General features: G+C 47.8%; 1 long non-coding RNA gene and 1 other non-coding gene across 4 annotated transcripts; both read right to left on the minus strand.

The window, feature by feature from the left end:
• Window positions 1-5882: 5882 nt before the first annotated feature.
• On the minus strand, window positions 5883-212129 carry LOC119969558. Of its 3 annotated transcripts, none has more exons than XR_005461411.1 (4): window positions 212051-212129; window positions 16834-16932; window positions 8967-9106; window positions 5883-6422 (listed from the first exon to the last, which is right to left on the minus strand). It is a non-coding gene; the product is annotated as an uncharacterized LOC119969558 (long non-coding RNA). The 3 variants fall into 3 exon arrangements; XR_005461410.1 differs by lacking the exon at window positions 212051-212129 and adding an exon at window positions 40064-40453; XR_005461409.1 differs by lacking the exon at window positions 212051-212129 and having other exon boundaries at window positions 16834-17034.
• Window positions 173129-173291, minus strand: LOC119969783. Its single transcript, XR_005461463.1, has one exon. It is a non-coding gene; the product is annotated as a U1 spliceosomal RNA (small nuclear RNA).
• Window positions 212130-288358: the final 76229 nt, after the last annotated feature.

The following is a 288358-nucleotide window of genomic DNA, read 5'->3' on the forward strand; positions in this document are numbered from 1 at the left end:
ATCGCCGAGGGCATCAACATCATGGTGCAGACATTGGTGAGCCTCCAGGGCTGGCATAGCCATATGGAGTTCAATCCAGCCATCTCTCCGACCCAAGGTGACCCCCCCCCCCCCCCCCCCCCCCCGGCACTACAGGCACCGACCAGGAGGATGGAGTGCTGGAGTCCGACATGGAGCCTCTCTACAGGGAGACGACAGTGATCGCCAGCTCGCCCGAGTCCACCCCACCCCCTCCCGACAATGGCGTGTCTCGGGGTCAGAGTGCAGAACAGGGTGGCACGGCCTGGCATGTGCCACCACCAAGTTGGCAAGGGCTCTCTGGTCCCAGGCCGGTCTGTGGATGTCCGCCAGGTGCATCAAAGACCATGGGACGCAGTAAGTAGCAGCCTGCCCCCAACTCTGATGAGTATCCTGGGAACACGCCTAGACTTAACGGTAGAGCACGGGGGCTAAGCAGATTGAGGATCACTGATAGGCCATTGGGGAAGTGGGGAGGAGGGGTGGCACCATCAGATGCTAGGGACAGTGGGGGTCACTATTGTACTTGTACGCCATTAAAACACATTACACCCGACACATTTGAAGGCTCCCTGCTACTGAATCAGGCCCCCCCCACAAGTCACACTTGGTCCCACACGTGGGGAGCTATCCCACAGACTGACATAGTCATACCTTATGATGTCCCAGAATTCAATGACCTTCCCTCCATCATAAGGCCAGAAGTGGGGATGTTCACAGATGATATTCCAATATTCAGTGAACATTTGCAACTCCTCAGGCACAAGCAGTCCATTCCATATGCAGCAAGACCTGGACAGGACAAAGGCTAGGCTGATGAGTGGCAGGTAACATTCGTGCCACATATGTGCCCGGCAACGACAATTTCCAACAAGAGAGTATCAAAACATTTCCCCTTGACATTCAATAGCATCACCATTGTTGAATCCCCCCACGAGCAACATCCTGAGGGTTATTAACCAGAAACTGAACTGGGCGAGCCATATAAATACTGCGGCTGCTAGTACAGTTCAGGGACTGGGAATCTTGCGGCAAGTAACTCACTTCCTGACTCCCCAAAGCTTGTCCACCATTACAAGGGACCACTTTGACAGGTGATGGAATACTCGCCACTTGCCTTGATGAGCACATCTCCATTAAAACTCAAGAAGCCATCCAGGACAAAGCAGCCCGCTCAACTGGCACCCCTTCAACATTCACTCTTTCCACCACATAAATACTATGGCAGCAGTGTGTACCAGCTACGAGATGCACTGCAGCAACTCACCAAGGCTCCTTTAACAGCATCTTCTACGCATGTGACCTCTACCACATCGAAGGACAAGGGAAGCAGATACATGGGAACAACACCACCTCCAGGTTCCCCTCCAAGTCACTCCATTCTAACATGGAAATATGTCACTGCTCTTTCACTGTCGCTGGGTCAAAATCCTGGAAATCCCTTCCTAACAGTTCTGTGGGTATACCTACACAATATGGACCACAGCGGTTCAAGGCAGCAGGCAGCTCACCACCATCTTCTTAAGGGCAATTAAGGATGGGTACTAAATGATGGTCTGGGCAGCCACATCCACATCTCATGAACAAATAAAAGAAACTGGACACTTATGGTCCATTGCAGCAAAAATTCATTTTTGAACTGTGTCTATTTTACTTGAACTTTTATTCTAATACAGAGTCAAAATGTTGAAATTCTGGGAACAATTCGGACTTTGGATGTATACACAACGCCTGATTTTTATTTAAACAGTTCATCAGAAACTCAATGTTTGCCAATCAAAGTTATTATTTAAGATGAGAAAGTACTTATTGAGTTACAGCTAGGAGGCTCCCAAATTCCTGACTGGTGGATCTACCTGCATTGCATGAGTGCAATTCAATTACATTTTTGAGCAGTAAGTGTCATCTTCTCACAGAAATACGATACGTTAGAGATTGCAAATAAAGACCTTAATTAAAATATGAAATTATTGTGTAAACTGAAAAAAACATGTATCTTGAAGATAGTCCAGTGGATCACCAGGAAGGATCCAGTGTCTAGCTCAGAGAATACTAAGGGAGAGTTTGGTAACATTCTCATCTCTGGTCGGTCTGCCTTTCAGCCCCAGTCCAGGATATCAGCACATAAAGCAGACTGATTAGTTGGTGAAATTGACAGCCGTCTCTTTAGTTACAAGGTGCTAAAGCTTTGGAAACCCCTCCATACACCTGTGTACATCTCTCTACTCTTTCCTCCTTTATAATGCTTCTTAAAATCTACCTTTTTTGTTCGTCTGCCCCAACATCTCCTTGTCTAACTCAGTGTGAATCTTTTGGGTCAAGCTCTCCTGTGAAGCACATTGGGACATCTTACAATATTTGAGACGGAGGTCTTGTGGCACAGTGGGTAGTGTCCCTGCCTCTAGGCCACGAGCTCGAGGTTTGAGTCCCACCCCAGGACCTGATGGCCAAGGAAGATGGGTTCATAATGTGGCCAAACAAGTTGAGTATCAACCTGCAACGCTCCCAGCACATGCCAATGACAGGCAGTAAAAGCAGGAAATTTCTTGATCAGTATATGATGGAAATGCCACTTTTGGATGAGATGTTAAAGCCTCAGGGCGGCACTGTGGCACTGTGCCTCACAGAACCAGGGATCCGGGTTCGATTCTGGCCTTGGTTGACTGTATGTGGAGTTTATATGTTCTCCTCATGTCTGCGTGGTGCTCCAGTTTCCTCCCACAGTCCAAAGCTGTGCAGGTTAGGTGGATTGACCTTGCTAAGTTGCCCATTTGTGTCCAGGAAGGTGCAGGTTAGGTTATGGAGTTACCGGAATATGAGGGAGTGGGCATGGGTAGAGTGCTCATTCCAAGGGTTGGTGCAGACCACGATGGACAAAATGGCCTCCTTTTGCACTGCAAGGATTCTATTCTATACAAAGCCTACCCTTCTGTTCAAGAGATCGCAAACGATCCCATTCTGTTCTTGGAAGAAGAGCAGCCATTGTCCAAGTGAGCCAACCAACACTCTTCTTTTAACAAGAAGTCGTCATTCATCTCATTCGTTGGTTGGGGGAATCTTGCTATGTGGAATTAGCAGCTTTATTTGCCTACATAACAATAGTAACTCTGCATGACAAGGTTAAGTTACTGATTATGAAGGACTGTGGAGCATCACAGAAACCTGATTTGATGCCATCGGAACTCAAATTTTTTCTTCTTTTTGAAGTGTACGTTAGTGTATTTCTGGGGGCCGGTTAGCTCAGTCGTCTAGACGGCTAGCATGTGAATCATATTAACACCACATCATGGGGCTTGATCTCCACTCTAGCTGGGGCTTGGCTCTGAACTACCCATTGGAAAAAGACATGGCCTTTGCCAATCATTTGGTGAATAATCGCCAGGGACCTGCCTTTGGACATAGAACTAAAGGAGAAGGTTAGTGTATTCTAAAGCTGAGCAACCTGCTACCAGTCTTCACAACGTGCTGCTCAGAAACTGGCAGCCAGGGAATGACTATCCCTATGATTGTTCCTGCCCCCCCCCCCCCCCCCCCCCCAACCCACCTATGCCATGGCCTCTGCATATTTCCACCGCCCTGTGGTGATGATTGATGGGCTACCCACCAAGTGTGAATTCAGGCTGGAAGCTCATTGTTTTGTGGCACCAAGTTCTGGTCACAGCAGTGCCATATAAATAGAAATGCTGTTGGATTCCCATACTGGCTTGGACACAAGAGCTAATCGAAGTTAACACAGATCTACAACACACTTGTTATTAGCAACACTCCCTGCTGACAGTGCAACATTCCGAACATCACCCTTAATTTTTTTTGTTGGAGTGTTTTAGTTACTTTTAGTGAATGGTCATCACTCATCGCAGTAGATTTTCTTGTTGTTAAGGTATTGATCCAGAGAATACCTACAGCGCAGAAGGAGGCCATTCAGCCCATCGAGTCTGCACTGACCCTCCAAAGGAACACTCTACCCAGGCCCACTCGCCCGCCCTATCCCCATAACCCCTGGGCACTGATCATGGCCAATCCACCTAACCTGCACATCTTTGGACTGTAGGAGGAAACTGGAGCACCCGGAGGAAACCCTCGCAGATACGGGGAGAATGTGCAAACTCCAAACAGACAATCGCCCAAGGCTGGAATCGAATCCGGGCCCCTGGCTCTGTGAGGCAGCAGTGTTAGCCATTGTGCAGTTGTGCTGCCCTTTGCCACCGAGCCAGATGAAATAAATCTTGTATATCGGGCACTATGATATTCAATAGGAAGTGGAGACTTTCCCAAACAGGTGACTGAGCCACAACATCTGTTTTAAATGCAGGCTGCAAGTTGAAAATTTATCGTACTGTGTTTATTTTAATAAAACTAGCCTGATTTAAACTAAAAATGATGTTGACTATTTGTACATAAAGTCAAATGGGCCTAATTTTGATTATCTTGCTGTATAATTCAGCTATATAAAATATTTGAAAATCCATTTCTTGGCTTTTGTAATTCAATTGTTTCAAATGATAAACATGAGGCAGAATCTTCCGGTCCTGCCAGGGGCAGCAAGCTTGGTGGGCAGGGGAACTTAATTTTGCGGGAGGCCAGCAAACTAGACTTCAAAAGTGGGTTTAAGGCGAGTCAGGTTTCCTGACGAACAATGTTGGGAAGTCTTTTTGCATGTATTGGCATGTCATGCACGCTCATTAAAAATCCACCTTGCCACAATTAGTTTCCCCTCCAAATTAAGTTCCCAGCCAATGAGAAATTGGAACATTCACATTTACGACTTCACCTGCCGCGTTTGGCTTCTTTTTTTTTTGGGACTTTGAAGTGAATAGATGCTGCTTTGGCCTTCATCGGGATCGCTCCCAAGTCTCAGCCTCTTGACTCAGATTGGGTGCCGATTGGCCAATCTATGTGAAGGCTGACACAGGAGGCAGGCGAAGGATGGGAGGGTGGAGCGGAGGCTGGCAGAGAAGGAAGGCAGATTATCTGGGGCAGTGATGGAGGCCGTGAGGGTGCAGGGACATGGGATAGAGGGAAAGGCCTTGGTTGTTGTATCTGGATGACCTATGGCTGGGGGATTTCAGGGCAGGGATGATGGGGGCGAGATGGTCCGAGGGAATTTGGATTTGTTTATTGTCATGTGTACTGAGGTACAGTGAAAAATATTGTTCTGCGTACAGTCCAGACAGATCATTCCATACATGAGACAAAAACATAGGGCAAACATAAATGTAAATACATAGACATAGGCAGCGGGTGAAGCATACAGGAGTGTAGTACTACTCAGAAGAGTGAAGGAGCACCGTCTTATGGTCTGATTTCCCATACAGTCAGGGGATGGATTGGCAGGCGCCCTTGATTTTTGTGACACAGTGGTCGAGAGTGTTGGTGCCCCTGGTGGGACAGGAGATTTATTGGTGGAATTTTGGCAGTACACTCTTGAGATTGGCCTGGTTGAAGTCCCCGACCACAATAAACAAAGCCTCCAGGTGTTCTGTTTCATTGTTATTTATAGCGGTGTACAATTCGTTAAATGCCTTCTTCACTTCCACCTGGTTAAGTTCGTGCAGCTTGTTTTCGATTGCTTGGACATTTGCCAGGAATATACTGGGGAGAGGAGACTTGAAACCGTGCTGTCTCAGTCTCAACTACAGACCACCGTGTTGCCCTCACTTCCTCGGTTGGCGACTGCTCCTGGATGGTTCCGGGATCTGGTAGGAGAAGTCTGACCTTGTGGAAGGTAGTTAGTTGCATCTGGTGGGGGCCAAGGCACTGGTTTCGTTTTCAGGGTCGTGTCTGGCAGGGTCCCGGGCGCTGGTTGCAATTTTGGGGTTGCTGGGGGGGGGGGGGGGGGGGGGGGGGGGACATGTTTGCGATTCGGTTGGGCCCCGGGGATCTGCAAATACAGGTCTACCTTTTGGAGTGTTTGGGTCCTCGCGTGGGTTCTCTGGTGTTTCAGGGGTCTTTAATCCGGGTTTGGGTCGCAGACAGAGGCTTCCTGGGTCAGGATGGGCCAGGTCCCATGTTCGGTCTAGCGTTGGTGGTATGGTCGGGCGCTCCTGGAGTCGAGCCTTGGAGTAGGTTTGGTCGGGCCTCCATGTGGATTCTTCTTCCTTCCATGCTCCGGTAAGTCGGGTCGCTGGGCGGGCTCTCAAGGTCGGATCGGGCTGGGTCTCTTGGTTGTGGGCAGGGTCGGGCGTTCCAGTGGCTGGATCGGGCGGTCCGAGGGCTGGCGCTCTTCTCAAGCTGCATCTGGTGCTCCGAGGGCTGGGTCGGGTCCTACGTGAGGTCGGGGTTGAAATTCCGGGTTGGGCCTCATCCACTTCAAGGTCGAGGCCAGGTTCGGGTCATTGGAGGAGTCCTGCCAGGTCGGGTCGGGTCAACTGGGACTGTCCACGGATGTCTGAGGATCTTCAGGCCTGCAAGAGAACATAAAAAAGGAAGATTAGAGCTAGCATTAGTGTTAGAATTAAGTTTTAAGACATTAGCACGGTTATAAGAGATGTAGGAAGAGGATCTGGGTGAGAGAGCTCGCAGAGAGTCGCCACGTTCCGGGGCCATCTTGCATTTGGATTGTGCTGAGCCCTGGGGGTTGAACTGAGTGTACTGGGCAGTGGGGAGAACAGCCACAGTGAGAGGGGGGACAGGGATGTGGTAGAGTGGCAGGTCAGGGTGATTAGTCAGGTAGCTGAAGGTTTCAATATTGGAGGGGGGTAGGGTGGGGGGTTTGGTTCATGGAAATCAATGAAACGTGGTTGGGATAACTAATGTGGTCAAGGTGGATATGGGGGCGATAATGGATGTAGGCTTAGAGGGGAGAGAATGCATGTGGAAAGTGATTGTTATAGGTGCAAGGATAACCAGGGAAGATTCAACAGTGAGTGGGAAGGGAGGAATCGTTATATTGGGTGCGTCAAGAACATGTGGGGAAGTTGGTGGGTGAAAGGGGGAGAGTAGAAGGGGAGGCATTGCGTAGTGGTATTGTCATTAGTAATGCAGAGACCCAGAGTAATACTCTGAGGTGTCAGGTTCTAATCCTACCACCGCAGATGGTGAAATTTGAATTGTATAAAAATCTGGAATTAAAAGTCAAATGATGAACATGAAACTTGTCGATTGTCATAAAAACCCATCTGATTCACTAATGTCCTTTAGGGAAGGAAATCTGCCATCCTTACCTGGTCTGGCTACATGTGACTCCAGAGCCACAGCAATGTGGTAATTAAGGAGTTCGAGGTCAGCACAATTGGCCAACTAAAGGGACATCCCAACGATCATGAGGCAAATGGATGGGAACCATGCTCAGTTGTGTTCTCCTGTCCATGGGGAAGTTCAAATGCCAGTAGGTTTCTCCCTGACCTTTGGTCTCCTAACATCGAGACCCCAACAAGGTGTGGAGCTGCCATTCATTCTGTGCCATTTGCCATTGCCTGCTGTCAGAGGCAGTGATGAAGGGAGCGAGGAGGATGAATGCCTCCAAGGGACTCAGCTGGTGGGCAGCAGCAAACTCCTGACTCCAAACCCCAGATGAACGGTCATGGCTGACAAGGGCTCATGCTTACTCTTTCTATGCCCCAAGACAATAGTCTGTCTATAGAGTCTCGAGTGTGATGGAAACATGCTGATTAGTGTCTGAAGGAAGGGTTTTTGCACATGCATAGTCATGTATGAACAGGAGAAATACCTATCTCCGGTACTCCAGGATGTCATTTATCTGGAACGGGTGGGATGGGGCGCTATGTCTACACTGAAACGAGGCACAGGGCTTAGCATTGGCTTGGTGGCTGTGAGACGGAGGAGAACCTGAATGGACTATGCTCAATAGATTGATTACTGCTAGTGATTTAATCCTTTGCATGCGCCAAACACTGCTGATTACAGAGCCCTGATGCTAAATGGGTGTATTAGAATCTGAAAATCTCTCTATTCTTGGCAACACCCAAAGATCTCAGTGCCAATCTGGAAGAACTCCTCAGGAGGTTCCAAAAAGCAGGTACCCACCTGAAGGGCGGGAAATGCAGGTTTCAGGCCGATAAGGTCACGGTTTAGGTTTCAAAGCCGATGCAGAAGGCTTACATCCACTCTAGGATGAGATAAAGGTGATAAAAGCAGTGCTGGCACCAAGGAGTGTGACCGAGTTGAAGTTCTTTTTAGGGATCGTCAACTATTATGGTTGTTTTGTTTTACCCAACTTGTATACAATTTTGGCACACCTGCACCAACTGTTGAAGTAGCACCAACGTTGGAAGTGGGAAAATTCCCAGAGAAAATCTTATGACCAAGTGAAACAATCGTCGACTTTAGTTGTCCACTTTAACCCAGACAAACCCATAATAGTCACATATGTTGCGTCGCCTTATGGCATAGGGGTGGTACTTTTGCATAAGACGGGGTGAAGAGGCCTGTCGCCTTTGTATCTAGAACATTGTTGGATGCCAGATTGATAGAGAAAGTTTGGCAGTCATTTATGTCATAAAGAGATCCCACCAGTATGTTTATGGCCACCACTTCATCATCTTGGACCATAAATGGGGGCAGCATTGTAGCACAAGTGGCTAGCACTGTGGCTACATAGCGCCAGGGTCCCAGGTTTGATTCCCCACTGGGTCACTGTCTGTGAGGAGTCTGAACGTTCTCCCCGTGTCTGCGTGGGTTTCCTCCAGGTGCTCCGGTTTCCTCCCACAGTCCAAAGACGTGCAGGTTAGGTGGATTGGTCATGCTAAATTGCCCTTAGTCTCCAAAACGGTTAGGTGGGGTTATTGGGTTATGGGGATAGGGTGGAAGTGAGGGCTTAGGTGGGTCAGTGCAGACCTGATGGGGCGACTGGCCTCCTTCTGCACTGTATGTTCTATAGCTATAGCTAAACCGTTACTTGGCCTTTTACACGAGGATAAATCGGTTCCACCAATTGCATTGGCCAGAGTGAAAGCATAGGCATTGCTATTGGCTGTGAATTCTCATACTTTTCACCACAGACCAGGTACGCAGATCTCAAATGTTGATGCTTTAAGCCGGCGTCCACTTCCACAGATCATATCGGAGACTCCCATTCCACAGGAGATTGTCCTAGCTCTGAATTTTTCCAACATTCAGCCCATTTTGTCTGAAAAGAGAAAAAGGATGGTTCTCACTGGCTTGCATTAGACAAGTCAGAGCAAATCAATTCCTACTTGTAGGTCAGGGATGAAATTACCGGTGAAGGTGGGGTTCTTTTGTGGGGCTGCAGAGTGAAAGTGCCACCCCCCCGGGGCAACAACCACTTCTCCAGGAGTTGCCCAGTGTGCATCCTGGCCAAACCAAGATTAAGATGTTGGCTAGGAGCTACATTTAGTAGATAAGGAGGCAGAGAATGTAGTCAGCCGCTGTGTATATTGCTAAATGCAGCAGACCCTTCCACCCACAGCTAAACTACATCCTTGGGAGGGGCCGGGCTGTCTGTGGACGAGCTCATTCATTTTGCAGCCCCTTTTATGGGAATGATGCTTTTAGTTGCCATGGAAACGCACTCAAAATGTTTGGATGTCCAACTCAGATGTTCAATAACTGCGCCAATCATGCCACAGCTTTTCACAGTAATGGCTTACCATGGGTGATTGTTTCACATGCTGGCACCGCTTTCACAGCCAAGGAGTTTCAACTATTCATCAAGACTAAAGGGATCCTGCATGTACATTGAGCCCCCTATCAACCAGTTTCAAATGGGTTGGCGGAATGAGCAGTCCAGACCTTTTAAAGCATTAATAAGGAAACAGTCCAGCTGACTGCTGTTTCTCCGTTTAACAGAGATTTTACTCTCCAACACGTCACCATTGGAGTTAGTCTGACAGAGTTGTTGATGGGGGGATGGTTGATGACCCACTTTGACTTTGTTTTTCTGAATTTGTCGGGGAGGGCGGAGGCTAAACAAGCCTCACAGGAGGAGTACCACGGGAGGCAGGTTGTTTGAAGTGGAGGATTTAGTTTATGCCCAAAGTTTCGGAGCTTGGATACCCAGGAGTGTTATTGCAAGGACTGGCCCAGTGTCTAATGTCACCGACCTACAAGGTTGCCAACTGCAGAAGCATGTAGATCAAATGAGAAGGCTGGAAGCTTCCATCCCCACAACTGGGCATGTGGAACCAAGGTTTTTCCCAAAGGAAATCTCATGTGACAGCGGAAGGAGGGTGTTGGTACTATCTCATCTTCGGGATCTGTAAATTTGCCTGCCTCTGATGTGGACTCTGATGCTTTAAATTTGGAGAAACTGGTTGCAGAGTTGTAGCGCTCAGCAAAAGTCTGAAAGTTCCCGATAGACTGATCTTCTGAACCTTGCTAATTGGCTCCCTTACTGAAAAGTCCCTTTCACTGGACATAGTTGTACACAAGAGTTTTTTTTGTGGAATTGCAAGGGAACTTAAAGGGTGGTGGGAGGAATGTGGTAGCATAGCCCCTTTGAGAGCGATCTTTCGCGGGCCACGTTACCTGCCCAGAGCCTATGGGGACGGAGCACCCAAATGCCAAGGTGCAGACCCGGGTCATGGAGTATCATCAGAGTAAGCCTGGGAGTTGAGGGAACTAGTCCGGTGTTGGAGTTGTGTTGATGTGTAATATAGAGTTCTTCCTCTGTTAATAAATCACAGATGACTTGTCATATTACCGCCATTACAACATCTACAATGTTCCTTGTCACTCACATAACATGTTTAACCACCCTTGAATAATCCTTGCATCCACTCACATTGCACATAGGGCAACAGCAGCTGGAGATGCAATGATCACGCTGAACATATTTTCAGCAGTAAAAACATGGTGAGCTGCACATCATGGCCTGCATGATGCATGGCCAGGCTGCACACTCACAAATTACCATCTGAGTTTCTCAGTCTCCCATGAAGAGAAGGAGGTCAGGAGCTGGTGTGCGTTCATATCCAGAGAGCGATCATCCCCTCTGGGCCCTTCAATGATACCTTTGCATTGAGCTGCCTCCGAGATGGGATACCCTGGCAATATACGGGTTCACCTGTCCCTGATCAGGAGTGAATTAAAAGCCCACCAGAGTTTCAAGCGTATCATGGAGCATTAATTTATAGGCTCAGTTGGAGTGGAGCAGGAAATACTGCCCCTCAACTTTAACTGTATCCTGGTCCTTTCCCAACAATCAGTCAGTTAAAATCACCTTGCAAGTGTCCATTAATTATCATTAAAAATTCAGACAACAATGAGAGATCTCTGCTTTTCCTCCTTCCACATAGAGCATCAAGATGGAAATTGGGCAGAGTGATGCCGTTATTGAAGGATTAATGATTCTAACTTAACTGAAAGTAAGAAATGGCAGTCTATTGCCAGAAAATAATAGCACTCTATTTTATATACAAGTAATCTTTCAACTTGCAATATGAAGTACATCATTTACATTAGATCAAATGATGGAGATTCAGAACAAAGCTGATAGTATTTAATGTTTCGAGTCCGTATGACTCTTCTTCCATACGGATTTGACTTATTGGGCACAGTTTAGCCACCCCGTTTTGCCTGGTGTGGATCCGGGTACAACAGGTGAATCCCGCTAGAGCCCCAAATTGGGCAAAGCAGTGAGCACTGGGACGATCACGAGTCACCCAAGTCGCTCCGTCAGGATAAGCCCATTAGGTTCATTTAAATATCTGAACTCCATGTGCGCCTGGAGGCTGGGAGTTGATGGCCACGCCTGCACGATCTCTCAAGGGCGCCATTTAGCTCTGGTTTTCATAAACGTGGACTAGGCGTGACGGCACCTTAGGGGTCTTGCAGACAATTAGAGACCCGTTGGTGGTCGGAGACAGGGCAGAATGATACCCTGACACTCCCTGTGGCACCATGACACTGCTCGCCTGGCACCCTGGCAGTACCACATGGGGACCCTGGCATGCCAGCCTGGACCGGGTAGGCTGCCCAGGTGGCACTGCTGAGGTGCCAGACTGTCAGTGTCAAGGTGCACGGGTGCCAGGGGTTGGACCCAGGGGGCCTCGCCCAAAAGAGCATGGGTGAGACCGAGTTCGAGGGCCAAGGAAAGGTTGAGGCGGGTGAAGGGATGGGCGTCTTGAAAGCCAGGGAGGGCTTGAAAGGGGGCATCTAGGGATTGGGGCAGCCTTTCAAAATGGCATCCCGATTTGCGAGAGGAGTTCCTGCTGGTGAGCTCAGCTTACCAGTGTAGGGCGGCTGCCTAAGTGTGGCCTCGGCAGGGAGAAACTCCCAATGCCAAAAAGAACCGGCAAAGTGCCGTTGAATAGCAGGGTGACTCTTGGAGCTGCAGCCACCGAGAAACACCCTGCCAAATGTGTCCAAAAGCGGACATTAACTTTTGACCGCTGAATCGCACCCTTTGACTCTTTTTCTCTCTCCACAGATGCTGCCACACCTGCTGCGTTTTCCAGCATTTTCTGTTTTTGTTTGAGTTTGAACAAAACGTTGTGAGAATGAACTTCTCAAAATGGAAGCAATTTTGGTTCTAATTTGTGACTGAGTTACAGATTGCATCCAAAGTGGAAACTCTATCTCATTAAGTTAGAAAGTTTGTTTTTTACTTGGGGCTGGTTAGCTCAGTTGCTTGGATGGCTAACCTGTGGTTCTGAATAACACCGAGACTGTGGCTCCAGCGGAGGTGCACTTTGGGACCTGCGTCCTTGCCATACCCCGGAGACTAGAAAGCAATAAAAAAACCACCATGGGCAAAACCTGCCAAGAGAACAATGCAGGATGAAGCATCAGCGGACAATGAGCCCAGAACCTGCCTATGGGCAGACCACACATGAATGAACATTCTATTTATAAAGTGCAAATATTAATTCAGAAGCTGAAATATTTATATTAATGGGGTTAATTTTTGATAAGCAAACTAGGCTAATTTGGAAATAATTTCCACCAAAACTCAAACGTCATGTCGGCTGAAAGTAATTTGCATATATGGAATTGGCAAAATTATGCATGAAAAGCCCTTTCTTGTAACCTATATCTTAAAAAAAACACGAGAAGAATGCAAGTAAAAATGGCAAAAAATACAGTGTTTAATGCTTAGCCTGAATATAATTCGGCAGAGCTTAACTCTGACAAAATAATCCTGGTTAGTGGCAGGCTACCCTGGTATAGTGGAATACAAAAGTTGCACTTCCTTTAAATGATTCACGATTGGATTTTCTTGTTACTACCTTCGAATGAAGCAATTGCCCAGGATGTTTCCCACTGCATTCTGTGAATAGGCCAGCGAGAAAGAAAACGACCACGGAATCTGTTCCATCTTACCATGTGATGGATGAAGGTAAACAGACATAAAGTGTTCACTGCTAATTTCATTTGATCACAATCACCTTGTGTTTGGTTAATAAAACAAGCAATATTCTGAAAACACTTAATGAATATTTGCAAATGAAAATAAAGCAAAACAAAGGACAGGAAACAAAATGGTCTCTCGTGCTTTATCCGATGACTTTGGAACCAAATCAAGCCCAGTGCAACACAAAAGATTTAATTAAAAGCACTGATAAAAATATACAATAATTCATTTAAATATATTGTATGGATACAAACATTCTTTATCATTTTTTCTAATTAAAGGAGATTGCAACTTTGATGTTAATTCCAATATCACAGATTCAAAATAGAATAACAAGGATTGTGGCATCTTTTGAGGGAATGCCATTCTGATGAACTGTTAAATTTCAGTTTCATCTGCACATTCAGGTAATTGGAATAGTAAATATTTTAATGGTACTATTGAAAGAGCAGCGGTGTGCTCCCTGGCATTCTGGACAGTACCCCCAAAACAGAGTAACGGGTAATTTGTCTTATTGCTGGACCTTGTGACACTGGCATCCCAACTCACAACACTTCAAAAAATACCTATGGGTATTGTTGGGACATGACAAAGGTGCTGTATAAATGCACATTTTTTTTTATTAAGCATGTCAGTAAATGAACAATAACGACAAAAAAAATAGGGTTTTCCTATTTCTTATTGAATGATCTTCATTTAGATAAAAGGTGGGGGGGGGGGAATGGCAATGATGCCATTTAAAAATAACACTATAACTAGACATCACTTTGTAGTTGTGAAAAAGAAGGAAATATTACGCACGCGATTGACCCTGGCACATCCTGCCAGAATCGGGATGGGAGGCAGCTGATAGATCCCTGGAGAGGTCTCTTCCAGGATTCCCGACAGTCATTACGACTCCCAAGATCTAACGAGATCTTGCGAAACGTTGCGATCTAAATCCCGCCCATGACGGGTGGGACCCAGACAGCAGAGTTAAGTGAGCTTAAAAGCCTACTTAACTCTACCGACGCCAGATTGCACCGCCTCCTGGGATCTAGCAGCCTCACTGAGGAGACCACAACCCGGCGCTGTTTAGTACTGCTTCCCACAAGCAGGGACAAGGCAGAATGGTATCTGAGGGTGAGGGATCTCCCAGGCAATCGGAGGTCTCTGGGTGGTTGGCCTCTGGGTCGGGTGGCACCCTACTGGGCACCTTGGCACTGCCAGCCTGGCAGTGCCACGGTGTCTAGGTGGCATTTTGCCCATACCAGGGATCGGACCTGGGTGCGCCCTGCCTGTGTGAGGTGGTGTGTGGGTGTCGAAGATCCCCTAACAGGTGAGCCGGAGCGTCAGGAGGTTCCAGGGTTTGCGTCGGGGGGGGGGGGGGGGGGGGGGGGGGGGATGTTTCAAGGCATCGAGGTATCGGGGCGCCATTTTTTAAATGGGCCTCCAACTCGTCCTACACTGAGGAGCGGCTCCTCAGTGCAGGAAATGCGACTGAGTGTGGCCTAGGCGGGGTGTTCCCAGTTGATGCCCGAACAGAAAAGCAGAATCCGTTAGATAGCGGGGATGTTCCTGGTGCCAGAAGCATCAGGGATGACCCCTCTAATCTCGGCCAGAACAGAGTTTTTTCTGGTTAAATTGTGCCTTATATCTCACCCACTGAATAATTTTTGTGTGAATTTCAATATCCCTTTGATCTGCAGACTACATTTTTTCTTCCAAAATTATTTGGAAGTGTAGGTCAATTACCACCATCGTTACCAATTGCCATTTTGGAAGTCCCAAATATCAAAACTAGTCGGTGACCCCCATGATTATAAAGACCTTACGAATTAGTTACCGATGATAATTGCTTTTTTCCCCTCACAGGGGCCAGGGCTAGTGCTAACTCATTAAATCTGCACTGTCTTAAACAGCCAAGCAATAACCATATTATTTCTGTTACATTTATTTTTTTTAATCATTTATTTTTATTTAATAAAATGCATTAGCACCAGTTAATGAGTGTACAGGCATCTAACAATGCACAAATTGCACCAGCATCAATCATTTGGTATTAGAATGAAGATAATTTATTTTACAAACCTTGAAATGTCTGCTCTCAAAAGGTATTTTCCCACCTCTCAGTGTGTTATTGTTGTAAATAATTATAAAAATTCAAACAGAGAAAATGCATTGCAAATGCCTTCCAAATCTTTTTTTTTTGTTCTTTAGCATCAAATTTGGTTTCAGCGTAGAATTTATATTTTATCTTTTGCTATAAAAAAGTTTTGGCATTAAACTAGTTCAACGAGAGCTGGCTTTTTTTTATTGTCTAATGTTTAAAATATAAATAAGATTTATTTCATCATGACAGCACAAGGAGAATTGTGATGTTTTACTGTGACCTCATTATTTGGATGCAGGCTAAAAAATGATAAATCTCATAGTTCCACCTATAACTTGTAAAATGGATTATGAAAAATTGTTTTTTTTTGTGGCAGAATAATCATAGGGAAATGAGCATTGCACATCACTTACATTGGTTTAAATGCTCACATTGATTGCTATGACCTTTTTTGTCAGCTCAAACCTAGTTAAAGCTGCAGTATGCTGGCATGCTGGCCATTACAGCTCCATACAACAGCCGGCAGAGATGTTTGCAAATGTGACTACACCAGCAATTCACTACCATTTTAATGCTTGTAAGATGTCTTCTTACGTTAATAATTAATCTCTCAACTAGCCCGCCACTGCTTTCCTTTCAACCGCAAGGTTTGTTCGCTGGAAATTTGCATTTGATTTTGCTGCCCATTTAAAATTGATAATTGTTTATATTTTGTAAAAGTATACCAGTTTTTATTTTACATTCTCTTAATCCGCAGGATATTGAAATTAGCTTTAATAGACAAAAGGTGGAGATATTATTGTAGATGTTTATATATATCTATATATAAAAACTCGTGTTGTTAGAAGATAATAGGCCAACGCTGCTCAGTTTAGAATGTGTCAGTGTAAGCATTAGGGGACATTACAGAATTTTGCTGAACACATACTGTACAATAATGAAAAGTCAGAAAAATCGGAAATACACTGAGCTTGTGAAAATAAGCAGGCAGGCTGTTGCCTACTGGGGTCCTCTCACACAATTGTAATACATCTTCCTCGTTATACTATGAGGACAAATAACACTGCCGCTGTTCCTGTGGATCTGTACTTTGTAGAAACACATTTTAGATTTAAAAAAATATGTCAGAGAGATGCTATTTTCATTCCACATTCTGATGATTTAAAAAAAAATCTTGCCAATTTCATTAATTCTAACACAGAAAACAGTGCCGCATTTAGATTCACTTACCCAATCACAAAATAATCCATTGTTCTATTATTACAAAAATCCGCACACTGTGCCATTCTAATATTAACACAGTAAAAGTAGAAAAATCATTCTGAAAACATATTTTTTAATTTGTGGTTTTCTCAGAGCTGACTGTTAAATTTTTGGAATTTCAAAGGAAAATGACTTTGATCTTGAAAATGCTCTGTATCTAATTTATATACATCTCCCACATACTTACCATATTTTATATTGCTGAGAACCTCATTATGTTCATGGATCATCTTTAGTGCATTCAGCGTTCGATCAACTTGTACACAGATTACGTTAAAAGCCTGAGCTAGATGAAACAAGAAAGACATAAAAACTGATATTTATTTAGCGCAGTCTTCTTGACGAACAAAGTGATTCCATATTATGTATTTGAGAAATCATTCATGGATTCATGGTATTTTGCAACCTCAGGAGCTAAACCCCATCTTCTCACTCCCCACCCATAAAAATGCATTTTTTCTGAGCAACAACGATTTTCAAGAAGCAACATAACAAAGTATCTGGAATGCGCAGTGGCAAAGTAAAAAAGAAACTGCTATAACATCAAAATTCAGTGGTATTTTGCTATTTTAAATTTTGCTGATGTCAGCTGCTATTCTCCATGCACTAGGCAATGAATGTCACCTGCTCATGTTCACTGCCAAGCAGATTTTCGTTATCCTGTGAAAGGCTTCTCTTAACCCTAAGCTACCAGTGTATTCCATAGCTTGAAAAACGTTCATTCTTTGCCGCAACATGAAAAACATTCTGATGCATGTAAATGGTGAAACTTAGAGGTGGAAATGAAAATAAATTCATAGAATCCCTACAGTGCAGAAGGAGGCCATTCGGCCCATCAAGTCTGCACCGACCCTCTGAAAGGGCACCTTATCCATGGACAATCCCCCGTCCACCCTGCCCTCTCCCCTAACTTAACCTGCACAGCCTTGGACACTAAGGGGCAATTTAGCGTCGCCAATCCACCTAACCCGCACATCTTTGGCATAAATAAAATGAAAAAATTCTGCGAAGGAAGTGATAAATGTTACTGTGTTTACAACAATGGTTAGATAATTGGGTGTAATTGTGTTGATCTTTCACGAAGGAGGTGGGCCCAGAAAATGCAGTGAGCCGCTCAAAGGTCCGTTGACTTCAGAGGGACCGAAAATTTCCACTGGTGACAGGGGCCTTAAAATCCTGTCCATGGTGTAAATATGCAATGAGGCCCAAACTGTTTGATTATTTAAAAAATCCACAAACTGGAACTGTATAAATCCAAACAACGCTTTTTTAAAAAAGGTGGAATTCTCCCATTTTGAGTCCAAGTGAAGGGAACATTGAGCGAGGCCAGGGGGGAAAACAGGCCAAATCAACCGGCCCCAATCTCATTAATTATGCACCCAGGTTTTCTACAGTGTATTTTTACGGGCAGGCCTGGATGGCGTGTAGTCCGTCATTGTGGCCGGGTGCCATATTGAAAAAGCGCCCTACATCACTGACCCACCGTTGAAGGAACAAAGTGGGCCACCTAAAAATGAAGATGGATCTCTGGGAGCACTTTGAGAGCAGAAGGAGAACCTCCCGAGGAAGAAGATGGATCTCCAGGAACATTCTGAGGCTGGAAGATAGACCCCCTCAGGACACCGAATCAGAAAGGTCCACCTGCAGATGTTCCCCTGACCACTGCTGTGGGTCCAGGGTCCACATCCAGTGTCCAGGGATGTGGGCGGCCTCCATCTCTGGAAGTCCAAGGCATCGTTCAGGTGAGTCTCAACATCTGCATGCCACATTGTTCCAGACAAGACACGGCATGTTTTCATGCCGGCATCATGGAGAATCTGGCGTGGGGGATGGTTGGGTCTTCACCTACATCCCATTAACAGAATGCAAAAGACGTGCACACCGGCCTCTGGCAGGTTTTCTAACCCACCATGGTGAGCACCAGCGGACGGTCCCGCTGCAAATTCATTTCAGCATTACTGATTTCTGGGCCTCCCGTCACATTCTCCCCCACTGCCCACCATCGAGCACACCAGCGGGGCTTGGGAGAATTCCACCCAAAGTTACAGCAATCTTTAAAAATTCGGATCATTTAAATTTAGATCCCTATCAGACAGAAACAATCTGGAGCTACTTGGATGGGTTAATTTCATAATACTTCCTTTTCACACCATATGAGTATCACTTCAGTGAAGTTCAAACCAGTTAACAAACGCTGAGGTATCCCTTGGATCTCCTGGACAACTTCCTCCTTGGAGTTAATTTAAATGTTTAAAAATACAAATGTTCCCACTGCTTCATGCAAAGGCTTAAAGTGTAACATCCAGGAGCAGAGCTCTATGTATAACATCTAGGAGCAGAGCCCTCTGTATGATTGTAGCTGCCTGATGAACAAAACTCTCCCCGACCAAAAGAATCAGACTTCCAGACAATGTAAAAATTAACCCTTGCACTGGAGCTAACACTGGCTACCGATCTGAGACTGATAGTTGTGTTGTAAGCACTCTGTCTGTGGTATCTAAGGAACAACTTGCAGCCTTCCCCAAGACTTCTTTAAGTGAACTGTGTCTATATGTAAAAGGGGAAAAAGTGGATGAAACCATTCTGAAAGAGGGTAAGAAATCTTCGTAAATACCTCTTGGTTTAGAAGTGCAAGCCAACAAGATTGCGGCAATCTCCTAACATACTAAATTTTGAAAGAGAAATATTGTTTATTAGTTTTAAAATGCATCAGATGGTTTTTAATCATTAGTTTGATGATTATTAAAATTAAAAAATATATTCTGTCAGCGCAACTAAATATAACCTTACACAGCTAACTACTCTCACCATAGACTGTTTTCCCAGATCTAATTAACTACTTAAAGAGAACTGATACATAATCGGCAACACAAAGCCCCTCTGTGTCATAATGTAACACACACATTATACACAACACTTTGAAATATTTCTGATTCATGCCAGTTGTGCGTGGTTTTAAATGTAATTTTTAAAAATGCTTGGTGTATGTTTTTAGAATCAAAGAATAAACAAATCTTTGCAGATTAAACAAATTACATCAATTTGAAAAAGCCATTTTAAAAATTATTGTCGACTGCCTCAATTTATTTTACAGCAGCTGATGGCACAACTGAAAAACACAATAAAAAGGCTTCAGTACCATCGCACAAATGCTGAAAATACTGGGAAGCATGGGTGTGAATGCGCACAGAGGATGAGCAATAAATGAGCCAGCAAATGTGAAAGAAGTATTCGATAAAAGATCCGTCCACCGAAACAAACAACAAGGCTGGGAATGGTCGGTGTTGGAAAGACATGATAAGATTTCACTTAAAATTCAATGCCTGACAATTGTACTTTCCATTTATCGAATTTGGATGCAGACAAGTTTGTTTATTTGTGCCACAGTGCTAATATGGCAGCACGTTTCAACGTTTAACACAAGATATTGGATCTTCCTTCGTAGTTTAATGCAGCTTTTATTAAAAACACCATCACATTTGAAGTGCGATGCTGATGCAACCGTTGCTGCTTTGAGCATGCATACACCTCTTGAACCTCTTTCCCCATTTTTTTTTGCAAGATATTTAGGGAAATCTGCCTTATGTTTCAATTTTAATATTTCAGTGGACAAATAATGAAGTGAATGCAGCATGAAAGCCACGCTCCAAATAAATTATTAACTCTCTGCTGATAGGGCCTTTCATGTATACCACCACCAGCACCTACGATCACATTGCATTACTCTCCAAAGAAATGTGGACTTATAACCGGGAAATTAAAAAATGTCAACACTGAACACGTCCCAGGTTTAAACATACTGCACTACATCAAGGCTACTGCGGCACTTTCAGCAATGACTTAACCACACTGCATTGCAACACAACTGGCCTAGAAGTGCTGTAGTTAGCTTATTTGTGCATTTCAGTTGGGGCTTGCTGATCTGAAGGATTTTTTTTAAAGACACAAATTTCTTCCAACTGAGAGGCTTTATGGCCCACTCTAATGAAAGCTCTCATGCACGTAACATCTAGAATCTTTGGCAAAAATCTATTTTCTTCTGTGTTTAAAGTGGTAAATTATAAATTATTTAAAGGCAAGATATTCTAATTGCAAATAATAAGTTTGGATAGATTTGATAACATAGCCATATGTAATAACATCTACAACTTCCACCTTATTTCTGCAACATTGCACTTAATACTTTGGGGGATATTTTGACAAAGAAAATCAATATTTCTTTTAATATGGTGGATTACTCCTCAGCCTGCAGATTTAAAATTTAAAAAGCTTCCTCTAACGCAACATTATAACATTGTCTAACTGCAAATGGGAAAAACCGCACATTCCATTCCAAAACAAATCTATCAGTTGCAAGTCAGCTTCATAAATTCCCAATAATTCTAGTTTGCTGAATTGAGAAGAATATTTTTTTTTACGTATATGTAATTAGAAAGGTAATCAGGCCTTATCATATTTGTGATCCCGTTCAAAAGATTGCTAAATTGAAGAGAAGCAAAGGAGAGTAATGTATAACTTTAGTTCCAATTGAAATATGTCTGAAGCTAGGCCACCCTTTTGAGTCCTAACCTCCAGCTCACTTGCAAATGGAAAATGTCATTTTAAATAGAAAGGCAAGGGTGAAAAAAAATAGGAAAAATAGGCCATCACAATTCATCTCAAGTATCATAGAGGATAATTAGACACAATGGCAAGCTGTGGTGGGCCTACTTTACAGTGTGGTTTGGAGAGCTGTAGTTGTAATTACACAGCCATCATGCTGAATGGAACAATCAGTGCTTGACTGCACCATGGCAGCCCATCAAACCACCAGTAACAAAATAGCTTGTGATACGATCCCAGTTGATGTTATAACTGGACGGGAGGATCCCAGAATGGAACCTAATGGAGCTCAAAAGACTGTAACACTTAATTTTTTTAACAAAAAAATGGAGGAACAGAGTCACAGGACTACTAATTAGTTATAACAATAAGAAAAAAACATGTGTAAGCATGAAAACATTTTATTATGATACAATACTCCTTTACCTACCCTTTATCTTAAAAATTTCATGCAGGTTTTAAGATTAACAAGGATTACAAAGTATATCTTAAGCTACAGTGGTCTCATTAACACACAAAGTCACTTTTAAACACACAAGATGACTGTGGGAAGACACACTCTCTCTCTGAACCCAAGTGAATATCTCCTGAAAATCCCCATCAACATTCTTGTACCGTGAGCCACCTTGTCTCACTGAACTTTGGTTTCCACGAGTGACTTCAAATTCCGCTTTAAATAGTCACACTTTCAAATCCTCATTTAAATTATACTTTCCCCCTGCTGCTTCCATTGAGGTTTTGCTTTCAGGTTTTACACCTCTCCTGTCTGGTTTCCTTTGTCTTAAAGGCTTTTACACAAATCCGCAGTCCAGCGCCAATTCCCATAATTATTTCAAATATCTCCCATACTGAAGCAATTTCTCACAACCCTTACCGCTACTGTAGATAGTCTTATGGCCTCTCATGATCCAATGTATTTTCAACTCTCTGTGACTTTATTGGCTAGTAATCGGTTTTGGTTCTCAGTTTCCTCTATTCCATTAACTCCAGACTTCTTGGAAACTTCACTCAATTTCTCTAGTTTCCCTAACTAGTTGGACTTTAATTTTATGGCATCTATTTTCTTTAGCATTACTCCATAATATGGCTTTTCTTCCAGCAAAGCTGAGAGAGATGTTTCCTCTTTAGCCTTCAAAAACCAACAGCTTTTAGCAAGCTATGACAGCTGCCTTTTCTCTCACTACCTATCTTCAACTTCAATCAAATTAGCTAAACTAAAACTGAAAAGCATCTCTACCTTACAAAGTCTAAGTTGCTAAGCAACTACTGCTGGTTTATTCACTCTTCACGCCGTAGCCCTCTCTAAGCACAACAGAATCACAGTTGGAATTGAAACCAATACCCACATATACAAACATATTTGTCCAGTATGAATCTAGGTTTTAACTTTACAGGTAAAGACACATCAAATTAAAGCCACTTAAAACTATATCTTATTTCTAATGTTCACCAATACAAATATAAATCCCGTAAAACTACCTTTATTTTTCTAACACTTGAATCTGTATAGAATCATAGAATCATAGAATTTACAGTGCAGAAGGAGGTAATTTGGCCCATTGGGTCTGCACTGGCCCTCGGAAAGAGCACCCTGCCCAAGCCCATGCCTCCACCCTATCCCCATAACCCCAACTGAGAGGTTAAGGTCAATGAGTTAGGCAAAGTATTTATGTTGAATTTGATTTGCTTGCAGGAACAATGAGCAGAATGTTGCCCCAAAATGGCAAAGGGTGGGATTTAGCAGGCCCGAATCCCATTATGGCTGCTAAATCTCATGACAGGGCCATGACGGGATTTGTGCCAGTGAGATCTCAATTTGAGATCTCCCCCATCCCGACCACTAGTGATGTGATCAGGTTCATGCTCAGAAAGGGCGTGAACTGATGTCCATACATTATGATATTTTAACATCTAATACCGGGCCTGACGTCGTGACGCCCGTTCACACCTTATCCTCACACCCAGTCAATATGATGTCATGCCAGTGTCAATCGCTACTGGTTTTCAAAAACGAAAGCTAGTCGTGATGACCACACCGGGGGTGCGGAGGTGGGTATAGGCCCCAAGTGGTGAAGGACATGGCCGGCCAGTGCTCTAACATTTCTTAATTGCAACAATTCCACCCGGTATGGCCTAACAACTATTTCTCGTTTTTGAAAACCAGTAGTGATTTGTGCTGGTCTGCTGTCACACCAACTGGGCGTGAGGACAAGGCGTGGACAGACACTATGATGTCAAGCCTGGTAAATATATGTTAAAATATCATAATAGATGGACATCAGGTTTGCGTCCTTTCTGGGTGTGACCCTGATCACTTGCGGGGGGCGGGGAAGATCATAAAGTGAGATCTCACGGTGCAAATCCCGTTATGACCCTCTCATGAGATTTAGCAGCCATTTTTTAAAAATGTATTTTATTACAAACATGTATCAAAACAGGTTACAACAAATAAACACCCGGGAAACATACATCCCAGCAATCAACTATACAGTCTGTACAAATTTTTTCCCCCTTTTACACCCCCCCCTTCCCCCCCCCCCCCCCCCCCCCCCCCCCCCCGCGCCGAACAGCTCCTCAAACACGATCACAAACATCCCCCCACCTTTTCTCAAACCCCTCTGCCGAGCCTCTTAACTCATACTTTATCTTCTCCAACTGCAGGAAGAGATTTCCTGCAGTAACGGGATTTGCATTTGCAGCCGATGGGTCTGCTAAATCCTGTCCCATGTCTTTTTGATCAACTATCATTAGTAGATAAGTGTGACCACAATAAACAGTGCTTGAAATATTGCCGCGTATATTTTACAACTGCCAATACTGCACTTGTTTTCTAATATTTATTTTTTTCCTTTCCAAACCCATTTTATTTTCTGTTCCTTGCTGACCAGGATGTAAATTGGGCCTTACATGAAAATAAATGCGTTGCAAATATTTGAGGATACAAAATTGAAAATGTGTCAGAAATCTCAGTGCAAGCTAACCACCGGTTAAATGAAATGCCTTTCAGGCAGTTCAGAGAAGATTTACCATGTTGATTCCTGGGGTGAAGGGAAATGTTGAAAGTTTCCTAAGAGGAAGATTGAGTTGGTTGGACTTGTACTAATTAAAGTTTACAAAGAATGTGAGGTGATCTTATTGGAACATCGAAGATTCTGAGGGATCTTAACGGGGATTTTTCCCTCATGGGGAAATCTAGATCGAGGAAGAAAAGTTTAAAAATACTGGGCTGGATTCACCGTTTTTGAGCCTAAGTGAGGAGGTTCTGTGGCGTTTCACTTCAAAAAAATTGTTGCCAGCCACTCACCGATCCTGCAATCGGTGAAGGGCTAGCAGCTCCCCGCACAAAACGTCCCTCTCCAACGATAAAACGGCTGGAGAATTGCCGGGTCTGTGGCCGTGCATGCAGCACAGCCTCTGCCCGACTGCTGGACACAATCCGCAGCCGCCAATCTGGATTCCTGACCGCTGAGACCACACGCCAACGCCGTGGTCGGGAACGTGGCCCATCGTGGGCGGAGCATCAGGGAGGACCTTCCGGTGACGCGCTAACATCGTCCCAACGGCGGGCGCCTCGCATTGCAATGACGCCATTTTGGAGGAGGCGGAGGATACAAAGCCTGCATCAAACAGGCGCCACCCCCCCCCCCCCCCCCCCCCCCCGATTTCGGTGTCAGAAGGGATTCTCCGCCCGATCGCCAATTACAAAGTTGACGTCGTGGAACGATAAATCCCGCCCAAGGGATTTCCCATTAACTATGGAAATGAGGAGGAATTTCCTTTCTCAGGGGGTTGTTAATCTTTGGAATTCTCTATTCTAGACAGCAGTGGAGGCTGGGTCATTGAATATAGCCTGTTAAGTAATGGGTTAAGAGACATTGCAATTAGTTGTCTCATTTATGTTAAGTGTTCAATGATTGACACTGGTATGTAAAGGGGCTTCAAGTGGACTCTGGAGCTTGTGATGATCTGTAGAGTTCTGTGCAGAGTGAGTTTGAACCATTAAAGGTGTGTTGGTGAAAAAGAAGCCGAACTCTTGCCTCTTCATACCACAGCATCTAGTACATGTTAACATAGCCAAAGCTGAGTTAGACTGATTTTTGATCCATAAGGGTGTCAAGGGTTATGGGGGGGGGGGGGGGGGGGGGGGGGGGGATCATGGAGTTACGGCCATAATCAAATTAGTCAGGATTTATTGAATGATAGAGAAGGCTCAGGGCCCCAAGTGGCCTACTGCTGCTCCCATTTCTTATGTGCAGAATTGCCCAATGAATTTCCATATCGGTTAATGTTTTGTGATATTTGATTTGCGCTCAGTTATATATTCAACCATATATTGAGGGCTGAAAATGTGAACCAGCATAATAGGTTTTGAAGAAAAAACCTAGATCTTGGCTGGCAACTCTTAGGGGTTGAAAAGGAATTTCCCCAGTCTATCTTTCTTAAATTGGTACAAGGTTTTCTGTTTTTTAGCCTCTTCCAGGTGATTGCATGGTTGCATGGGGAGTAGAAGGGAAGCAGGTATGTTGTTCTGCATGCCAAAATGGGAAGGGCTTAATTATCCAGACATTATCTATCCTTCATTATCATATGTAACATATAGAATATCGATGATAAACTACTGAAAAAAATTTGAAATTTATTGAAGGTTTGTAGGTACATTTACAGTGGTTGGATGATTTCCCGTCATCTTTAAGATGACTGATGGAGTTGTGAAATAGGATAGTGTGTACAGATTCCTTCATCTATGTCACTCAGATGATACCATAGTAACCTGCATCTTTCTGCTTCAGAAAATGCAGGTTATCTTCCTCTAGTTTTATACATTCCTAGTGTGATGAATGTAGACATGGTTATATATTATGTTTCAGTAATGTTATTAAAACCCTGTTTTAAAATACATACAGGGAGTGAGTGTACTAAAACTGTAATTAAGGAGTCATAAAAGGTGAGGTAATTATTAATTTTAATGATTTACATGTTTACAGACAGTGGCTAATAGGAAACTTTTGATTGCTGGAGATTCGCTAAAGAGTAGATCATTTATGAGGGATTGTATTTAGTCTGAGCTAAGCAGGTGATGGGACACCTTGCTGGTATACAGATGATGTAATTAATGGAAGGAGCCAGGTATATCTTTAGTTTTTCCAAATGTTGTTAGGTTGAGCAGGAGGTCTGGCAAGACAGACATGTACCATATCTGCTCTTTAAAAGGAATTATCTCTCCAACTGTCTGCACAGATAAGCAAGTAACCTGTTTTGCTAACTTTTGTCATTTGAACTGTATTGGGTTGCTTAATTGGAATCAGTGGCTGGTGTAGATAATAAATTGAAGTCGTTCCTTTTTTTAAGGACTGTTTAACTGTTAGTCATAAAGCTATTTTTTGAAGCTAATGTGGTCAAATCTGTGTTTAAATTTAAGTTTGTTTCAACATAAAATATACCTATTGGTCAGGGTCATCAATCCTGGAGTGAAGTATCCTTTCCTCACAGTTTTACAAATTGAAAAAAGTATCCTAACAAAAGTTGTTCGAACACTGGCCCGATTTCCACTGTAATGCTGCATCTCTGCGATTGCACCAATGTTTTTCTTTATTATCAGTATCCCCCTTTCCTTTGCAATCGAGTCCTCATGGATGCTGACTACACTTTTGTGAAGAAGTACAAAAAGTGAAAGACAGGAATTAGCAGATGCAGTGGTATATTATACAGAATAATGAATAAATTGGGATGACTTTGTGCATGTTGAATGAAAGCCAGCTTAGATTTGCATACATCTTTAATCCATGCTGACTAATTACTATTCTCTGCATTATCTATATGTGAATTTGTATATCATTTTGTTTTGGTACGTAAAGGCAAGTCTTCACTTTGTAATGGTGCTGGCACAACTTGAATTGTTGTGACGTTTTTACTCACAAATTTGCTGACAGTAAGCCTAAGGTACCTACCATAGTACAAACCCAGGAATGATCAGTGTGTACACAAGTCAACTAGTTACTGTCTAAACAAAGTCTGTTACAGTGCCTCGGCAGCAATCCTGACAGTGAAATGCAAAAGTCTTATTGAGATAAAGGGACAAATTTTTAACTTGCGCCTAAAATGGGAAACCATGCCACTTACTCCTTGTCACCTGCATATGTTTCATTTAAATTTGCCATCAGCATGAATCATGCTGCTAATTGGGCATATTATTATGAAGGCAGACATCAGTTCCTGGGACAGAAACAGAAAATGGTGGAAATACGCAGCTTGTCAGGCAGCATCCATGGACAGGGAAACACAGTTATGGGTAGAATTTGCCACTCCAGCCAGTGGAGGGAATCATGGTGCGTAGGGCACACTAAATTTGCCATAATGGAGCATGCCAGCTTCACACAGGCAGGATATTGGTTTGAAATGTTGTCCTCCTGACTTTGATGGCTGGTTGAAGGTGGCTCAAGTTGCCTGTGGTTCCTGTTGGGAACTTCATTTGCATGTATTTGCATCTCATGAATACTTATTAAATACCAATCATCAGAATTATATTCCTCCCCCCCCCTCCCAATTTAAGTGCCCTGCCAGCATATAATTAGAATGATCCGTCTCCCCATTGTATACACATGCGTGCAACTAGCAAGCTTCAGTTCATCAATGACTTCAAAGGTCAGTAAATGCTGCTTTTGCCTCCTGCTTGTCTCACAATGGTGCCAAGGCTGGGCAAGGGAGGCAACGGAAAGCTCCGCCAACATATCAAGTCAATGAACATTCCTCAGGCCCTGAAATGGGTTTTTTTGTGTGGATATTTTCCCTTTTATTGGCTTTTCTCATATTTATAAACAGTTGTTGCTTACGTACATAACGTTTTTCTTGCCCGCGCTAATTTGCTTTAATTTGCAGAGAGGTTTGTTTGTCCTTTATTTGACTAACTGTATGTACATTTTGCTGCCCTATGATATCCCCCCCTTCCTCCCCCCCCCCCCCCCCACCCCTCTTGGTTTCAGCCTCTTCTCTTGTGGTTTCCCCATTTTTCTCCCCTCCACCCCCCCCCCCCCCCCCCCCCCCCCCCCCGGGTTGCGCAGTCCTTTGGTTCTTCATTTTTTTTTTCCCCTGGCTTACTCCTCGTTGATCGCCTCGAACAAGTTTTGGAACAGGCCAACAAACTGCCCCCAAGTATCCAGGAAGCCTTCCTCTGACCCTCGGGTGGCGTACTTAATCTTCTCCAGGTGGAGTAATTCCGAGAGGTCAGCGAGGCAGTCTGCAGCTTTGGGTGGTGCTGCCGATCGCCAGCCGAGCCGGATTCTCTGGCGTGCGATAAGGGAAGCGAATGCAAGGGCGTTGGCCCCCTTGCCCATGTGTAGCTCTGGCTGCTCTGAAACCTTGAAGATTGCCACTATTGGGCATGGCTTCACCCTCACAACTTTGGACATTGTCTCAGAGAAGGCTGTCCAGAACCCAGCAAGCTTGGGGCAAGCCCAAAACATGTGAGTGTGGTTGGCCGGGCCCCTCTGGCACCGTTCACATAATTGTCCTCTACCTCCGGGAACAACTTGCTCATTCGGGTTCTGGTCAGGTGCGCTCTGTGCACCACTTTCAGCTGCATTAGGCTTAGCCTTTCGCAGGAGGAGGTGGAGCTCACCCTGCTCAGTGCTTCGCTCCAGAGTCCCCATCCTACCTCTGTCCCCTGTTCGTCCTCCCATTTTTGTCTGATCCCGTCCAGTGGTGTTCGGGCTCTGTCCAGTAGCTGTCTGTATATTTTCCCACATAGCCCCCCTTCTCACTGCTTGTGCCTATCAGGTCCTCTAGTAGTATGCTTTCTGGGGCCCTGGGGTACCCTACTGTCTCTTTGCAGAGGGAGTGCTTTATTTGGAGGAGTCTCAATTCCTGTCCTTTTGCTAGTTTCCACTTCCTCGTCAGTTTGTCCAGTGTCACCAGTCTGCACCCTACGTAAAAGTCCCCAACCATCAGTGTGCCCCATCCTTTGAAGGTGGTATCTAGCATGGCTGGGGGGAATCTGTGATTGCCGCAGATGGGGGCCATAGGGGACATTTTGATTATCCCAAAGTGCTGTCTCAACTGGGTCCACGTTCTGAGTGTGGACGCTACCACTGGGCTCATTGTGTACCTTGTTGAGGAGGATGGGAGTGCTTCTGTCGCCAGGGCCCAGAGGGTCGTTCCTTTACAGGATGCCTCCTCCATTTGTACCCAATCTGTGTCGGGTTCTTGTACCCATCCCCTCACTTTTTCTGCTGTTGCTGCCCAGTGGTAGTATTGTAGGTTTGGTAGTGCCAGGCCCCCTCTGACTCCCCCCCCCCCCCCCCCCCCCACACACACACAAATGCCATGATTAGACTGTCTACGTTTTGGAAAAAGGCCTTGGGGATGAAGATCGGGATGGATCTAAACAGAAAGAGGAACCTTGGCAAAACGTTCATCTTGATCGTCTGCACTCTTAGGCCCTGAAATGTTAATACAAATACTGCCTAACTGGTAATATTTCCAACAACCTCTAGGATGTGAAATCAGACCACAGAGTTCAATGACCTGATCTAGACTATAAAGACAAGATTCAGAGTCTGCTCTCATTCCTGGTAGAGTCCTGCACCACTTTATTGCAGCTGCATCAAACAAAATATTAACCTCCCCACATATTCTGCACATTTGATTGCCATACCCATAAGTGGTCTTCCTTCTGTTGCCACATGCAAACTCTGCTGCTCGCACTGGTAATACCCACTCTTGCGCAGGGCTGATACTGCTTCAAAACACCTGACAAGCAATTCTATCCTGACACACACATTTTTGTGATAATTACCTCAGTGTGGGAACTTGTGGAATGTCTCTGCCCTCAGAACTGGAAGTTGTAGCGGGGCACAGATTTGTTGCCCCGAGCTCACTTGCAGCATGCAGATTAGGGCTGGGCCTCTAAATAGGTTTTTTGAGTCTCAATGACGAGAGTGGGTTTGCTCCATCTGACACTCTCTACTATCAATTATTAGTTCTATGTTATCCAATTTTATAATAAATACCTCTTTGACACATCCACCAGTAGTGGATGTCCTGGAGTCAGTAGGAATCAAGGGAAAACCCTCCGTTGGTTGGAGTCATGCATAGCACAAAGGAACATGTTTGTGGTGGTTGGAGTTCTAGGACACCACTGCAGGAGATCCTCGTGGTAGTAACCGAGGCCTAACCACCTTCAGCTGCTTCATCAATGACCTTCCTTCCATCGTAAGGTCAGAAGTGGAATTTTTGCTGATGACTGGGAACGCCACCTCCTGAAGGTTCCCCACCAAGTCACTCACCATCTTGACTTGGAAATATATCACCATGCCTTCACTGTCGCTGGGTCAAAATCTTGGAACTTCCTCCCTAACAGCACCTTGGGTGTACCTACATCTCAGAGAATGCAGTGGTTCAAAAAGGCACATCACCACCACCTTCTCAAGGACAACTAGGGATGGACAATAAATGCTGGCCTAGCCAGCAAAACCCCCTTTCCGTAAGATGATTTTTTTTTAAGTACTAAAAGAATGCTTTATTTAGCATGCCTTCCTTAACATTACACGGAGCTGGTATCAGGCTGAAGACTGGCAGATAAATGGTTATTCTTTTATCTTTAACCCCTTTCAAGATGGTTATGTGCAATCCTGGGGCTGGTTTAGCTCACCAGGCTAAATTGCTGGCTTTTAAAGCAGACCAAGCAGGCCAGCAGCACGGTTCGATTCCCGTACCAGCCTCCCCGGACAGGCGCCGGAATGTGGCGACTAGGGGCTTTTCACAGTAACTTCATTGAAGCCTACTCGTGTCAATAAGCGATTTTCTTTTTTCATCCGGATTTTTTGTTCATTAATAACCAGTAGGCCCCAGTCTTAGAACTCTGACTCACAGCTTCTCAACCCTTTATCCGTTACCAGACCAGCATCATGGATGCCCCAATGCCACTTTAATGTTTTAGACTGGACATTGCGGTGTCAGGGCATAAAGAAGAGAAGGAAAATCTGCGGGTAAACTTTGATGGGTTCAATGGCCTCTCTTATCATTGTGGTAATTAATGAACAGTATCTCAAAATCTTTTTCCACGCATTAGCATGTCATGCATGCTTATTAAAAGGCCGGCTCACAGAGTTAATTTCCCCTCCAAATTAAGATCCCGACCAATGATAAATTAGAATGTTCACTTTTACGACTGTACGTACGTGGCATGCACCTGGCGGATTAGCCGGGTAAAAGTCAGAGGGATAGTGCAGGCTGTCTGGATGTCTTTAAATCTGGTGCCTGGACCTTCAACCCCAAGAGGTAATGGTGAGGATGGGGCCTTCCTGCCTGCCCCACCACAAGAATTGGTGAACAGCTCGTGGATGCATATTTAATGAGCTGAACAGCACACCTGGTGAGTGGTCTCCCCTACCCCCACCACTGCTGAAGTCATTTCCACTTCCATGCCCACCCTCAAACCTAATATTCCAGAACAGAAGATTCCGGCCTTTGTCTCTTTCCTCAGGTAATTATTTGTAGATTTGCCACAAGTACATATGACTGTGGTGTTAAAGATCCTTTGCATTGACAATGGAAGCAGAAGGCCAGAGAGCATTTAAAGCTGCCTCAAAATAAAGGGCACAATTTAATGGCAATGAAACAGGTGCCCGTTTTGGGTGCATTTACCCAGGTGGCACTGCCAGGATGCCATTGAGGGTGGGATCCAGAACGCGATGCCTCATGAGGTCTTGTTAGATCTTGCGAGACATAACGAGGCCGGTAAATCTCGCAGAAGGCCTCTCTCTCTCTCGATTTCCGGATTAGCCGCGTACCGAGTCGGGAGCAACGAGGCTGATAGATCGCGCCGAAAATATTTTCGTGTCCTATCGAGAAGTTACCTGCATTTGAAATGAGTTAGATATAGTTTATCACAAAATTGTGTTGCTCATGCAAATTACAATCTCTCAGAATAGATTATTGTTGTATTAAAATGAGTAGACAAATAATTAAATTTTAACAGAATGAAATGAAAGAACATGGGCGGGATTCTCCGCCGGCGGATTCTCCGTTTTGCTGGTGCCCAGGGGTTTCCCGACAGCGTGAGGCTTCCCCACAATGGGAAACCCCATTGGCCGGCCGGCGTAACAGAGAATCCCGGCGGCAGGTCGAGGCAGAAATGTGGGGCACGATTCTCCGCACTCACGCCGGTTCGGAGAATAGCAGGCCGCGCAAATTTTCACGGCGACGCTGGTCCGACGCCCTCCCGCTATTCTCTGAACCCCGCACAAACTACACGTCGGCATCCTCGAACGCGCCCCTACATGACCAGAATCGCTACTTATTGGCCCCCCGCTATTCTCCAGCCCGGATGGGCCGAAGTCCCGACGTCATCACGCACTGTTTTCACGCCGGCCAACGCACCTGCTTTTCAAGTTCGTCAACCAGTCGTGCTGGCTGACGAGAGCTTCGATTAGGTGAGCGCACAGCTCAGCGCACTGCTGGAGTCTGGCCACAACGGGGAAGGCATACCCAAGAACAGGAGGGTGGTCCAGAGCGGTGGGGAGTGGGGGAGACGGAGGGGGGGAGTGGGGGAGACGGAGGGGGGTGTGGGGAGACGGGAGGGCGGGAGTGGGGGAGACGGAGGGGGAGAGTGAGGGAGACGGAGGGGGAGTGGGGGAGAAGTAGGGGGTTAGTCTGATGGGGGGATGTGGGGGAGATGGGGGGCGTCTGAGGGGGGGGAGAGTGTGGGGATGGAAGGGGGGGTAGTGGGGGAGGACGGAGGGGGGAGTGGGGGCGACGGAGGGTGGGAGTGGGGGAGACAGCGCGGGGGGACGTGGGGGAGGACGGAGGGGGGGGAGGTGGGAGTTGGGGGGGGTAGGGAAGAGGAGTTCTCTCGACGTGACACGTCCAACCCCGGTTACAAAATGTCTTGCCACCATGACCATGGAGTGCCGGGTCACAAGTACACGGCGCTGGTTGCCCTGTGGCTTACGGACACAGGCCACTGACGCACCGTGTGAAGAGGACGTCGTTAATGCCCGTTGGATGCAGAAAGTGATCAGGTTTAGGGCCTGCCCACGTAGTCAGCAGCGCGACCAGGCCACCGGGACACACAGGTATCCCGTGGCAGGCGGCTGCCGAGGTGTCGACTAACCTCCGTCTAACATGTCCCGTTTCTCTGCCCCCCACCACCCTTCTGTAGGTTAGCACAATGTCTGCGAACAGAACGGCTGTGTTCTGCGCAGTGGTTGGGGCCGCTGTACTGCATTTGGAGATGCTGCAGCATCCACAGCCACAACCCGCAGTGGATGCAGGGCCAGCTGCAGCAGCAGAGGGACGGGCCGAGGAGTTGCCAGTCGTCGAGCAGCATGGGGGGGAGGAGGAGGAGGAGGCGGGAGGAGGAGAGAGTGAGGGTGTAACCACGGCACCAGAGGCGACGACCAAGGCCGAGAGTGTACCGTGCCCGGATCTCTTTCCTAACAATGACGGACATCACCTGCAGGAGGAGACTCCGGCTGCGTAGGCGGACGGTGATACATATCTGTCACCTCATGGCGCACCTCGCCCCACGTGGAACGGGGGGAGGACACGCGATCCCGGTTGCCATCAAGGTGATGGTCGCTCTTAACTTCTATGCGACCGGCTCCTTCCAGTCTCTGAGTGGGGACCTCTCCGGAATCTCCCAGTCATCGGTCCACAGGTGTATCTGGGATGTGACCGACGCCCTCTATGCCATCGCGGACCGCTACATCACCTTTCCCGAGGACCGAGCAACTCAAGACTCACGAGCTCGTGGATTTGCCAGCGTGGCCGGGATACCGATGGTGCAGGGGGCAATCGATTGTGTTCACGTCCCCATGCGCCCGCCTGCAGGTGACAGGGAGGTGTTCACAAACAGGAGGGGGACATACTCCATGAATATCCAGGTGGTATGCGACCCCCACATGAGGATCATGAACGTCTGTGCAAGGTTCCCAGGGAGTGTGCACGACTCCTACATACTGGCGCAGTTGTACATCCCTGCGATGTTTGAGGGGCGTCCCCCCCGGCTGAGGGGCTGGTTGCTAGGCGACAGGGGTTATCCGCTGAGGTCTTGGCTGATGACGCCTATACGGAGGCCTCAGACCAATGTGGAAACACGATACAACGAGGCCCATGCAGCAACCAGGGGTGTGGTGGAGCGCTGCCTTGGCCTCCTGAAGATGTGATTCAGGTGCCTGGACCGCTCTGGAGGGGCCCTGCAGTACCTGCCCGACAGGGTCGCTCGCATTGTTGTGGTCTGCTGTGCGCTGCACAACATCGCGATGCAGAGGGGAGATGACCTGCTGCAGGAGGCGGAGGGAGAAGCCAGTGGCAGTGGTGCCAGCACAGAGGAGGAGGAGGAGTAGGAGGAGGAGAGGGAGGAGGAGGAGGAGGAGGAGGAAGCTGGCGGAGTGGCGGGCGCAGCACGCAGACACGACCCAGGTGCTGGTGATGTCCAGGAGGCGGCACGACGGACCCGGCGAGGACGGCGGGCACGCGACACCTTGGTGGCAGCACGGTTCACGCGTCGCATGCGACGTCCCCGCTGAACACCAAACCACCACCTGCATCGCTAGTCGTGTAGAGGGTCAACACACAACTGCCACCACCACAGGGCCCCCCCCCCCCCCCCGCCACCCCCCCCCCCCCCCCCCCCCCCCCCCCCCCCCCCACCCCCTCTCAGTGTGCACTGCTCCACTTCGACATCACCCTTACCACTGGGTCCAGACGGTATGGCACAACATTGATGGCTGTGTCAGCGGGTGTGATCAGTGCCATGTGGAATGATGACAGCCCGCTCTGCGAAGAGCTGTGAGCTCAGAATCGTTAGAGAGAGTCTGACCCATGGCAATAGCTGAACCATCCACCTTGGTGGCCGCTGAGATCGTCACAGACACTCTATCACGTGCCCGCGTGGTCTAGCTGTGGGAGGGGGTGGGGGGACTGCACACCCGGCACCGAAATTTCACCGCTCGTCAACCCCAGCGACACTCGGTCACCATCACGAATCCTGTGGCTGTGGAACAATCACACGGTATTACAAGTAAGGTGGAACAGTGCGTTTAATGTGAACAAACATTTACAGGTGCCCTAGCCCCTACAACTAAACTGTGCCCTTCACCCGTGCCAACTTACTCAGTGTCTATCTTTGTTGCCTTACGGGCCCTACCACTATGTCTAAGTGATTCCCCAGATGATACAGCAGGAGTGGAGGAGGACTGCTGCAAATCGCCCCCTTCGACTAGTTTCTCCTTCGGCAAGCGTTTCCTGGGGCGACCCGGCCTTGATGGGCCACCCTGCTCTGCCTGCTGCCCACCCGATGCACCAGGGATGGGACGGGGGGAGGCCGAGAATTCCGGGACGTCCCGTGATGGAGTTAATGGGACGGGCCCCGAAACCTCCTCTCTCCTCGGGGAGCCCGGTGGCCCCCGGGCCTCACTTTGGGACAGAGGTGCGAGCGGAGAGGTGCCCGGTCGCGTCACTGACACCTGGCGCTGCCAGTCCTGGAGGCCTGCAACGGTATCCACCAGGATCCAAAGGTTTGCAGAGACGGAGTCCAGGGAGTTAGACATTCCCGCCAGGGACTATGCGAACTCAACCTGTGAGTGCACGACGCCATCCAGCACGTGTGTCAGGCGGTTGATGCTCTCCGCGACTGACTGCTGCGACTGGGCAATGGCCTACTGAGACTCGGCCAAGGCCTGCAGCGCGCCGGCAATGTCGCTTTGGCTCTGGCGCATTGCTGCCTGTGAGAGGGCAACCCTGTCCAGGGCCGAGGATGACGCGTGCACGTGAAGCCCAACGTCTTGCATAACCTGACCCATGGCCAAAACCGTTTCACCCATTGCCTCCACCGCGGATGCCACCCGTGCGGTGTCGGCCTGGGTTTCTGACATGAGCGGCACCACTCCCTGCTCGTGGACGCGGTTCGACTCCTCTAACAGCGTCTGCAGAGTCTGGAAGACAGCCCTCATCCCGTCATTGTGTCCCTGGGTTTCGTGATGCATCGGCTGTGCGGGTGGGTTGAGAAAGTCCAGGAACTCTGAAAACGTCTGGGAGCCAGCTGCATGCTGGGCCTGGCCTGGCCTCCGCAAGTCTGGGCCCTCGGCTGCTCCGACCTCCACCTGCTGTACCTGCTCAGCTGTGATGTGCGACCCAGACTGTGACCCAGGAGCCTCATCACTAAATAGGCCAGCCGGGGTCTGTGTCTCTGGGATGGTGGATGGTGTGGGAGATAGCTGTGCCGCAAGCTCGAGGTCATCTTGGGTGGACGCCTCCTCGATGTCATCGGCCCGCTGAGAGGCCGCAGTGCGTTCGCAGGCCATTACTTTATCTAGCGGTGTCGCCGCCCTCTGGGCGTCCTGCTCCACAGATTCTGTTGGGGAGGATGGGACTCCCCGCTGATCAGGCACCCTCTGTCGTGCGGCCCCGGCTGAGGTGGGGGCAGATGCCTGTGTCCGTCTGGAGCCAGACGGCCCTGGTCATTCGGCATCACGTCCTAGGGAAGAGAATGAAACGGGTTATTTAGAGACGCTCGGCCGGGTGCTGGACGGTCCCAGTGGGCAGAATGTGAAGGGACAGAGGATGGGGGAGGTATCCCAGTGGGCAGGGTGTATGAAGGGACAGAGAATGGGGGAGGTGTCCAAGTGGGCAGGGTGTGTGAAGGAACAGAGGATGGGGGAGGGGGGGTGTTTGTCATGCAGGGTTGTCTCACTTGTTGCAGCTCCGCCAACCTCGCATTGCGCGATCTCCCGAGTAGCAGATCTGCCAACAAGGTCCAGGGCCATCTGCTCAAAAGTGGTGAGGGGCCGCAGGATGGGCGAACCCCCTCCCGTCTTGTTCCGCTCACGGGTGTTGTGAGCGGTCTTGTCCTGTTGGGGGAGGGGGCATAGGTAGATCATTACAATACGGCAGGTATCAGCAGTCCGTTCAGATACTGGTACAGTTTGGGGGGTCAAGTTGTAATAAGACGATTGCATCTCTCCACGGGGGCCAGAGCGCTGGGTCTGTGACAACTTTGTGAACCACCCTCAACTCACTCTGCCACAATCCCCCTCTACCCCCCGTGCCAGGGGGGGAGGTGGGTGATTAAGTAAAGGGGGGGGAGGGATGGTTGTGACCCGGGGGCACCCTCTTGGCACTTACCCTGGCAGCCCTGGTGAGGTCGTGCATCTTCTTCCGACACTGGTCAGCTGAATGAGGGGTCTTCCCCACAGCACTGACGGCAGCAGCAACCTCACGCAAGGCCTGGCGCACCGCGCTGGCAGGGTGGCAATGCCCTCTACACGGGCAGATGATGCCCCTCCTCTGCTCGATGGAATCGAGCAGCATCTCCACATCAGCCTCCACAAATCGGGAGGCTGCTCTCCTCAGCTCCGACATCTTGGCCTACAGTTTCTGTGCTCGCCCGCGCCTTTTTACGGCGTCGGGTGGCGTCACGTGGGCGTGTTCGTAGCGTCGCTGCGTTCTGGCGTCATCGCGCACGTGATTGACGCGGCCCCGTTCCTAGCCCATTTCCCGGACGTGAATATCTCGGGAAATGGGTCGTGTCGGGCCGTCGCAGAACTCGGCCGTTTTCACGGCCAACTTCGCAATTTTCCGCGGGTGCGGAGAATCGCGCCCGTGGTGCGGCGGGGTGGAGAATCCAGCCCCATATATTTTATGTAATGCAAAGCAACATCGCCTTACTTGTGCTTTTTGTAATTATAAGCATGATATTTTCAAATACTTTAGTTCAAATTATCCTTGACTTTCAAAAATTACTTCTAAAAGTAAAAAATATCAGCATCTAGCGCTAGAATATTTTATTTTATGTTTGAATATACAAATCAGGCAAATAAATAAGGAGAAACTAATCAGGAAATTGTAACCACACATACAGTAAATTAACTTTCTTGATGGGCTAGTGCATCTGATTACTACTTAAAATACCTTAAACTCAAGAGGGCAGAGAATTTCTTTTCAAATAATATGGAATGTGGAACCAAACCCATCAATTTTCAGTGCTTATCCACCAGGTAGAATTAACAATGTAAAGCAACTTGTTCCTTTCATCAAAAACTAATAATATTACTTATATTGTTTATTCATAAAATATGCAGGCTGATGAAGAATAATCTTAGGAGAGTTAATTTTTTTTAAACATCCACATAATCACAACATTTTCCTGAGTACAAACCATGCATAGACGTGGAACAAGAATGCAAAATAATAATCTGGAACAAATTATCAGTTATGTGAAAATTAACCACCATAGACGATCCATAATATAATAGCAGAATGCCGGGTAAAGGACAAAATCAATTATATAATACTTATTGGTAATTTATTCAGTCATTTACGATAAAAATAGCTTTTGCTTTTTATGAAGAAAGAATTAATTAAAATTTATGTTTGAATAGTGCCAGATAGTATTTAGGAAAATTTATAGTGCTTCTTAAGTAAGGCACACAATTAACATGGGTAGAATCCCAGAGCCAATAAATAAAATATTTAACATTTTATTGTTCCAAATGAATATAGCGCAATAAATCAGACGTGTTAAGTATTGCCTACACTAAAATTATTTAATTAGCACAAGCCACATATACTGCCTTTTTGTAGAAAAGGGAAGGTGTTACACCAACTAGCAGTATCAAGTCAAGCAGCAGCAAAGCTCTGTTAGTTGGAAAATTAAAATATATTTTCTTCCCTTATGCAAAGTACAGGTAGTTTACAGGAGCACCTTCAAAATACAATTCAGGCGGATACCATTTCCATTGTAAGCATAAGATTGCAGCTCATTTCAAAAGTATGCATCTAGAGTCATTTTCCTCTCTTACCTTCCTTCAGCCAAGAGAATCATGTCTCCAAGTCATACAGTTGTTGTGCAGCATCCCAGATCACGTTTACAGTATTTGCACAATATCTTATAAACTATTACTCAAAGGATTTTTGCAATGGAAAACAGTAATAAATCTTTGAGATTTATTAGCTAGTGTCTTACATATTAAATAATGATAAACAATTACCCCTGCATTGTATGTTTTTTTTTGCAAACTGGTCCTCAACGTAGTGGCCCTAGTTTATTTTTTTTTAAATTGCCAGTGCTTATGTTAACATTTGAAACTTGTGTCTGATTCATAAAGATGCATGTATGTAATAAATAAAGAGCATCCTCTCTGTAGAATTGAAGCGGGTGTACTTATTCACTGTCAGGAACTGTGTCTGTACAATATCACCTTGAACTTTAAGAATCCTTAACACATTTAAAATATCCTCATCCCCACACAAAATAATTGTGTTATCTCTGCACTAGCCTTCCCAACCTACCATAGTATTAGTACTCTTTTTCCTTCTATGATATCTGCTCACAAAAACTAATAATTAATGTTAGAATTAGACAAAATGCAGAATAAATTACAGTAATTCATCAGAAATGATAAGTGTAGTCGTCAGTATTTTGAATCTTCTTTTGAAAAAAGTATCAGTAAAGGATAATAGTTTTGCCCCATATCATACAAAAGAAAGATTTTAATTTGTACATTTTCAGTGAATATTAAAAGAAAGTTGTTTGCGTCATATTGTTCACTGTCATCACCTTTTCTCATATCTGCATCACAATCTAATAGGACATCATTATTGCAGCTACTAGATTATGAAAAGCAATCATGTTATAAGTTGCAATATATTCAAGAATCGTTGCAATATATTCATTACAAAAATTATCGAACTATACCCAGCATTTATGTATTTATCATCAATTAAAAGACAAAAATAGCTATTTAGACATTTGATATTTCTTATCATACTGTATCTGATTTTTCGATCAACAATATATAAGTAAAATAAATCATTACCTCAGCAACAAAATGAGTGATTCTTTTTTAAGTACCCAGAGAACATTCAAGGTCATTTCCGCCAGTGTATCAAAATTATTTGTGACCGACTCTCTCAGATTAAGTTGGTGGGTTTAGGTGGTTGTGATCTTCTGTTACATGAAAGTTATTGTTTTTGGAAAGGCATCAGTAGACAGAGTGGTAAGTGAGTCAATGACTGCGTTTATGAAGCTGGAGGCAGCAAGACTGGTAGCACAACTGAATAAATTGTTTGCTGGTTGCCCTTTAGGGAAGAAAAGGGACTGTTTGGCTCTCTGGCTGATTTGTCAACAGAGAAAATACATCTGGGTCACTTTAACTGCCCTCTTTTTCTTATCATAAGGCAAACTAAAAATGGCAGCTTTTATTTGTTGCTATCGTATGATTAATTTGAAACGTATGTTTGGATTGTGTTCTGCATGGCACTTCTTCATCCCCAGAATCCATGTCAAAATTGTGCTCTATATTTCACTGAATCCCTTCATCCCCAGAATTAATGTCCAGGTTGTGATGAAATAACCTCCAAGAATCTGTGCCTAGTTTGTGTTTGACATTACATCCCTTCTTCCCAATATATCTGAGTTGAGTTTCGCACAACTCCTTTCTCATGAAAGATCATGAACATTTTATTATTCTTTCCTCTGGAAGCTGAGTAAATTCTTTTATTTTTTTATTTTTTCCTTATAAATTTAGAGTACCCAATAATTTTTTCAAATTAAGGGGCAATTTAGCGTGGCCAATCCACCTAACCTGCATATCTTTGGGGGCGAAACCCACGCAGACACGGGGAGAAAGTGCAAACTCCACACGGACTATGACCCAGGGCCGGGATTCGAACTCGGGTCCTCAGCGCCGTAGGCAGCAATGCTAACCACTGCTCCCCCGTGCTGCCCAGTAAATTCTTTTGTAATATGCCATAAATTAGTGTACAAAATTGGTACCAAGATTTCAGTAGGTTAGGACCTAGGTCTCTGTTCATGGACCCTCTCGCATGATATCCACATTAAGTGTGAAGTTGGTAGGCTGGGTTTTCAGAATTAGGGAGTCTCCATGGAGGGTTCAAAACAGCGGGCAGGACCTGGATCCGGAAGACCTACCCCATTCTTGTTGTATCCGATATTCAAAGATGCATGAAAGATGCCAGGACATTTCCAAATCAGCCGGGCCATTTGACGAGATAAGAGCGAACAGAAACTTTCACTGTGGACCGGTGTAAAATGTGCTGTGTATATTCCACCACTTGGTACTGAGAAAAAGCAAAGTCACATTTGCGTGGCCTCCTCTTCATTATCCTTTGCCTTGTAACCCAAGAGGGCAACATTTCAGACTGCCAATCTCGCTGGGTGCACACAGAATTGTCCGTGCAGGAAGGAATGTTACAAAAATGGGTGCAGGACCCTCAGACAAGAACACACACAATAGGAGCATATCCTATATTGTTTAATTCTCTGAGGGATCAAAAATCTGTCTATTCCAGCCTTAAATGTATTCACCAATGAAGCATCTACAACACTCAAGGCTGGAGAATTCCAAATATTCAACAACCTTTGAGTGAAGTAAGCTCAGTCCGAAATGATTAGTCCCAAATCCTGACACTGCAGCCCCATTAGATTCTCCGACCAACAGAAACAATCACGTCCACCCTATCTCAGCCCTTCAGAATTCTATAGGTTTCAATGAGATCACTTCTCTTTCTTCTAAACTCCAGACAATATAAGTCCAATTTACTCAGCCTTTCATCAAAGGACAACCCCCGCATCCCAGGCACCAATCTAGTGTACTTCTGTTGAACTGCCTCCAATACGTACATCCTTTCTGAAATGTGGAGACCAAAACTGAACACAGTATTGCAGATGCGATCTCATCAAAACCCTTTCCAAGTGATGCAAGACTTCCTTATTCGTGTGCTTTAAACCCCTTGCATTAAAGACCAACATGCCATTCCCCTTCCTAATTGCTTGCTGCATCTACATGTTTACTGTCTACATTCCTCGTAGAAGCACACCCAAGTCTCTTTGAACGTCAACACTTTCGCATCTTTTAAAAAATATTCTGCTTTTCTATTCTTGCGACCAAAGTGAATCATTTCACACGCCTGTACATTATACCCCATCTTCCACCTTGTTTCCTACTCACTTAACCTATATATACTACTTCGCAGCCACTCTTTATCATCCCCACATCTTGCATTCCCACCTAGCTTGGTATTGTCAGCAAATTTTGATGCATTACTCTCTGTCTGTTCATCCAAGTCATTAATATAGATTGTAAATGGCTGAGGTCTCAGCATTGATCCTTGCGGCATTAACTATTTATTGCCTGCCAACTTGAAAAAGCCCTGTTTATGCCCTCTCTCTGATTCCTATCCATTATACATGCAGCATGGAGAGGAAAGGCAGAAATGCAACTCAAGACTGGGCAGCATAAAGTATCTTTACCACCACACAAGTGCCAGGCAATGACCATCTCCAACATGAGAGAATCCAACCATCTACCTTTGACATTCAATGACATCACCATCGCTGAATTCCCCACTATCAACATCCTGGGAATTACCATTGACCAGAAACTGAACTGGACTATCCTTACAATACTGTAGCTACAAGAGCAGATCAGAGGCTGGGAATCCTGCAGCTTGAAACCCACCTCCTCATTCCCCAAAGCCTGTACACAATCTACAAGGCACAAGTTGGGATTATGATGGGACACTCTCCCCTTTCCTGGATGTGTGCAGCTCCAAAAACACTCAAGAATCTCAACACAATGCAGGACAAAGTAGCCCATTTGATTGGGAACCCTAAACATTTCCATCACCAATGCACTGTAGCAGCAATGTGTTTCATCCTCAAGGTGAATGGCAGCAACCCAACCAGGCTCCTTTAGCAACACCTTCCAAACCCACAACCTCTACCAGCTGAAAGGACAAGGTCAGCAGATACATGGAAACACCACCACCTGCAAAGTCACCTCCAGTCTGCACACCAACCAGTCTTAGACCCATATTGCCATTCCTTAACTGTCGCTGGCTCAATATCCCACAACTCCCTCCCTAAGAGCACTGTGATCTTTAGGTTAAAGTGGAATGCAGCCTATGGTCATCTGGGATTCTTTAGGTGACTTTATCTTTACCAGCAGTGGCTATTTCACAGAGCAGCTGATTTGACTATGATTGCTTCACCTTTCACAACTGACAAGTGACTGAGCATTGGCTTTTGGCCGTAATCTTTAGTAACATTGGTAAGATCATGCAATAGTAGGTCTACCTGGTTAATATATACACCACTGAGCAAGTATAGATTAATACAGCCATCCCTTTAATGTATATAGTGTATTTACAGGAAATGAGAATGTATATTTAACAATGCGAGACATAACACCTTCTGTGAATGCATCAGCGTAGAGACGCTGTGGTGTCTTTTGAGCTCGAACACTCCAAGGCGGTGCCTAAGACAAGGTTCAACTCATCGTCGCGATGAACTCCTGCATGAATGTGCATTGCCTGAAGGAATTCCACGAGCTGTCCACATATTTGTTGCTACTGATCCAAGTACTGTGCCCCAGAAGGTGACTCCTAAGGTCCCACCTCTATACCAGCTGTAGCATAATTGTCACTGCTCTCTGTCCTCCCAGGGGGACTCTTCACAGATGTGTCCGATCTCCTCTTGCACACTCATGCTGTGACCTTCACCATGTGCAACCAGTTCTACATGGGCACTACTCCCCCTTCAGCACTGTGTTAATGGACTGTGGACTGGTGAGGTGGGACAGTTCTTTCTTGGCCACCTCTCCACCTTCCTTTGTTCAAGAGATGTTCCGACTTGGGGGCTATGGACGTACAGCAATGGGATCTGTGTCAGAAATAACTTGAGATAATGAGTGTAATCCCTTCTCAATGTGAGCACAATGCAGTTACAGGTCATTATCAAAAATTATGTGAGCAGAAGCTTTGGCCAGAATCCTTCTTTTTTGCTCTCACATGAGCCAAACGGCCATCATGCTGGATCCACTTCCTCATGCTGAACAATCATTACCGCCACCAATGAAACCATGATGGAAGGTGCATTTAACACCGCCTTTGGCACCCATGATCGGCAATTTGTCATCTCCTTCACTAGCTAAGGAAGGCTACACATGCCATCTGCATGACCCTCTGCTCCACTGGATGAATGACTTTGAGGTTTGAATACTTTCTGTCATCTGAGACTGAAACCAGAGACAAGTGTATGCTCCAGTCAAACAGCTCACCTTGCCCGAGTGCACCAGGTCATGGAACTGCATGTGGCACCAAATCCATGTTTAGATATATTCACATGATCCGCTCACTGATGGAAACATAGAACATAGGAGCTGAAGTAGGCCAATCAGCCCTTCAAACCTACTCTGCCATTTAGTATGATCATATCTGATCCTCAATCTTAATGCCATAGTCCCATTTCTTCCCCATACCGCTTGACCATTAAAATCTAAAAATTATCTATCTTTTTCTTGAGTACATTTTGGTGACTTGGCCTCCACAACCTCTGTAGCAGAGAATTCCACAAGTTCGCAACCTTTTAGTGAAGAGATTTTTCTTCATCTCAGTCCTAAATGGTCTACCCCCTATCCTTGTGGTGTTGTGCGAAGCAAATAATGGCATGATGGGAAAACTAGTCAAGTTTCTTGGTACAATGAAATTTAAACTGACTTCGCATAACCTAAGGCACAAATACAAGCAGAAAAGGTCAACTTGACCCGAAAACTGGCTGACTCTAAGCTCGGATAAAACTCAGTCGTCATAACCCAGAGCAGTCTAAATACACAAGATAAGCTAGAACTCGTCTCTTTGGATACTTAAACAAGTTTGCTCCGTTTCTTAAACATGCGATCAAAAGACAAGATAATGATATGAGACCCCGAGTCCTCATAAGGTCAGCAAGGTGACGCCAGTTTTATGATATTGCTTATGTTTTACTTTTGATCAAATTCCTGACCAAGCTGTATTCATGTTATCTTGATTCTATAACGTATAAATATCGTCCTATTTGTCTGTAATAGCGCAGACTTGGGACGGACCCGACTCCAAGTTTCAGCCATTTCTGCATGCAGACAGTTGTAATTCGTAAATAAAGCTTAGTTTCGTTTTCTTAATGAGCGTTGTTGAATCTTTCTATCACAGTCCAGATGTGGGAAAAATATTAACTGCAACATCCTGAGACTGTGTCCCCTGGTTCTAGATTCCCCAACCAGGGAAAACATCCTCCCTGTGTCTAGTCTGTCCCTGTTAGAATTTTATATGTTTCAGTCAGTGCTCCTCTCTTCCTTCTAATCTCTAGTGAATTGCAGGCACAGTCAAATCAATTTGTCCTCACAGAACAGTCCGACCCCCAACCCCAGTATCAGCCTACCAAGCCTCTGCTGCACTCCCTCCGGGGCAGCACGGTAGCCTTGTGGATAGCACAATCGCTTCACAGCTCCAGGGTCCCAGGTTCGATTCCGGCTTGGGTCACTGTCTGTGCGGAGTCTGCACATCCTCCCCGTGTGTGCGTGGGTTTCCTCCGGGTGCTCCGGTTTCCTCCCACAGTCCAAAGATGTGCGGGTTAGGTGGATTGGCCATGATAAATTGCCCTTAGTGTCCAAAATTGCCCTTAGTGTTGGGTGGGGTTACTGGGTAATGGGGATAGGGTGGAGGTGTTGACCTTGGATAGGGGGCAGGGTGCTCTTTCCAAGAGCCGGTGCAGACTCGATGGGCCGAATGGCCTCCTTCTGCACTGTAAATTCTATGTATATTCTATGTATCCTTTCTTAGGTAAGGAGACCAAACTGCACCCAACACTCCAGGAGTGGTCTCACCAAACTCCGGTATAATTGCAGTAAGACATCTCTACATCAGAATTCAAATCCTCTTGCAATGAACACAGTAAGAAGTCTTACAACACCAGGTTAATGTCCAACATGTTTGTTTCAAACACTAGCTTTCGGAGCACTGCTCCTTCCTCAGGTGAATTCGTGCTCCGAAAGCTAGTGTTTGAAACAAACATGTTGGACTTTAACCTGGTGTTGTAAGACTTCTTACTGTGCTCACCCCAGTCCAACACTGGCATCTCCACATCTTCCAATGAAGACCAACAGACCATTTGTCTTCCTAATTGCATGCTGCACCAGCCTCTCCACTTTCATTGACAAGGACACCCAGATCACAAGTAGCGCGCATACTTATATTGTTAGGAGGGTCTGTTCATGGGTTGCATGAACTGTGCTTGTGTGCAAGCCACTTTAAAGTGCCATGGTGTGGCCTGTAGCTTACAGGACCTTGCTGGAATACTCCCTTGGTATTACACATGCCTGCAAGGACAGTGTGTTCATATCACAGTTATGGCCAAGGCACCTTTGAGTACCCACACTTCGGTACCTGTTCAGATACACTGAGGAAGAGTTCAGAATGTCCAATTCACCGAACAAGCACATCTTTTGGTACTTGTGGGAGGAAACCGGAGCACCTTGAGGAAGCCCACGCAGACACGGGGAGAATGTGCAGACTCCGCACAGACAGTGACCCAAGCCTCAGATGGGCTCTACCAGTGCATAGCCCTGATGTAGTTGACCTCACGGTGGGTGGGCCTAGTGAGCCCCTTGGACCACTGCAAGGTCCACCTCATCAAGTTCACAATTGCTGAGACCACGTGATCCACGCCCACATAATTCCCAGCCACGGGGACCAGAGAATGATGGGAGGTTGGAGCATTGGGTGCTGGGCCTGACTAATAGATGCAAATGAATCATTCAGAACCATTTGCATTTATTTACATTACCCCGTCGGAGTGCATCATAGACCCTGTTCACAGCGCCGGGGGTGGGGGGGGGGGGGTGATCGCGTTCCTAATTCTCCCCCCGACATCCGATTCTCCGTCCCATCGTGGAACACATTCCGGGCGTCCCGGGACAGAGGATTCCGCTCTGCACCTCCGGAGCCACTTTTTCCCCCGAAGTGGGAATGCGGAGCCAGGAACATTTCAAATTCCCGCTACCCGGATGGAAATTTAGACCTCTGGGACTATAACTGTGATTTCAACCAGATTGAAGACAGGCAGTCGACATTTACAGCCCATTGACAAATATTTCAGCAAAGTGGATAGAGAAAGAAAAAGCAAGACTTGTATTCGTATTGCACCTTTCACAACTTCTAGAGAGCCCAGAATGCGTTACAGTCAATTAAGTATGTTTAGTGTGCTGGCACTGTTGTAACTGCATGGTAGCGTAGCGGTAATGTTACTGGGCTAGTAATCCAGAGGCCCAGATTCTGCTCCAGCGATATTAATTCAAATCCCACCATAGAAGCGATTGAATTCTGATTCAATTTAAAAATCTGGAATAAAATGAATTAATGATGATTACAAAACTAAATTACAGTTACTTTGAAAAAAAAATAAGTCTGAATTTTCAATTAGGCGGTTTGACTTGGGAGCCCTTTGAAATTGGAAAGCGGCTCCTGATTCTGGAATCCCAACCCCATTCCCTCAGGCTGTCTAATTTTCGTGCCATTAAAGGGTACTGGGAGACCACATCCGACACTCTTGACCTGGCAGGTTCCATTGCAGAGATAGGGATGTCCTATTCCTCCACAATGTTTATGGAGTCTGGCCAGGGTTTTAAAGAGTCATGATTCACAACCCCTTAGAGACGTAAGTTGAAAAAGGTCCCCCTCATGCCTAGCTCTGGCATTTTCATGTCCAATGACCCACTGATACACTTTCTGGACCCAATCAACACCATAGTGCAGTGGATCTGGAATCACATGTAGGCCAGACCAGGTAAGTGTGATGTCCCCCTTTTGTCTGTGGACTCCAAGATGCCGACACCCAGAGGAAACTTCTTACAGAGGCCCGCTTAACCTCCAACAGGTCGTAGACGTCGCCATTTCCCAGGAGAGCAAAGAACATGGGGTCCAAGAGCTCCAAGGCCTGGCAATCCTGAACCTCGGTAGTCAGAACAAACGCCAACAAGCTACAACGAGGCACAAGAGATGTGAGCCTCCGCAAAGCAGGACCAGCTGCGGAACTGAGGCCGTCACCATGATGCACCTGGGAGCAACCTGGGCAACTCCGCTGAGCAGGAGCACAAAGATAGCGGCCGTAGGCAGCAGGCCAGATGCCATGACTGGGGACGGGATGCCAGATGGCTCATGAAGGTGCCATTCCCTGCCAACCCCCCAGCCGTTACTGCCCCCCTAGGGGCCAAACATATTATATCGAGGAACAGGAAGACATGTACCAGCATTTGCTTGGCATTACAGCCCCCAGAGTTGCACCAATCTGAATTGCAGTGAAGGTAAATGAACACTCCATTGACATGGAAGTCAACGCAGGAGCAGAGGTCTCAGTCATAAGCCGCTGAACGTTTGCCATGATTCAGGTCGGTCTTGAGACCTTGGATCTTTGGGACATGGATGCCCAGGTGGCTACACACAGAGGAGAACCCTTGGTCATTGACCACATCAACCACGTGACCCTGTCGTATAGAGACCAGTCGTCGAGCTTGCCTTTGGTGGTAGTCCGCAGTGGAGGACCCAGCTTACAGGGCCTCGACTAGCTGCGCCGTTTAAAGTTGGATTGGCAACACGTTTGCCGTATGTACCCCCACGATCCGGAAGGAGAGCAGTCAAAATTTCCTGGAGTTTTCGCCGAAAGCCTTGGCACAATAAAAGGCGCAGTGGCAAAAATCAGTGTAGAGGAAAATGCACAACCCCATTATTTCCATGCCCGCCCAGTACCATAATCACAATGGCACAAGGTTGATGCAGGGTTGGATCGCTTGGAGCACTTGGGTATTATCGCCGATTGGACTGCGCCAGTGGTTCCGGTGTTAAAACTTGACGGATCCGTGCGTCTGTGCGCGACCAAAAGATCACAGTGAACCGGGTTTTTCGCCTTGACCATTAACCGGTTCCTCGAATCTCAGCGCCAAAACCACTGGGGGGGGGGGGGGGGAATGTTCACAAAGCTCACCATAAGCAATGCGTATTTGCAGCTGGCTGTAGATCCCGGCTACTGGAGGTTCGTCACCGTCAACACCCACAGAGGGTTGTACAAATACACCCGATTGCCATTTGGAGTTTCATCATCCTGTGCGATTTTCCAGTGAATGATGGAAAACAACCTGTGGGCGTACCCAGGGTGGCCGTATATCCGGATGATGTAATCATCACTGGGGCCTCAGAAAAGGAACATTTGGAGAACCTGGCAGAAGCGATTTGAACAGGCCGGTGTTCACCTCCACAGGGAGAAGTGCATTTTTAACGCCCCCGAGGTCACCTATTTAGGGTATCGGGTAGACAGGCACGGCTTTCACCCAGTGGGAGAAAAGGTGCGGACCATGCAACAGGCTACCATCCCTAAAGGTCAGACCGAACTCCTTTCTTTCTCAGGGCTCATCGATTACTACGGGAAATTCATCACCAACCTAGCCACGTTGCTCAGCCCGCTCCACCAATTATTGAATAAAGGACACCAGTGGGAATGGGGCCCCGTGCACCAGGAGGCGTTCCAAGAGGTTAAGCGGCGGTGGCCCTCCTAGAAGCTGCTTACACACTTCGACCCTGCAAAACCACTTCTCCTCACGTGCGACGCTTCTCCTTATGACGGGGAGAGCCGTTCTCGCACACCGAATGTCCAACGGGTCAGAGCGGCCAATCGCCTTGGTGTCTCACACACTTGCCAATGCTGAGTGTAACTATGCCCAGATCGAAAAGGAGAGTCTGGCTGTCGTATTTGGCATGCGGAGGTTCCACCAGTATGTCAATGCCACGCGTTCACGGTCTAAAAGGACCACATGCCACCTCTTGGGCTGTTCAGGGAGGATCAGATGATTCACCTGATCGCGTCTGCCAGGGTCCAGCGGTGGGCGTTACTCCTGGCAGTACACTCAAACACCACCCGGCACATGGTTTCTGCATGCCGCTGCATTGAGCTACCTGCCCCCTCTCCTGCCTGCCGGCACCCATCTTCACTGCAGAAATAACAGCGCCCCTCCACTTCTTGGACTCTTTGCTGGGATGCTCACATCAAAGAGCGGATCCAGACGGATCCATAGTTATCCCAGGTCCGTCACATGGTCCAATACAGAGCCCAATACAGAACGCAGCACGTTGACCTGCAAGCTAAGACGACAAAGCTCCTGGAGCTAAGCGTGGAGGATGGGGCTTTGTTATGGGGGGCACGGGTGAACATCCCGGAACACGGTCACGCACCTTTGCTACAAAACATCCACAATTAACACCTGGGGGTAACCAAGAACAGATGTTTGGCCACAACTATATTTGGTGGCCCAGGATAGACTCCGAAATCGCAAAAGTGACCCAGCGTGTGGCCCTTGCCAGCAGAACCAGAAGACCCCACCTGCTGCTCCAATGCACTTTTGGGAGTAGCCAGGAAAACGTAGCCCTGCATCCACATAGACATGGCCGGCCCATTGCAGGGGCCAGCTTTCCTTGTCATGGTGGGCACCCACTCAAAGTGACTTGAAGTCCACAAGGTGCAGACTGTAACCACAAAGGCAACCATAGACAGGCTGAGGCACATGTTTAGTACCCATGGCATCCCTGAAGTGTTGGTGTCCGATAACGGTGTGGCCTTCACCAGCAGGGAGTTTGTGTCATTCGCGGCCTCAAATGGAATTCGACACTTACGGGTTGCCTCATATCACTTAGGTTGGCTAAACCGGCAGTTGGCCAGTGCATGGAGCTCTGCAACTTCAAGCCAGGGTATGCTGTCTACATTCGAAATTTCAGCACCGGTGTCACCTGATTCCCGGGCGTGGTGCTAAGGGCAGCTGGTCCAGTTTCCTATTCGGTCCAGGCACACGGACGTGAAGCCAGCCGCCACTTAGACCACATCTGCCACCGCACGCAGGAACCTCTGGAACAGGCTCAGGATGCACCGGTCTGGGAATGCCCATGTTCTCCATCACTGCATAGATCACCCCCTAGAGCACCACCCAGAGGGCCGTCACCTCCGTCCGCCAAGGCCCAGGAGGCTGGGATGCCCAATGCCTCTCGGAAAACTCTGACATGGATATTTGCCCCCCCCCGATCTAGTCATTCAGCCGCACCACTCCTGTTTCGGCACTCCACATGGAAATGGCCATCACCAGCGCATTACACACCTCCCGGCCTGCCCCATCGATGTTGGACCATCGACCTCTCCCTAAGCGAATAAGAGGGCCTCCACCTCGGCCAACGGGCATGGACATTTCTCTGGACTTGGGGGGTGGGTAGCGGTGTTACAACCCCCTCGGGAGCCACAGATTATGCTCAATCAGATTCCCCACCTTTATCATAGAGTATAAACTCCCCAGGCAACTGGGGCGGGTCTCAGTATAAAAACTTTGCGAAAAGGAGTTTGCTTTGTAATTATTGTGTGTACCAAAATAAACCTTAGTTCATCCTATCATACATTCCTGTATCTATTCTGTTGGATTCTACAGTAAGGACAACAAATTTCCTTCCCTAAAGGATATTAGTGAACCAGATGGCTTATTTATGACAATCGCAATGGTTTTGTTGTGGGATGTGCACCCCAGTCCACCTGGATTACTAGTCCAGTAATACCATCTCCCCTAATAAAAGAGTCAATCATCCAGGACTTTCGAAGTTTCAAAAACCACAAACCACAAATCCTTGAAACTATTTAACTTGTATCAACAAACATTTTGAAATTGACTGCAGAGATCAGGGGCTGGATTCTCCCCTACCCGGTGGGGCGGGGGGTCCCAGCAGGATGGAGTGGCGTGTGAACCACTCCGGTGCCGGGCCGCTCCAAAGGTGCGGAATGGTTGGTGCGCCAGCGGCTGGTGGGAAAGGCCTTTGGTGCCACGCCAGCCGGGGCCGAAGAGACTCCACCGCCGGCGGAAGTCCACACATGCGCGGGAGCGTCAGAGGCTGCTGATGTCATCCCCGCACATGCGCGGGGGGGGGGGGGGGGGGGGGTGTCACCTCCACGTCGGCCATCACGGAGGCTGATGCCCAACGGGGAAGGAAAAGAGTGCCCCCACGGCACAGGCCCGCCCGTGGATCGGTGGGCCCCGATGGCCGGCAGGGGCGGGATTCACGCCGGCCCCCGGTGATTCTCCGACCCGGCGGGGGGTCGGAGAATCCAGCCCCAGAGAACATGAAAATTCAATCAATCAATGCTTCCTCTGGAATGCAAATGTTCTCGTTTTATAATTGCTGTCTGGGCAGCACAGAAGCACAGTGGGTAGCACTGTTACTTTACAGCTCTGATGCGACCAGCAATTCACTCAACGACACCAGTAGAAGCAAACCGAGATTTTAATCAGCTTAGAACAGTGCTTGCCTGCAACTGGTACAATACTGTGAACCTCCTACAGGTCAACTGCTCTTTATACTTCCTTTCAAGGGGAGGAGCCATGGGCGGAGCCCATACATGCCCCAACATATCCCCCTGTGGGTGAAGCCACACAATGGCCCATAGGTAGAGCCCACAAGGTTAACAACATAACATAGCTGTAACACAATGGCAGAACATGACACTAATACACTGGTGAATTACTAGTACTATACATTCACCACAAGCTCCAGGGTCCCAAGTTCGATTCCCGGCTTGGGTCGCTGTATGAGTGGATTCTGCACATTCACCCTGTGTTTGTGTGGGTTTTGCCCCCACAACCCAAAGATCTGCAGGGTAGTTGGATTGGCCATGCTAAATTGCCTCTTAATTGGAAATAATGAATAGGGTACTCTAAATTTATTTTTAAAAATAATTGCTATCTGGACTTTCAGCCAAAATGCACTGAAATTCTCCTGACTCCCCCTGTCCACCTGAAGGATGAAAATCTAGGCCACCTTGTTCACTGATGTCCCTCAGTGGAGAAAATCTGCAGTCACTATGCATTCTGCCCTACATGTGACTTCGAACCCGTGGTTGACTATTGACTATGTTATGAAATAGCCAAGCAAGTCATTCAGTTGTATGCAGCTGTCCACCTACTCAAGGGCAATTAGGGGTGCAAAATACACTGACATTCCGAGAGCGATTTTTAAAAAAAATGTTGCGCATGTTAGTTGAGAATCAAGGATGAAAAATTAGGTTAAAAATAGTCTTGTCCCTCATGGATTTGCCATTGATTTTAAAGTGCAAGCAGACTGCATCAAACAATGTTCTGCCAGTAGCATTTTCTACAACAATATGTGTAGGGAGCCACTGTTCTATGTCCCACTCACACTATTGTTGAGAGGAACAAAAACAGAGCTCTGCACAAGCACACTTGGAGACACGTATCCTAGCCTCCAGCTACCTGCTTAAAAAGCAGCATCAGAAAATACAGAACCAACTACTTTTCTTTTCAGTGCATCAAAGCCTTTCCAAAAAAAAACATTTATACCGCATATGTTTTGTTGCTGGAACATAGCTGTTGTGAGAACCCTACACAAGGTATGTAATATAAAGGTCGATCAAGAGATGACACTACCTGGAACCTACACAGAAAAATCAACACACCTCATCCTGTGACCAAACAACAAATCATTTTGGAGAAGTAGGTCTGTTCAGTTGCGTGTAAGCAATGGTGGATGCTTTGTCAGGTTAGTGTTCACTGATTGTTTTATAGAAGGTATCAGCTTGGCCTCACTACTTTTGGAGGCTGGGGGCCGGGTTGAGGGCCGGTTTAGCTCAGTGGGCTAGACAGCTGGTTTGTGAAGCAGAGCAAGGTTCAATCCCCATACTGGCTGAAGTTATTCATGAAGGCCCCACCTTCTCAACCTTGCCCCTCGCTTGAGGTGCGGTGATCCTCAGGCTAAGCCACCATCAGTCAACTCAAAGGGGAAAGCAGCCTATTGTCATCTGGGACTATGTCGACTTTACCTCTTTTACTACTTTTGGAGGATATTTAAAAGACAAATTCCATGCAAAGTGGTTTTGATGAAGACAGAAAATGCTGGAAAAACCCAACTAATCTGACAGTATCTGTGAAGAGGGAAACAGAGTTAATTTTTTGAGTCCAATATGACTCTTCTTTAGAACTGACCTGACCGGGGGGTGAAGATGAGACTTTGACATCAGGCCTTGAATCCAGAATTTGGCCGCATTTACTCTCATGCTTAAGTATGTTGAATGTAACTTTGGATTGAGTACCTACTGGTTACAGGACCATATCCTCACCATTACTGAACATGTAATGTCGAGTGTATTTGCACTAGAACTAAACCATTGGTGCAAAGTGATATTACTCGGTAACTACACAGGTTATGGTGCCAATGTACCATTGCTCAAAGTAACTTGTCTTGTCTTGTGTGATAGGATAGATAGGCAACTGATTTTTAAAAATGTGAATACAGCATCAGAAAACAAAACTAAATGTGCAGCCATGTTTTTCCTGCAGTTAGCACTGATGCATGTTATACTAGTTACAAAGTCACTCTTTACAGCCAATTGCTAGACATCAGTGACATCAACACACACCAAGAAACACAAATCGAAATGTGCACAAAACGGGACTCTATTTTTCCCATTAAATCGCGCCCAACGTATTTGTTTAGTTTCCCTGTCATTTCCTTATTCCCCATTAGAAATTACCCTGCCTCTGCCAGTAGTGGGCCCGCATATTTATTGATGAACATTTTATTTTTACATACCTATAGAATCTTTTAATCAATTTTTATTTTACTCGCTAGTTTACTTTCACATTCCATTTTCTCTTTCTTTACCAGTTTCTTGGACCTCCTTTGCTTAATTCTAAAATACTCTCAACTCTCAAGGCAACTACTGTCATAATATACATCCATGGATATGATGGAGTGCAGACAGGCAGTGATTGACACACAGGATGACCAGTGAGCACACAGAACACAGCAGCCAATCACCAGACAGGACACGACCACTATAAAGCCAGAGGGCACCAGTTTTCCCGCTCTCTCGGGATCCAGCCTCTGAGACAGTCAGAGCTCATGAACAGCAGCCAGTGCAAACACCATGTGGTAGTCAGTTAGTCTGGTCAGGCTAGCCTCAGGTCTCCAGTCAAGTCAGCATAGTGTCAACCCACAGTTAAGCATGTAATATAGTTAGATGTTAAATAAAATTGTGTTGCATCTCATCAAGTATTGGAAGCCTGTCTCTCTCTACACTGCATCAAACGCAGTCCACATAGACCCAGCATACCCAACACATCAACTACATTTATTGGACAATTTTATAATCCTATTCCTTTGATCTAATACAATTTTGTTAGCAATAGTTGGCTCACCTTTCCTGCTAGGTTTTTGTGCCTTAAAGGAATATAAATTTTTTTGTAAATCATGTATTAAATCTTTAAATGCTACTTATTGTCTGTCAACTATCATACCTTTTTTTAAGTAAATTTGGAGTACCCAATTATTTTTTTCCAATTAAAGGGTAATTTAGCGTGGCCAAGCCAACTAGCCTGCACATCTTTTGGGTTCTGGCGGTAAGGCCCACGCAAACATGGGGAGAATGTGCAAACTACATATAGACAGTGACTCAGGGCCAGAATCGAACCCGGGTCCTCAGCGGCCTGAGGTAGCAGTGCTAGCCACTGCACCACCATGTTGCCCCAACTGTCATACCTTTTAACGTAGTTTCCCAATCTGCTACAGCCAACTTGACCCTCATACCTTCATAGTTTCCTTTGTTTATATTTAAGACCCTTGTTTCAGATTGAACAACATCTCTTTCAAACTTAATGGCACATTCTATCAAATTATGCTCACTCTTCCCTAGTGGCTGCTTTATACCATGATTATTAATTACCCCTTTCCTATTGCATTTGCAGACAATGAATAAAATGCAGAGATTCTCTTGGTACAAGAGGTCAGTTAATTTAGTGACAATATGCTAAACAGTTCTCTGAGATTTTTTCCAATAGCACTCTACATCTTTCAAGTATTTCAAGATCATCATTAGTAACTGTCTGTACAATTAAATGTAATAAACATTTGAATGTACATTAAGTAAACATACCTTTCTGATTTAACATGGTAATGAATAATTTATAATTATATGTATAGAATTCTGGATCCCCAGGGTTATCAAAAGGCTGTAGTTTAGTGAAAGGTAACATTATAAAACTGGAAGATTGAACTCAAGTGATTTATAACTGTCACCAGAATGCAGAGGATTAGATTTGAGTTTCAAAATCACATTCTGGTTTCTGTTGCTTTAATGTTCTATGTTTGATTTCAATTCTGTGTGTATTTCATTTTGTGTTTGGTTAGTTTCGTTCCTGGCAGCAGCTGTCAGTCTTGCTGCTCACTGCCAATGCATCCATGTCCTTTATGGTTGACATTTACAGAGGAGGATAAGCAGTCTGTGACATTATTACTGCAGGTTTATTGAGAAATAATCTACAGTTGATAGCTGAAAATTTGTCAGAATACATTATCCCAGTTTACCTTTAGTTTGTGTTAAAGTAACAGCATTTCTAACATCTCCTTAACTTCAGGGCTCCAGCATTTTCCCATCTGTCACATTCTCTGCTGTTTCATGTTCCTGTAGCTCGGATAATCTGTCTGCCCTCACTGTCAGAGGGGAAAAAATATGATGGCATACATTACAGAGGCAGCACACAAGCTTAGAAGGTCTTTCAGGAATTGTTAATGGACCAACGGAACACAGTTTCATGGCATGTCTTTGTCTCCCCTTAATTCATAAAAGTAGTTAAAAGTATGTCAAAATAATGTGATATTAATATATTAAAACACCTGCGATTTCAACATCACCATCTTCAATAGGGAAAAAAAACCAATTTGTTTTCCTCTTTTTAACATTTTTGTTCTCTCCATCTTTGGTTCCCCCATACTGCATACCTTCCCTCAGGCAAGCAAGTGACATTCTCCCAGGCTTCTGTCAAAGTCACTGTTGAGTCAGCTGCTGGGAGGTGTATAAATGTGGACCAGATTGAATCACAGTCTGCCTTTCCCCTCCCTGCCATATGTGAATGCACCTGGTCTCCATTTACCACCTCCCCCATTGTTTAGGTGAAGTAAAGAATTCACCCTGTGATGAACTGCAAGTGTGAACTTTTTAACTCAATGTATCAGCGCTCTAATGTATGACACTACCAAGCTGTCCAAATAAATATCACAACTATACAATTAGAGAAACAAAGAACCACAATAAAATTCATACGGGTTGATCTGTTGAGAGAAATAATATGAACTATTCAATAGTGATATTCTTACTTTGAGACACATTCAAGCATTTCCAGACAGCTTGCACAATGAACAACATTTTCTAAGCAAACATGATTGCCATTCTGTTCAGGGAAGCCTATTGCTCAGATTATCAGGATAACTTTGAGTTATCTTTGAATGGTGCAATAGAACCTTTCACCTTGATCTTAACTGTTCGAACAGGTAGATAGGACCTCAGTTTAACATCCAGTGTGAAGGATACCATGTTCCACCGCTGGGATATCTCCCAGATGTTATGAACCACTTAGGAGCCAAGGACTATGCTCTATACGATTCCCCCCTTTCACCTCAGAGTTTGAACTGCCCCGGTAATTAGGGGCGAGGTTTCCCCATAGCAAGTGGGAACCTCTAGCACAAAAACCCTGACCTTGGTGCAGGTCCAGGAGGGTGGCCTTTCAGGGAGAGGAGTTCACAGCTTTGTGATTTTACGTATACCGTAATAAACCTTTGTTCATTCCTATCCTATCACGCGTTCCTGCGTCTCTTTGGTTGGTTCTACACTGCCGACGATGATGGGATGTAGCTTCCGCAGCCATTGTGAAATATTCCGCCAACCCACTTCGTCCAGGCCCTGATTGGCTCCCTGCTGAACGGTGGGATGCCGCACATCAGGAAACCTGAACAGTTCAATGCTGGTACCGAATACTGGACCCAGTATGTCGAAAGGGTAGTTTTTTCTTATATCTAATGCAAATGTTGGGGACAAACCGTTATGCTACTGACCATAGGTGGGGGTCCCACCTATGCGTTCATCAAAAGTCTTACCCACCCGGACAGGCCAGACTCCATGTCTTTTGCTGGGTTGATGGTGCTGGTAGAGGCACATCTCAACCCATAGCCCCCGATAATGGTCTGCCGGTTCCATTTTCACAAGGCCTCACAGGTCCAAGGGGAATCAAATGGCAACTTTTGGTGCGCTTAAGGATGCTCGCAACCTCATGTGAGTTTGGGGCCGCACTGTCCAAATCTTTATGGGACCATTTGGTCTGCGGACTCCAAGACACCAACAACCAGAGGAAACCCGTTACAGACGCCCACTTAACCCTCCAATGGGCAATAGACATAGCCATTTCCCAGGAGTGCACGGCATCCAATAATTGCAGGGCTTGGCGGTCCTGAGCCTTGGTCACTGAAGCGACCGACTGCACCCAGACCTGAAGGACATGAGTTTTCATGAAGCAGGACTGACTGCAGGACCCAAAGCCATCACTATGGCGCACCCAGATGCACCCCAGACGATTCCCCTGAAACAAAGCACCAAGTTGGCAGCCTCAGGCTGTGGGTTGGGCATCGCACACAGGGCCGGGGCACCAGACAGGCTGGTGAAGGCACCGTACCCCGCCATGACTCATGTGTTACCGCGCCCCCCTAGAGGCCCAACATATTCTGTCAAGGTCCAGGAGGCCGCACACCAGCAGTTACATTGCATTGCAGTCTTCAATGTCACACCCATCCGGAGTACATTGAAGGTGAATGGACACCACATTGATATGGAGCTTGACATGGAGCGGCAATCTCAGGGATTAGCCAGCAGATGTTTGCCATGATCTGGACCAGTCTCCAGATTTGGACCTTTAGGATACGGATGCCCGCTTGGCTATGTACACTGGAGAGCCTTTGGCCATTGAGGGCACCACCCACGTGACCGTGGCATATGGGCACCAATCGGAACGTTTACCCATGGTGGTAGCCCCTGGAGGAGACCCAGTTTACTGGGCCACAATTGGTTGCGCCATTTAAAATTGGATTGGCAACTGTCTGCTGTAAGTACCCCAACGACCCGGAAGGAGTGCTTTCGCAATTTCCTGGAGTCTTCGCTGAAGGCCTCGGTGCGATAAAAGGAGCAGTGGCCAAAATCAATGTGGATGAAAACGCACATCCCCGTTATTTCCGCGCCTGCCCAGAGCCAAATGTGCTATGGCCCAAGATTGACGCAGAGCTGGATCGCTTGGAGCATTTGGGCATCATCCGCCTTATCCATTTCGCCAATTATGCGACTCCAGTGGTCGCGGTGCTAAAACTCGCCGTGTCCGTCTGGCTGTGCGGGGACTACAGGATGATAGTGAACTGGGTTTCTCACCTTGACCGTAATCCAACCCCCTGCCTCGAGGACTTGTATGCCAAACTCAGCAGGGGAACAATGTTCACAAAACATGAGCCATGCATATCTGCAGCTGGTCCAAGATTCAGGCTCTCAGAGATTTGCCACAGTCAACACTAACAGAGGGTTGTACGAATACACCCGACATCCGTTCGGAGTTTCGTTGGAATGGGAGATTTTCCAAAGGGTGATGGAAAACATCCCGCGGGGCCTACCCAGGGTGGCCATGTACCAGAATGGCGTACTCATCACTGGGGTCTCAGACAAAGAACATTTGGAGAACCTTAAGTCCTCCGCTGGTTTGAACAGGTGAGCATCTGCATCTGCAGAGAGAAGTGCATTATTAACGCCCCCGAGGTCACCTATTTAGGTTACCAGGTAGACAGGCAGGGCCTTCACTGAGTGGAAGACAAAAGTGCGGGCCATCCAGCAGGCTCCCATCCCTTAAGGTCAGACCGAACTCCACTCTTTCTTAGGGCTCATCAATTACTATTGGAAATTCATCACCAACTTAGCCACATTGCTTAGCCCGCTCCACCAATTGTTAAAAGAAAAGACACCAGTGTGAATGGAGCCACTCAGCATTCGAAGGCGTTCCGAGAGGTCAAGCGGTGGCTATCATCCGAGAAGCTGCTGACACACTTTGACCCAGAAAAACTACTTCTCTTAACCTGCGCGCTTCCCCGAATGGTGTGGGGACCGTTCTCGTACACCATATTCCCGATGGGTCAGAGGGCCCGATAGCTTTCGCGTCTCGTCGACACACAAATAGAAAAGGAGGGCATGGCTGTCGTGTTTGTCCACCAGTGTATCTCCTGCCAAGCATTCTCGTCGATACAGACCAAAGCCTCTGCTTGGGCTGTTCAAAGAGGATTGAGTAATTCCCCTGATCGCGTCTGGTAGAGTCCAGCGGTGGACTTTACTCCTAGTGGTGTATGACTACACACGTCAACATTTCCCGGTCACGCAGACCCTGTATGCCAACACATTGAGCCACCTGCCCCTCTCCACGAGGGCGCTGGTACCCACCTCAGCCGCGGAGGTAATAGTGGCCCTCCAGTTCATGGACTCTTAGCCGGTTATGTTAAAGAGTGGACACAGATAGATCTGAGACTGACACATGGTCCAGTACTTGCCCACCGATCTGCAGGCCTATGTGACAATGCTCCCAGAGCTGAGTGTGGAGGACAGCATTTTGTTGTGGGGGACATGGGTGGTCATCCCAGAATGCGGTTCTGTGCTTTTACCACAAGACCTCCACAACGGACATCCAGGGGTATCCAAGATGAAGATGCTTACCCATGGTTATGTTTGCTGGCCCGGGACAGACCCAGAAATCAAGAAGGTGGCCCAGCGCTGTGGCCCTTGCCAGGAAATCCTGCTGCTCTGATGCACCCTTGGGAATGGCCTGGAAAACCTTGGCCCCGCGTCCATATAGACTTTGCCGGCCCATTCCAGAGGACAACATTTCTTGTCATGGTGGACACCCAAGCAAAGTGGCTTGAGGAACACAAAGTGCAGACCATGATCACAAAGGCGACTATGGACAGACTGCGGCACAGGTTAAGAAACCATGGAATACCCAAAGTGTCGGTGTCCGATAACGGCGCTGCGTTCACCAGCAGGGAGTTTGAACATTCACGGCCTCGAAAGGAGTTCACCATGTGCGGACTAACCTTCATCACCCGGCCTCAAACGGGTTGGCTGAACGGGTCGTCCAAACCTTCAAGCGAGCCATGAAGAAAGTGACCACTGGAACTAGGCAGACATGATTGGCCCATTTCCTTTTCAGTTAGTGGACAATCCCTCATGCCACCACTGAAGTGGCACCGGTGGAGTTACTGATGGGATGTTGGCTCAGGATACGTGTCAGCCTCATTATTCCAGACATAGGTGCTCGGATCCGCCAGCGACAGGATCACTCCGTGACGGACACTGGTCAGCGCACGCAACTGTGTGATGTTAAGGTGGGAGACACTGTGCACATTCGTACTTTTGATGCCAGTGCCACATGAATCCCGGGCATGGTGCCCCAGGCAACTGGTCTTGTTTCCTATTTGGTCTGGGCACAGGGATGTGAAGCCAGCCACCACCTGAACCACATTCGGCACCATATGAAGCAACCTCCAGAACAGGCTCAGGACGCGCCAGGCAGGTCTACCCGCAGTCACCATCACCACCTAGATCGCCCCTTAGAGTGCTGCCCGGATTGCCACACCGATTGCTCCTCGGAAAATGCCTACATGGACACAGGCCTGCCCAACGTAGTCATCCAGCTGTCTCTGATGCCGGTACTTTTTCCAGCTGCACCACCCCCACCTGGGCGCCCCGCTCGAAAGAGACGGTGTCTGGTGCGTTATATGCCTCCCAGGTCTGTCCCGTCGACGCTGAACCATCGTCCGCGCCCCAAGCGAATAAAAGGACCTTGGCCAGAGGATATGCATGTTTCTAAATCCCATGGGGGCCAGGGACTATGCTCTACATGCTTTCCCCCTTTCCACCTTAGAATATGAACACCCCCTGTTAAGTGGGGGCGGGGTTTTCCCTTAACAAAAGGGATCCTCAGTATTACACCTCTGACCTGGGTGCAGATCAGGGACGGTGTCCCTTTGGGGGAGGAGTTTGTAGCTTTGTGATTTTGTTTATACCATAATAAACCTTTGTACATTCCTATCCTACCGCGCGTTCCTGCGCCTCTTCCATTGGATTCTACAGCGATATTAATATAACCTCAATATTAAACTGCCAATTCAAGTTCAATGGTGATCACACACAATTTACTGGTCATGTTTTATGAAAACATAATTTGATTTTCTCAGAATTATTTACAATGGTTGTTAAGGTCAATTACCTAAGCGATAATGAATTTGTGCCAGAGGAAATTTAGATAAAGCAATTTAGAATTTTTTTTTTCATCTCAGAGAACCTGACTAAGGCCACTTCTGCTTTTATTACACTAATTAAACTATATGTAATGATATTACTTTGAGGGATTCTGACAAATACTGTTAAAAACAAACCCCTCACTGCTGCCTCAGGACCCAGGTTCGATCCCAGCCTTGGGTCACTGTCCTGTGGAATTTGCACATTCTCCCCATGTCTAAGTGTGGCTCACCCCACAAAGATGTGCAAGTCGGCAGAATGGCCACGCTAAATTGCCCCTTAATTGGAAAAGAAATGCATTTGGTACTCTAAACTTAGCAGTGGTCATGGAGAGCAGATAGATTGTGCGTGAGTGGGTGTCACTGTGTAGCTTAGGAAGCATACAGGAAACATTCCTCCTCTTGACCCATAGGTAGTGCCTTACGGATTTAGCTCCTCTCACCTCCTATCAACTGCTGAGAGACCTGGGAACTCAGGTGTTGATATTTTTGCATTCATTCAAGGGTTGTGGGCTTCGCTGGCTAGGTCAGCATTTTTGCCCATCCCGAATTTCCCTTGAGAAGGTGGTGGTGAGCTGCCTTCTTGAACTGTTATAATCCATCTTGTGTAGTTACGCCCACAGTGCTGTTAGGGAGGGGGTTCCAGGATTTTAACCCAGCGACAGTGAAGGAACGGCAATATATTTCCAAGTCAGGATGGTGAGTGGCTTTGAGGAGGACCGCCAGGTGGTGGTGACCCCAGGTATATGCTGCCCTTGCCCTTCTAGGTGGTACTGATTGTGGGTTTCGAAGGTGCTGCCAAGGAGCATGGGTGAGATCCTGCAGTGCATTTTGTGGATGAAACACACTGCTGTTGCTGTGCATCACTGGTGGGGGGAGTGAATGTTTGTGGATGGAATGCCGTTTAAGTGTTGCTGTATCCTGGATAGTGTCAAATTTCTTGAGTTGATGGAGCTGCACTCATCCCGGAAAGTGACAAGTATTCCATTACACTCATGGCTTGTGGCTTGTAGATTGTGAACAGGCTTTGGGAAGTCAGGGGGTAAATTGCTCACTGCAGCATTCCTAGCCTCTGACCTACTCTTGTAGTCACAGTATTATAAAGCTGGTCCAGTTAAATTTCTGGTCAATGTTACCCCTAGGAAGTTGATAATGAGGAATTCATTGATGGCAATGCCATAGAATGTCAAGGGTTGATAGACATATTCTTACTTGTTGGACATGGTCATTTCCTGACACTTGTGTGGTACAAATGTTACTTGTCATCGTCCGTCCAAGCCTGGATATTGTCAGGTCTTGCTGCATTTGGGCATGGACTGAATCAGTATCTGAGGAGTCGCAAATAATGCTGAGGTTTGTGTGGTTATCAGCAAACATCCCCACATCTAATCTTAGGTTGGAAGGACGGTCATTGATGAAGCAGCTGAAGACGGTTGGGCCTGGGACGCTACCTTGAAGAACTCCTGCAGTGATATCCTGGAGCTGAGATGACTGACCTCCAACCACCACAGCCATCTTCCTCCCTGCTAGGTATAATTCCAAACAGTGGAGAGCTTTCCCCCTGATTCCCATTAACTCCAGTTTTGCTGGGCTCCTTGATACCATACTTGGTCAAATGCTGCCTTGATGCCAAGGGCAGTCACCATCACCTCACCGCTGGAGTTCAGTGTTTTTACCCACGTTTGAATCAAGGCTATAATAAGGTCAGATGCTGAGTGACTCTGGCGGAACCTAAACTGAGCATCAATGAGCAGGTCATTGCTAGACAAGTGCCATTTGATGGCACTGTTAATGACCCCTTCCAACATTTTACTGATGATTAAGAGTAGATTGATGAGGCGGTAATTGGGTGGGTTGGATTTGTCCTGATTCTGGTGCCCAGGACATACCTGGGCACATTGCTGGGTTGATGTCAGTGTTGTAATTGTACGAACAGTCCGACTAGGGACGCGGCAGGCTCTGGAGCATAATCCTCAATACTATTGCAGGAATATTGTCAGGGCCCTTCGCCTTTGCAGTATCCATTGCCTTTAGACCTTTCTTGATATCACGTGGAGTAAATTGAACTGGCTGAAGACTGACATCAGTGATGCTGGTGACCTTGGGAGGCGGCTGAGATGAATCATCCACTCGGCACTTCTGGCTGAATATTGTAGGAAGGGCTTCAGCCTCATGTTTTTCACTGATGTGCTGGGAACCCCCATCATTGAGCATGGGAATAGTTGTGGAGCCTCCTCCTCCACTGCGTTGTTTAATCGTCGATCACCATTCACGGGCGGATGTGGCAGGACTGCAGAGTTTGGATGATCTGTTTGTTGTAGAATCGCTTAGCTCTGTCTATCACTTGCTACTTATGCTGTTTGGCACTCGCGTATTGTAGCTTCACCAGGTTGACACCTCATTTTAGGTGCTTCTGCTCCTGGCTTGCCTTCTTGTACTCTTCATTGACCCAGGGCTGATCCCCTGGCTTGGTGGTAATGGTAAAGTGGGGGATATGCCAGGCAATGTGGTTATAAATTGTGGTTGAATACAAGTCTGCTGCTGCTGATGGCCCAAAGTGTCACCTGGTTGCCCAGTCTTGAGTTACTAGGTTTGTTTGAAGTCAATCCAGCATGGTGGTAGTGTCACATAGCACGGTGGATGGCATCCTCAATGTAAAGGTGGGACATCAGCTCCACAAGAACACGAGTTAAAATAGGATGGTTCTTAAAATGAAGGCAGGATGCCTCTTTACGATATTTAAATAGCCGGCTCACTTCCCACAAGCGAGCCAGCCACCCAACAATCATCCCTCTTCTATCGGAGAGTTTGATCCCTGTTTCTGACATGATCCAAAAACACCCATTGTTGGTGTTAAGATTCAGGCCATAGATTCAGCTTTCACATATACACTGGTATCCAACTATACATCGCCACTAACCCTCTTGACCCATCTACTGCCTCTGTACTGCCAGACAGTTTTTCTCACATCAAATATGCATTAACCACAGGTTCAGTTAAACATATATGGCTGAATTTTCCACCGTCGGAATTCTCCTTTTTGCCGGCAGCCTGGGTGTTTCCGACGGAGTGGGGCTGCCGCACAATGGGAAACCCCATTGACCTACCGGCAAAACGGTGAATCCTGACGGCGTGCCGCAGGCGGTGCGGAGAAACACGTCCAGGGTACTTCAAAAGCATCATTTTCAAGTACCCTCAACAAACTTCATATCCTGGTTTCTAATTTCATCCCCTTGTCCAGCCACTATCTCAGATTAAACTACATTGTTTACAGACTCAGATTCCTGTTCAACACCAAGCTGAGCTCTTGGCTTCATACACTACCTTTCACAGAGCACTTACTTCCATCTCCTTAATGTCACGTTCCTACTTTAACCCATCTTCTGCTGAAAATCTCAGTCTTTTTCACTTGGAAACTCAGTTATTCAATTCTTTTTCTGGCCCATCTCCTATCCTGGATGCTTTGCAAGCTTCAGCTCATCCTTAGCTCGGCCTCACATAACCTACCCCATTTTCCCAACTTATTCTTGCCCTTGCTTATTCTTGGTCTTGCAATTTTCCAATTTTAAATTTTCATTCTCATATTTAAATCCCTTCACTGCGTTGTCTGTTCCTACCTCTGCAACCACTTACAGCGCTATAACAACTCCCAGAACTCTCTGATCCTCCAACTCTGGCCTCTTTTGCATAGTTTCCTTCCTTCACCTCATTATTGACAATTGTAATCAGCCGCTTAGGCCCAATTCTGTGGAATTCCCACCCTAAATCCCTCCACCACCTCACCTTCCTCTCCTGCTTGAAGCCCCTCTTTTGAAGCCCGTAATGTTAAACATCGCGTCTATCCCATTTCTCCAAATATCACCTCCTGTAGCTCAGCATTGAATTCTGTCCAGTGACCTTTCTGTGATTCACCTTGAGGCATTTTTCTATGTGTATTTATTACAGGGCTATAATTCAATTTCAGCAGGCACACAAAACAGATGGTAGCAACTGGCTGCCTGATATCCACTCCACTCGATAGGTATACATTTCACATTGTACATCATTACCTTGCTTGAATTTAACCCTCTGCATAAATTCAAGTCGTCATTGCAAACCCCAAAGTTCTCTATTATTTTTATTCTTTTGTGAGATGTCGGCTTCGGTGGCAAGGCATTTGTTGCCCAGCTCTTTGATAGTGCAGTTAAGAGTTAACCACGTTGCTGTGGGTCTGGAGCTGGGGCCACACACAGGCCAGATTGGGTAAGGATGGCAGATTTCCTTCCCTGAAGGACATTAGTGGACCAGATGAGTTTTTACAACAATTGATGATAGCTGAATTGGTCGCCATTACTACAACCTTTATATTACAGATTTATTCATTGAATTTAAATTCCACCAGCTGCTATGATGGGATTTGAACCTATAGCCCCAGGATTACTTTCCCAATGACATTACCATTATACTACCATCTCCCTGGTGTGACACCAACCATATCACCTTATTTCTACTAATTGAGAAATGTATTATTAAGATTTGTAGCCACCGAAGTTGGCCATTCCCTAAATACAAAATGGAGGAACGCAAAGCTTGCAGGTTAAAATGGACAATGTTTGCAGCACAAGCAGGCTGCACCAAGCTAATGTGTATTCTGTCTGCTAAGAGAGCAGACAGCACCGAAACGAACATTCCGCATACTAATGAGGCAATCTCCGGGATAGTTAACATAGCAATGAAACGATCCCAGGGACAATGGACACAAATAGAGAAGTGATGGCAACAGTGTATGGGAAACCAGACACCCCGGCACCAGCGGGGTTCGAAAACAAAGCACCTGAAGGCCCGCCCAGTAGCCGAGAGATAGCCTCAGTATTGGGGGGATTCAAACAAATTGATTGGGAAGAGGCCCAATCGATTCCCAGCAGGAAAGGGGTCCGCCCAAAAGGGCGCGAAGCCCTGGGACCTATAAAAGACAGGTCCCACACATAGTTCGTTCTTCTTAACCAACCCTCCTCTCTGGACCAGCATCTCGACCAGCTTTTGCCAAAGAAGACCTTGAACGAAAGAGAGGAGAGGTTTGGGACAGCAGCCACCAGCAAGTAAGTGTCTCACAACGATCGCTACCAGAGATAGACACTCCTGACCCCTTTTTAACCCGTACCAACCTGAAGTCTGCAGACCAGAGAAGAGCAAGAGGCCTTGTCCCCTGATCCGGCAGTTCCCTTTGAGATAAGTATTGGTTTATTTAGCGGTAGGAATAGTTTAATCCTCTTAGCGTGTGCATGGGTAGTATTATAATTGTATTATAATAAACTCAGTTGTTTGAACTTACTAATTGGTGTATGGTTTTATTGCTATGAACTTGACCTTGAAACTTGTGGCGGTATCTTAACGATACCTGGCGACTCCAGAGCTAAGTAACGAAACAGAGCCAAATTGAGTGTTAAGCACACTCACCCAGAACGAGCAACATATTGATGAACATACTTCCACGAATAAATGCTTGGTTTTCTTGTTCTTAATTGCTTGACTAAAAAGATGCAATTTTCTGTAATCAGATTGTCTCTTTGACATTAGGCTGTGATAAGGTGAAGCTATAGGGCACTGACCACGGAAATCCAACAATCAGTATTTATATATTTATAATTAAATCAAAGACAAGCAGAAAACAATAGTGTTCAGAGTATTGTATGCATTAATTGCTACACAACACATTCTACATTCAGATAGAGGTCGAAGATGGAAATTATGTTAATATCTGGTACATCCCTTGTTTAAACGATCAGCTAAATAATTAGGCAGCAATTGTAACTGCGTGTACTGTAGTCCACGAAAAAGAAGTGGCACTGCAATTAGATCTTACAGTTGTAAACTGTAGAGTGGAATCGCGACACACTGCTACTTATGCTTCCAATTACTTCACATTAGCTGCTATTTGAAGTTGCTTTTTGCTACTCGCACCAGAAAAGTCCACATAGTTTATTTTTAAAATATTTTTATTCTCCTCCTTTTTCACATCTTCTCCCAAATTTACACCCACCAACAATAAACAATAACAAATGTCAATCCCAATATCAATAACAACAATTCCATCCTTCCACCAAATCCCAAACATTAGCCCGCATGTTCACACAAACAAATGACAAAAAGGAATTAGGGATCACCCATAGTTTCCATTAACACACACAGCACCGCCCCGCCCCTCCGCCCAAACTTCCCACCCACACGCCCCAACTAATGTTCGATGTTATCCAGTTCTTGCAAGTGCATAATGAATAATGCCCATGAATTGTAGAACCCCACCATCCTTCCCCTCAGTTCAAACTTAACCTTCTCAAGAGTCAAGAATTCCAACAGGTCCCCCCATCACGCCAGGACACAGAGGTTGCTCTCGAACCTATCAGGATCCACCTTCAAGCGATCAACGAGGCGAAGGCTACAACATCTGCCTCCGCACCCATTTCCAATCCTGGCTGGTCCGACACCCCGAATATGGCTTCCTGGGGGCCCGGGTCCAGTTTCATACGCACCACTTTAGAAATTACCCTAAAAACCTCCTTCCAGCAATCCTCCAGCTTTGGACAGGACCAAAACATATGAACGTGATTAGCGCCCCCCCCCCCCCCCCCCCCGCAACATTCACACACATCTTCTACTCCTTCAAAGAATCGGCTGATCCTCGCCCTTGTGAGGTGTGCTCTGTATACCACCTTCAGCTGTATCAGCCCCAACCTCGCGCACGATATCCTCTCCCAACTCTTCCTCCCGCTTGACTTTGATCCCTTCCAGTGGTGCCTTCTCCTCTTCCAATATAGCTCCATAAACCGCTGACACTACCCCCTTCTCCAGTACCCCTGTCGTCAGCACCTCCTCCAGTAATGTGGAAGCCTGCTCCACCGGGAAGCTCTGTATCTCCTTTCTGGCAAAATCTCGAACCTGCATATATCTAAAAATTTCCCCCTACTCCAGCCCATACTTCGCTTCCAGCTCCTTCAATCCTGCAAACCCCGACATCCAAGAAACACATCTTTTAGTGTCTTAATCCCCTTCTCCTCCCATTTCCGAAAATTTCCATCCCACCTCCCTGGCTCAAATCTGTGGTTCCCTTGACCCTGCCTCCAACCCGAAGTGTTGGCGAAACAGCCTCCAAATTCTCAATGAAGCTATTATTTTTTTTTTATAAATGTTTTTTATTGAGTTTTCATATTTTATATATGACAAATTACAAGTTATTAGAGAGAGAGAAAAACAAAAAAACAAAAAAAACAAAAAAAAACAAAGGAAAACAGAAATTTTTTTTACATGAATATTTACAGGTAAGCATCTTCATAACAATAATTGTGGCCGCCCCCTTTAGCCAGCATACATATTTTACATTCCCCAATATGGCCGAGGCACATGTTTATAGGCATTTATTTATAGTTTGGTTTTGGGCCTTGGCTTGCCATCAAACCCCCATACCGAGCCCGTAGCCCCCCCCCCCCCCCCCCCCCCCGGCTACCTTCCCCCGATTCCCGCCCATTTTCCCCTGGTTCTTGGCCACCCGACTATTCTTCCTCATGTACGTTGGCCACAAACAGGTCCCGGAACAGTTGCATGAATGGCTCCCACGTTCTGTGGAAGCCGTCGTCCGACCCTCGGATGGCGAATTTGATTTTCTCCATTTGGAGAGATTCCGAGAGGTCGGACAGCCAGTCTGCAGCTCTGGGTGGTGCTGCTGACCGCCAGCCAAACAGGATTCTACGGCGGGCAATCAGGGAGGCAAAGGCAAGGGCGTCCGCCCTCCTCCCCAGGAATAGATCTGGCTGGTCTGAAACCCCGAAGACCGCCACTATCGGGCATGGCTCCACCCTCACCCCCACCACTTTGGACATAGCCTCGAAGAAGGCTGTCCAGTACTCCACAAGTCTGGGGCAAGACCAGAACATGTGGGCGTGGTTGGCCGGGCCTCTCTGGCACCGCTCACATTTGTCCTCCACCTCCGGGAAGAACCTACTCATACGGTTTCTCGTTAAGTGGGCTCTATGTACCACTTTTAGTTGCGTCAGGCTGAGCCTTGCGCACGTGGAGGTGGAGTTGACCCTATGCAGTGCTTCGCTCCAGAGTCCCCACCCTATCTCCATCCCCAGGTCGTCCTCCCATTTCCTTCTTGTTGCGTCCAGTACGGTGTCGTCCCTATCTACCAGTCGGTCATACATGTCACTACAGTTCCCTTTCTCTAGGATACTTGCGTCCAGTAGGTCTTCCAATAGTGTCTGTCGTGGCGGTTGTGGGTACGTCCTTGTCTCCTTTCGTAGGAAGTTTTTGAGCTGCAGGTACCGTAGCTCGTTCCCCCCAGCTAGCTGAAATTTCTCTGTCAGTTCGTCCAGTGTTGCGATCCTGTCGTCCGTGTATAGGTCCCTGACTGTCAGTGTCCCCCCGTCCTGCCTCCACCTTTTGAAGGTGGCGTCGGTCAGTGCTGGTTTGAACCTATGGTTGTTGCAGATGGGAGCCTTGTCCGACATTTTGTACAGGCCAAATTGCTGCCGCAGTTGGTTCCAGGATTGGAGGGTGGCTGTCACCACTGGGCTGGTGGAGTGTTTTTTGGGTGGGGATGGGAGTGCTGCCGTGGCGAGGGCCCGGAGGGAGGTTCCCATGCAGGAGGCCTCCTCCGCGCGCACCCACTCGGCTTCTGGCTCCTGGATCCATCCCCTTACTCGCTCGGCTGTTGCCGCCCAGTGGTAGAATTGTAGATTCGGGAGGGCTAGCCCCCCCCTGGATTTTGTTTTTTGTATGACCTTCTTTGGGATCCTAGCAATTATTACCGGACACCCTGAGTATTTCCCCAGGGCTATTGGGAGCGATGCTGTTGCTAGTGCTTTCAATCCCGACCCCCTGCACAAATCTCCTCCATTCTAACCCAGTGGGAATCAACCCCTCTGACCGAGCGCCGCACCTTCTCCACATTCGCCGCCCAGTAGTAATACATCAGGTTCGGAAGACCCAAACCCCCTGCCTGCCTTCCCCTCTGTAGCAGCACTTTTCTAACTCTGGCTACCTTCCCGTCCCATATGAATCTGTGTGAAAAAAGCCTTTGGCAGGAAAATCGGCAGGCATTGAAAAATAAACAGAAATCGCGACAACACGTTCATTTTAACCGCCTGTACCCGACCCGCCAGTGACAGAGGGAGACTATCCCACCTTGCCAGATCAGCTTTCACTCTCCCCACCAAATTAGAAATGTTCTACCTGCGGAGCCCCCCCCCCCCCCCACTCCGGGGCAACCTGCACCCCCAGGTACCTAAAGTGAGTCCCTGCCCTACGAAATAAAAGCCCCCCCAACCCTGCCCCACCCCCGGCCGAGACACCACAAAATAATCACTCTTGTCTAGATTTAGTTTGTACCCCGAGAAAGTCGCAAAAACTCGAAGCATCTCCAATATTCCCCCTATCGACACACTCGGTTCCGACACGTATAACAGCAAGTCAACCGCATATAAGGACATCCTATGCTCTATCCCACCCCGCACTATTCTTTTCCATATCCCCAAACTTCTTCATGCGATGGCCAACTGCTCAATCGCGAGTGCAAACAACAGGGGGGACATAGGACATCCCTGCCTAGTCCCACGGTGGAGTGAAAAGTATCTCGAGCTGATGTTGTTTGTGCGGACAATCGCCCTCGGCACCTTATATAGTAGCTTTACCCAGCTCACAAATCTTGGTCCAATCCCAAACCGCTCCAGAACTGCAATCAAGTACCCCCACTCTACCCAGTCAAACGCCTTCTCAGTGTCCAATGCCACAACCACCTCTGTTTCCTTCCCCTCAGCCGGTGACATAATGACGTTCAATATCTTTCTAACGTTTGAAAAGAGCTGCCTCCCTCTCACAACCCCGTCTGATGTTCACCTATCACCTTCAGGAGGCACTCCTCCAGCCTACCCGCCAGTATCTTCTCCAATACTTTTGCGTCCACATTCAGAAGTGATATGGCCTATACGACCCACACTCCGTCGGATCCTTATTTTTTTTTAGCAACAGGGAAATCGATGCCCGCCTCCATAGTTTGTGGCAACACCCCCTTCCCTATCGCCTCTTCAAACATCCCCACCATCAGGGGTGCCAGCCTATCCTTGAATTTTGTATAATATTCCACTGGAAACCCATCCGGCCCTGCCACCTTCCCCGAATGCATCCTCCCAATAGCATCCTTTATCTCCTGCTCCACTATCGCTCCTTCTAATGTAGCCCTGTCCCCCTCCCCTAACCTTCGGTACTCCAACCCATCTAGAAATTCCTGCATCTCACAGTCTCCCCCAGGTGGCTCTGACCTGCACAACCTCTCATAAAATTCCTCAAAAACCTTGTTAATCAGATCCGGAGCCACCACCAACTTCCATGCCCTATCCCTCACCTGAACAATTTCCCTTACTGTTGCCTCCTTCCGGAGCTGACCTGCTAACATGCCTTATCTCCAAGTTCGGAAACTGCACCTCTTGCTCGTCTCAGTTGATGCACTGCCTTCCTGGTGGATAGTCGGTCAAAGCTCGCCTGTAGTTGCTTACTCTTTTCCAGTTTTGATGGGTCCCCATCTTCTGCATAACTCCTATCTACCTCCAACATCTCATCTATTACCCTCTGCCGCTCCAACCTCTCCTTTTTGACAACCCTGGCCTTAAACAAAATCACCTCACCCCTCACCACCACCTTTAGAGCCTCCCAGACAACTGCCTTCGACACCTCACCCGTACGGTTGAAACCTACATATTCCTCAATTACCTTTTCAATTTTGTCACAGAACACTTGGTCCCCCAAAAGTCCCCATCTAATTTCCACCCTGGCCCCTGCGCTACCCCCTTCTCCAGCACCATATCCACCCAATGCGGAGCATGATCTGACACTACAATTGGCAAGAATTCCGACCCCTTAATCCCAGCCAGCAAAGCCTTCCCCACCACGAAAAAGTCGATCCGCGAGTATACCTTATGGACTGCTGAGAAAAACGAGTACTCCCGTTCCCTCGGGTGCAGAAATCTCCAAGGGTTCACCCCTCCCATTTCCACCATTAGCCCAGCCGACGCCTTCAATGCCCCCCCCACCCCCACCCCCCCCCCCCCCCCCGATGTGGCCAGCGAAAGAAGCCGTGACCTGTCCAACCTTGGCTCCTGCATCAAATTCCAGTTCCCCCCCCCCCCCACTATCAGTTCGTGTGTGTCCAAGTTGGGGGTGGCCCCAAACCCCTTCTTTGTGAATCCCACATCGTCCCAATTGGGACCGTATACACTTAACAGTGCCACTAACCTCCCCTCCAGCACCTCCAAATATCTACCTCCCTGATCTGCCACCACCTTCTCCATCTGGAAACATACTCTTTTGCTGACCATTACCGCTACCCCTCGAGCCCTTCCGTCAAATCCAGAGTGAAACACCTGACTAACCCAGCCCTTTTTAAGTCTCACCTGGTCCTTCACCCTCAAGTGAGTCTCTTGCAGCATTGCTACATCGGCTTTCAAACTTTTAAGATGCGCAAGCACCTTTGACCTTTTGACCGGACCTCCTAACCCCCTCATGTTCCAAATGACTATCCTAACTGGGGGTTTCTCACTCCACCAACCTTCTTATCCATCATCATCATACCATCGGGCCCTGCCCCATGAGCCTGATCCGCCCCTATCCATTATTAACATCAAACGACTTCCCCCCCCCCCTCCCAAAAACACCCCCACATTTCCTCTCGAAAAAATATCTCCCAGCATCAATCACTTCCCCCCCCCCCCCTCGCTCGCCTCGTAGGTCCATCGAAACCTGTTAACCAGGCTCCAATGTCCTCTCACCTCACCTCCGTTCACTAGCCAACTTTAGTTAGCTTTAGTTAGGGGTGACTCCCCCCCCGCCAAGGTATACCGTCCCCTCCCTCCCAGTCCCCGAGAAAGAAAAAACAAAGACAACAGTCCAACCCATACAATTCACTAAAATAAGATATAACCGTTGCAACACAGAATGCCAATCAACCCAACAAATAACTTGAACTCTGGAACAATGTGAAGAGAAGTAAATGACAATACACGTCAGTAAAAATGAAAGTTATAGCAGTTATACGTTTTCCAGCTCCCCAATCACAGTCCACAGTCTCTCTTCCAGCTCCGCTCTTCACGTCTGTCCCAAGCCTTCTGCCCTCACGAACGCCTCAGCCGCCTCTGCTGTCTCAAAATAAAAGTCCTTGGCATCATACGTCACCCTCAGCTTCACTGGGTACACCATACCTAATAGCACCCCCTTTTGTACAGTGCCTCCTTCACTCACTCGAACGCCGCTCAACTTTTTGCCAACTCCACCGTCAAGCCCTGGTAGATCCGAACTCCAGCACCATCCCACTGCACCTCGCGCTTCTCCTTCGCCCAGCTTAACACCTTCTCCTTCATGCAGTACTTATGGAAGCAGATAATTACTGCTCTTGGTGGCTCATTCACTTTGGGCTTTGGCCTTAATGACCGATGAGCTTGGTCCAGCTCGTACCGGGAGGGGTTCTCACCTCCCCCATCAACTCCACCAACTTCTTAGCGAAGTACTCTGTTGGCCTTGGGCCCTCTGTCTCTTCGATCAATCCCACAATTCTCAGATTTTGCCACCTTGAGCGGTTCTCCAAGTCCTCAAGCTTTGCTCGGAGTTCTCTGTTGACCTCCACCACTCTCCGCAGCTTGTCCCCCATCGAGGTGAACTGGTCACAGTGCTGCGACATGGTCTCCTCCACTTCCTTCATAGAACATAGAACATAGAACATTACAGCGCAGTACAGGCCCTTCGGCCCTCAATGTTGCGCCGACCTGTGAAACCACTCTAAAGCCCATCTGCACTATTCCCTTATCATCCATATGATAATCCAATGACCATTTAAATGCCATTACTGTTGGCGAGTCCACTACTGTTGCAGGCAGGACATTCCACGCCCTTACTACTCTCTGAGTAAAGAACCTACTGTCATAAAATATACCAATATATCATGGTGCAGACACACACAGGGACCAATCAACATGTACAAACACCGCAGCCAATCAACAGTTAGAATACACTCACTATAAAGGCAGAGGGCATCATGGTTCCTGCTCATTCTGGGTGCTGCCTCTGAGTGTAACAGGAACTTATTCAGCCCAGCACAGACTCACAACACGTGCTGAGAGAATCAACTGGTTCGGACAAGGCTTAGGTCTCTAGTTCAAGTTAGCATTATTTTCCACAGTCATTGTGTGTTAGTTAGTTAGAAGTAGTTAATAAAATTGAGTTGAACCTTCATCTGTGTTGGAAGTGTCTGTTCATCTCTCCAGCCTACACCTACCTCTGACATCTGTCCTATATCTATCTCCTTTCAATTTAAAACTATGTCCCCTCGTGCTAGCCATCACCATCCGAGGAAAAAGGCTCTCACTGTCCACCCTATCTAATCCTCTGATCATCTTGTATGCCTCAATTAAGTCACCTCTTAACCTCCTTCTCTCTAATGAAAACAGCCTTAAGTCCCTCAGCCTTTCCTCATAAGATCTTCCCTCCATACCAGGCAATATCCTGGTAAATCTCCTCTGCACCCTTTCCAATGCTTCCACATCCTTCCTATAATGTGGCGACAAGAACTGCACGCAATACTCCAAATGCGGCTGCACCAGAATTTTGTACAGCTGCAACATGACCTCATGGCTCCGAAACTCAATCCCTCTACCAATAAAAGCGAACACACCGTACGCTTTCTTAACAACCCTATCAACCTGGGTGGCAACTTTCATCAAACCTAATCAAATTATTCCTTTCTAGATGATTATAAATCCTATCTCTTAGAAACCTTTCCAAGACTTTGCCCACAACAAAAGTAAGGCTCACTGGTCTATAGTTACCGGGGTTGTCTCTACTCCCCTTCTTGAACAAGGGGACAACATTTGCTATCCTCCAGTCTTCTGGCACTATTCGTGTATACAATGACGATATAAAGATCAAAGCCAAAGGCTCAGCAATCTCCTCCCTAGCTTCCCAGCGAATTCTAGGATTCCGGCCCAGGGGACTTATCTATTTTCACACTTTCCACAATTGCTAAAACCTCCTCCTTAAGAACCTCAAGCCCTTCTAGTCTAATAGCCTTTATCTCAGTATTCTCCTTGACAACATTGTCTTTTTCCTGCGTAAATATTGACGAAAAATATTCATTTAGCCCCTCTCCTATCTCCTCGGACTCCACGCACAACTTCCCACTACTGTCCTTGACTGGCCCTACTCTTACCCTAGTCATTCTTTTATTCCTGACATACCTATAGAAAGCTTTAGAGTTATCCTTGATCCTACCTGCCAAAGACTTCTCATGTCCCCTCCTGGCTCTTCTTAGCTCTCTCTTTAGGTCCTTCCTAGCTAACTTGTAACTCTCGAGCGCCCTAACTGAACCTTCTCGTCTCATCTTTACATAAGCCTCCTTCTTCCTCTTGACAAGTGATTCAACTACTTTAGTAAACCACGGTTCCCTCGCTCAACCACTTCCTCCCTGCCTGGCAGGTACATACTTATCAAGGACACGCAGTAGCTGTTCCTTGAACGAGCTCCACATTTCAATTGTGCCCATCCCCTGCAGTTTCCTTCCCCATCCAATGCATCCCAAGTCTTGCCTCATCACATCATAATTGCCTTTCCCCCAGCTATAACTCTTGCCCTGTGGTGTATACCTATCCCTTTCCATCGCTAAGTAAACGTAACTGAATTGTGGTCACTATCACCAAAGTGCTCACCTTCCTCCAAATCTAGAACCTGTCCTGGTTCATTACCCAGTACCAAATCCAATGTGGCCTCGCCTCTTGTTGGCCTATCTACATACTGTGTCAGAAAACCCTCCTGCATACATTGGACAAAAACGGATCCATCTAAAGTACTCGATCTATAGCGTTTCCAGTCAATATTTGGAAAATTAAAGTCCCCCATAACAACTACCCTGTTACTTTCGTTCCGATCCAGAATCATCTTTGCAATACTTTCTGCTACATCTCTGGAACTTTTCGGAGGCCTATAGAAAACTCCCAACAGGGTGACCTCCTTTCCTGTTTCTAACCTCAGCCCATACTACCGCAGTAGACGAGTCCTCATCAAACGTCCTTTCTGCCACCGTAATACTGTCCTTGACTAGCAATACCACTCCTCCCCTCTTTTACCACCTTCCCTGAGCTTACTGAAATATCTAAACCCCGGAACCTGCAACAACCATTCTTGTCCCTGCTCTAGCCATGTCTCCGAAATGGCCACAACATCGAAGTCCCAGGTACCAACCCATGCTGCAAGTTCACCCACCTTATTCCGGATGTTCTTGGCGTTGAAGTAGACACACTTTAAACCACCTTCCTGCCTGCCGGTACACTCCTGCAACCTTGAAACCTTACTCATGACCTCACTACTCTCAACCTCCTGCATACTGGAGCTGCAATTCAGGTTCCCAACCCCCTGCTGAATTAGTTTAAACCCTTTCGAATTGCATTAACAAATTCCCCCCCCCCAGGATATTGGTACCCCTCTGGTCCAGGTGTAGACCATCCTGTTTGTAGAGGTCCCACCCACTCCAGAATGAGCTGCAATTATCCAGGTATCTGAAACCCTCCCTCCTGCACCATCCTGTAGCCACGTGTTCAACTGCTCTCTCTCCCTATTCCTGGTCTCGCTAGCACGTGGTACGGGTAACAACCAAGAGATAATAACTCTGTTTGTTCTCGCTCTAAGTTTCCACCCTAGTTCCCTGAATTCCTGCCTTACATCCCTATCCCTTTTCCTATCTATGCCGTTGGTGCCTTTGTGGACCACGACTAGGGGCTGCTCCCCTCCCCCTTAAGGATGCCGAAAGCACGATCCACGACATTACGGACCCTGGCACCTGAGAAGCAACACACCAACCGGGAGTCTCTCTCATTCCCACAGAATCTCCGATCTATCCCCCTAACTATGGAGTCTCCAATGACTAACGCTCTACTCCTCTCCCCCTTCCCTTCTGAGCAACAGGGACAGACTCTGTGCCAGAGACCTGTACCCCATGGCTTACCCCTGTTAAGTCGTCCCCCCACCAGTATCCAAAGCGGTATACTTGTTACTAAGGGGAACAACCACAGGGGATCCCTGTACTGACTGCTTCCTCCCAGCCCCTCTCACCGTCACCCATCTATTTTCATTCTTCGGAGTAACTACATCCCTGAAGCTTCTATCTATGACCACCTCTGCCTCCCGAATGATCCGAATTTCATCCAACTCCAGCTCCAGTTCCCTAACACGATTTCTGAGGAGCTAGAGATGGGTGCACTTCCCACAGGTGAAATCAGCAGGGACACTGACAGCGTTCCTCACCTCAATCATTCTGCAGGAGGAACATTGCACTGCCTTCCCTGCCACCCCCTCTCGATAAAACAAGAAAAAGAAAGGAACTGCTTACCCGATATTCACTCAACCCCTTAGGTTAGAGGAGGTGGAAGGGTGGGGGACACTACAAGTGTAGTGTCTCGGGTTTAGCAACCGCCCAACTTATATACAGGTACTACACTCCTTCCCAGAAATTCCCACGGCCGACCTCCGGTTTCCTGCTTCTCTGAAACAAAAAAAACTCCCCAAAAAAAAGTTAGTTAAAAAACAAAGGCTGCTTCTCCTGTAAGGTAAGTTTTTAAAACGGGAAACTTACCTTCCCAACAGCCCCCTGGTTACTGCTCTCGCTGAAAAACTGAAGGCCGCTTCTCCTGTAAGGTAAGTTTTTAAAGCGGGAAACTTACCTTCCCGCCAGCCCCCTAGTTACTGCTCTCGCTCCTACCGCTGAACAACTGAACATCTTCTCGCCCTGCTCTCTCACCTCGGCCGATGTCTTTGCCACAGCTACTCTCACCGGGGCGATTGCCTCCTCCACCAATGATTTCAATGCGACCACCATCTCCTTCCTCAAAGCCTCCATGTGCCTCGCAAACTGTTTTTCCAGCTCCACTGCCATCACCTTGGTCAGCTTCTCCACCGTAAGTAGTGCAGCCCCACCATGCGGTCCGGCATCCGCCATCCTGTCAGCACTTTTGCTAGTCCTCTCATTCAACGGCGAGCCCGCGTTTCTTCCCTTCCTCGACGCTGCTTTTCGCATCCTTTAATTACTTATTATTTTTCCTTTTTTTTCCACCCTTCTTTCCTTCTTCAATCTTTTTGGTTATAAAAACAAAAAATTATTTCTTCAAAAAAAAACTTTCACCAAATTTCTTGAAAACTTCTTTCTCTTCTTATTTTTATTCCTCCAGAATTTCCCTGGAACCGGACTTCAGTCTTCTTACAACATTCTAGGCGGGAGCCACCCGATGTGGGACATCTCACCTACTACGCGCCCTGTCTTCAGGCCTGCCGCCTCGACCTCCGTTTGGCTCCGCCCCCTGCTGCTCCGACCTCCGCACGCGCTGGGATCGACGCCTCAGCACCAGCCACCCAACACCCGCGCGGGGTTTCTAGCCGGTTTTCAAACCAGCCCCGCTTGATGCTCGGGACGGCCTCAAAGGCCGACAATAATCGGTGGGGGGGGGGGGGGGAGAGAGCGAAGGATTGGGGAAAACCCTGAAAGCGCTGCAAATAGTGGCCACTGGGGGAGCTCCACTCGATGCGGCCGACCTGCTCGCAAACGCCACCGGAAGTATCAAAAGTCTCAAATTAGTTATCCTAATTTGTATTTGTTATAATAAGTTCTCTGTTCCTATTCAGCCAAGGCCTTATTTTGGTGCAGTTTTTTATGATTTTAAAATCAATGTTGCAACATATTCGATATTACTCAGTATCATTAGTGAACGAAAGTCCAGATTGGAGTATCAGACTTGATCAGGACCATACTTGGTTATTTTAAACTCGCTTTGTTCTTCAATGTCTTAATTCATGGATGCCAAACTGATTCTAAAATAGCAAGAGATGTATTAGAACCATCCTCAAAAAGCATAGGCAAGAACATTCATTGTACATTAGGCTTCATCTAGACTTCACTTCCCACAGCAATCTGGCAAAAATGACCAGAATATCAAATAAGCCAGGCTACTTTGGGTTTCGCTTTCAACAAATTCAGACTGTAACATCTGCTGCAATTATGTTTCCTTTTCCTTTGCAGGTTTTGGTTTCACCTGAATCTGTCTCTTGTTTTAGATTTTGGACGGCAGCTTTTTATCATTCTACCATTCACGCCTCCTCTAGTCAGAGCTTTTGGGCGCGATTCTCTGCAACGGCCGACGCCGGAGTGAAACCCGGAATGTTTCACTCCGCCCTCGGAGGCCGCTCCTCACCCCCTATTCTCCCCCCCCCCCCCCCCCCCCCCCCCCCCCGGGGGCTAGGAGCGGTGTTGCGAGAAACTCGGCCGCGACAAAGCGGCGCGCCGAGAATGACGTGGCCGGCAGCGCCTAAGTGACGTCAGCCGCGCATGTGCAGGTTGGCCGTCTCCAACCCGTGAATGCGCGGTTGCCGTCTTCTCCTCCGCTGCCCCACAAGACGTGGCAGGTTGATCTTGCGGGGCGGCGGAGGGGAAAGAGTTTGTCTCTCAGAGACGCCGGCTCGACGATCGGTGGGCACCGATCGCGGGCCAGTCCTCTCACGAGCACGCCCGTGGTGCTCGATCCTCTCTCCGCCCCCCACAGGTCCCATACTTACCTGTCGCGCGATGTTCACGCCAGCAGCGATCAGGTGTGGTTGCCGCCGGCGTGAACCCGTCGGGGTCGTCAGGCCGCATGGCCCATCCGGACAAAACATGACACGCCATTTTGGGGGGGGTGGGAGAATCACGGGGGTGCCAGAGCGGCCCTCCCGCGATTTTCCCACCCGGCGTGGGGAGCGGAGAATCGCGCCCCTTGTTTCTTCACTTGTCCCATTGCCACTCCCTACAGCCTTCCACCAAGTATTTTGTTACTTAATCTCTCCTCTGCTCCAACAGATCACAAACCTTCCTTTTATTCTTTGGCTAATCACCCCCTGCTTAAAACCTATTCCATTTCCATCTATCCAGTTCTGATCAAAGGACATTGATCTGAAACATAGAGTCACACAGTACAGAAGAGACCCTACAGCCCATCAAGTCTACACCAACAGAAAAAAACTCTTCTAATCTACACCAGTCCCATTTCCCAGCATTTGGCCCATAGCCTTGAAAGTTGTGACATTTCAAGTGGTCATCCGAGCATGTTTTAAAGAGTGTGAGGTTTCCTGCCTCAACTACCCTACCAGGCAGTAGAATCCAGGTTCTCACCACGCTCTGGGTGAAATAAACTTTCCTCAATTCTCCTCTAAACCTCCTGCCTTTCACCTGAAAATGATGCACTTTGTTATTGGCCCTTCAATGAAGGGGAACAGCTGCTTTCTATCCACCCCGTCCAGGCACCGCATAATCTTTTATTCCTCAATCCGGTTTCCACATTAACTGTTTCTCTCTCCCCACAGATGCTGTCAGGTCGTCTGAGTATTTCCAGCATTTTCTGTTTTTATTTCAGATTTTCAGCATCTGGTTTAGTTTGGATTTAAATTGGCCTGTAAAAGTATTCATATGCACATGGACAAACATCCCTTGATATATAACCAACCTTTGCTCTTTACAATCGTTTAATTCCGAGCCAAAGTGAAAACTGTATTGTTATTGTGCATTCTAGTGGTGTTCCGCCAGTGTATTTAAGGGCTGATTTTCTAAATATATGGTACAAGTAGAGATCCTTGGTCATCAGCTGTGTACATCAAGAAATTGCAGATGCACTGCCTCTAATGGCCAAATACCTGTGATTTCTCGTTCAACGTGAGTAGAAGGTGAGAGTCTGTTATAGTCGTGTCGCCTTGGAAAATCTGAGTGTAATCATTTACATGATTTTTTTTGTCCATGATTTTAATGCCCATTAAGATAATTAGTCCGTAAACACCTCCCGGCTTTTCAGAAAATGGCCACGCCTAAATGAAGATTTAGCTAAATCTGATCCATGCTTGACTCAAGAGTCTTCACTGCAGCCACTAAGGAGAGGATTTTATGGGGTCTGTAAGTGCGAGAAACATGCCTGTGGGATGACTTAATTAGGCGGGAGCCAAAATTGTACTTTCCCGATAGGGGGTTTAAAATTTAGAGATTAACTCAGTGGTGTGTTTGTGGCAGGTTGGGCTTTGCACCATTCCATATAGTTTCCTAATTGTAATACATTTCCATATGAATACTCGTTATACTACAGCGGTTTATAATTGCATTCTACCTCCATGATCCAGGCAGCAACGTATGTGAAACCCATGGCACCCAGTTCACATTCTTTTAAAGGTGGCTTGGAACACTGTGCAATTGTGTCTGAGGTCATCGGTTTTCCTTGTTGAAATCTGTGGCGCAAGGGAGGAGAGCAGGACAATGGCAGCTTGAATGACGGCTCAGAATCAACAAGGGCGAGTCAGTGGTGAGGAGGATTTTGTGGAATGGGGTTGGCGCATGCATGAATGAAATGGGAAGGGCCTAGCATCCTGTGTATGGTGGGGGACAGTATGAGCTGTCAGTCAAGGTAAGAAAATGAGGGGCCTAAAGGGTGTTGGCAGTACTGTCCAACACTTCAGGGTGTTGGTTAGTAGAGTTCTTACAGCGGTATGAGCTCAAATGCAACATTTCAATTACCTCCCATGAGAGTGATCTCAGACAATGCTCTCTGCACTGCATAGAAGGTGGCCCAGATGAGCCTATAAGTTCAGCCATGTCCCACAGAATGGCAAGTACAACACTGGATAATAATGTGAACATTCAACAGAGTGAATGCAAAAAACACAACATTGTTTCTTCCACAATAAAAAAATGTCCCTAATTCCCCCTGTAACCATTAGTGTGTGTCAGCCATGAAGCATGACAGCATATTTCACTCTCTGACTAAGTTAATCTCAACAAATAACAATGATGCGCACATGTATAAAATGAAACTAAGGTATGGTGAAATATTCACAAATGAAATTTAAATTTGAAAAATAGCCATGCCACCTTTGTGCTCTCAATGAGCCTTATGTTAAAGGAAATGGAGTTGGCAGGAAAGTTATTGTACTAATCCGACAGGGTGGGAATGATTATCTTCCCTATGGTCCTTGTGGAGTATGAGCCCCATCCCCCCCCCCACCCCCACCCCGCTGCCCCCCCAGGGGTGGGGGATCTCTACTGACCTCTGTGTAAAAGATCAGCCAGTAAAGCACTGACCAGAAAGGAAGCCAAGCTGTATATACATTGTGTTGTAAATAAAGAGTTTGTTTCTTTATTTTTACTTGGTGCAGACTCCCCATGTCCTTGATATGCCCATGATAAAAAGCCTTCATTTTTGTCCAGGGGGCTCTTTTGTAGTTAGCTGACCGTGCGTTTCACCACTGTATACGTTTCCCTGCCACATGATCACACGTGTCTCCCGTGTGCGTCGCTGGCACTTTAAATTCTTATTAGAAGCATGTGGGAGCCAGCAAAAAGCAAGAGACTGGAATCAGCAATCATTTCCTATTCTGCCGCCATGAATTGTGCACCCCAGTTACAATTACACCCTGAGAGTCACAAGTTGTAAAGAGTTCAATTCTGTTCTGCTTCAACATTGTTGGCAACAAAAATGAAAACTTTCCTGTGGACAACATCATCAAAGTTTTTAGTAGGAAATATCTCAAAGTGCTTCCAAGGGTTGTGAGTGAAGTAGTCCCAAAATTAAGAAGGAGAGCCTGGGGCTGATTAAAAACTTGGTTGAATGGGAAAGTTTTAAGAAAAGTCTAAAAATATCACAGCAAGCTGACAGGCATAACCGGCAACAGTGAGACAATTGGTGATGGTGCCTAAGCATCATGAAAATAGGGGTGGGGCAGGAGGAATTACAGGAATAGGAATGGTCAGTGTGGCTCTATTGGTACCACTCTTGCATGTGACTCAGAAGGATGTAGAGTGAATTCCCACTTCAGAGATTTGGGCTGAAATTTTCCAGCCCTTCCCCACAGTGGAATCTTAAAGTCCCACCGATGGCTACCCCTGTGTCATGTTCCCTGGCATGGAGGGTGTGGAGCACACAAAACCCCAGAGATACTGTTGGGATCAGAAGATCCCACCGCCGGCCAATGGTAGCTGTCACCACCGACCAATAGTGGGCTGCCTCGCCCACAGGAAATACACTGCAGGGAACTGGAAAATCCCATCCCTTGAGCTCAATAATATAAATTTTTTTAAATCAATTTACCCAAATTTTTTTTTCCAATTAAGGGGCAATTTAGCCTGGCCAATTATGCTACCCTGCACATCCTTTTGGGTTGTGGGGATGAGACCCATGCAGGCACAGGGAAAATGTGCAAACTCCACACGGACGGTGACCGGGGGCCGGGATTGAACCAGGCTCCTCGGCGCTGTGCGAGAGCAGTGATAACCACTGCGCCCGTGCTGCCCATCTCAAAATTCTAAAGTTATCCCCATGTGGTTCTGCACTGGCAGAGGTGTGGGCGAGATCCTCCAGCTGTTCACGCCGGTGGGATCTTCAGCTCCCGCTGACGACGCACCCCAGCATCATGGGGTGGATTCAATGGGCAATCCCATTGACAGCAGTGGGACCAGATGATTCTGCTGACAGGCCAATTCCTCCTGCCACTGTGAAACACGCCACGGGGAGGCCAGAGAATTTTGCCCACTGTCTATGGGATGAGATTTTAAAATGAGGCCCACCTACTCCCTTGGGTGGACATAAAAGATCCCTTGCCACTATTTCTGAACAACATCTCATGTGTCCTTCCCAATATTCATTCCTCAATCAAGATCACAAAAACAGAATCTCTGGTCATTATCATGTTGCTGTTGGTTCGATCTTGATGTGCACAAATTGACTCCACTTCAAATGTACTTCATTGGACATAAAGTACATTGGGACACACTGAACTCATGTGGAAGGCTTTATATAAATGCAAGTCACTTTTAATGAAGGGATTTATACAAAAGGAATGTTAAATTTTACATGAGACTGGGATGATGGGCAAGGTACCAGCAGCAAAATTTTAATGAGTTGGATTTGGAAGAAAAAGACAGATGTATCAATAAATGACCAAGTGAGCATTCCATGATCACTGATTCCAAAGAGAAAGTTGGATGAGAAATAGAGGGAACAAGAAATGAAGGGTAAGAAGTTTGGAGAAACAGGAAACAAATTCAAATAAGGCTGGCATATGCTAATTAGCCCATCTCCAATGGTTTCAGGGTAAAGAGAAATTGAAACCATGAAGGAAAAAAGGGAATATGGAGGGGAGACAGATCATGAAAGCAGCAGAAAAATAAAAGGGATGCGGCAGAAAATATCCTAGAAAGCGATGAAAGCACATTTGCAGTCGTCTTCTTCACTTCTGTGCCAGAACACAGATCAAACCCCACATTGTTGGCACTAATCTGATCCACGTCAAACCATCCAGCCAACTGAGATAACCAGCCTCCCAAATTTACACAGTACTGTGGGGAAAAAGACACATTTCAACCATTTGGAACAGATCACATTTAAATTTTATGTATAAATGAAATTACTTTCATAACTTTTGCTGCTATTCCTGGACATCATTGCAGGAGTTCCTGAGGGTAGTGTCATAGGCCCAACCATCTTCAGCTGCTTCATCAATGACCTGCCTTCCATCATAAGGTCAGAAGCGTGGATGTTTGTGGATGACTGCACAATGTATAACACTATTCGCGACTCCTCAGATAATGAAGCAGTCCATGTCCTAATGCAGCAGACCTGGACAATATCCAGGCTGACAAGTGGAAAATTACATTCGCGCCACACAAGTGCCAAGCAATAACCAGCTCCTCCAAGAGAGGCTATAACCATCGCCCCTTGACATTCAGTGGTATTACAATCACTAAATCCCCCCACAATCAGAAACTGAACTGGACTAGTCATATTAATATTGTGGCTACCAGGGCAGGTCAAAGGCTAGGAATCCTACGGCGAGTAACTCACTTCCTGACCCCCCAAAGCTTGTCTGCTGTTAAAAGGCACAAGTCAGGAGTGTAATGGAATACCCTCCACTTGTCGGGTTGAGTGCAGCTCCAACAACGCTCAAGAAGCTCAACAGCATCCAGGAAAAAGCAGACCGCTTGATTGTTCTCACTTCCACAAACATTAAAACCCTCCACCACCAGCGAACAGTGGCAACTGTGCACCTACAAGATGCACTGCAGTAACTCACCAAGATTCATCAGACAGCAACTTCCAAACCCACAACACACAACCACTACCATCTAGAAGGACAAGAGCAGCAGATACCTGGGAACCCCACCATTTGGAAGTTCCCCTCCAAGTCATATAACCACCCTGACTTAGAAATATATCACCATTCCTTCACTGTCGCTGGGGCAACATCCTGGAAACCCCTCCCCAACAGCACAGTGGGTATACCTTCACCTCAAGGACTGCAGAGGTCCAAGAGGGCAACTCATCACCACCTTCTGATGACAATACATGCTGGCCTAACCAGCGGTGCCCAGAACCCGTAAATGAATAATTTGAAAAAATTACAATGCACCAGCCTAGAAACAAGTAGATGAATAATTTGAACAAATGTTTATGGCACACCCTCCGAATAACTCTTTTTTTGGCTTGTGCTTTGTTGGCTATATTTTGAGATCCCGACAAGGAGATAACCCATATTGAATGGACTTCAAAAATGGCGTCGGGGCCTAATTCTGTGAGTCCCACCCCCACTACTGTCATGGTAACATGGTAATTTTGAAGGGTGCCGGACAACGGTGCGTGTGCCGAACCTGAATGCAGCTTGTTTTATTAAAATAATGATAATAATCTTCATTAATTAATGTCACAAGTAGGCTTACATTAACAATGCGACAAAGTTACTGTGAAAATCCCCTAATCACCACATTCCGTCGCCTGTTTGAGTACACTGAGGGAAACCCACGCAGATATGGGAAGAACGTGCAGACTCCAGCAGTGAGCGGGGGGGGGGGGGGGGCCTGCGATGGCCAGGCTAGCGACCGGGGACAACGATCTGTGGGCCCGTGCGATCTCGGGGGGGGGGGGGGCTTTATTTTCAGGCCGCTCTGCGGTGTGAGTCCAGCCATGCCGCGCGGGGCAGCTCCTGAAGACTGCCGCCTTGCGCATGCGTGAACACCCGACCAGAATTGCAGGGCTACGTATCGGCAGGCAGAGCTGCATGGAGTACTCCAGGACACTGCTAGCCATCTTCAAGTAGGAGAATCACTCTGGACTTTCTTCTGGAAAGTCCAGAGTGAAACACCCGTGTTTTGACGCGGGAGTGGGGAAATAGCCCCATTATTGGAGAATCCCGCTCAGTGACTCAAAGTGGAAATCGAACCCGGGTCCCTGGCACTGTGAAGCAACAGTGCTATAACACTGTCCTAATGTGCCGCCCATTGTGCTATCGTGCCGCCCTTTTCCTACATTGGTGGCTCCATTTCAGAAGTATTCATTTCAGATCCACTGCAGTCTGGTGTAGTTCACAGCAGCTCAGTGATGTTGCAAACCCTGTTCTGCAATCAGAAACCCTTTGACAGGTAAGTTCAAAAGGAGTTGACAAGACCCTATGTCATAATAGAATGCTATATGATAAGTTGTGTATGTTTTTAATACTGTGGTTGAGGATGGAGCCTCATTCTTTCCGTTGGATTGATCAAATAAATTCTGATATATCTCACAAGCCATTCTAAAGGAATACACAACAATAAATGATCGACTGGCTGCCATATATGTTGAACCGAAAGATGGTTGAAAGTCATGTATCTCTGGATTTCCAGATTGAGATTCTCCAAACCCCTACCAACGGATTCAATGGCAAGCGGGGGAGAATACGGCGGGAGGCCTAAAAGGCAGTTTCAAGCTAGCGTGAATTTCCAATGATATCTTCCACTGGTACCCGCCATAGCGGAGCAGCAACCTGCAGGAGGCTGGCATGAACTTCATTTGCACCCTGCTAATGGGATTCAGATAAAGGCCTGACCACCTATGCCCGATTCTCCACAGGAAAACATGCTGGCATGAGACATGTTTGAAAAACCATGGCGTGCAGATGTTGGGACCCACCTAGATAATGTCTGGGGCTGTGTTATGCGAATGAGTTATTCGGAAATTTGGTCCAGAAATAATATCGAAGGTGTAGCAGGCAATGAAGGGGTTAAATCGACCGAGTGTAAATACTGCTAGCATAGAGTCAGAGAGATACGCCCACACCTGGCCAAATACGTTGGTTAGACTTAAACTCGTTAGTGGGAATGCACAGGATGCCCCCAGATCCATTGATCTTTGGGACACTCCTGTCTGACCAGCTATTAGCCTCTTACAGTGCCTGATGGCCTCTTTGTCCTTCAGTAGGAGGTTAGTTGCATATCAATACCATGGTTCTGTTCTTTTGTATATACAGGAGTGTACCATCAAACAACCAAGATAACAATGATAGATCCAAGTCTGGAAATCCCAGAGAACCTTTGTTTGAGGGGGTGGGCAGAGTGTAAAGAGAGAGAAAAGAATCCTGTTTTGAACAGGTTCAAGAGAAGGTTTTGAAAGGTAGAAAAGGGTTCTGATCAAATTTCCCTAACAGTAGAAAAATTGCTTCCTAAATGCATGTATTGCCTTTGCCTCTCTGTGTAAGTGGAACGAGAGCTGCATGTTTATTTAAATGCTGTTTCATGGGAATGAGTGTGTTAACGTTAAGACACTACATGTAACCTGCTAATGATTGTTAGAGTTGAAGTTTAAAAGTTTACATATTGTTTTCATTTCTTTTGTTTTAATAAAGGATGGAGGCCAACAGCAACCCTAGGCCCCGGACCTAGGGGGGGGCACATCTGCAGGTGGACTTGGTATGTTCCTGGATGTCTACTTTTGTTCTCAGGAGGTCCAAGTTCGCGACTCAGAGTGTTCCCGGAGATCTACCCTCACTTTTAGGAGGTCAGCTTTCTTTCTTCAATAGTGGGTCAGTGATGTTGGGTGCCTTCCCAACAGTGTGTCCATACAGAATAGTGGAATATGCACCATCAGGACTGTCCTGCCACGGAATACAACGCAAACCCCCCCGGTTGCAAAATTAATGAGATTGTGGCCAGAGGATTTGGTATGTTTTCCCGTTGACTTCCACTGTTAAAAAGAACTCCACGTTCCTACTCCCGCCCATGCCACAGGACTTAGTCCCAAAATGGAAAAATTCCATCAAAACATACACGTGAATGACAATGTTAGATGGGAGAAATAATAGGTAAAATAGAAGGAATATTAAAAAGTTTTAAAATGCCTATGTATTACAACCTAACTAGAAATTATGGATGTCCACAACGTACGTTGATTTTTAAAATGCCACAAATAAATGCAGAAAGTAACAAGTAGGCAAATGAAACAATGGACTTTATATCTAGAGGACTGGAGTATAAAGACACAGAAGTTATGCTGTAGCTTTACAAAACATTGGTTAGATCCCACTTGGTGTACCGTGAGCAGATCTGAGCACCACGCCTTAAGGAAGGATATTTTGGCCTTGGAAGGGGTACAACGAAGGTAAAGATAAACTATTTCCACTGGTTGGGGATTCTAGAGCTTGTGGGCATAGTCTAAAAATTAGGGCCATACCATTCAGGAGAGATGTTAGGAAGAACTTCTATACTTAAATGATGGTAGAGGTTTGGAACTCTCTTCCGCAAACGGCAATTTCAAATGGCTAGATCAGTTTTAATTTTAAATCTGACATCGTTAATTTTTTGTCAAGCGGAGGTATTAAGGGATATGGACCAAAGGCAGGTTTATGCAGTTAATCTACAGATCAGCCATGATCTCATTGAATGGAGGGGCAGGCTTGAGTGGCTGAATGGCCTACTCCTGTTCGTATATATCTATGTCATGTGGGTTAACTAGCTAAAAATATATATCTTTAGGTTGCCTCAGGTTTACTGCAAACCTAGAGAGCTTGACTTAAAAAAAAACACAAAGCTGCATTTCCACAGTTCCAAAGCCATGTCCTGGATTTTAGACAGGATGTGAATTCTGTGTACAGTGCAGTGGGCAGAGATAGAGGTGCAGTTTGTGGCTGGGGTAGTTGTGAGAGCAGGAAATCCCGAAAGCCCTACAGAATTTAACTTAAGCGATGCTTTAGCTTTTTCTGCAGGCCTCCCAACCACAGAAACCTGTTTGACAGGTTGTTAAGGCCTTTTGGGCAGGAGGCAAAGGAAAGGTTAGAATATGTGGAGAGTGAATGACTCTGCAGGTCAGGGGTATGAGCGGACCAGTCTCTAATCACAAACCAGGGTGTCCTGATCACAGGAAGTGGGGGGGGGGGGGGGGGGGGGGGGGTCCCAATCATGGGTTGTGGGGAGGAATCAACTGACTCCTCCACTGTCAACTGAACGTTCAAATCACAAGAATGGGGTGTGGTTCGATGGCAGGCGGACTTGGGGGTCGAGCGTAATTTTCATTGCGGGTGTCCACTCTGGGGGTGGTTTTGTGCTTATTGGGTAGCAGCCCAGCTCTTCCTTGCCCAGAAGAAGTGTTGTAAATGCACAGTTACCTGATGGATTCAACCCTTTCAAGTGCCCATTGGTCTTGAAAGCCCAGCCTTCTACGTTTAAAAATAGAATGTCTGCTAAAATGAAGGCACGTAACCGCCTCATAGTAGTTAATGGCAACCCACTTCCAGCAAGCAGATTGGCTGTCTGCCCCTTGTCAACTGCATTAAAGTCAGAATTGGGGACGTCCGGTGACGGGGATTTGCTGAGCAGTCACACATCAGGTGGCTCTCCTCCTTAGAATACCCTCATCTTATCTTAGAACAGCACAACAGACGGTGCCAAGCATCAGTAGCTCCAGAGGCCGTGAAGAAACAAAAAGCGCCAAAAACAATGAGAAACAAGAGGTCGAGAAGGTGGACACACGAGGCAGCAAAGTGCTGATCACACCAGGGCAAGAGGGACTGGCAAATGCACATGGGGCTCTCCCTCGCCGAAGGGTGGATGGAGGAAGTTTCTCTCGATGGAACGAAGGGAGCTCAGCGAAGAGATAAAGACCGACAGTCAAGCAGCAGTCAAGGTTAGCAGTCACGGAGGCCCTGGCCATCATGCAGGTGGCCCTGGACAAGGCAGAGAGGCAAATGGAGGCCCAGAGGATTGCCATTAAGGAATTGGAAAAAACCTAAACAGATCAGAGTGTCTGGATCGCCGCCCCAGAGATGGAAATAGCGAGATTGGTGGTGAAGCAGGGAAGTCGAAAAAGGAAAATAGAGGACCAAGAGAACTAGTCACAGCGCCAGAACGTAAGGATTGTGGGCTTCCCGGAAGGAATCGAAGACAGGGACCCCACGGACTATGTGGCCCAGATGTTGGGAAACCTGGTGGGAAGGGACAGCTTCCCCACCCCGCAAGAAATAGATAGAGTCCACTGGTCACTCCGGCCGAAACCCAAGGCCGGAGAGCAGCCGAGCGCGATAATAACCAAAATTCACTGGGTACCAAGACTCCTCCCCCTGGGACCGATGTATAAAGATCAGTGCCTTAGAGCCAGCCTGTCAGTTCATCTGAAGTTTAACGACGAATAGGCTGGCTCTGTTGTAAGTGTATTAAAGCCTCTGTTCAGATCCAACTACACGTGTTCGCTGAATTGATGGTTCCATCAATTTAATACACTTAAGAAGCTGATGAAGTAAAGCATGGAATCCGTTCTAAATCCAGGACGTCTAGAACTCGATCCGCAGGATGCAGAGGCGAAAGAAACCTTCTGCCACTGGCTGAAATGTTTTAAGGCCTACTTGGCCGAAATCAGCACCGCTGAAACTACGGAGGAACAAAAGCTCAGCCTACTGCATGCGAGGGTAAGCCACAGAAGTTCTACACAACTAAATCCAGCCGGTTCCTACACCGCAGCGCTGGCGATTTTGGACAAAATGTATGTTAGGCCCATGAACGAGGTCTTTGCCCGGCATGTGTTCACGACTCGCCGACAACGGGCTACTGAAACTTTAGCTGAGTTTGCACGCGAGTTGAACAATCTCTCAAATGACTGCAATTACCAGGCCGTAACCGCGGCCGAACATAGGGAGATTGCTGTGCGGAATGTTTTTGTAGCGGGCCTTCGATCTAGCTATGTACGCCAAAGACTATTAGAAAATGGGGCCCAGGGCTTAGAGACTACCGTAGAGGCTGCTATCACGCTGGAAGTTTCCTTCCGCAGCCTCAACTCGTTTCCCGCGGACCCCGCTAACCCCGCATGGGCCCCTGACCTGAGGACCCCCCAAGCCTGTGCCGCAAGGCCCCCCAGCTATCGCGCTGCCACAGCCGGCCGCCCTACTGTCCCAGTCAACTACTCAAACTATCCAGCTGCTCCAGCTAATTACTCAGCTCCCCCAGCCAGCTACTCAGTTTGCCAAACCAGTTATTCAACTGCTCCAGCCTGCCACTATTCAGCTCCCCAAACCAGTTATTCAACTGCTCCAGCCTGCCACTTCTGTGGACAAAGCCAGCACCTGCAGCAGCACTGCTCAGCCCGATCCGCAATGTGCAGCAGCTGCAGGAAGAAAGGCCACTATGCTAAAGTGTGCCTCAGCAGAAGGGCCCCAGCCCTCAACACCCCAACAGTCCAAAAACATCGCCCCCAGCACCAGCAGGCCCGTGGGGCCCGAAACGCTGCGGCCTACACTCCGGCTCCGCCCCCTCCCTCCCCTCCCGCCCCCTCCCGCCAGACAACAGACCCAAAAGGAAAGAGGTGTGCGTAGGGGGGAGAGGGTTAATAGGGGAGAGGAGGGAGGAAGAGAGCAAGGAGGCACAAAACCAACCATACTCCTCACGGTGGGGTAGGGGGGCCCTCAGGACCAAACACTTATGTACAGGAAAAAACGAATAAGAGCAACTAACATGAGGCAATATATGTAGCACTATGATATCCCAATAGGTTCAGGTGTGATGAACCGACGAACAAAGAAGACATACCAGATAGAAAGAAGGGGAGAGGGGCTTGGGAAAGAGGGGGAGTTGGGGTGAGGAGTACAAGTCAAAACTGGGCACCTATTAAAAAATGTGAATTTTAACTGATGTATATCGTTTCTGTGTCTGCTCACTTTCATCTTTGTTCTGTATAAAAAGTAAACCCCTCATAAAAACATTTTTTTAAAATTCAGAACCCAAAACCCAAACTTCTTCATTTTATCATCTGACATGACCTGTTTTGAGGAGTTAAGAATCAGCCCAATGTTTCACAAATGTTTTTATAATTAGCAGCCTGAGTATATGAAAAAATTGCAAATGTTAATTCTCTTAACAAACCCCAAGGGGTAGAATATATCGTGATCAAAATGAATTTAATTTTTGCTTTCTTTATGGTCTAATAATTACAGCATGCAGATTGTCCAAAAACCTCCATTAAAAACATGTCTGTTTTACAGCATAATTTGTTCTGTAATTAGTATGCTCTACCTCAGCATGCATAGAGAAACTGCTTGTGTCTTCAAATTCAACTACAAAATGGACATGGATGTTGCCAGATCATGGATTTTATACCCTGTTGGCTTTTTTTAGTTTAAAAGCTTTCAATGGCTTTTGCAAATCATCCACACCATTGCTCTTCTGAATGGTGCTGGTGTGCTTCCTCACAGCACCTTAAACACTACAAAGAATATATTTAAGTGGTGTGTTCCATAAGAGCAATTACCATATAAAACAACCGCAGCAGGAATGAGGATTGTTAATTCTGTTGTCTCACTCCAATTTTTATTTAGATATTTATTGTAGTTAGGATTTGCTCTAATATCAGACAGAACATTATGCAAATTTGAATTCAACGAAAGAGGAAATCCATGATGAATATTACAACTCAGCCTTGCAGTCCTGTGATAAAATGGTCAGACATTTGCCTCTGGCACTGGAACTCAAGGTTGGAATACACATAAAGGTTTACATGCCAACCTGCTTAGTAGTGTAATGAGTGTTGTCAATTTGATGGAAATGCTCATTCTCAGGATTACTGTTCCCAATAGTCAATTCCTGATGGGAGAAGATAGGGAAATTAGGCAAGAGTATTGTTGGCGTAAACTGTACCATTTCTCCATTTTCCTGTGTAGGAATGAAAGGGCTGTGCATGGAACAACTGGTGTAAATAGGACATCATCGAATTACAATCCTCTCTGACATACTCTAGATCATTGAGCTTCAATGCAATAATTTAAAATCCTCATTCTTATTTTTAAATCCCTGCATCTTCCATTCAATCCTATCTCCACCAATTGTATATGCCCCTCCAGACTTATTTTGACCACTGATCAGCTACTGCCCCTTCCTTCATCTCTTGACTAGTGGCAGAGCCTTCAGACACCTTGGCCCAATCTTTAGAATTTCTTCTCCAACTCGATTTACCTAATTACTTAATTCTAGGTGCTACACTTTTTTAAAGGAAAGAAAACCTTCTCAAAACTCTTCATTCAAGCTTCTGATCATCTCTTCCTTTTTGATTTGTGGTCCTGATGCAGAACAGGAGTTAATTCTTTATTTAATTTGTTAAGGCGATGCAGGTATCGCTGACATGGCCAGCATTTATTGCTCACCTGAAGATGATGGGACGCCTTTTTAAGCTGCTGCATGCCATCTGTTGCTGGTATTCCCACAGTACCTGTTAGGAAGGGAGTTCCGGGATTTTGACCCTGTGGTGGAATGGTGTTTTAATTTAAAAACAAGCAAGTGTGTAACTTGGCAGGGGAACTTGCAGGTGGTGGAGTTTCCAGGCATCTTCCTCCTTTGTACTTCTAATGGTAGAGTTCAAAGGTTTGGAAGGTGTTGTCAAGGGGCCTTGGTGAGTTGCTTGTCGGTGGTAAGCATTGCTGCCACTGTGTACCAGTGGGGGAGAGGGTAAATGTTTAAGGCCATAAATGTGATGTCAATCAAGTGGGCATCTTTGTCCTTGATGATAACAAGTTCCTTGAGAGCAGTTAGACCTGCACTTATCTAGGCAAGTGGAGAGTATTCCCTCACACTCCTGACTTGTGCCCTGTAGATGGTGGAGATATTGGGGAGTCAAGAGGAGAGTTGCTTCCCAAACTCTACACGTTCTCTGTGTCTGCATGAGTTTCCTTCGGGTGCTCTAGTTTCCTCCCACAAGTCCCGAAAGACGTGTTGTTAGATGAATTGGATATTCTGAATTCTCCTTCTATGTACCCGAAAAGGCGACGGGAATGTGGCGACTAGGGCCTTTTCACAGTAACGTCATTGAAGTGTTATTGTAAGTCTACTTGTGACAATAAAGATTATCAGAAAGATTATTATTATCTGAGCAATTTTCCACATCATCAGGAAGGAGCACAGAGTTTAATAGCTCCGATGGAGGTACAACTGTTTCTGGAACAGAAGTCGTCAGAACTACACCTACAACTCTTCCAGGACCACTGCTTAGAAGCCTGATTTGTTTTTGCAACTATCGTCTATCGTTATAACTGACCTTGTAAAAGAAAAAGGCAATCTTAGATACATTGGCAGAAACATTGAGGATCCTAAATGGTCTTCACAGGGTGGGGTATTCGAAATATTGACCAAGGGTGGGATTTTCCAACCTCCATCCACTCTCCATCACTCCGCCCCCCCCCCCCCCCCCCCCCCCCATCGGCAGGATATTCCAGTCCCCGCCAATTCCAACAGCGCTTTGTGTGTGTCTCGCCTCTCCTGCCGCCAGGGAACCTGCCTGCCACGGTGGGGGGGGGGGGGGGGGGGGGGGGGGGGTCACCCGCCAATGGTGCACAAAGCATTTTTTTTTCAGCAAGCATTGTTTCTGCTGTAATTGGCTACCACGAAAGGGAAATAGAAATCCAGCACTTCACAAGAGATTATGGCATTTGTGAACAAGGAAAGAAACAGCGTGACTCTTCAATCAATCAGATTGAAGAATCCTCACAATCACACAAGAGCCTCAACCAGAAATTATCAAGTAGGAAATATGAATTAAATTTAAAACCTGTATAAAAGGCAAAATATAAAGAGGGAAGGAGAGCTAAAAGAGGCTGATAGAAAACATGTGTTCTTTTTAAATCTTCAATGCCAATTAACATTTGAAGAAATGTAACTTCACATTTGTAAAATTGATTTTTCAGGACCAGATAGGTTGGTTGGCAATAACCCTCATGTATCATATTGCTAAAGATGAACAGACTGGAATGCACTAGCCTAACTTTTTATGCCGTTTTCACTACGGACTAATTAAGTACTATAGGTTCACACCATTGCATTGACTTTAATGTTTAGTAAATCAGTGAGGATTGTTACAGTGGAGAGAATTGGGGCATCTCTGACTGCAACTTCTGGATTTCGCCATTTAACTGCATATGTGTGGATGCTAGAAGTTGCTCATTTAGCCCGTAATAATACTGAGCTAGAGCATTATTCCTATCGCAAAATCTGGGTCATCATCTCTACATTGGTTTTTCATGTCTTTTTAAAACAATTTACAAAATTATAAAATGTATTTTTCCAGAAACACAATTCTTACAATTGAAGGTGGCCAATATAGCTGGAACATGGTCACGACCCAAACTATATCACTGGTTCTTGATTTGAAGGTGAACAAAGAAAAGAACTACAACACAGTATTTTGGCATTCTCCCCCCTCACTGCCCACAACCCCAAGTCCCTGCACGTTGCCCCCTCACTTTCCGCTGACACTCCCTCCCCACCTAGAATCCCTACAGTGTAGAAGGAGGCCAATCGGCCCGCTGCATCTGTACCAACCCTCTGAAAGAGTATTCTACCTCGGCCCATTCCCCTGTCCTAACCCTTTAACCTTGTGCATTGATCATCCACCTCACCTGCATATCTTTGAGCTGAGGGAGGAAACCGGAGCACCCGGAGGAAAACCACGCAGACACGGGGAGAGTATGTAAATTCCACACACACACAGTCACCCAAGGCTGGAATCGAACCTGGGCTCCTGGTGCGGTGAGGCAGCAGTGCTAACCACTGGGGCACCGTACTGTCAAGTTCCCCCCTCATTGCCTGCTCTCCCCTCCCGTGCCTGCAAGTTCACCCTCAGTGACCTCATCGCTCTCCCCCGCAGCACACATAATGCAACCTCCCCCCCCCACTCCCGTGTGGCTGCCCAGAAGTGCCAGGTCACTGCCCGGGCGTTTCTTTCACCCGACAGATGCTATACTAACCTTTGCGCCCCTGGAGGGATACTCTTGACTGATCCATATCTTCAAATAGCTGTTGTAAACCTTGCCGCGTAATTTCACGTCAGCGAGGTTTGAATATTTAATGAAGGGGGAATCACGTGTTGGTGGGGGTGGGGGAATGGGTAATTACATGCAGATGTATTCATAATCATTAAAATGAGGTTCTCCCTTTTGTGGATGTGCACCTTGTAATATCACTGGCGAGGGACATGGAAAATCAGGAAACGTGATTGTCTCTGAATTTTCCACCCATGTCAGAGGTCCGCTAGCGTGGGCTCAAAATCGCCCCGATGGTAAAAGTTAAAAATGGGTAGCATAGAGAATGCAGTACACAGTGGTTAGCACTGCTAGCTCATGGCATCGTGGGACCGGGTTCGATCCCTGCCCCAGGTCACTGTCCATGAGGAGTTTGCACATTCTCCCCATGTCCATGTGGGTTTCACCCCCACAACCCAAAGATGTGCAGGGTAGGTAGATTGGCCACACTAAATTTCCCTTTAATTGGAAACAATAATTGGGTATTTTAAATTTAAAAATACCAAAAAAAATCAAAGTATGCAGCAATATTTCACCTTGTACAATTGTATAAATGTTAATAATAAACACTGCACCAGTATCCTCATGATGGACATTAAAGTGGTAAAATAAAAAAAAGGGAATGTTTTCCTAGCCTGCTGGGTAAATACTTGTTGCTATTTTTAAGGGAGTGGGATATGAACCAGGCAAAAAGTCCTGATTTGGAATTGGGAAATCTCTTTAAAGGTTTATATCCGGCTTTGACAGTGGAACTGGGAGCCAGTCGGAATTCCAGGCAGCAGAAGAGAGATGATAGCATTTAGTTACAGGAGCTTAGCGCTTTTCAGAGCACTTCTTGTGGGTCACAAGGAGGAGTTGCGCTCCCTCTATTCTCGATTAAACCTGCTGAGCCTACCCTCTCCTAATTGCTGCAATTGGCAACAACCACCCCCTCCAAATCCATCCCACTGATTTCTGACCACCTCCCAGCAACCCCCCTCCCCGCAATCCCAATCCATGATTTCTTGCTACCTCCCGATATAAGAACATAAGAACATAAGAACTAGGAGCAGGAGTAGGCCATCTGGCCCCTCGAGCCTGCTCCGCCATTCAATGAGATCATGGCTGATCTTTTGTGGACTCAGCTCCACTTTCCGGCCCGAACACCATAACCCTTAATCCCTTTATTCTTCAAAAAACTATCTATCTTTACCTTAAAAACATGTAATGAAGGAGCCTCAACTGCTTCACTGGGCAAGGAATTCCATAGATTCACAACCCTTTGGGTGAAGAAGTTCCTCCTAAACTCAGTTCTAAATCTACTTCCCCTTATTTTGAGGCTATGCCCCCTAGTTCTGCTGTCACCCGCCAGTGGAAACAACCTGCCCGCATCTATCCTATCTATTCCCTTCATAATTTTAAATGTTTCTATAAGATCCCCCCTCATCCTTCTAAATTCCAACGAGTACAGTCCCAGTCTACTCAACCTCTCCTCATAATCCAACCCCTTCAGCTCTGGGATTAACCTAGTGAATCTCCTCTGCACACCCTCCAGCGCCAGTACGTCCTTTCTCAAGTAAGGAGACCAAATCTGAACACAATACTCCAGGTGTGGCCGCACTAACACCTTATACAATTGCAACGTAACCTCCCTAGTCTTAAACTCCATCCCTCTAGCAATGAAGGACAAAATTCCATTTGCCTTCTTAATCACCTGTTGCACTTGTAAACCAACCTTCTGTGACTCATGCACTAGCACACCCAAGTCTCTCTGAACAGCGGCATGCTTTAATATTTTATCGTTTAAATAATAATCCCGTTTGCTGTTATTCATACCAAAATGGATAACCTCACATTTGTCAACATTGTATTCCATCTGCCAGACCCGAGCCCATTCACTTAACCTATCCAAATCCCTCTGCAGACTTCCAGTATCCTCTGCACTTTTCGCTTTACCACTCATCTTAGTGTCATCTGCAAACTTGGACACATTGTCCTTGGTCCCCAACTCCAAATCATCAATGTAAATTGTGAACAATTGTGGGCCCAACACGGATCCCTGAGGGACACCACTAGCTACTGATTGCCAACCAGAGAAACACCCATTTATCCCAACTCTTTGCTTTCTATTAATTAACCAATCCTCTATCCATGCTACTACTTTACCCTTAATGCCATGCATCTTTATCTTATGCAGCAACCTTTTGTGTGGCACCTTGTCAAAGGCTTTCTGGAAATCCAGATATACCACATCCATCGGCTCCCCGTTATCTACTGCACTGGTAATGTCCTCAAAAAATTCCACTAAATTAGTTAGGCACGACCTGCCTTTTACGAACCCATGCTGCGTCTGCCCAATGGGACAATTTCTATCCAGATGCCTCGCAATTTCTTCCTTGATGATAGATTCCAGCATCTTCCCTATTACCGAAGTTAAACTCACTGGCCTATAATTTCCTGCTTTTTGCCTACCTCCTTTTTTAAACAGTGGCGTCACGTTTGCTAATTTCCAATCCACCGGGACCACCCCAGAGTCTAGTGAATTTCGGTAAATTATCACTAGTGCATCTGCAATTTCCCTAGCCATCTCTTTTAGCACTCTGGGATGCATTCCATCAGGGCCAGGAGACTTGTCTACCTTTAGCCCCATTAGCTTGCCCATCACTCCCTCCTTAGTGATAACAATCGTCTCAAGGTCCTCACCTGTCATAGCCTCATTTCTATCAGTCACTGGCATGTTATTTGTGTCTTCCACTGTGAAGACCGACCCAAAAAACCTGTTCAGTTCCTCAGCCATTTCCTCATTTCCCATTATTAAAACTCCCTTCTCATCCTCTAAAGGACCAATATTTACCTTAGCCACTCTTTTTTGTCTTATATATTTGTACAAACTTTTACTGTCTGTTTTTATATTCTGAGCAAGTTTACTCTCATACTCTATCTTACTCTTCTTTATAGCTTTTTTAGTAGCTTTCTGTTGCCACCTAAAGATTTCCCAGTCCTCTAATCTCCCAGCAATCTTTGCCACTTTATATGCTTTTTCCTTCAATTTGATACTCTCCCTTATTTCCTTAGATATCCACGGTCGATTTTCCCTCTTTCTTCCGTCCTTCCTTTTTGTTGGTATAAACCTTTGCTGAGCACTGTGAAAAATCGCTTGGAAGGTTCTCCACTGTTCCTCAACTGTTCCACCATAAAGTCTTAGCTCCCAGTCTACCTTAGCTAGTTCTTCTCTCATCCCCTTGTAATCTCCTTTGTTTAAACACAAAACACTAGTATTTGATTTTACTTTCTCACCCTCCATCTGTATTTTAAATTCCACCATATTGTGATCGCTCCTTCCGAGAGGATCCCTAACTATGAGATCATGAATCAATCCTGTCTCATTACACAGGACAAGATCTAGGACCGCTTGTTCCCTCGTAGGTTCCATTACATACTGTTCTAGGAAACTATCGCGGATACATTCTATAAACTCCTCCTCACGGTTGCCTTGACCGACCTGGTTAAACCAATCGACATGTAGATTAAAATCCCCCATGATAACTGCTGTACCATTTCTACATGCATCAGTTATTTCTTTGTTTATTGCCTGCCCCACCATCTCGTTACTATTTGGTGGCCGATAGACTACTCCTATCAGTGACTTTTTCGCCTTACTATTCCTGATTTCCACCCAAATGGATTCAACCTTATCCTCCATAGCACCGATGTCATCCCTTACTATTGCCCGGATGTCATCCTTAAATAACAGAGCAACACCACCTCCCTTACCATCCACTCTGTCCTTCCGAATAGTTTGATACCCTCGGATATTTAACTCCCAGTCGTGACCATCCTTTAACCATGTTTCAGTAATGGCCACTAAATCATAGTCCTTCACGATGATTTGTGCCACCAACTCATTTACTTTATTCCGAATACTACGAGCATTCAGGTAAAGTACACTTATGTTGGTTTTTTTACCTCTGTTTTGAATCTTAACATCTCCAGTTTTATTCCTTTTGTTATTACTGGGCCTATTCACTGTGCTCCCCTCAGTCACTGTACCTTGTACTGTCGCCCTTATGGATTTCTGACTATGTCTTCTCTGCCTTGCACTTTTCCCCTTACTTCCTTTTGTTTCTGTCCCTGTTTTACTACCTTCCAACTTCCAGCATTGGTTCCCATCCCCCTGCCACATTAGTTTAAACCCTCCCCAACAGCTCTAGAAAACACCCCCCCTAGGACATCGGTTCCAGTCCTGCCCAAGTGCAGACCGTCCGGTTTGTACTGGTCCCACCTCCCCCAGAACCGGTCCCAATGCCCCAGGAATCTGAATCCCTCCCTCTTGCACCATCTCTCGAGCCACGCATTCATCCTATCTATCCTGACATTCCTACTCTGACTAGCTCGTGGCACTGGTAGCAATCCTGAGATTACTACCTTTGAGGTCCTACTTTTTAGTTTAACTCCTAACTCCCTGAATTCCGCTTGTAGGACCTCATCCCGTTTTTTACCTATATCGTTGGTGCCTATGTGCACCACGACAGCTGGCTGTTCACCCTCCCCCCCCCCAGAATGTCCTGCAGCCGCTCCGAGACATCCTTGACCCTTGCACCAGGGAGGCAACATACCATCCTGGAGTCTCGATTGCGTCCACAGAACCGCCTGTCTATTCCCCTTACGATCGAGTCCCCTATCACTATAGCCCTGCCATTTTTCTTCCTGCCCTGCTGTGCAGCAGAGCCAGCCACGGTGCCATGAACCTGGCTGCTGCTGCCTTCCCCTGGTGAGCCATCTCCCTCAACAGTATCCAAAGCGGTATATCTGTTTTGCAGGGAGATGACCGCAGGGGACACCTGCACTGCCTTCCTACTCTTGCTCTTTCTTTTGGTCACCCATTTTCTATCTCCCTCAGTAACCTTCACCTGCGGTGTGACCAACTCGCTAAACGTGCTATCCACGACCTCCTCAGCATCGCGGATGCTCCAAAGTGAGTCCATCCGCAGCTCCAGAGCCGTCAAGCGGTCTAACAAGAGCTGCAACTGAACACACTTCTTGCACGTGAAGGAGCCAGGGACAGTGGCCGTGTCCCTGAGCTCCCACATCGCACACGAGGAGCATGACACGGGTCTGGGATCTCCTGCCATGTCTTAAACCCTTGGTAAACTTAAACTACAATTTCAAAATAAAAATAAGTAAATTAGACAATGAAAAGAAAAAGAGAGACTACTTACCAGTCACTTACCAGGGTTAAAGAGCACCTCCTCACACTCTGCACCGAATTACCTCACTGCACCAAATTACCAAATTTCAATCCTCCACTCTGTACGAGTCTCACTCCGGATGAGTCTCCTGGAAAGTGCTTGAAATATGATTGAAACCAGAGCCAGATATTCAGGAGATAATATTAAAGCAATAGAATTCCACTAGGCCTTGGAGCTGAGGCTGGTAGATGGTGGGACAGGCTCACAGGATTGATTAACGTACTCCTGCTCCTGTCCCTAATTTGAGTATTAAAAACATACACTTGTGTATTAGCATTAAATTGTATATGGTGCTGGCTTAATTTATTTCTAGGTAATCAGTAAATTATATATCGAAAAAATTACATCACTGAGAACTATGGTTCAAAATCTCTGTCCAGCCATAGTTCAATTAAAAAATGTAAGTGACCTCTCAAAACGTTTTACACAATTTTGTTCAGTTTTTAAACTATAAATCCTGTTTCTGACTTTTTCGTCCTGGCCTGTCAATCTGACCAAATGTTAGGCAGAAAATTAGTTTAAGAAAATGACAATGAGGTCCTGTCATTAAATTTGACAGGAGCTCCACACCTCCCAGATTTCTCCTCCACCATCACTACACTTCCCTGCTCCCTCCTGACCTCCCCATAGATATCGGGGCTATGGTGTTACGCAGGCATTAAAACACAGAAGCAGAATATTCAGCCCAACCAATCGTGGAATTCATCCTCCGCAGTTGGTCTAACCTTATGTTTCTGTCCTCTGTCCTCGACCATCTTTCTAACCTAATTTTAGTTATTGCAATGAAATGAAATGAAAATCGCTTATTGTCACGAGTAGGCTTCAATGAAGTTACTGTGAAAAGCCCCTAGTTGCCACATTCCGGCACCTGTCCGGGGAGGCTGGTACGGGAATCGAACCGTGCTGCTGGCCTGCTTGGTCTGCTTCAAAAGCCAGCGATTTAGCCCAGTGAGCTAAACCACCCCCTGTTACGTGCTTCAATAATGCATTAATCCTGTCTTTGTACTTTAAAAAAAGTTTATTCTGTTCTTTGCTTTAAACCTCATGCATTCATTCTGGCTGATTTTTTAATTACGTTTTTAGTTTAGGTCATTCCGGCTAATTATATTGTACCTCTTGTCACTTCAGTTCAGATCATTTACCTCAAGCCAGACTAGTAATGAAATCTGGGATATTTTAGTCCATACAGTGCAGGATTAAGCCATGCAGTTTACTTATCCACCAAACCATTAATGGAGCATAACATTCTGTAACAAACGCCTCACAAACCATGATTTAAACATTTGATACAGAGATGCGAAAAGTTCCTTTTAAATATTGCAAAATTCAAAGTGCAAGAAGGAAAATTAAAAACCTTTGAAAAATAATGAATTAGAGTCCAAATTTAACATGGCGAGAACTGCAAAATATAGATGTTCAGAGATATTTGACTGATCTAAGTTGGCAAAAACAATTGTATTCAGATACACCTCTTCCTTGTAAAAATTGGCACGCACATTGGCAGAGACAGAGTTCAGTGGCTGGTGCCCCTCTGTGTATGTGTGATGATTTTTTTTCTCAGTTCCTGTCTTTGTGATTGGCAACAGTACGGATTGTCTTTGGCTGAAAAGGGGAATATAAATGCCAGTTATTTTTTTGGGTTGTTTTTGTTAAAGTGAACTGCCTGCAAAAGGAAATAGAAATACAAAATCTTGGAAACATTCAGGAGGTCAGGTGGCATCTGCGGGGAGAAAAACAGACTTAACGTTCCAGATCAGTGACCTTTCATCAGAAGCCACAGATGCTGCCTGACCTGTTGAGTGTTTCCAGCAATTTCTTTTACATGTACTTCGGATTTTCAATATCCGCTGATGCCTGTAAAGGGAGGCCTGTTATAGAATTGCTATCTGTTTGCAACAGTGTCTCCAATCTAATTGTTGTTTAAATGCCAGTGAAAGCAAAAAGAAAGTCCCAAGATATAGCAATACATGAAAAGGTCATTATTAGCACATACGTTATGCGATAATTGGTATTCCCAATATTTCCTTTCGAGTAGAACTTTTATCTGTACATTTTTGAGAATCCTCAAGAGGACCAGTAAATCACAACTCCTCTGTCAATGTTATAGAAAATATATTAGTTCGCAGATGAAACTCTGAAAGCAATGCTTGGAGGGACCAGTAACTATGCATTTGATGGATCTGTAGGCAACCGAGTGAGAGCAAGGCAGGGATGTTTGGTGTTGTTTGGAACAATCTAAAAATTGAGAAAAAGTATGGGAGAGAAACAGACACATATGCACAGGGAGAGGGAAACGACGAGGGAGTCAGAGAGAGAGAGAGAGAGAAAGACAGAGGGGGCGAGACAGAGAAAGAGATAGGTAGATGTCGACACAGACAAAAGGAAAACCAGATGGACCAGAGAGAAAGGAAGAGATACATACACGTGCACCAGTAGACATACAGAGGTAAGAGAGTTATAGACACATTTGGAGTAATATTCACTTTGAGCCCAGGCAAAGAGCTGCCAGTTGGCGAGTGACTGCGACTATACACCCCTCATGGTTTTCCTTCCCTTTGAAATCAATTGAAAGGAAAATTATGTGCTCTCAGCCCATACCTAAAGTGAAAATTGCCTCTAAATGTAGAAATAAAAGATGGGCATGTGCAGATAAACACAGACGACTTACTAACTGACCGGTCTACACAGTTGGTTCAGTCTTCAACTATTTCCCTCGTTTGTTGCGAAACTCTGAACAGCAGACTTAAGCAAGCATCTGGTTTCAATGTATCTGATTCCATATAGTCTATTGCTTGATACTTCCACCTTTGGCAACCTTACATCGGGCACATATTCCAATTCTCTGGTGAATTCGTGCAAAATATTCAAGGGGGAATTATATTTGGCAGTGGGTTTTAGGTGAGCAGGGCAAGTTGCATGAACACCAGATGCTAGCATGATAACAGGGAGATTGGCCTGACATCACTGACATTGGCCTCTGCATTTTTGGAAATATTTCAATCTGGAAGATGAGTCAGAAGTAAGTCCCCATGTCTTCCGGTACAACCAAAAAGGTTCTTGTTGAGGAGATGAGGTACAAAGGGGCATCTTCTTTCCATCAGATGGGGAAAAGATGCCAAAGAATAATATTTGAAAGGCCTGGAGAGAGATGGCAGAGGTAGTCAATGCCAGCAGCACCACCCATGTGACCTGGATTCAATGCAAGAAGAATCTCAGTGTCCTGGCAGCAAAGATGAATATAAGTCTTCAAATGCACATGTATACCTGGCAACAGCACTTTCCCAGCCTTCTGACCACTTATTTCCCTTGCGGTATATCCTTCACACTACTTCTTCTCTTTCTCATTCCAGTCACAAAATCTCTGTTGCTTGCAGACTTCACAGCAGGCACTAAAAGCATTCTGTTGTCGCTATAGCAATTCCAAATTGATGAACTTCTGTGTTAACTAATTTCTAACTTCATGGTTCAGCCACTCTACAAGTATTAGCAGCACAGAAAACAGGTAATTGATCCCAACGGATTGATGCTGGTGCGTGCGATCCAAACAAGCCTCCTCCCACCTCGAACCCCATCAGCACATTCTTCTAATCTATTCCCTTATCCTTCCTGTACTTACCTAGCTTCGCCTCAAATGCATTTATTCTATTTATCTAAATTATTTTCTGTGGTCATGTGATCCATATTCTAACCATTCTCGAGGTACATAAGCTTCTCTTAATTTTCCTCGCCGCGATTCAGTGGCCTCAGTATTGATGGCAGCTCCGGGGGGTCTTATCGGGGATGTAGGCTCCCGGGTTATCGGGCACTGGGCAGGTTGGCACCTTGGCACTCCCAGACTGGTACCTTCGCACTGTCACCTGGGCACCTTGACAGTGCCATCTCACACTGCCAGGGTGGCTTGGTGACATTGGCAGGCAGGGGCATTTCCAGGGTGCTAGGCTGGTAGTGCCCAGGGGTTGAGGTGCCAGGTTGCCCATGCCAGGGGCTGGGCCCTGGGGGGCCTTGCCCATAAGAGGTGGGATGAAGGAGGGGGTGGGGGGGTGGGGGGGGGGCTTAATGACACCGGAAGTCGAAAGATCGGGCTGCATTTAGAAATGGCGCCCCGATCCGCATGGAGTCTTCCTGCATGGAGAGCTAAGTAAATGACTGAAGTACTGCCTTTTTCAGGGAGTTCCTCATCGAGGCTAAGAAAACATCAAAGTGCCGTTGAATGGCGTGGTCTTTCTCAGTGCTGCAGGCGCTGGGAAACACCCCTCTAAACGTGATGGTCAGTGGAGTTTAACTCAGGTCCGTTGAATTGAGCGCCCTGTTAATTTTATTGGTGACTATGGGCGCAATTCTCTGGCCTCGATGTGCTCTCACTCAAGTGGAACAAGGTCAGTGAATAGCAGGAGAGGCAGAAAATGAGAACCACGCCAGGCATCAAATTGTTTGCGATTCAACCGGCCCGCTCCGCAGGCAAAATGGGATCTCGACGTAGCTTGGCAAGAAACCAATTATCACCACTGAAGCTCAATTTCCTTACAATTAACGAGGGTGACCCCGTATCAACGCCCTCACTTCATTCAGCGGCCTCCTCAGCAAGTGGTCACGCTGGTGCCGATTGGTACTCCTTTTGAACAACGTGAACAAGGGCTTCTGTGGGGAGCCAAGGAGGTGAGTAGCCATCTTTTCTTTCAGGCAAAGAGCCTGGGGGCATTGGACGTGCCACCCCAGTGCTTGGTGGGAGAGTGGGGGAGCCTTGGCTGGGGGTGGGGAACCCTCCACAGGGGTGAGCCGCCATGGGAAGATGGGGAGAATGCGCTGGGGGGACAACCAGGGGGCAACCATCTGCAGCACTACCATGCCAACCCCTGGATCATGTGCATCTATTCCTTGGTCAACTCTTGTCCCTGCCTATCTACCCCACCGACCACCTATAACCCCCACCGACTGCCGAGGCCTGTGGCCGTGCGTTTGAAGACTATTGCTAATAGGGAATTGGCAATCGTGGTTAAGTGAGTACTTCACAGAACCCAAGTGGATCTCGTGGATGGGCAGGCATGTAGGATGTCGGAGTCATTGCCTAACATCCCAATCACATCTTGATGCCTGGACACTGTGCTTGAACACTGCAAGAGGCAACACCACACATGCAGCAGACAACTTCCAAACACCCAGGGGATGGGACACAGCTCTGGGGACATGTCCATGGCTGGAAGGTGGGTGAGTGCCACAGGGAGGGCAAGATGCCTGGAGAGATGGACCAAGGGTTCGGAGGTTGGCCCGCATTGCAAAAGTGGCAGTCATCTTAGTAGTTGCGCACAAAGGTGTTTATTGTGTTTTACCAATTCCCCACCCTCCCGAAAGTGTTGCCCTCTCCCCGACCCCCAGGCCCCTCACCTCCAACCTAGCCCCCTGCCCCCTCCCCCTACCCATGCCCTCAGTGATCCTCCTAGATCTACCTCTACATTTAGGTGTGTCCCCAGGATGCACATCTGAGGTGGAGACAGCCAGCTGCTAACCTCATCCTGTGCCCTTCGATGCCCCTGTCAGGTGTCCTCTGGGGGCTCTGAGGCCAGAATGCTCACTTGTCGGCGGCACGCTGTCCCGTGTGCTGGTCATGAGGCGCGGCCTCATCAGAGGGGTAGAACTCAGGGGACCTGGTGGCCATAGTCACCACTCCATGCGATGGGTCCGGGTTGGCACCCAGCGCCCCTTCCTCCAGCTCGGTGCCCACAGGGCCCTGCGGTTCACCTTGGGATGGAGGGGCAGCTGGCTGGGCCCCTGTGCCCCTGCATCATCTGGCTCTGCCAGCCCTGGCAGTTCCCCATGATCTGCACCATGGTGTCGACGCTCTCAGCGATGCTCCTCAGTGATTGGGCCAGAAAAACATCCCTCGACTATCACCCTCCGCTTCCTGCATCTCAGCCAATTCTGGATCCAATAATCCAGATTTCCCGGGATCCCATGGGCTCTTACCTTCACTATCAGTCTTCCATGTGGGACCTTATTAAAAGCTTTGCTAAAGTCCAAGTAGACTATGTCAAATGCATTGCCCTCATCTACATACCTGGTCACTTTTTTGAAAAATTGGGAGATAGTTTTTTTCCAGGAGCAGATACAAGTAGTGTTGGAGCATGGAAGGGAGATGCGGATTAAGGGATCCTTGTTGGCCTTATCTGTTATTGATACGATGAGATTAGCAAGGCCAGGTGAGGTGGCAAGTTCAAAGGAGTGGCTAAGAATATAGGACGGGGAGTTTACATGAAGAAAGATGTTTACATGGATGTCATAGTGGTAAGCACTGTTGCCTCATAGCACCAGGGACCTGGATTCGATTCCAACCTTGGGTGACTGTGTGGAATTTGCACATCTCCCTGTTTCTGCGTGGGTTTCCTCCGGGTGCTCCGATTTTCTCTTGTTGTCCAAAGGTGTGCAGGTAAGGTGAGGTTGAGGGGAAAGGGCAGGGGTGTGGCCTAGGTAGGGTGTTCTTTCAGAGGGTTGGTTTAGACTGGCGTCCTTCTGCACTGTATGGATTCTATCAGCTTCTATAAGAGGTCGAGGGAGGATAAAAGGGAAGGGAATTTAGAGGAGAGGGTATGATGAGTTCAGATGGAGGTTGAAATCACCTAGGACAAGAAGTTGATCGGTGCAGAGACTGAGGAAAGGACGCAGTGAGACCATTCTTATTGTACTTAGAGCAGGATAGGGAATGGTAATTTTATATCTAGATTTTTTTTTAATTTTCCAATTAAGGGAAAATTTAGCATGGCCAAACCACCTACCCTGCACATATTTTGGGTTGTGGAGGTGAGACCCACACAGACACGGGGAGAATGTGCAAACTCCACATGGCCAGTGACCCCGGGGCTGGGATCGAACCTGGGTCCTCAGCGCCGTGAGGCAGCAGTGCTAACCACTGCATCGCCATGACACCCTTAATGGAAATTTTGAATGAGATGTGAGGAGTCAAAGAAGGTGAGATGCTCAAAGGAGGAGAAAGTGCCAGAGGAGTAAGAGATCAGGTCAAGGCGAGTATCGACGATAAGTGCCACAGCGATGAACTAGGTGTGGCAAGTGGTGGAAGATATAGCCAGTAGGTAGGTTTTATTAAGGGGAAAGGTGTTACCACCCTTCAGATACGTTTTCATCAAGGCTGTGATGTTGATACAAACATTCACAGTAAGTCCATGGGTGGCAAGGGCCTTGTTCACAAGTGAATATCTCAAGAGATGTATAGAGAGGTAGTGAGAGCAATGAACAGAGAGTCAGCAGTGGGAGAGGTGAGTTTGTCAGGAATGAAGTTGGGAAAGTAACATCTAGCAGTGTACGGGACAGAAAGGTTGATGAGAGAGTGGGATTGGGCAATTGGGACTGCTGAGCTGCTTGTTGAATACCTCAATGTGCCCTTTATTAGGATGCCAAGAGAGATACTGAAGAAAGCTGTAGGCTTGTCTAAGAGGGGTCTTAGTTTTAATTCTTAGCACAGGTGTTAAGATGCCTACCTCTCAATGTTCTTTAATTCTCCAACCCTGACACATCTTGCCCCACCAGCAGGACAGACAGACCAGAGGTGAGGACATGGTGGAATAGTCATTTAGGAACAGCCCAGGGAATCCTCACCAGTGATGCTGGACCCCATGAAATCAATCATGGTCAATGGAAGCTGCTGCTGGTTATCACCTATTGCTCTCTCAGGCAATGAATTATATTTAGCACCACTTGGAAGAACCACTGAGTGTAGAAAGCGGACAAAATATCTTCTGAATGGGGAACTTCAATGTCCATCACGGGCATCAAGGGCAGCACGGTAGCATTGTGGATAGCACAATGGCTTCACAGCTCCAGGGTCCCAGGTTCGATTCCGGCTTGGGTCACTGTCTGTGCGGAGTCTGCACATCCTCCCCGTGTGTGCGTGGGTTTCCTCCGGGTGCTCCGGTTTCCTCCCACAGTCCAAAGATGTGCAGGTTAGGAGGATTGGCCATGATAAATTGCCCTTAGTGTCCAAAATTGCCCTTAGAGTTGGGTGGGGTTACTGGGTTATTGGGATAGGGGGAGGTGTTGACCTTGGGTAGGGTGCTCTTTTCAAGAGCCGGTGCAGACTCGATGGGTCGAATGGCCTCCTTCTGCACTGTAAATTCTATGATATCACCAAGTGACTCAGTTGTAGCACCACTGTCTGAACTGGCCTGTGCTGACAAAACTGGATACCGAACCAGGCTTGTGGCAAATAGTAAGGAAACCAGCATGAGGGAATAAACTACGTGGCCTCATCCTCACCAGCCTGTGCACATATATCTGTTCATGACAGTATTGGTACATGTGACCACGGCACAATCCTGTCTTCACACTTAAGGAAAGCCTCTATTATTTCACTTGACACGATCAAAATGCCAAATGGGAGAGGGTAGGAACAGCTTCCATGGCTGAAAACTGGGGATCCATGAGATGAATGGACCATCAGCAACTGCAGGGCTGTATTCCACCACAATCTGTAATTTCATGGACCAACATATCCTTCAGTCCTTCTGCTCCATGAGGAGCAAGGAAGAGCAATGCCAACTGTAGCACCAAGTGAATCTGAAAATACCAAACTGGTGAAGCTACAACACAGCACTACATGCATGAAAAACAATAGAAGCTGTGTGCTTTAAACAGCGGTGAGTGATCCAGTACCAAAATATCAGATCAAAGCTCTGCAGCCCGGCCACATCCAGTTGCATTTCCTGGCACACTCTGACAGAGTTACAACAGCTGCCTAGAAACCTGAATTATTCTGTGGCACTGATTACTGACCAGCTGCACATTGATGGAATGAAATCTCCTCCTGTTAATGAATGCTCCTGGCTGTTTTCCTGGTGGTTTGATGGTTACATGTGTTCAGTCTATGACCCCAGGCACACACGGGGTGCCAGCCACTGCGACATACCCTAGTGTCTTTTTATTCTGACTGCTGACATTCATTGGGAAGGCAATATAGCTATTGGTTCCGACAAAGTGGGCATTGGTGAGATGCCGATGTACATATGAGCAGCAGACTGAGAAATGCAGGAAATATTTTGCAGAATCTTAACAGCTGTAAAATTAATTATGGGCTCGGACCATTTTCAGACCCTGACTCCACACTTGCTGGCAGCACAACTGTTGGCATCACCTTCTAGAAACAGACCCTCTAAATGGCTGCCTCCATATCCGCCTTCCAATTTAGGATGGCAGTGGGTTCTACTCAGATGGCTTGAGCCTTGGAAGGATAGCAGCTCCCCTGGCCGAGGTGGGGATTGCCACTATGAGGGAGGCCACAGGGCATCTCCATCTTGAGGCATGCTCTGAAGCTACCAAACCACCACTGTGAAGCAGAAACCACTCTGCAGGAGGACCTACATCCTTGTGTTGATCTCAATAGTGGCTGAAATGGGTTGGGGTACATTTAGGAGGCCGACTCAGGGTATCTTCCAGACATTGGCTTCAGCGGCGGGAGCTTGTCTGTCACCTGAAAGATCTTGGAAATGTCCCCAATCTGCCCACAATTGGGGACTCGCATATACAAGTGGGCTGTCAGTAGCTGCCAGGTAGTTAGCCGTTGCTGCTGGTGCCTTGCCGCCGGCACTCTGCCTCCAGCCAGATTGGTCAATGTGGGAAGTCATCTGTCCACCAACCCAACAACCTCCCAGTCTACCAACCTCCTGGTCCCACCATCAATACCTCCTCGGCCAGACTTGGAAGATTCCAACCCTTCCCTGCAACACTTTGAGAGAGCCGGAGGCAAAGAAATTAAGGGCAGTGGTGACTTCCCCTGCCATCAGCAAAACATGGCCATCTGGCCCAGCCTACATCAACACCTATTTAGAGAGCCTGCTGTGGCCTGCAAAGCCAGTCGGAAGTGGCACGGGTTCCTCATGAACTGATAATGAAAATGTTTCAGGAACTTCACTGTGGGTTGTGGGCTGGATAAGGCCTTCATTGAGCAACTCACCCCACCTGCTCATCTGTTGTCTTCCTACAGCCGGGCTGCCTGCTGTTGCTGTTACTATTATTGCTCCTTTTCTTCCTCTTCATGAAAACAAATCAAAGTGGCAGATTTGCAATCTATTCTAAGCTGTGTGTTTACTGAAGGTACACAAGCAGAATTATGTTGAAATAAGAAGTCTGTATGGTGAATTCTCCTGTGAGAATTTAAAGAAAAACTACAATTCACTTGCGCCTCTAATTCTATTCTCTTGAGCATCCTCAATTTTAATAACTTCACCATTGTTGGCCTTATCTTCCGCTGGCCCTAGCTTTGGGATTCTCTTCTTCTTTACCTCGACTTCTTCAGGAAACAGCTGAATCATAGAATCACTACAGTGCAGAAAGAGGTGATTTGTCCCACTGGTCTGCACTGACTCTCCAAAAGAGCACCTCACCAAGGCGAACGATCCACCCTATCCCAGTAACCCAGTAACACCACCTAGCCTTTTAGACACTGAAGGGCAATTTAGCGTGGCCAATCCACCTAACCTGCACATTTTTGGATAGTGGGAGGAAACCGGAGCACCTGGCGGAAACCCATGCAGACCCAGGGAGAATATACAAACTCCACACAGACAGTGACACAAGGCTGGAATTGAACCCCGGTCCCTGGCTCTGTGAGGCTAACCGCTGAAGCACTGGATACCGCAAGGGCCATGGCCCCAGACAATATTACAGTAATAGTCTGAAGATTTGTGCCACAGAACTTGCCGCACCCCTAGCCAAGCTGTTCCAGCACAGCTACAACACTGGCATCTACCAGTGGATGGTAGCACAGTGGCTTGCACTGTGCTTCACAGCACCAAGGACCCTTGTTCGATTCTCAGCTTGGGTCACTGTCTGTGCGGAGTCTGCACAATTTCCCCGTGGGTTTCCTCCGGGTGCTCCGGTTTCTTCCCACAAGTCTCGAACGACGTGCTTGTCAGGTGAATTGGACATTCTGAATTCTCCCTCAGTGTACCCGAACAGACGCTGTAGCGTGGCAACTAAGGGATTTTCACAGTAACTTCATTGCAGTGTTAATGTAAGCCTTCTTGTGACACTAATAAAGATTATTACATTATTTTAACCTGGCAATGTGAAAAATTGCCCACAAAAGTTGGACAAATCCAACCTGACCACTTACAGTCCCATCAATCTACTCTCGGTCGTGAGTAAAGTGATGGAAGGGGTCAGCCACAGTGCTATCAAGTGACACTTGCTTAGCAATAACTTACTCACTGATGCTCAGTTTGGGTTCCGCCAGGGCCACATAGCTCCTGACCTCATTATTACCTTGGTTCAAACATGGACAAAAGAGCTGAAGTCCAGAGGTGGGATTGGTGCCTTTGACATTAAGGCTGCACCAAGGAGCCCTAACAAAACTGGAGTCAATGGGAATCAGGGGGGGAAACTCTCTGCTGGTTGGAGTCATACATGGCCCAAAGGGAAATGGTTGTGGTTGTTGGAGGTTAATCATCTTAGCTCCAGGGCATCACTACAGGTGTTCCTCAGGGTAGTGTTCAAGGGCCCAACCATCTTCAACTGCTTCATCAATGATGGGAGGCACGGTGGCACACTGGTTAGCACTATTGCCTCGCGGCTCCAGGGACCCGGGTTCAATTCCAGCCTCGGGTGACTGTGTGGAGTTTGCACTTTCTCTCTGTGTCTGCATGGGTTTCCTCCGGGTGTTCCGGTTTCCTCCCACAGTTCAAAGATGTGCAGGTTAATTGGATTGGCCACTCTAAATTACCCCTTACTGTCCAAAAGGTAGGGTGGGGTTACTGGGTTGCGGGAATAGGGTGGAGACATGGGCTTAAGTAAGGTGCTCTTTCAAGGGCCTCCTTCTGCACTGTAAATTCTATGATTCTATGATCTTCCTTCCATCATAAGATAAGTGGGGATGTTTGCTGATGATTGCACAGTGTTACAAACCATTCATGACTCATTAGATACTGAAGCAATCCTTGTAAGATCTGGACAATATCCAGGCTAGGGCTGATAAGTGGCAAGTTACATTCTCGCCACATAAATGCCATACAAGGATTATCTCCAAAAAGAGAGACTCTAACCATCACCCCTTGTGATGGCATGGGCTTAGGTAGGGTGCTCTTTCAGGGGCCAGTGTAGTCTCAATTGACCGAATGGCCTCCTTCTGCACTGTAAATTCTATGATTCCATGACATTTAATGGCACTGCCACCAGCAAATCCCCCAAATCAATATCCTAGGGGGTTACCATTGACCTGAAACTGAACTGTATCAGCCATATAAATATTACGACTACAAGAGCAAGTCAAAGGCTAGGAATAACTAGTGACGAGTAACTGACCTCCTGACTCCCGAAGCCTATCCACTAATTACAAGGCACAAGTCAGAAGTGTGATGGAATACTATTCATTTGCCTGGATGAGTGCAGCACCAACAACACTCAAGAAGCTTGACACCATCCAGGACAAAGCTTGATTGGCACCCCATCCACAAGATTCACTCGCTCCACCACCGACGCACAGTAGCAGCAGTGTGTACCATCCACAAGATGCACTGCAGGAACTTACCATGCCTCCAAGGTAGCACCTTCCAAACCCACCAACTGTTGCAATCCAGAAGGATTAATGCAGCAAATGCATGGGAAGACCATTACCTGGAAATTCCTCTCAAAGCCACCCACCAACCTAACTTGGAAATATATCACCGTTCCTTCACTGTCGCTGAGTCCAAATCCTGGAACTCCTTCCCTGGCAGCACTGTGGGTGTACCTACACCACGTGGACTGCAGCAGTTCAATCAAGAAGGCAGCTCACTGATTGCCGTGGTCATTAGAGACCAATCATTTTAGCCCCAGGATATCGCTGCAGGAGTTCCTCAGACAGAGTCCCTTAGGTCCAACCATCTTCGTTTGTTTCATCAATGTCCTTCCCTCCATTATAAGTTCAGAAGTAGGGATGTTCTCCGAAGATTCTGCAATGTCCAGCATAATTTGTGACTACTTAGGTACTGAAGAAATCTGTATCCATATGCAGGAAAACCTGAGGTTTGGACTGATATGTCGCAGGTAACATTCACACCTCACAACCGCCTCCTCCCTCATCTTCTCAAGGGTTCTTAGGGACAGTCAACAAAAAAGTGCCACTCATATCCCAGGAATGAAGAAAAAAACTTCAAAATACTATTCCAAGTTCCAATTACCTGTTCATGTACATTTATTCATGAGGCTCCCCTGTTTCTGGAGAGCGCCTTGAACATCTAATTAAATTAAGATGGTGGTGGGGATCAAAAAGAAATTGGCAGTACGTCTCCTGATATGATTTTTCTCTACTGCCTCCTTGTTCCAGCAAGGTGGGGAAATTAAGATTTTTGGGGCACGGAAATGCTCCAATAATCCGGTGGTGGGTATACTTTAGTTCCCTGAAAGTCTGGTGGCAAGTAAGTTGCTGCTTCTCCAAAGGATGTCCATAAATAAAGACCTTTATAAATTAGAATTTTGATTGGCTTGTAAATGCATGTTAAAATTATTTTCAAAATAATGGGACTCTTTCCAAAAGTAGGACGGTATGAATTCAGAGAGAGTTATTTGTGTCATTACATCAACTATTATTTACTTGTCCATTGAAAAATTAAATTCAATTGATTTAAACAGTATAGATGGTGGGAGACAATTTCCACAGCGTTCACCCAATTCCCTGCCACAATCTTGGTGGAGAATCAGCAGAGACACTAGAAAAATGTTATTAACTCTAATTTTTTTGCCATTTACACTGTTGTTCCACATGTTACGACTACCTCCCATAACAGCATTCCTGCAGGAATTCCAGACGTGTACTCATATAATTGATACAGCAATGATAACAAAGCAATTTTGTTCCAGTAAGGGTTTTTTTAATAAACGGGAATGTGTATTTTTTATAAATGATTTACAAATTGCAATTTATCATAGTTTTGTTTTAACGATTTGAACAAATGGGGTCATGCAGCTAGCTAGCTGTTGCCTTATTCAGAAAGATGTGTGTGCCGTATCCAAACACACGGGCAAATTTGCATGCATAACGCCAGTAAACTGGCAAGACTAAACAGATCTGTTCCTTTGTTTGTCTTTGCAGATTTACTGTAGTGTTTGCGTTAATCAAGGGCCTCCTGAAGCCACTTGCATGTGGCTCAACAATGCCAGGCTTGTGTATGACAACAGTCACTATTTATTACTTGTCAGACTTTAAACGTTTCTGCTTGTGCCACAGATTCCTACCATGGATCCCTGCAGCAGTACTTCAATTCGCTCCACGAGATAAATCAACAGTGAAAGAATGCATGACATGCTAATGTAATGAATAGCATAGATGCCAACAATACAGGTAATATTGATTTCTGGAAGCTGTGAAACCTGAACTCCTTTGATAACATTGAGCAGCTCATGATTTTCAGGAGTGAGACAAAAGCACCTTGAGTTGTCCTAGTTAATGTTAAAGACACTGTGTTGTTGTACACATGCAGAATACAGTCGCTTTTCTGTGGTGTTGCTCAATCTCTAGTTCCTCAGCATCCTTTCTGGTTTTTCCATGGTTTCCATTCTTTCTGTCTCCCTTTCATAACTCTCCCTTCTTTTGTCATCTTTGGATCTGTTTACATCCAATGCTTCCCTCCTTCCTTGAAGTCTGTTTTCCAACAATACATCCTTGACGGAATTCTCAGTTTCTGAGACGAAGGGCTGGATTTACCATTTTTGAGAAGTGTTGACGCCAGCGGAGTATTATGACAAAGAAATCGGCACCTATCCAGCAATATTTAATGGGCTAGCGCCGGAGCCATGTGGAACGCAATCAATTCCAGGAAAAATGGTGCCGGATTCATCGGGTCTGTGATTGGCACTCATAAAGCTCACAAACCGCAGCCGCACTTAAACGGTCCTTCGCCCACACATACACCATCCCAGCCAACAAAATGGCTGGAAGGAGAGCAGCGTCACAGTTCAGGGACGCTGAGCTGGAGACACTCCTGGCTGCCGTGGAGGAGAGAAGGATGACCCTATACCCCAACATGGGAGGAAGGCCGCCAGGCGCTGCCGTCCGCCATACCTGGGCACAGGTGAGAGAGGTGGTCAGCACCGTTGGCAATGTCGCACGGACTGGCATGCAGTGCCGGAAGAAACTCCGTGACCTTCTCAGGACGGCCAGGGCGAGTCAACTGCTCCGTGCCCCTGACACTGACCCCACACCCCCACACACTCATAACCCTGCCCCTCCGACCCCCCCCCCCCCCCCACCCCCCCCCACCCGGGGAACAGCCGAATCTCCACCCTGCTCCACATGCCAGTACCCCCACACTCTACTCACCCCCACACCACCCCCTCAACAATCACCCACCCCCCGGCCACTGTCTAATCATATATGTCGTCTTGTGTCTTGAAGGACCTGCTGGCGATGGGGTCGGCCATCCGGTGTCCCCCACCCCCAGCCAGTGTCAGAGCCGGTGACCCTCAAACATCTGAGCACTGATGGGGAGAGCAGCCCATACACCAGCCCTCCGCCCGAGACTCAGAACACCCCGGAGCTCGGGTAAGAGGATGACACTGACTTTCTGTCAAAGCTGTCTCCTACACCCTCCACCATCCCAGAGATTATCTGGGGCCCCCGGGCTCCGCCCCCCCATTTTGAGCAGGCAGCTCGGCAGTGAGTTCCGCCGGCTGGCCCCCTGCATCCCACCCCCCCACCCACCGCCGGCTGACGAGTAGGGGCATCCTCCCTGCAATCACCATGGGAATTGCTGGGTTACTCCCCCAAAGAAGGCTGCATGAGTGTGACCCGGTTACACCCGCTGATCCCCTGTCAGAGACCTGCACCAGAGACCACCCAATATCAGAGAACCCCGTAACAGAGAACTGTAGCCATCTACGTTTGCATTCTAATTGCCCATTTCCCCAGAACAATAGGACTGCGCTCAAGAAACCGGTACAGGCACAGACTGATCGGCGCCACTCCCTTTACTCAGAGAGCCCAACTGCCAAGGTCAATGACCGCTAAGGACCCGCCCAGACACCAAGGCACCCGCCCCTTTATTGGGAGAAATCGAAGGCAGTGATCGAACCCTGTTGAATTATTGGGTACAAGATTAAGGACCGCCTTAAAGAGCACAAAATCCCAGAGGGATAAAAGGGGACACAGCCATGTATTCTGCCTCTTTTGGATCCGGCCTGTGCCAGCCCAACTGCAGCATAACGACCAGACAACCAAGTTCAAGACCAACGATCTCTAACTGACGGATGAGCCCAGCAGAGACAGAGCCACTTCTTCAAACCAGCCACGTGAGATCAAGATAAAGGCCTTATCCACTTGCACAGTGCCGGTCGCCTGAAGTTAAGTATAGGTTATTGTAGCTGATAGGTGTAGTTTAGCTTGTAGTATATTGTGATTGCATGTCGAATTAACCCTTGTGTGTAAATAAACCATCTTTGAACTTGAACTGACGAACTGGTTGTGTGGTCATTTGACCGATATATGGGAAAGCCTTGTGGTTCAGTAAGAGAAATAGAAACACCAACAGTATTGGCAACACTATTGGAACATAATATCATATCATAAAATGAGCCTCAGTATCATATTGGTGACTCTAAAGAGCAACATTATTGGTGACGCTGGTGGGATAGTATTCCACTAAATTGGCAACAGAACCCACCCACATCAGAGAACACCCTATAGCAGAGAACACCCCCCCTAGCAGAGAAACCCCATAACAGGGAGCCACCCAAACAGGGAACCCTGGCATAGCATAGAACCCCCCCCCCATAACAGAGAATACCTCATACCAGTGAACCCCCCATAACAGAGAACTCCCCCCTAACAGAGAATCCGCCATAGCAGAGAACCCCCATAAAAGAGAATCCCCCACATAACAGAGAACCCCCCCATAACAGAGAACCCCCCATAACAATAACAGAGAACCCCCATAACAGAGAACCCCTCCATAACAGAGGATCCCCACAAAATAGAGAATCCCCAAGTAACAGAGAATCCGCATATAACTGGGAACCCTCTCCCCCCCCCCCCCCCGCCCCATAGCAGAGAATCACCCCCCCCCCCATAACAGGGAACCCCCATTACTGGAAACCCTCTCCAAACACCAGAACCCACAATAGAATAGAATCCTGCATAGCAGAGAAGTGACATGTAACTCCCCCACCCTCCGCTGCCACACCAGAGAATCTCTGTCTGGAAGCTAAAGAGCAGTCCAGGCAGAAACAGTGAAAAAAATCACTGCCTTTTCACTTACCTGTGCCTTACACCTGCTACCTCAGACCGATGCCTAGGAAACAGCAGCTGTAACTTAATAAAAAGCCAAATTCACATCACAAGGTTTGAAACCCACTCAGATTCTTTGATCTGCAAGGCTTCTATTCACTTCAAAGATAAATAACTTTTAGTAACTGTAATTGACAGCTTCCAGAAATCCAGGAGTCTCCCTTCACGCTTGAATGCATCTTTAATAGCCTAACCACAACTTTGATAAACATCTAGGATGTCTTTTTCTCAGCAGATTTTGATATGGTGACAACCTAACAATCAAAGCTAAATGTTTATAAAATGCTATTGGCAGGGGGGTTCTCTGTTATGGGGAGGTTCCCTGTTATGGGGGGAGGTTCTCTGCTATGTGAGGTTCTCTGATATTGCGGGTTCCCTGTTATGGGGGTGAGATTCTCTGCTATGGGAAGGTTCTCTGCTTTGGGGGGTCTTTGCTTTCAGGATTCTCTGCAATGGGTGGGTCTCTGATATGATGGGGGTCTCTGGTGGGGAGGCTGGGCGTCTCTGGTGGGAGTCTCTGGTATGGGGCTGTGGGGCATCTCTGGTATGGGAGCTGTGAATCGGGTCTCTGGTATGGGGGTCTGGGGGGGGTCCCTGGTTGGGATGGCCTCTGGTGGGGGTGGCTGGGGGAGGGGGTGGGCAGGATTTGCATTGTAGGTGCGGAGGGGTCTTCCGGTGAACCTTGGGGCAACTACCTTAAATACTTAACCCCCTGGCCAACTGTGAGATCCACCACATCAGGGCCATGCTGGCAAATACTTGCCCCAATTCATGCCCAGGAGATTCCTGCCCCAGAGAGCTGGGGCATCATGGAGCTGTGGAGAAGCCAGCGCCCAGCCCATTAATAGGATGCAAGTGGGTCATTTTGACCCATTTGATTCCTTCTGCTGGTGCGGGGCATCACCCTTGATGCCGTTGCCAGCTGGGGTCCGGAGCTTCGCAAATCCCGTTTTTCCCCCATATGGGATTCTCTGCTGCATCGGGAACTCCACTGCCGGTGGTGGGCAGTGGAGAATCCAGCCCCAAATCTCCATCGCCAACACTGACTTCTTCTCCCTGAGGCCACCTCCAACCTGATACACACGGCATTACAATTCCTGTCCAAACCCGCAGTGCAGTAACATGCCCTTTCACTTGTAGGCCTCAGCATGACTAGCCTCCTTATGGCACTGGTGTCTATCCTCCTTGGTGCACCTCACCTTCTACCACCCATCCGTCTAAATCATCATCATGTACCACAAGGTCCAGCAATTTCATGGGAGATGAGGGCGACATTCAAATGCAGAATCAATCTTGGAAGTAGCAACCTACAACCAATGATGAAAATACTGGAAAATGAGCTTAATTTTTAAAGGAGCATCCAACTTTAAACTTCACACAACTTCATTATTTTTCCCACCAAATGGTGTTTGGGAATTTTGATCGGGCCCTGACCATTCCAGCATTTGATTGCAAATTCAAGTCTTATCGGAATGGATCTTTGTTGTGGTTGCATAAATCATGATAGTGTTAGTTTGTTTCCCAGAGCATCCATGCATCCATTTAGGACTGGAGATTGAAACAAACATACCACAGTACAAAGAGGTGCAGGTGAGGTGGGGTTACAGGGATAGGGTGGGGTGGGTGGGGGAGGGCGGAGGTGGACCTAAGTAGAGTGCTCTTTCAGGGGGCCGGTGCATACTCGCTGGACTGAATGGCCTCCTTCTGCACTGTAGGGATTCGATGGAAACCTTGCTCTCAGCAGCAGCAGCAGAGCTGAAGGAACAGGTAGGCCAGGACTCAAACTAATTACCATCTGGTTAGGAGACAGAGACTCCCACTACCTGTGTTCCTGAGATACCAACAGATGTGCACACTGAAGGGAAGCTGAACTTCACCAACTAATTAAATTCTACTGACTGAAAATATTCTCAAACATAAGCAGAAGGTAGCAAATTTGACATTAAAATGCCCCAAATACACACTTTACATTCCAAAATAAATATGGTAAAATATCCACAGCAATCTTTCTTTCTTCTTGGGAACTTGGCCATGCTCGTTTTATTCCTTACTCTTCCAAAACAAGTCAAGTGGCGCTTCACAAGTTACGGACACTGCTGTACACCCTCAAATTATACATTGTCTTGAAGATTCTGCCCTAATCTCCATTCACCAAGCAGCTTTTTGAGGCAGAAATGCCAGTTAGGGCTTAATTTCATTCCCACGGCATGGTGTTGGTAGCAGACCCGGAAACAGATGTAGTCACCACATGGAGGAATGCGGACAGTCAATCATAGTCATGCAGCAAGCAGTCAGCTTGCATCACAGAGGTGCAGGGCCCAGCCAATGCTGGAATTAAGGCACCAATATTGATGTCAGCAGACTGAAAGGCAGGTGCTGGAACATGTTGCAATGCCACCTTGGATCATTGCAGCAACAATGCTGAAGACGCCTTTGGCTGTGTTCTGGATCCCTCTATCCCGTGAGTGCAGTGCATAGCTCTCAACTCCAGAGGGTTAAAGTAGGATTCAAGGAGCGAACTGGGAAGCTGCTGCCAATATGCTGGCGGGAAGGAATAGATAGAGCCCTACTTTTTCACAACACCTCAATGCTCAGGAAAGACAGCATCAGAGACATGCCTGTCTGGCCAAGAAAGACTTAATGGAGGTATCAGTGGAAGTTAGCAGCCGATCTTGGGTGCAGTGCTGCAATGACCTCCTCCAGTCCATCTGGGTGTGCCCTACTTAAGGCTCAACATTTTGGGGCTTGAATGAGGCAATGCGGGATGGATCACCACACTGTGGGGGAAGGGGTTATGGGGTGTAGCCACCTGGGTTGGCCACTTCCCGACTCCAAAATGGAAGCCACTAAGAATGCAGGGAAATTCAGCCAAGGGCAGGAAAACAAGCAGGTGCAAAGTTTCCTGTATATTAGAACTTGCAGAACCCAGACAGACTCGAAACCAAAAACCATCTGCATAGTAATGAGCGATCCCCGGGAACAATTGGTAACATTAAGAGTAATCAAGACCAAACCAGACTCCTTGGCGCCAGCGGGAGCCAAGACAAAGGAAGGCCAATGGACACTTAGGAAACGCCTAGCGATCAGGGAACAGACCCAGTATTGAGGAAATCAAATCAATTGATTGGAACATGGTCCAATCAATTGGAACCAGGTACGAGGTCTGCCCAAAAAGGCGCGAAGCCCCTGTGAACTATAAAATAGAGTCCCCAAGTTCAGTTCGATCTTCTTGGCAGCTCTCAAAGAACTCGACCGTGACTCGCAACTCGGAGAGACTTGCCTAGCAGCTGCACCAACCAAGTAAGTGTCCAGTCAACGCACGCTACGAGATAGGTGCTCCTAACCATTAGTCCATACCAACTGGAAGCCTGCGGACTCAGAAGCAAACGAAAGGCCATTTGTTCCCCTGACCTGGTGGGCCAGTTTCCAAAGCTAAGTACTGGCCGTTTAGTGTTAGAAATAGTCTAGTGAGTAGTATTTTATGCATGAGTAGCGATTGACTGTGTATATAATAAATGTGTTTTGATTTGAACCTTACTAACTGGTGTATTGAGTTATTGATCAGTACTTGAACTTGAACCTCATGGTGGTATCATAAAGATACCTGGTGACTCTAGAGCAAGGTTATAAAACAGAGCAATTAAGTGTAAAGCACACTTAGCAACATTTAGCAACAGGGGTGAGGGGTGGTGCAGCTGGGTGTGTGTAGTGGCAAATCATAGAATCATAGAATTTCCAGTGCAGAATGCCAGCAATAGTTCCCATAGGGTACATGGCCGCATCAAGACAACAGCCAACTATCTTTCCTACCCCTCACTATGTCTCATGATAGCCATGATGTGGAGATGCCGGTGTTGGACGGGGGTGAGCACAGTAACCTGGTGTTGTATGACTTCTTAAAGTCCAACAGGTTTGTTTCAAACACGAGCTTTCGGAGGAAGGAGCTGCGCTCCAAAAGCTCGTGTTTGAAACAAACCTGTTGGACTTTTAACCTGGTGTTGTAAGACTTCTTACTATGTCTCATGAGAGTAGAGAGAATGGAAGAGACACTTGAGAGTCCCCCATCATTGGTCAGGGCGAGGGATGTCAGTAGCCGTCAGCTGACGTTTGTGCTGGGAATCACAGTACAGTAGTCCCCCGTTATACCGCGCACCGCAATACCGCGGTTCGCGATATACCGCGGGGGGGGCTGATGGACCCCAACTGTCAGTTGTGTCAATTTCAGCGGCCGGCTGATTGCTTCAGTGAGAGAGCAGCTTCCCTCTCTGGATCAAAGTGAGCCGGCCGCTGAAATTGACACTGCCGGCTGCTCTCTCCCTCCAATCAGAAACATTAAAACTTAAAAGTTGGATTGGAGGGAGAGAGCAGCGGGCAGTGTCAATTTCAGCGGCCGGCTCACTTTGATCCGGAGAGGGAAGCTGCTCTCTCGCTGAAACAATCAGCCGGCCGCTGAAATTGACACTGCCGAGGGGGGGGGGGGGGGTGTTGGGGGGGAGAAGAGGGGGGGCGGGTGTTGGGGGGGGAGAAGAGGGGGGGGCGGGTGTTGGGGGGGGAGAAGAGGGGGGGCGGGTGTTGGGGGGGGGAGAAGAGGGGGGGCGGGTGTTGGGGGGGAGAAGAGGGGGGCGGGTGTTGGGGGGGAGAAGAGGGGGGGCGGGTGTTGGGGGGGAGAAGAGGGGGGGGGCGGGTGTTGGGGGGGAGAAGAGGGGGGGGGCGGGTGGTGGGGGGGAGAAGAGGGGGGGGCGGGTGTTGGGGGGGAGGAGAGGGGGGGCGGGTGTTGGGGGGGAGAAGAGGGGGGGCGGGGGTTGGGGGGGAGAAGAGGGGGGCGGGTGTTGGGGGGAGAGAAGAGGGGGGGCGGGTGTTGGGGGGGAGAAGAGGGGGGGCGGGTGTTGGGGGGAAGAAGAGGGGGGGCGGGTGTTGGGGGGGAGAAGAGGGGGGGGCGGGTGTTGGGGGGGGAGAAGAGGGGGGGGCGGGTGTTGGGGGGGAGAAGAGGGGGGCGGGTGTTGGGGGGGCAGAAGAGGGGGGGCGGGTGTTGGGGGGGAGAAGAGGGGGGCGGGTGTTGGGGGGGGAGAAGAGGGGGGGCGGGTGTTGGGGGGGAGAAGAGGGGGGGGCGGGTGTTGGGGGGAGAGAAGAGAGGGGGCGGGTGTTGGGGGGGAGAAGAGGGGGGGCGGGTGTTGGGGGGGAGAAGAGGGGGGGCGGGTGTTGGGGGGAGAAGAGGGGGGGCGGGTGTTGGGGGGGAGAAGAGGGGGGGCGGGTGTTGGGGGGGAGGAGGGGGCGGGTGTTGGGGGGGAGAGGAGGGGGGCGGGTGTTGGGGGGGAGAGGAGGGGGGCGGGGTGTGGGGGAGACCCCCCCTGGGGGTGTGGGGGAGAGAGGGTGGACCTGCGGGTGTTGGGGAGAGAGGAGGGCCCTGCGGGTGTTGGGGGGAGAGGGGGGCCCTGCGGGTGTTGGGGGAGAGAGGGGGGCCCTGCGTGTGTTGGGGGACGGGGGAGGAGAGGGGGGGGGAGGGGGCGAGCCGGAGGGTGTGGGGAGGGGGGCGAGCCGGAGGGTGTGGGGGGAAGGGGGCGAGCTGGACGCTGTGGGGGAGAGCAGGAGGGTGTGGGGGAGAGGGGGAGAGGGAGCGAGCCGGAGGGTGTGGGGAGGGGGCGAGCCGGAGGATGTGGGGGGAGAGCGGGCGAGCCGGAGGGTGTTGGGGGCGAGCCGGAGGGTGTTGGGGGGGAGAGGGTGCGAGTCGGAGGGTGTGGGGGGAGAGGGGGCGAGCCGGAGGGTGTGGGGGGAGAGGGGGCGAGCCGGAGGGTGTGGGGGGAGAGGGGGGCGAGCCGGGGGGTGTGGGGGGGAGAGGGGGCGAGCCAGAGGGTGTTGGGGGGGAGAGGGGGCGAGTCGGAGGGTGTGGGGGGAGAGGGGGTGAGCCGGAGGGTGTGGGGGGAGAGGGGGAGAGCCGGAGGGTGTGGGGGAGAGGGGGCGAGCTGGAGGGTGTGGGGGGAGAGGGGGCGAGCCGGAGGGTGTTGGGGGGGAGAGGGGGGCGAGTCGGAGGGTGTGGGGGGAGAGGGGTCTAGTTGGAGGATGTGGGGGGAGAGGGGGCGAGCCGGAGGGTGTGGGGGGGAGAGGGGTCTAGTTGGAGGATGTGGGGGGAGAGGGGGCGAGCCGAAGGGTGTTGGGGGAGAGAGGGGGCGAGTCGGAGGGTGTGGGGGGAGAGGGGTCTAGTTGGAGGATGTGGGGGGAGAGGGGGCGAGCCGGAGGGTGTTGGGGGGGAGAGGGGGCGAGTCGGAGGGTGTGGGGGGAGAGGGGTCTAGTTGGAGGATGTGGGGGGAGAGGGGGCAAGCCGGAGGGAAAAAAAAGAAATTGACACTGCCGGCTGCTCTCTCCCTCCAATCAGAAACATTAAAACTTAAAAGTTGGATTGGAGGGAGAGAGCAGCGGACAGTGTCAATTTCAGCGGCCGGCTGATTGTTTCAGTGAGAGCAGCTTCCTTCTCCGGATCAAAGTGAGCCGGCCGCTGAAATTTTAATTGAATCCACGATGGGGGTTTAAAATTTATTTTAAAATCTATGCTAGCGCTTCCCATTGTGAGTCTACGGGGGTCTGACCTCTCCCCCCGCCCCCCGTAGACTCACAATGGGAAGCGCATGCATAGATTTTTAAATAAATTTAAAACCCCCATCATGGATATCCGCGGCTCGGATACAACGCGGGTGGCTGTCTTGGACCCCAACACCCGCGTTATAAAGGGGGACTACTGTATTCCTCCAGGAGAAATGGGTCCATAGCACCAAGCAGAAAGCCAAGATCAGTGGTGGAGTGTCCAACATGAGAACACCGATGCCTGCTCGGGAGATGTCCTCGAACTGCGCCTCGTGTTCTGCTATCTCAGATGGTGAAACTGAAGTCGTGAGGCAAGAGAATGAAGAGGCATCGGCCTCTGGCAGGCAAGGATGGGAGGTGATGTGACGCCCCGACCACTAAATGTTTGGGTTCTCTGCTGCAGGTTTCCACACTCCAGGTATCCACACTCCAGGAGTCAAGGTTGAACTACTCATTTACCTGATCTGGTTGATAAGTGAGGCCAAATGCTCAGTCAGCAACTGATGCAGATCATTTATTTTAATCTGATTGGGTAGTTCTACTTGCATTTCTTTGCTGGAGTTATTGTTAATTGGTGTTAAACAAGCAGTTCGAGCTGTGCGGCTAGAAAGGTAATGCTAAAACATCTCAAAAGGCAAGAAGTATAGATTTGGCCCATTAATGAGTCAATTGTTGCCTCGCCAACAGTTTCTGTGCTCCAGGCTAAAATCTATTGGACTGAATTCCACAATTCTGCGACTATGCCCGCAGGATCCGTCTGGTCTTATGATCAGAAAGTTGGCGGTGCCCTCGCACCGATCCTCCACCCGGTGGGTGGTTGAAGCCGCACCACGTAAAGCCCCCGGCTTTACCCATGGATACGGCCGCAGAATGGCTGGGTAGAAGACTCTGACTGAGCAGGGGTTCAAGGCAACATATCTGCCAGATCATGGCATACCTGGCACCACAGGGGAATGAGGGGGCATCATTCCTGGTGGCCGTCAAGACACCGCGACCTGACCACACACCGCCTGTAACCAATCCGTGAAACATACCTGCCGCAGTACGGGGTGCAGGCCCTGGGTTGGGAGTAACAGCAGGTATGGTCCATGGGATGGAGGATGATAACCACCCGCTCTGCGATGAGTTCTGGTGCTCCACATCGTTCGACAATGTCTGACTCCAGCCCACGGTACAACTTTCCACCATCCACCTGGGTGATTCCTGCATGCGAGCTGGCCATTCCATCACATGGTGTCATGAAATCCCTGGGGTGGCAGAGGTGGAGATGTTGGGGGGGTGTTGGGATGGGGGTGGGTCGCCAGAGCGGAGAGCACTGGATTAATTACGGTCCCTGAGCCAAGCCCACCCCCAAATGTAGGCCTATCAGCCCCCCCAACCGTGCCCCTCTGTGGCAGCCCAGATCACCCCTCACACCCTTCTGACAGATCACCGAGGCAGGTGTAACATTATGCACAGGTATTTAATGAGAAAACATAGAAACAGATCAATGCCCGAGCCCCTATCACTAAACTGTGCCCTGCACCTGTGCCAACTTAACTGCTGTCTACTTTCCTGGCCTTACAGGCCATAACACTACATCTAGGTGGTTCCCCAGATGGCACATCCGGAGTGGAGGCAGGTGCTGTGGTTCCCGCCCTGTCACCTGGGTTCCCAAGGGTGCGATCAGAGCTATCCCCTGAGGCTTCCCCGCCACCTGGCGCTGCCAGTCCTGGTGGCCCGCTACCATTATGACCAGGGTCTGAATGCTAGCGACCATGGAGCACAGGAAGTGGATTACCTCCTTCTGGGACTGCGCCACAACACCCATTGACTGTGCCACCTTCTGGGTCTGTACCACATCAGCCTGTGACTGCGCCATCTTCCTCTGGGACTGGGCAACCTCCCTCTATGTCTGTGCCACATCGGCCAGTGCCTTGGCAATGCTGCCGATGCTCTCAACCATGGCCCGCTGCTGACATCGTCTCCTGTAGATTCAAGCACAATACCTGTCTGGACAACAGCTGGTTCCTGGGATCAAGCAGCCTTCCAGCTATCTGCTCTCTCAGGGGGCCCTACCTCCACCTGATGTGCTGCAGCATGTGTGGCATGCACATCTGAAGGTGACCCAGGAGTCTCTTCATTATAATGCCTCACCCAGGTGATATTATCTGCTTTGGAGGAATGTGTAGGTGAATGCAATGCTGAAATGTCGGTGTCGTCCCAGGACTGTTCCTCCGGGGTGTGCTGGGATTGTGGCAAGGGGTGAGGTACCCAAGAGGGGCTGGCTAGTCTTATGGTGATCCTGCAAGAGAAAAGACAAGACACATGGTGAGATCTTGGGAAGGAGTGGTCTGGGGGAAGAGAAGTGACTCACTTGCTATTGGGCCCTCATTTTGCATTAGTGGGTTCACTTCATTGGCACATGCCAACCCCCACCTCAAAGATAGCCCTCTCCTGCACCTCCCCGGTTAACTCCATCACCCTCTGCTCTGTGGGCTGAGAGCCTGGAGGTCCAAGATTAGAAGATCAGTCTTCTCCCAACCTTTCTGTCATGGGTCGTCGTTCCCTTGGGGACACATAAAGAACATGTTGAGACCCATGGAGGCAAGTTACTTGGGGGTTCTGTAGCTGGTGGCATGTGTGTGCAAAGCACCTGGCCAGAGAGGACAATAAGGTGTTGGGCTTTTGTGTAGAGTGGGATGTGAGAGAGGCAACACGGTAGTGGATAGCACTGTGGCATCACAATGCCAGGGTCCCAGGTTCGATTCCTCACTGGGTCATTGTTTGTGCGGAGTCCGTACGTTCTCTCCGTGTCTGTTTGGGTTTCCTCCGGGTGCTCCGGTTTCCTCCCACAGTCCAAAGATGTGCAGGTTAGGTGGATTGGCCATGACAAATTGCCCTTCGTGACCAAAATGGTTAGGAGGGGTTATTGGGTTACGGGGATAGGGTGGAAGTGAGGGCTTAAGTGGGTCGGTGCAGACTCGATGGGCTAAATGGCCTCCTTCTGCACTGCATGTTCTATGTTCTATGGATGCAGATAGATGGGTTTGGATTGGTTTCTAGGAGGGTAGGGGTGTGATGTGAGTAGTGAGAGGCAGGAGTGATGCCAGGGGAACAGAGGTGGTGAATCACCTGAGCTGCCCTAAGGAGGTCGTTCAACGTCTTGCGGCACTGTGTGCCAGTCTGCCTGGTGAAGCTCACAGCGGGGACCGCCTCTGCCACACCCAACCAAGCCCAGCTAAGGATAACGGGTTGGAACCTCCTGCCCGTCCTGGGGAAAAGGGACTCTCTTCCACTGCATCCAACATTTGGTCAAGCTCCATATCTGCAAATCAGGGGGCAGGTCTTCTCTGGGTCATCTTCTTGGCTGGAATGAGAGTGGGTGGGGAGAGTGAAGCTCACCAGTGCCAATTCCGACCCCAGCGAATCTGATGCCGGCGGGAATGAGAATTGCTCTAGATTCACACAGGCAGAGTGAAAGTCCATTAGCATGGCGGGAAAAAGTGCCCCCAATGGAAACGCAAACTGCACACAATTCAGTCCCGGTGTCACCACTTAGTCTCCCAAATGGAGACTTTCACCCAATGTCTGCAAAAAGAGCCTGAGAATTTTTTTCCCTCGCAGCTGCTAAATGTTGTAGTCGAGATTTTATTTCACAATGTTTTCAATTACCCCATCTAAAACAATTTCATAATTATCATTGCAAGCATTTGGTAGTCTTGTTTTAATTCATTAGCAATGATCAAGCTACATGCGTATAATTTTCATATTTGGACCAAAATGTTACAGGAGCATATAAGATAAGGTCACAAGCAGGATAATTATAGCTAATAAGTGGCATAACTAATTACTGCAAAGTAAAATAATTAGCATTCGTTTTTATAATCCAAATAATAGACAATGGAAATGGTTATGGAAATGAAATAAAAGAAAAATTGATGCTAAAAGTGTGAACGATTGATGCATTCGGAAATTTTGTCCTGTGCAAGCTAATGACAGGTTAGATAGTCCTGAAATTTATCGGGTTCAAATTTAATCACATATGCAAACAATAACAAGGGCGAGGGGGTGGGGGGGGGAGTTGCTTTCCTAGAGTGCCTTAACGTTGAACAAAATTACAAGCTGTTTGCAAAGCAATATTGAATTGACAGAAATCCTTTACCATCCTGTTGCTTTGCTCCTGCACTTAGAAGTACATGGGCTGAATTCTCAGATTCTGCGGCTATGTCCGCATATTCTGTCTGGTCGTACGGCCAAAACGTTGGTGCCACCCCCGCACCAACGCTCCGCCCGGTGGGGGATTAGCAGCCGCGCCACGTAAAGTCCCCAACTTTACCTACGGATACAGAGGCAAAATGGCCAGGTCTGTGGCCGCGCATGTTTACGCACCGGCATGCGGCGGCCACGCCGAATAACATGGCACAGGCTGCTCGCGGACCGGGCCTGCCAAAAACTGCCCCCCTGTTACCCTCTCGCCACCCCCCACCAGTCCCCCCCCCCCAGCCCGTGCCGAAGCTCCCCCCACCGCCCCACCACAAGTGGAATAGCTCCTCCCCGACTATGGCACAGTCCACAGCCACCACGCGAGGTCCCCAAAAGTGAGAGGACATGTGCTCCATCCATGCCATCGGGGACTCGGCCCATCGGTGGGGGAGGGGGCATTCATGGAGGGCCTCAGGTGACGTCCTGAGCCCTTCCCAACGGCGTGTGGCGTACTCCTTGAGTACGCCGTTTTTGAGGGGGCAAAGCATTGGAAAAACTGTGCTGCCCCGATTCCGGTGTAAAAATGGATTCTCCGGCCTATCGCCGAACGCGATGTCGGCGTCAGCAATCAGAGAATCCCACCCATACATTTCATCTGCCAGGATCTGGTGAGGAAGCAGGGCAGCACGGTAGCATTGTGGTTAGCACAATCGCTCCAGGATCCCAGGTTCGATTCCCGGCTTGGGTCACTGTCTGTGCGGAGTCTGCACGTTCTCCCCGTGTGTGCGTGGGTTTCCTCCGGATGCTCCGGTTTCCTCCCACATTCCAAAGATGTTAGGTGGATTGGCCATGATAAATTGCCCTCAGTGTCCAAAATTACCCTTAGTGTTGGGTGGGGTTACTGGGTTATGGGGATAGGGTGGAGGTGTTGACCTTGGGTAGGGTGCTCTTTCCAAGAGCCAGTGCAGACTCAATGGGCCGAATGGCCTCCTTCTGCACTGTAAATTCTATTTTTAAAAAAAAAAATTTTTTAAATAAACAGAGAGAAGCTGTTAGACCTCAGCAGGTCAGGCAGCATCTGTGAGGAGACAAACAGAGTTAACACTTCCAGTTGATGACCTTTCATCAGGGTGATTTGAAACAGTGGGCGGGATCTTCTGGCCATTCAGGCTGGTGGAATCTTGCACCATCAACATCGCACCCCCACCATGGAGTTTGGAGCAGTGAGGGGTGCGTTCAACGGGAAACCTCATTGACAGTGGCTGGACCAGAAGATCCCACTGTCTATCATCGATGAACCATCCACCACCGCTGCAGAACACACAGGTGGAGGGGGAGGAAAATCCCACCCATCAACTCTGTTTCTCTCTCCATGGATGCTGCCTGTTCTGCTGAGGATTTTACAGCTTTTCTGTTTTCCTTTCAAATCTCCAGAATTGACGATAGTTTTGTTTTTTGTACCAGGTGCAAGAGAGCCAGATTTGGGTAGAAGGTGGGGCTGAAATGAATCTGAGCTGAGTGGGATGGATGGCAGGAAGGACCCAACAGAACGGGGGCATAAATCATCAGTCGCAACGCCTCAATAGGACAGGTAATGTAATTCCAACAGGAAATTGAGTCCATACGGTCAGATCGGTGGGGCATGAAATAGCACGATCTCAGGGAGAGGAGCATTGTTCAGCTTATGGGCTTAGAGGAGTGATACTGTGAACAGGGAGGTGGATAGTAAACAAAGCTGTGATAATGACTGAAAAATAGGTAGGAATTTCCTTTCAAAAATATGATTTTCTATGGTTAATATTAAACAGTGCCGCAGTCAGATTGGTCAATGTGAACTAAATGAGTGTCTTTTGCTTGGTTCAACTCTTACCTGTGTCATCATGCCTGAGCATCCAGCAGTAGTTTTACTTTCCACCCTTCAAGATTACTAACAAAATTCTTCAAAGATCCAAAGAAGAGGAATGCAGGACTTGAAATGTTAACTCTGCTTCTTTCTTCACAGACGCTGCCAGACATCTTGAGCTTTTACAACATTGTCTGTTTTATATTTCAGATTTCCAACAACCCACAGTATTTTGTTTTTCCTCAGGATCTACCTTTGACCTCCTACACTTCCTCATCTATAAGCAGTCCCTTGGCAACATCACTCATTGGCATGGAGTTTGTTTCGATGTTTATGCTGGGGACAGCTTCCATCCACTCTCTTGAACCCTCCATTGTCTCCGTGCTGTCAGACATCCAGTTTTGGATGAGCCGCACATTCCTCCAATTAAACATTGGGAGGACCCCAGCTGTTGTCTTCAACTCCCAGTACAAAGCTCATACCCTCACCAGCGATTCCATCCCTCTTTCCCAAACGTGCCAGGCTGAATCAGACTGTTTTCAGCTTGAACACCCAGATGTCGCTGGCTCTGAGCACCTCAGGGGTCCCAACATGAGCAACAGCAGCTAAGGCCATTGGGGAAGCTCTTTGTAGGAGTAGTAAAGTTTGCAGTCCTTTTAGAGTAAGGTACAATTGACATTTGGGTGAGAAATATAATTATTGTCTTTGGCATTAAAGCAATCTTGATCACCTTTGGGCACTTTGAAACGGAGTATCTTTACATGGAAGTTTCTGAGTTGGTATTATCATTCATGAAGATTTCAGAGAGTGAAGAAGAGAATAACAAGGTTTATTAATGCAGAAATGTTTTGTGTAAAGCTTCAGGGCAGTAAAATGAACAGATTATGCCCCATCAACTGATCCCCAATCTCGCCGGCCAGATTTTGGTGGCTCTTTTCTCCTTTACCCTCAGACAATTCTTTCTCATCAGATGACCATTCCTCCTGTTGCTCTGCCTCCTTCATCTGCAATCCTCTGTTTCCCTTTTTTGCAGCATGCAGGCAGACACCTGAACCTTGGCTTCAATCGTGCAATAGTTCCTGGAGGTCCCGTGAATATGATTGCATTTGAGTTGTTCAGCGTGTCAGGGTTCGGTTGGGTATAGTCAGCCACGTATTCAGGGAATAGCATTTATTTTCCAAGCTGCAATCTTGCCATGTTCTGGATAGTGGACTAGTGGAATAAATGTGGGACTGAAACATCTTGGCAGTTGCCTATGTTACTGGCCCAGTTGTGCATGTTCCTTCTGCAATGATCACATACCAGCTAGACATTAGTTGAGTGATAGCCCTTTCTGTTGATAAAAGCTTCTGGTTGGTCCTCTAGTGCCCTGATGTTTAGTTGAGTGCTATCTATAACTCCTTGTACACAAGGGAAGCCAGCCACTGTTGCAAATCTTAGAGTGCTTTCAGTGTTGGTGCCCATAAGGAAGGTAATATTGGTCAGCTCTAGAAAAGATGGCATGGAAGCCTGCTCAATCCAACTATGCCCTGCAGACTTGGAGATGCCTGATGGAAATTAATTAATGGTAGTGGTCATTTTGACAGCTATTGGTGAAGTATGACTACCAGCAATCCAGTTGCTAAAGTCTAGGTGATTAACAATAGCCTGCCTGGTGATGCACAACCTTCTTCGACAATAAGACCATAAGGAAAAGAAACAGGAGAAGGCCCTTCAGCCCCTCGAGCTTGTCCACCATTCAATAGGATCATGGCTGATCTGACATTTCTCACGTCCACGTTCATATCCTTTTCCCATAACCCTTGTTTCCCTTACTCATCAAGAATCTATCTATCTAGCACGGTGGCACAGTGGTTAGCATTGCTGCCTACGGCGCTGAGGACCCGGGTTCGAATCCCGGCCCTGGGTCACTGTCCGTGAGGAGTTTGCACGTTCTCCCCGTGTCTGCGTGGATTTCACCCCCACAACCCAAAGATGTGCAGGATAGGTAGATTGGCCATTCTAAATTGCCCCTTAATTGGAAAAAATAATTGGGTACTCTAAATTAAAAAAAAAAAAGAATCTATCTATCTTAGCCTTAAATATACACAGTGCGGTAGATCCTCCATTCCCTGCTGCCGGTAGCGGGTTTCCCGGTCCTGTGAAGAATGGAACATTGCCCAAAAAACGGGATCGATGCCGGATGCCAATCCCGTTCCGGTGCCCCGTCCCCTGTGGCAGCAAGTTACGCGCCCTGCACTGGTGGGAGGATGTGAATGGGTCATTTGCATCTGATTAACGGGCTGGAAACCTGATTCTCCAGCCCCCTGTGATCCCTCTCAGCCGGGATTCAGCCGGGCCTGAATTGGTGTAAGTATTTACAAGCGTGGCCCTGACCGGGTGGACCCCACGGTGGGTCAAGGAGGTCAGTGCATAACAGAGATGTCCCTCCAAAGTCCATCGGAAGCCCCCCCCCCCACTTCCCCCCACAATGCAAACCCTGCCTTCTCGCACTCCAAACAGATCCCCCCCCCCCCACCCCCAATTAGGCCCCAATCAGCAAGAGGCATTATTGTGTGCATCATGCAATGTTGATCATCAAGGGCAACAGGTACACGAGCCTGTCCGGAAAAGAGTTAACGAAAGGTAGAAACACAATCCTGAAGTAAGGAGAACTGATGTATTTTGGTGAGAACACGGAACAGACCAGTAGAGTCGAGAGAGACAAAAAGAGACTGGCAAGAAACAAAGGTGTGAATTCCCCTCTCCTCATTGATGTGAACACCTCAATGGTTCGGGCCAAACTGAGATGCTGTTATTTGTTGCTGTTACCTAGGTAATTGGAAATAGAATCAACAGAAAAATAAACCCATGCCAGGTACAAGCTTAGATTAAAAAAAACAATGGGCTGGATTCTCTGTTCCTAAGACGCCGGGGCAGGATTTGTGGACTTTCACGACAGCAAAACCGCCACCGAATCTCTAGTGATTTAACGACACGCTAGCACCAGTACCACGTGGAACGCACTCGATTCCAATGAAAACCAGTATGGGATTTGCTGAGAACATGATTGACACTCGGGAAGCTGACAAGCTGCAGCCGCAAATAAACATTACAATCCCCCAACTGGATGGCACTGGTTGTGCTGGAGTGATTCGGCTGGGGCCAGAAGGCACCCAGTGGGGTGGACTGAGAGAAGACCTATACGACCCTTGGCCCTAAGTTCGCAATGGGCAGTCAGCAGCATGCGCAGCTTCATGGCTGCCTTGCAGGCTGTGGCAATGGTGTTCCGTGCCTGTCCACACCGACCCCACAGCCCACCTCATGGCCACCCCTGCTACTCTCCCCGTCCCTGGCAGAAGCCCCCCCCCCCCCCCACCCACCCCCGGCCAGTGGCATAACTGTCAGCAAACAATGGTAATGTTCGATATTTTCCGTACCCCCTCTCTCTCCCTCAGCAGCCACGACTCCGGGTTCATGGTTTTTAAAAGCAAAAGTGAACCGCACCGTCGGGAACTCGGCCGACTGGAGGAGGAGAATCGCGAAGGCCCCGGAGACTACTGAGTCAGGCTTGATAATAATAATAATTGTTTATTGTCACAAGTAGGCTTCAATGAAGTTACTGTGAAAAGCCCCTAGCCGCCACATTCCGGCGCCTGTTCGGGGAGGCCGGTACAGGAATTGAACCCGCGCTGTTGGTCTTGTTGTGCATTACAAGCCAGCTGTTTAGCCCACTGAGCTAAACCAGCCCCGTATAATGATATGCAAACAGTGTTTACTGTATGTGCGTTCCAGACTGGATTGACACCGCTGTCGAGGTGACGGAGAATTGCGACTTGGCGTTAAATTGGCACCCGTCACGAATTTGGCGTCGGAACCTATTCTCCGCCCAATCGCCTTTCAGATTTCGGCGTCAACCAATGGAGAATCCCGTCCAATAAGTTTGTTGAAGAACTTGGGTAATGTAGGCTTCATTGCAAATAACATAATCTTAAATATATCCTATCCTTGTTGAAACATTATCCATTATGTCAAGCAAAGAACTAATGATGCCTTACCTTCCATTCTTGTAGAATTGCAGAGTTTCAAAGGATAAGATCCTTCTACCACCCTTTTGTATTTATAAGAAATGATTCACACCGGCAGAACAAATCAACATCAGTCAGGTATTTAAAAATGTGCGATGGTTTTAGTTTTTTGGAATTTTCCATGCGGTGTGGCATTATAAATAGACATTTCAGAACGGTTTATATCAGGTCGGTTAGGTGGTCATGGCTGCTCATGCAGAGCTGTTGAGGCTACAGTTTGAAGGAAGTCCCCAAAAGATGCCTGTGCAACAAAACAGACCACCAGGTTCTTCATTGCCGTTTGGACAGGGAAGTCTGACTCCACAACCTCCCAGGCAACAAGAAGGGACAATTTATCAGAGTGTGTGTAAGTACAGGCTGCCGTCCCACTTCAAGCACTGATGAGTAATAATAATAATCACTTATTATCACAAGTAGGCTTCAATGAAGTTACTGTGAAAAGCCCCTAGTCACCATATTCCGGCGCCTGTTCGGGGAGGCCATTACAGGAACTGAACCCGCGCTGCTGGCATTCTGCATTGCAAGCCAGCTGTTTAGCCCACTGTACTAAACCACTTTTCACATTATGTGACAAACAGTAATATTATGAAAGAATCCCTTTTCAACAATGAGGGTGGCTTGCTGGGGTCAATCTCGACATGTCAACAGGAGGATCAAGGTTATCGTTTGTGATGCTTTGGAGGGCTATTTCTTTCTCTGGTGTATCACACAATAATCCAGAGATCAAACCGTCAAGCACTGAGATTCTCCTTGTATCTTTCATTCTCCATCCAAGCTTTACTTTAAGGGAACCTCACTGATCAGACTCCACAAACAGATGCTGGGCAGCAGATACATCCCAAGCATGAGTGCTGGGTGCAAGTCTTTCATCTGCATTGTGTTACACGTTGGCCTAAGGTGTCAGCGTTGAAGCTCAAGAGGCCATGTAGCCTCCAAGTAATATTGGTCGTCTGCTTTCCCCATTATTTTGGCTGCATTTGCCTTCCAGTTTTCGCAAGATATGCTTTGTGTGGGAAGCAAAAGCATATTAAAGCCAGGAATGCTGCATGTGGCACGCACATCAGAAACTGGGTTGGAATGGATGGTGTGCAATTCCTTTCAAAGAGCTGCTGCTGCACAGTTATGGGCTCTTCATGCGCGATATCCTTATCTGCATATTTGCTATGACATGCAATACAATTAGTATGTATACGGGTTTTATGTCTGCTGTTGTGTCACCTACGGCACTGTGGCCATAGTTTGATTATGCAATGCCTCACCGCACCAGGGACCTGGCTTCAATTCCTGCCTTGGGTGACTGTCTGTATGCAGTTTGGACCCAGTCAGATTCATATGACTGAAACCCTCACCATCATAACCATGAGCCTCATCATATTGCAAACGCACATGGTAATAAGGCCTCCCACAGTCTGCGAGGGTTTCCTCCCGGTGCTCCGCTTTCCTCCCACAGTTCAAAGATGTGGAGGTTAGGTGGATTAGCCATGATCAATACAGAGGTTAAGGCAAGAGAGCAGGAAGTGGGCCTTGATGAGTGCTATTTCGGAGGGATGGTGCAGACCCGATGGGCCAAATGCCCTCCTTCTGCACTGTAGGGATTGTATGCTTCCATGAATTTGGCAGCATGAGGCCCTCATTTACAGACACTGGTGTATATGTGAGGGGGCCATAAGAGTTTCCAAAACCCACTCCCAAAAAAATGCTTTAAAATCTGCTTTCACAACAATGCTTTCCATGAGCATTTTGCATTCTGAAATCCAATCCAGGTTTTCTAAATGACTCTTTTAAACAAAGCTTCCACTCCACTATTAATGGCAAATCCAGGTTTTAAACCACCCCTTTAGGATTTTGACAGTTGTATAACTGGTTCACAATTGCTTTAACTCTCGATTCCCAGACTATTAAAAGGGCATCGAACTTTTGATTTGCCTCTGAAGTCTGCTTTCCCACTTTAAGTCAGGTTATTGAAATTGTCTCTTTAACTCAGAAAACTTTGTTTACTCTCCCTTGAATTCTTATGAACAATGCCTTGATCTCTGTTCTCTTAACTTCAATTGTCTTAAGACATTCTTTCTGTCCCAATTCCCTGGTTATCTGGAGAGTAAGTGGTTCTTTGGGAAGCCTACCTCTTTGCAGCTCCCGTCCAGTCTTTCCTCTGGCAGAGTTGAGAAATGTTCACTCCATGGTGTCATACTTCAACTGCATATTTCCACTGTAAGTCTAAAAGCTTTCTGCCTTACCAGGCCCCCAAAGTTGCTCAGCAACACTGCTAATTTGTTTACTCTTCACACCATAACCCTTTCTATGCACAAAAGAATTACATTTGGAACTTAACATATACAAACACCATAGTCCAGCATGAAACCAACTATAGCTTTTACCCTTCCAGGCGCAGAAACATTAAATTAAACCCATTTACAACTGTACCGTATTTCTAATGTTTACCAACATAAATGTAAATCCCTTAAAACCATCAGTTTCTTAACAAAATTGCCTTCACAGCCAATGGCAGAGCATATTGGGGAGGGGGGTTGGTGTTGATGGACTGTGACTCAAGTTGCTGCTGGAACATGCTGCAGATGTCTGTCACCACATCATGGCTTAGTTTCAGTCGCCTTTGGCGCTGGGTTTCCATCATATTGAGGTATGGTGGTTTTGGTCTGTACACTTTTCCCACAAGGTTGTCCTGATTCTCCTCCTTGATGAATGTGCGGCAGTCACTTGCTCCTGACTTTCTGTCCACGCTCTGCTCGTGGTGGGGACTGGCTTCCATGGCCTCTATGTACAATCTTACTTCACACATAGTACGCTGTGCCCTTGTCAAGCACAAGGTACTTCCTTGTACCTGGCTGCACGAGTGAGTGGGACAAAATAAATTGTCCTGAGAGATGAGGAGTTCAATCCTGCTACAGCTTTGGGTTAAGGTAAGATGGTTGGAATTGATTTTGTGCCACTTTTGGGGCGGGAAATAAAACTTTTAAAGCAAACCAGGGCACCTGAAGGAAACCCACGTAGACAAGGGGAGAATGTGCAAACTCCACCCAGTCACCCAAAGCCAGAATTGAACCCGGGTGAGGCAGCAATGCTAACCACTGTGCCCCCATGTTGCCCTTGGGGAAGACCATTAAAAAGTGATTTTCCTGGCAGCCTGGGGAGCCCCAACCTTTAAGATTATAAAGAGTTTTACCCACCGAGCTGCACCCGACTCCAAATCATTTGATGAGTTGGTTACACTAGTGGCTGAATGTTATGATTCAAAGCCTCCCATTATAATGCAACATTATAGGTTCAATACGGCTGTGCAGTCTCCGGGTGAGTCGGTAACTGATATTTTGACCCTCCTCAGGTGGCTGGCAGAGCACTGCGTGTTTGGGCTATCTCTTTCGGAAATGTTGAGGGATAGGCTTGTTTGTGGAAGCTGCTGATGGAGCTAGACTTAAAACAGGCCATTGAGTTGTCACTATCCACTGAAATTGCAGAGAAAAGGTTACAGGCGCTTCAGGGGCCCATGGACTATGGGGTCCATAGTTTGACCCGCCCACTGTATCAGATTTCCACAGCATGACAGGGCGGCGCCAGAATGGCCAGATCATCCACCATGGGGCAATTCCACAGTCGAGCCCAATACTCAGGAGCCACTGCCGGCCTGCAGGATACCTCCCCCGAGGATGAAGGGAGGACTCTGTGTGGGCAGAGAATACATGGTGCTCAGGGCCGCCAGGACTGGCGGAGAGAACATTGCCCAGGGCAACTGATGAGGTCACCATGAGCCAGGGCCTTGCACGTGTCCCCACCAGAAGAAAATATGATGCAGCTAAACTGCATCACGACCCCAAAGATGCCACCGATCCAGGTCACCATACAGGTGAACGGACATCCTCTGGTGATGGGAATGGACATGGGAGCTGCCATCTCCATCGTTGTCCAGCAGACCTTCCGCCGGCTGCGTACAGGGATCTTACCACTCACACTGTGAGACACCAAAGCCAGGTTGGCAACCTGTACAGATGAACTGCTGAGCATTGTGGGGACCATCGTAACCCTGGTGACACACGGACAGCAATCAGTCACACTGCCTTTAGTTGTGCTGCAGGGATGGGACCCAATCTGCTGGGGCGTTACTGGTTACGCATCCTCCGTTTTGATTGGCAACAGATTTTCAGGAAGGGTACCGGAAACTTGTATGAAGTCCTGTGCAAGTACCCTTAAATATTCCAGGAGGATCTGGGCAGAATAAAGGTGGCCAAGGCTCGTATCTAAATGGACCCAGAGGCTCAACCCAGATATTTTAGGGCAAGGTTCCTTACATCTTCCCTGCCAAAGTTTATGCAGAACAGCAGCACCTAAAGGATCTGGGAATCATACGCCCAGTACATTGTGCGGATTGGGCGGCACCCATAGCATCGGTTATGAAGCCGGACAAGTCTGTCCGACTCTGTGCAGATTACAAACTCACGGTAAAGATAAAAGATAAAGATAAAGATCCCTTGTTGTCACAAGTAGGCTTACATTAACACAGCAATGAAGTTACTGTGAAAAGCCCCTAGTTGCCATATTCCGGCACCTGTTCGGGTACACAGAGGGAGAATTCAGAATTCTCAGCTGGTACGGGAATTGAACCCATGCTGCTGGCCTTGTTCTACATGACAAACTAGCTGTCTAGCCCACTGAGCTAAACCAGTGAACAGGGCTTCTCACCTGGCCGTTACCCTAAAGACCAGCATGGAAGACTTATATGCAAAATTGGCTGGAGGATGGTCTATTTCCAAAGCTTGATATGAGCTATGCCTAATTGCCAGTGGAACTGGGCTATTCACCCAGGAAATACACAACTATAAACACCTACAGGGGGCTGTGTGAGTACTCACCACCCATTCGGGATCTCGTCAGCTCCGGAAATCTTCCAAAGAGTAATGGAAGGTATTCTGCAAGGTCTCCCAAAAGCAGCTGTGTACTTAGATGAGGTGTTCATCACGGTGCCATTGAAAGGAGCACATGTAAGACCTGGAGGAAGTGCTCAGCCAGCTCTCCCAAGTTGGCGCCTGGCTGAAGAGGAGCAAATGCATGCTCAGAGCAAAGGCAATTACGGTATTCGGGATGAAGGGGCATTTACTTTGCAATTCCTCACCCATATCAATCGCTCGTCCTGATTTGTGATGCCTCCCCCTATGGCATTGGGGTGGTGCTGGCCCACAAATCGAATGATGGCATGGAGCACCTTATTACTTTCGCATCAAGAACTCTGGCAGACATGGAACACTGCGGTGCACAAATAGAAAAGGAAAGCTTGGCGGCGATATTTGGGGTCAAGAAATGTAATCAGCATGTCTAAGGGCGACACTTCATTATTGTTTCCGATCACAAGCTGGAAAAAGGACAAGGGGATTCCCCCATTGCATCGGCCCAGAGTCAGCGTTGGGCATTCTTGCTCACAGCATATGAGTACCCATTCTAACATCATCCAGATACACAGATAACCCACTTGGACACCCTTAATCCTCTCCCGCTGTCCATGATTTCCCCATCCCAACAGTGGTGGATGAAGCTGTGGTGACCCTGAATTTTATGGATACTCTGCCGGTGACAACCGTTCAAGCATGGACACAAGGAGATCCCATGTTGGCAAAGCTCTGTCACAGAATATTATATGTCTGGTTACAGGGGACACCCAGGGGGACCCCCCCCCCCCCCCTCCACCACCCAGCAGCCCTGTACCCGAAACTCCAAGAGCTAAGAGTTGTGGATGGTGGGGGGGGGGGGGGGGCTCACATGGTCTACCCACCACAGGGTCAGGAGTCCCTCCTGAAGGATCTACACAGAGATTACCTGGGTGCCTCGTAAGTGAAGATGCTGGCTTGATGCTGCAACTAGTGGCCTAGCATCAGTGGCGGCGCACAGTGAGTCACTCATAGATGCCTGGCATGTCAGGAGAACCAAAGATTCCCATTGGTGGTCTCCCTTCACCCCTGGGAATGGCCAGGGCATCCCTGGGTGAGACTGCATGTTGATTACACCAGGCCTTTTATGGGGTCCATGTTTCCCATCATTGTGGATGCTGATTCCAAGTGGCTCAATGTCTATAAAATGACTTGGACTGCGTCAAGGGACCCTGTCGAGAAGCTGAGGTGCCTGTTCAGCACTCACCAAGTCCCAAGCAAAGAGTTTACTACGTTCACTAAGCTGAACGGAATCCAACACATCAGAACCACGCCGTACCATCCTTCATCTAATGGCCTGGCTGATAGGGCAGTTCAGATCTTCAAAAGAGGACATAAAAAGGTAGTCGACCAACCGGTGTGCACCACCCGACCCAGACCCGCTGCAGGCAGAAGCTCAGCCTTGGGTGAAGCAGTGCAGAAGGCCTCCTCAGGTGGCGGCAGAGGGGGGAACGTTCGGACATGCTGAGGGAAGGATGTAATAACCCCCACCTGGCCCACAGGGAAACCATTATCAGCCTTCCCATGGGGCTCTCGGAGTAGGAGCTTCCCAGGTAGGGGACAGAGGCCCACCTATGTGGGGCTTGTGAGAACCGGGCATAAAAACCAGCCCCAACAGGCACCCGACTGGGACTGTGATTGTCGATAGTTACTGCCGTGGGAAGATTATTGTTAAAAGTAAAATAAATCTTTTCCTTCCTACCACTGGCTTCCTCAGTCATTAAACCGTGCTTCGGGGCAGGATTTATGATTTTAAGCCACTTCTGCCATTTTCACCTCAAATCTGGGCCGCAGAATGCTGCCCTTTATTTTTCAGCCTACTCAAACCTTTCTTCTTCATGCTACACATGAATAATTTATCGTTTTAAAATAAATGTGCCAATTTGAATCCTCATGAGATGGTCACATTCAGAGCACTCACTGAAGAATAATATACTGCAATATGAAGTTCAATATGTGACAATATTTAACATTTTGTGGAGTTTGCCATTTTTACACAGTTTAATTATCACTACTCAACATCTTGTTTCATGTGCCTGAAGCAAACCCGAGTTGCAAAATAACTGAAAGTTAATGGATGATAACCAGAAACTTTGGATAAGTCCCGGGTTTCCCACGGGAGGCAAAACTTTTGTATTTGGTGGGCAAGATCGCAATTTTTAGCTGTTGTGATTTCTCTTGGCGAATGCATAAGAAATGTGAAACATTCCACATGTCTTCCTGCCCCCCTTGGGATCCAGGGTCAGACAAGCAAAATTTGACAGCTATTATTTATGTAACTGATGAATCAATGGTTCTTTGAAAAGCATGCATTCAGCTTTAATGCAGTTGACAAAAAGGAATATTCGGAAATACTTAACTATATAATGCTGGAGTATACCTTGCCAGTAAAAAGACTGAGTAGATGATTTCAATCTCCAAACCTGGGATTTTCCGGCCCCTCTGTGGAGGGACACGGCAGTGGGAGACGCAACTGCGGACCTGCTAAATGTCCATCGTCACCTTTCCAGAGAAGAGAAATGTTACATTATTGTCACTTTGCTGCACCTCAATGACCATCCAGATCGTGTGCCCACGGATGAAGAGTCAGTATGAGGGTGAATTCTCTGTCGGCGAGACTTTCCATTCCGCCGGCAGTGCGGCCGCGGATTTCCCGGCAGCATGGGGTGGCCACAATGGGAAATCCCATTGGCCATCGGCAGGAACGGAGAATCCCGCTGCCAGTGATGGAGGGCCGCCAAGGGACATGTAGCTGGGGAGGAGGATAATTCACCCCATGGTCTATGTGTAGGTTGGATGCCAGTGTAGGTGCTGGCATCCTGCCACTTCCTACGCTGGAATGTGTGTGCTCGTGGAGTTGACAACCAATGATTAGACCAATTGCTTCTGGGATCATTGTGTGCAGCAACTCGAAGTTTCCATCCCTGGGGCCCATTGCGCTCAAGTGTCACTACAGGAGCTCCCTGTGGTGGCCCCCACACATTTTATGTCATAGACAATGATCGGATGCCAACAGGTCCTCGGTCACTATCTATGGGATCACTGAGACCATGCTGGGGGCCATGGGGTCCATGGGATGCACCATTGGGGGCCCTGTTCTTCCACTGAGTGAGGATTACCGAACTCTGCGCCATTGACCAGCAGACGAAAGACTGTGCGGCACAGTTGGAGCTGAATGTTTATATCCGTTCTGAACTTGCAAACTTCATGCTGTGGAACCAACCTTCCAAACCCACGACCGTTAGCATCGTAAAGGACAAAGACAGCAGACACACAGAAACAACACCTGCTGGAATTTCCCCTCCAAGTTACTCACCATCCTCACTTGGAAACAAATCGCCGTTTCTTCACTGTCACTGAGTCAAATTCCTGGAACTCCCTCCCAAACAGCACTGCAGGTGTACCTACACCACAGGGATTGCAATGGTTCAGGAACCGGGCAGCTCAGCACCACCATCTTCCCTTGGCCTAGCCAATGATGCCACATCCCACAAATTAATTTTTAAAAATCATACCTCAAGTTGAGGAAGCCAATCTGAAATTGCATTTTTACAATTTGTTAATGAAATCATTTCTAAAACTCTCCAGGGGATAATTGTGCCACTTGTCAGACTGGTCTCAATAGCTGTGGCTGCCATTCACCATTGTGGAGGCCAAAACACCTGTACATCAGCTTTTTTTGAAATCCAAGCTTAGGCAGTTTCCAGCTCCATCTCTCGGTTGTTGGTTTACTTGTAAGGGGCAGATGTAAGTTCCTCCCTTTTCAAGATGCTGAGAAAATGCCTGAAAATTAGAGACTTGGGAGGGCAAGGTTTCCATGTTTCTGACACCAGAGTTGTTGGTGAAGACTGGTAAATCCCATTAAATCTGTGTTTGGAATTGTTTCGCAGTTTATAAATCGTATCAGCGAGGAATTTATTTAGTTGGGTTTTCAGGTATGCAGAGCTCGGCATATGTCACCTGATGTCAGCACGACAGAGATTTCTGGAGTTAACGGGCAGCGAGGTCATTCGTAGGACTTTTGAAACTCTTACCGAGACTCGCGCTTAATCAAAATAAAGGCAGCCTTTGTGCATCTGAATTTGTGTTGGACACGCCACCCACAGAGGTGCTGCAATTGAAATGGCCTGCTCCCCGTGGGCACATATCCACATTCTGCAAAGTTACAGAAGAGGAGGAGGAATAGCAGGAACGAGAGGCTCTGCGAATGAGCAGCCACGGCAGAGATGCGCAGAGAGGGGATGCAGGGTTAAGGAAAGGTAAGCAGCCATCTCACAAGACAATTAACAGATTCGACTGGGTTAGCTTGTCATCGAAACTTCCAAGTACTTCACTGAGACTTTAGTGAAAACGAATACAGTGTTTTAATATAGAAAGGACAATTAAAGGCAGAAACCGAGCTTGTCAAAATATGATCTCCTAATGTCACTAATGCCACTGCACCTGAAGTGCACTAAATTCCGCTCGCCTTCATTTTAATGGAGAGTAAGTAATTGTGGGTATCCTTGCACTGCCGCCGTGGGTTTCAGTGAGTGTGCAGCAATAACCATTCCAGAAGATAATTACCTTTTCCTTTCATCTTGGCAGTGAAAAAGATGAAATTCATTTTCAACCGAGAGGATTGAAAATAGTACTCATTACTCAACATCCTGTTACACGGTTATTCTGGTTCCCATAGTTGGTGAGTTATTCTCATTAACTCTGCACAACTTCATTCATTTAAATTTAATGTTTACAGTGAATTGCGTGTAGAATACTCTCTGAAAGGTTAACCAGCTAAAATCCATGAATTGCCTTCAGAGACTTATTTTGCCCTTCCTCCTGCTGAAGTGCCCCTTAATTGAGGAACAAAGGGAACTGGGTACTCTAAATTTATTTTAAGAAAAGATAAGATTCCAACGTCAATGCTTCCAAATTGTAAGGTAATGAACTCGTCATAATTCCAATATCTTGGTGGCGTTCCACTATTTTGTTTGTATTCTGTTGACCTTGCCCCATCTGTTGTTCATTCTGGGTGAGTGTGCTTAACACTCAATTTGTCTCTGTTTCGTTACTTAGCTCTGGAGTCGCCAGGTATCGTTAAGATACCGCCACAAGTTTCAAGGTGAAGTTCAAAGCAATAAAACCATACACCAATCCAGGAGATTGCCTCATTAGTATGCGGAATTTTCGTTTCGGTGCTGTCTGCTCTCTTCGCAGACAGAATCCACATTTGCTTGGTGCAGCCTGCTGGTGCTGCAAACATTGTCCATTTTAACCTGTATGCTTTGCATTCCTCCATTTTGTATTTAGGGAATGGCTAACTTCGGTGGCTACACATCCTACCTCAGCTAGTCTCTACCAGCATCAAGTCTTTGTATATACACTTGAGGGCGTCACGGTGGTTAGGACTGTTGCCTCACAGCGCCAGGGATCTGGGTTCAATTCCGGCCGTCGGTGACTGCATGGAGATTGCACTCCACTCCACTCAAGGGTGAGCCCAGAAATCTACACGCTTATCGAAGACGTGGGTGGTTTTGAGGACACAATGACTTTGTTCAAAGGGCACTACGTCCGCCCTGAAAATCACAAACCCGTCGCCACCAGAAGCAGACGGTACAATGCCCAGGACCGGACCTTCATTAGGTTGGATGTCCAACGGTTACTAAAGGAAGGCTTTATCGAGGCCAGCAACAGCCCCTGGAGAGCTCAAGTGGTGGTTGTAAAGACCGGGGAGAAACATAGACTACAGTCAGACCATCAACAGGTATACACAGCTCGACGCGTACCCTCTCCCCCACATATCTGAAATGGTCATCCAGATAGCGCAATACAAGGTTTTCTCCACAGTAGACCATAAATCAGCATACCACCAGCTCCCCATTCGCCCGGATGACCGCAAGTGCACTGCATTCAAAGCAGATGGGCAGCTCTACCACTTTCTAAGGGTTCCCTTTCGTGTCACAAATGGGGTCTCGGTCTTCCAACGGGAGATGGACCGAATGGTTGACTGGTATGGTCTGCGGGCCACATTCCCGTACCTCGACAATGTCACCATCTGCGGCCATGACCAGCAGGACCATGACACCAACCTCGGCAAATTCCTCCATACCACAAAAATCCTTAACTTAACCTATAACAAGGACAAACGCGTGTTTAGCACCAATTGCCTAGCCATCCTCGGCTACGTAGTGCATGATGGAGTCATAGGCCCAGATGCCGAACACATGCGCCCCCTCATGGAGTTTCCCCTCCACCACTGCCCCAAGGCCCTGAAACGTTGCCTGGGCTTCTTTTCTTATTACGCCCAGTTGGTCCCCAATTATGCGGACAAGGCCCGCCCACTAATCCAGTCCACAGTCTTTCCCCTATCAGCAGAGGCCCGCCAAGCTTTCAGTCGCATCAAAGCAGACATCGCCAGGGCGACGATGCACGCAATCGATGAGTCCCTCCCCTTCCAGGTCGAGAGCGAGACATCAGATGTAGCTCTGTTTGCCACCCTCAATCAGGCGGGCAGACCCGTGGCCTTCTTTTCACGTACCCTCCACACCCCAGAAGTCCCCCATTCCTCCGTCGAGAAGGAGGTCCAAGGCATCGTCGAAGCTGTGCGGCATTGGAGGCATTACCTGGCTGGCAGGAGATTCATTCTCCTCACTGACCAACGGTCGGTAGCCTTCATGTTTTATGATCTTACGGTAGAGGATCGAACTCTCCACCTATAATTACGAGATCTTGTATTGTCCCGGGAAGCTCAACGAGCCTCCTGATGTCCTGTCCCACGGCACTTGTGCCAATGTACAAGTAGACCGACTCCGGACCCTCCACGACAACCTCTGCCACCCAGGGGTCACCCTGTTCTTCCACTTTGTTAAAACCCGCAATCTGCCCTACTCCATCGAGGAGGTCAGGGCCATAACCAGAAACTGCCAAATCTGCGCGGAGTGCAAGCCGCACTTCTACAGGCCAGAGAAAGCGCACCTGGTGAAGGCTTCCCGTCCCTTTGAATGCCTCAGCGTGGATTTCAAGGGCCCCTTCCCTCCACCGACCGCAACACGTATTTCTTAAACGCGATTGAGGAGTACTCCCGGTTCCCTTTCGCCATCCCCTGTCCCGACATGATGGCTGCCACCGTCATTAAAGCCCTCCACAGCATCTTTACACTGTTCGGTTTCCCCGCCTACATCCATAGCGATAGGGGTCCTCTTTCATGAGTGACGAGCTGTGTCAATTCCTGCTCAGCAAGGGCATTGCCTCCAGCAGGACGACCAGTTACAACCCCCGGGGAAATGGGCAGGTAGAGAGGGGGAACGGAACGGTCTGGAAGGCCGTCCTACTGGCCCTACGGTCCAAGAATCCCGATGGCAGGAGGTCCTCCCAGATGCACTTCACTCCATCCGATCACTACTGTGCAGTACTACCAACAAAACACCTCATGAATGTCTCCTTGCCTTCCCTAGGAAGTCCTCCTCAGGGACCTCGCTCCCAACATGGCTGGCAGCCCCGGACCCGTCCTACTCCGCAAACACATACAGGTGCACAAGTCGGACCCACTGGTCGAGAGGGTACATCTCCTTCATGCTAACCCCTAGTACGCCTATGTGACACACCCCAATGGCCGACAAGACATGGTCTCCCTCCGGGATATGGCCCCCGCTAGATCCCCCCCCCCCCCCCCCACCAACCCCAACCATTTTTTCACCGGCGCACACCACCGCAGCCCCATTCCCAAGAGGATCCGTCCTCCCACTGGCACCATCCGGATGCGATGAAGCTTAAGATAACACACTCCCAGAGCCACAGATGCCGAGCCAGCACCAGCATCACCGCCGGGACTGCGACGATCGCAGAGACGACCAGGGCCCCCGACCGGCTGATAGTTTCATTGTAAAATGAACTTGTAAATAATTGTCTGTAATTATGTGTATTGCATGTAAAGGCACTGAAGGGTACCGCTATAACCTCTACCACTGTAAAAGCAAGGCCACCACCCCCCCCCCCCCCCCCCCCGGTGGACTCTTTTTTAAACAGGGGGTGAATGTTGTAGGCTATATTAGGCGTATTGCGGTACCTAGGTGGGATGTACCTTATACTGTAGTATGAGTGGTAGAACCTGCCTGCTGGACGGAACCAGCAGGCAGAGCATAAGAGTCTGTGTTTCACCCCAGCAGTCATTCTGTACCGGAGCTGCTGGGGTAACTTCTTGTTCATTGAAGCGTTCAATTGGACTACAGTCTCGCTTCGGTAGTGATTGATCATGCATCACCCGTAAAAGAAGCAGACACCTTTCTAGAATCGTAGAATTCCTACAGCACAGAAGGAGGCCAGTCAGCACATCGGGTCCCCATCAACCCTCGGAAAGAGCACCATACCCAGGCCCGCTCCCCTGCCCTATCCCCATAACCCCACCTAACCTGCACATCCCTAGACACTAAGGAGCAATTTATCATGGCCAATCCACCTAACCTGCACATCTTTGTGGGAGGAAACCGGAGCACCCAGAGGTGAAAGTGGAGAGAAATGCAAACTCCACAAAAGCAGTCACCCAAGGCCACAACTGAACCCAGGCCCCTAGAGCTGTGAGGCAGCAGTGCTAACTACTGTGCAACAGCAGTGCTAACCACTGTGCCACCGTGCCGCTTCTAGAGGTGAGAAGTGTTACATTGTCACTTGCTGCGATTCAATGATCAGAATGAGAGGAATAATTGACGTCTATAAATATTTTCAAAATTCTTGCAATTCGAAGCTGAGACAGCAATAGAATCCCAACACTATCTTTAGCAATGCTAATATACGCAAGACACAACCGCAGACTCCTTCATACTACGAGCTTCACCTTCTCAACCAGCATCACTAAAAACTCATTATTCAGTCATGTCTCGCATTGCTGTTTTTGGAAACTTGCTCTGCAAATTGATTCTGTTCGCTACATCACAGCAGTGATCGTACTTCAAGGGTTGGATTTTACAGTTCCAAGATTTTTGCAAGAGTGGTGGGCTGCAGATAAAATCGGTTGGGTGGCAAGCCCACCACATTCCTGCCTACCCACAACTGACCCCCCTAAAAAGCTAAATGGGCCAGCACCAAATCTGGCAGCCTGAACATCATATTTAACTATATATGGTAAGAAAGAAGTCAGAAAGGGTGGACTTCTCCCACTCCTCCCTGCAGTATATTGCTGGGAGTTGGGATCAAAGAATCTAGTGGGAGGCAAACCTGTCAGTGTAAAAACACATTGCAGTTCTCCCAATGGTGGGTTAATGGCAGCTCAATTTTCCAGCTGCCTGGTGTGAACGCCATTTGCATTCATTTGCATCTTATGAAGGCGTATTAAAACAGCTGCTCACTGAAATCTTCCCATGTCTTCCAATCTTGCGTCCACCAACAGGAGATTACATCAGCCTCAAAACTATTTGAAAGGGGTTGGTTTAGCACAGTGGGCTAAAAAGCTAGCTTGTAATGCAGAACAATGGCAGCAGCGCGGGTTCAATTCCCGTACCGGCCTCCCCGAAAAGGCGCCGGAATGTGGCGACTAGGGGCTTTTCACAGTAACTTCATTGAAGCCTACTTGCGACAAAAGCGATTATTATTATTATTATTATTATTATTAAAAGGGGTGGCGTGCATCAGTAGGAGCTCAGTTCGCTCGAGACGTTGAGGGAAGTATAACGTACATAGTCTACCTGCCATAGAGCGTCACTGCTGCTGTGCTGAAAAGCTCTGCTGGGAAGACAAATTTGTGTCTTCCAGCTCCATGATGAGCTTGTCCTTATGGACAGCAAATGGCACTCAAGGTTCCTCCTGTTTCACTGACTCTGATCAGTACCAGACTGCTCCTGGTGCCGGACATCGTTGTCTGTCTGGACAGCACTCTGCTGCTGGACACATGCACCATCCACTTCAAATGACCAGAGTTCGAACAGGGATGGGGCTGATGAAGATAAGGGGGGAAATGGAGAAAGAGGGCTGTGCAAGGGGAGGGAGGGGGTGGTGCGCAAAAGGGCATGATGAAAGGCAGAGAGGTAAGGAGGTGGATGAGGATGACAGACAATGGAAGGCAGAGAGACCGAGGGATGAGAACCTGGACCCCGACAAGGCTGCAGGAAACATTGGCAAAACAAAGGGCCAAAGGGATACCATATTATTTACTAAAAGGGGACACACTCAGATTCTAGAATGGGGGGGGGGGGGGGGGGGTGGGAGTGATTAGTGTGGCATATTGGATATGGTTCACAGCAGCACGAGGTTGGGGATGAAGTGGTTTGGGAGGGTCAGTGTTGTCCTCAGTCCTTTTTGGAAGTGGGGACTATGTCAAACCTGCAGACAGGTGTCAGAGAGTCCAGGATTCCTCCAGTGAAGTGGGAAGGAGTCATCAATGACAGGCAATCCAGGGACTTTGTGGACCTCACAGTCAGAGGTCAGAGATAGGAGACAGTGCAGAAGTGCAGAGGACATGCAGCAGGAGCAAGGATTGGAAGCATGGCCTTACACAACTGCAGAGAGATGGTGATGGTGACTGAGGCCATTTGCAGACTGTGGATACACTACAAGGTGGGCAGAGATTCGATATGAAGCTTTCGTGGTGGTGGGGGGGGGGGCATTTCTGTATGTAATGGTGAATACAGCCTCCAGATGAGGTGGATAGAGGTCCAAGTGGAGCATGGGCTCTTTGCAGGTGTTAGGCTCAAGGGTGAGGAATGTCCGCCACAAGATGGAATCCATTATTAGTCTGGGAGGCTGGAGAATAACAGGGGGTAGACAGGATCCAGGTCAATTACGAAGGATTGAAACCTCATTGCTCAGGAAGCACCTGAATGAAAGCCAATCATTTCATTCAGTGCTGTTAAAAGGCTAGCCAGAACATCGTCAGAGGATGAGTTTGGAAAACAGCCTTAGAGAGTGAAGGCAATAGTGAAGAGGGAACAGGTACATCATATCTACCATCCCATCAGTGAAGGACAGACACGGGCTAACAATGATTGCTATTCATCACTAGCAAATGGATTCCATTCATTGACCGTGAGCAACTGAAAGGTCATTTGCTTGCCACTTTAAAGAACGAGATGCAGAGCTACTTTGGTTTCATCATTTAATTCACATCTTATGACCAATCCCCCCTCAGAGAGCTCCAGATGTCATCTCTAGAATGGAATGTTGATCACCTCTGTGTGCACCAACGTTTCAGGAGTAAGGCTGCGTCAGGCACAATGCAATCAAGGCACCCAAAGCTGTACAGCCCCACATCTCCCATAGGTCTCTCGTTCACAGCTTCCCTTTCTGCACCCTTTAACCATGATTGTCCTTGATGCTTAATTTCAGAACTAAGGCACAAGGACTAGTCCATGCAGTGCTCAATGCTACATTTCTCAGAGTCCTCATTCAATAGAGGAGGCGGAGGAGAGAGAGGCATCGCTGTGCACAGCTCCAGCAGGAGGCACTGCCTGGGAGACATGGCCAAAGGGAGCCTGAGCCAGAAAGAGGAGGGTGAGAAGGAGTGACCCAGACAGCGGAGGTGACTTGCCACACCGAGGCTTTATCATCGCAGAGTCTCCTACCTATGAATGAGTGAAGGAAGTGCCTGGCCCCTCTGCGATTGTCCAGAAATCTCGTACATCACATGTGTCACATTCTTCATGAAGACCTGACGTCAAATGGGGCTGGAAGCTCCCCGTGCCAGTGGCTTTAACAGCAGCATTCAATTTCTGATAAAGATTCAAACATATTCTAAAATACAAAATCAAAACACCTTCAGTTGACCTAGAACATTAACATACTCATCCAATGAATTACAATAATTTCAATTTATTTACAGTGATAGCACAGCCGTTAACCAGAAGTGACATCAACATTTTTGAACTTTACTAATTGAGGCAGTCCGCTGACTGCTATGTCTGGATGCTTGTGATGACCTGAGTGGACATCCTCTGGTGGGCCATGGCCTGAAGGCCCCAGCTAGATAAGGGTCTTCTGCTCAGGGGCAGCAGCACCCTCGGGGGCCTGTGCCACTGGAGTGGGTGCGGACCAAAGCAGAGTAGACCTTGAGCAGCTACACACCATTGGAGTGCCTTGAGAGGAAGCCCACAAGGTGTCCAGCTGACACATCCTCCCTGTGCATGCCGGAGAGCCCTACCCTGACTCCTGCAGGAGGTCGATCAGCTGGAAGTAAGTCAAGGTGTGTCATCCCCATGTTGCCTACATCCTGATGGTGCCCACCAGGGTGTGTGGCCATGGAGTGCAGGGCTGAGCGCAAATCCAGCAAAACCTGCTGGACCAAGGTCTCAATGGTGGTTGCCAACCTTCCCATAGTGCCCTTGAGGCACTTGCATGTCAGAGCCATGACAGCAGGCAGAACACGGACAGACTCCTCCACCTCGAATCTCAGGCTGATGCTCCCCTGCTTGCTGTTGCATCTTCACCACTGAGCTGGCAGCTGCTTCCAGAGGCTCATCATCTGACTGGGCCTGAGCAGATAGTTGGTTTCTAGCAAGTCCCTGAGTGCTGGATAACTGGGCTGTCCCTGCCTCCGACCTCTGTGGGGGCGTATCTGCGAGGTGTTCTGCAGAAAGTGACCCCGAGTCTAATCTAGTGCTGCGCCCCACTGAGGCGTGTGTCTCGGCACTGGTGGAGGGTGCGGGTGAACGCTGTGACAGTTCTCCGTGAGCCCCCTTGCCCTCGGACATACTCTGAGGGCTTGGGTTGCTGCTCAGCTGTCTGATGGGCCATAATCTGCTGGTGCCACCAAGGAAGAAAAAGCAGCTTTAGCAGACGGGCTAACGCTATTTCAGAGTACATTTGACTGACTGTGACTGTCAGGATTTGATGAAGTGATGAAGCTGAGATCCGTACAAGGTTGTTGGGATTGGCCAAACTCCCCTTCCTTAGCAAGGTCAACTTCAGCCTCCTTGAATTTGGTCACGGTGAGTATTGCAGCCGTCCCTCCCGAGGTCTGGGCTTGCTCTCTCTTGTGTTGTGCCAGCTTGACCTGTATGAAGACGTGAGAAAGGCACATGATCAGAGAAGGTGGAAGGTCGGGTGAAATTGACGGGGGATCGCCACCCCACCTGAACCAGAGTCAGTCAATCTGCTAGCAGCTGTAGAGGGCGGAACATCCTCCCACTGAGGGGGGAATCCCCAATTTTACCTTGTTATGGCTGTGGGGTGGGCTTCCTCCCGGCTTGTCGTCTACTTTTGGGGGGAGGGGGGCAGGCTGCTAATGCAGCTCCGAAAGTGCTTAACGGGCTATAAAGCATCTTGGAGCAGCCCTGGGGGTTGTGAAAAGTAAGTTCATTTTTTTCATTTCCAGGGCCGTGGGTTGAGAGTGTCACTCTCTCAAATTTACTCATGCCGTTGGTCTTTTTTCCCGAACTGCGAGCACTGTGTGCAGAGAGCTGGTTGCGAATGCAGAGAAACGCTATGTCAAATTTGCCAGCATGGCCGGCAGAAAATTAAATCTGTGGATAAAATGAAGTATGTCGTGACATCACGTGTGCAGTGGTATCATGAAAGCACCTTTTGGATTGTGCTTTTAGCACGCAGAATTAAAACTGTCAGCAAGCACCATGATCCAGTGAAAAATAGGTCTCCCTATCTATCAGCCTAAATCCAGCAGTTTTCCTTTCACCTGATTGCGAGCTGCACAAGACCCAGTCCACAGTAGCCGAGGATGGCTATAAAAGGCGACAAAGAGAGGATCTTAACCTCACCTTACTGTGCAAGGTTTAAACATATTGCAACAAAAATATTTTAACACGTTTCCTTTCTGTAAGTGTAATGTTCTGTTTTGGTATGTTGCCTATTTAAATACGGGGGGCTGAACAAGGACTGTGATAAATTGGTGTCCTCCATCTTTTCAGTCAATTCTTCCTCGGGGGAACACTCAGCTGGCTTTGCTCAGAATTCTGCCCCTGGCGTCTTGTTACGAAACCATCTTTTCCACTCCCCAGACGAAAAAACGCCTGCGATGTATGCTAACCCGTGCATCGCAGGCTGCTCACACAATACAGAAATTAGGACGAGCAACCAAAAAAAAACAATATTATGTCTTTTAGTCTCAGGAGGGGAAGCATGAGCTGGAGAAATAATGTGAAGAGACATAAAATGGCAATTTGCATTGTTGCTTTGGTCCTCAGCTGGATTATAAATATTTCATTCTTCAAAGAATAATGTAAAAGCAGTCCCTTTCATCAGCACCATGCTGAAACTTGGAGGTCCACTTAATGGGTTTAGAAATAGGTCTCCCAGCTTTTAAGGTACTGCAGAATTTCAGTGCTGCGTGGTGCTCAAAATAATGTGTTTGAAATTAAACAGTAAGTAATTAACAAATGGTAACTGAAATCTTTTATTAGTTTGCGAACTATGTGTCTGTGTACAATTCAGTGAAGGCACCAACATCATGGATTCCTTTATTTACTTGCTGAGTCATACCTCACCAGAATCACTAGCACAAGAGCAATTTAGTCTGGAACTGCTGCTTATCAATCAAGAGTTGGGAGAAGCTGAAATGTGTATCTTCGTAGTTGGAGGAATGACTTGTGTCATGGAATACAGCACCCTTTAACTATTACTAGATGTTTAAGTGGTCAAACAGTTTGGCGCAAAATCTGTTGAACATAGATATTTCTGTAATTGTGACATTAAATATTTAAGTGTTTCAGTTGATAGGAGAGGCTGTCATGACTGCAGACTCCATCAGAAGACTAAGCACCTAACCCGGAATATAGTACAAAGCCGCACTGTCAACTGTGAACCAGAGTACTGGGCGAGTGCTGCATTGTCCTTCATTAACCAAAGGTCTGCCTGGACTGGTAACTCAAGTCAATATAAAAGGTTGCAAGAGCAAGACGCTCTCATAATATCCCGACAAACAATGCTTCCTAAAATAAACAGATTAATTAACCATTCTTCTGCAGCCCTATGGACAAAATGCATAACTTCAAAAATAATTCATCGCATGTGAAACAATTTAAGATATTTCTGTGAGATATGATAAGATGCAATCTGAATGCAAGGTTTTCTTTCAAATTGGAATGCATCTCTGTCTAATTTTTATATTTTTGACTCAATTACACAGATAAAATCATAAACTTTCTTCCCACCAAAATGGGTCTGGAAATTTGTTTTTCAAGATCCAGATAAAGCTGTTATTGAATTATGCTTTAATCACAGAATCACAAAAGACTACAGTGCAGAAAAGGCCCTTCGGCCAATTGAGTCTGCACCGACGCATGAAAGGCCCTGACCTGCCCGCCTAATCCCACTTGCCAGCACTTGCCTCATAGCCTTTAATGTTAAGACATGCCAAGTACTCATCCAGATAGATTTTAAAGGATGTGAGGCATCCCGCCTCTATCACCCTCCCAGGCCGTGCATTCCAGACCGTCACCACTCGCTGGGTAAAAAGGATTTTCCTCAAATCCTTCAAATTAAAAAAATATTTTACTTTAGTTCTAACCATTTGCTGTTCCCAAGTTTGAATTAACATATTTGGCTGTTAAATGACTACTTATGTGGTTTAAGGTACTTGAGGCACAGAAATAAGTAATATTGGGAGGAAGGAGAGGACATTATCCAAGCTCCTCATCTAGTGATCCCCTGCCCCACAAAATGCATGTGTGTAGATTCAAGGCAAAGACAGCATTAGGCTTTGCTGCAACGCTCGCCATACTTTATATGCTGCTCACAATCCCCGTGTTCAATCACACATGAAGAATGACCACTGCTGGCTCTGAGGGTACTCATTCGATTCAAGCAGAGTCATTGCCTTCACCTTCACAGGAGGAGAGAGAAGTAAAAGACCTTTTTTTTTAAAAAGGAAGTAGTGGAAGGCACAGGCGTTATTCAACACATGACACGCTGAAAGATAAAAGAGAACATATTAACCCATTTTTCTATTTCAAATACTAACCAGTATGTGACGCACTTCCAGCAATTTGTGTTTGCATCTCAGATTTAAATTAAGGGTACGCAGTATCTGTTTACCTTGATTGCAGCTGCTGAAGATTTATTTTCAAGGTTTTTTTACAAAGACGTAAGATTGATTTGCAGCACAACTTCCTAATGTATGGGCAAATGATCAATAAAAACAACTTACTTCTGAAAATGCCCACCTATTGCCACTTACTCAAATGGATCCAATGCCGAGAAGGAAACCATAGCAATAGTGCAGAATAATCAGACGAATAATCTTTGCTTCTACAGTAACAGTTTGTCTTCTGCCTATAGAATTTCATTTTGCAAAGCTGTGATCGTCAGACTCCCTGCCAGTAATGATCGCCTGTTTGACTTCTCCATAAGACAAAGAGCCAGGATAATTCCCCATTTTAAATATGATCTACAATCCCTACTGTGTGAGATTGATATTATTCTCAACAAGACATTAGCTTTCAATTTATATTGTAGATTGGAATTTACTGTCCGCAACATTTAGCTACTGGAGGTCTCCAATGCAGTTGTTGAGTGGCATTAATAGAATATGCTGCTGTGGCAAATCATTACCTGTGTGGAAGAAATTTTAAAAGACCCAGGGCCTTAATGTTTGCGCTATTGTGTGCATGCGAATGTTAATAGATATAGAAGGTATACATCTATTCATTTCTACTTTTATGATACACTGTTTGGTTTTAAATGTTTGCACGTATAGATATTTAGCTAATCTGTAGTTACAAATAGAGTGCAGGAAAATGTAACATTGCTATGAGAAATGGCAAGTCACCAATATTATAATGAGTACCGATTTCAAGCTGATTTTGGCCATATATCAGAGTTTAAATTTATGAGGAGTCTAAATAGGATTTATCTGTTATTTCATCATAATTCCCGCTGGACATATTATATGCTAAATTGAAGAGCTGGCACAAATAGAGAAAATTATTTAACCTGTAAAATTACCTTAATCACGGCTGCAAAGTACTGTGGACTGTTAAATGGAGAAAGAAGGGAGGCTGAGGTAACTCTTTCAACAGTCTGACTTTTTAAGGGAGGCTTGGATTTTCTCTTGAAACAAGGGCATGATTTAACGGAAGAATTACTGAATGTCATTTTGGTCACGATTGTCGAGGTATTTCTCGACGGTCGCGTTAGCGAGATCGTGGCCCATATTTAACAGCACGGTCTGGGAATGAGCCCCAACGAGCTTCTCCCCATTACGGGCTCCCTCACCGTCCGGTTCACCAGACCTGCGCCTCAGCATTTCACTGCTGAGAAGGGGCAGCTGCTTTCTTTTAATTTAAAGTACCTAATTCTTTTTTTTCTAATTAAAGGGCAATTTAGTGTGGCCAATCCACCCTTTGCACATCTTTGGGTTGTGGGGGGGGAGACTCACCCAGACACGAGGAGAATGTACAAACTCCACACGGAGTTTGGGATCAAATCCGGAGCCTTGGCAGCTGCTTCTAGATGCTCCCTCACCACTCACTCATAGTCAACACACAAGCATGGCAGTGCGGAGAACTGCTCCTCGCTTTGGCGATGCCAATCTCACAAGGCTTCGCGACGCTGAGGGAAAAGGAGGGATAGGAGAGGGGGAGAAGTGGGGAGGGGGTGAGCTGATGGACAAAACCTTATCCTGTGAGAAGCGGGTGAGGATGAGAACCGCTCGGGTCCTCCGGGCATGCCTGGCCCTTGCCGCCTCATGTCCTCCACACTCCGACTCCTCTTGCGAGTACTCCCCGGGCTTGTTCAATATCCTCTCCGGCTCCTCCTCCTCAGACGAGGTTGCATGGCCCTCCTCCTCAGTATGTTGCCCCACCGCTGTGCCAGGTTGTGGAGGGCACAGCCGACCACCACATGCTGGAAACTCTCAGGTACCACCAGAGCAGTCCAGACATCGGAACCATGTTTATAGCAGTCAAGTGCCCCGCTCAAGAAAAGCAGATGGCAACATGTCCGGTTTCCGCATCAGTCTACGGCGTCTGCACTGGCGTCATCAGCCAGAATCTCAGACGGTACCCCTTACTCCCAAGTGCCAACCTGTCATCCTGAGGTGTTCTTCAAAGACACCGAGGATCTCCCAGTGTCCCAGAATGTAGCTGCCTCGCATGCTCCCAGGGAACATGATCCGGAGGTGGTGGTCGTACACGAGTTGAACATTCAGGGAGTGGAACCTCTTCCTGTTAATGTTGGACAGTCCCCGATAACCCAGTGTGCACAAGGTGACATGTGTTCTATCTATTTCCTCCTGGACCTGGGGCATCCCTGCGATGGCGGGTAATCCTGTGCCAGGGCATCTTGGTGGGCTTTGTCCAGCTCAAAGTTAGTATAGTCTGCTGCCCGGGCATACAGAGCATACGTGACCCCACGGTTGAACTTGTGGGCTATAGTTTGGGAAATGCCTCATAAGTCCCCGCTCGAGCCCTGGAATGAACCGGTGGCATCGAAGTTCAGGGTTTTGGTGACCTTCATAGCCACCGGGAGTGGGAGTTCTCCTCATCCACAGGGTGGCAAGTCTGTGAGACGGAGCCTCCTGTGGCATATGTTGTCCGTCAGCTCCTCAAAAGACTAACGATGCCTGTATACCTTGGGCAATTTCTAGCATCCCCCTCTGTGTTCATCCTTGGTCTGATGGCCGGGTCTTCAGGGTGTGCAGCAGCTCCCTGTATATGCAATGCCACCTCCAGGCTGTGTCGACACTGCTGCCGACTTCTCCGGCATCTAGCCATCTTGGCTGTCATCAGCACTGCTTGGGCATCCTCTACAGGATCGACACCACCATCCATTCTAGTCTCTGTAAGGAATTGGAGGAGGAGATAGACCGACAATCAGTTAGGGCTTCCACCCCGGGATACACAAATCCCCCAAGCCTCCACCACCCTTGTGTGTCCCACCTTTTCTCAGAGTGCCATCCAGTGAACCAGTCGCTCTGCACACTCACCCCTGGCCGTGGCAGGAGCCCCCAGACCTTGGACCCATGTCAGGAACATAAAGGAGGCCGTGCTCGGGTGCCTTCCCTGATCATCATGGGGATATCCCCACTTCTGAAGCCCAAATCTTGATTGTTTGATTGTTGGCTGCTGCCTCTGTGGACACTTCTAGAGTTGAGGCAAAGTGTTCAGGCTTCAAAGTTTGATTGAAATGCGATGCAATAATCATTGTCAGAGATATAGGGTGGGATTCCTCCATACCCAGTGGGGCAGAGGGTCCCGGCAGGATGGAGTGGCGTGAATCCTCCGCACCTTAAGGGGCTAGGCTGGTGCCGGCGTGGAAGGCCTTTGGTGCCACGCCAGCCAGGGCCGAAGGGACTCCGCCAGCCGGCGAGAGTTCGCGCCTGCACAGGTGCATCAGTGGCTGCTGATGTCATCCCCGCGCATGCGCAGGGCGGGGGTCACTTACGCGTCGGCCATCGCAGAGGCTGACATGGTCGACGCGTAGTAAAAGAGTTCCCCCACAGGCCCACCTGTGGATCGGTGGGCGCAGATCGCGGGCCAGGCCACCGTGGGGGCACCCCCAGGGGCCAGATCGCTGCATGCCCCCCCCCCCAGGAACCCAGAGCCCGCCCACGCCGCCAGGTCCCGCCAGTAAGGGACCTAGTCTGATCCACGCCAGTGGGACCGGCAAAGAACCAGCGGGACTTCGGCTCATCGCGGGTCGGAGTCTTCGGGCAGCCCTGGGGCCCATTGAGTCGTGCCGGTCCCCGCCATTCTCTGGGGCAGGCGGCGTGATTCACGCCTCGCCGACTTTTGGAGGGCCGGAGAATTCAGCGGCCGACAGGGGTGGGATTCACTCCGGCCCCCGGCGATTCTCCAAGCCGGCGGGGGGGTCGGACAATCCCGCCCATAGTATGTGTACTCACGAGAAGCCACTTGAGGATATTTTGTTTATTAAATGGTCAACAGTGCCAGTACACAAGAAGAGGAAAACCAACTACTTAACAGTCCATATATCTCACCAATCATCATTCAACAAGGAAAAGGAACCATGCAAACACATAAGTACCTGTTCACTGCAGAACATCAGTACAAAAACAAAACTACAATAGTTCACTTGTACAAAGAAAACTAAATACACTATATCACCTACGCAAGTCTTCAACAAAATGGAGGATCCTTCCAGCAAAGGGCTGCAGTAAACAAACACACATCTTCCAGGCACTAAACATTCAACAGTACAATAAAGTCACCAGCAATCTGCAAAAGCATTTATTCAACACCTTCATCAAGTTGCTCATTCAGATCAAGCTGCCTCCTTCTCCTGCTTCCACAGCTCCCAGCAGTAGACTCTCAACAGTGGAAAATCACACCGGAAAGTCACACTGATGCAAAGCATGCCAAAGGAGGGAAAAAAGCACCCCTTTCCCTTCTCCAGCACTGGCAGCTGGTCATCATACATTCTCCCTTTCCTTGCTCCAGGTCACAGAAGGAAAAGAGTTGGCAGCAAACAAACACCCAGCCTCAGGTATTTGAAGCCAACAGCAGGAGCAATCAGCAAACCCAACCTGCAGCATCACTTGAGAATATTTTGTTTACTAAATGGTCAACAGTAACAAAGATTTAAAAGGGGCGGCATGGTGGCACAGTGGTTAGCACTGCTGCCTTATGGCGCTGAGGACCCAAGTTCGATCCCGGTCCCGGGTCACTGTCCATGTGGAGTTTGCACATTTTCCCCATGTCTGTGTGGGTTTCACCCCCACAACCTAAAGATGTGCAGGTTAGGTGGATTGACCATGCTAAATTGCCCCTTAATTGGAAAAAAATAATTGGGTACTCTAAATTCATTTTATTAAAAAAGTTTATGAAACATTCCACATATCACAACAACCATTAAACAACAAGGAAATGCCACGCTTCCATATTAGTACCAATACAAAGCTACATCAGCTCAGTTTCACACAAAACAAACACACACACAGTATCACCCCTCGCAGGTTCCTCAACAGAAATGGAGGATAAGCCTGAGAATTTGTTATCATGTCCGGAACTTTGTCGTTGAAATGACTTGGCATCAATGTGTTATTTATTCCACTTATCAGTGCCATTCTCCATCTAGGGGCCACAGCTGTGCAGGCCCTCCCACAGGACCCAATCTCACTGGGACCAAATCTGGGATCCACATATTCCACTGCGGCTCAAGGTGCAGTTGAACATCCTTGACTTCCTGCGTATTTAACCATGGTGACGTGCCGGTTACATGCAGCACACACCACACCAGCAGCAAAAGCATCAGTAATCTGCAAAAGCGTTTCCTCAACTGGGTCATCAGGTGGCCCATTTGGATCAATATTGTGCATTGGGTTCCGCAGCGTCTCCTTGCTTCAAACCAGATAGCCTTCTGGACTCATACGTCCACTGAGCCCAATGTTCCAGGACCCAGGTATCTTAGAAAATGTTCTCCTTTCCGGCTACCGAAAAGGAAAAATGAAAAAATGACAATCGCTTATTGTCACAAGTAGGCTTAAAATTAAGTTACTGTGAAAAGCCCCGAGTCGCCACATTCCGGCGCCTGTTCGGGGAAGCTGGTACAGGAATTGAACCATGCTGCTGGCCTGCCTTGGTCTGCTTTCAAAGCCAGCAATTTAGCCCTGTGCTAAAAAATAGTAACATCAGCATCCAGGCATTTGCAGCCACCAGCAGGAGCAAGCAGCAAACACAACCTGCAGCTGTGAAGTGCTCTCACAACTAACAATGCCAATTCCTTATTAGCAATAGCCTTCAGCTGTGAAGCTAGAGGCTGCTCACAGTCAAAGGGAGTTAAAGTGACTGTCAGCACATAACCAGGAAGTTTTTCGGAGGACAAACAGGCAGCAGCTATAGTTGCCTCTGTTATGGGTATACACAATATTTAAAGATGGCTTTAAGGCCTCATGGACAACCCCCTGCTCCCCCACCTCAGCCCAGCGGCACCCTTGACCTGAACCGCTTCAGCCCTCTGACCAAGCCCAGCACCCCTGAAGGTTGCCGCTAATGAGATACAAATTAATGCAAATTGGGGTTAATGATACGCTCGTCGCATTTGGACATGATCCAGAACTCGCCATCGGGTTGGGTAGCAAACTGATTCACACCTGGTGCGAATCTTGATTTTACCATTTCTTGATATTTAACCGGCGCGCCCAGATCCACACTGGGCGCAATGCCGAGGTTAAATTGTGCCCTCGGGCCTGAGTTTTCACTCTTGAGTCAGGAGCACATAGCCGGGACAATTTCTGGCTCCAAAAACCTGACCTGGATGGTCAGATTTTCATTCCAGAAAGGGGTAGGCCCATCTCCCCAGATATAATTTGGAATCAGCACAGGGGCTGCTGGGTGGGGATGTAGATGCGGCAAAATAGCCCGCCCAATGCTTCAGCACTCAGAGACAAGAAATAAAAGGAAAAAAAGCCCTCTCCATCACATACTCTCACCTCTACATACTCGCCATGTCCCATTGTCATATTATTGAAGGAAAAACACTGAACTACCTCTGGAAATATTGAACATTTTTAAAAATTGGACACCAAAGCCCAAAGAAGGCAGAGGATGTAAAGTCAGTCGCTGGCTGGTGGCTGTTCCTCTGAGAGATGAGGGAACCCCACCCTGTTTTCAGACAAATATACTTTAAAGCATACAGAACTTAATTGCCATCTCTGGTGGAGACAATGGGACATGAGTATCATTTGATCAAGAGCTACCCTCTGCTTAATGTCCAAATGGATATTTCCAGAAATATCCAAAGAATGAGATAAAAGCCAGCTGAAAAACTTCCCCAAGTGTGAGTATGTGTGTACACACGTATGTGAACCCAAGGTCAAGTGTCAGAATGTCTGTGACACAGAAGCAAAAAGCAGCAGCAGCACCTTTTCACAAGCTTTCAGCAGGTATATTTCTATCTCCCTCTCTAATTGTTGAAGTAAGCCAAGTCAGCAAAGACCACAGCTGAAATGGAAATGAAGAGGCTTTTCCACCTAACTGCAGAACTCTGGAACCTAGGAACGGACTATTCTCCTGCTAAAGTCAGTGCTACTGGAATTACAAAACTGACTATTCGCCTGCCAGATCAGCACTACTGGAATCTCAAAACACAACAGCCGCAGCACTCAATTACCCCTCACAAGCATCCCCAAGTCTGTGAACATGTGGAGGGCTGTGTCCAGGATGGGACTTCCCGATTTGGGCCACCAGAGCCATTTTTGAAAAGACAGAGAGCCTCGCTGTCTGCAGGAAAATTCAGTCCTTGGTGTTTCAAACAGTAGGCTGAATTCTCTGATTGGGAGACCAGTGTTCTCCCGCCGAAGCAGAATTGCACCAGTTTTACGATCCCCTTGTGCATGGCGTGGAATAAGAGGGATTCCCAGGACTGGCAGCCCATTATCGAGGCCTTACGGCCAGCCAACCGACCCCCCCCTCCCCCCAACCACACACACATCGCAAATCAGCCCCGAACGCCCCCCCCCCCCCCCTCCCCCAGACGAATAAGCAAAACTCCCAATTAGCCGATCACTAGTTGCCCATATTCCAGCGCCTGTTCGGGTAGTGCACGATGGGGGAAGCTTGTAATCCTCTCTCTGACAAAAGGAAATGAAATGTATTCAGCTCTCCGAGAGCACAGAACCTCCCTTATGCAACAGTGGACAGCAGGTTTGGAGATATTGTAAATATCATCTTTTTTTTAAGAAAATATTTTATTGAAGCATTTCTAATTTTCATAATTTAACATGTTGACATTTCTAAAACAACCGCGTGGGTCGACGCACAAAATATCCCCTAAAAGAACAACAATAAACCACTGTCCTCTACCTCCTTGAAGAACCTACTCATCCGGGCTACCATCATGTGGGTAAATATCATCCACTAAGATGATATCTTAGCCTGGAATGAGTCAAATGCATGAAGGTTCATGACCACAGTCACCATCACAGCCATTGGCAATGCTGTCCTTATCCTGCTCTGAGACATCAATTGTGACTGCAGCAAGTGGCAGATTTCAGTTAGGACTCTTTAATGAAATGAAGACATCTGACACAATTCCGTTCAAGGGTCAGAAAGGAGTGTTGCTCCCTGAACATTATGGGCAGATACGAGCCTTTCTCCCTTCCTCCTCCTCCTCTGTCTTCCAGCAGCTTGTTCTGCTCTATGCCTCCTCTGCTCACTCTCTCTGTAATTATGTAGTCCAAGGAGAATGCAAACAATTGCATCCCTATTTGGGAGCGAGTAGTTTATGAAGAATCTTTGAAGTCAGGAAGGACAAAGTCCTTCAGCACATGTCACATGCCACGTCGACATTTGCAACTTTAAACAACTCTGAAAGCCACCAAACACTTCTATATCTGCAGTACGAGTCAGTAGAAAGCAATCAATCTACAACAAACCTGAAAGTGGTTGATGATCCCTTAAATAGAGCTGGTGGAAGGAATGGGTCCTTCCTGGTGCTAAATACATGTTTAGTTGTGTGGGGTTAAGAGGGTAGGATATTAGCTGGAACATTGAGTTCCAAGGTAGCATGATCTGCTTGCTCCGCATACAAGTGCAGAAACATACTGCACACATGCTAACAACCTTGCCAAAATGGCATCCAGCATGGCTAGCACATAAACTAAGGCGCACATGGTGCAGGTGACATTTTGGAAGCAAGGCTGTAGTGAGAGCGCTGAACGGGCACAGTCTTCAATAAATGGAGGAATATATTTTGATTTATCAGAGAGGCAAGAATGATTTTAAATTGCAACTCAGCCTGAATCCCTAAAATATGAGAAATTAAATGTAGAAAATTATATTGCATTTACCGACAAAACTGACGGAATTTTGAGTGAGACAGATTGGTGAATAAGGTAAGTGATGAAGTGTAGTTAACCTTTGCAACAGCTTGATTTTTAAAAGGACATCTGGAATTTTTCCTTAAAGATTGAATTTCCCCTATTATCGTCATTTGGACTGTGATGTGCCTGTTAAGATACTTCTTTGCCCCTGTGTTAACATTAGTAAATCAAAACACATCTCGCCATCCATTGAAAGCTATGTGATTGTCATGGGTCACTGGTTCTATTTCAACTTCATTGTAAATGGATTCTTGAAATTCTCATAACACACACAGAAGGAACCACATTTAAAATGCAATTTTGTCTTGCTCTTTGCCCTTGTCAGCCAGACTCTTAACCCACTGGAAATCATTTCCATAACACTCAAGATCTGATACTGAATTATCACTATTGTACGATAAATATGTAATATAGAGATATAAAATAGACCAAGATGTCAACTGTAGTTGCAGCGCTTCCACAGTAATGTCAATACAAAGTTACACAGAATAAACGTTGCTTTGTCAGAGACTCATTGCAGGGTTTGTAAATATTCTGATCCCTATTTCGTATATAAGCAGCTAGCTTTTGATATTACCCATGGTAAATTAAGTGATATACTGTTTATAATGAACAGAGTGTTAAATCAATTCAGGTTACATGTATCAATGCTGTTAAGGAATTTGTCCCTTTAATGCTGCAAAATTCAATTGCTTTAAGGGCTTAAGTTTGTCAACAGACAGATGTTTCTAAATTTCCACAACAGCTTGCATTTATATAACACCTTAAAAGTGGCAAAATATGCAGAGGCACTGACACGGCGGACATCTTCAATAGAGACTTTGAAAAAGTTGAAATCTCTCCAAAGGCAGTGATGTAAACATATTTAGGCAGTTCCTTTTGTATTTCAGTTGACAGCTTTTGCTGTCCATCTGTTCAAGAAATGCTCTTTGTGACAAATGATGCGAGATTTATCAACTTTTTTTAAACATTGCGCCTTATTTGCAAGGGTTTGCTTCCGAATTAAACGTCTCGGTGACAATGCTCAGAAAATTTAAGCAGAAACTGCCAGTAAGATATTTTTCATTCAGATTTTTGTTCAAAATCTTCCTCCAAATTTGAATAATTACGCAGCCCTTCTGTTGCAATCGGTTTATATCAAGAAATCAAAAATATGACACCAAAAAAAGTTGCATTAAGCATTTCAGATTTCATTTTAAAATTTGGTATGGTTTAAAGTGCAGATGAGGACAACCACTTGAAAATATGTAATATCTTTATTCTGGAGAAGGTCTCCTCGCGTAACTTTAAAAAAAATTTTTTTTATCGTACCCAATTATTTGTTTTTCCAATTACCCTGCACATTTTTGGGTTGTGGGGGCGAAACCCACGCAAACACAGGGAGAATTAGCAAACTCCACACGGACAGTGACCCAGAGCTGGGAACGAACCTGGAACCTCGGCACCATGAGGCTGCAGTGCTAACCACTGCACCACCATGCTGCCCCTCATAGCGTAACTTCAATAGGTAGCAGAAACCATGGGGAAATGGTATAAGTGGCAATATTTAGCCATTTATATCGCTCTTCCACTTTAACAGCCACATATAAGGCTGCTTGATTTAACTTGAGAGAGGCCTGTAGATGAATGAGACTGTCCACTTGAAACAGACGGAAAGCTGTTTAAATATGTAAATCCGGGCCCTACATCAGTTCCAAGACCTTGATGGCAAATGGCACAAAACGTTTCAGAATTTCTTTTTTGGTCGGACGCTTATGAGGACTGCCGCTGGTCGTGCCCTTAAAAAACACACAGCAGGGCAGCACGGTGGCAGAGTGGTGAGCACTGCTACTTCCAATCTCCCCATTACAAGGCTGATTGCTGCTTTATTTCTTCCAGTGAGGTTACTGAAGGTCTGGCACTGCATTGCAGTGGAGAATTTACTGGCCTGGCATCATTGTAAAAGCCGGGCAGCACGGTGGCCTAGTGGTTAGCACAGCTGCCTTACAGCGCTGAGGTCCCAGGTTCGATCCCACCTCTGGGTCACTGTCTGTGTGAAGTTTGCACATTCTCCCCGTGTCTGCGTGGGTTTCGCCCCCACAACCCAAAAATGTGCAGAGTAGGTAGATTGGCCACACTAAATTGCTCCTTAATTGGAAAAAATAATTGGGTAATCTAAATTTTTTGTTTTTAATTTAAAAAATAATCATTGTAAAAGCAACCTTTTTCCAAATGGAACACCAATTTCATTCCGTTCCTTGGATTACCAACTGGCTGTTGTACAAAGACTTGAACGTTCTATTCCGATGATCCGGAGAGCAATGATGTTAGGCTCCTGGCTGGGTCACCCATGATGCTAAGGTTGGAGGGGAGGAACCAGACAAAGCGCAATCCAAAACCAATCCTGAACGGCAGATAAGGTGCAGATACCAATATGGTATCAACGGCTGCAAGGGCGGATGAAGGCTACAGCAGTAGACAGATCCCCAGTTATCGAGGTTCCCTTGCCCCTGGAACTGGGCCTACCCACTCAGGACAGTGTGTCTGCTGTGTGCAACAGCACACCCACATCAAAAGATGTCGCACACCAGGCGTCTGCCTAGAAGAAACCAGCACAACCTCTACACAGACAAGATGAGGGGTGATGGGAGATCTGGAAGTCCCTAGCATCTGACCGACATGTAGGGGGTGGAGTTTGATTCAGTTGTCTCACTCTTGGAATAGGAACAAGACAGCATTTCGGTAGCTTCCTTCATCACTGAGCAGCCCTCTTCAGAATCCACTCTGCTCACCCTGCATGGGGAAGGGGCTAGAAAAGGTGCCCTAAAAATAGTCTGTTCCATCCCCAACCTGGCTAGAAAACCCCATCCAGCAACTCATCTCCTGTGGTCAGGAACGCAAAGTTAAACTGAATTTCGGAACCTGGAATGGACAAACCCTCATAGATAATGAGCAAAACAGTCGACCGGAACGTAAAACTGCCTTTGTTGCCATGAACTTAGGCACTTCAACATTGATGTCGCTGCCCAGCAAGAGACCCGTACAGCAGGTGAAGGGCAACTGAGGGAAGATGGAGGTGGTTACACCTTCTTCTGGAGAAGAAAATCTGAGGATCAACCCAAGATGCATGGAATCGGTTTTGCCATCATTAAACAACTCATCATCTGACTCTTGGAGCTTTCTATCAGCATCGATAAGAGCGGTACAGTAGCACAGTGGTTAGCATTGTTGTTTTACAGCACCAGGGACCCGGGTTTGATTCCCGGCTTAGGTCACTATCTGTACAGAGTCTGCATGTTCTCCCCGTGTCTGTGTGGGTTTCCTACAGGTGCCTCCCACAAGTCTCAAAAGACGAGCTTGTTAGGTGAATTGGACATTCTGAATTCTCCCTCAGTGTACCCGAACAGGTGCCGGAGTGTTGCAACTAGGGGATTTTCACAGTAACTTCATTGCAGTATTAATGTAAACCTACTTGTGACACGAATAGAGATTATTATGAATGCCTCTTGACCCTCCATTTACAAATTTCCAAGAACGAGCAGACAATGGATGTGAGGGCCTACACCCACCTTTGATGCCAATGGTGTGTCCAAAGAAGGCTTCTACCCCACCTTGTACGCCGTAATCTCCAACATTCCTAAGGAATGTGAGGTCATCCTCCTTGGGGACTGCAATGCCAGCTTTGGAATGGACTCTCAAATCTGGAAAGGAACCATTGAAAGGAAAGAGTTGGGAATTGCAACTCCAACAGGGTTCTTCAGCTTGCCAAATGTGCGGAACACCAGCTTTTCATAACTAACATACTTTTCCACCAAAAAGACAAGTTTCAAGACTTCCTGGAAACATCTACGATCAAAGCACTGGCACACGATCGACTTAATCATTGTCCGATCCAGAGACCAAAAGGATGCCCTCATCACCAAAGCAGTGACCAGGCTATGGACAGACCACCGGCTCATCCACTCCTCTATGTCCATCAAACTCCACCAGAAACAGCGGAAGACAAAGAAACAGCTCAGAAAAAAGATCCACATTGAGCGGCTTCAAGAGCCAAGCATGCTAGTGAACTTTCAATCATGTCTTCTCCAAAATCTCCAAAGAGTTCATTCAAATGGAGTGGAGGATAAAGTGGAACATGCTGAAAACAGCTATCATCTCAAGCTGAGAAGAAACCATCAGTTTCAAGACCAGGAAACACCACGACTGGTTTGATGAGAATAACCACACCATCCCTGACCTCAGCAATAAGAAGAAGAAAACTCTGTGACCAACAAAACGGCATAACCAGCAAGGCAAAGAGGAGAGCTCATCAATTAGCAAAGGTAGAGGTACAAAGAGAAACAAGGGAAATAAAGAAACAATGGTGGACTCTGAAAGCTAAGGAGCTGCAACCCCTCGCTGACAAGCATGACACCCAGGCCTTCTTCCTTGCCACCAAGGCAATATATGGACTCCATACCCTAGGCCAGAGATGGAATGGTGGGGGGTGGAGGGAAATGGTGGAGGAAAAGCCTTCACTGCTGCAACATTTAAATAGCTGTAGATTAGAGTCAGGATACAAATTTAAAATGTAAAAGACTTCAGTTCGTGCCACAAAAAAGATTGTCAGAGGACCCAGCAGCCCAGGACAAAGTCAAAATCACAAGCTTCTCCAGTAATATTTTGTTATAATAAAGGGAATGAATGAAGTCTTCTACGGCGATCATTCGCTAATGAGTATTATTGTCCACCTAAGAAACTCCTTGTCATTGTTTATGGGTTCTGTGGGTCCTTGTGTGGCTGATGAGACTGGCTAGCACTGTGGCTTCACAGCACCAGGATCCCAGGTTCGATTCCCTGCTTGGTCACTCTGTGCGGAGTCTGCACGTTCTCCCCGTGTCTGCGTGGGTTTCCTCTGGGTGCTCCAGTTTCCTCCCACAGTCCAAAGACGTGCAGGTTAGGTGGATTGGCCATGCTAAATTGCCCTTAGTGTCCAAAAAGGTTAGATGGGGTTATTGGGTTATGGGGATAGGGTGGAAGTGAGTCGGTGCAGACTTGATGGGCCGAATGGCCTCCTTCTGCACTGTATGTTCTATGTATCTATGTATGTATATATCCAGAAATGTAGTCAACCATGCTGAGAGCACTTCATTTTATAAGTGAAACTCATGGTGCTAAATTCAATGTGCTCATATCAATCAGTATAAGTACTCTCCCAGTCCATTTTCAGTAGGAACACTTGACAAATTGGGAAATCCAGTCAGAAATTCATAAATAGATACTTCTTTGTCATCCATAGAATTGAAAGAATCCTCACAGTGCAGGAGGAGGCCATTTAGCCCATCGAGCCTGCACCAATCCTCCGAAAGAGCACCCTACCTAGGCCCACTCCCCCACCCTATACCTGTAACCCTGTGCATTGATCATGGCCAAGCAACCTAACCTGCGCACCTTTGGACTGTGAGAGGAAACCTGAGCACCCGGCGGAATCCCACGCAGATACTGGGAGAATATGCAACCTCCACACAGACAGTCGCCCAAGGTCAGAATCGAACCTGAGTTCCTGGTGCTGTGAGGCAGCAGTGCTAACCACTGTGCCACCATCATATGATTCTGAAACTTCGTTAAGAAATCTCCAATCTGTGGAATCCAGTTAAGGCTTTGTTGCTAGGCAGAAAGTGGGGAATTATCCCCAGAAGACCACATTTGTAAACAAAGTGACATTTGTAAACAGCATTCTGAACCCAGGAGAGGGGAATAAGAAGTAAATCAGCACACTTCAAAATATATTAAATAAATGAGTAGAAATGTGCACGCAAAAGGAGGCTCAATAGGCCAGATTAATTTAAAAGAATCATTGGCCAGGGCAGCACGGTGGCGCAGTAGTTAGCGCTGCTGCCTCACGGCGCCGAGGTCCCAGGTTCAATCCCAGCTCTGGGTAACTGTCCGTGTGGAGTTTGCACGTTCTCCCCGTGTTTCCATGGGTTTCGCCCCCACAACCCAAAGATGTGCAGGGTAGGTGGATTGGCCATGCTAAATTGCGCCTGAATTGGAAAAAATGAATTGGGTACTCTAAATTTATTTTTAAAAAAGAATCATTGGCCCAAATATTTCTTTTTTGGAGGAGGGACAGAGGTAGGAGGAAATTAGGTTGAGTTTAGTGATTACAATTTGTACTTTAGAAGCAATTTGCTCTCATGTCAATATTTTTGCTTTAGGCCTTACTTAATAAAGACTGCTTTGATCACAATGGACATGTTCCCATTAAGTGACTTACACTGAACTTGGAAAATTGCAAGGACAGTTCTCAAAGTTAATGATAAAAAGACTTTACATGCTATCACTAGAATTTGATGAGTTTTTTGCAAACGTGCCTGTACTTAGGAAAAGTTTTAGTGGCCTTCGAAAATCTGCAGATTGGTAGATAGATTAATGGAACATGTGTTTTAGAACAGAGAACATACAGTGCAGAAGGAGGCCATTCGGTCCATCGAGTCTGCACCAACCCACTTAAGCCATCACTTTCACCCTATCGTCGTAACCCAATAACTCCTAACCTTTATGGTCACGAAGGGCAATTTATCTTCGCCAGTCCACCTAACCTGCATGTCTTTGGACTGTGGGGGGAAACCGGAGCACCCGGAGGAAACCCACGCAGACACGGGGAGAACGTGCAGACTCTGCACAGACAGTGACCCTGTGGGGAATCGAACCTGGGGTCCTGCCGCTGTGAAGCCACAGTGCTAGCCACTTGTGCTACTGTGCTGCCTGTGTTGTGAAGGTGAAAGTTTCAAAGTGGGGGTACCAGTGGCATGGTGTAATCACTGGAGTAGTGATCCAGAGGCCTGCTGCGGTAGCTAGTCCCTTTAAAGGGCTGTGCATTGGAAGGACCATGTGGCCTGATTGCCAAATGGGGAACGTCCGTGGGGATCTTGCAGCCAATTGTGATTCTAGTGTTAATTCTATTCTATTTTTGATTTGGAAATCAGGGGAGAGCATTAACGCAGTCCCCCACTACCCCAAGTTTTGCAGTCGAGTATCCCTCATTTGGGGACATCGTAGGTGTCAGCACACCCGAAGTGCAATGGGCTAGCCTATCCTGGGCGAACTACCTTCTTGATCATGGTTTCAACCCTGCCAGGTAAGTATGATCCTTGTGCTGAGAATGCAGACATCGATATAATGCTTTGTATATTGTTTGAATTTGAACCAGGGGCTGGTTTAGCACACTGGGCTAAATAGCTGGCTTTTAAAGCAGACCAAGAGCAGGCCAGTAGGATGGTTCAATTCCCGTACCAGCCTCCCCGAACAGGCGCTGGAATGTGGCGACTAGGGGCTTTTCACAGTAACTTCATTGTAGCCTACTTGTGACAATAAGCGATTTTCAATTTATAATAAACCCGTCATTGTTAGTTAGCTCACTGGTGGTCGGCAATTATTACATTTACTACATTGGCGAAGAGGAAAACAACAGGGTCTCAGATTGCAACAAAGGAAGAATTTTGAAGCAAAGTTCGGTCAAAGTCGCAGAACAAGTCCAATCGAGTCCAGCTTGCAAAAGAGCAAAACGTAGTCATGCCTCACTTCAGAAAACTGGAAGCTTTTGACACCACTACAGAACACTGGGTACAGTATGTGGAGGGTTTGAAATATCTTTGCTGTGCTAATGAAATAGTGAGGGAGGATAAGAAAAACACTATTTTGCTGACTGCATCTGTCTCCATTCGGTGGGTTTGTAATGAATATTGGTGATCAATAAATGGAGGCAGATCACCAATATTCATTATAAACCCACCCGCACTCCCACAGCTACCTCGACGACAGCTCCTCACACCCCACTCTCTGTAAGGACTCCATGCCATTCTCCCAGTTTCTCTGCCTTGGCTGCATCTGTTCCAATGATGCCACCTCACCTTCTGATTAGGTACATTACTGCATTGTAGACTCCCGACTAAGTTCAACGACTTTAGATAGTAACTTCCACTTCCATCTTAACCCTTCCCCCCCCCCCCCCCCCCCCCCCCCCACCCAAAAAAAAAGTTTTTGTAGTGTGTTGTTCATTGGTTTTCATCTGCCATAATACAACCCACCTTCTGATTAGGTACATTACTGCATTGTAGACTCCCGACTAAGTTCAACGACTTTAGATAGTAACTTCCACTTCCATCTTAACCCTTCACCCCCCCCCCCCCCCACCCAAAAAAAAAGTTTTTGTAGTGTGTTGTTCATTGGTTTTCATCTGCCATAATACAACCCACCGCTCGTCCACTTGGCCACCTGTCCCTGGCTGCTCAGTTGCTCCTATTAACACATTCTGCGAGCTCACGTTTTGTCACCATTAGTACTCTTCATCCCTTAACGGCACCATTAACATCCCCCTTTGTCTTATTTCCCCTTTGCCCTGACCTATCCCTGGTTTTCTATTCTGCCCTACATCCTGCCTTCCAACTATATTGCTTATTTTCCCCAGACGAGTCATTTAGATGCGAAACATTAACTCTCTGTCCACAGATGCTGCCAGACCTGCTGACTTTATTCAGCAGTTTCTGTTTTTATTTCAGATTTCCAACATTCGCAGTATTTTGCTTTTAGCTGTTTTGTGCAGAATCCTTGAAGTCAAACAAAAGTCCTTCAGCATGTATCACACCACTCCCTGTAGACTTCAGTATCTTTAAATAGCAGGATAAAGCACCAAACATTTCCACAATCGCAGCAAGAGCCAATAGAAATCATTCAGCAATAAACCAGCAAGTAGTTGATGATGTCTTCAAATAGTGTTGGTGTGGGTCCTTCCTGCTTTTGAACACACTTTGGCTGTGCAAGGTTGAGAGATGGTATCAACTGAAGTGTTGAATTCCAAGGTGACTCCGCTTATGTTAAATCAGCATTACACACTGATTAAAGTCACAATGTGCCTAACCTGCATACTTCAGGTGGATGACTCTTGCACCCGCACTAGTGCCTTGGCCAATAATGTGTGCACAGAATCATTTCAGTGAATTTACAGTGCAGAAGGAGGCCATTAAGCCCATCGACTATGCACCGGTCCTTGGAAAGAGCACTCTACTTAAGCCCACACCCCTACCCTATCCCCATAACCCAGTAGCCTCACCTGACCTTTTGGACATTAAGGGGCAATTTAGCATGGCCAATCCACCTAACCTGCACTTCTTTGGACTGCCGCCTCATTGCCAGTAGATGCCGAGCGTAGACTTGGTTTACTGGGCGGGTATAATGTCCTTTGAGTAGTTCCATTGCAGAATCGTAGTCAGTAGCATCCTCGATGAGCGTGTAGACGTCTGGGCCCACTCTCAAGTGCCAGATCTGTAGTTTCTGCTCCCTCGTAGGTGTACTTTCTGCCGTGCCAAGGTAGCCGTTAAAACATGCTAACCAGTGCTTAAAGGTTGTTACTGCGTTAGCCGCGTGGGGGCTGATCTGTAGACACTCAGGCTTGATGCGGAGCTCCATCCTTTAAAATCTTGTCGATTAAATTGATGCACTATCAATGACCACAGAAATGAGGATGTAGTCCGAATTGAAGGCTTTAATCGACAAGATGTTTCCCCAACAGCTCAAGTACAGAAAAGGAAGCTGCAGGGGAAACACAGGTTCTTATACCCCGCCTCAATGGGCGGAGCTACCTTACATTCTGACCAATGGGTTACAAACCATTGGGCCAATGAGCAACGAGCCTTCTCCACCAATGGTGGCTCAGCACTCCCAGGTACCGTAGTACCTCTAGTCATTCTACCACATAATGTTATGTGGCCCAACTGTTTAAAGTTTCATTTAACTTATCTGCAGCAGTTTGATACAACTGAGTGCCTCACTGGGCCATTTCAAAAGACAGTTAAGAGTCAGCCACATTGCTGTGGGTCTGGAGTTACATGTAGGCATGTAAGGACGGCAGATTTCCTTCCCTAACGCACATTAGAAAGCCCAACAGGTTTTACGCAAATCCAGTAGTTCCATTGCCACCATTACTGACACGAGCTTCAATTCCAGGTTTATTTAATTAGTTGAATTTAAACTCCCCAGGTGCCGTGGTGGAATTTGAACTCATCTCTGAATCATTAATCCAGACCTCTAGACTACTCTCCTGGTGACATAATTACAATGCTACCATAGAAAAGACCATCATTTTGCAACATTATTTTATTAAATATTTTAGGTTCTGTTTTGAACATTCAAAGTAGCATTGTTGTGATTAGTGCTAATGGCATCAAATAAGAAAAGTGCTGAATTATCTGTCATGATGTTATCCAGCATCATAAGACTAAACGGCGAAGTATAATGGTTTCACATTAGGATGTCCTGAACTAATGTCATTCCTGTTGTGTGAAAATCCTTGATACACTACTTGTTAAATTTTGCCTGATTCACATATTTTGTGGTCTCTTTCCACATCACACATGTGCTGAATAAATTTATAATAATTTTTATAATAATCATTATTGTCACAAGTAAGCTTACATTAACACTGCAATGAAGTTATTGTGAAAAGTCCCGACACCTGTTCGGGTACACAGAGGGAAAATTCAGAATGCCCAAATTACCTAACAGCACATCTTTCGTGACTAGTGGGAAGAAACTGGAATACCCGGAGGAAACCCACGCAGACGCGGGGAGAACGTGCAGACTCCACACAGACAGTGACCCAAGCTGGGAATTGAATCTGGGGCCCTGGCGCTGTGAAGCAACAGTACTTTTTTTTAAAATTCAGAGTACCCAATTATTTTTTTTCCAATTAAGGGGAAATTTAGCGTGGCCAATCCACCGACCCTGCACATCTTTGGGTTGTGGGGGTGAAACCCACGCAAATACGGGGAGAATGTGCAAACTCCACACGGACAGTGACCCAGAGCTGGGATCGAACCTGGGATCTCAGCGCCGTGAGGCAGCAGCACTAACCACTGCGCCACAGTGCTGCCCTGAAGCAACAGTACTAACCATTATGCTACCGTGTCACCCATCTACTATTCCCAGGAGGTCTCCCATCCAAGTACTAACCAGGCCTGAGTCTGCTTAGCTTTGGAAATCAGACGGAATTGGGCGTTTTCAGACTAATTGCATGAAGATAGATTCTGAAACAAATGTACCCACATGAATTGAAAGAAAATTGAATTGAGAAGGAAGCATAGTGCTTCAATACTTCAAAAGAGCAAAATTCAGGTGAAAAACATTGGTGGCTTCAAAATGTACACAGGGCAGAACTTCCAAGGAGTGACAATCGCAGTTGGATTGCCACTCCGCTCATTTTTACTTACCTCAGTTAGGAGCTGAACATTTTTCGCCAGGCCCTCTGACGTGGGCCTGTTAAGAAATGTGCAGCATACCAGCTCATGGGACTCTTCAGTGCAGGGCAGCAGAATTGGCTGAAGTGAAGCTGATTTTATACAGCACCAACTGCCGTAAAACAGATCCCAGCCACTTTGAGAAGCCTGCTGGGAAGATAGGTGTACAATGTAAGTGGGTAGGTTGGGTGTGGGGTTGCAGTAGGACCGGTTGGTGGGGGAGGGGGAGGAGGTAGAATGGGTCAGAGGTTAGGATGGAGGAATGATGGATCGGGGGATGGTAGGTGGGGTTGAGGTGCATGAGATGGTTTGAGATGTAGTCAGGGGTGGGGTGTGTGGGGGCTGGTCGGGGTAGTTGAGAGGGTACTGAGGTTTAGTCAGGGGTGGAGGTGTAATTGGGGGGGGTCGAGAGGGTAATCGGGGTGGGGGGTACTCAGGGGAGGAAGGTAGTTGGCATCAGTATCAATGTTACCCAGGAGTTAGAAGTGGTTTTCATCCTTCAAACATTTCCTGAGTAACTATTCTGATAAGACGTCAGAGCCCTCTGAAATCTCTGATTTAAATTGAATGGTTCCCAGTGCAGGGCAATCGCCTGTCGGAAGTTTGAACTTCCTGCACAATTCCCATGCAGTTGTTACAAGGGGCCTCCAGGGCATATTCTGGGATTCCTCCCAGCTGTGACCCCACCCCTGGAACGGAAGTCCTGGATCAGAGTAATCTTTGCATTAGTTTCTTCGCTACAGAATGAATACCACAAATGCATTCACTTTCACAGTCTGCACTGAACAAATAGTTTGTTTCAGACAAATGTCTTCTCCATTAAGATAATAGTTAAGATCAGAATTATTACTGTTCCAGTCTCCTAACCAGTTAAATTCAGTACATTACTATTTGGCACAACTAACTTCCAAAATGAAGCAAAGGCAAAGAGCTGTAAAATTATCTAAGATTCTTTAAATAGAGGTATTATAAATATAACATGACAGAAAGTGGGAAATCTTAGAATACCATCGAGGGTAATGGGTGGGGACGGTTGCACTGTGGATGGCACGAACCTGTGGGTCCCAGGTTCGATTTCCCTGCTGGGTCACTGTCTGTGCAGAGTACTCGATGGGCCGAATGGCCTCCTTCTGCATTGTATGTTATATATTCTAAAAGATGGGAAAATAAAGAAATCATTGGAAGACAAAGACCTGCTGTGGAAGGATTCTCCGTTGGCTGACGGCGAAATCGAGAAAGGCGATTGGGCAGAGAATAGGTTTCAACACCAAAATCGCGGCGGGCGCTGATTTGACACCAAATCACAATTCTCCGTCACCTCGACAACAGCGTCAAGCAATCCGGAACGCACGTAAACACCATTTGCATTTCATTCGCAGGCCTGACCCGATATTCTCCGAGGCCGCCGCGATTCACCGCCTCCAACGGCCCGGTTCACTTGCGCTCTTAAAAATTGTAAAACTGGTGTCATGGCTCATGAGGGAGAGAGAGAGAGGGCGGCACAGTGGCTAGCACTGCTGCACACGGCGCTGAGGACCCGGGATCGAATCCCGGCCCTGAACCAATGCCCATGTGGAGTTTGCACATTCTCCTTGTGTCTGCGTGGATTTCACCCCCACAACGCAGAGATGTGCAGGTTAGGTGGATTGGCCATGCTAAATTGCCCCTTAATTGGAAAAAAAAATAATTGGGTACTCTAAATTTATATTTTTTTAAAATGAGGCAGAGAGAGGATGTAGGACACAGAGAGGTGGGACTGTGGGCTGGCAGGCTGGCAGTGGCCTGGCTGGCCAGGGTGGAGGGGGGTGGGGTTTTCTGTGAAACAGGCCAAGTGGCTGGGGTGGTCCCCCACTAGACCGGGACTGTGCCCAGGCATGAACTGCCATTACCGTGGCCTGCAAGTCAGCCACCTTGCTAAGCACCTTACTGACCACCTACCTAGGTTCCTGGTTTTGCAGAGTGACACCGGCTATAAGAGTGCCTTCAGCCCACCAGCCAAGCACCCCACCCTCCATCTTGCCGCCCCCACCCAGCCACCACCCGTTGGCAGGACATCAGGCAGTCCACCCAGGGCAATGCCCACTGAAGCCCCTTCAGGGGATGCAGGGTGGGGGATGCGGAGCGTACTGCTGGCAAGTGCTGTGCCAGCTGACAGTACCCCTGGCATCAGGGATGGGCACCAGGGCCAGAGGCCCCCCCATGGTTCTGAGCACGATAGGGCCAGGGGTGTGGGGATGGGAGGGGGGGGGGGGGGGGGACGACGACATACAGGGCAGAGCCCACAGTGACAGCCAGGGCCACTATGTAGCCCATTGGATGCCCCCCAGTTGGGGGGTTGGCTCCTGCGCAACAGGGTTATCCACTGCAGTCCTGGCTGATGACACCTATCCGGAGGCCACAGGCTGATGCAGAGACCCGCGACAACGATGCCCATGCAGCAAACAGGAGCATGATCGAGCGGTGCTTCGGCCTTCTGAAGATGCGGTTCAGGTGCCTGGACCGCCCAGGAGGGCCCCTCCAGTATGATGCTGAGAGGGTCGCCCACATCGTGGCAGCCTGCTACATCCTCCACAACATCACACAGCAGAGGGGCGATGTGCTGGGGGAGGAGGAGGAAGGCCAAGCCTTGTCCGACGAGGAGGAGTGGGGGAGGGGGAGTATGGACAGGACATGGGAGCCAGTCAGGCACGACATGTCCACCTGGGATGCTCTGATCACTTCCGGGTTCACGGACTGGGGGTGGACAGATGAGGGGCACAGACACCGCATCCCATCTCTCCCCCCCCACACCCCCGCCTGCAACCCCCTCCCTGATGCATACCTGCCGCACAAAGCGTGTGGGCCCTGTGTTGGCAGTAACACCGGGTCCTGTCCATGGGATGGAGGATGATGACAACCCGTTCTGTTGCTCCGCATCGTTTGGCAACATCTGACTCCAGCCTACGGTAGCACGTTCCACCATCCACCTGGGTGATCCCTGCATGCAAGCTGGCCATTCCATCACACAGTGCCATCAGATCCCTGGGGTGATGGTGGTGGGGAAGGTTGGAGGGTGCAGGGGGGAGGGCCCAGGCCAGCCACAATGCCCACCCATTTCCCCCCCACCCCGCACACACTCTCTGGCCAGCCCAGACAAGCCCAGCCTTCACACCAATCTGAGCACTGATGCAGTTTGACAGGTGTTTGATGTGACAACATATATACAGATTTGTGCCCTAGCTCCTATCACTAAACTATGCACTGCACCAATGCCAACTTAACTGGTGTATAACGTTCTGGCCTTACAGGCCCTAAAGCTCTGTCTTGGTAGATCCCCAGATGGTACATGCCCTGACAGTCTCGGCCTGCTGTGATTTCCACCCTAAAACCTGGCGCAACCAGGGCTGGATGGACCCAGCTGCTGCTCAGGCATCCCAGGTGGCATGGTGCCATCGTGTTCTGCCTGCAGCCCACCAGATGCGGCAAGTACAGGAGGAGGTAGTCTGGGGTGCTGCGGTGTTCCATCACCTCTTGCGGGAGTCACCAGCACGCACCCAATCACCTCCTCACCTCTCAGGGTGCCCAGTGGCTCCCGGTTACTCCATGAGACGGAGTTGCGAGCGGAGCTATTCCCTGAGGCTCCCCCACCACCTGGCGCTGTCAACATGGCGGCCCACTCTGGTCTCGACCAGAGTCTGCACACTGTTGGCCTGGGTGGCACGCATGGTCGGCACCACCTCCTGCTCCTGCACGCGGTTGGACCCCTGCAGGTACTGGATGCTCGCTGACAACCCCTCATGTAGTCACTGGCTCTGCAGCTGCATCTCCAGAATTGAAGGACTGTCCTGTCCAGAAGCCGGAAACCCGTCTGGACGGCAGCTAATCCCTGGGGTCGGCCTGCCCTCCGACCGTCTGCCCCCTTGGGAGTTCCTACCTCCACCTGATGTACTGGATCAGCTGTCTGGTGCGCACCAGAGAGTGTCCCAGGAGTCTCTTCACTAAAGTGCCCAACCAAGGTGAGTGTATCGGATGGAGAAGGGTGTTGGAGATAGCTGTATCAGGAAATCAGTGGCGCCCTCAGACTCGAGCTCCAGAGTGTCCTGAGTCTTGGGTACAGGGCTGCCGTCCAAGCTCCTCTTGCCGTCAGTGCTCGGCTCATAGGGGGCTCCGGCTGTGGCACTGGCTGGGGGCGTGGGACACCAGAAGGCCCCGCCCCACCACCAGCAGGTCCTGCAAGACACAAGACAAGACGCATGATTAGACCGTGGGCCAGGGAGGAGTGGAGATGGTGGGGCTGCTGGTGGTGTGAGGGTGAAAGTGGGGTTAAGGGTGAGGGCGAGGGGGTGGTGAGGGTGGTGTTGGTGTGGGGGAGGGGGTTGGGGATGGGGTGAGAGGGTGGTGAGGGTGAGGGTAATGTGGGGGTGAGGGTGGGAGCAAGGGGTTGGTGAGGGTGAGAGTGAGGGTGTTATGGGGATGCGGTGAGGGTTATGTGGGGGTGAGGGTGAGGTGGGAGTGAGGGTGTGGGTGAGGGGGAGAATGTTATGGGAATGAGAGTGGGAGTGAGGATGAGGGTGAGGGCGGTGTCGGGGTGAGGGTTGTGTGGGTGTGAGGTGGGGGTGGGGGTGAGGTGGGTGTGAGGGTGGTGTGAGGGTGGGGGTGACGGGGTGATGAGAGTGGGTGTTATGAGAGTGAGGGTAGTGTTGGTATGCGGGTGAGGGTGGGTTGGGTACATGCACGGCCACAGACCCGACAATTCATCGGCCGTATCGGCAGGTAAAGCCGGGGGCTTTACGCTGCGTGCCTGCTAGCCGCCAACTAAACGGAGCATCGGTGCAGCTTTTGTGCCCTTTTGATTTGCGTGAAACATCTCTGTTCCCACGCCGGCGTCAGCACCTAGGGCGCGATTCTCCGCTGCCCACGACGGGTTGCAGAATAGCGGGAGGGCGTCCCCGACATTTTTCCCGCCCCTACGGCCGCCCCACGACACGAATCGCTGCTCGCCGTTTTTTACGGCGAACAGCGATTCTCCCCAGGCCGATGGGCTGAGTTCCCAGGCCTTTACACCTGCTTGCTGCCATCGTAAAAACGGCCGCAACATGCCCGTTCTGGGCATCCAGGGCCCCGATTGGCACGGCAGTACCATGGGCCCGCGATCGGTGCCCACCGATCGCGGGCAGTGCGTCCTTAACGGATGCACTCTTTCTCCCTCTGCCGCCCCGCAGGATCAATACGCGGGGCGGCCGAGGGAGATGACGGCCCCGCGCATGCGCGGGTTGGAGCCGTCCAATCCACGCATGTGTGGCTGACATCATCGTGCGCGTCAGCCGGCGTGACGCTTGGCGCGCGGACTTAGCGACGGTCGCTAAGGCCGCGATGCCGTGCTTCACGGGGACCCGCTGCTAGCCCCGCCCGGGGGGGGGGGAGAATCGGGTCCCGGGAAGGGCGCGGAGGCTGCCGTGAAACACGGCCAGTTTCACGGCAGCCTTTACGACTCGCCGCATTTGCGGAGAATCGCGCCCCTAGTCTTAAAATCGGAGAATCCAGCCCATAGCCTCAGGAATGGAGAATCCAGCCGCTCATGTGACAAAATATATGCAGTAGAAATGTTAAATTAACATGAAACTTTTGAAGAGATAAGAAATGGAAGGCATTATCGTACGAGCCCTTCTAAAGGATGCAGAATCTGTCAGGAACAAAGTACAGGATTGTGAGAATAACCAATAATAGAAATCATTATTTTCAGAGAATTGTGTAATTAGATAGGTGTGCAGGATGAATAAGGTAAAAGGCCTATTTCTTTTTGCAGAGATGCAGGGCTCTGGAATAATTTTTGACACAGGAAATCACTAATGTCTTTCAAAAGGAAGCTTGTTAACCTCCCGAATGAAGAGGCCATTTCCAGTTACAGGGTTCACTTGCCAAATACTTGTCATTGTGATCAGCCATGGCAACCATTGCCTCCCTCAATTGCCTTTATGAGTCTGGCAAGAGCTTCCCCAGAGTTTTTACTGAATTGGCCACAGAGGTTTGAGGAATGAAGGATGGTTAGAGATGTGTGGAAGTGTCCAAGGTTGCATCTTAGACTGAATGGAGAAGACTTGTGCACCCTAATTCCATTTTCTTGTCCTGCATTTCGTATGTTTGAATTGTGTAGGTCAACAATGTACTGAAATACCCTGTGCCCTGGCGTGGCGGGGGGACCTGCTGGAATTCTTGATGCTTGAAAAGGTCAAATTTGAATTGAGGGTGTAATGAACTCCAATTGGCTTTATTGGTTGGCCAATTGGAGTATGAGCTCCCTCAATGATAGCTCATTGAGGGGGCCCATATAAGCACCTGTGTAGGCTTTGTGAGCAGTCTTAAGTTGACTGGACTGCTAGCAGCACTGTTTGTAGCTGCTCCTGTAATATCGTTATTGTAAATAAATATTGGTGTGGTGACGGAACTCCTGCCTCCCGTAGATTACTACAACCCTCATACTCGGAACGCTCCCCTCTATAAACATATCCCCCATTGTCTCAATCCCTGCTTTCCGCCATATTGGTGTGGTGACGGAACTCCTGCCTCCCGTGGATGACTACAGAGGGGAAGGATGGAGGGGTTCTATAATTCATGGGTGATATTCATTATACACTTTCGAGGATTGGATTACATCGAACATTGGGGGGGGGGGTCTGGGAGTGTTGGGGGGGGGTCTGGGAGGGTTGGGGGGTCTGGGAGGGTTGGGGGGTCTGGGAGGGTTGTGGGGGGGGGGGGTCTGGGAGGGTTGGGGGTGTCTGAGAGGGTTGGGAGGGTTGGGGGGGGGTCTGGGAGGGTTGGGGGGGGGTCTGGGAGGGTTGGGGGGGGGTCTGGGAGGGTTGGGGGGGGTCTGGGAGGGTGGGGGGGTGGTCTGGGAGGGTTTGGGGGGGTCTGGGAGGGTTTGGGGTGGTCTGGGAGGGTTGGTGGGGGGTCTGGGAGGGTTGGTGGGGGGTCTGGGAGGGTTGGGGGTGTCTGAGAGGGTTGGGGGGGTCTGGGAGGGTTGGGGGGGGGGTGACTGTATGTGTTAATGGTGACTATGGGTGATTCCTGATTCCTTTTTGTCATTTGTTTATGTTAACATGCGGGCTAATGTTTGGGGGTTCGGTGGGAGGGTGGGATTGTTGTTATTGATATGGGGATTGACATTGTATTCATTACTGATTATTGTTTATTGTTGGGTATAAATTTGGGAGAAAATGTGAAAAAGGAGAATAAAAATATTTTTTACAAAAAACAATGTACTGAAATTTGGAGACTGGAATTCGAAGAACTATAATGAAGCTTGTGTTACTAAAATGCTATATGCATGCACATTGGCAGCCTTAAAAAAGAGATATACAAATGGGTAATATATTACTGAATTGCAAAATGAATGCTATCTAAGCTGCTTTCGCTGCAATATCTGACTGCGAGAAGCTGCCTAGCACATTGCTCACAGTTGAGTTGATAGGAATAATTTTGACTTTGCAATCGTGTAAAACTGGACAATACTGAATTGCCTTTTTCACATCCTGTCCGATTTTTATGTCCGCCTACTGTACCCTTTCATCCCAAATTTGGCATTACACTGACTATAACCTACAAAGGTAAATCTATAACTGTGATCCAATATGGGAACAACAGTGAATCAATAATTTAAGGGAGAATCAATCCACTTGTGCTCCACATTCCCTATGGATTTGTGTTTGAACGTGACATAAAACTGCCAGAACAGGAGTGGGGGCAGGGCAGAATTGGGGGGAAAAAAGGCAGGCGTATAGGTGCGAGCAAAGATCTACACATTACAGCCAGGTTGATGTCGGCAGGGAAGCAAGAACGGAGCTGAACTAATGGGCCATCATTTGCTGAAGAAGTGAATTGAACACCCATCTATTGTCAGGTAAACCTGCCCTTACACATTCCGACTTTTAAACTTTTTGTGAGGCAAGTTGCTGAAATTGCGAGTTGGTAACATTGCAGCACAAGAAACTCAAGACATGAAAGGAACAGTGCAAGCAGCTGTGTATCTCCTGAACCAATCAGATTGAAGAATAATGAAATTAATAGTGCAAGGGCTGATAAAAATGTTAGATTGGGTGAATTTCATGTCAAAGCAGGCACAAAAAGGGAAATAAAGAGAGACAAAGCAAGACACAAACAGAAAGTTGATTAATAAATATTTTCTAAAATCTCCAACACAAAAATGAATGAAAATCAGCATTTGTCATTGTTAATTTCCAGTTCTAGAGTGGTTAACTGGTAGGAAATAGCACACGTCACATTGCTAAAAGTTGCTAAGCTGAAATAGACAAAACTTATTTTCTGTTCACACTCCATGCTGTTCCGTGCATTTAAATGGCGAAGCAGTCAATGAGATGCCATTTTCCAAAGCTATTGGCAGAGCGATTCACCTTAGACAGCTATCGTGCTGGAAATCGATATTTAACCCACACATCTGCCCTCATCTGAGTTTTCTGGGGTGTTTGTGCATAAATAATGGTCAGTGCTATTAACCTCACTGTCTTTTGACAGCAAATTGTGGTCCATTGCTTAGGAGTCCAGGTGTAGGGAATGGGACAGAAAGGATTGGATCTCGACTTGAGGGAACCTCTGTAATGTGGGAGGTAGAGAAATGGGCAGGCCAACACAGCAGCAGGAGCTCAAAAGCAGAGTCAACGGGAGGATTGAATGGACGTAGGTACATTCAAAAGAGAGCTGGCTTGGAGGTTGACTGAATTGCGGGGAATTTAATACCCGGAATTTTTCCCGTACCAGCCTCTCCGAACAGGCGCCGGAATGTGGCGACTAGGGGCTTTTCACAGTAACTTCATTTGAAGCCTACTTGTGACAATAAGCGATTTTCATTTCATTTCACAAGAATGATCCACATTGAGCATCCAGTTCCATTGTTAGTTTAGGCAGAGGAATTGGGAATGGCAAAAGTAAATGCTGCAAATACTCACCAGCTCTGGCACATCTGTGAAAAGAGATCTTTTAGGTCAATCACCTTTGGTCAGAACTAGCAAAAGCTAGAGATGTAACTTGTTTCAAACAAGTGTGGAGGCATGGAAAAGGATGAGGGGGGATAAAAAGGGGGAAGACTTGTGGTAGAGAGAAAAGCAAGAAATATTAAATGATGAATGGGACAATAGTGAAAAAGGAGATGCTGATGAAACATGCTGACTGAATGGAGGTGTAATAGAATGATCACCCAATCTGCATTTGGTCTCCTTAATGTAGAGTCTGTTCAATCCGCAAGTGTGACCCCAAGTTTCAAGTTGCCTGCCATTTTGATTCTCCCTCCTAATCCGACGTCGTTGTCCTTGACTTCCTGCACTGTCTGTTCGAATGAAGCTCAATGTAAATTAAAACAGCACCTCTTCTCTCAATTAGGTACTTCACAGCTTTCCAGAATCAGCATTGATTTCAACTGTTTCAAATCATAACCTCTGCCCTCATGTCTTCCAGATCACAACTGTTGGTGCTGAATCTGTGTTTCCCATTTATACCTCCCCCAACCCATCATTTGTTTCTTCAGATGCTTCATTGTTATTTCCTTCTGTAGTGCACCATCATTCCCTTTGACAATTTGGGCATGATTTAACGGGACAAAAACAGAGTCCCATTTTGGGCGTGTTTAGTGGGTTGTTTCTCAGCGCTGACCCCGCTATTTAACGGCACTTTTCTGGGTTTCTTTGGCCTTGGCGGGGAATGTCCTGTTGAGGCTGCACATACATCATTTCCTGCACGAGCTTAGCTCTCCAGTGCAGGAAGGGTATTCACAGATCGAGGCAACATTTTAAAATGCCGAACCGATCTTTCGACCCTGCTCAGCCACCCCACCGTGGCCTCCTGACCCCCTAGCCCCACCGCACCCACCCTACCTCTTTCAGGGTCCTCGAGCCCCACCCCACTCATCCCACCGCTAATGGCCAAGGCATCCCAGGCCCAACCCCCGGCACCTGCAACCTGGCACCTGGGCGCTGCCACACTGCCACCCTAGAAGTGCCCCTGCCAGTTTGGCAGTGCCACCCATGTGGCAGTGCCAAGGTGTCTGGGTGCCAGAGGGGTACCACTCTGCCCAGGGCCCAACCACCTCTAATGGATTGGTAGACCAGCAGGTGCCATTATGCCTGGTCCACATTTGTGGTGCTAAATGTCGCACTGGCGAGGTCTCCTTGTTCCAGGAGAATATAGCGAGGACGAGATCCGAGTCAGGCACGAGGAGGCTGATAAATCGCGCACTTTATCTCCCCTTATCTTCCATCCTCTGCAGGGCTCCCCTTTGGCTCGTTCCCCCTTCCCCACTTTCCTTGCTCTGTGTACGCTTAAAGTCTGTTATGTCTCGAACTTTTTTTAATTCGGATGAAAGGTGATCAACCTTTCCCTCTTCACAGATGCTGCCAGACCATCTGAGAATATCCAGCATTTTTTGTTTCTTTTCTCCAGCATCAGTGGTATTTTCATAGATTCATAGAATCCCTTCAGTTCATAAGGAGGCCTTTAGGCCAAACAAGTCTTCACCAACCCTTAGATAGAGCACTCTACATAGGCCCACTTCCGCACCATATCCCTGTCACTCCACCGAATCTTTGGACACTGTGGGGAAATTTACAATGGCCTATCCACATAGCCTGCACATCTTTGGACTGTGGAAGGAAACCAGAGTACTGGAGGAAACCCACGGAGACACGGGAGAACGCACAAACTTCACACAGACAGTCACCCAAGGCTAGAATTGAATCCGGGTCCCTGCCGCTGAGGCAGCAGTGCTAATCATTGTGCCACTATGCCAACCTAGTTTGTAAAAGAAAATAAGAAATACAGAAGGGAGATATTGCAGCACTGGCAAAGGTTAGCCCTGTAGTTCTGGTGTGATGCATTAGAAATGTTGAAACTTCATTCCAAAATCAGGAGGCAAGAACTAATGGGCAGGTAAGTGAACATGCACAAAAGTCTTAATGTTATAGATAGATGTTGCATACATATACATTATGAATATATGATTTTTATGAGTATATTTATTGTTAAATATGTATTGATTTTTTAAAAATTATTTAAGGACCTAGATGGACGGGAAGGCAAAAAGCATTTTAGATTTTTCCAATGTCAAACCGGGAAATGTCAGTCGGATTTCTGGTCCAACTTCAACTAAAGCAGGAAGTACATCTGAGCCTCAAAGAAATAGCAATGAAGTGAAGTGAAAATAAACTTTAATATTAATAAGGGATCAAATCAGAGGCATTGAAGAGCAGTTAAATATGAGGTCAGAAATATGGCGTACCAGCGTCATAATGTTTTTTTTGCAATGAATCGGATACAACATAATCGCTGGAGTAAATTCAGCTTTTTCTGCTCTTTAAAATTGTTCAGAAGGATTATTCTGGGCTTTTTAGATTGATTATTTTTACAAAATGTGCAAAACATTGCAAATAAAACAAATCCTGGATATATATGAAGTACTTGGGAAATAAATACACATTAGCATAAATTTATGAAGGCAGGGTATAATGAACAAATTGACTGAAATATTTGGACGATGTTACAGCATTCGTATAGGATGAAATACTCCTGAGGATTGGAGAAAAGAAAATACGATGCAAATATGTTAAAAAGGAAAAGGGATAAGCCAGACTGGTTAGCCAGACATGTATTGTAGAAAAAATACAGGAGGGTGTCTTAATAGAAACAAAGGATTAATATAGAAGAATATAGAACCATTAGATTGTGTCTAATAAATCTCTTGGGTGGAATTCTCCGTTCATGAGACTATGGGCTGGATTTTCCGATTTTGGGGATATATTCGGAGGATCCGTGCCATTTTACGTTTGAAAAGTCGTCGCCGTCCCAGCACCGACCCTCCAGCTGGTGAAGGGCGAGCAGCCCCGCCACGTAAAATGACCAGCCTCAACGAAATAAACGGCCAGAGAATTGCCGGATCCATGGCCACGTATGTGCACGGCCACGACCTGCAGTTGTCGCGCCGTACAACATGGCGCCGGCAGTGTGTAGACCCGACCTGCCAGATAGTTCCCCCCTGGACACCCCCATGCCACCACATGGCCACCCCCCCCACCAGTCCCCCCAGCCCTCACCGAAGCCCCTCCCCGGTCAGCAGCACAGCTTCCGCCCCACCGTGGCGGCACTGGAAACAGTCCGCAGCTGACACGCCGGGTTCCCGACCACTGAGACCACACGTCAACCTTGCGGTTGGGAACTCAGCACATCAGGGGCGGAGCATCAGGGGAGGGCCTTCAGGTGATGTCCTGAGGCCGTCCCAACGGCGTGCGGCACGTGCCGCGATGATGCTGTTTTGAAGAGAGTGCAGCATCCAAAAACAGGCCCCAATTCCATCGTAAAAAGGGATTCTCCGCCCTGATCGCCGATTATGAAATCGCCGTTCTGGAACGGAGAATCCCGCACTTTGTGTTGATGCTGGGGCAGAATTCATGGTCTTTTACGACAGCAAAACAGGCGTTGCGCCTAGACCGATTCAGCGAATGTTGAGGGGCTCGCACCGGCGCCACGTGGAACACAATCGATTACAATGAGAAACCGTGTTGACTTTGCTGGGTCCGTGATTGACACTCGGGAGGCCAACAAGCTGCAGCCGCATACGCACACTACACTCCCCATACACGCCATCCCAGCCAACAAGATTGCACTGGAGCGCACCCATCCCACTGATGGGTCTGCTGTGGCCAGAGGGCACCCATATGACCTGTGGTCATAAGTTCACAGTGGGCAGTCAGCAGAGTGCACAACTGCTGAACATTGTGCATTCATCGGCGAACATCTCCATTTATGACCTAATAGTGGAAGGTAGGTGATTGATGAAGCAGCTGAATATGCTCCCCATGAACTTCTGCAGTAATGTCCTGGAACTGAGATGATTGAAATCCAAGCACCACAACCATCTCCTTTTGTGCTAGATATGACGCCAACCAGCAGAGAGTTTTCCCCCAATTCCCATTGACTCCAATTTTGCTAGGGGTCCTTAATGCCTTCTCAGTCAAATACTGTCTTTGTGTCAAGGGCAATCAGTCTAGCCACGTCTGAAATTCTGCTTTATTCTCCATGTTTGAACCAAGGCTGTAATGAGGTCAGAAGTGGGGGTATCCTAGTCGAACCCGAACTGAACATCAGTGAGCAGGTTACTGCTGAGTAAGTGCAACTTGATAGCATTGTTGATGACATCTTCCATCACTTTGCTGTTGATCGAGAGCAAACTAATGGGGTGGTAATTGGCCAAGTTGGATTTGTCCTGCTTTTTGAGTACAGAATATACCTGGGCAATTTTCCACATTGGAGCCCGAGATAAATCATCCACTCGGCTTTCTGGCTGAAGATTGTTACAAATTCTTCGGCCTTGTCTTTTGCACAGATGTGCAATGCTTCTCCATCATTGAGGATGGGGATATTTGTATATCCTCCTCCTCTAGTGAGTTGTTTAATTGTCCAGCACCATTCACGGCTAGATGTGGCTGGACTGTCGGGCTTAGATCTGATCCGTTAGTTGTGGAACTGTTTTGATCTGTCCATCACTAGCTGCTTATATTGTTTGAGACACAAATAGTCCTGTGTTGTAGGTGGGTGAGAGGAAAAGAGGAAGTTTGTATCAAAAAATGGTGCTTTGCAAAGTATGCAATTTACTTATGTATGAACAACAGCAGAGGTAAATTCCTACATAGGCATTTACTGTAGTAAGCGCACCTAACATTCCTTTAATTACTTTGACAACATTAGAACTCGTAAAGGAGTAGAGCTAGTAAAGCTTTGATAATATTAAACTGTTGCTCTTTTCAGAGACTTTTTCCACTATAAAGTCAAAGTCATTTGGTTCAACAATGCAAATGATGCAAAGGGAAACAATGGGTCATAAAGAAATACTAAGGGGGGGATTTTCCACACACGCCCCCACACGTGTATTTCTCTGCAGCAGGTATTGGCCCACCGTCGGACGGAATGGTATCTTTTGGTCCTGCCACTGCCCATGGGATCCACCCCCGGTGGGGGTTCACCATTGGCAGGACTGGGATCTTGCTGGCAAGAATGGCTGGAACAACCCCCACCAAATGGTCTGCTCATGAAAATAAATTTTGAGGTGATAAGTGTCTTTATTTTATACAAATTATACCAATATAGACTGGTAAATTAGTATAATGCCTGTGATGAAGGTGCTAAATAGTAGACTCATAACTAATGTCAGAGTACATGAAGTCAAGGGACGAGTAGAAGAATCAGTCGCAAACTGGCTACCAAATAGGTTAAAGTCAAAGGTACTCTGACTGTGAAAGCTGTGAAGAGGTGTTCTACTGGGATCTGTGCTGAATCCACTGTTGTTCACCATTTATAGCAATGATTTGGGCTCGGGAATTGGAACTGCAGAATCAAAATTTGCAAAGACACCAAACTAGGCTTATAATTAATACTGAGGGAGACCAGAAGAACACAAGATACCATGAACAAATTTGCAGAATGGATATATAAATGGGAAATGAATTTCAATGTAGACAAGTGTGAGGCAAGCATGCCATTTGAAAACAGACTCTGGATGGTAGAGTTGAGAAGAGATTCTCGACTCATTAACAGTAGCAACACAGGTTGAAAAAAGCCTAAACAATCACATCATTGGGCTCCACTTGTAGAGGAATAAAATTCAAAAGCAAAGAAGTTATGTTAAACTTATATACAGGACCTTGGTTAGACCACAATTTAGAGTATTCGGCACAGCTTTGTTCTCTTTACATCATTTAAAGGATATGGAAGCACTAGAGAAAGTAAACAGATTGACAAAGATGATATGAGAACAACAGGAGAACAATTAGCAGGAAAGACCGGGCAGGCTTGAACTCACTTCTACAGAAAAGAGAATAATGAGTGACCTGTTGGAGGGCTTTAAAATGTTGAAATGTTTAAATAGGGTAGACACCGAGAGGATGTTTCAACTTCAAGGGAGAGTCTGAAATTGAGGCCATCGATATAGGATATTAACTAATAATTCCAAAAAGAAATTCAGGCAGAATTTCCTTATCGTGAGTGATGAGAATGTGGAACTTGTTTCCAGTTGGGTAAGGTTGAGGCAAATAATTACGATAATTTAGCAGGAAACTAGACAAGCACATAAGGAAGCAAGGAGTCATGTTTGATAGGATTAGTTGAAGGAATGTGGGAGGAGGCGCATGCAAAGCATAAACAGTGCCTTAGGCTTGTGAGGCCAAATGACTCATTTCTGTCCTGTCCAATTCTCTGTAAATCTAATCCATGTCAATCTCTATTTGTGAATTCTTTCACATGTTCTGTGATTGTTATAAATTTTGATTCTCTCAGTTTCAACGATGCTGGTTATTCCAGTGGCCACTGAATTTATACTCAGAATAGCAACTATGTTACTGAATATCTAATCATATGGTAGCACAATCCAAAAACATTGCAGTATTAAGCATCAGTCTTGGTCCAGTGATAGAAATCTTACCACTTGAGTCAGAAGGCTATGGTTCATGTCCCATTCCAGTGACTTAAGCACATAAGCCATGCAGTTTTTCAGTGCAGCATTGAGGGACTGCTGCACTGTCAAAGGTGCAATCCTTTGGCTGAGATGTTAAAATGAGTTCCCATCTGTCCTCTCAGGCGGCATAAAAAGTTTCATGTAACTATTCAAATTTGAGTAGGCGAGATCTCATCGGCAGTAATTATCACTGAACAAACTCCAAAAAAAAATGTGCTGGTCATTTATTTAGTTGTTGTTTGAGAGATCTTGTATGCAAATCGTTTGACCTGTTTTGTGCATTACTGTATCATGGTTGCATTTTGGTTATTTACTTGATTGGCTGTGAAGCACTTTGGGATATATTGAGTTCTTGAAGGCAAACTGCGTGTCTCCATTTTAGCTCAATACTTGCACACATAAACACTGGATGAATTCACATTTTAACCTATGTAGTTTTATTCTTCAAATTAGGAATAATTATTATTTGTAAAGTAACAAGCCTGAAAGAAGCTGAGCAGTTTATTCGGAAATAATTCATTAGAAATGCTCTCATATTTCGACCTCCGATCAATAGCCTAGCGGACGCTGGTATTGCTATGTAATTAAGGTTTCTGTGTCACTAGTCTGTTTAGAAATCATTTCTCTCGCTATAAAAATAACCTTTTTGCTTGCGGTTTGACTGCAGCTTAGTTTAAGCTTTGACCATCAAATTAATCTGGATTTAAGGCAACGCAGACAAATCATCATTGCTGAAAACATTTTGGCTTTGCCAGTATTCAGGGATTAGAAATAAACATGTTCCTATACACTGTTACTGCAAACCAGATGTCTCAGAAGATAGAGAGGGTGCTTTAGCATGGACAGTTGTATCATGTGGGCTCTCAGAGCCGAGAGGTGCTTTAATTTGATATTGGTGTGCAATTTTTTTCAAATGCAGGGGATATGTTGGGTGTATTTAATTAACATGAAAAGTGAAGCAATTAGTTACTGCACGGTATGTATTTGAAGGATTGGAATACTATTTATGGAGAAAAATAATCACATATCAAAATACAACTGAGAAAAATTTAAAACACCTACTGATAACCAGGTTCATTTGCTTCCAACAGGACATATAATTTGAAATGGGTGCAGATGTCCAACTGACATCTAACTCTCTAAAATTAATGTATTTATTATAAATGAATATATTTATTGTAAATTTTTATGGTGGGAAAATAGTCAAGTGAATTGTCATTTTAAGGAATGTTGAATCTTTACCAAACTACGTTGAGATTTTCAGATGAATGCATAATTTAACTACATGGTCACATGTCCTTTATTACTTGCATTATTTTCAAATGATGTATTATACTCCATCCTGTCTCCCTCAGTGTAACCTATCTCTTGCATTTAGCTTACATCCATACCTGATTGTGGCCAGGTCTGGAGCAGGACTGAATTATGGAACATCAAGTAGGTTATTAGTGAACGCCTGGGACTTGGTGACACTCCTTTCAGCACTTCACTGATGACTAGAAGGAGGCTGATAGGTGGATTATTAGCTTGGTCACAGTCATTCTTACATTTGTTTACAAGATGTCATCTCAGCATTGTTCCACATTGATTGTGACACTGAAATTTATAAGCCTAGTAGAATAGCTCGGCTGCTTCTGGTGTTAATGTTCCACAACAGAGTGCTGTCAGGACCCATTGCCTTTTCTCTGTCTAGTTATTCAACCATCTCTGAATACAATGTAGGGTAAGCCAAATTGACTGGGCATGGGAATTTATGATGGTGGGATCCTCTGACAGCAGTTGACCAGGATTATATGCTTGAAACTATACCAAAGAAGTTTGCACCCATCTCAGCCCTGTCTCTTGCATTCATATTCTGGACTTCTCTGTAGATCAGGAAGAGGGTGTTCTTCCTGATGTTAGTTCTCTGGTTGCCCATCAATATGCTTGGCTGGATGCAATGTGACAGAGCTTTGCTCGGATCCACTAGTTGAGCAATTACTTTGCTTTAGTCAGTCGGATAATGCATGGTTTATCACATAATAAACCATTCTTGTGCTTGTAAAATAGCACATTATCTGAATTATGGTCAGCGGGACCATAGAATATCAGTTAATGTAAATTGAACACATGCTCCAGATCTAGTTTATTAGAATGATCTCCGCTTGCATAGTTTGGTACCACTCCAAAAATAAAGAAGAAGCTCAATACCATAGAGGACAGAGCAGCCGGCTTGATTGGCATCCCGTACACCACCTTACTACTCATTCCCTCTACTACCAGTGCTACATGGCTACAGTGTGTATCATCTACAAAATGCACTGCAGTGTCTTGCCAAGACTTCAACAGTACCTGCCAAACCTGTGATAAGTAGCATCTCGTACAGGGCAGTATCAGGTGCTAGGATATAGCACCACCTCCAAGTTCCTCTCTAAGTCACACACCATCCATACTGTTCCTTCATCATCAAACTGTCAAAATCCTGGAACTCCCTTTCTAACAGCACAATGGATGTACCTACACCACAGAGATTGCAGTGGCTCAAGAAGGCAGCTCACCACCACCTCCTCTAGGGAAATTAGGAATGGACAATAAATGCTGGCCTTTCCAGCAATGTCCATATCCAGTGACTAAATAAAAAAAGTAATTCCGTTTTGAAGACTGCATGTCCAACAGGATAGATCTCACAAAATACAATTCATTTCATTCCATTTTTAAAAATAATCTTTAAGGCTATTTGTGTGAATCAATAAACTCAACATTTAAATCTCGTAATGATTACAGATTTCCTCTGTGGGCTCACATGTAACTAAATCATAGATCCATTTAAAAATTAGTTATAACTGTCACTGAAAAAATCCAAATAATAATATTCACGCAGAAATGAAACTTATTTATATATTCTTTAACTGGAGTTGGATGTCATTGGTCACACCAGCATTTATTGCCCATCCTAATTGCCCTTGAGAGAGGCAATTAAGAGCCAACCACAGTGTTGTGGTTCTGTACAATGGATCTGCAATCACATGTAGGTCAGACCAGGTAAGGATGGCAGATGTCCATCCCTAAAGGATATTAGTGAACCAGATGGGGTTTTATGACAACGGTTTCAGAGTCATCATTAGACTTTTAATTCCAGATTTTTGCTGAATACAAATTTCACCATCTGCCATGGTAGGATTCGAACCAGAGCATTACACAGACCAGTGGCAATTCTGCTCCGCCACTGCATCCCTGGAAAGAGTTTTTAAAATGCAGGCTGCTTCTACATCCAGAGTCTTAATTGGAAATCAGAATCTAGCAAGCAAGCATATATAACATTCGGTTTGAATGGTACCTTTTGACAGTTCTAAACAAAAAATATCAATAGGCTTACTGGTAAGTAGGTTGCTGTTTTCAAACTTTCAAAACAAGTCTGAAACTTTTCAACAGTTTGACAAAGCTGAAGTGAACTAAATCCAAACATAGGGCAGGTTACAAAGACAAGCCTACAGACGCCACGTATGATTGTTTTTATGAAATATAACTTGAGCAGGACCCATTTTATTAGAAACTGAAGAGTAAAATAGAGTCTAGATGCTGTAAAATTCAAGGCTAGGATGAACCATTGTCCCAGAATTGACGGATTGGTGCTTTCATTTCATTTTGTAAGCTGCACACATTGGAAATGAATGTTCGTCAGTTCACCAGTGAATCAGTAGATTTCAGAACACAGGATTAAGGGCTGATAAACTGCTTCTTAATAATAATCTGAATCTGAACAATTATGAAAAGATTGCACAGCATAATTATAAAAAGCATTGGATTCCCTTCTCGGAAATCTACTTATCAATTTCTGTTGTTTGAATTCAACCAATGAAAATCCTTGTATTTTTTTCTCCTTAGATTGCTTTAGAAAATAGACTGATTGGTAAGTCAAAAACTATGCCAAAAATTAACTTTATATTAAGACAGAACCAACATTCAGCATTGTTATTTTTAGATCCACAGCTCTTTAAAAGATAAAGCTAAAAGACATTGCCACTCTCTAAACAAATGTTGCATGATGCCATCTCTTATATACCGAGATGGATGAGGGTTGAATTTTGAAGCCATATGCCAGGTGAAACAAGGGAATAAAACCTTAAAAACTGCTTTAAAGAACATATCACTTTTTAAAAAATAAATTCAGAGTACCCAATTCTTTTTTTTCCAATTAAGGGGTAATGTAGCATGGCCAGTCCACCTACCCTGCACATCTTTGGATTTTGGGTTGAAACCCACGCAAACACGGGGAGAAAAGGGGCTGGTTTAGCTCACTGGGCTAAATCGCTGGCTTTTAAAGCAGACCAAGCAGGCCAGCAGCACGGTTCAATTCCCGAACCAGCCTCCCCGGACAGGCGCCGGAATGTGGCGACTAGGGGCTTTTCACAGTAACTTCATTGTAGCCTACTCGTGACAATAAGCGATTTTCATTTCATTTCATTTCAAACTCCACACGGACAGTGACCCAGAGCTGTGATTGAACCTGGGATATCGGCGACGTGATGCAGCAATGCTAACCACTGCAAGAACATATGCTTTTTGCTGTGGCCCTTGAATAGTCATCCAAAATGGCCCCAAGAAGACACGTCCAAACAAAATATCTGGTAACATAAATAGCACTTAAATATCATTTTAGGACAAAACTGGATAGAGCATATTCTGTGCATCAAACGCTTCCTGATCCAAAGAAGTAATTTTCACTTTGGGCAGGAATTTCATCTTAAAGGCTCATCGAGAAGGTTGTGAAATTTCCTGCTTAGCACACCCTCCTTGGGACAAAGTGCCAGCAAAGATAGGTGCGATTCAGTGAACTCACCATTAAGTCCACTGAACAGCCTATTTAGCTGTGTGTTTCCCAGGAGCTGCAGCATCGAGAAACATCCCGCCATTCAACAAAACCTTGCCAGTTTTTTGGGCCTCGGGGAGCTCCTCCCTGCTGCTACCACACTTAAGCTCACCAGCAGGAAAGCCCCCTTGCAGATCGGGGCACTATTTTGTCCAGCAGCCCTAATCTCCCTCCCGCCTTCAGCCCCCTCCCCATTTTTGTGACCCCCCTCCCAACCTTGAGAAGACCCCAGAAACCGCCTTCAGCACTCCCCGCCCCCAACCTGGCAAGGCCACCCTGGGCCCGAGCCTTGGCAGTGCCAACCAGGCATCTGGGCACCCTGATACTGCCAGCCTGGCACTCTGGCAGGGCCACCCAGGCACCCCATGGTGGCAGAAAGAGTTTGGAGGCAGCTACAGGGGCTGTCAGGTGCCAGAACAGGCTGTTTAAAAGGTCCACCTCAGGGCTCTCAGAGGACCTTACAAGAGAAACAGTAAGGCCCTTTAGCCCTCACCCCTCAAAGCCCCTCACTCCTGGTTCACTCCCCACGCCCCATTCATGCCAACTAAAACCACCCAGCCGCCCACCTTCCAGGGCCCCTCGTGCCCTCCGTTCCAAGCTCCATGTGGTTTCCACTATATCAGAGAGACCAAAAGCAGACTGGGTGATCACTTTGCTGAGCACCTTTGGTCTGTGCGCATTCAGGACCCTGATCTTCCTGTTGCTTGATACTAGCCTCGCCCCCTCCCCTCCCTCCCAGTACAAGGACAGAGCCCCCCTCGTTCTCACATTTCATCCCACCAATTTTTGCCAACTTCGGCGTGATGCCACCACCAAACAAATCTTCCCTTCATTCCCTCTGTCAGCATTCCGCAGAGACCGTTCCCTCCGAGATAATCGAGTCCACTCCTCCACCATGCCCAACACCTGTCCCTTCAACCATGGCACCTTCCCATGCAATCGCAGAAGGTGTAACACCTGCACCTTTACCTCTTCCATGCTGAACATCCCAGGCCCCAAAACAGGTTAAGCAGCGTTTCACTTGCACCTCTTTCAATTTGGTCTATTGCATTTGCTGCTGCCAATGTCGTCTCCTCTATATCGGAGGGACCAAACGCAGACTGGGTGATCGCTTTGCCGAGCATCTTTGGTCTGTGCGCATTCAGGACCCTGACCTTCCCGTTGCTTGCCATTTTAACACAAGATCCTGCTCCCATGCCCACATGTCTGTCCTTGGCCTGCTGCAATGTTCCAGTGAAGCTTAACGCAAACTGGAGGAATAGCATCTCAGACGGGATTCTCCCGTAATCGGCGCAATCTGACGATGATCACAACACAACGCCACCGCTATCTCTAGCACCCTCCACCATCGCAGTTGGGCACTTTAGCGATGAGCCTTCTGATACACTCACTGGTGCGCACAACACAGCCGTGTCGGTACAGCAGGTGGAGGTAAGAGCAGCCACGGGGCCGAGCGGTCGGAGGGCAGGCCGGCCCCAGCACCCATCTGCCGCCCAGACGGGACCGCACCCAAGCACAGACCCAATGCAGTCACGGAACCAGGGACGATCGAAGGGGGTGACGGCTGGCTTGCAGCAGCTGCAGTGCAGGTGGAGGAGTCCACCCGCGTCCAGGAGCTTGGAATGGTGCCGATCATGCGTGCCATCCAGGCCGAAACCACAAGGGTGGCGTCCGCGGTGGAGGCAATGGGTGCGACGGTGTCAGACATGGGCTGTAGAATGCAAGGCCTGGGGCTTTCCGTGCAGACGGTGTCTGTGGCCCAGGACATGGCTGCCCTCTCACAGGGAGCCAGAGCCAGCGGCAGATGGCAGAGGCGCTCAACGCCGTGGCCCTGTCTCAGCAGGCAGTGGCCCAGTCTCAGCAGGTAGTGGCCCAGTCTCAGCAGGCAGTGGCCCAGTCTCTGCTGGCAGTGGCCCAGTGTCAGCAGGCAGTGGCCCAGTCTCAGCAGGTAGTGGCCCAGTCTCAGCAGGCAGTGGCCCAGTCTCAGCAGGCAGTGGCCCAGTGTCAGCAGGCTATCGCTGGGGGCATCGGTGCCAGTGCCCTAGTGCTGGCCGGCATCACCCAGACACAGACTGGGATGGCCAACCTGAACTCAATGGCTGCAAACTTGCAGACCCTTGTCGATACCTGGGCGGGCCTCCAGGACTGGCAGTGCCAGGTGTCGGAGGGGCATCGGATGGCCGGTCTGTTCGCACCCCCGACCCATGTAGAGGCCCGGGAGCCATCGGGCACCCCGAGGGAGGAGGAGGTGCTGGGGCCCGTTCCGGGTCCCCCTGTAGGGGAGTCCCCAGAACTCCGTGACACCTCAAACTCCTCCCCCCCCCCTCCCCCCCCCCCCCCCCCCCCCCGCTCCCGCCCCCTTACATCCCAGGTGCATCTAGTGGGCAACCAGCAGGATAGGCTGGCAGCTCGCCATCCCAGTCGCCCGAGCCGCAGCCTGGTCCATCCAGGCCGGGCCACCCCAGGAAATGGCCGCCAAAGGGATCCCAAGTCAGAGGGCAGGAATCACAACGGGTAACCCCTGTCACCCAGCAACCAGTCCCTCAGCCGGGGAGGGCGTCCATCGAGCATGCCGGTGATGTAAGACTGCGCCAATATGTATGAGTCATGTACACTGCCCAGGTACCGGGCGCAGAGGTGCAGGATCATCGTGCAGTGGTCGCAGGCCACCTGAATGTTCATGGAATAGGTCCCCTTCCTATTGGTGAACACGGCCCTGTTATCTGCAGGTGGCCGCACCGCGATGTGCATCCCATCGATTGCACCCTGGACCATGGGAAACCCGACCATGGCAGCAAAGCCCACTGCCCGGGCATCCTGGCTGGCCCGATCCACAGGGAACTAGATGTAGCAGTCTGCAGTGGCATATAGGGAGTCTGTCACTGCACAGATGCACCGGTGCACCGATGTCTGCGAGATGCTGGACAGGGCCCCACTCAGCACCTGAAATGACCCGTGGCATACAAGTTCAGGGCCACCGTAACCTTGACGGACACGGGGAGAGGGTGTCCTCCCCCAGTGCCACACGGTGCCAGGTGTGCCCTCAGGTGGCAGATGTGTTCTCCTGCATGATTGGTTTCATGAGCCCCTGGTACGACGAGCGGGGCCGGTACACACGGGGCCTCCTCGGGCGTCTCTGTTGCCGTGGCACCACCACCTCCTCCCTCTCCTCCTCCTCCTCCCCCTCCTCCTCATGTTCCTCCTCCTCATCCTGTCGGGCAGGTGGGAGGCCCTTCAGCCTGGGCGGCTGCCACCTGCCCCTCTGCGGCATGCTCCTCTACGGCAGCCTGCGCCGCCTCCCTGGCACGCTCCTCGTCCTCCTCCCCCAGGGCAACATGTAGAAGTGCGGCTGCCGCCACGGTGGCCAACATCGGTGGCTAATCAGCAAAAATAACGGTCGGCATTGCCCGTACCCCCACCCCCCTGCAGCGAGGTGCCATGGGCTGCATGGTCGCGTCTGTTAGAAGCTGGCCCCTGGCCAGGTAGACAACCTCCCTCGCCCTCTCCCCTCACCCCGGTACTCGCCCCCCTCTCCCGCACTCTCCCCCTCGCCCCGGCACTCTCCCCCTCCCCGCCACTCGCCCCCTCACCCCCTCACGCCAGCACGATCCCTCCTCCCCGCCACTCTCCCCCCTCCCTACCACTCGCCCCCTCACCTCGGCACGTACCCCCGTCCCGGGCACTCGCCCCCTCGCCCCGGCACTCTCCCCTCACCCCGGCACTCTCCCCCCTCACCCCGGCACTCTCCCCCCTCACCCCGGCACTCTCCCCCCTCACCCCGGCACTCTCTCCCCTCCCTACCTCACACCGGCACTCTCCCCCCTCCTCGGCACTCTCCGCCCTCCCCGCCACTCGCCCCCTTATCCGGCACTCTCCCCCCTCCCCGGCACTGTCCCCCCTCCCTACCACTCGCCCCCTCACCCGGCACTCTCCCCCCTCGCCGGCACTCGCCCCCTCACCCTGGCACTCGCCCCCCTCCCCGGCACTCTCCCCCCTCCCCACCACTCGCTCCCTCACCCCGGCATTCTCCCCCCCTCTCCGCCACTCACCCCCTCACCCCAGCACTCTTTCCCCCCATCCCCACCACTTGAAATGAATGAAATGAAAATCGCTTATTGTCACGAGTAGGCTTCAATGAAGCTACTGTGAAAAGCCCCTAGTCGCCACATTCCTCCGCCTGTCCGGGGAGGCTGCTACGGGAATCGAACCGTGCTGCTGGTCTGTTTGGTCAGCTTTAAAAGCCAGCGATTTAGCTGAGTGAGTCAACCATCAGCACTGATTGACGCCGTTCTATAGGTGGTTCAATTTACGCCGGTGTGACCCGTGGTCACGTCGGCGGGACTTCGGCCCATCCGGACGGGAGAATTCGGGCAGCCCGGGGTCCATAGCATCGCGCCGCTCCCCACCATTCTCCGAGGCGGGCAGCGCGACTTACGCCTCGGCGACCTTTGGGGGGGTCGGAGAATTTGGAGGCCGGCGGGGGCGGGATTCACGCTGACCCACAGTGATTCTCCGACCCGGCGGGGGTTCGGAGAATCCCGCCCCTCATCTTCCAGTTAGACACACTACCGCCTTCCGGTCTCGATATCGAATTCAACAACTTCAGATGATTAGCTCTACCCCATCTCGACCCATTTGTTTTCATCCCATTTCATTTTAACTGTCTTTTACCATGGGCAAAATTCTCCGCTCCCGCGGTAAATCGGGAAGGCCGTCGTGAACTCGGCCGAATTTCACGACAGCCTCGGAGGCCGCTCCTCACACCTAATTCACCCCCACCCGGGGGGCTAGGAGCGGTGCTCCGTAACTCTCGGCCGCCGGGCCTTGACGCTTGCGTCAAGGCGGCGCGCCGAGAATTACGCAACAGCACCGCCTATGTGACGTCAACCGTGCATGCGCAGGTTGGCCGGCTCCAACCCGCGCATGCGCGGCTGACGCCACGACAGCTGACGGCTCAAACCCACGCATGCGCGGTTGCCGTCTTCCCCTCCGCTGCCCCGCAAGACGTGGCAGCTTGATCTTGCGGGGCGGTGGAGGGGAAAGAGTGCGTCGCTTTGAGACGCCGGCCAGACGATCGGTGGGCACCGATCGCGGGCCAGTCCCCTCCCGAGCACTGCCGTAGTGCTCACTCCCCTCTCCGCCCCCCACAAGCTTCAACGCCACTTTGGTGCCCATGTTCACGATGGCAGCGACCAGGTGTGGTTGCCGCCGTCGTGAACCGGCCGGGAACGGCAGGCCGCTCGGCCCATCCAGGGTGGAGAATCGCCGGTCGCCGTGAAAAACGGCGAGCGGCGATTCCTCTGAGCGGAGAGTGGGAGAATCGCGGGGGGAGCCAAGGGGGCGTGCCGTGAGTCGCCCGGCCCTCCCGCGATTCTCCCACCCGGCATGGGGAGCGGAGAATTCCGCCCCATTTCTTTCTCTCTTGCTTTTCTTTATATATATTTAACACCCCCCATCTTATCCACTTTTCCTTACCCTTTCTCCCCTTTGCTTCCCCCTTCCTCTCCCCCCACATCAACATCTGTCACAGTTTACCCACTGATGTTAGTTTCTTTGCTGTTTGAACTTTGACACCTTTTGTTCTCTCTGGGGACTGCAATTAACACTCTTTCCCTTGGTTTCTGTAGATATTAGCACCCGGTTTCCCTGGGTTTCTGTGGCTGTGATTCATCTTTCATTCTCACTCCACAGTATAAATATTTCCCACTTTCTCTGTCTTATAGCTTTGACAAAGGGTCATCTAGACTCGAAACGTGAGCTCTTTTCTCTCCCCACAGATGCTGCCAGACCTGCTGAGATTTTCCAGCATTTTCTCTTGGGTTTCAGATTCCAGAATCTGCAGTAATTTTCTTTTATCCATGCCAAGCTGTTGCACTTCCACACCCATTTACCTACTATACATTCCATACAGAACCAACGACCCTGTACTGACAATGTGATGTGTGAATGTTTTAAAAAATATGTATCCATTCATAACTTTCCACTTTCTCAAAAAAACTTATTTCACTACAGCCCAATAGAAGTGTCAATCATCCAGAACCTTTAAAGTATCAATGGCAGACTATGCAAGCACTTGAAACCTCCACACTTTGTTTAAAATGATGGGGGAGGAGGTGGCGCTGTCCTATCAACACTGCACTAGTAACCCAGAGCAAGATCTGGCAACCTGGGTTCAAATTGCACAGTTCATGGCAGCAAGCGTAGACATGCATTGGAGTGTTGAAACAGTGAAGCCACAGGGAAAACATGGCTTAATTGACAGCTCTGGATCTCTGATCTATTTTGAAAATTGTATGAAAAGAACAGGTTTCAAGTGTTTGTCGATTCTACTTTAAGGGTCAGGGCATTTGACACGTTTATTGGGCTGTAGTCTTTTAAGAAAGTGGGAAGTTAGGAATACAAAGTGTATCGTGGGTGATTGGCATGGAAGACATGAGGAGCCATGGGGGTGGATGGGGGACATAGCTTGGCATGGAGTGTATGAGGGGCCGTGGGGCATGGGTGGATGGCACAGGTTGGCATGGGAGGAGGGGTGGGTGTTTTGAACTTAACTTCCAAAAGGTTCCCTTTTCCAGATTATGATTTATACCACATGTGAAGTGCTGTGAAAACAGCATGACAAGAGCACGCTTATCGCCGTTATGGAGCCTGGCCGATTGGGAGTGCAGGCTTTGGAACCACACCAGGCCCCAATCTTAACCCGCACTGGTGAAAATCCATATCCCGGGAATGGGGTCGGGAACCCCGGGATTGGGTGCCGGCTGCCATTTTCACACCTGCATGGAGTCTCCCTGACTGGGTTAAAATCCAGTCCGTTTCGACTGGCCACGAAGAGCATGAATACTCCAGATTGGGCCACTAATGTTTAGGATTTCACTCTCCTGAGTTCAGATTCCTCCACGTCCCCTTCTTCTGATGTGGAGGCCAGTTGATCTGTCTGATATTATGGTGGCGCAGGGCCACGGAACGACCCGTGTATGCTCAAATTCTGGTTGCAGCCATCAGTCTGTCCCTAAAAAAAAAAGATCTCCCACCAAAAGTGAGTCCCGATTATGTACAAACTTATGAATTAGGAGCAGGCCCCTCGAGCCTACTCCTCCACCCAATAACATCATGGCTGAGCTGACTGTAACTTCAACCGCACATTCCTGCCTACCAATGAGAACCTTTCACTCCTTGTTAATCACAAATCTATCCAGCTCAGCCTTAAAAATATTCAAATGTTCTGCTTCCGCTGCCTTTTGAGGCAGAGAGTTCCAGAGACACACAGACCTCTGAGAGAAAATTATTCTCCTCATCTCTGTCTTAAATGAGCGACCCCCCCCTCATTTTTAAACAGTGTCTCCGAGTTCTAGATTATCTGACAAGAGGAGAAATCCTCTCCACATCCACCCTGTCAATACCCCTCAGGATCTTAAATGTTTGGATCTACTTTTGTGTTACGTCGGTTACAGTAAAACGTCACTCCAGTTCAAAGACACATTTGCAAAAATGTTTGAAAATTAGCTGCTTGGGTGCATGCATAGAGAAAGCAGCTTTGTGGCTGACCCCGCTTTGACTTCTGGGAGGTGTATAATTAGCAACATAACTCCTGTCAAATGCACAGATAGTAGTCAGAATGGTAGCTACTGTATAAATGACGCCAAAAGCTAATACGAAACCAATATAAATGTTTTATTTTATCTACCAAAAAATAAGGTATATGCTGAATAGTATTTGCTGCAATTTGTAAAAATACTCAGTCTGGTTTTGGAATTTACTTAAAACTACCTTTGTATACTGATTACTGATGTGGTAAACCACAAACAACAAACTGATTTCTACCTTCCCACTCCCAGAAAGTCTAATTATCCTGAAATTTATATTGGCATTTGCTTCCTAAATCAAATCCAGTAATTTTCCAAATTATGCTTAACTGTAGTTTCCTTTAAATTATTGTGCTCAATCTAATTACCTGGCCTTTAATATGCGAAGTATCAAAACTCCATTGTTTTAGAGCACAAATAATATTGGAACAGTCAGGTGAATCACTTTTCCATATCTTTCAGTTTTCCCAGGTAAATTATTTTCAAAGAGCTGGATTCCATCATGAAATCCTCCAGGGTACGATTCAGACTGACAAATGAAATCCTATCTCCAGGTAGATGTTTTACCTGATCACGTCTGACTACGAATCAGGATATTCCAGATTTGACTCATAGCTGGCTCCGAGTTCAAAGGTATGGGCGGCAAGGCAGCAGAGTGGTTAGCACTGTTGCTGCAGAGCGCTAGGGATCCAGGTTCGATTCCCAGCTTGGGTCACCGTCTGTGCGGAGTCTGCAAGTTTTTCCCGTGTCTGCGTGGGTTTCCTCCGGGTGCTCCAGTTTCCTCCCACAAGTCCTGAAAGACATGCTTGTTAGGTGAATTGGATATTCTGAATTCTCCCTCATTACAGGCGCCGTAGTGTGGTGACTAGGGCATTTTCACAATAACTTCATTGCAGTGTTAATGTAACCCTACTTGTGGCACTAATAAAGATTATTATTATAGAGTGTATGTGTCCTGTAGCTGTTATATTAGGTGTAGGGCAGGGTGGTAGGGGTCTTCCAGTTAACCATAGTTCAGCATTGGCCTACATGTCATTTGATGTTTTCTAATCCTGTCCCTGTTGTCAAGGATTCTGTTGCGTAAGTGACATGTGCTATTAAACCTGTAGATGATGATGTTGTCCAGCCGTGCTATCTATTTTGATGCATTTGCTTTATTGTGTGGTCTGCTGCAGACAGAAGATACAATGACTTTTTGTTATCTGTATACAGAACACACTTAGACTAGTGGAATAAGCTTTAATGCTCCAATGCAACTTCACATAAACAGATACAAAAATAACTTCTTCCTGAGGGAGTCCAAGGAAAGTGCATTTATGCAGTAGTCAACCAATATAAAGTGAATAAAATAAATAAAATCATTTCAGATGCAGGAAAAGTAGGGGCTAGTCAGCAGTGCCTCCATTTACCATCACATGTGCCACTTTAGATTTCATGCTATGTTGGGTCACAAATTTGAACTAACGAGAGTATTAAATGACGCACTTGTTTCTTGCCAACGAAATGGAATAATGGCTTTCTACTTCCCTTTCTTGAATTGAAATGATTTAGATAACTGCAAGAGAAGTAGTAGCAAGCACCTCGGATACAAATATTTTGTTAGAATCAACTAGATTTTTTCATCTCAAATACATATTTAATTTTATAGATTTCAGAATCCACATATTCTTAAATGTTACCTATGTAAATACTTATTCTAACATTTTTTTAATTGGTTACTGGAAACTCTGCAGCCACAAGTCTGGATCTGATTCAGGCCTAGATGAATTTCTACCCCAAATACTTCAAAATTATTTTTAATGATTAATGTGTGGACATGGGCCGGGATTCTCCCCTACCCGGCGGGGCGGGGGTCACGTAGAGGGGCTAGGCCCGCGCCGGAGTGGTTTCCACTCCGCCGGCTGGCGTGAACGGCCTTTGGCGCCACGCCAGCCGGGGCCAAAAGGACCTCGCCGGCTGACGTAAGTCCGCGCATGCGCCGGAGCGTCAGCGGCTGCAGACGTCATACTGGCGCATGCGCAGGGGAGGGGGTCTCTTCCACCTCTGCCCCCGGGGTCAGATCATCCCGCACCCACCGGACCCCAGAGCCCGCCCGTGCCACCAATCCCGCCAGTCAGGTAGGCGGTTTAAACCACGCCGGCGGGAGCGATTCCCGCCCCCGCCGAATCTCGGGGGGGCAGAGAATTCGAGACACGGCGGGGGCGGAATTGACGCCGGCCCCGGGCAAATTCCGCCCATGTTCTCTATTATAGCTCTCAACAATATAGCAACACGTACGATTGTTGTCTTTGAACATGTTTCCGTCTCTCAAATGTATGACTATCTTTCCCACAACTCTATGTTTGACTGTCCACACTCAGGTTTCTGGAATTTGCCTCAGCGTTAAAAATTAATCTCAACAACAAAAGCTGCAGAAAAGAGGAAAGGAGCTTGGCAGTAGGACACCCAGGGCGGAAGAGGGGGCTACCAACGAGGGGACAGGGAGGGAGACAGGGAAGGGGTAAGGGGGGGACAGGGAGAAATGTACGTTAAGAAATATGTATGTAAATAAGAAACTGCACAACATGTAAACACCAGACACAGCATCTGTTAAAAGTATCATTCTGCAAAATTGAAAAACTCCAATAAAAACATTTTTTTTAAAAGGCCCTAATCAGAGTCACAAACAACATTGTCAGTGTGACTATGGTGCATTTTCCCCTTCCTCCTCCTCAGCCACACTCTGGCCTTTGACACATTCAACCGCTCCATCCTCATCACCCAGCTCAGTTATGACTGCTCTGCTAGGTTCTGCATTTACCTGCTAAATCCTAGCCAGAGCAGCCCCAGAAATAGCCTCTCTTCTAACTCCCTCACCATTACCTCTGGAGTTCCATAAGAGTGTACACATCGCCTCAACTTCTACACCAAAGTGCTGCTCGTGGAGAATATCATCCAGACTCATGTCAGGCATAGCCAAATACAAAAAGGTGGCAGCCATGGCTCAATGGGCAGCACTCTTACTCCTGAGTCAGAAAGTTTAGGGAAATATCCCATTCCAGAGACTTTACCATAAAGTCTAGGGTGGCATTCCAGAACAATATTGAGGGAGTACAGTACTATCAGAGGTGCTGTATTTCATATAAGATTTTAAACTGAAGCCCAGACTACCTTTACTGGTAATGTAAAAGATCCCATAGTAGAATTTCAAAGCAGAGTAAGGGAGTTCTCCCGGTGCCTTAACCAAGATTTATTCCTCAACCAAGTATGCTGGAATACAAGATTATCTGTTCGTCATCACATTGCTATTTGTGGGATTTTGCTATTTACAAATTGGCTGTTGAGTTTTCTACATTACAGCAGTGACTACACTTCAAAAGCACTTTGTTGGCTGTACAGCACTTTGGGATGCCCTCGGGCCATGAAATGTGCCATATAAATGCAAATCTGTCTTTTAGGGTCAGACTCCACATATATCCTGATGGCACTAGTGCTAATAGAGAGCATTACCTCTCCACCACCTCCCACAACTATATTGCCTTGGTGCTATCACGCAGCTTGAACAGTCAGGTGAAGTAAGGGTAGCTTGCTGCTCACCAGGAAGAGAGAGGTCAAGTGAATTTCACCTCTGCCAATGGGCATTCACAGTGCACTGCAGCCAATCACATTAAAAGGATTTTCACAGATTCTTAAAAAGGAAAGAAATAGCGCTCAGATAAAATAATTTTTAATTTGTTTTTTATGTGGGGAAAATTAGGGGTTTGGACATTTTGAAAAACTTCTTTAAAAATTAGATTCTAACATCCACCAATTAGACTTTTAACAGTACTACACGATTATAAAATTATCTTTTCACAGATAGTTCTTCCATTTGTCAAATTTTATTAATTGCTGTTAAAAGTCCGGTTACTTCTATCTGAAGAAGCTGTAACTTTATATGGGGTTTCTAACAGTGAATTGGGAGCAGGAAAGTCAAAATCTCGCTGATTTCATGATTGTTGGTTCTGTGGGTTGTGGCGGGAGAATTTGGGGAGGTGGGGGCAGATGGTGTGGTGGTGGGGCTGCGATGCGGTGGAGTGGATTAGGGGCAGGCCACACAACATGTGCCCTGAGTGAGAGACGCAACTTCAGCATTTCCGTATTAATCTGCACAAGCCCAACATCCTGAAGTTTCAGTTTCTGAGGGTGACGGCAAACATGGACAGTTGGCCACAAAACCAGATTCCTCCACCAAAAAATCCCAGTCCCTTGTCTGGCATCCATTCTTACGTGAGCCAGTATGTCCCCTGGCTAAGAACACTGAAATAGTAATATCGCTTGGCCACTGATTCAGCTGCCTTCCCTGGAAACTGCCTCAGGTTGAGTTCACAAACATAGCATTCTGCTCAACCACAACTCAAGCGCATTCTACATAGCACAATTGCTTCACAGCTCCAGGGTCCCAGGTTCGATTCCGGCTTGGGTCACTGTCTGTGTGGAGTCTGCACATCCTCCCCGTGTGTGCGTGGATTTCCTCCGGGTGCTCCGGTTACCTCCCACAGTCCAAAGATGTGCAGGTTAGGTGGATTGGCCATGCTAATTTGCCCTTAGTGTCCAAAATTTCCCTTAGTGTTGGGTGGGGTTACTGGGTTATGGGGATAGGGTGGAGGTGTTGACCTTGGGTAGGGTGCTCTTTCCAGGAGCCGGTGCAGACTCGATGGGCCAAATGGCCTCCTTCTGCACTGTAAATTCTATGATCTATGATAATCAACCATGAACCCAGCTTTCAACATCGTATCCTCTGCATCACAAGGTCTCCCACTCCTGTAACATCGCCCTCCTCTGCCTCTGCTTTAGGCCATCAGCTACTCATCTAAAGGACACAATTATTTTCAGGATATCAGTTCATCTACCTTCTGCCCAATGCTGACCTTATTATAATGAAGTCGATTTCTAATGTGCGCACCTTCATTCCCATCACTTCAGTTTTAACAGCTACATAAGCCTTTCACCAATCCCCATGTGTAAAACAATAGCCAAACCCAAATATCCTTCATGAGAATTCTCACACTTCAGGTCGGAAACCTCATGAAGCAAAGGGGATTTGACCATTAATGTATTTCTTCTTCTGTTGATATTAATACTCCAAGTTCATGAGTTCTGTCTCCCCCATAATAACACCAGGAGAAATGTGCGGGAAAACACTGACTGAGCTGAAGGTCATGACTCAGTCCTGTCTCTTGAGCTCATGAGCTGGGGAGGAAAGTCTTCAGTAATGAGCAGGATTGCATGAACATCTGGGAGCTTTACAAATAAGGAGGTTAAACATGGATATTCACTGTAAGCTAATGTTTCTATCCTAGATTCAAAATTCCTGTTGTTTATACACATGCAAAATAAAACAAAATGTACTGGACAGATCTGGTAAAGGGAAGAGGGTGGGGGTAAATGCTTCAGCTATACCTCTGGGAGTCGCAGGGTGAATCTAGGAAGGGGGTAGATATTAGAGTGTATGAATATCTGTGAATGTTTGTACTTAAATAGTGCAATATTCAGAAAATCAAACACAAACAAGGGCACAAATTGAAAGCATATAATAGTTTAGCATTTTAATAAACACATGAAAAAAAAAGGAATTTTGATACAGTAGATCATTTGAAAATCACGATACTGTGTAAAAAGGTTAAGCAGCTCTTTAATTTCTTGCTTATATGTTTTACACGCTCGCGAAAAGGCATCAGGGAGAAGGCACATCGTATTGACAGAAATTCTTGTCAATATAAGAGACTGAAAAAATCCCTATAAATTCATCATCTATTGTGGTCCGATTAAATGACTATAATTCCAAGTTATCACAAATAAATACAACTGGAGAACAAAAGGCACAATGAAATTATTTGAAGGCTTGTTTTTCTGCACGGTACTGTTCTTCATACAAGTAACGCTAGCATCAGCTATCGGAGGAACAGGGAAGGAGCCATTCATGATTAAGAATCTTTGTGCTTCTAGAGATCTCTTTCGATTAACATCAATATTAGCTGATGTGTAATAATTTTAGATAGTTACATTGCAGGCAAATACATTTGGATTTCCAACTTTACAGTACTTACATTTTTCCCCTGTGGTTGAATACTGTCAGGTTATCATGAATCGATTAAAGCACTACCCAGTAACACAATCAAACTCGACTGCTCAATTAAATCAAAGGTACCTAGCAACACTTTAGATTTCAACATTCAAATGAGACGAATGAAACAAAGTATGTGCTGAAAGTGATCAAGTAACCGATTGAACTAAAATTCTCACTTCTATATGACATTATATCTATGAAAACATTGACCTTTACATTATTGAATCAAACAACTGGCATATCTCATAGGTTAACTGTAACATCCTGGCTTCTGTCAAGGTCACTGATTATTTGTTTTTTGGTTCTTCTAGTAATCCTGCCAGATAGCTAGATTTTATCCCTAGTTTGCATAGTTACAAGTTTAACTTATTCTATATTCACAGACAAATGTAATTCCAGGCTTAATGAAGGTTTAATGCTCCACTCTGTTTGAGAGTCCAGTTCTACGATTTATACCCATTTATGTCCATAAAACAGTAGGTGCACACACATTCCCCCAATAAAAACTCAACGCACGCATGGATTTACTATCAGTGCTGCTTTTTAAACTGCAGCTACATGCGCCAATACTCGGTAAGTAAGTACATGTGGTTTACCACAGGCCTACCTTTTCTTTGAGGATGCAGATGGCAGCCATTTCAGAAGGACATCAATAAGCACTTGTTGCTTCACTGGTATGTAAGCTTCTGTAAGACAAGAATTTATTTTTAAAAAACCTTTATTCTCAATTTGGAGGAATTTTACACTCCTTTTTTAAGTGAAGGATTATCTTGTGGAAAATGTGGGAGGAGGGGTCCAGGTTGAGAGGCTATACCCAACAACAAGGGTAATTGCTCTATTTGCTCAACAAAATGCATCACAATTAAGCACCTCATTCACAGCTGAAAGTTAATGGAGTTTTGACTGGAACGTCAATTTTTTCTTTCTCGCTCGCAAAGGGTCCCGTCACGGACGAGACGAGAGAATCCCACTCTCAATATCCAAATATTTCTAAACATTAACTGTATCCATTTAGTTTATAAACATTACTGCCTCAATGAATTGGATAAACCAAAACCCATTGCTATTTGTTAACATCATTGGGTGCAATTTCACGGAAATGAAACAGTGTCCCATGTCGAGCGCATTTAGCCAGGTGTTTCTGGGTGCTGGCAACACAGAGATCAATCTTGCTATTAAACGGAACTCTGCTTCATTTCTGGGTGTTGGTAAGGAACGCCCCACCGAGGCCGTACTTAGTCCCATTTCCTGCACTAACGGGCTCTGCTCGCTAGTGCAGGAAGAGATCGAGGTGCCATTTTTAAATGGCGCCCCAATCTCTAGACTCCCCACCTCGACCTCCGCACACCCCCAATGCACCAATAAGGGGGACATCGAGACCCCCCCTACACCACCTCATAAGCAGTGTACACCCAGTCCTGAATCCCAGTACGGACATAATGCCGCCTGGGCACCCGGTGTTAGGCTGGCAGTACCCAGGTGGCATTGAGGGTGTTAGCGTACTACCCTGATTAGAGCCCATCCACTTGGGGGAGGTGCCACGTACCACACGCCATGCCTCCCCCGGGGGGAGACACCCCCCCCCCAAGTGCCAGGGTGACCACCTCCCCCAAGTGCCAGGACGCCCCCTCCCCCAAGTGCCGGGAACGACTCCTTTCCCCGAGTGCTGTACGACCCCCCTCCCCCAAGTGCCGGGACGACTCCCCCTCCACCAAGTGCCTGAATGCCTGGTCCACGTTTGTGTAAACAAGTGCTTAATGGCGCCCATTCGGGCTCTCCATGGCAAGCTTGTTAGGTCCCAGGCACTGGGTAAATCCGGCATAGACATATTCAAGTGGGACGAACTGCTCATGTGAATATGAAAATCAATGAGCTCAATGAGCGGGATCCAGATCGTGACTTCTTGTGAGATCTTGAAAATGAAATGAAAATGAAAATCGCTTATTGTCACGAGTAGGCTTCAATAAAGTTACTGTGAAAAGCCCCTAGTCGCCACATTCCGGCGCCTGTCCGGGGAGGCTGGTACGGGAATCGAATCGCGCTGCTGGCCTGCTTGGTCTGCTTTAAAAGCCAGCGATTTAGCCCAGTGAGCTAAACCAGCCCCTTGTTAGATCTCGCAAGGCGTAACGTGGCTGGTAAATCCTCCGGGACCTCTCTCCCTCTCTCTCTCGTTTTACCGACCTCGACATGTCTTGAGTCTGACACAGTGAGGTCAACAGATTGCGCCCATTGTGCAAAGTGACTAAGAAGCCTGCACCCACCAGTAGAGTTTATAGAATGAACTGTCACAGAAGGAAAATCTCCCAAGAGTTTAGGGAACCCCTAATTATGCACAAAACTGCTAGGGTGTGAAATAAAGAAAGATTTGCATTTCTGTTGTGCTTTTCATGCCCTCAGGAGATCCTAAAGTGCTTTACAGCCAGTGACGTACTTCTGGCATGCTTCACTGTTGCAACATAGGAAACTGGACAGTCAATTTGTGCACAGCAAGCTCCCGTGTGAAAATGATCAGAACACCTGTTTTTCTAAGAACTTGATTGAGGAGCAAAGATCCACAGTTAAAACGTGCTGCTTACCAGACCGATTTATCCAAATGGGCCAACCCTACCTATTGAACCATAAGCTTGCTGGTCTTCTGGAACTAATTCTGGCCCATAATGGTAGTCTACTCTTCCAGTATTGAGGCAGTCTGACCAATTGATCACTAGCCATCCTGGAATCCTGCAGACTAATTTGGTTTGGGTCTTAGATTGCCAAGTTTGCCACCGAACGAAAGCTGAACTGTTACAATAATACATGATAATGTTACAATGTACCATTGATCATCAAACCACATTGCCCAGATAGACTCCACTTCAATGCAATTGTTACTAGTTAGTCGCCGGACATCTGCCAAGTATAAGTTTGAGCCATATTGGCACCTAGAATCATACAATGTAACTTTGTTGGGATTAACAAACCGTAAACTGTCTTTACTTAATAACAAAGTTGACTGGATTTAAAGTTGTTAGCAGTTGGTTGGCAATCATATATCGCCTCGAATACACTTAGGAACTGTTGGTGCTCTATTCATTATTATTGGTCAGCGCATCTCGCATTGTAGTGGCAGTCCACAAAATAATGAAAGAACAGTTAAGTGAGCCAGTAATAGAAGTAGGTCATGAACACCCTAGGGAGATGAAACAAAAATAATTCTGCTTAACAACTTCAGTATATGAACAGCATCCGGAAAGGAATGAAATGAGAAAAATCTTTCCTTCACAGAAATGGGACACGCTCCGCCACATCAGATAAAAAGAAAGAGGATTGTACATGCTGAAAATCTGAAATATAAAAACAGATTAAAACCAACCCTATCAGACTGTTGTCCATGATTCCAAACATTCCTTCAGTGTAATGCAGCTACCTCTATGCACTGCCCCAAATTTAATGCGTTCCATTCACTGCTAATAATGCAGGATCCTCTACACAAGGGACGCAAAATCAGAATTGGCTGAATACATTGCTGGACATTTCAATTCCTTCCAGAAGTATGAGTCCATATCCAGAAAGTAGAGACTCACTTCTCCCAACTTTTTCCATTTGGCTTGTTGCAACCAACATCGGTGAAAAACTGCACGAATAATATTTGATATTTCCTGCAGGCACCGTGTTAGCTTCTGTTCCTTACACCGACTTTAGCATCATCAAACCATAAGCGACCGGATTCTCCTTTGATGCCCGGGCAGGATTCGTAGAGTTTTTCAAAGACAAACCTGGATCAATTCAATGACTGTTAAGTGGACTAGCACCGACGCCACATGGAAAACAATCGATTCCAATGAGAAATGCTGCGAGATTCGCCAGATCTGTGATTGGCACTCAGGAGGCTGACAGGCTGCAGTCACATGTACACATTTCACTCCCCACACAAACCATCCCAGCCAACAAGATGACAGCAGAATGGGAGGCCCAGAGGTTCACCAATTCGGAACTGGAGGCCCTGCTAGCACTGTAGAGGAGAGGAGGATGACCCTGTACCCCGGGAAGGAGGCTGCCAGCCACCACCTTTTGTCACGCCTGGCGCAGGTGGGAGAGGTGGTCAGCGGTGTGGGCAATACCGTCCGGACTAGCGAGCAGCGCCAGAAAAAACTGCACGCCTCCTCAGGGCGGCCAGCGTGAGTAGAGGGCACTGTGCCCCTGGGACCGTCCCCGTCCCACACACCCATAATCCCACCCCTACCCCCCACACCCGGAGGACGGCCGAGCCTTTGCCAGCACCTCCGCCCAAGCCACTGAAGCCACCAGCTGCACACCCCCTGGGCAGCATGTGTTGTCAGACTGTCTAACACTGTCTTTTCTGTGTCCCCCTGCCCCCAGGAGAAGGCTGTTCATAACCGCCGGGAGCGGTAGAAGAGTGGCGAGGGACCGTCGCACCTTTGGCCCCTCACCACAGCAGAGCAGAGGGCACTGGACATGATTGATTTGCGGTTCCCCATGGCATATGTGTCATTCCTCCCTCAACCATCACCCCCACACCACCCTCACCCTCACATCACCCCCACACCATCCTCACCCTCACATCACCCCCACACCATTCTTGCCCTAACACCACCCTCACACCACCCCACACCCACCGCCACCATCACCCCCCTGCTCCTTCACCACCCTACAACCCCTCCCCTCTCCAACAACCCTCCCCCCTTCCCAACACACCCCCACCACCCCCACTCCATTCCGGCCCGCAATGCAATCATGTGTCTTGGTTCTTGTAGGAGATGCTGGTAATAGGGCGAGCCCTTCTGGTGTCCCTGCCCTCGACTCCAGCCACAGCCAGAACCCCAGGTGCCAGGCAGTGATGAGGACGACAAATATATGGACAGGGAACATCGACCCACATTCCAGGACACCCCGGAGCTCAAGTCCAGGGATGTCACAGATTTCCCGTCACAGCTGTCTCTAACACCCTCCACCATCACCACCTCATTTGGACGTGATATTGAAGAGACTCCTGAGACACTATCTGATGTGCACCGCACAGCTGCTCCGGTGGAACAGATGGAGGTAGGAAGTCCCGAGTTTGCACGTTCTCCCTGTGTCTGCGTGGGTTTCCTACGGGTGCTCCAGTTTCCTCCCACAAGTCCCAAAAGACGTGCTTGTTATGTAATTTGGTCATCTGAATTCTCCCTCTGTGTACCCGAACAGGCGCCAGAACGTGGTGACTAGCGGATTGTCACAGTAACTTAATTGCAGTGTTAATTTAAGCCTACTTGTGACAATACTTGTGACAATAATAAAGGTTATTATTCTGAAGCTCCAGCTTGCACTCGCCCTTTTAGTAGCGACCGCCTCATCCCTGCACTCCCCGGCAGCGCTAATCCTTTCACAGCATGCCGTTCACACTGGCTGGTCGTTAGTTGGCCAGCCACCGTGAAATTACATTCTGGAGCCAACCACATCCGGGAACACATTTGACGCTGGCTTCCGGGCCTATCGAGTGCACGTGCCTGACAGGCGGAAAATTCAGGCCCACTCATTTTCCAGCTATTTTCTTCTTTCTATCTTTCATCTCATTTTCTGCCATTTTGTGTAATTTGTGGATCTCCTTCCCATAATCTTTCACCATATTACTCAGCTCCTCTGTACAAGCTGAATACCCAGTGAGGCAAATTGCATGTGAGCAAATTGTAGAATATAGAATGTTGGAGTGTGCAAAAAACTGAAGCAACTGAATGGCTAGACCTGCAATTTCGATGATGGAGCGTGGGGGGGGGGGGGGGGGGGGGGGCATGCCCTATCTCCTGCTGTGAAATTGGTGGTAGCAGATTGATTCCTTGAGGTATACCACTGTAAACAGCCACTTGTAACCATTTATTTTTATAAGCTGCTTTTCCGGAGGTTCAGTGGCAGGAATCCTCACAGAGAGATACTGGGCATAAGCATAAAACAACTCAAGGCCGCCAAATATGTTTGCAACTGAATCATTTTATTTTGTTCAGTCAAATCTTTGATAAATACAAGCTTTAAGGGGAAGCGGTGACAAAGTGATATTGTCACTGGACTAGGAATCCAGAGACCCAGGGACTGGGTTCATGGCAGATGGAAAAATTTGAATTCAATTTTTTAAAATCTGGAATTAAGGTCGAATGAAATGATTGTCGCAAAAAACCTTCTGGTTCCCTAATGCCCTTCAGGGAAGGAAATCTGTCGTTCTTACCTGGGTTAGCCGACATGTAACTCCAGACTCCAACAATGTGGTTGGCTCTTAAATGCCCTCTGAAATCATAGGATCATAGAATCTACAGTGCAGAAGGGGGCCATTCAGCCCATCAAGTCTGCACCGGCCCTTGGAAAAAGCACCGCACACCTCAACCCTATCCCCATAGCCCAGCAACCCAGTAGCACCACCTAAGCTTTTTGGACACTAAGGGCAATTTAGAATGGTCAATCCACCTAACCTGCACATCTTTGGACTGTGGGAGGAAACCGGAGCACCCGGAGGAAACCCACGCACACACAGGGAGAATGTGCAGACTCCACACAGACAGTGACCCAAGACGGGAATCGAATCTGGGACCCTGGAGCTGTGAAGTAACTGTACTACCGTGCTGCCCTAGCATAGCACAGCCAATCATCCAGTTCAACAGCAATTAGGGATGGGCAATAAATACAGGCCAGGGGACAGTGACGCCCACGCCCAGAACAAATAAAAAAAAGCTTGAGGTGGTTGGCGGGTATCAGGAAAATTCCCAACTCGGCCCAAACCAGCCTTGGGAGAACCTGCTGGGAAAGGTGACATTTTCATTGTTGGGCTGCAGATCCTGTCTTCCAAGAAGACGTGAAAGAAAAATATATTTCTATATCATCTGGTTACTTCATTCAATTGCTTTTTAAAAATATATATATAATGGGCAAAAGCCATGGCTGGCTCCAACTCACAGAAAAGGAGTTTCTAGCCTTCAGAAAACCATAGCAACCTTGTTATCTCTTAAGAGGAGCATACGTCCCCTGTGACTGCAGAAATCAAATTGGAAGGAAATACACATAAGCTCCTTTACGTTTCTGAGGCAAAACCCCTGGCCAACCAAGATAAAATGTTCATGAGGGTAAAGGACATTGAAACCTCTTGTAAAAGTCAAAATGGAGGAAACATAATGGGTGTGATTCACTGGCCTCACTTCACGAGTGAAACGAGGCAGGTGACTAGCAGGAGAGGCCTGAAACGAGAACTGCGCCAGGAGCCACACAGTTTGCGATGCAACCCGCTGCCGTAGGCGAAATTGGGAGAAACTAATTAAACAACTAAAGCCCTATTTCCATACAATTAATAGGAGCCACCCCATATCCAACGGCCTCCGTCATTCAGCGGCCTCCCCAGCCAGTGCTCACGCTGGCGCCAATTAGTATTCCTTTTGAAAAGCGTGAACCTGGTGGAAGGGCATCTGGGGAAAGCCGATGAGGTGAGTAGCCATCTTTGCTCACAGGTAAAGTGCTGGACATGCTACCCCAGTGCTCGGCAGGGTTGAGGGATTTTCGGCTGGGGAGGGGTGGGCTTCCTCCGCAGGGGTGGGCCATCGTGGGAAGGGGTGAGGGGGATGGGGGAGGTGGTGGGAGTGTTATTACGCATGGCACCAGCATGCCAACCCCTGGATCGTGTGCACCCATTCCGGGCCAACCCTAGCCTCTGCCCGCCTGCCACACTGACCGCCCATAACCCTCATCGACTGCCGAGGCCTAGGTAGCTGGGACATGCTCTGCAGTGCCTCAGTAATTTATTTTTTCAAAAAATATACTTTATTCATAAAATCTATAATAAACATTATAGAACATTTCAAATTGTTTTGACTGTACATTTCCATCAAAGTTACACATTCCCTTGACATTCTTCCATTCAATTGGGATGACATTACACATATATCCCTCTTTACATTACAATTCTTTCTTAAATATTTATATTGTCATGTTTCTTTTATACATTGGAGTGTTAATGACCCAGACTGAGGGGTTTTACACAGTTACCAGCCCCTCGGTGTACATTTGTTGGAAGACCTTACACAGTAGCCTTTCCCCATTGCGCCTTGGCGGCAGCTGCCCCAAGCTTGAGTGCGTCCCTCAGCACGTAGTCCTGGACCTGGACCATTTTTCAACACTCGGTCGAGGACAATTCTTTGCACTGGAAGATCAGCAAGATACGGGCAGACCAAAGAGCGTCTTTCACCGAGTTGATGACCTTCCAGCAGCAGTTGATGTTTGTTTCGGTGTGTGGCCCCGGAAACAGTCCATAGAGCACAGAGCCCTGTGTCACAGAGCTGCTCGAGGTGAACCTTGACAAATACCACTGCATCTCTCTCCAGACCTTCTTTGCGAAGGCACATTCCACAAGGAGGTGGGTGACCGTCTCATTTCCTCCACAGCCACTCCGAGGGCAGCGTGCAACGGTGCTGAGCCTTCGGGTGTACATGAAGAATCTGACGGGGAGGGCCCGTCTCACCACCAGCCAAGCTAGGTCTTGGTGCTTGTTTGTAAGTTCTGGTGATGAGGCGTTCTGCCAGATTACTCTGACAGTCTGCTCAGGGAACCATCCAATGTTGTCCATAGTCTCCTTTTCCCTGAGGGCCTCGAGGACATTACGTGCTGATCACTGCTTCATTGCCTTGTGGTCAAAGGTGATTTTCTTTAAAAAGTTTTCCACGAGGGACAGGTGGTACGGCATGGTCCAACTACTTGGAGCGTTCCGTGGCAAAGAGGCCAGGCCCATCTTTCGTAACACTGGGGACAGGTAAAACCTCAGTATGTAGTGACACTTGGTGTTTGCATACCCGGGGTCTACGCACAGCTTGATGCAGCTGCACATAAAGGTGGCCATCAGGATGAGGGAGACGTTGGGTACGTTCCTCCCTCCTTCATCCAGAGGTTTGTACATGGTGTCCCTTCGGACACGGTCCATCTGGGATCTCCAGATGAATTTGAAGATGGCCCGGGTGACTGCTGCGGCAGAGGGTCGGGTAATGGGCCAGACCTGCGCTACATGCAGTAACACCGAGAGTACCTCACACCTGATGACCAGGGTGTTGCCCGCAATGGAGAGGGATCATTGCTCCCACCAGCCCAGTTTCTGTCTTACCTTGGCTATGCTCTCTTCCCAGTTTTTGGTGCACGCCCCAGCAGGCCGTTGGTCACATTGCTGTTGGTCACATTGCTGTTCCCATCGGCCAGAGGTTGGTGATCTCTGCGTGCTTTATTTTCTTTCCTGTCTGTGGTCTGGGGGGGTCTGTGCTTCCCGTTCCACATTGGTACCTTGCCTCTTTAATTGAGGCAGATTCTTAGTTTGTTTTTCCTGATCGGAGGAGGTGTCGGCGCTAAGGCCGCTAGCTGGAAGTTGCCGCTTTTTGCCATTCACCATCAGGGGTTTCTTCGGTTTATGTTTCTGTTTCCTCTTTCGAAGAAATTCCGATCCACAGGAGACTCACCTCCCGACTTCTTCACTGTAACTCGGACAGCACTCCCCAGCCTGGTGGTCAGGATACAGCTGCAGCATAGCTCGCATGTTGAGTCTAAACTGTACCGGCGTTAGTCCTAAACCAGAGGTTTAGACCAGCATGAAGATCCACCAATAGCAGCAGAGCTCTAAATGTTTCCTCTTCAATGCCTTCAATCCCTCCGTGTTCTCCAGTCCACGATCAGCATCGAAATCCTCAGCTTCCCTTGATCAAGTGTGCTCTTGATGTTCGCCAAAAGGCCGAGAAGCGCCTCAGTAATGCCCACCTGCAACTGGTACAAGCTGTGAAGCGCCTTGGCCATTCCCATCTGAGAGCGGGGCATGTCCTGCAGAACCTCATCAAGGTCAGCCTGGTTCTGGGTAACATCCCGGGAGGCAACACCTAACATGCAGCAGAATACCCAGGGGATGGGACACAGCTCCAGGGCATGTCCATGGCCGGAGGGTGGATGAGTGCTACGGGGAGGGAGAGATGCCTGGAGAGATGAGCCAAGGGTTTTGAGGCTGGACCGGATAATGGAGGAAAGTGACAGAGGCACCATATTGGTTGTGCTCAAGTATTTTTAATATGTCACTGGTGTCCAACAATGCCCCACTCTCCCAATGGCACCGCCCCACTCTCCCCACCACTCCCTGACCCCCTACCTACCCCCACCCTCTTCTCCTTCCCCGGTACACTCAGTGATCCTCAACGTGCTTCACCGTCCTAGCTCTCCTGCCGTGTTTAGGTGTCTCCCCAGGATGCACATCTGAGGTAGAGGCAGCCAGCTGCTTACCTCAGCCCATGGCCTTTGATGCCCCTGGCGGATGTCCTCTGGGGCTCTGGGACTGGAGGGCCTCAGCGCACTTGTCGATGGCACATGTTCAGCTGTGCCACCCTGTCTTGTGTGCTGACCTCAAGACTCAGCCTCATCAGAGGGGTGGAACTCAGGAGAACTTGTGGCCACCATCTCCACTCCATGTGAAGGGTCCGGGTTGGCACCCAGCGCCCCCTCCAGCTTGGTGCCCATAGGGCCGTGGGATTCACGTTGGGAGGGAGGGGCAGCCGGTTCGAGCCCCGGCTGCCCCTGCATCACCCGGCTCTGCCAGCCCTTGTGGTTCCCCATGGTCCGCACTATTGTGGCGATGCCCTCAGCAATGCTTCTCAGTAATTGGGACATGCTCTGCAGCACCTCGGCAATACCCATCTGCGACTGGTGCAACCTCTGCAGTGCCTTGGCCATGCCCATCTGAAAGCGGGACATGTCCCGCAGAACCTCATCAAGGTCAGCCTGGTACTGGGTAGCATCCCCCATCGAGTCAGATATTCTGTTGAGGCCCTCAGCCAAGGCCGTCACCGACTGCGTGACGCCTTGGACACCTTCACTAATGATGCCGACGTCGTGCACCAGGCTCTCCACTGCAGTCTCCTCCCTAGCAGTGTTGGACTCTGTGCCACGCATTGCCGGCGACATCTCCTATGCCCGTAGACTCTGGGAGTCCTCTAATTGGCAATGGCCCTGCTGGAGTGTCGCTGACATCTCCCTCTGAATGTCCAGGCAGCACCCTATCATCTCCATCAGCTCCGGGTAACCCTGTACCAGCGGCTCAGCATCAGACTTGGTCCTGGGATCCAGCAGACCTCCGACTTCTGCCTCCACCTGATGGACATCAGCAGCTGTGTGTTGCTGATCAGATTGTGCCCCAGGAGCCTGACAAACGTTTCCCACCGACGTGCATGTATCTGCACTGGCAGAGGGTGGGGATGACAGCTGTGATGCATCGATCGTGTCTTCCTCAAAGCTCTCCTCTGAGGTGTTCCCCTGGCAGACTGGAGATGGTGCCACCCGGGATGGGCTGACGACATCGGCTGGATGACCTGTGGGAGAATGGACATGTGGTCATGAGGGACCACAGGGATGAGACAGTCAGTAAGGCAATAACAACTCACACTGACAGGTCCATCGGATGGGGCCCGGAGGATCCTCACCTCTGTACCTTCCGTCAACCTCCGCATCGGTGACCGTTCTATCCTTGGCCAGACCAGTCACCTCCAGCATCTGTTCCTCGAAGGTGGTGAGGATTCCTAAGTCCGGCACACATCCGCCAGTCTGGGCCCTCTCCCAGCAATTGTGCGAGAGCTTCTCTTGCGGAGACATAGGGAGGGCATAGTTAGCCACACGTTTGGTTCACAGTGGTGGGAGGGGGAGCGTGATGGAAGGGTAGGAGAGGGTTTGAAGGGATAGGGGAGTGAAGGGAGGGTTTGGGAGCCACACGGAGGATTGGGTCCCTCCTGACCTCCACCGCATCTAGGAGCCTCACTAGATCCACATCGCTGAATGTTGGGGCCAGTCTTCTCAGCACCATGGCTGCGGGCTGACTGGGATTGGCCATGCAAGTGCTGTTTAAAGTGCTGCTCAGCCTCGTTAGCGGCGGGGGGCAGGAGGGGGGTGGAGGTGGGGGGGTGGCTGGCGAGCGCGGTTGCAGCGAATTGCCTTGCGAGCCTTCATTTGCGGCGGAAAGCTCGTGGGGTCTTGCTAAGTGGACCAATTAACGTTAAGTAGCCCTGTCCTCCACTGGGCCGAGAGCCAAGATGGTGTTATGTAGTTAGTTTGTGTACCTTGGGTTGCCCTATTATGTACTTTTATTTTATTTTCATGTACGTAATGATCTGTTGAGCTGCTCACAGGAAAATATTTTTCACTGTACCTCGGCACACGTAAACAAAATCCAATCCATTCCAAGAAGCTTGTGGTAGTTACCATTCGCTACCACACTTAGAAATTGTTCTGGAGAATCACGCCAAATGGGTGCAGGTGGAGAAGGCCTCGTGTGGGGACAAAACTGAGGGCCCTGACGACAGCCCTGCTGCATTTTCTCAGGGTAGGTACACTGGTAGCTCTGCCGTTGGGTCGTCTCTCAAAATTTGGAATCAGTTGAGGTGGCACTTTCATATAGGGTTTGTGTCGATACTGGGCCCAATATGTGAGAACCACTGGTGTATTCCGGGGGTGGATTGGCATTGATGTCCGTGGAAGGGATGGAGTGGATAAGGGACCTTTTTGTTGAGCGGAGGTTCATGGGGCTAGGGGAGTTGCAGTAGAAATTAGAATTGCCAAGGGGGAGTGAGTTTAGATATTTTCAGGTTCGGGGTTTTGCACAGAAGGAGCTGCCCTTGTTCCCTCAGCTGCAAAAGCACACACCGTTAGATAAATTGTTAGCACTGGATGAGCGGGTGGAGGGGTGGATTGGAAATATTTACGGGTGGTTGGTGGAGATGGAAAAGGCACCAGTGGAGGGGATAAAGCGGAAATGGGAGGAAGAATTGGGGATTGAGCTTGGGTGAGGGGTGGGGGGGACTGGAGTGAAGTAATGCACCGGATCAATTTAACCTTATTCGGTGGTGGGATGAGCGTTATGCAGTTTAAGCTGGTGCATTGGGCACATAGTCCATGGTCCCGTGTGAGTGGGATTTTCCTGGAGGTGGAGGATGCATGTGAATGCTGTGGGAAGGGGTTGACAAGCCATGCTCATATGTTCTTTTTTTTTTAATAAACATTTTATTGAGGTATGTTTGATATTCTAACAACACAATAAACAATGTGCATGAAAATATAAACATAGTGCAAAAGCCGTCTCCCTCCCTTACAGATCCCACCTTTATTAACCCCCTACTCTAAGCTAAACTAACAACGCCCCCCCCCCCCCCCCCGGCCCTTCTGCTGACGATTAATTTTCCGCAAAGAAGTCGACGAACGGTTGCCACCTCCAGGCGAACACTAACAGTGACCCTCTCAAGGCGAACTTGATTTTCTCCAAACACAGAAAGCTTGCCCTGTCCGATAGCCAGGTCTCTGACTTCGGGGGCTTTGAGTCCCTTCAAGCTAATAGTATCCGTCTCCGGGCTACCAGGGAAGCAAAGGCCAGAGTCTGCCTCTTTCTCCTCCTGGATTCCCAGGTCTTCCGACACCTCGAAAATTGCCACCTCTGGACTCAGCGCCACCTTGTTTTGACATCTGCAACCCCCTGCCAAAATCCCCTAAGCTTCGGGCATGTCCAGAACATGTGGACATGGTTTGCTGGTCCTCCCACACACTTTGCACAGCTGTCCTTCACCCCAAAGAATCTGCTCATCTGGGCCACTGTCATGTGAGCCCGGCGAACGACCTTAAATTGTATCAGGCTGAACTTGGCACATGTTGCGGATGCGTTGACTCTACTCAACGTGCCCGCCTATAGACCACCCTCTATCTCTCCTCCCAGCTCCTCCTCCCACTTGGGCTTCAGCTCCTCAGTTTGCGTCTCCTCTGACCGCATAAGTTCCTTGTAAATGTCCAGGACGCTCCCTTCTCCTACCCACCCTCTGTAAATTACCCTGTCCTGAAACCCCCTTAGCGATAGGAGCAGGAAGGTTGACACCTGTTTACGTTGGAAATCCCTCGCCTGCAGATGCCTGAATTTGTTTCCCCTTGCCAACCCAAATTTCTCCTCCAGCACCCTTGTAATGAACTCCAATTGGCTTTATTGGTTGGCCAATTGGAGTATGAGCTCCCTCAATGATAGCTCATTGAGGGGGCCCATATAAACACCTGTGTAGGCTTTGTGAGCAGTCTTAAATTGACTGGACTGCTAGCAGCACTGTTTGTAGCTGCTCCTGTAATCAGCGCCGGCCCTAGGGTTGCTGGCGCCCCGGGCAAGCTGAACTTCGGCGCCCTGCGGGGGGGGGCGAAGGGGCGGGGCCGAGGGGGGAGGCCGAGGGGGGGGTGCGGCCGAGGGGGGGGTGCGGCCGAGGGGGGGTGGGGCCGAGGGGAGGGGGGGGCCGAGGGGGGTGGGGCCGGGGGGGGGCCGAAGGGGGGGGGGGCCGAGCCTGGGGCCGAGGGGGGGGCGGGCCTGGGGCCGAGGGGGGGGCGGGCCCGAGGCCGAGGGGGGGCGGGCCGAGGGGGGGCGGGGCCGAGGCCAAGGGGGGGGGCCGAGGCCGAGGGAGGGGCGGGTCGAGGGTGGGGGCGGGGCCGAGGGAGCCTGGGGTGGGGCCGAGGGGGGCGGGGCCGGGGGGGGCGGACGGAGGGGCAACGGGGGGCGGCGGACGGAGGTCAGAGGGGGGGCGGATGGGCCGCCCTGGGGGAGGGCGGCCACCGCGCATGCGCTGGTTGGCACCGGCCCAACTGCGCATGCGCGGGACCCGAGTCTCTGGCGCCCCCTAGCACATGGCGCCCCGGGCGACTGCCCGAGTTGCCGGTACCTTGGGCCGGCCCTGCCTGTAATATCGTTATTGTAAATAAATATTGGTGTGGTGACGGAACTCCTGCCTCCCGTGGATTACTACAACCCTCATACTCGGAAAGCTCCCCTCTATAAACATATCCCCCATTGTCTCAATCCCTGCTTTCCGCCATATCCGGAACCCCCCATCCATACTTCCCGGGGCAAACCGGTGATTATTACAGTTGGGGACCAGACCGATGCTCCCTCTGCTCCCACATGTCTCCTCCATTGCCCCCAGACTCTCAGGGCTGCCACTACCATGGGGCTGGTGGAGTACCGTGCCGGCAGGAACGGCAGAGGTGCAGTTACCAACACCCCCAAACTGGTGCCCTTGCATGAAGCCGTCTCCATACGCTCCCATACCGACTCCTCCCCCGCCACCCACTTCCTGATCATGGCTATATTCACCGCCCAGTAATAGTTACTAAAATTTGGCAGCGCCAACCCGCTCTCTCCCTGACTCCACTCAAGCATTACCTTCCGTACCCGCGGGGTCTCGCCCGCCCAAACAAAGCCAGAGGTCACTTTGTTGACCCGTTTTAAAAAAGTACCGCGGAATAAGGATGGGGAGACATTGAAACACGAGCAGGAATCTCGGGAGGACCGTCATCTTCACTGTCTGCACCCTCCCAGCTAATGACAACGGGAGCGCGTCCCATCTCCGAAAATCGTCCTTGATTTGGTCCACTAGCTGGGCCAGATTCAATTGATGCAGCCGGTCCCATTCCCGCGCCACTTGAATGCCTAGGTATCTAAAGCTTCCCCCTACTAATCTAAACGGCAGCTCCCCCAATTGCCTCTCCTGTCCCCTCACCTGGATCGCAAACATCTCACTTTTCCCCATATTTAGCTTATACCCTGAAAAACGCCAAATTCCCCTAAAATCCTCATGATTTCTTCCATCCCCTCTAATGGGTCCGATACATACAGAAGCATGTCATCTGCATAGAACGAGACTGTGCTCCACCCCACCACCCCAGACCAGCCCCCTCCAGCTTCTTGAGGCTCACAGAGCAATTGCCAACGGCTCTATAGCTAGCACGAACAACAGTGGGGAGAGGGGGCATCTCTGTCTTGTCCCCCGTTGCAGTCTAAAATAGTCCGATGTTGTCCTATTCGTCCGTACACTTGCCATAGGAGCCTGATACAGCAACATGACCCAGCCTTTCCTCAATCTAATCTGGTTAGTCACTCTAAGGGAAAATGTTCTGCTGATGAGGGATGGACTTGGGCCAAGGGACAGAGAGGAGGTTGGGGGTGGAGGCTGCCTGGGGGCGGGCCGGTGGAGGCGTGGAGCATGGGCTGGAGGCAGGCCCAAAAAGGGGGATGGCTGATTGGCGAACGGAGGGGGGATGGGGCAATGAGCCCCCCAACTAGGCTGATCACCTGGAATGTTCAAGGGTTAAATGGGCCGGTTAAGAGGGCACGTGTGTTCGCGCATCTTAGGGGACTGAAGGCGGGCGTGGTAATGTTGCAGGAGACGCACCTTAGAGTAACTGACCAGATTAGATTGAGGAAAGGCTGGGTCAGTCAGGTCTTTCACTCGGGACTAGATTCAAAGACTAGAGGGTCGCGATCCTGATCAATAAGCGGGTGGTGTTTGAGGCGGGTAGAATTGTTTTGGATGTGGGAGGTTGCTACATCATGGTCAGCATAACATTTACCCCCCGCCTCAACCCCCGAGTAACAACACTCTGTAACCCAACCCCTTAAAATAAACCGAACATATGCACACCCCCCTCTGCGCATCCGTGAGCTAGCCCGCCCAGCTAGCTTGGTGGCCCTCATCCCTGGAGCCGGATAGTCTCCCACCTATTGTTCCCTCCCCACCTGCTCATACAAACATACTCCAACATCAAACAATCCCCACACAATTGCCTGACAGAAAACCTCCAAAATCTAAACAAAGACAGCAGGGTAGCATGGTGGTTAGCATAAATGCTTCACAGCTCCAGGGTCCCAGGTTCGATTCCCGGCTGGGTCACTGTCTGTGTGGAGTCTGCACGTCCTCCCCCTGTGTGCGTGGGTTTCCTCCGGGTGCTCCGGTTTCCTCCCACAGTCCAAAGATGTGCGGGTTAGGTGGATTGGCCATGCTAAATTGCCCGTAGTGTCCTAATAAAGGTAAGGTTAAGGGGGGGGGGGTTGTTGAGTTACGGGTATAGGGTGGATACGTGGGTTTGAGTAGGGTGATCATGGCTCGGCACAACATTGAGGGCTGAAGGGCCTGTTCTGTGCTGTACTGTTCTATGTTCTATGACACCTCCATCCCCCAACAATGCAAATGAAAACCTTAACTCACTCAGCTCTGCCACTGGTCCCAAATCAATACAGAAGGCATTAACTTTTTTTTAAAAGAACAGAGAAACAAAAGAAAAAAAAATCACATGAACACTGCAGCAAAGTTCAAAAGTTCTCAGTCCACCACCAGTCCTTTCCTTTTCACAAAGTCCAGCACGTCCTCAACGACTCGAAATAAAAGTGCTGTTCCTCGTACATGACCCAGAGATGGGCCGGATACAACAGTCCGAACTTCACCTTTTTCTTAAAAAGGATCGACCTAATCTGGTTGAAGCCTGCTCTTCTCCTGGCCAACTCCACACTCAGGTCTTGGTAGACCAGCAGGATACTATTGTCCCACTTACAGCTCCGTGTCTGCTTGGCCCACTGTAGAATGCGCTCCTTATCCAAGTACCTGTGGAATCTCACCACCATTACTCTCGGGGGTGGGGGGGGGGGGGTCTCCCATTCGTGGCTTCCTCGCGAGTGCTCTGTGAGCCCTGTCCACCTCCAAGGGTCAGGAGAATGCCCCATCCCCCAGCATCTTCTCAAACATATCATAGATTATCATAGAATTTACAGTGCAGAAGAATGCCATTCGGCCCATCAAGTCTGCACTGGCTCTTGGAAAGAGCACTCCACCCAAGGTCAACACCTCCACCCTATCCCATAACCCAGTAACCCCACCCAACACTAAGGGTAATTTTGGACACTAAGGGAAATTTATCATGGCCAATCCACCTAACCTGCACATCTTTGGACTGTGGGAGGAAACCGGAGCACCCGGAGGAAACCCACGCACACACGGGGAGGATGTGCAGACTCCGCACAGACAGTGACCCAAGCCGGAATCGAACCTGGGACCCTGGAGCTGTGAAGCAATTGTGCTATCCACAGTGCTACCGTGCTGCCCATATATCTGCGATGTATGCCCCAGCGTCCGCTCCTTCGGACCCCTCCGGGAGCCCAACGATTCTCAGGTTCTGCCGGCGGGACCTATTCTCTAGGTCCTCCACCTTCTCCAGGAGCTTCTTCTGCTGATCTCTCAACATCCCCACCTCCAACTCCACCGCAGTTTGATGTTCCTCCTGCTCAGCCAGCGCCTTCTCCACCTTTTGGATCGCCTGATCTTGGGCCTGTACTGCACTGTAATGTTCTATGTTCTATGTTTACAAGATTCATTCATCTCTCACATGCTTCGCCCATCATGGAAGTCAGTGCTATTGGAAACTTGGATTACTCCACATCAACACCAGTCAGCCAATCTCTCTGAAATAATATATCATTGGACTTTTCATTCTGGTCTCTGGGTTCAAGTGAAACAATAATTCTTATTTTGCTTGTGGTCTTTACGCTGTACCTCTTTCCTTTCCTTTATTCCTCTTTTATTGTGTGAATGTACCGGGAGCTTGACGTGGCAATACCCTCTCCCTGCAGTTTAGTGTATGTAAAATAAACTAACCCTCTGACTTTATCCTATCTCAAGTTTGCTGTGGGGTTATTAACAGAGGATTGAATCTCTCCAAAACTAAAGGGTTGGGGAAAGCTTACCGGGCTGGATTCTCCGCTGTCTGGATTCTACCATGCGCTGGCAGCTCGGAGATTTCCCGACGACTTGGGGCTGTCCACAATGGGAAATCCCATTGGCAAGCTGGCAAGACAGAGAATCCCGCCCGTTATCTCTCATAAAGGGGGAAATCAAGGATATCTTTCTGTTTGCAGATTGGTGGTGAGGGGAGAAATCAGGGCTGGTTTAAATTAAACCCCCTCCTATCCATAACAGTGCAGAATGCAATCAGACAAGTTGACCCAGGAAAGAGTTCCAAGACAGCCACATAGGTTGCCCGGTGCCAAATCATGCTGTTTAAATGACTCGTCTTGGTGCTTTGGGACATTTATAATGAAAAACGTAAGGAGTCTCTAGTCCTCAATCCCTCACAACCTTAAACATCACCATGCTCCATCCATGCCTCCCACAAAACCCCCCATACCATGCTGTAGTAGTTCCATGCCCATTGACCTACTATACACTGTAGAGAATCAATGAACCCTTTAGTGACAGTAGCATGTGTAAAAAAAAGGCTTTCCACAAAACACAGTCATTTATTGATAACTTTCCACTTTCTTATAGAACAATTTACTGTCTGCCAATAAAACCGTCAATCATCCAGACCCTTTAAAATATCAATAGCAGAAACAATTGAAACTTCTTCATCTTGTGTAGATAAGCAAAGGTAAGGTAAAGTTGCCATAGTCCAAGATGAGCAAAGGCTGCCTTCCCTTTTGAGGAGGAGAGCTGACTGCTGGTGATTTAACCTGAGGTTCACCACACCTCAGGTGAAGGGCAAGGTTGAGAAGGCGGGGAATAAGCATTGTATAATTGGCATAAGTGATTAGAGCCAGAGCTGTCAATCAAGCAATGCTTTCCCTGGGGCTCAGCTGTTTCAACAGTTCAATGGATTTTGGGGCTCTCAGCCAAGCCTCATTATCCAATGAGGCTCATGATGCAATCTTGGCTCTCTCTCCAACCCTTCAGTTTTGGAATGATCCAATCCTCTATTAATAACCCCACAGCAAACTTTCCTCTCCTTTTCAAGGCCGGCCTTAAAACTCATTGTTTAACCACACATTTAGTCATTCCCTTTAGGCTTGGTATAGTTCTCCTTAAGCCTCTGTGAAGCACCTTGAGAAGTATTTTATCCATTAAACAAGCATGTTGGTGACTATTGAGTAAACTGATCTTATTCTTAAAGCACCCCCTTTAAAGAATTTAACATCAGAAATAACACAAAACAACATATCAGAAAATGCATTCCTTGTAAAAAAAAGATATTAAATCAGAAGAAAAGCGATTCTGTTGTTATCCTTCTGACAGTGAAGAAATCTTTAGAAATGACTATGATAGTGGCACTCCCCACCAGACATAAACCCAAAATGTAACCATACTAAAATCGCAATTTTAAGCACCTCAGCACACACAAATTATGATAAAATCATTTTATCTGGTATATATTCCAATTCCAATCCAGCTGGCCTCTTCAAAAGAAGCAAACTTATTCTGGCAGAAATCTGTTCTCAAACTGTGTATAACAGTAACAGAATGTTTGTCCAGACCAGCTTAACGCTGCACAGATTTGCACTTACTACATATGACAATTATGAATGTGCTGCAGCACTAGAAAGCAATTGATTGCTTGCCATAGTCCTGGTACATTTTCATTAAGCATTAGTCTTGCTGGAACAAACGTTCCCTTTCTCGTGATCTCCTTAACCAGAAAACTTGTGCTAAGCATTGACAAAATTCTAGGTTGATATGCAATGCTTCATTTTTCTACTGCCAATGCAATTGCATGCACAATAATCACAGCATCCATTAGCTTCTTACTGTCAAGCAGTCACATCAATGAGAAATCAGAACAGGGTGAATATGTTCTTCAAATAAAATCCCTGTATCATTTGCATTGAACAATGTTTGTTATCAACCTGAGGTATGTACCTTAACCTTATTAAGAAAGAACAACTGTAACACTTTCACTCCTGCCTTCACTTCAGCATATTTGTAACGTTAAGCTGTCTTTCCTTCTAGATGTCTCAGTCGTGGCTCAGTTGGTAGCACTCTTTCATCCACGTCTGTAGGTTCTTGGTTCAACTTCTACTCCAGGATTTGAGCACAGAATGAAAGGCTGCCAATCCATGGCAGTACTGAGGAAACACTACATGTTCAACAGTGCTGACTTTCGATAAGATGCTACACTAAGGTGCCATCTGTCCTCTCAGATAAATGTAAAATATTTCATGGTACTGTTTCAGAGAAGAGCAGGGAGGGGATTTACCCTGGTATTCTGGCCAATGCTTACCCCTCAGTTAGGTTACCTGGCCATTTTCACATTGCTGTTTCTGAGAGTTTGCAAAATGGCTGCCATTTCTTACACTACAACAGTCATTGCAGTCGAAAAGTACTTCATTGGCTACAAAACACTTTGAGATGTTCATTGATCACGAAAGGTACTATAGAAATGTAAGATTTTCTCTCTCTGTGTAGATGCATTCAGATCACAATTGCCTGAGTATCACTCTTTGCCCATAAAGATTAGGATAGCTTCTGCTGCATAGTTTAAGACATCTGTGGCTAGTTTCGAGAGATTGCAACTCAGGGTTACAGTCTTGAGGTTCGTCAGAGCTCAACAGTTGGAGTCAGTTGGCATCATGGGACACAGCAGAGCTGATTATGGTCTGAGTCATATGGTAGAAGCATAGGCCGGCATGTCGCACAAGTGTTCGCACTGCTACCTGCGGAGCTGAGGACCCGGGTTTGAATCCCGGCCATGGGTCCAAGGAGGAAAAAGGGGAACATGCAGATGTATACAGATGGTGTACTTGGATTTTAAAAAGGCATTTGATAAGGTGCCACATCAAAGGTTACTTCACAGGATAAGAGCGTGTGATGTTTGGGTAACATATTATGATGGATCAAGGAATGGTTAGTTAGCAGGAAGCAGAATAAAGATAAATGTTTATTTTTCAGGTGAATAAGCTATAATTAGTGTTGTGTCAGAGGGATCAATGCTGTAGTCTCACCTATTTCCAATCTATGGCAATAATTTGGATGAAGGGGCCAAATGTATGGTAACAAAATTTTCCGATGACATCAAGATAGGTAGGAAAGTAAGTTATCAAGAGGAAATAGAAAGCCTGCAAAGGACATATCTGTATTAGGTTAAGTGAGTGAGCAAAAATTGGCAGATGGAGCATAATGTGGGAAAATGTGAACTTGTTCATTTTGGCAGGAAAAATAGAACAGCATTATACTATTTAAATGGAAATTATAGAACTCAGCGATAGAAGGCCTGCATTCTTGGTACATGAATAACAAAAGGTTAATATGGAGGTACAGTCATATTGTACAAACAATAGAGGTACAAACAAAAGAGGTGGGAGAGTTGCATTGCTGATTAGGGAGCAGATCACAGCTGTGTTGGGGGAGGACACATTGGAGGGATCTTGTAGTGAGGCATTATGGGTGGAGTTCAGGAATAAGAAGGGTGAAATCACAATGTTTAGTGTGTACTATAGGCCTCCCAAAGCCCGCAGGAGTCAAAGGAGGCGGCATGGTAGCACTGTGGCTAGCACTGTTGCTTCACAACCCCAGAGTCCCAGGTTTGATTTTCGCCTTGGGTCACTGTCTGTGTGGAGTCTACACGTTCTCCCTGTGTCAGCGTGGGTTTCCTCCAGGTGCTCCGGTTTCCTCCCACAAGTCCTGAAAGACATGCTCTTAGGTAATTTGTACATTCTAAATTCTCCCTCTGTGTACCCGAACGGGTGCCGGAATGTGGTGATTAGGGGCTTTCCACAGTAACTTCATTGCAGTGTTACTGTTAGCCTACTTGTGACACTAGAGATTATTAATTAAACAATACTCCCAACGTGGTCTCATCTAGACCTTGTAAAACTTCAGTAAGACAAGCCTACTTCTGAACACAAATCCTCTTACAATGAAGGTCAACATACTATATGCCTTCCTAACTGTTTGCTGCATCTGCCTCTCCACTTTCATTGACTGATGTACAAGGGTAGCACATTGGCACCAAAAGAGAAAATGCTGGAAAATCTCAGCAGGTCTGGCAGCATCTGTAAGGAGAGAAAAGAGCTAACATTTCAAGTCAGATGATGCCTTGTCAAAGCTAAAAGGCATAAAAAGTGGGATATAGTTCCCTCTTCACCCCCTTTTTCTCATTTTACCTCTCTCCCACCCATGCCACCTCTCCTCCCGCATCTACATCTGTCACAGCTTACCCTCTGATTTGTTTCTCTGCTGTTTAGCCATTCACACCTTTTATTCTCTCTGGGGACTGCCATTGGCACTCTTTCCCCTTTGTTTCTGTGCCTATGACTCATCTTTCATTCTGTCACCCTACAGTATAAATATCTCCCACTTTCTATGCCTTTTATCTTTGGCAAAGAGTCATCTGGACTCAAAACATTCGCTCTTTTCTCTTTTTACAGATGCTGCCAGACCTGTTGAGATTTTCCAGCATTTTCTCTTTTGGTTTCAGATTCCAGCGTCTGCAGTAATTTGCTTTTATCTAGCACATTGGCACAGTGGTTGGCACTGCTGTCTCATAGAGCCAACGATAAAGTATGGTGTGGTTACAAGAATAAGATCTACGTAGTACAGCCAAAGGCCATGAAAATTGAGAATTCTGGCCTTGGGTGACTTTCTGTGTGCAGTTTGCTCATTCATTCCGTGGCTGCGTGGGCTTCCTCCAGATGCTCTGGTTTCCTCTCACAGTCCAAAGATGTGCAGGTTAGCTGGGTTGGCCATGCTATATTTCCCCTTAGTGTCCAAAGGTTAGGTGGGGGTTACAGGGATAGGGCGGGTGCGTGGGCCTGGGTACAGTGTTGTTTCAGAAGGTTGGTGCAGACTTGATGGGCCAAATGGTCTCCTTCTGCACTGTAGGGATTCTATGATTCTAAGAAATCCAGGTCCATTTGTACACCCAGACTTCCTAATATATCACTACTTAAATACTACTCTTCCTTTCTGTTCTTCAAATTGAAATGTTTAACTTTGCATTTAGCCATGTGATAGATACTGCATCTGCCATGTGTTTGCCCAGTGACTCAACTTGTCTACATTACCTTGCAGCCTCCTTCTTTCCTCATCACAACTCACAATTCCGACCATTTTTGTGCCGTCCTCTGCTTTACTGCAGCTGGCCAGGGCTTTGGTGAGACCACAACTGGAATACGGTGTACAGTTTTGGACTCATTGTTTAAAAAGGGATATAACTGTTAGTTAATTGCTCAGAGAAGGTTCACTCAACTCATTCCTGGGATGAAGGGCTTATTCTATTAAAAAAACCTCCAAATATCCATTGTAGTTTAGAAGAATGATTCAAACATATATGATCCTGAGGGGTCTTGATAGAGTTGATACCAGGATGCTGTTTCCCCTTGTGGGAGATACAGAACTAGGGACACGGTTTAGAAATAAGAGGTTTCACTTTTAAGATGGAAATTAGAAGGATCTTTTTATCTCAGAGGGTTGTTAGTCTATGGAACTCCCTTCCCCAGACAGCAGTGAAGGCTGGTCCATTGAGCTTAGTCAAGGCTGAGTCGAATGTATTTCGATAGACAAGGAAATCAAGGTTGCGGGAAGCAGATACGGAAGTGGAGCTGAGACCACAAACAAATCAGCTATAATCATATCGAAGGGCCGAAGGGCCTTTTCCTTCCCCAACTCCTATGTTCCTGTATGCAAATCAGCGCTAATTCCAGATCAAAATGAGCAACTAGATGAAGGGAATTTGGTAGCTTCGTGAAAAGGTAGCTTTTTTATTTGGCATTGCACTCAGCAGTCAGATGGGCTTCACGGTAGCATGGTGGTTAGCATCAATGCTTCACAGCTCCAGGGTCCCAGGTTCGATTCCCGGCTGGGTCACTGTCTGTGTGGAGTCTGCACGTCCTCCCCGTGTGTGCGTGGGCTTCCTCCGGGTGCTCCAGTTTCCTCCCACAGTCCAAAGATGTGTGGGTTAGGTGGATTGGCCATGCTAAATTGCCCGTAGTGTAAGGTTAATGGGGGGATTGTTGGGTTACGGGTATACGGGTTACGTGGGTTTAAGTAGGGTGATCATTGCTCGGCACAACATCGAGGGCCGAAGGGCCTGTTCTGTGCTGTACTGTTCTATGTTCTATGATCCTCATGCAAGAGGGAGCTGGTGGGAGCTTTACTTAGTTGGTCAGCCTCCTTGAATGTACAAAATTCCTGCAGCTCCCTGCTCATACTGTTCCATAACTGAATAACATGGGTGGAATTTTCTCATTTTCTTGGGAAAGTGGCGTAGCAGGCAGGAAAAACCAAGTGGAAACCATCAGCCCTAAAGACGCCTTCCTGCGCCTTATTTTTAGGGCCGGGTACCAAAATATCACCCTGGCGGGGCAGACTCCCACCGGCAACTGTTTTTTAAAGATCAGGATGCCTTTTAAGAATGAAAATTAACCCCCTCTCCCACCCCATGAAGCACCCTCCATGCCCCCCTCTCCACCCACCATCCTATGGAGCTGTCCCCGTCCAAGGAGCCCCCCTGCCATGGGACTCCACCCCCACACTGCCCATTGGGAGGGCAGTTCCAGGGGGCAGTGCCAGAGACTAGAACAGAAAATGCTGGACAATCTCAGCAGGTCTGACAGCATCCTGTGGAGAGAGAAGGGAGCTTTGCCAAAGAGTCTTCCAGACTCGAAACATTAGCTCCCTTGTCTCTCCACAGAGGCTGTCAGACCTGCTGGGATTGTCCAGTATTTTCTGTTTTTGTTTCAGATTCCAGCAGCCACAGAAATTTGTGTTTATCTCAGTGCCAGATACTGCCCAGGCTTGACCCTATCCGCGCCCCACCCCCCCCCCCCCCCCCCCCCCAGGGGATGTACTCACCCACATACCTCTGGTAGTTTTGCTCCCCAGGTGCACGTCATTGGAAACCTATCATGATTCATGTCATTGTATCCTCACACTGGTCTGAATGGACGTTCTAATTGAAAGAGTGGGGGCAGGGGTGAGGGGTGGTGGTGGTGGGGGGGGGGGGGGGGGGGGGGATTATCAGGTGTGAAGGCCAGATGATTACATGTAAATGAAATCAAATGGGAATCCCAAAATTCAACGTCGGGATTCCTGTATTGTCATTGGCGAGGGCGGGGGCAATCAGAATGGGAAATCCAGGGTAGCATAGTGGCGCAGTGATTAACACTGCTGCTTCTCGGCGCCAAGTACCTGGGTTCAATGCCAGCCCCGGGTCACTGTCCGTGTGGAGTTTGCACATTTTTCCTGTGTATGTGTGGTTCCCACTCCCACAACCCAAAGCTGTGCAGGGTAGGTGGATTGGCCATGCTACATTGCCCTTTAATTGGAAATTCTTTTAAAAAGGATGGGAAATCCTGCCAGCAGTCCATTAGCTTTTGTGACATGTTGTTAACAGACAGCAGATTAAAAACAGTGGTGAAAATATTAGTGGCAGAGGTAATTCAGACGACTAGACAAGAGACATTTGTCACCAAAATAATTTTTCTTATTGTGGTATAATAGAAACTTACTGTTAACATTGATGAATTCACAATACGGCTGAAGGTAATATTGGTAGATTTCTATGGCAGGCAACAATGTATCTTGCTGCTCAGTGTGGGATTGATGTTTATCAGCTCTCACTGAAGCAGATGTGGAGGAGGGAAGGTGACCCCACTGCTCGAGGCACTTTAGTGATATCAGAAACTGTATTTCAATACAGCTGCCAACTAGGGCAATAGGCTGAGATGTTCCGCTTTGGGCATGATTGGCAATCCAGGCACAGATTACATCCAGATTACGCTTTGCTTCGGAAGTCATTTTACTTTTTTCTGAGGGTTTTCACTTAAGCTTATTTCCATGACGCCAAACATAAAACTTTCCAGGAGTCAATGTCATTGGGCAGCATTTTAGAATGTAATTTTCAAATAAAAAATGACTTTAAATACATTTCATGAAACATTTAGGAGTGGCAATCTTGTGCAGTTTTATTAATAGAGCTTAAAATGGGTTTTTCACAAATTGATAATTTTGAATCAGTGTCTAGTCTGGAAAGGATTGACAAGCTGGGACTCAAAAAATCCCTTTGAGGGATGTCCTAATAGAGGTTTTTAAAATTAGGAAATAGTTTGATCATGTAAATGAAATCAAATGTGGATGACGAAGTTCAACGCCGGGATTCCTGTTTTGGCGAGGGTGGGAGCAATCAGAATGGGAAATCCAGGGGTAGCATGGTGGCGCAGTGGTTAACACTGCTGCCTCGCGGCACCAAGGACCTGGGTAGGACACTGAGGGTAGGATTGCTCTTGTGGGAAAGAACATAACAAGAGGCCATCATTACAAATATTCAATCAGAAACTCTGAAAAAAAACATCTTTACCCAAAGCGTGGTATTAATTTTGAATTCACAACCCAGAGTGATCGAAGCAAACAGTTTTGTTGCATTTAAGGGTAAATTAGGCAAGTGTACAAGGGGCAAGGGAACACAGGGTTAAAGTGGTGCAAATGGATGAGGATTGCAGAGGCTTGAGTGAAGCATCAACACCAGAATTGGCTGGTTGGGCTGCAGGACCTGTTCCTGTGTCATGTATCTTGGGCAGGATTACCAATCAGCTTGCACCCGAAAAGCAGAGCGGCACAGCGCAACGTGACTGGGAGATCCCAATCCCAGGATCTACCCGACTCACCATGCCTCGCGAGATCTAACGCGATCTCTCAAGACGTCGCAACGTGAATCCCACCCATTGTGGGTGGGATCACTTTTTGGAAAATCTGTACATTAGAGTGAGCCAGCTAGTCTCACTCTAATATGCATTCCCAAGATCTAATCAAGTTGTGGGATCTATCTCCCTCACCTTGGAGACTTCGGGTGAGTGCCGTTCAATACTGGTCTCCACAAATGGGAACCAGATGGAACAGCACTCCTGGGGGTATTCCAGAGGATTGAAGATCTGCAGGTGCATGCCCTCTCGGTAGGGTGGTACCCTGGCACTGCCAGCCTAGCACTCTAGTGCCCAGTGTTCAAGGGATTGGGACGTCATTTAAAAATCGCATCCTGATTTCTTGCTACACTGAGGAGTTCCAGTGAGCAGAGCTCCTTAGTGCAGGAAATGGGGCTAAGTGCAGCCTCATTGGGGAGTTCTCGGCGTCTCAAGGGTCAGAAAACACTACCCTTACACTCTACAGGACTCTGTACTCATTCAGGTAGATCACGCCCCCTATGCAATCCAATGTATTATGCCATCTGTGACTAATTTAGATTTTAAATTATTGAAATGGAATTTAGAAAGTTACACTGAACCGTATATTAGTTTTGTTGGTGTGCCATCGTTGGTGTGCCATAGTCAGTTATCTTGGCAAAATTACTCGGAGCTTTTAAAAGATTCATGATAGTGTCCTTTCACTTAAAAGAAAGGCTTAATTTTAAAGGCCTACTCAAAGGCCATAAAACAATCAGCAGAAACCTGCCTTGGTGATTAATTGAATTGAATTGAAGGCATGCCGGATTTGAGGACATGGCAGGTTTCCAGCACAATTTATTTTAAACTAGTGCAAAAGATAGTGCATACTCTATTTTTGCTTGAAATTCCTTGCTCTTTTCACTAATTTATCGAATTTCAGGTGAATTACATGGAAGGCAAACAGCGTAGTCTCGCAGAAACCTCAGGCCATAATATGAGAAGATATGAAGAATCTGGTGGTTGTTGGAAAGCGGGGGGAGGGACAGTGGGTGTGTAGGGTAGGTAGGTGGTGGTGGTGTTGTTTAGAGAACAGAAAGGAGAGAAAAGGTTCAATAAAAGAAAATCAGGTTGCTGAACTTTTCGGTCACTACCCCAGCCTATAAAACAAAGATTTAATTTGATCCCAACTTATCATATTGAACACAACATTCCAAAGATAAAAAGCTTCCACAGAATCATTAGCAAACCTACTCTTACAAAGTTGACATCAATATAACCTATAAATCAAACACATTCAATTTTGTCCATGGGCCATTATTACTCGCAATCTTCAAATATTAATGTTTTAACTCCAGCTTCTAATTCGAGAAGCAGTCAACTGCCTTCGTAGCAATGTGTATATATTCATTTCTGCAAAGCGGGTTTATCAGGGTGAAGCAAGCATTTTTAATCAGCACATATTGAATGGATCACTTTCCTGAATTATTCTTTTGTGATAACTATCATTTCTTTTCTTAGTCCATACTGACAACTGATTGTTGTTGGCACTATCACACAACAGCTATAGTTATCAATTACACAATAAGCATCAAATTTGCTCAGTTATTAAATCTGGATTGGCTGCAAAATGATCATTTAAGTGTATGCAACTAATCTGGGTCTCTTTGTTTTATACCAATTAACACAGTAATTAAGGAAATGATCTTCCATTTTGGCTGGCTGCTTGCCGTTGGTCCACGCGTCTGACTAAGTCAGGCCAGCTTCCCAACAGCCTAATTTGCATTTGTTAATTTATTGCAGTCATGTGGCGCGCAGCGTCCACTGTTTCAAACTTCAGATAAGTAAAGCTATTATTGCTCGACTTGCAGGACAAGACACAACAGTGCAAATTATAATCAGTGACAAACTTAAAAACAAGGCGAATTGTTCAGATCGCAGATGATATTTACATTTACTGCAAAATAACCACTCTATTTTAAGGCAATGGGCTGAGTTTAGCAGTAAGAGTTTTTTCATAAAGCATGAGGAATTAGTGGGTGAATGAACTGGAAGTGTAATAGTGCCAGGCAACTGTAGATGTGATCCTCAACTTTATAGAGATAGAGGGCAGGATTTTCCCCATCAGGGCAGGAATCAAGATTTGGGCCAATTCTTCTTTGTGGTAGAGTGGGAGTGACGGAAAGGTGGGGGGGGACTGGGGATGGGGGGGGGGGGGGTTGCGCAGGAGTACAGGTGCGCAGGAGTACGGGCCACCAGTTCCCGAAGCTGCCGACCTACGTTTGGCCTGCAATGGGATGGCAAAGTCCAGCCCATCGAGTGCTAAAACGAAGAAATTATGTTAGTGGTTTAAAAGTCAGTGGTTAGGCCACAGCTGGAGTATTGTGTCCAATTCTGGGCACTACATTTTAGGAAGGATGTCCAGGCCCTGAATAAGAAGACGAGGGTATATATTAGATTGGTCACAGGGGTGAAGGGCTTTATTTATTTGGAGAGATTTGAGATTCTGCGATTGTTCTCGAGAGAACAGAGAAGGTTGAAGGGGGATTTAATAGAGGTGATCAGATAGAGTTCTTGTATGAGAGTATAGGGAGAAATGACTGGCAAGAGAATCAGTAACTGGATGACACAGATTTAAGATAATTGGCGAAAGAATCAGTGGGGAGATGAGAAAAAAAAAATTCCATAACAAGTTTTATTATCTTGTGGACATTACCCAAAAGGGTGCTAGAAGCAAATTGAATTGTACCTTTTCAAGAAAATTGGATAAATACATGAAAAAGAAAAAAATTGCACAGGTGCAGGAAAAGCCCAACAGGGATGTTTGACTAATTAGATAACCCTTTCAAAGAATTGGCAAAGGTGATGGACCAAATCACCCAGAACATTCTACACTGAAATATTACTAAATTCTTCCATAGTGATATCGTCTAATCACAGATACGCAGAGGAATTACCAATCCATGGTGATATTTAAGGAGGTGTAGCCACCTGGGGTGGCCACGTCCCATTTACAAAATGGACACTTGCAGAGAGTAAAGGGAAAATTGGACAATGCTAAGAAAACAAGCAGGTGCAAGGTTTGTCTGTGGATTGGAGTTTGCAGCTCCCAGACAAAACCAATACTACAAGCCATTAACATAGTAATGAGCCATCTCCGGGGACAAAAGAGAAACATTTAAGCAAACGGTACCAGAGCAGACTCCCCGGCGCCAGTGGAGACTAAAACAAAGGCAGGCCAACGGTCACCTAGAGCCCGCCCAGCGATCAAGCAACCACCCTTTATTGGAGAAAATCAATACAGATGATTAGGACATGGTGCAATTAATTGGGGCCGAGTTCAAGGACCGCCCAAAAGGCCGCGAAGCCCCTTTGGGGTATAAAAAGGAGCCCCCAAGACAGATCGCTCTCTTCTTCTTCATCTTCATCATTTTGGCCTTGGCTCTCAGCGACGAGAGACCCGCCAAGCACCAGACAAATAAGTCTAAAGTCAACGCACGCTACGAGATAGGCGCTCCTAGCTACTATTCTATACCAGTTCGATGCCAGCAGCCTCAGAATCGGACAACGGCCATTGTTTCTCTGACTGAGTGGGCACCCGAAGCTAAGTATAGGCTTTTAGTAGTAGTTGTAGTTTAGTGTGTATAGTTTGTGCATGAGTATAATTGACTGTGTGTGTATATAAATGTGCATTGATTTCAAACTTATTAACTGGTGTATCGAGTCTTTGATCAGTATTCGGTTTTGAACCTCGTGGCGGTATCGAAAAGATACCTGGCGACTCTAGAGCAAGCATAATTAAAACAGAGCAAATTAAGGAGAGCATAACGAGCAACAGAGGAAAGGTTGATTTGCGTTAATACAAAGATTTATCTCAGCATTTATAGGCTGAACATTTCTGTCCTTGTTCGTGACTGGGAATCTCTGAAAGTGAATGAATTTTTGGCTGGAAAGCCATTTCGCATTCGCAACGGATTCCGCCACGGAGAGATCTCAGAATCCCGCCCATAGTCTTGCCTTTGGCGGGAAGTGGGGGGCAGGGAGGAAAGTTCTCACTTCGGAAAACTCAATGGGGAGTAGTGATTTTCAACTATCCGGTGACATATGAACAAATACTTTTGAGGTAATATTTTGGAATGGGGTGACTAGAATCCCTGTTTTGTCATCCCTGACAATTAACTAAGGTATAATATTCCCTAATGTGGAGATGCCGGCATTGGACTGGGGTGATGACAGTAAGAAGTCTTACAACACCAGGTTGGTTATTTGGAATCACTAGTTTTCGGAGTGTAGCTCCTTCATCAGGTGTGTGATATTCTGTGGTGATTTGCAAGACCTGTGACACACCTGGTGTTAGTGGTAGGGGTGGACTGCCGATGGTGATATGGGTGGGCCAGTGGTGGTGGTGGTGGCAGGAGTGCAGACAGCAAGCAGGATTCATCAAGCTGCTGCAATTGGAATGTCAGCAAGAATTTAGAATGATAATTCAGGTGTCTCCACAGTCACTGGTAGCCCAGTGACAATTATGCACACAAGCAAATTTGGTTTGACCTTGTACTCTTGCCAAGGGTGAGTGCGAGTCAGAGCTAGGCTGACAACACTGCGATGCTGATTCCTCAAGTTGTACTGCCTTGGAGCACAGCCCATCATTTAAATGCAGAATCACTAGTGTTAGCCTCACATTGCTCTCAGAAAAATGGTAGATGGATCAGTGTTCCCTCACAATGTTTAGTTATCATAAGTAGTCCTCTGTTAAGCCAATCATTGAAAACATATCGACGTCCCTACCTTCATAGCACAGGGGGTATCCCGGTATGAGCAAGCTATGGGTTTCACTTTCTATATTTTACTCACCCAAATCAATCCACATGTCAAAAAAATGATGCAATTTAAATATAACCATAGTGTCATCTCAAGCACTTGTGAAGTACCAGTTATTTGGTTCTTTTCACAGCCAACAGTGTTAGAGATGACACTTTTGTAAGCAGAATCTCCGTATGTGATAAATTAGAATGCAATTTTCAGCAGTTTTGTGTTAAATTTTGATCTGATTTTCTCCAGGGTTTACACAGGTTTAACCAGTTAAAGTTCTAAATTTGAATTCAATCCAAAAGAAACGAGCATGCATTTGCAGACTGCTTTATTATACCCTCATCACATCACCATCAACAAATTATTTTTTGAACCCTGATCTTACTTATGTAGGTAAACGAGCCAATTTGTACATAGATGAATTATTAATCTTCTATTTTGCGGAATCCTGCTAGGGGTTTTTGATGGTGTATGTGAAGCAGGAATGTTGCCTAAGATATTTTGCTTTTCTTTGAAGAGTGTCATGGGATCTTGCATGTCCAAAATGAATGGAAAAATTTGGGCCTTTGTTTACTATTTCATCCAAAAGTATGTGTGACTCAACAATCAGCTTTCAGGATTCATCATCCGCAGCACTGAAAATAAGAGAGGTCAATTTAATAGATTGAGAAAAATTGTCACAATTTTCTGTTTCCATGTCAGCAACTTGTACAGTACTGAATTGAGCTCCATGTGCTCCACCTTCATGGCCAGAATGTTACTTCGGGCCTGTGTCCAACCCTGAAGTGAGTAAAATCACCCGAAAAGACATTGGTTGCATGTCCTGATGTCACCGCACCCTCACATGATATTTCAGTTGGTGGGCGCACAAACAAGTCAGTAGTGTGCCAGCCAACAATCAAGAAGCCAATTGAAATTAAGTGCATACCAATGGTCTGGGATTTAATGTTCCCCGGCTGCCTTTAAGGTTGGCGGGCGGGCCGACTGGCTTTTATGTTTCAGCTAAAACCTCGATCCAGGGTGGGATGAAAGGTCAGGACTCAACTAAAATTCACAAATGTGACTGGGGACTCAGGTCGGTGTATGATTGTGCTGCCCAGACACTCGTGGCATAGTTTTAATATTGATATTTATTTTTCACGTGTCAGCAGCTCCCTCAGACAGCTCAGCAACAGCTGGCCCCGAGGGAGCAGACTGGGAACGCCAGCCCACACACTCACTTTTCACAGTTTCTGCCTGATGAACTACTGCTCCCCAGACCTGGAATACCTGACTGTGAAGTGCCGTCCGTACTACCTTCCACGGCAGTTTACATCCCACCCCAGACGGAAGTGAAGATGGCGCTTGATGAATTATACACTGCTAAAAATAAAAATGAAACAGAATACAGGAGGCCTTGTTCATCATGGCCAGGGACTTCAACCAAGCCAACCTCAAGAGTGGACTGCCAAAATTCCACCAACACATCTCCTTTCCCGCCAGGAGCCCCAATATCTTTGCAGTGGCGTGCAGAGGTCTGGTGATGCCCGGGGCAAATCTTGATTGTATGCCCCAAAGCCCCACGTAAATATTTCATTAAATATCACCAAAAAACCTATAGAAAACGTAGTTGCACCCGTTCTAGAGCTATTCACTGACCTCTTTAGCTTTAGAACATAGAACGATACAGCGCAGTACAGGCCCTTCGGCCCTCGATGTTGCACCGACATGGAAAAAAACTAAAGGCCATCTAACCTACACTATGCCCTCATCCAATAAACTTTTAAATGCCCTCAATGTTGGCGAGTTCACTACTGTTGCAGGTAGGGCATTCCACGGCCTCACCACTCTTTGCGTAAAAAACCCACCTCTGACCTCTGTCCTATATCTATTACCCCTCAATTTAAGGCTATGTCCCCTCGTGCTAGCCACCTCCATCCGCGGGAGAAGGCTCTCGCTGTCCACCCTATCTAACCCTCTGATCATTTTGTATGCCTCTATTAAGTCACCTCTTAACCTTCTTCTCTCTAACGAAAACAACCTCAAGTCCATCAGCCTTTCCTCATAAGATTTTCCCTCCATACCAGGCAACATCCTGGTAAATCTCCTCTGCACCCGTTCCAAAGCTTCCATGTCCTTCCTATAATGAGGCGACCAGAACTGTGCGCAATACTCCAAATGCGGCCGTACTAGAGTTTTGTACAACTGCAACATGACCTCATGGCTCCGGAACTCAATCCCTCTACCAATAAAGGCCAACACACCATAGGCCTTCTTCACAACCCTATCAACCTGGGTGGCAACTTTCAGGGATCTATGTACATGGACACCGAGAGCCCTTTGCTCATCCACACTACCAAGAATTTTACCATTAGCCAAATATTCCGCATTCCTGTTATTCTTTCCAAAGTGAATCACCTCACACTTCTCCACATTAAACTCCATTTGCCACCTCTCAGCCCAGCTCTGCAGCTTATCTATGTCCCTCTGTAACCTGCAACATCCTTCCGCACTGTCTACAACTCCACCGACTTTAGTGTCGTCTGCAAATTTACTCACCCATCCTTCTGCGCCCTCCTCTAGGTCATTTATAAAAATGACAAACAGCAACGGCCCCAGAACAGATCCTTGTGGTACGCCACTCGTAACTGAACTCCATTCTGAACATTTCCCATCAATTACCACTCTCTGTCTTCTTTCAACTAGCCAATTTCTGATCCACATCTCTAAATCACCCTCAATCCCCAGCCTCTGTATTTTCTGCAATAGCCGACCGTGGGGAACCTTATCAAACGCTTTACTGAAATCCAATACACCACATCAACTGCTCTACCCTCGTCTACCTGTTCAGTCACCTTCTCAAAGAACTCGATAAGGTTTGTGGGGCATGACCTACCCTTCACAAAACCATGCTGACCATCCCTAATCATATTATTCCTATCTAGATGATTATAAATTGTATCTTTTATAATCCTCTCCAAGACTTTACCCACCACAGACATTAAGCTCACTGGCCTATAGTTACCGGGGTTATCTCTACTCCCCTTCTTGAACAAAGGGACCACATTTGCTATCCTCCAGTCCTCTGGCACTATTCCTGTAGCCAATGATGACCTAAAAATCAAAGCCAAAGGCTCAGCAATCTCTTCCCTGGCTTCCCAGAGAATCCTAGGATAAATCCCATCAGGCCCCGGGGACTTATCTATTTTCACCTTGTCCAGAATTGCCAACACTTCTTCCCTACGCACCTCAATGCCATCTATTCTAATAGCCTGGGTCTCAGCATTCTCCTCCACAATATTATCTTTTTCCTGAGTGAATACTGACGAAAAGTATTCATTTAGTATCTCGCTTATCTCCTCAGTCTCCACACACAACTTCCCACCACTGTCCTTGACTGGCCCTACTCTTACCCTAGTCATTCTTTTATTCCTGACATACCTATAGAAAGCTTTTGGGTTTTCCTTGATCCTACCTGCCAAAGACTTCTCATGTCCCCTCCTTGCTCGTCTTAGCTCTCTCTTTAGATCCTTCCTCGCTTCCTTGTAACTATCAAGCGCCCCAACAGAAACTTCACGCCTCATCTTCACATAGGCCTCCTTCTTCCTCTTAACAAGAGATTCCACTTCTTTGGTAAACTACGGTTCCCTCGCTCGACCCCTTCTTCCCTGCCTGACTGGTACGTACTTATCAAGAACATGCAATAGCTGTTCCTTGAACAAGCTCCACATATCCAGTGTGCCCAACCCTTGCAGCCTACTTCTCCAACCTACACATCCTAAGTCATGTCTAATGGCATCATAATTGCCCTTCCCCCAGCTATAACTCTTGCCCTGCGGGGTATACTTATCCCTTTCCATCACTAACGTAAAGGTCACCGAATTGTGGTCACTGTTTCCAAAGTGCTCACCTACCTCCAGATCTAACACCTGGCCTGGTTCATTACCCAAAACCAAATCCAATGTGGCCTCGCCTCTTGTTGGCCTGTCAACATATTGTGTCAGGAAACCCTCCTGCACACATTGTACAAAGAACGACCCATCTAATGTACTCGAACTATATCATTTCCAGTCAATATTTGGAAAGTTAAAGTCTCCCATAACAACTACCCTGTTACTTTCGCTCTTTTCCAGAATCATCTTCGCCATCCTTTCCTCTACATCCCTAGAACTATTAGGTGGCCTATAGAAAACTCCCAACAGGGTGACCTCTCCTTTCCTGTTTCTAACCTCAGCCCATATTACCTCGGAAGAAGAGTCCCCATCTAGCATCCTTTCCGCCACTGTAATACTGTCCTTGACAAGCAGCGCCACACCTCCCCCTCTTTTGCCCCCTTCTCTGACCTTACTAAAACACCTAAACCCCGGAACCTGCAACAACCATTCCTGTCACTGCTCTATCCATGTCTCTGAAATGGCCACAACATCAAAGTCCCAGGTACCAACCCATGCTGCCAGTTCCCCTACCTTATTTCGTATACTCCTGGCATTGAAGTAGACACACTTCAAACCACCTACCTGAACACTGGCACCCTCCTGCGAAGTCAAATCTGTGCTCCTGACCTCTATACTCTCAATCTCCCGTACCCCAAAACTACAATCCAGGTTCCCATGCCCCTGCTGAATTAGTTTAAACCCCCCCAAAGAGCACTAACAAATCTCCCCCCAGGATATTGGTGCCCCTCAGGTTCAGATGTAGACCATCCTGTCTATAGAGGTCCCACCTTCCCCAGAAAGAGCCCCAGTTATCCAGAAATCTGAATCCCTCCCGCCTGCATCATCCCTGTAGCCACGTGTTTAATTGCTCTCTCTCCCTATTCCTCATCTCACTATCACGTGGCACGGGCAATAACCCAGAGATAACAACTCTGTTTGTTCTCGCTCTGAGCTTCCATCCTAGCTCCCTAAAGGCCTGCCTGACATGCTTGTCCCCTTTCCTACCTATGTCGTTAGTGCCAATGTGGACTACGACTTGGGGCTGCTCCCCCTCCCCCTTAAGGACCCGGAAAACACGATCCGAGACATCACGTACCCTTGCACCTGGGAGGCAACATACCAAACGTGAGTCTCTCTCGCTCCCACAAAATCTCCTATCTGTGCCCCTGACTATTGAGTCCCCAATTATTAATGTTCTACTCCTTTCCCCCCTTCCCTTCTGAGCAACAGGGACAGACTCCGTGCCAGAGGCCCATACCCCATGGCTTAGGGTCCCTGCACAGACTGCTTCTTCCCAGTCCCTCTTACAGTTACCCATCTATCTCCAGTCTTTGGTGTAACTACTTCCCTGAAGCTCCTATCTATGACCCCCTCTGCCTCCCGAATGATCCGAAGTTCATCCAGTTCAAGCTCCAGGTCCCTAACACGGTTTTTGAGGAGCTGGAGTTGGATGCACTTCCCACAGATGAAATCAGCAGGGACACTGACGGCGTCCCTCACCTCAAACATTCTGCAGGAGAAGCATTGTACTGCCTTCCCTGACATCACCTCTAGATTTAAAAAAAACAAGAAGAAAAAGAAACAAAGAGCTTACCTGATATTCCCTCAAACCCTGCTCCCGGTGAAATGTAAGCAAATTTAAAGGCACTCACTCACCTTCACGACAGGCCCCAAGCTGCCTCTAGGTCATCTCTAAGGTATAGGACGGCTGCCTGAGGTTAAATTGCGCTGTAAGAGTTAGTCAATTTCCCCTTAGCGCTGGGATTCTAGGGATATTGTTCTCTTCTTCAGTCATTTTGCTTTGCAGCAATGGGTGAGATGTTATGTCTCGAAAGTTGTGCCTCCCTCCTCTGCAACCCCCATGGAGAAGGATAAGAGCAGCAACGTCATGGAAATACTGTTATGACCCTTGTGGAAACAAACTACAAACAACCCAACTAAGACCAATATACAAAACTTCACTTTTATATTAGCAATCACACCAAAATCAACGTAAATTAAACATGAATTAACAGGAAAATTGCAATAATATGACCGATAAATTACACATAGCAGATACAAAGACATATCTCACACATTTCTCAGTCAGCCCATTCAGCACGTATCATATTCATTTCAGCCACAATATCCTTCAAAACTTTGAACTTCTTCAAATCAAATTCCATCTTCATTTCTCTAAAGCTTTAGTACCAAGTCTCATCAAACAACGGCATTACTTCACCCAATTTCCACAAATATAATTTTCACAGTCGACACATTTCCAGATCCCTTCTTCTTCACAAAACCCTGGTCATGTGGGGCCTGTTTGTGCACTATGCCAGTGCATAAAGGGTCCCCAAATCCAGATATAAAGCTCTGTTCAAGATCCGAGCTCCAGCAGCTTGCAGTCAAGTAGAACATAGAACATAGACCAGTACAGCACAGAACAGGCCCTTCAGCCCTCGATGTTGTGCCGAGCAATGATCACCCTACTCAAACCCACGTATCCACCCTATACCCGTAACCCAACAGCCCCCCCCCCCCTAACCTTACTTTTTTAGGACACTACGGGCAATTTAGCATGGCCAATCCACCTAACCCGCACATCTTTGGACTGTGGGAGGAAACCGGAGCACCCGGAGGAAACCCACGCACACACGGGGAGGACGTGCAGACTCCGCACAGACAGTGACCCAGCCGGGAACCGAACCTGGGACCCTGGAGCTGTGAAGCATTTATGCTAACCGCCATGCTACCGTGCTGCCCCTGTCTCTGAGAATCTCCCATTTATAGGACCCTGGGCTTGAAGTATAAAGGGTAAGAGGGCAAAAGTTAAGAGGCCATGATGAATCTTCATAAAATACTGGTTCTGTCCCAAATGGGTGCTCCTGGCCCAAATGTCAAATTCTGGGCACGACAGTTTAGTAAATTGACAACTATAGAGAGGGTGCAGAGAAGAGTTTAAAAATGGATCAAAAGATAAAGATAAAGAATAAATAAAACTCACCCATGGTGGCATTGATTGCCGTTGATTCGGGAGATTTCGCGCCCTTTTTGTTCACCAGGCGCGCAGGCGCGCTCCGGCCGACCGCGGTGCGCAGGCGCGCTCCGGCCGCCCGCGGTGCGCAGGCGCGCTCCGGCCGACCGCGGTGCGCAGGTGCGCTCCGGACGCCCGCGGTGCGTGCTCCGTTCTCTTCACGCTGCTGCCCCCATCCAATCGATGCCCGGGGCCAGCGCACCGTCGCCCCCCCCCTCTGCACGCCACTGTATCCTTGATCACTGCTGCACAAACATCAGGTCGCATACCGATCCATCCCCCGATGGTCCGATAATTCGGACCACAAGACGGTACTCATTCTCCTGGCATACAAGCAGAAACTTAAGCAGGAGAATCCGGTTAAACGGCCGTCCAATGCTGGTCTGATTCAAAGGAAGAGCTCCTACGCAACTGCTTGGAATCAGTGGACTGGTCCATATTCAAGAACTCAGCAGTCAACCGAAATGAATATGCCAGCACCTTCACAGATTTCATCAGCAAGTGTGTAGAAGATTGCATGCGAAAGAAGGGAGTTTGTGCTTTCCCCAACCAGAAACCATAGTTTAATCGGGAGATTCACTCCCTACTGGAGGCCGAGTCTGAGGTGTTCAAGACAGGCGAACCTGACCTGTACAAGAAATCTAGGTAAGACCTAAGCAAGCCATCACGGATGCCAAGGGGCATCACCAGACTAATCTAGAGTCACAGACTAACGACACACATTCTCATTGGTTTTGGTAAGGCTTAAACAACATAACGGGCTACAAGGCAAAGCCGGGTAGAATCTTCGGCAACAACACACCCCTCCCCGATGAACTTAATGCATCTATGCTCATTTCGAGCAGGAAACCAACAAACCGTTGTCAACTGCCCCAGGAACTGTGGGCATAGTCACACCCACCATCACAGCCTCTGAAGTCAGATCGGCCTTCTTGAAAGAGAACCCTGGGAAAGCAACGGATCCTGACAGAGTCTCTGGTCGTGCACTCAGATCCGCGTGGACCAACTGGCGGGTATGTTCACGAACATCTTCAACCTCTCCCTACAGGTTCCCACCTGCTTCAAGAAGACCACCATTATACCAGTGCCAAAGAAGAACCAGGCAACGTGCCTCAACGACTACCATCCGGTGGCCTTGCCATGGATCATTATGAAGTGTTTCAAGATGATGGTCATGAGACACATCAACGCCATACTTCCAGAATACCTAGATCCACTGCAATTCGCATACCGCCAGAACCAGTCCACAGCAGGCACCATCTCCCTGGCGCTACACTCATCCCTGGAGCATCTCAGCAACAAAGACCCCTACGCCAGATGCCTATTCATTGACTACAGCTCCACCTTCAACACCATAATCCCAGCCAAGCACATATCAAAACTCCAAAACCTAGGACTTGGCTCCTCCCTCTGCAACTGGATCCTTGACTTGCTGACCCATAGACCACAATCAGTAAGGATAAACAAAGGGGCAGCATAGTGGTGCAGTGGTTAGCACCCCTGCCTCGTGCGCTGAGGACCCGGGTTCGAACCCAGCCCCTATATTTCCTCAGGAATCTAAGGAAATTCGGCATGTCCACATTGGCTCTTACCAATTTTTACAGATGCACCATGGAAGGAACCCTATCTGGCTGCATCACAGCTTGGTATGGCAACTGCTTGGCCCAAGACCTTAAGAAACTGCAGAGAGTCATGAACACGGCCTAGTCCATCACGCAAAACCGCCTCCCATCTATTGACTCTGTCTACACCTCCCGCTGCCTTGGGAAACGGGCAGCATAATCATAAACCTCTCCCACCTGGGTTATTCTCTCTTCCAATCTCTTCCATCAGACAGGAGATGCAAAAGTCTGAGAATATGCACTAACAGGTTCAAAAACAGCTTCTTCACTGCTGATACCAGACTCCAGACTGACCCTCTTATGGACTGAACTGATCTCTCCACACATCTTCTCTACTGAGTAGTTCTACACTTCTGTATGCTTCACCCGATGTCTGCGTATTAACATTGTGTATCTATCGTATGTCCTTGGTTTTTCTTGTGTGGAACAATCTGTCTGGACTGGATACAGAACAATACTTCTCACTGTACCCCGGTACACATGACAATAAACCCAAACCCAAATCCCTCTCACCGTTCCCCCTGGCAGCACTCAGCCTTTCACAAGAGTGCTTTCCATACCGGATTGCTGTTAATTGGCCAGAAAGCGTGAAATCACACTCCAGGGTCAACCGCAGCCGAGAACGCATTTCATGCCCGCTTCCAGGACTACCGAGTGCACTCGTCCAACGGGTAGAACATTCTGGCTCATGCCTTGTATCGTCTCATAATATGACCACCTTGCTCAAAGGTGATCACAAATTCAAGGCTGGCTTGTTATCATACTAAATTCTCTGCTTCCAGCCTTACCATGATTGTTAAAAGTGAATATCAGAAAATCAAACGTGCACAATCATTTTCTATCTCTGAAGTTTAACTGGAAGTGTTAAGGAGCACCCAAATTAAATGGTGATGCAATACATCTGGCTAATGGTCACAAATAACACTCACATATGCACCACACAATTATCCAAATATTATGCCCAGTTTCAGGAAAGCTGTGATCATGTTGAAGAGGTGGTAATAATGCAAAGGGAAGGAGGGAGGTCGGAAACACAAAGACACAAACTCAATGTCCACTATGGGAAAGAAAACATTCAATCTTCTTGCTCTTGAAAGCAGGGGATGAGTAGCATTCAGAGAAGACAGGGTCAACATTCTGCATCGGGGAGTCATTAGCTGGATTGTAAAATACGAAAAAAGTTTGTGATCTGTCAAGTTACTTTGCAGAACAAATTCATCAGCTTTGAAAAGACCTTGAAGTGAAAGCCAGGCCCTTTAGACTGCTGACCATTCAATTTTTGTGTGACCTTCCCTAATGCAGAGTTGGCAAACAGTGTCTGCTAAGTTTGGTGCCAATTTAAGGTAATCTGAAGGTAAGTATTTTTAAGTTTCTACAGAAATGCAGAAAATCCAAAAGACATTAGTCCAGCAAACTCGCAGACTGGGATTTGTTACAGCTCAACACATGGGTGTTTATATTGGACAGTGAGGGGGCAGCACGGTGGCCTAGTGGTTAGCACAACCGCCTCATGGCGCTGAGGTCCCAGGTTCGATCCCGGCTCTGGGTCACTGTCCGTGTGGAGTTTGCACATTCTCCCCGTGTCTGCGTGGGTTTCGCCCCCACAACCCAAAAATGTGCAGAGAAGGTGAATTGGCCATGCTAAATTGCCCCTTAATTGGAAAAAATAATTGGGTAATCTAAATTTTAAAAAAAAAAATATTGGACAGTGACATCTGGTAAGCAGCCTTCCTCAAAGTTAAATTCTGCAATCTTGCACTGGCTGCACAAGGTTATGAAGCAACCCAAAATTTGAAAGTGTAATAAAATAGTTAGCGTTATCATAATAGAAAATGTGTCCCTTAAATAGTAACCAGGCCAATGTAAACCATTTATAATAGTATTGTACTCTTACTTTTATTCTTGATTGTGTAAGAATACTTGTTTAATATTGGGCCTGACGAGATAACGTCTGCAGGTTCGAGCTGAAATTTATTTCAGCTTGAATGAGCCCTGTTGAGATCCAGAGATTTCCAGGTGCAGTAACTATCTGTGTAACCGAGATTGCAATCTTTCCTGGCGGCCAAAATGCAAGGTTACAATCCTTGCAGAGATCTATAACTTTTTGGAAGGAAGGAATCCCCGCCGAACATGGGAAATAGCCAAAGAACAGGGTTTCATCTTTCAAATAATTTTTCTAGAGCAAACAAACAGAAGTCAACATAGGTCAAACTAACAGACAACTGATATATCAAACTGAAGATAAAAGTAAGTTTTGCCCTAACTAACTGACTAACTCAAACAGAATGTACATTACAAATCTCTTTTACTCTATATCATGCTACTGCCAAATATGCAGTATGACAGGGACAGTCTCAAAGCCACGCCTAGCTCTCCAGCAAAGGTTTACTTTTGGGCCTCACGGTAGCATGGTGGTTAGCATCAATGCTTCACAGCTCCAGGGTCCCAGGTTCGATTCCCGGCTGGGTCACTGTCTGTGTGGAGTCTGCACGTCCCGTGTGTGCGTGGGTTTCCTCCGGGTGCTCCGGTTTCCTCCCACAATCCAAAGATGTGCGGGTTAGGTGGATTGGCCATGATAAATTGCTCGTAGTGTAAGGTTAATGGGGGGTTTGTTGGGTTACGGGTATACGGGTTACGTGGGTTTAAGTAGGGTGATCATTGCTCGGCACAACATCGAGGGCCGAAGGGCCTGTTCTGTGCTGTACTGTTCTATACCTCTATTCTATACTCCCTCCAGGTCAAAACTTAAGTGTCCGTCGACAATCATTTCACTCGGCTGAATTTTCCAGATCTGATTACCCCTTCTCCCTCAGGCCATGAGAGTCCTGATGATCCAGAATTCCAGAGATATTTGTATCTTGGCTTAGTCAGCTCTGGTAAAAAGAAAAAGTTCCCATAGTAAGTTTTACTTCTGCTCCTCGTCACTTGCCAAGAATGAAGAACACCTGCTCCAAGGAGAATTCCAATTCTCTGCTCCTGACTTCCCAGCAGCAGTTCCTCCTCTGTCCTGCCAGCTCCTCCGGGAAAGATGTGAGAAACTGCAACTCAATCCCTCCCTTCTCTCCCTTTCTCTCCCTTCTCAACTCTCAACTCCCATTCGCATGGCAACCTACATTCACATAAGCATTTCTCCGAATTGAAGTCTTTACCAAGAATTTACCACCCTCCTTTTCAGAACTGCCTGCTTTACAATGAGTTAAAGAGACAATTTAAAAGTCTGCAAAGTTCAGCGTACATGGGCAGCAACACTACAGGATTCAAGACTATCCCTCCCTGGTTAACTACATAAAATTGCACTACATCAATTCCAATGATTTTACTCTTTAGACTAAACTTGTGGCTCTTTTGTATATTTGTCACATATCATCTTTCATTTCTACAATGGTTTAAATTACTGCAGGTTAAGCATCACACAAAATGGTGACATTTGAAAAAAATATAATTACAATTAACCATATGCAGCAAATAGTACAATGAATAGTTTGAAACAATATTTTTGTTGAATACTTGATTAATGAATACAGGTTAGCCACGTAACAGAATTTGACTTTGCCAGGTCAAATACAAAAGCAAGCAACTTGTTTACTTTATAAAAACACAATGTCACACAGACAATTGCTTCAAATCATGACAAATTATACACAGACAAGCTTTACAGATTTCAAATGTTTGGCCTCATTATGTACTAACTACCATATGGTCCATTTGACAAAAGAACCCACAGCCAAGTCTCCTCAGCAAACTAAAACTGCAAGGTTCTAATTTAGCAGAATTGTCAAATGGTAGAACAAAACATGTATTGGCAAACATTCAAAAAAAGTTGTGAACTGTTTATCACTTTCTTTTTAAAACAGATTTGTATTTCAGCTCCTAAATTGGTGGAACCTCTCGTCCTTTGCTTCAGTGTCAATATAATTGTTGGATTAAACACAAGAAAAAATGAGGCCAAAGTTGAACTAAGATTTTGAGCTAACCTGGAAAGTTAGTGAATGAAATGATAATAATGAATGCATTCAGAATCACCTCAAGATTTATTTTTCTTATTCATTCATGGGCAATGGCCAAACACTGGCAATTGGCCATCCCTAAATGTTTTTGTGAAGCTGATGGTGAGACAGCTTCTTGAACTGTCCAAGACCTACTATTACATAGAACATAGAACAGTACAGCACAGAACAGGCCCTTCAGCCCTCGATGTTGTGCCGAGCATTGTCCGAAACCAAGATCAAGCTATCCCACTCCCTGTCATTCTGATGTGCTCCATGTGCCTATCCAAAAATCGCTTGAAAGTTCCTAAAGTGTCCAACTCCACTATCACAGCAGGCAGTCCATTCCACACCCTAACCACTCTCTGAGTAAAGAACCTACCTCGGACATCCCTTCTATATCTCCCACCCTGAATCTTATAGTTATGCCCCCTTGTAACAGCTACATCCACCCGAGGAAATAGTCTCTGAACGTCCATTCTATCAATCCCCCTCATTAGTTAGGGAGTTCTACCTATTTTGACTGGGTAATGATGAAACAGCAATATATTTCCAAGTCAAGATGATGTGTAACTTAGAGAACACCTTGTAGGTGATGGTGATCCCAAACAACTGCAGCTAGTGTTCCACTATGTGACAGAGGTTGAGATTTGAAAGGTGCGGCTGAAGAAACCTTGACAATTGGTTCTGGTACATCTTGTATGGCACACACTGCTGACATATTGTGTGGGTGGTGCAGGGTGCGAATGTTTGAGCTGGTGAATGGGGCGTTTATCAAGCGAGCATGCCCACTGAAAAATGGCCAGAGCTAAAAAAAGGACAGGGGGCGGGATTCTCCCAACGGGAATCTAAGTGCCGACGCCGGAGTAAAACCCGGAGTGTTTCACTCCGGCATCGGCGCCCGTTCCCAGACCCCATTCTGGGGCCTCCGTGGGGCTGGCAGGGGCGTGGCGTGATTTGCGGGGGCGCCGCGTAAAAGACACGGCGCCTTGGGTCCCGCGCATGCGCAGTTGGGCAGGTGCCAACTAGCGCATGCGCAGTGGCTGTCCTCCCCCAGGCCGCCCCGCACAAAAATGGCGCAGGGATATAACATTGCCGGCGGAGGAAAGGAGGCCTGATGACAGAGAGGCTGGCCTGCCGATCAGTGGGCCCTAATCGCGGGCCAGACACCATCGGAGGCCCCCACCCAGTGAGGGAGCCCCCCCCCACAGGCCGCCCCCCGAGCGTTCCCACAGAGTTCCCGCCGGCAGCGACCAGGGGTGAACGGCGCCGGCGGGACTCTGTTGTGTCAAAGCAGCCGCTCAGCCCATCCGGGCCGGAGAATCGGCGGCCCCACCGATTCCAGGGCCCGCAGCCAGCGCCGTGCTGAATGCGCCGGCGCAAATGCCGCCAATTCTCTGCACCTCGTAGAATTGCGCGCCAGCATCGGGGCGTCGTGGCACAGTTTCTCCAATTCTCCAGCCCGGCGCGGGGCTCGGTGAATCGCCCCCAGGAATTCAGATGCGACTAATTTTAAGAAGGTGGCGGTGAGCTGCCTCCTTGAACTGCTGAAGGCCTCGTCTTGTAGGAATACCCACAGTACTGTAACAAAGAGAGTTCCGGGATTTGACCCAGCGATAGTAAAGGAATGGTGATATAGTTTCAAATTACGATGGTGTGTGACTTGGAGGGGAACTTACAGGTGGTGGTGTTCACGGGCATCTGCTGCCCTTGTTCTTATTGGTGGTAGAGACTGCAGGTATAAAAGATGCTGTGAAGGGTGCCTTGGTGAGTTGCTGCAGTGTATTTTGTAGATGGAACACACTGTTGCCGCTGTAGATCGGTGGTAGAGGGGGTGAATGTTTGTCAGTTAGTGCAGTCGGCTGGACAGCTAGTTCATGATGCAGTGTGATGCCACCAGTGAGAGTTCAATTCCTGAACCAGCTGAGGTTATTAACAAAGCCTTCACAACCTTGTTCTTCGTCTGAGATGCAGTGACCCTCAGGTTAAATCACCACCCGTTAGCTCTCAAGAGAAGAGCAACCTGATTTTCTGGGACTGTGGTGACATTTACATATTTGTTTCTCCAGCAGGATTTCTTGGACTACTGTACAAACTGTTCACAGTTGCTTTAACTGTCGATTCCTGTATTAAGATGGCATCAAACAGTTGATTACCTCTGAAGTCTGCTTTCTCACTTTATTTCTGGTGACCACAGCTGTCTCTTTCACTCACAACACGATGTTGCTTCTCCCTTGAATTCTCCGGAATTTGGTGGCCAATGGTGCAGTGGTTAGCACTGCTGCCTCACAGCGCCAGGGACTTGGGTTCGATTTCGACTTTGGGTGACTGTGTGGAGTTTGCATGTTCTCCCCGTTTCTGCATGGGTTTCCTCCGAATGCTCCCACAGTCCAAAGATGTGCCGGTTAGATAGATTGAACATGCTAAATTGCCCGTAAGTGTCCAAGGTTGGGTGGAGTTCCAGGGATAGGGCAGGAGATTCTGCCCAGGCAGAGTGGTCTTTGGAAGGTCTTTGGCAGACTCAGTGGGCCGAATGGTCTCCTTCAACACTATAGAGATTCTATGATTCTATTCTATGGACAATACCTTGGTCTCTGGTTTCTTAACTTCAGACTTCTTAAGACATTCTTTCGGCCCCAATTCCCAGGTTATCTGGACTGTAACTGGATTTTTGGGAAGTCTGCTTGTTTGCAGCTGCTATGTCCGGTTCAGCTTCTCCTGGCAGAGTTAAGAGATATTCACTCCCAGATGCTATCTTCAACTGCAAACAAATTCAGTTAAAAAACCAAACTGAAAAACCTTTCCACCTTAAAAGGGCCTCAAGTTGCTAAGTAACAACCAATTGCTTCTGTTTATTACTTACTCTTCACGCCGTAACCGTCTCTATAAGCACAATAAAATAGTTAGAATTGAAATCAACCCCCACACATTAAAAACACCTTTGTCCAACATGAATCTAACTATAGATTTTACCCTTCCTTACAAAAGAATATAAAATTAAACCCACTTAAACGATATCTTATTTCTAATGTTTACCAATATAAATGAAAATTCCTTGAAACTACCGTTGTTTTGCCCAACAGATGTCAAGGGCATTCATTCCCACCTCACCTCCTGAGTTCATCTCTTTTGTCTTTGTTTGAAAAAAAGCTGTAATGAGGTCAGAAGCTGATCTTTTGTGTTGTTTCATATGTGTTTTAAGGTTCTTCAGCACTTTGAGGCAGCTGGAATGATGGTGCGAGGCCCAGGCAAGGCAGCTGGAGTGATGGTGCGAGGCCCAGGCAAGGCAGCTGGAATGATGGTGCGAGGCCCAGGCAAGGCAGCTGGAGTGATGGTGCGAGGCCCAGACAAGGCAGCTGGAGTGATGGTGTGAGGCCCAGGCAAGGCAGCTGGAGTGATGGTGTGAGGCCCAGGCAAGGCAGCTGGAGTGATGGTGCGAGGCCCAGACAAGGCAGCTGGAGTGATGGTGTGAGGCCCAGGCAAGGCAGCTGGAATGATGGTGCAAGGCCCAGGCAAGGCAGCTGGAGTGATGGTGCGAGGCCCAGACAAGGCAGCTGGAATGATGGTGTGAGGCCCAGGCAAGACAGCTGGAGTCATGGTGCGAGGCCCAAGCAAGGCAGCTCGAGTGATGGTGGGGGGCCGAGGCAAGGCAACTGGAGTGATGGTTCAGGGCTCAGGTGGAGCAGCTGGAGCAGAGGTACAGGATCCAGAGAAGGCAGCTGCAGCGGAGGTACAGGGCCAAGGAAAGTCAGCTGGAGCGGAGGTACAGGGCCCAGAGGGGGCAACTGGAGTGGAGGTACGGGCCCAGAGGAGGCAGCTGGAGCGGATGTACAGGGTCCAGAGGAGGCAGCTGCAGCGGAGGTACAGGGCCAAGGAAAGGTAGCTGGAGTGGATGTACAGAGCCCAGAGGAGACAGCTGCCGTGGAGGTACAGGGCCAAGGAAAGGCAGTTGGAACAGTGAAGCCCATTGACATCTGAGAAAGTGAATGACTGGAGAGTGTGTGAGTGAGACAGTGTCAGTGTTTTGGAGGATGGGAAATGGAAAAAGAATGTGAGAGGATGGAGGGACAAGAAGGTAGAGTGGATGGATGAGGGGAGAGAGGGTGTGAAGGGGTGGGGGAAAGAGAGTGGAGGATGGAGGGATAGGGAGTGTGAGGGGCGGGGAGAAAGTGTGAGAGGATGATTGGGGAAGGGAAGCTTCAAGAGGGGTGGGTGGGAAGAAAGGGTATGATGGGATTGGGAATAGAGGGATGGATGAGGAGAAAGAGTGTAAAGGGTTGAGGAGAGAAAATGTGAGGGGATGGGAAGAGAAAGTGTGAGGGATATTTGGGGAAGATAAGGTGTGAGGGGGTGAGATGGTGCGAGACGATGGAGAGAGAATGTGAGGGATGGATTGGGGCAGAGAGAGAGCATGAGAGACTTGAGGAGAGAGTGTGAAGGAGTGGTTGAGGGAAACAGGATGTGAGGGGATTGTTGGAGAGAGGGTATGATGAGATGGGGAGAGAGAGTATGAGGAAATGGGATGAGAGAGAGTGTGAGGGTTGGGGGGGGGGAGAGTGTGAGGAGTGAAGAGAGTAAGAGTATAAGGGGATGGTTGAGCAGTAGAGGGTGTGTTGGATGCATCAGGAGAAAGAGTGTGAGGGGTTGGAAGAGAGAATGTGAGATGGTGGTTGGAGGAGAGAAAGATGTGAGGGAAGAATGGGGAGATAAAGAGCATGAGTGGATAGGGAAAGAGAGAGGGAGAATGAGTGTGAGGGGGTGGGGAAGAGAGAGTACGAGGGAATGGAGGGGATAGAGTGTGAGGAGATAAAGGAGAAAGTGTGAGGGGATGGGGAGAGAAAGTGTGATGGGATGGTTGAGAGATAGAAGGTTTGAGGAGGTGAGAGAAAGAGATTGTGAGGGGCTGGTTCAGTGTGAGATGGTATGATGAGATGGAGAGAGTGTGAGGGATGGATGGGGGAGAGAGAGCTTGAGGGGCCAGGGGAAAGATTGTGAAGGAGTGCTGGAGGAAGAAGCATGTGAGGGGAATGTTGGGGAGAGGGTATGAGGGGGTGGGGAGAGAGAGTGTGAGGGGTGGAGGAGAGAGAGTGTGAGGGGATAGGGTGAGAGAGCGTGAGGAGTGGAGGGGGTAATACTATAAGGGGATGGTTGAGAGGGAGAAGGTGTGTGGGAACGGGGGAAAGAGGGTGAGGGATGAATCAGGAGAAAGAGCATGTGCAGTTGGGGGAGAGAAAGTGTGAGAGATGGATGGGGAGAGAAACAGCATGAGTGGATAGAGGAAAAAAGGAGTGTGAGGGGATGGTGGGAGAATAAGTGTGATAGGATGGGGAGAGAGAGTGTGAGGGGATGGAGTGAGAGAGTGTAAGGGGTGGACGGAGTGAAAAAGTAAGGGGATGGTTGAGGGAGAGAGGGTGTGAGGAAATGGAGGATAGATTGTGTGGGGAGAGAGTGTGAGCGGGTGGGGCATAGAGTGTGTGAGAGAGTGGAAGGCGTGAGTATGGGTGAGGGGGAGTGAGGGTGTGAGGAGATGTGGAGCAAGTGTGTGAACGGATAGAGGGAGTGACAATGTAAGGGGGTGGTTGGGGGGAGTGGGTGTGAGGGAATGGTGAGAGAATGTGAGGGGAGATGAGGAAGAGAGTGTGAGGGGTGGGGGGAGTGAGAGTGTGAGGAGATGGGGGAAGAGTGAGTGTGGGAGAGTGGGTGTGTGCAGGGGGTGGAGAGAGTGCATGTTCTTCTGACCAAAGTGTATCACTTCACAGTTCTCGATATTAGAATTTGTCTACCACATGTCTGCCCAGTCCACCAGCTTGTCTACATCCTCTTGAAGTCTATCACTAATCTCCTCACATAGGCTTGGGTGAATGAAGCTCAATTTCAAAATTTGATGATGCAACTTCCAAGAGTTGCATCATCTTCAAATTTTGAAATTGAGCTTCATTCACCCAAGCCTATGTTACTAATATAAATCAAGAAAAGCAATGCTCTCTCTATATACTATCGAAGTAAAATCTTCTGGAACTCATATTTTGTAGGATTGAATTCAATAATTAAAGTGTTGCATTTTGAAATTTTAGCTATGATAATAGCTATTGTTTCAAATGCCACATGATTCAAAGTACTTACTGGTGCAAATATTTTTAACTTAAAATGCATTGTTTTATTGACGTTTGGGGACTGAAATGATTAATGCAGAGGAAAACAATGTAACAGTAGATCTAGAAATTATATGGCCAACAGAGCTCCTGCACCTCCAAATTTCCCACTAAACCACTGACCTGGTCTAACTCAGGTAATGGCTGGGATTCTCCGCCGGGCGGATTCTCCGTTATGCCGGCGCCCAGGGGTTTCCCAACGGCGTGGGGCTGCCCCACAATGGGAAACCCCATTGAACGGCTGGCGCAACGGAGAATCCCGCAGGCCGATCGGGGCAGAAATGTGGTGCGGCAGGGTGGAGAATCCAGCCCAATTACTTTATACTGCATTACTTACACTACATAAAAGATAAGCTACAGAGCAGGTGCATCTCTCCTGAATACAGACTGTACCCTCTGTCCCACGATGCCTCGAGCATGACTGCGGATATCACTGTTACATCATGATATTTATCAGTAACTCATTAACTTAATTATTAAACCATTACACTACACCTCCCCCAAGTAGAATATCAACTTTTTTAATAACAGTGTTAACCTATATCTTAAACTATTGTTACGCACAGGGGAGAGAGGCAAACCGAGTTTCTTTATCTTTTCTCAGTGCCTGTCAGTGAACAGAGAGGTGTTTTAATTTTTGAAATAGGTTGTGGCATGTTTCCCCAAACTCTTTGAACAACACGCCTGAATCTCCACCTCCTCCTCCTCCTGCTGCTGCTGCTGCTTTCACATCCACCTGTGTTATCACCACCTCCCCAGCACTCTTCTGCAGTGCTTCCCTTATTAATTCCTCAGACACCGCTCAGTCCGTCTTCACCAACACATTCAGCTCAGAATATACCGAGGTCGAGTCAGCCTCTGCTGTGCCTGTCTCCAAAGCAGAAGGTACAAGCATTAATGGCTTGCGAAAGTTGCAAGAGCAGGATCCAGCTTCAGCAGGTGCAGCTGGTTGTTGGACAACAGCTGCCACCTCTGACGCAGCAGCAAATCATTCAGACAATCCCACGCCACGCTGTTCAAGGTGCTGCAGTGCAAACTGTCCAGCAAAAGACCTTGCAGAATGTTCAGACAGAAACTTTGCAGAATCTAACTCAGGCAATCTTCAGGACACCAAGTTAACACTACCTGGGCAAGTCAATGAGAAAACCATACAGATCCAGAACACTGAGCAACTGACTGCGACTTCAGGTAACTCTGGTGAAACTGCTATTGCACAAGTTACCCCAGTTACTGCTACTAACAGGTACCATTAATTTAAGTGCTGCCCAACTTGCATCACCTGTTCCCTCGACATTATCAGGATCATTTTAGTACCGCACTTTGAGGGAACAGACATTTGGATAAGTAAAACCATTTCTATTGCCGCTTTATAATGTTTGTCAGTGTAAGGGGAAGGGGAGAGAGGCGAATTGTACTCCTTTATTTTTTTCTCGCTATTTGTATGTAAGCAGAGGGGTTAAATTTTTGAAATAGGCTGTGATATGTTACTTCAAACCTTTTTTGTGATGTCGGTTTTCGAGTGATTCACAGCAAACTCTCCTTCAATCAGAAGAATTGTTTATTCATACATTCAAACATAGGGGATGGTCACCACCATCAACCCTGCTGATGTTGCCTGGAAGAGAGTCTCAAAACCCGAGCGATAACTTGAAACATTGATCCTTATGGTGCATTTTTATTTGGAATAATGCGAGGAGCAATGTACATTGCAGTGAGAAACCAGTCCAGTCATTGTGCAAACGATTAACAAAGAATATTTATTAAAGTAAAAGAATAAGAAAAAACATGACAAAAGACTAATATACGTGATGATACTTAAGTACATGAATAATTAAACACAGCATTTTATCTGAAGTTACCTCTTGTTCCCAGAGTATAGCCACGTTTCCTGAACTCACCCCGTTTCCCAAACAACATCCAATTTTACTAATTCTATAGGTCAAATCCAGTGAATAGCTACCACATAATGTCACTTAGGTAACCAAGTCTTGACAAACGTCTCTTCCTGGTTCAGTGAAGGCACAAAAGTACATCTTTTAGAGGAGAATGTCTGCAATCTGCCATGGCTCTAAATGTTAGATGGAACAGGCCTCCATGGCTCGGATTATAGATGGAACTGTGCTGCCTACTGTTGGATAGAGAACAAGCCTCCTTCCCCAAGGAGGATGCTAGCAGTTATATCAGGGGTGGGCAAACTTTTCCGTGCAAGGGCCACATTCAGAAATTCACAATTTTAAAGGGCCGCATAGTATATTAAGTAAAATAATTAATATTTAAAATAGCCAAAATAAAAGGTTTTTAAAGAAAAAAAAGCAATTAATTTTTATTAATTAATATTTTAAAGTAGAAACTTCACATGAAACACATGTTGTGCCGAGCAATGATCACCCTACTCAAGTCAACGTATCCACCCTATACCAGTAACCCAACAGCCCCCCCCCCCCCCCCCCCCATTAACCTTAAAATTAAAAAATTTAATGACTTGATCTTGGTGGGCCGCATAAAGACCTTTGGCGGGCCGCATGCGGCCCGCGGGCCGTAGTTTGCCCACCCCTGAGTTATATTGTTCAGTCACTTTGATATCCAACTCTATGGATTTGGCTGTCTACATCACTAAAAATCCTTGCCTTCAGACGTCATCATTTGTATAGCCCCAAACAATATTTCTGAAATGGCCATTTGCACCAAAATGTCTCTAGGTGCCTGCTAATCTTGTTACTGGGCAAATTGCATCTCATTATTGATCTAGAAGGAACTAGCACCTAAGAGCACAAGCCTGCAAGCCTGCCCAACCAAGGAAACACCCCCCCCCCCCCCCTCACACACACACACAGCAGAGCATGGGTGGCAGAAGAGAAGCGGCAGCCCGGACCGCGAAGCCAGAGACACAAGCATTCGGGAGTGGAGCTAACGGGGCCAAAGACCAGGAGAGAGAGAGTGAGAGAGAGAGAACCCCCCCTCTAACGGGACCGCTGGCAACCATGTGGTGAGCGGCGAAACGAAGAGGGACACCCGTCTGCACCAGGAAACACCTCTCCCGAACCCTCATGGCCCAGTGAGAAGGAGGGGGGAAAACAAGAGAAGGAGAAGGGGGAGAGATAAAAGTAAATAATTAAATAAATAAATAAATAAACAAGGAAAGAGCGAAAGGCAGGAAGGGAGGAAGGAAACCAAACACAATACCCCCCCCAACAAAAGAAAAGGAATCCGAAGCCCAAGACAGACCCAGCGAGAGCAGAGGAGAGGGGGGGAGGGGAGGGGGGGGATGGTAGGGGAGGGGGGGGAGAGGGGGAGGGGGGAGAGGGGAGGGGGAGGGGGAGGGGGAGGGGGAGGGGGGAGGGGGGAGGGAGGGGGAGGGGGGGGAGGGGGGGAGGGGGGAGAGGGGGAGGGGAGGGGGGGGAGAGGGGGGAGGGGAGGGGGGAGGGGAGGGGAGGGGGGAGGGGAGGGGGGGAGGGGAGGTGGGAGGGGAGGGATAGGAGGGGGGGATGAGTGAGAGCAACCTCAGGGTAAGGAACAGCAGCGGGGAAAGGAAGAGAGACAGGCAGATGGCTGGAGGAAAGAAAAACACGAAGGTGAAGGGACAGCGAGATGCAAGCAGCAGCAGCGAGGGTAAGACGCATGAACGGCGGACGCGAAGGCAGGCGGCCCCACAAGACGAGACGGAGGTTCAGGCGAACCAGAAATGGAAAACAATGGCGGACCAAGCAGCGGAGCATGAGGAGGACGCAGCGACCAGCATAAAGGAGGCGCTCTGGTCAAAGCTCCAAGCAATGATGAAGGAGACGACGCACAAAATGCAACAGACCATCGAAGGAATGGAAAGGGAAGTGAAGGAGCAGAAAAAAATGATTCTGGAGTTGGAAAGGGCCGCCTCGGACCAGAGCGACAGGGTGATAACCCTAGAAGCCAAGATCAAAAGGTTAATAATGGCCCAGGGGAGCCTAAGAGGGAAAGTGGAGGACCAGGAAAATAGGTCCAGACGGCAGAACATTAAAATAGTGGGTCTGCCAGAGGGGATAGACGGCAGAGACCCAACAGGCTACATCACCCAAATGATAGGCAAGCTAGTGGGAAAGGAGGTATTCCCAAACCCACCGGAAATTGACAGGGCGCACAGGTCGCTCCGACCCAAACCCAAAGCCGGGGACCAGCCCAGAGCAATTATTGTGAAACTGCACCGGTTCCAAGACCGGGAGAGAATCCTAAAGTGGGCCCGGCAAATGAAACCGAGCACATGGGAAGGGAAGACCATAAGGATCTATCAAGACATTGAGGCGGACCTGGCCAAAAACAAGGCAAAATCAGCACTGCACAAAAGCAAGGTCAAATTTGGGATGTTATTCCCGGCCAAACTCTGGGTAACATTTGTGGGGAAAGAGCTATATTTTAACACCCCAGAGGCAGCTGATGAGTTCGTTAGAGCGAACAAACTGGAGGAGGAGCACCACAACCACAATGATAGACATGGGGATGGAAAAGGAAGGGAAAGCCAGAACAAAGAGCGGAGGACAGACCGCAAACAAGGACAATGGATTCATGAACTGTGCACAAGTGTGTTATGCCTTGCGTGGGACTGTGCTGTCTTGTCTCAGAGCTTGTCTCCTCCCTCAATGCAATGGGGGGGGGGGAGTGGAGCAAGGGAAATGAGGGTGAGGAAAGCAAACAGGAGGGCGAGACAAGGGCCAGTAAGAGGAAGGTTAAACTGGGCCAGAACTGGGCGAATACTGGGAGGAGGGCCACCGTACTACCGAGGAGGGCCAGCACGGGAGGGCAGGAAGGAAGGCGGGCCGTGGCGCCTCTCTCAGGGGAGGGGGAGCGCCTGGCACAAGGAGGGGAGGGGGGGCAGAAGGGGGGGAGAACGCAGGGGGGGGACCAAGGTACAGCGGCTAGGAGGGAAAGAGGAGTCTGGGGGAGAACGCAGAACAAAAGAAAAGGGTGAGATAGTGAAGCAGTACACACATAGGCCTCAGCAGGCATGGAGCAGGGCGAGGAACCAAGAGGGCACCGCAAACAGCCACTCGAAAGGGCATCAGGGCGGAGGGAGACTCCAGTGTGCAGGGGCGCACCCGTGTGGCGTACACACAGCCAGTGGCCGCATTGGATGCCCCTTGGGCAAAGGGAAACCCCTGAGCGCTGGGGCCCGACCCCACGGTGAGAGCGGTGACCCTGGCCATTTTGGACGGCCTCTTAGCAAAGGGAAACCCCGGAGTACAGGGGCGCATCCACCAGGTAAGTATGGGCGATCCCACAGGACCGGGGGTTCAGAAACCCCTCACCAGGATTGTTACCTGGAATGTAAGGGGGCTCAACGGCCCAGTGAAAAGATCCAGCGTGTTCGCCCACCTAAGAAGCCTAAAAACAGACGTAATCTACCAACAAGAGGCGCACCTGAGGGAGGAGGACCGACTGCTGGTAAGGAAGGGCTGGGTGGGGCAGACGTACCACTCATGCTACGGGACGAGGGCTAGGGGGGTAGCAATATTAATTAGCAAAAGGACGAGGTTTATGGGAACCAAGACAGTTACGGACCCAGGGGGACGGTACGTCATGGTCAGCAGTGTCCTGGAAGGGGCACCTGTCGCACTGGTAAATGTGTACGCTCCCAACTGGGACGACTCAGAATTCATAAAGAAGACCATGGCGGAAATCCCCAACCTTGACACACACTGACTGATTATGGGGGGGGGTGACTGCGTGCTGGACCCACTGACCGACTGATCAAACCCAGAACGGGGAAAACACCTGGCATGGTTAGGGAGCTAGGGGCCTTCATGGAATAGATGGGGGACGTGGACCCATGGAGGTTCCTGCACCCGGGAGAAAAGGAGTTCTCGTTCTTTTCACAGGTGCACAAGGTATACACCCGTATCGACGTCTTTGCAGTGGGGAAATCGGTGCTTCCAAGGATCACGAGAATGGACTACTCCGCGATGGTTATCTCTGACCACGCTCCACACTATATGGATGTGAGGTTGGAGACAGGCTGGGCCCAACGCCCCACATGGAAGCTGGACACGGACCTCCTGACCGACAAGGCTTTCTGCCAAAAAATATCGCAGGCCAGAGGCGATTACGTTAGTAACAACCAAAACGGGGCGGTCTCACCCTCCACATTTTGGGAGGCACTGAAGGCCGTGATTAGAGGAGAGATCATAGCCTACAAGGCAAGTAGAGATAGGGAGGAGAGAGTGGCCAGACAACAGCTAGTGGACTCCATTCTGGATGTTGATAGAAAGTACTCCGAGACCCCGACCATTGAGCTGCTGGCGGAGAGGAAAAAGCTTCAAATGGACTTTAACCTGCTATCCACTGGGAAAGCAGTGTACCAACTCCGCCAGACACGGAGGACCTTCTACGAACACAGAGACAAGGCTGGCTGCATATTGGCTCACCAGCTGAGAAAGCAGATAGCCACGAGGGAAATAGCGCAGGTTAAGGATAGCAAAGGCAGACTGGGAACAGAGCCAAAGGAGGTCAATCGAGCATTTGAGATCTTCTACCGGAGACTGTACATCTCCGAGCCCCCTGACAGGGATGCGGAAATTAAACAGTTCCTAGACAGACTGGAACTGCCAGTGGTGGGGGAAGACAGACGGGGGGGAGCTGGAAGCACCAATAGACCGAGGCGAAATCATGGAGAGCATCAGCTCCATGCAGGCGGGGAAGGCACCGGGACCCGACGGGGTCCCAACGGACTTCTCCAAAGAAATTGCACCAGTCCTGGCCGCACACTTAAGGGACATGTTCGCGGACTCACTGGCATGGGGCACACTGCCCCCCACGTGAGCACAGGCCACAATTACACTGATACCCAAAACAGATAAAGACCTGACGGAATGTCGATCATACAGACCCATTTCACTGCAGAACGTGGATGTGACAATACTCGCAAAGGTCCTGCCCAAAAGGCTGGAGGGCTGCGTACCAGAGGTGGTCGCAGAGGACCAAACGGCTTTGTCAAGGGTAGGCAGCTCACAGCGAACATCAGGCAGCTGCTGAATGTGGTAATGACACCCCCCCCCCCCCCCCCCCCCCCTTGCCCCCGGGAGATAACACCAGAGGTGATCGTCTCCCTGGATGCAGAAAAGGCTTTTGACAGAGTCGAATGGAGCTACCTCCTCGAGGTTCTGGAACCGTTTGGGCTGGGAGCGGGATTCACCGCCTGGGTGAGGCTCCTGTACAGCACTCCCAAAGTGAGTGTCCGAACTAACACCACCAGCTCTGAATACTTCCAGCTACAGAGAGGAACAAGACAGGGCTTCCCCCTGCCCCCACTCTTGTTTGCGCTAGTGATCGAACCTCTGGCGATGGCCCTGCGGGACACAAAAAGCTGGAAGGGAATCCGGAAAGGAGATCGAGAGCACAGAGTCTCATTCTATGCAGATGACCTGCTCCTCTATGTCTCAAAGCCATAGGAGGGACTGAAGGCAATACTGCAAATACTGAAAGAGATTGAATTTCACATTCCCGGTGAACCCAAAAGGGGGAGGTACAGAGCTGAAGGGGCTCCCGTTCAAAATGGCCCAGAACAAATTCCGTTACCGGGGGATCCAAATAGCCAGAGACTGGACACAGATCCATAAGTGGAATCTGACCAGCCTGGTGGAGAAAGTAAGAAAAGACCTTCAATGGTGGGGCTCACTCCCACTCTCCCTGGCAGGAAGAGTGCAGACGATCAAGATGAACATACTGCCAAGGTTCCTCTTCCTGTTTAGATCCATCCCGATCTTCATCCCCAAGGCCTTTTTCCAAAACATAGACAGGCTAATCATGGCGTTTGTGTGGGGGGGGCAAGAACCCGTGAATTCCCAAGCTGACAGTGCAAAGAGGGAAAGTCAGACGGGGCCTGGCTCTACCGAACCTACAGTACTACCACTGGGCAGCAATGGCAGAATGAGTGAGGGGATGGGTACAAGAACCCGACACAGATTGGGTACAAATGGAGGAGGCATCCTGTAAAGGAACAACCCTCTGGGCCTTGGCCACAGCAGCACTCCCATCCTCCTCAACAAGGTACACAACGCACCCAGTGGTAGCAGCAACGCTGAGAACGTGGACCCAGTTGAGACAGCACTTCAGGATAACCAAAATGTCCCTTATGGCCCCCATCTGTGGCAATCACAGATTCCCCCCAGCCATGCTAGATGCCAAATTCAAAAGATGGAGGCGGGACGGGGGCACACTGACAGTTAGGGACTTCTACGTAGGGCGCAGACTGGTGACACTGGACAAACTGAAGAGGAAGTGGAAACTAGCAAGAGAACAAGAATTGAGACACCTCCAAATAAAGCATTTCCTCCGCAAATAGATAGTAGGGTTCCCCGGGGCCCCAGAAAGCACACTACTAGAGGACCTGATAGGCATAAGCAGCGAGAAGGGGGAGGCTATGTGGGAAAATATACGGATAGCTACTGGACAGAGCCCAAACACCACTGGATGGGACCAGACAAAAATGGGAGGACGAACTGAGGACAGAGGTGGGATGGGGACTCTGGAGCAAAGCACTGAGCAGGGTGAGCTCCACCTCCCCCTGCACAAAGCTTTTTTTTTTTTCTTTTTTTAAAATAAATTTAGATTAGCCAATTATTTTTTCCAATTAAGGGGCAATTTAGCGTGGCCAATCCACCTACTCTGCACATTTTTGGGTTGTGGGGGCGAAACCCACGCAGACACGGGGAGAACGTGCAAACTCCACACGGACAGTGACCCAGAGCCGGGATCGAACCTGGGACCTCAGCGCCGTGAGGCAGTTGTGCTAACCACTAGGCCACCGTGCTGCCCTCCCCTGCACAAAGCTAAGCCTAATGCACCTCAAAGTGGTGCACAGAGCGCACCTGACCAGAACCCGAATGAGCAGGTTCTTCCCGGAGGTGGAGGACAAATGTGAACGGTGCCAGAGGGGCCCGGCCAACCACACCCACATGTTTTGGACTTGCCCCAAGCTTGCTGTGTTCTGGACAGCCTTCTCCGAGGCAATGTCCAAGGTTGTGGGGATGAGGGTGAAACCATGCCCAATAGTGGCAATCTTTGGGGTATCGGAGCAGCCAGAGTTACACATGGGGAAGGGAGCCAACGCCCTTGCTCTCGCTTCCCTAATCACACGCCGGAGAATCCTGCTCAGCTGGCGATCGGCTGCACCACCCAAAGCTGCAGACTGGCTCGGTGACCTCTCGGAATTTCTCCACCTGGAGAAGATTAAGTACGCCACCCGAGGGTCAGAGTAAGGCTCCCTGGATACTTGGGGGCAGTTCGTATGTTCCAAAACCTGTTCGAGGCCAGCAACAAGGAGTCAGCCAGGGATGAAAAACCCAAAAGATGAAGAACCGAAGGACTGTGCAACCCGGCGGGTGGGTGGGGGTGGGGGGGGGGGGGGGGGGGAATGGGGAAACCACAAGAGAAGAGGAAGGGTGCTGAAACCAATGGGGGGGGAGGAGGAAGGGGGGATATCATAGACCGATGCAGAGGGCAGCAAAATGTGCGTACAGTTAGTCAAATGAAGGACAAAACAAACCTCTCTGCAAAATAAAGCAAATTAACGCGGGCAAGAAAAATGTAATGTATATAAGTAACAACTGTTTATAAATATGAGAAAAGCTAATAATAAGATTTTCAAAAAATAATTATTGATCTAGAAACCTTCTACTCTTGTTACCTGTCTGTTTTCATTTTAGGTTCATTGTTCACGTCATTAATTTTCCAAAGTTCTAACATTACATACGCACATACAAGCACACAAGAAGGAAACAGAAGAGAGAGTTTTAGAACTGGGATTACATTTTTAAAAATAGAAGCAAAATATGGATGTTAATGCAGGTGAACGTCAGAGTCCAATGAGGATTTCTTCATGTAGACGTTAAGGCTCAGGCAGGTTCAGCTAACTGAAGAAGGAATTGCCAAAATTCCTTTAAAGTTAGTGATGGCACAGGCAGATGATGTTGGTTTGAGAGATTGGGTCCACTCTGTATGCAATGGCAGGCATCCTGCAGAGAACCAGGTTTCAAGGAGGGTTAGACAGAGGCAGGTTTTGTTGTAAGCCTGGTGTCCTGCTTTGGTGTTGATAGATTGGAGTTAACAACCGACTGCCCTGAGAATCCAAAGGCCAAATAAGCTTAGGGCATGAGACATTGCTCATTGTTAACCGCAAACTGACTCAGTTTCTATGTCTATGGTCAAAATCCATTGTTCATCTTAGAAGATAGATGGTGGCTATTAGCCCATCCACAGGTATAACAAGTTTTGGTGGCTCTCTCTTGGTGATAGGACCAGGTTGATGAGGCAGGTCATCTGCTCCCTTGTTTCATTGATTAAGTGGGTTCACACAATGATATATCTGACATTCCAAAACGATTAGGGTTGAGTTTTGCCTTGTCATTATTGTTGGAAGTTTCCAGAACAGTAGCCAACTTGCAAATCAAGTGATCGGTAGCTGGTATATTTTTTGTCCAGCAAAGTCTATTTTGAAATAAACAGAAAGGTTTAATTTATACAGTTTATGATCTATTTCATGTCATATGGACATGAGAACGGTTTTATATTTCAGATCAATATTTATATGTCCAGTGTTTTCTGGTACACACACTCGTGGTTAGGTATGCTATTGTTAGTGTGTGATCCAGAAACTTCTGAATTCTGAAAAGACTCGGATAGGAACATGTGAGGAATCGGAGCAGGAGTAGGCTGTTTGGTCCTTAAACTTGCTCTACCATTGAACTAGATAAAGACTGGTCAACACAATTTTCATGCACTATCCCCATATCCCTTGATATTTTTAATATCTAGAAATAGATCGATCTCTGTCTTGAATTGACTCAATGACTGAGATTCCGCATCCTTCTAAGATCGAGAATGCAAAGATTCAACACCCTCTGAGCGAAGTCTCAAACATTTGGGACTGGAGAAGTTACAGAATTATTGATCTTCACAACACACCAGCCCACTTTTCCCATATATGACCACTGATTTAATCAGGCCTGAGAGAAGCTGTCACCATATAAATTCACCCACTCTTGACTCTAACTTCTAACAATAACAGGTTATCCAAGTGCACGTTCCATTTTTTGTAAATGGACTCCAAGATGCGCACAGTCAACCTATCTTTTTTGTGCTTTCTTTGGGTGCCTATACACACTTTTTCTTTAATTTTTTATAAATGTTTTTTTATTGAGTTTTCATATTTTATATATGACAAATTACAAGTTATTAGAGAGAGAGAAAAAAAAAAAGGAAAACACAAACATTTTACATGAATATTTACAGGTAAGCATCTTCATAACAATAATTGTGGCCGCCCCCTTTAGCCAGCATACATATTTTACATTCCCCAATATGGCTGAGGCACATGTTTATAGGCATTTATTTATAGTTTGGTTTTGGGCCTTGGCTTGCCATCAAACCCCCATACCGAGCCCGTAGCCCCCCCCCCCCCCCCCGGCTACCTTCCCCCGATTCCCGCCCATTTTCCCCTGGTTCTTGGCCACCCGACTATTCTTCCTCATGTACGTTGGCCACAAACAGGTCCCGGAACAGTTGCATGAATGGCTCCCACGTTCTGTGGAAGCCGTCGTCCGACCCTCGGATGGCGAATTTGATTTTCTCCATTTGGAGAGATTCCGAGAGGTCGGACAGCCAGTCTGCAGCTCTGGGTGGTGCTGCTGACCGCCAGCCAAACAGGATTCTACGGCGGGCAATCAGGGAGGCAAAGGCAAGGGCGTCCGCCCTCCTCCCCAGGAATAGATCTGGCTGGTCTGAAACCCCGAAGACCGCCACTATCGGGCATGGCTCCACCCTCACCCCCACCACTTTGGACATAGCCTCGAAGAAGGCTGTCCAGTACTCCACAAGTCTGGGGCAAGACCAGAACATGTGGGCGTGGTTGGCCGGGCCTCTCTGGCACCGCTCACATTTGTCCTCCACCTCCGGGAAGAACCTACTCATACGGTTTCTCGTTAAGTGGGCTCTATGTACCACTTTTAGTTGCGTCAGGCTGAGCCTTGCGCACGTGGAGGTGGAGTTGACCCTATGCAGTGCTTCGCTCCAGAGTCCCCACCCTATCTCCATCCCCAGGTCGTCCTCCCATTTCCTTCTTGTTGCGTCCAGTACGGTGTCGTCCCTGTCTACCAGTCGGTCATACATGTCACTACAGTTCCCTTTCTCTAGGATACTTGCGTCCAGTAGGTCTTCCAATAGTGTCTGTCGTGGCGGTTGTGGGTACGTCCTTGTCTCCTTTCGTAGGAAGTTTTTGAGCTGCAGGTACCGTAGCTCGTTCCCCCCAGCTAGCTGAAATTTCTCTGTCAGTTCGTCCAGTGTTGCGATCCTGTCGTCCGTGTATAGGTCCCTGACTGTCAGTGTCCCCCCGTCCTGCCTCCACCTTTTGAAGGTGGCGTCGGTCAGTGCTGGTTTGAACCTATGGTTGTTGCAGATGGGAGCCTTGTCCGACATTTTGTACAGGCCAAATTGCTGCCGCAGTTGGTTCCAGGATTGGAGGGTGGCTGTCACCACTGGGCTGGTGGAGTGTTTTTTGGGTGGGGATGGGAGTGCTGCCGTGGCGAGGGCCCGGAGGGAGGTTCCCATGCAGGAGGCCTCCTCTGCACGCACCCACTCGGCTTCTGGCTCCTGGATCCATCCCCTTACTCGCTCGGCTGTTGCCGCCCAGTGGTAGAATTGTAGATTCGGGAGGGCTAGCCCCCCCCTGGATTTTGTTTTTTGTATGACCTTCTTTGGGATCCTAGCATTTTACCCCCCCATACGAACGCCATGATATGTTTGTCGAGCGCTTTGAAGAAGGCCTTGGGGATGTAGATCGGAATGGATCTAAACAGGAAAAGGAACCTGGGCAGTACGTTCATTTTGATCGTCTGGACTCTCCCCGCGAGGGAGAGCGGGAGTGTGTTCCATCTTTGCAGGTCCCTTTTAACTTCCTCCGTCAGGCTGGTGAGGTTCCATTTGTGGATCCCTTTCCAGTCATGGGCTATTTGGATCCCCAGGTAGCGGAATTTATTTCGGGCTTGTTTGAACGGCAGGCCCTTTAGTGCTGCCCCCCCCCCCCCCCCCCCCCCCCCCCCCCCCCTTGCGGGTGTACTGGGAAGATCTCACTTTTGCTCATGTTGAGTTTGTAGCCCGAGAAGGCTCCAAACTCTTTCAGGAGCGCTATGATTCCGTCCATGCTGCTTTGTGGGTCCGAGATATAGAGGAGCAGATCATCCGCATAGAGTGAGACTCTGTGCTCTCTACCTCCCCTTCGGATCCCCCTCCAATTTTTTGCTGCCCTGAGCGCGATTGCTAGCGGTTCGATTGCTAGTGCGAACAGCAGCGGGGACAGTGGGCATCCTTGTCTGGTGCCCCTGTGCAGCTGGAAGTATTGGGAGTTGGTATTGTTGGTCCGTACACTCGCCATGGGAGCGTTGTATAGGAGCTTTACCCAAGCGGTGAACCCTGTTCCAAGCCCGAACCGCTCCAGTACCTCTATGAGGTATTTCCATTCGACTCTGTCGAAGGCCTTTTCTGCGTCCAGGGAGACGATCACCTCTTGTGTTCTCTCCCCGGAGGGGGTCATTATCACGTTCAGCAGGCGCCTGATGTTCGCGGTAAGCTGTCTACCTTTGACGAAGCCCGTCTGGTCCTCTGTGACCACCTCAGGTACATAGTCTTCTAGCCTTTTGGCTAGGATTTTGGCCAGTATTTTGGCGTGTGCGTTCAGCAGAGATATGGGTCTGTATGACCCACATTCCGTTGGGTCTTTGTCTTTCTTAGGTATCAGCGAGATTGAGGCCTGTGCCAACGTGGGTGGCAGTGTGCCCCTAGCTAGCGAGTCTGTGAACATCTCCCGCAGGTGCGGGGCCAGCGCTGTCGCGAATTGTTTGTAGAAGTCCGCCGGGAATCCGTCCGGTCCCGGCGCCTTCCCCGTCTGCATGGAGCTAATGCTCTCCATGATCTCTCCCAGTGCTAGTGGTGCTTCACTTTTTCTTTAATGCCTCTTCTGGCACATCTCCAAGGTACTACCTGAGGGTCAGGATCACAGGAGATAAAACGGCCCCTCATCCTACTCTTTGGAGTTTGGCATGGTTTAGCACACAGGGCTAAATCGCTGGCTTTTAAAGCAGACCAAGGCAGGCCAGCAGCACGGTTCAATTCCCGTACCAGCCTCCTCGAACAGGCGCCAGAATGTGGCGACTCGGGGCTTTTCACAGTAACTTCATTGAAGTCTACTCGTGACAATAAGTGATTTTCATTTCATTTTCATTACTTCCCCTGTTCGAATACGATGAAGGAGATGACTGAAGGTCTGTCAGTGTTGCAGTGCTGGGTGGCTTTATGCTCATTCTGTTCTTCACCATCACCATAATCCTACCCCTCTAAGGCTGCCTTTGGGATTAAGGGAACGGAAAAGAGAATGGTTCTTGTGGCTCATTGATGCTTTACAGAGATGCCAGGACAATTGTAGATACTCCGCCACTAATCTGATGCTGGCAATATGCCACTAATCTTGCCATCTCTCATTCCTAGTGCTGTTTGAGAAAAAGGCCATAGAGCTAGGACATATTTAAAGTGGATGAGTTATTAAAGATGCAGATGGCCCCTCTCATGGCCTGCTTTTGTGGGGATTGTGCACCAATTTGTCCTGCAAAAAAGATGGAGTGAATGAGAGTAAAGCTAACAGTCGAGGAATGTGTGGAAACCAAGTGGAAGAGGTGAAGGATGAGATGTAAGCATATGAAGCTGTTAAAGTGGAGGAAGAAATTTAGGGTTGCGCATGTAAGCAGTTGCCACGTCGAGTGCTGAGTAGGCATAATGCAAGACACAGCGTTAAGCTTTTCCTTAATTAGTGTGCATTGTGAAGGGTTATTTCTGAAAATGCTGCTTTAAGAGGCTAAGTATGTGTGGGTTCTCAAAGTGGGCAAATAAAAAGGCAAATATGTTCAGACCCTGTTTGGCCTTACCGAGGATGTGAAGCATTGGCAGCACATTGTTACAGTTATGGAAGTGAGGTGCCACAGATTTTCTGTATGTCTTGGTGGCAGCTACAGCTTATTTATAGTGTCTTCAAAATCTTCCAAGAGAACTTGGAAATCTAAATGAGAAATGTTCTGTGATCTTCGCTGGTCTGTTGACAATGCCTTACTGCCTTCTTGGTGCTGATATACGCCTTGATAAATATATTGATAAAAGCATGCAGTGAATTTACTGGAGAGTGAAATAGATCAAGTTCTCTCTCTCTCATAATAGCTCTTTCCTAGTCTGCAGGCAGAACTATGTTTTTAAGAGTTTTCACTCGTTTCCACACACATCACCCCTTTTCCACAGGTTTGACGAACAACGCTTAATACGTTAGGTATGCAAATGAGCAGTCTCAGGGAACCACGTGTAATTACCCCAGAAGGTCACTGGCCAGCGCAACCTCGTTCTCTTAAAAAAAAAGGTGCCCCAGTGTCAAAGAAACCACCCCCTCCAAAATTGCACCCAAGAATTTAAGAGTTTGTGCATTTAGTATACCCAGTTGGCATCTTCAGGTGGATTGAAACTGGTGAAACTGGTTGCAGCTAATCAAGTCATGTGAGCCTGAAGATAAGTCAACAGACCTGAAAAGGTTAATTTTTAATGCATCACCATGGGAAGGGCTACTGTACGATCAGGATTTATCGGTGACTCCCCTGAACAATGTTGCATTTGAAAACTATGGCAGCATCACAGATAAATTATTGTGCGGTTATTTTCCAGTTTTAAATAGTAACAGGCTGATTTTTAATGCATCACCATGGTGTTACAAAGACATGACGGGTGGGATTCTCCGTCGGAGGAATCCTCCGCTTTGCCAGAAGCGCACTCACGCCCGCGGATTTCCCGATGGCGTGGGGGTGGCCACAATGGGAAACCCCATTGGCCGGCTGCCGGACGGAGGAAGATCCCACTGCCTGCGGGAGCGTGTCGTGCCAGAAAAGGGTCTGGCGGGACAGAGAATCCCACCCATCATATAGAGTATATTAATTTATAGATATATACTATATATCTATATTCAGACGTATAATAAACTTTTTGATCTGAACACTTTTGGTCACTTTGGCCTACAGCAGCTATTATGTTAGACTTGCAAAGAACAGAAGCTGTTTTATGGTGACACAGAGTTTATGGAGCTCTCCGCACGTACAGTAAACACTATTGGCATATCATTAGCAGGCCTGACCCGGTATTCTCAGGGGCTTCCGTGATTCTCCTCCTTCACTGGGGTGAACTCCTGGCTGCGAGGTTCACTTGTGCTTTTAAATATCGTAAAACAGGCGCCGTGGCTGCTGAGGGAGAGAGAAGAGGGTAAGGAAAGTGTCCAGCATCACCATAGTGTGCTGAAAGTCATGCTGCCAGGGCTGGGGGAATAGCAGGGGGTGGCCAGGAGGTGTGCTGTGGGGTCATGGTGGACGGGCACGGAACACCATTGCCGTGGCCTGCAAGGCAGACATGCAGCTGACTGCCCACTGTGAAGTTAGGGCCACAGGCCATATGGGTGTCCCTCCAGGATACCCCCCCCCCCCCCCCCCCCAAGTGCGCTTTGGCCTCAGCCGACTGATCAGCGGGGAGTGTGTGTGTGCATTGTTCCTCATTGGAGCCGATGTGTTCCACGTGGAGCTGGTGCTAGCCCCTCAATGGCCCTTGAACCGATCCAGGTGCAGAGGCAGTTTTGCTGTCATGGAAGACCGCGAAATCTGTCTCAGCGTCAACATTTGGGCGCGATTCTCCCAACGGGAGACTGAGTGCCGACGCCGGAGTGAAACCCAGAATGTTTCACTCCGACGTCGGAGGCCGCTCCTCGTCCCCTATTCTCACCCCCGGGGGGCTAGGAGCTGCGGCGTGTGAATCCCGAGCGCCCGGCTTTGATGCTTGCGTCAAAGCGGCGCGCCGGGAATGACGCGGCCGGCGGCACTGAAGTGACATCAGCCGTGCATGTGCAGGTTGGCCTGCTCCAACCCGCGCATGCGTGGTTGCCGTCTTCCCCTCCGCTGCCCCGCAAGACATGGTGGCTTGATCTTGCAGGGCGGCGGAACGGAAAGTGTGCGTCGTTTACAGACGCCGGCCCGACGATCGGTGGGCACCGATCGCGGGCCAGACATCTGCTGAGCACGTCCGTGGTGTTCGATCCTCCCTCCGCCCCCCACAGGCCCCACACTCACTTGTCGCGCGCTGTTCACGCCAGCAGCGACCAGGTCTGGTTGGCGCCGGCGTGAACTGGTCGGGTTCAGCAGGCCGCTCGGCCCATCCGGGCCGGAGAATCACCGGTCGCCCTGAGAAACGGCAAGCGGCGATTCTCCGAGCGGCCTGTTGAAAAACGCGAGACGCCATTTTTGGGGGGGTGGGAGAATCGCGGGGGGTGCCAGGGCAGTGTGGCGTGATTCGCCCGGCCCTCCAGCGATTCTCCCACCCGGCGTGGGGTGCGGAGAATCGCGCCCTTAGTCTCAATAACGGAGATTTCTGCCAGCTAAACAATCAGATAAGATTGTCGCTGGGGCCTTACCCACCTCTCTATCTCTGAAACCTCTCATTATTTTGTGATTTAAAAATCCACCAGAAGACCTCATTGCAGCAAACTGGGAGTCCTTAAAGGAGGAATCCAAATCAACATCACTGCCTCCAAGAGAAAAGAAAATCAACCAGACACATAAGGCGAAATTCTCCGACCCCACGCAAGGGCCGGAACCCCCCCACGCCGTTGCAGAAATTCTCCGCCACCCGGAAATTGGCGGGGGCGGGAATCGCGCCACGTCGAGCGGCGAGCCCCCTGCGGCGATTCTCCAGCCCGCGATGGGCCGAGGTCCCGCCGCTGGGAGGCCTCTCCCGCCGCCGAAATTTGAACTACCTCTGGTGGCAGCAGGATCGGCGGCGTGAGCGGGCCCCCGGGGTCCTGGTGGGGTGCCCCCACGGTGGCCAGGCCCACGATCAGGGCCTACCGATCAGCCGGCGGGCCAGTGCCTTGGGGGCACTCTTTCTCTTCCGCCACCGCCACGGCCTCCATCATGGCGGAGGCAGAAGAGAATCCCCCAGCGCGCATGCGCGAACTGGCGAAGGCCTTTCAGCCAGCCCCGGCGCCGGGTGGCGGGCCTGAAATGCCGTCGGTGCCGGTTTTGGCGCCAGTCAGTGTGGTGCCAACCGCTCCGGCACGGACCTAGCCCCCAAAGGTGCGGAGAATTCCGCAGCTTTGGGGAGGCCCGACGCCGGAGTGGTTGGCGCCACTCACCTACGCCGGGACCCCCCGTCCCGCCAGGTAGGGAAGAATGCCGCCCATAGAAACCCAAGTACCAGCAGCAACTATGGAAAGTGACCTTCAGCTGTGAACAAACATCCGAGTAACCATGAATAATTCTTTTTCTAACTTTACATTATATTAAGATCTGATACTTGCAGAGTTTTTTTTGCATGCTTGGGTGGTGAGGTTGTGCATGTGTTATTTTTGCATTAGTGAATAGCTGGACATATTTGTACATTAAAAATTTGTGAATAATTTTACGATGCTTCCCGGGTGAACACACAAACTAGGAGCAGAAGTATGTAATTTAGTAATAAAACTAACTTTCTGTTTGTTAATTTAAGGAAACTGGCTGCTTATTTCTTACACCAAGCTACACTCAGTTAAATATATATAGGGTGCAATCCAATGGCCATGCTTGCGCTCGAAAAGGAGCTCGCCGTGGCACAGCGCAGCCGATACTAGCCGGGAGACCCGCTCCCCGGATCTACCCGGTTCGCAATGCCTTGCAATATCTAATGCAATCTCACAAGACATTGCAGTGTTAATCCCATCCATTGTGGGTGGGATCACTTTTCAGCAAATCTGCATATTAGAGCAGGACAGCTAGTCTCACTTTAATGTGCAGATTCCCAAGGGACCAGAGTTCTGTGATCTATCTCTTTTGCCCTGGAGGCCTTGGGTGAATGCCATTCAGCACTGGTGCTCACAAATGGGGGCCAGGTGGAAAGGCACTCATAGGGGATTGGAGGCCCCCAGGTACATGCACTTTGGCTAGGGTGGTACCATGACACTGGCCAGGTGGAAATGGCAGGGGCACTGCCAAGGTGCTAAGTTGGCATTTTGTGTGCTGGGGATTGGACCTGTGTTGGAAGGGGCTTGGGGGGGGTGTTGAAGGCTTTGGAGATCAGGATGCCATTTTTAAATCTCTCGCTATACTGAGCTCCTTGGTGTAGAAAATGGGGCTATGGGCAGCTTCGGCCGAGCATTCCCTGCTGAGGCCCCTTATTTAACGCGAGTGACACTGTGTAACACTGGGAAACAAACAGTAAAACGCCCTCGCTGTGGGACTTTGTTTCCATTTGGTTGAATAATATTTATGTATATAAAATTAATAATATCACCTTTTCAAATCCAAACTCTGCTATGACCAACCCAGGAATGGGACAAAGGAAAGGATCAGTTCACCTCTTCGAACCTGGATGTAACAATGGGAAGTGCTGCATTATCAGTGGCTCCTCCGACGGATCTGAAAACTATGGCAGCAGAACAGATCAATTATTGGAAATGGTTTATTCCAGTTTATAGAAGTAACATAAAGCTATTCTGAAAATTTGAGTGCCATTATTGTCGAATACTGTGTATCACAATAAATAAAGAAGCCTTTCCATGGAGTTCAGAATTTTAAGTTTTTTTTCACTTGAAACTTTATTGTTACATCTGTTTTTGTGATGTTTGAATCAAACTTGTGAAAAATAAATTCTGTAGCATCGACAAACATACTCGGTATGAACACAAAATAAGCAAACAGAATACAAGATGAATTAGCCTCAAGCAATGCTGCAGATTAAAAGACTGTTTTGTTCCTCCCACAGAGTAGCTGATATGTTCAAGAAACAATGAGCAAAAATAGTTACTTTCAATGTTAATGAAGGTGTATGTACATATTTAGAACTGGGACGATGGTAATATCATCTGTGCAATGACTTCAAATCTGTGGAATGTTACAGAAATAACAAAAGTTTTACTTCTTCAAGTTTTACCTGTTACTTGGAGGTCTCAAGGATGGAACTATTTCAGGGAAAGCTCATGTCTATGTTAAGTACACTGAAGTGTACTAAGTGCTCCTTCAGCAGACCAAATCAGTCATTATATTCCTGCTCTCTGGAATGCTCTACTGAAACCACTTGATACCACTGCCTCGCTCCCTGATTTCTAAGGCTCACTTAGCCTCGCCAGCCCATATTTCCTCTTATCTTACTCATGATTTCTTTTATCTCCTTGATGTTCCTCTACCAAATGTGTGTTGTATTCTGATGATTGGTGCTGTTTTTTCTGGTGCAGTGCTAATGTTGTAGTTGTGCTGCAGGAGCCATTTGAAACAGTGGGGTTGATAAACCAAATAGTCTTGGTTTGCTCAACACTTTGAATGAAAAAGTTTGCATCTGGCACGTATCCCCAGCAACCCTCTAAAGTGCTGGATCACAGGGCAAAAAAAGTCACTTATGGCTCAACTAAATTGATGTAAATTAACCATGCTGATTGGCTAAGAGCAAAACAACCCAAAAGTAATTCCAATGACTGGCCATGTTTGAATGCGTACAATCAGCAAGCACCACAAATACCATCAAATCATGCCCACTAATCTCTAACCAGTAAGAACAAAACAGACCAACATAAATTGGTCATTTAATTTTTGTTGTGCAATATTTCCAACCAACATTTTCCTTCATCACTCGGGCTAGAGTTACAGTTATAAACAAAACACATAAGGGTAATATTGCATCTTCTCTGACCTTGATTTTTCAATCTATCATAGGAAATGGAAAGAGAGCCAATGGCAGTGAGTGCAGAAGCAGGGTTTTTTACCCTATGTACTATTAAACAATCCTTAAGGAAAAACACTTGACTCCAAAACAATGCTGCAAAAAAAAAAAATCCACCTCCTGAGCAGGGCCCACCTTAGGCGCCAGCAACATTCATCACTTTTAAATGCAATATTAGACAATAGATCATGTAAAGACACCCAGGGAAAGGGGCTGGTTTAGCACAGGGCTAAATCGCTGGCTTTGAAAGCAGACCCAGGCAGGCCAGCAGCACGGTTCAATTCCCGTACCAGCCTCCCCGAACAGGCACCGGAATGTGGCGACTAGGGGCTTTTCACAGTAACTTTATTTGAAGCCTACTTGTGATAATAAGCGATTTTCATTTCATTTCATTTCATGTTAAGAGAGAGTAGGGTGAGTTTCTTTGCTTTGCAAAATTGTATTACAACATACCTTGAACTGATGTAATTCTGTTATTCTTAAGTTTACATTCATAAAGGAAAGGTTATGCTCATTTGGTGCTGAATTATTCACTCAGGTGATGATTAGTGTCACTATCATATCTGGAGAAAATAAGGATAACATGTAGTTATGCATAGAATTGATTGTGGTTTGAGAGAATGTCTTGTATTGGTAAATGGGGAGAAAGAGGTCAGTAGCCAGGGTGAAGTACAGGCTGTATTTCACAGAAGGATGACAGATGATCCGTGCTCTGATAACCTTTGCAGCATTTATTGAGATGTCGGAGTACTGGTCATTATGAGTGTCTGTATTTCTGATTCAGATGGAGCAAGATCCTCCTCATTAGCTATGTCAAGGTCCGCTCTTGCCTTAAGTGTGAAGTTGTGAAGAACAAAGATGATTAAAAACAACCTGGAGCATACTGCAGTGAGTCATCTGACCTGTCCAGGCAGTAAAAACATGACATGCCTCTCAATCACCAGCCTAGCACAGATTTACATTATCCTTAAAGGTGCCTAACTGTCCTGAACTTCATCTTGTGCTCTTTCTCATTCTCCTCCATGGCAACAGCATTCAATACTCAAAAGGAATGCTGTCCCTACTTATGAGGAGCTCTGACACGAGTGGGGGTTTTCCTTAAAAATGCCAGTAAGCTGACCTTGTCAGAATTAGTCAAACGCTAGTGCCAGTTATCTTGTATTGGAACCCCCTCCCCCAAAAAAAAGAACATGTTTTCCTTTAAAGAATCCTTGCAGTAGCAGTTAGTGTCTAAACTCTCCACACTTTTCAGGCCACCAAAACTGTCACTACTCCCTCCATCAGTAATTCCGAGTTGCTGTGCTTCATAAGTCTAATCCACCAAGAATGAATTAGTAGTACAATCCCAGGAAACTGCTGACGCTATGTGGCCTATGCAAATGATGTCACTCGGAGTTTGGCAAATCACAGATGACCCAGAAAGCACAAGGAGTTTGAGGAAAATATGTTAATGGTGCACACAGGCAGCAATAACCTAACCCAATTCTGTCTAAAAAGTGTTTGTGTTTTTTTTATACACCTTTAATGTGAAGAGGTCAGTGAGGTAAGTTGGCTAGATGACGAGCCTGTAGAACAGAATAACACCAACAGCGCGGGCTCAATTCTCATTGGAAGGCAATGGCAAACCACCCCTGACAAAAGATTGCCAGGAAAAGTGACTCAGGATGAAGCAACAAACAATGAGGCAAGGACCTGCCCTTCATCGGACCACACAAGAATGAAACAAATATCCTGAAAATAGCAAATGTTCCCCCAGACTAGGTCTTCATTCTTCTTGTGATTACACACCGGCTACATTATAGAATAGAATAGAACAGTACAGCACAGAACAGGCCCTTCAGCCCTCAATGTTGTGCCGAGCAATGATCACCCTACTTAAACCAACGTAACCCGTATACCCGTAACCCAACAATCCCCCCCATTAACCTTACACTACGGGCAATTTAGCATGGCCAATCCACCTAACCCGCACATCTTTGGACTGTGGGAGGAAACCGGAGCACCCGGAGGAAACCCACGCACACACGGGGAGGACGTGCAGACTCCACACAGACAGTGACCCAGCCGGGAATCGAACCTGGGACCCTGGAGCTGTGAAGCATTGATGCTAACCACCATGCTACCGTGAGGCCCCTTGCATTAGGACAGGACGGCACAGTGGTTAGCACTGCTGCCTCAGAGCACCACAGGTTCAATTCCAGTCTTGGGTGACTGTGTGGAGTTTGCATTTTCTCTCCATGTCTGCGTGGGTTTCCTCCAGGTGCTCCGGTTTCCTCCCACAGTCCAAAGATGTGCAGGCTAGGTGGATAGGTCATGCTAAATTGCACCTTAGTGTCTAAAGGTAGCCTAAATTGCCCAAAGGTTAGATGGGGTAATCGGTTTACAGGGATAGGACGGAGAGAGTGGGCCTAGGTAGGGTGCTCTTTCAGAGGGTCAGTGTAGACTTGACGGGCCGATTGACATCTTTCTGCATTGCAGGGATTCTATCATTCATTCCCACATCCCTTCAGAGTGTATGAGCATCACATGTCAAGCTATTTTACTCAGTAGTTTGACACTGAGGCTGAGACTGGAATGGGAAGAATATTGTGGGCAGGCAAATGCCAAAGTGGAAAATACATGCCTTGGAAGATTGGGAAGGGGATAAATAAGTAGGGCTGGATTTTCCCAAAATGCGACTATGTCCCCAAGCCGGAGTAAAATGCTGGAGTTTCACTCCGGAGTTTCCCAAAGAAAAGATAAGCCAATTCACTCTACTGCAGGCGGCCAGCAGGGACCCACAGTGATTCACGCAGTTTTAGCTGCGGATACGGGCCCACCGCACTTCTTGTTTTGAGTCCGCGCATGCGCAAGGCGGCAGCCTACTGCGGCCGCGCAAAGCAACATGGCGGACTCGGACCGCGGAGGCAGCTGTAAAATGTAGGCCCCCCCGATCGGCCGCACGCCTGGAGATCCGACCACCCGATCTGTCCCCCGGCCGCCCATAAAGGTGTCCGATCACCTTCCCCCCCCCCCCCCCCCCCCCCCCCCAACCAGGGCGGCCGAGGACTGAGTCCGCAGCTGCCAAGCGAGCTTACTGAACGTCGATAGGTGGTTAAAACCATGCCATCGGGGACCCGACCGGGACCGGAGGATCATTGGATGGGCCTATGGCACCAGCGGCAGAGCACCCTGCGAACACACCTATTCGCAGGTCCCGGAAAATCGGCAGGAAATTGGATTCGCCGCCACCGCACCAAACGCGATTTTGCCGTGGGGCTGCGGAGAATCCAGCCCATAATATCTCTTTCGAACCATGCTGGTCATAAAAGCTAGATAGCAGACCTCTACAGGCTATTATAGATCCCTCAGCAGTTTGGTTTAGAGACATTATTGACATGGTAATGTGTCTTCACGTAAGTTAGATGTCCAGCCAACCACAATTACACAAATTGGAGCAAAATAGAGGAAAGAAAATAGGAAATAGATCTGTGGAAATCAAAGAAATAAATTGCATGAAGGTTTTGACTTGTTTTATTTATTTATTAAGTATTTGTTTTACTTGACGGTGTTAATATTTCAGTTATTGAATCATATATTAGCTACAGAAAGTGGCCATTTGACCTACTGTATCCATAGCAAGTCTCTGCAAGAGCAATAGAAGGAGTATGTCATTCGGCCCTTCAAGCCTGCTCTGCCACTCAATAAGATCATGGCATCTATAATCTTGACCCTACACTCTGGAACAAGCTATATAAACCACTCCCATCACTACCTCTTTCCTATCCCTCAAAAGCCTCCTCAAAACCTACTATGCCTTCTTTCACCTCACTTAACTCTTCTCCCACGGCCACTCAGTGTCCAGTTTCATTTCTCTGTACAAATTGGCATGATGTGTCTCTATGGGGCTGTATTGTTGCAACTTTATTATTTCATTATTTAAAAATAACTTGCTCAAGAAGGCTGGAACATGTGGGACTATGAGCTATCTATGGGTTAATACGGTACTCCGCACAACCAACCACCACACAATCGCGATAGACTGCTGAATTTTATTAGAAATTATTTATTGCCCCACTTTCTTCTGACACAAATATTTAAAATGATTTACCTGAAGACATCTAAACAAGCAAACAAACATCAAAGCAAAGAATTATGATCATACAGCTATCAATAAAGTTTTCCAATCAAGTAACCCTCTGGGATAATGAATGCTCCATAAACCATAAGAGTCCTATTGCTTTTCCAGCATTATTTACACAAACTTAACAAAGATTATTGATGCCTTTTTTCACATTGTAGTTGCAGATTCATCAGAAAATGGATGTAATTATTTGTGTACTACTTGGATTAATTGAAATTATTTTGATAAAATTATAAATCACAGCACAATCAAAAATCTATTGTCCACCCGCACGTAAAGCTCCAAGTGATTTTTTAAGTTCAACCTTTACTTAATTGTTAACTATGGTTTTATATCTCACAACCGAAGCTATTGGGCGGTATTCTCCGCTCCCAATAAAAATCGGGATGGTCGAGGTTCACGACGGCCTCGGGGCCCGCTCCCTGCACCTAATTCACCCCCACCCAGGGGCCGGCGCACCGGAAATGACACGCAAAACGGCGCATTTGTGAGGTCATCCGCGCATGCGTGGGTTGCCAGTTCCAACCCGCGCATGCGCGGATGACTTCATCGCGCAGACGGCGCGAACCGCGCATGCGCGGTGGCCGTCATTCTCCTCAGCCGCCCGGCAAGACGTGGCAGCTTGATCTTGCCAGGCGGCAGAGGGGAAAGAGTGCGTCTGTTTTGGACGCTGGCCCGACGATCGGTGGGCACCGATCGCGGGCATGTCCCCTCCCGAGCACAGTCGTGGTGCTCCCATGCCAATCGGGCCCCTAGATGCCCCAAACGGGCATCTGGCGCCCGTTTCACGAATGCAGCGACCAGGTGTGGTTGCTGCCGTGGTGAAATGGGCATGAAGAGCCGGCCGCTCGGCCCATCGGGCTCGGAGATTCGCCGTGAAAAACAGCGAGCGGCGATTTTTCTGAGCGGGGGGGGAGAATCGCTGGGGGCGCCGGGGGGGGGGCGTAAAAAATGTCGGGAGGCCCTCCCACGATTCTCCCACGCCGCGTGGGGAGCGGAGAATTCCGCCCATTGGTTTTTTTCTGTATCTCAATTCCTGAACAAAAAATTCACAGTTTATAATCTGCGTTTACCTGAAAGTAATTGTGAGAAAGCGGTACGTAAATTTGGAAAGAAAAAATTATAGATATCGAAATTTTTCACGATAACTCCAGGTTCAAACAAAACCCAGAAATATTTTTCATATCTGCAAAGTGTTGTCAATATTCTACGACTACTATCATATCGTTTACTTATTGTTTTCCTTGCATTTGTTAATCTGGGGCTTGATGACTGTTTCGGGATTCCACCCA

This window comes from Scyliorhinus canicula, chromosome 7, assembly GCF_902713615.1.
Source record: "Scyliorhinus canicula chromosome 7, sScyCan1.1, whole genome shotgun sequence".
NCBI classification, from domain to species: Eukaryota; Metazoa; Chordata; class Chondrichthyes; order Carcharhiniformes; family Scyliorhinidae; genus Scyliorhinus; species Scyliorhinus canicula.